The sequence below is a fragment of the Monodelphis domestica genome, chromosome 2 (genome assembly GCF_027887165.1).
Source record: "Monodelphis domestica isolate mMonDom1 chromosome 2, mMonDom1.pri, whole genome shotgun sequence".
In the NCBI taxonomy this organism is placed as follows: Eukaryota; Metazoa; Chordata; class Mammalia; order Didelphimorphia; family Didelphidae; genus Monodelphis; species Monodelphis domestica.
The window spans coordinates 351,355,478-351,643,835 of record NC_077228.1 but is presented as its reverse complement, the minus strand read 5'-3'; the positions used below and the strand labels follow the sequence as shown (position 1 = coordinate 351,643,835).

Below are 288,358 nucleotides of genomic sequence, written 5' to 3'. Positions count from 1 at the left end.
TAAATACTAAAGGTGATAATGGGCATCCTTGTTTGACTCTTGATCTTATTGGGAAGGCTTTGAGTTTTTCCCCATTGCAGATGATGTTTGCTGATGGTTTTAGGTATATACTGTTCATTATTTTTAGGAAAGTCCCTTCTATTCCTATATTTTCTAGTGTTTTCAATAGGTATGGGTGTTGTATTTTGTCAAAGGCTTTTTCTGCATCTATTGAGATAATCATGTGATTTTTGTCAGTTTGCTTTTTAATATGGTCAATTATGTGGATGGTTTTCCTAATATTAAACCATCCTTGCATTCCTGGTATGAATCCTACCTGAAGCTTTGCCTGCATCTCATAGGTTTTGAAAGGATGTCTCAACATTGTCATATTCTTCAATGAAGTTATTAATTGTTACTATGATTTGATCTTTAACTAGCTGGTTTTGGAGAATCATATTGTTTAATTTTCAATTAATTTTTGATTTATCTATCCATGTACCCTTACTAATTATTATTTGTATTGCATTGTGGTCTGAAAAGGTTGCATTTATTATTTCTGCCCTTTTGCTCTTGTTTGCAATGATTTTGTGCCCTAGTACATTGTCAATTTTTGTGAATGTACCATGTACTGCTGAAAAGAAGGTGTATTCCTTTTTGTCCCTATTTATTTTTCTCCATATGTCTACTAACTCTAATTTTTGTAAGATTTCATTTGCTTCTCTCACCTCCTTCTTATTTATTTTTTGATTTGATTTATCTAGTTTGGATAGGGGAAGGTTCAGATCTCCCAGTAGTATAGTTTTCTATCTATTTCATCCTTGAGCTCCTCTAGTTTCTCCTTTAAAAATTTGGATGCTCTGCCATTTGATGCATATATGTTGAGTACTGAAATATCATATTCCATGCCTTTTGGTCCTTCGGTGTGGATGCAGCTAGATCCTGTGTCAACCTCACCCTGTTTCCATGGTATCTGAATGTCTTCTTCTTGGCAGCTTGTAATATCTTTTCATTCATCTGATTGTTTTTGAACTTGGCTATAACATTTCTTGGTATTATCAGTTGGGGATTAAATACAGGGGGTGATCTGTGGATTCTTTCAATCTCCACTTTCCCCTCTTGTTCTAGGATCTCGGGACAGTTTTCCTAGATAATTTCCTCTAGTATTATGTCCAGGCTTTTTCTTTTGTCGTGGTCTTCTGGTAGTCCAATTATTCTTAAATTGTCTCTTCTTGAATGATTTTCTAAATCTTCTGTATTGTGAATGAGATGCTTCACATTTTCCTCAATTTTTTCATTCTTTTTGTTTTGTTTTATAGTGTCCTGCTGCCTTGTGAGGTCACTTGATTCTAGTTGTTTTATTCTGGTTCTTAAAGATTGGATTTCATCTCTGGCTTTTTGGTCATCTTTTTCCTTCTGGTCTGATTTTCTTTGAAGATCGTCTTTCATCCTCTTTACCTTGTCTTTCATCTCCTTTGCCTCATCTTTCATATCATTTGCCTCATTTTCCAGCTGGTTGATTTTGGCTTTCAAGACACTATTTTCTCTTTTTATTTCAAGTGCCTCTGTTTCCAGATGACTTACTTAATTTTTAAGTTCTTTTCCCAATTGTCTTCAGCCTCTCTTAGTTGTGCTTTGAGTTCTTCCACAGCCTATATCCAATTCACTGGGATTTCTGGTTTATCATTTGCTGATCTTTCCCCCTCTGTTCCATTTGCTGAGTAGTAGCTGTCTATTGTAGTTTCTTTCTTCTTTTTCTGTTGTTTGCTCAAATTCATCCCTTCTTTGCTCTCCGTATTTGTCTGTGCTCTTGTTCCTCTCATTTTTTTGTCTTTTGGGAACTTCTATCAGTCTCCCCTCTTGGAGCTTTAACAGAAGATCTCTTGGTGTGGTCTCTGGGGGCAGGTTGTTGGGGGTTTGAGCTTCCCTGTCCTCTGGAGGCTTTTTATTGGCTTAAAGTCCAGCAGTCAATGAGGATGGGTGGTGAGCCTGGTCTTCCCTGCATTCTGGAGACTTTTGATGGGGTTAAGGTCAGCTTGGTTGGGCTGGGTTTACTCTGAGTTTTAAACTTCCTGGATGCCTGGAGCAAGTATGGAGGATCTCCAAATGTCTGGCCAGGCTGACAGGTCTAAGCTCCTTCTAGACTGCCATCTTGACTCCTCCTCTAGGTTTATGTTTTTCAGAAGACCCTGCTCTCTAAGGGGGAAGGGGTCATGGCCTCCCTGGGCTCTGAGGGCTCCTGATGGGATTAGGTTCAGCTGGTTTGGGCCAAATGAGTCCTGAAGCAAAAAACCTCCTCCTCCACAATCTGTGTTGAATGCCCGGATACTGGCCCAGGTTGCTTTCAAGGAATGCCCTTGGGAGCAACCCCTTTGCCTGCCCTGAGGTTTCTGTTCTTTCCAAAGACCCTGCTCTCTAAGTGGGGAGGGATCCTGGCCTCCCTGGGCTCTGAGGGCTCCTGATGGGATTAAGTTCAGCTGGTGTGAGCTGAATGATCCCCAAACCATAAAAAAAGCCTCCTCTGATACAGTCTGTGTTGAATGCCCAGAGACTGGCCCAGGTTACTTTCAAGGTAAGCTGTTCAGAGAAACCCCTTAGCTGGCCCTGAGGTTTCTGTCCTTTCAGTAGCTCTGAGGGCTCATGATGGGATTGGGTTCAGCTGGTGACCTAAAGCTGGAACCTCCCTTGAGACTCAGATGGAAGGACCCAGCCAGGAGGCTACAGGCTTCACCCTTCTCCCTATGTTTCCCTGCCATCTGTGATGGACACCCCTTAGACTGGCTCAGGCTGCTTTCAAGATGAGTCCTTCAGAATAGCCAGCTCTGAGGCCTTTTTGCCATCCATGAGGTTCCAGCTGCTGCCCTGGGCTCAGCACTCTGGGTTGGGGGAGAAGGGTCCTAGAACCTTCCTTCTGCCTACCCCTTAGATCCAAGTGATCTAGGGTTCTGACTTTTGGGGGGCCATACCTTTTGATCCAGGTCCAGGAGGAGGGTTCCCCAGGTCTGTCCTGTTGTTCAGCTTGAATTTCAGTGTCCTAGGAGCACTCAGTTTGCGATCTGTAAGGAAGGGTTTCCAAGATCTGAACTTTATCTGCTTCTAAGCCTCCATCTTGACAGGAAGTCCTTCATAGCAGTTTTTTTCAAATAGTGGGTTTTTGTCCCAAAAGCTGAGGTCTTTGGGTTTGTCATATACTGTCTTGCTGAGGTCACTTAACCCAAGTCTATTCCACTGATCCTCCTTTCTGTCTCTTAGCCAGTACCAAATTGTTTTGATGACCACTGCTTTAAAATAGAATTTGAGATCTGGGACTGCCATGTTCCTTTGTATTTTTTTTCATTATTTCCCTGGATATCCTTGATCCTTTATTCTTCCAAGTGAACTTTTATATGTTTTTTTCTAAATCAGTAAAAAAAAATTTTGGAAGTTCAATGGGTATAGCACTAAATAGATGAATAAGTTTGGGTAAGATGGTCATTTTTATTATATTGGCTAGTCCTACCCATGAGCAGTTAATGTTTTTCCAATTGCCCAAGTCTAGTTTTTGTTGTGTGGAGAGTGTTTTGTAGTTGTGTTCATATAGTTCCTGAGTTTGTCTCAGCAGATAGATTCCTAAGTATTTTATTTTGTCTAAGGTGATTTTGAATGGTATTTCTCTTTATAATTCTTTCTGCTGAGCAGTGTTGAAAAAATATAGAAATGCTGATGGCTTATGTGGGTTTATTTTGTATCCTGCAACTTTGCTAAAGTTGCTGATTATTTCAAATAACTTTTTGGTCGATTCTCTAGGATTCTTTAAGTAGATCATCATATCATCCCCAAATAGTGATAGCTTGGTATCCTCCTTGCCTATTTTAACACTTTTAATTTCTTTTTCTTCTCTAAATGTTACTGCTAGTGTTTACAATGTTAAATAATAGAGGTGATAATGGGCACCCTTGTTTCATTCCTGATCTTATTGGGAAGGCTTCTAGTTTATCCCCATTGCAAATGATATTAGCTGATGGTTTTAGATATATACTGTTTATTATTTTTAGGAAAAACCCTTCCATTCCTATGTTTTCTAGTGTTTTTAATAGGAATGGGTGTTATATTTTATCAAAGGCTTTTTTTGCATCTATTGAGATAATCATGTGGTTCTTGTTGGTTTGCTTGATGATATAGTCAATTATGTGGATTGTTTTCCTAATATTGAACCAGCCCTCCATTCCTGGTATAAATCCTACTTGATCATGGTGAATGACCCTCCTGATCACTTGCTGGAGTCTTTTTGCTAGTATCCTATTTAAGATTTTTGCATCTATATTCATTAGGGAGATTTGTCTATAGTTTTCGTTCTCTGTTTTTGACTTGCCTGGCTTTGGAATCAGTACCATGTTTGTGTCATAAAAGGAATTTGGTAGAACTCCCTCTATGCTTATTATATCAAATAGTTTGTACAGTATTGGGATTAGCTGTTCTTTGAATGTTTGATAGAATTCACTTGTGAATCCATCAGGCCCTGCGGATTTTTTCTTAGGGAGTTCTTTGATGGCTTGTTGGATTTCTTTTTCTGATATGGGATTATTTAAGAATTCTATTTCTTCTTCTGTTAGTCTAGGTAATTTATAGTTTTGTAAATATTCATCCATATAGCCAAGATTGGTATACTTATTGCCATATATAATTGGGCAAAGTAGTTTTTAATGATTGCCTTAATTTCCTCTTCATTGGAGGGGAGGCCTCCCTTTTTATCCTTGATGCTGTTAATTTGCTTTTCTTCTTTCCTTTTTTTAATTAGATTGACCAGTCATTTGTCTACTTTGTTTGTTTTTTCAAAGTACCAACTTCTAGTCTTATTTATTAGTTCAATAGTTTTATCACACTCAATTTTATTAATTTCTCCCTTAATTTTTAGAATCTCTACTTTGGTTTTATTCTGAGGGGGGTTATTTTGTTCACTTTCAAGTCTTTTTATTAGCATTTCCATTTCATTGATCTCTGCCCTCCATAATTTGTTAATATGTAGGCTCAGGGATATGAATTTTCCGCTAAGTACTACTTTGGCTGCATCCCATAAGGTTTGAAAGGATGTCTCACCATTGTCATTTTCCTCATTGAAATTATAATTGTTTCTATGATTTGTTCTTTAACTAACCAATTTTGGAGTATCATATTATTTAATTTCCAATTAATTTTTGATTTGGCTCCCCATGTACCCTTACTGATCATTATTTTTATTGCCTTATGATCTGAAAATTTATTTTCATTTATTATTTCAGATTTTCTGCATTTGTATTCCATGTTTCTTTGACCTAATGAATGGTCAATCTTTGTGAATGTGCCATGTGGTGCTGAGAAGAAGGTGTATTCCTTTTTTCTCCTATTTATTTTTCTCCATATGTCTATTACTCTAATTTTTCTAAGATTTCATTCACATCTTTTACCTCTTTCTTATTTATTTTTTTATTTGATTTATCTAAATTTGAGAGTGGTTGGTTCAAGTCCCCCACTAATATAGTTTTACTGTCTATTTCTTCCTTCAATTCTCCTAGTCCCTCCATTAGAAATTTGGGTGCTATACCATTTGGTGCATACATATTGATTAGTGATAGTTCCTCATTGTCTATACTCCCTTTTAACAGAATATATTTACCTTCCCTATCCCTTTTGGTCAGGTCTATTTTTGCTTTGTCTTTGTCTGATATCATGATTGTAACTCCTGCCTTCTTTCTATCAGTTGAGGCCCAAAAGGTCTTACTCCATCCTTTAATTCTGACCTTGTGAGTATCTACCCACCTCATGTGTGTTTCTTGAAGACAACATATGGTAGGATTTTGGCTTCTAATCCATTTTGCTATTTGTCTACATTTTATGGATGAGTTCATCCCATTGATGTTCTAAGTTATGATTGTCACTTGTGGATTCCCTGGCATTTTGATATCCTCCCCTAGTTCTGACCTTTCTTCTTTAGCTATAATCTTTTAAACCAGTGATTTACTTTAAATCAGTACCCCTAGTCCCCTCCCTTGATATGCTTCCCTTTCTAGCCCCTCCCTTTTTGTTCCCTTCTTGTTTGTTGGTTGGTTTTGGGGAGGTGGTTGTTTGTTTGTTTTTTAGGGTCTGTTAACTTCCCTCCCCCCTCTCCTTTCCTCCTTTTTTATACTCCTTCCCCCCCTTCTTAATTTCTGCTTCTCTCTTACCCTGTTGGATAAGATAGTATTCAAGATCCCAATGGATCTAGATATTCTTCCCTCTCAGAGATGATTTCACTGAGAGTAAGGTTTAAGTAATACCAATTAGCACTCTCTTCCTCTCCTTCTTATAGGAGAATTCTTCCCCTCCTCTTCCCATGTGTATCTTTGTATGGGAAAGATTATTCTATTTAGTTTTTTTTCTATTTCTTGAAGTATATCTTAATTCTATCAAGGATTCCCCCCTACCTTTTTCTTTCTTCCCCACTTCTCCATATTGTCTTGATGCCCCAATCTTTCCCTATGCATGATTCTTCTAACTACTCTAATGATGTATACAATTTTTGAGAGTTACACATTATATTTCCCCCACATATTAATATATATATATATATAATTTGATATAAATGTAGTCCTTACAGAAGAGAGTTTGAATAAAAGAAAAAGATAACATTTTTATCCTTTTCCCTTTCCTTCATATTTACCTTTTCATGTTTCTCTTGCTTTTTGTGTTTGGATGTCAAACTTTCCACAGAGCTCTGGTCTTTTCTTTACAAAAACTTGAAAATCTTCTATTTTGTTGAATTCCCATACTTTCCCCTGTAAGTATATAGTCAGTTTTGATGGATAGCTGATTCTTGGTTGAAGACCCAGTTCTCTTGCCTTTTTGAATATCATCTTCCAGACCTTACAGTTGCTCAGTGTGGAAATTTCTAGGTCTTGTATGACCCTGATTGGCATTCCTTTATATCTAAATTGTCTCTTTCTGGCTTCTTGTAAGATTTTTTCTTTTGCTTGAAAGCTTTCAAATTTGGCAATTACATTCCAGGGAGTTGTCTTTTGGGGATTTTGTGTAGAGGGTGCTCTGTGAACTCTTTCAATGACTATTTTGCCCCCTTGTTCTAGAATCTCCAGGCAGTTTTCTTGGATGATATCTTGTATTATGATATCAATATTACTGTTTATTTATGGATTTTCTGGTAGGGCAATGATTCTCAGATTGTCTCTCCTTCCTCTGTTTTCCAGGTCTGTCACCATGTCAGTGAGATATTTTATTATCTTCTAATTCCTTAGTCTTTTGACTTTGCTTTATTAATTCTTGCTCTTTTGAAAGATCATTGTCTTCCAGTTGTCCGACTCTGACCTTTAAAGCCTAGTTTACCTTTTCAGTTTGGTCTGTCCTGATTTTTGAGGCTTCAAGCTATATCTGCAATTGCATGTTTTTGTCTCTCAGATTGCTGAATTCCTTTTACATTATTTCCCATTTTTCCTGCCAGAAAGCTTACATCTTTTTGATAATTTCCAATTTAAATTCTTCAAGAGCTTGTGGACAATTTCCATTTCTTTTGGAAGATTTTGGATCATTTGTTTGTATTTCCTCTGTATTCTGTATTTCCCCTCAATAAAATGTATCCAAAGTCACCCCCTTCTTCTTGCTTTTCTTGGTGTTGGGAGGCTGTTCCTGAGCTCTGTTTGCCATCTCTGTTTTTTTTCTCCCCTTTCCAGTCAGAAATATGAATTAGGAGGGCTTGCACTCAGTGTAAGGGTCTAATGATCAAGGCTTTAGACTTGGGCAAATTCTCGGTTCTCTGCAGCTGCGCTGTCTTCACAGGGGAGCCCAGGGTCTGCCCTCCCCTGCCTGCAGGTGTTTCAGGTGTTACTCCTCTCAGGTGTATGTCTTTGGTGGCCTTCATTAACTCCCAAGACCTGTGGATGCCCCTTGCTCACTTCAGGGGATCCCTTAACACACTCGTTGATTATAGCACACTAGTTCTGGGTACCCAAGATCTGAGTGCCCCTTGCCTGCCTGCCAGGGTTTTGGGTGTTACTACTTACAGGAGTAGGTCCTTGGTGGTCTTAGTCAGGTCCCCAGACCTGGGGCTGCCCGTTGTACAGTCCAGAGGTGTCCCTCCCTCACTTGTTGATTCTAGACAGTGCTAACTTTAACTCTTGCTCTGTAGGTGTGGTGGTTGGGGGAGGGTAGGTCAGCTTATCGTTCCCTTATATTGTGGAAATGCCGGAATCCCACCTACCTTCAGTGCTGCGTCTTAGTGTCGGGTTCCTCCATTCCTATGAGGATGGTTGTGTTTCTTTTGGGGGGGTGTCTTTTGAGGTCATCTGTGTTATTGGGTCTGAGGAATGGAAGAGCGCCACATCTACTATGCAGCCATGCTTACCCGGAAGTCTCTTGACTTTGCTTTCTTAATAATTACATAGAAATTCTTTTAACTTCTCCTTGTCATTAGAAAGAAATGTACTCCTCCAACAATCCTTGTTCCTCTAAGCAATATAGATAGATAGATAGATAGATAGATAGATAGACAGACAGATAGATATAGATATAAATATAGATACAGATACAGATACAGATACAGATACAGATATAGATACAGATATAGATATAGATAGGAAGGAGTTGTAAAAATCCTATAGATATGAAATATATTCCATTTATGGATATCTAACCTATGTTTCTGGGATATATAGAAATTTTTGAGTTGTTGAACCCTCAACAATTAGATAACTGCAGAAGCAGAAGGTGATAAACTAGAACTATGTGTGCAAGCCACCCATCTTTCGAAACTAAACATGCATTCATATTCGTCTAGGAATGGTGAATAGAAAAGGAAAAGTTATTTTCTTCACAGTTATGTCTTAAATCCAAGGTTTTCTTGAAACCTTCACTAAGAGCCAGGAGATAGTAGATTTTGAAATAATTTTACTCTGTTTCTCAAGAATCTTAAGCATCCATCAGTGCAAATATATGGAACTTGTCAGGTCCATGCACTTGTGCTTTGGGGAAGACTCCCCATAATTAGCTAGAGAGGCAGTAGCCACAAGATGTCAGAATTCCATATCTAGCTCTCCATATGCCTGAGACCCTCTTCTTCCACTCCCATTCTTCCCTTTCCCACTTCAAACATGAAAACCAGAAGTCATTGTTATATAAAACTAATAACTGTCAAGAGTTCTGGGCCAAGCCTAGATTAGTTCAGTTCTAAGATTCAGGCTCATGATTGAAATTCAATAAAATTCACAGTCAATAAAAATATTAAAATAACTGTTCTTACAATAAAAAATATAGATACTTTACTAAAAACAGATAACTCTCCCTTCTACTCCACAATCATCAGAACAACAACACTGAATTAGAAGAGCATTCCAAAGGGCAGTCATTAATTTGCCAAACCACAGGAGCCCCAATTTCACCTAGGCTAGAATTTTCATAACTCAAATTCTCTGAACCAACCAAATCTGAAAGAAAGCCTCCTTTCCACTGAAAAGGAAATTCATTCCAAACTAGGTAAATTTAAAAAATAAATAAGTAAATGCTCACACATGCCCACACACATATACATACATACAATAAATACACACATGTATACATACATATTTTTACTATTCTAGGACACAAGGTGTTATAACTCCACTTCAAAAATTAATATAATAATTTAAACAAATAGCATAATTAAAATACCTCAAAATGAATTCTGAGGTGGCAATACTATCAAAAGGATGAAGTGAGACAATTTTCCCTACCAAGACAACTTAGCAGATCAGCAGGTTTGTGCTACTGAGGTGAGAATGGAGCATAATCAAGCAGCAGGCTGCAGGGAATGTCCATTAGCAAACTTTCTTCCAGAGCACAGATCATCTGAAGGCTGTTCAGAAGGATATTACAGGGTAGACTTGGCTGGCACTGAGAGCAAGATTTTGTTCTTCCTTATTATATTTATGTCATAAGAGTAATTTGGTAGAGTTCCTTCCTCAGCTGAAATAAATTGTTCTTTAAGTAATTGGTACAATTCACTTCTGAAGCCACGTGGTCCTGGGATTTTTTTCTTAGGGAATTCAGTGATGGCTTGCTCAATTTCTTTTTCTGATATGTTATTGTTTAGGTTTTCCCTTTCCTCTTCTGTTAATCTGGACAATTTATACATTTTTAAAATATTCATATATTTCACTTAGATTGTCAAGTGTATTAGCACATACTCAGGCAAAATAACTCCTAATAAGTGCTTTAATTTCCTCTTCATTTTGTTGTTATTTTGTCCTTTTCATTTTTAACATTGGTAATTTGGTCTTCTTTCTTTTTAAATCAAATTAATGAATGTTTTATCTATTTTGTGGATTTTTTCATAAAACAGATCCTTATCTTACTTATTATTTCAATGGTTTTCTTTCCTTCAATTATATTAATCTCTATTTTGATTTTCAGATTTTCTAATTTGGTGTTTAGTTGGGAATTTTCAATTTCTTTTTTCCTGAAAGTTTTTTACTTATATACCTAGCTAATTGATCTGCTCTTTTTCTGTTTTATTAATGAAAAAATTTAGATATTAAATTCTACCTCAAGTACTGTTTTGGCTGCATCCCAAAAAAATTTGATAATTTGTCTCCTTGTCATTCTCTCTTTAATAAATGCAAAGATCCCAATATTTAGATAAAAAACTCATTATTTTACAAAACTTCTGGGAAAACTGGAAACCAATTGAGCAGAAACAAGTAATAGACCAATATCTCACACCATATACAAAGATAAAGTCAAGATGTGTACATCATTTAGACATAAGATGTGATACCATAATCAAATTAGGATAATTTACCAGTCAGATCTTCAGATAAGGGAAGAATTTATGATGAAACAAGAGATAGAGAGCAATGTAAGATATAAATTGGATAATTGTGAGTAGATTAAATTTGAAAGATTTTTGTAGAAACAAAATTAATGAATACAAGATTAGAAGGAAAACAGGAAACAGGGAAATTTTGCAGCAAGTTTCTCTGATAAAGGTTTCATTTCTCAAATACATAGAGAACTATGTTAAGTTTGTCAGAACACAAATTATTTCCTAATTGATAAATGGTAACATTTTCAGATGAAGAAATCAGAGTTATCTTTAGTCATATGCTAAAATGCAATATATTACTACTAATTAAAGAAATGCAAATTAAAACATCTCTGAGGTAAAACTTCATATCTGTCAGATTGGTTAATATGAAAGAAAAGGAGAATGACAAATATTTGACAGGATATGGAAAAAATGAGACACTAATGCACTATTATGGGAGTCATGAACAAATCTAAACATTACAGAGTGCAATTTGGAACTATGATCAAAAAGCATTAAAACCATGTATGTATATCCAAAATATCCTACCCTCAAGAAAAAAGACCTATATGTACAAAAATATCCACATCAGCTTGACTCTTTTTGAGTTGGTGATGAATTGGAAACTGAAAGGGTGGCCACAAACTTGTGAATTTGAAGAAGTTATGATATGTGATTGTGATGGGATGCTATTTATAAAAAAATGATGTGCAGGATACTTCCAGGAAAACCTGGATTTACATGAACTGATACAAAGTGAAGTGGACAGAATCATAAGAAAACTGTATACAATGATAGCAACATTTTATGATGAGCAACTGTGAATTAAATAGTTATTCTTAAGATATCAATGATTAATTCAGTTCTGAAGAAATCAAGATGAAAAATGCTATCTATATCCAGAGCAAGAACTGAAGGAATCTGAATGTGGATGAAGCATTTTTTATCTTTATTTTTCTATTTTGGGGGGGAGGGGGAGATAGGAGATGTGACTGTGTTTTCTTTTACATCAGACAAATGTACAGTGGGGGGTATAAAATAATAGGAACGGTTTGTTTTTGTTTTTTTTCATAGGCAAAATTCAAATCGAATCAAATTGTATAAGGTATTGAATGCCAGGATAAGTTCAGTATTTATTTGGTAGAGAGTAAAAAAAAAACAACACTAATTTTGAGTAATGCAATGATATGATGAGTGATTCATTGGGGAAGTTATTTGGACAACCTTATAAAGGATGAATTAAAGTGGTGATAGATTAGATATAGGAGGAAAAAGTAAAGGTAATTATGAAACTCTAGGAACAAAAAGATAAAAGTAAAAACTTTTTATTCAACAATTAGAAGTAAACTATGATTACAAAATAATAATGTAGAAAGTGTTCCATGCACTGTGTTAGATTCTGAGGGTAGAGAGAAAAACATAACAATAATCTACAATAAGAACTTACATTCTACTGCTGGTGGGTGGACAGTAATACATAAATAATTGCAAATTGTATACAAAAGAAAACTAAGTTATTGATGAGTAACTGAGGAAATCAGAAAGAATTACTGTGGAAATTTAGCTGAGCATGGAAGGTGAGGAGGGAGAGCTTCCTAGGACTGAATATAGGCAATGGCAGAGATTTAGATGATAAAATGTCAAAAATAATGAACCTCATTTGGGCTACTATAGTGGAGGGTGGGAATTAATTAATTAATTAATGTGAAATTAATCTGAATAAATAAATAGCTGGAGTAAGACTGTGAATGATTTTAAATGTTAAATGGGAGAATTGTTTTTATTTGTTTTTAATCATAAAGGAAATAGGAAGCCAGGTATTCAGGTAGACAGTTAAAAATGATTCTGGATTTAGAGCCATTGGAAGATCAAAAGAAGGAAAAGATGAAGGTATGATTCCAAGAAAGAAACAAACATTTATTAATCATCTGTTATGTGTAAGACATTGTTCTAAGCAGTTTATAAACTTTCTCATTTGCTGCTCACAATAATCCTGGGAGGTAGGTGTTATTATTGTCTCCATTTTACAATTGGTAAAACTGAGGCAGGCAGAGGTTAAATGGATTATACAGGGTAATACAGTTAGCATGTGAGGGTCTGAGGCTGGATTTTAACTTGTCTTCCTATGTCTCTCTAAGACTCTATAATAAATATGGGAAATGAATTATTCAGTCATTTTAATCCCATCTGACTTCTTTTTTATTGATAAAGATCCTGCAGTAGTTTGCCATTTCCTTCTCCAGCTCATTTTCAAATGAAGGAACTAAGGCAAGCAGAGTTAAGTGACTTATCCAGGGTACTATAGCTAGTAAGTGTATTAGTTTGAATTTGAACTCAGGTCTTCCTGTCTCCAGGCCAGGCTTTTAATCTCCTGTACTACCTGACTGGGAAATCCAAACAATCATCCAGTTCTTAGCCATAGGCTACTTGAACTTAGCCACTTCTAGGAAGCCTGATAGGTACAGTTATAATTGCCACCTAAAAGGCAAGCAAGCCATTCTAACTGAAGGGTCAAGGCATCTTCAGGGAAACAGGGAGATTTACTAAACAAGTCAAACCATAATCACCACCTTGACCACCATTACCCTTCAGACTTAGCTCTGGAATTTCAACCCATGAGCTCTGGGAAGAGCAGTGCCCCCAAGACCTGCTTCTAGTCCAGATACTACAGCCATCATTGAAGCCATAAAACATTGTGAAGAAGATTTCCTCATCACTATCAGCAACAACTACTTACCAACTGCCCCCAGCAGGTGCAAAAAGCCCTTCCTATTCCCCCACATTTATATACATCACTGATTCTGCTTCCACCCCAACCCTCACAGCCATCAAGTGGGGAAGTAATTCCTGTAGAGAAGAGAGCCAGTCATCCCTACCAATTGCCAAATAACCACCACCCATGGGGTAGGCAAGCCAGCCTCACTGAAGCAACAAAGGCATTCTAAGGGGAAAATAGGAGAAAGCATATGCCAGGTAAGTCAAATCATGAATGTTACCTTGGTCACCATTTCCCCTCAGAACCTGATGGAGACCCCACAGAAGCCTGAGTCCAAGAGCCTTAAAAATAGTTATGAAAAGAAAGCTCTTACTACCCAAATCTTTAACACTGTCAAGTGATTCCACATCAGTGATATGATTTTGTATGAAAAAGTTAATTCAATATTATATGAAAATAATAGTTATCATCATTTATTAAGTGTTTGTGTGTGCAAAGTGTTGTGCTGAGCATATGAAAAATGCTTCTAAAAGAGAAGCATTGCAATATGCTTTGACATTAGAGCCTAAGGACAAAAGAACCTTTCTATCTGAAAAGCAGATGAAACTTTCTGTATATTGTCTCTGTTGGAATGTGAGTTCCTGGAGAGCAAAGACTGTTTTATTTTCTGTCTCCCCAACTCTTAGTACAGTACTTTGTACATAGTTAGCCCTTGATTATTGCTTCTTTATTCATTCATTCATTCATTCATTCATTCATTAACTTATTCATTCACTCATACAGAGCAACAAGCTATTGCAAAAGCTGTGATCCATTTTAAAGCTTTCTGACTGTTTTAATATCACTCCAGCATTTGCTTAAGAAGCATGAAAAAGATGGAAAGAAATGAGTTAATATTTATATAATGAACATGGAACATTGATTAGAAAAGAAGAAGAACACTGGACATGGAGTTCAAAGACTAGGATTAAAAACTTGACTGAAATTATTAGCTGTATGCCCATGACAGGGAGGTATGGTGGAATGAAGAGTGTTAGGCTTGGAATGCCTTGGTAGAAATCTGCCTCTGACCCTTAGCATCTATGTGACCCTGGGCAAGTCTTTTGAGTTCCTCATATGAAAATAAAGATCTTCTGTAACATACAAGGTTCCTTCTACCTTTAAACCTATGATCCTATGACTATAGTGAAGACATAAATTGCTTGCCTCAGTTTCCTTATCTGCAAAGCATAAAACACTGCCTATTTTGTAGGGGTGTTGTGAATAAAGTGATTTATAAACCTCAGGGGGCTATATAAAGGCATATTATATGATTTGATTGGATTTGAAAACATGGTGTGGAAATAAATATGTTAAAAATGTCAAAATGGAAATATATCTTAAAATCAGACTTTGACTATCTGGCCATAAAAATGAATGCTTTTTCTTTAAATTTTACCCTTTAAAAAATAAAATACACTTCATTACAAAACCCTCTGACAAAGGTCTAATTACTCAAATTTATAAAGACCTAAACCAATTGTACAAAAAATCAAGCCACTACCCAATTGATAAATGGGCAAGGGACATGAATAGGCAATTTTCAGTTAAAGAAAATAAAACTATTAATAAGCACATGAAAAAGTGTTCAGAATCTGTTATAATCAGAGAAATGCAAATCAAAACAACTCTGAGGTATCACCTCACCCCTAGCAGATTGGCTAACATGACAGCAAAGGAAAGTAATGAATGCTGGAGGGAATGTGGCAAAGTTGGGACATTAATGCATTGCTGGTGGAGTTGTGAATTGATTCAAACATTCTGGAGGGCAATTTAGAACTATACCCAAAGGGTGCTAAAAGACTGTCTGCCCTTTGATCCAGCCATAGCAGTGCTGAGTTTGTAACCCAAAGAGATAATAAGGAAAAAGGCTTGAACAAGAATATTCATAGCTGCGTTTTTTGTGGTGGCAAAAAAAAAAAATTGGAAAATGAAGGGATGCCCTTGAATTTGGGAATGGCTGAACAAATTATGGTATATGTTGGTGATGGAATACTATTGTGCTCAAAGGAATAATGAAGTAGAGGAATTCCATGGGAACTGGAACAACCTCAATGAAGTGATGCAGAGCAAAAGGAGCAGAACCAGGAGAACATTGTACACAGAGACTGAAACACTGTGGTACAATCAAATTTAATAGACTTCTCCATTAGTAGCAATGCAGTTATCATGAACAACTTGGAGGAATCTATGAGAAAAACCACTATCCACATTCAGAGGAAACACTGTGGGAGTAGAAACCCCGCAGAAAAACAACTGCTTGAATACACGGGTTGAAGGGATATGGTTGGGGATTTAGACTCTAAATGAACATCCTAGTGTAAACAACAACATGGAAATAGGTTCTGATCAAGCACACAAGTAATACCCAATGAAATTGTGTGTCGGCTGCAGAAAGGGTGGGTAGAGGGGATGGAGGGAAATAAGTGATTATTGTAATCAAAACAAAAAATTTTTAAATAATAAAAAATGAAATAAAAAATAAAATACAAACTGAGGAAAATCTTTATCTGACAAAGGACTCATTTCTCAAATATATAGAGAACTTAGCAAATTTATAACACAAAATATTCCCCAATTGACAAGTGGGCAAGGGATATAAACAATTCTCAGATGAAGAACTTTAAACCATCTTTCATCATATAAAAATGCTTCAAATCATTATTAGAGAGATTTTTAGCAAATTATATTTGATAAATTAAAACAACTGAGGAATCACTGTATACCTATTAGACTAGTGTAACAAAAAAGAAAAGGAATAATGTTGAATGGGATGTGGAAAAATTAGGAAACAAACATATCGTTGGTGGAGTTGTGAATTGATACAACCACACTGTAAAGCAATTTTGAACCATGACCAAAGGGCTATAAAACTATATGTCATTTTACCCAGCAATACCCCTACTAGGTCTGTGTCCTGAATAGATCAAAATAAGAGGAAAGTATTTATTTGTACAAAAATACTTATGGTAGTTCTTTTTAATAAAGGTGGAAAAGAACTGGAAACTGAAAGGATGTCCATCAGTTGGGGGAATGGCTAAACAAGTTAGTAGTATGTGTTTATAATTTAATAGTATTTTGCCATAAGAAGTGACTAACAAGATAATCACAAGAAAACCAGGAAAGACTTAAATGAAGTGGTATGAAGTGAAGTGAGAAGAACTGAAGATCCTTGTATACAGTAACAACAAGAGTGTACAATGATCAACAGTGAGTCAACTCACTTAACTTATTAACAATTGTGAAGATTAAATTAAATCTCCCTCCTGATTGTGAAAATGAAATTAACTCCCCTGCTCATTTTTAGATCTAATCACCAAAAGTGTAAACATCCCACTTAATTATTAAGTGGGGAGGTTTATGACCCATGTGGGTTTATGGCCCAATAGTGGGTGATGAATCACAAACTGACTGCTTTAAAAATTAAAATTGAATCTCAAATAAAAATATGATAATTTAAGAGATTTATTAATGATCATTAGAAATAAAGGAATAAAGAGGATACAAAATAAAGACCACATGCCAATGGCAGATTAGCCCATTTAAAAATCCCCACTCTTACCTCTGCCACCATGCTCACTGCAAGCCAAAGAGGCCAGGACCCTCCACATCCCTGCCTAATATTCCTTGCCTACAGGAAGTACACAACAACAGGAAGTCAGTGGGATCCTGGAAAATGTAGTTGGTTTTTTTTTTAGGACAACAGATTTTCCATTATACACTGACCCATGGGCTATCCTAAGCAAAGCTTCACCTATGATTGGTAGATGTAAAATTAGGGGAAGAGACAGGAAGAGATGCAAAATAAAGTGTCTTTAAAAGGGAGTTACAACTTTGTGGGTGCAGCTCTACTTGGAGTTCAACTTGGGCTTTGGCTTCTTCTGGAGTTCTGAGTTCAAGTTCGAGGCTGGACCTGAGACCTTGAATTTGGTGTGACTATTTTTGAATCTCTCCCTTTGGACTGACATGTGGAGAGTGAAAAATCTGAATCCTTTCCTAGATTTTCTGAAGAGACTAGCCTTTAAGGGGAAAAAGGGGTTATATTTTTAAAGGGTTGGATTTTATATTTTAAGAGTGTGGTCAGCAGGAATTTAATTAATTCCAAAGAGATTTTATTTACAATTTCATTACAAAATGTAGAAAGAGTGAAGCAAGAAATCAGAGAGAGGATAAGGTAAGATAACTAGCTTCAGCAATAAATAATTTATCTCACCACCATCACCACGACCCTCCCCACCAGCAGGGAAAGTCAGTTTCAGCTTACTTTAGCAAAGCTGAGGACCTGGGGAAGCCTCTCTCAAGAGTAGGTCTTGCCTGTCTTTTCAGAGAAAAACCAGCAGTTAAGAATCAACCTTTTACTCACCACATGTCAGTCCAGTCAGCAGATTCTTTATTTTCCTCACCAGGAACCAGGGTCTCAGGTCCACTCAGCACTCTAAGGAATAAAGAATGTTTTTCAATCTCCATTTCCAAAAAATGAAGAAATGAGTCTCACAGGAAGTAACAGCTCCTTTTCAAGATGCTTCTTTAGTGTCACTTCCTGTGTCTTCCCCTAATTTTAAGTCTACCAATCACAGTTGACACTTTGTTTTAGGACTGTCCAGAAAGCAGGCAGTTGATTCTGATTCGTTATCCACTATCACACACATGGGTCACAGACATTCCGCACTCAATGTCTGAAATGGGTTGTTTGCACCTTTAGTGATTAAATCAAAAAATGAGTAGATCTACATACTTAACTTTTAAGTACTGTGTTTACACTTATGGTGATTAAATCTAAAAATAGACAAGGGTTACAACTTAATCTTCACAATCAGGGAAGAGTCAAGCATTTTCATTGTTATAATCAGGGGAGAATTAAATTTAATCTTCACAAGCCTCAGGAGAGACCTACCTTTTGAGAGAGACTTCCCCAGGTTTTCATCTTTGCTGAGGCTTCTCAGCTAAGGACTAACTCTCCCTGCCTGGATTGAGCCAGGGGCCGGGAGTAAGTTACTTAGTGCTTAGGCTAGATATCTTACCCTATCCTCTCTCTGATTTTCTTACTTCACTCTTCTATATTTTGTAAGTAAATAAATTGTAAATAAATCTCTTTGTAATAAATTAAATTACTGATGGCCCTACTCTTGAATAATCCAGTCCAATCTTTTATTAAAAAAAAAAACCTATTTCCCCCTTAGACAATGTAAGCTGCAAGGAATTCATGATGAAAAATACCTCTTATCAACCATTGAAAGGACTAGCAGAATCTAAATGCTCATTGAAGCATACTATTCTTCACTTTATGTCCTTCATTAATTTTTCTCTTGCATAAGTGATGTCTTCTTTTACATGATAAGCATGAAAATATATATTGTTTGATAATACATATAATTCCATATCATATTATTTACCTTCTTAGAGGAGAAATGGTAGAAGGGAGGCAAACAATATAGATCACAAATGTCAGAAATAATTATTTAAAATATATCAACATGTAATATGGAAAAAATTAAAAATTAATACAAATAACAGAATGCACTTCTTAATTTTTTTATTATTATTCATTAGGCTTACATGTTGTAATGGTTAGAGTCCTAACACAAGCATTGTGTTTTATCCTCCTTGAAAAGATCCCCAACCTGATTCAATTTAATTAAAATGAGCAAACATTTAGGACCTTCTACATACTGCTTTATGGGCATATGGATACAAATACAAAATAGCCCTTGACCTAAAAGAGTTTGTAGTCTTAGGAGAAAGGAGTAGGAAGAATACCATGTGAACACAAACGAGCATAATATAAGAAAAATTAAGGGAATAGACTCAAGGGAAACTTCATGAAGGAGAGTAAACATTAGCTTTAAAGGATACAAGGATTTTGAGAGGCAGAGAATGTGCCAGGATACATACCAGGCATATGGGATGTCTTGTATGACTACATGAACATAGAAGATGAGGTGATGATTTTTAAGGAGCTGCTGGTACTCCAGTTTACTGGAAAAAAAGTCCGTGAAGGAGAGTAAAATGAATTAATGTTGGAAAGTTGGCAGGAGGAAGACCATGGAGAGCTCTAAATGTCAATTTAAGGAGCATTTTTAAAAATCCTAGTGTCAGTGGAGAATCTGAGAAGATCTTTGAGTAAGGCAGTGACAAAGTTAAACATGTGCCTTAGGATGATTATTTTGGCAGTTATATTCAGTATTGTTTAGATAGGGGAGAAACTATAATATGGAGATCTAATTAAGATGCCATTTTAAAAATTAATCTTTATGTGTTATTTTAATATCACATATATACATAGAAAACATCTTATATGTATCTATGCATAACTATATGTAGTTAAATATGCACATATTATATATATGTATATATATACATACACACACACATTTAAAACTATTAACATACCCTACACATATACAAGCACATCCACTTCACTGGAAAGCCATTGATGTCTACAGAGGATAAAAAAAGAGAATGGGAAAAAAAGTCCAATATAACAAAAGAGCACATCAAATGATTCTGAAAATATATGAATCAATCTATATCCAAAGTACCTACCTCTTTAAAGAAGAGAGTAAAATACATTTTCTCACCCCTTCTTTGGTTGAAGCATGGTCATTGAAATTATACAGATTTCAGTGTTTCGTGTTATTGGTGGTGGTGGTAGTGGTGTTCTTTCCAGTCACATTTTTGTAGTTTCTCTGTACATTGTTTTATAGTTCTGCTTACTTCAATTTGTATCAGTTCATATAAGTCTTTTCATGATTTCCTACATTCTGGGTACTTACTATAATATTTTCTTACATTCATATCCTGAAATTTGCTTAGCCATTCACTAAGCAAAAGGTCACCTTATTTTATTCCTGTTCTTTGTTATTACACAAAATATGCATTAAAGTGTTTTGGTATATATGGATCTATCTTTACTATTCCTTGAGACATGCCTTGCAATAAGTCATAGGGTATGAACATTTTAATCACTTTATCTAATGCAATCAAAATTTATTTCCAGAATGATTGAACCAATTCACAATTCCATTGAGTATATGTTATTTGTGTGATTACCTTCCTGCAATCCCTCCAATACTTATTCCCACCTCTTGTAATCCTTGGAAATTTGATAAACAGGTATATTCTCAAATCTGTTTTATTTCCATATCTCTGATTAGTAATCTGGATCAATCTTTTTTTGTGGATGTTATCGGTCTATATCACTTCTTCTGACAGCTTTTTCATATCCTTTGACTACTTAACTATTTGAAAATACCTATTATTCTAATATATATTGTGTTGCCTTCAAATATATCCTGAATGTTCAGATATTTAAAGACTATTGGAACAGTCCTGGTGAGAAGTTATCAATGTCTGCCCTAAGATAGAGGGTATGTTAAAAAGAGAAATGGGAATCTGAATGTGAGGTATTGTAGAACGGGAATCTATGTAAGACTTAGCAATTGATTGCATGCCCAGGAAAATGTTAGAGTTGGTGAAGGAAAAAGTCAAGGATGACTCCAAAGTTATGAACCTGGTAACACATAATAATCTTGGAAGTGAATGAAGGGGAATATCTGGCTGGTAGTAGTGGTAGATATCAATTAATGAGTTATACCTTGGACATATTGAATTTATGTCCTGTGGGACATAGGGAAGGTGTAAGATGCCCAATAAACTGATGATAGTTTTTCAGTGAAGAGGACTGGAAAAGGTCCAAGCTAATCTTTGTGTTGTTATATCCTTAATATGTGTGTTTCAATATTTTCATTAATCAAGTATAATAGTGATCCTATTCCACAGAGATTTTATTATTTATCAGATATTTCTTTTTAATTGCTCAGTACATCAGTGTTATGAAGAAATCATTTTATTATGTTACTACTTCAGTGTACTCATGATTTTGTTAGGCTGAGTGCTCCTTCTACATTATATTGTTAACATCTTATTTTCCTGTATTACTTGTCCAAGATTTTATGCAAATTTTCCATAGTAGATATACTCAACCCCATAAAGATCCTCTTCATCTTCCTTAATATTTGGTTAACATGGACTTCCACTTAAGGTGGAAAGGTTACAGAGGAACCAGCTCTCTTGTGTATTATTCTATCAAGAATATTAAAAAATACATCAGATTGAATAATGATCCAGAAACCCCAAAGAAAAATAAAGATAAGCGTCTTTTTCTAGGACTGTTCAAAAAGATATCTAGAAGCCTATGGATATTGGAAAAATAGGTTCTGGTAGAGAATCTAGTGCATATGAATGTAAAAAAGCTCATAGTTTGGCAGCTTTCTAACTGGAAATGTCCCCACAGGGTCTTGAAGACTTCAGAGCTTTGTTGTTCAGGGACAACAGAGGTGCTTGGTCCCAGAGGTGCTTGGTCATAAAAGTTATGGATGGAGGTGGTTAAAAATTAAAAATTCTGACTGTCAATACAGAGCTGGAAGCCAGCAGGAAAATTAGAAGTCCAAAACACTTCTACATAAGATAATTCAGAGGACTATGGTGCTCTTGCTTCAAGAATTTTCAAGAACTCAAAGAACACTCAACAGAATCTTATCCAAAACTGGAATGGAATGAAATATGGTTCTGGCACAAAATGATATATGAAAATCTGAAGATGGAGACATGAATAAGTAAAAGTAAATACCACAAGAAAAGGTTACAAGTCAAGAGGTACACAAGAGGTAAAATTTAATGATGTTAATTCCACAATAAGTATAAATAACACCTAGAAGATGGAGGAAATGAGTTAGCAAGAAAGAATAAAAAAGTATTTTAAAAATTAATCAACCAAAAAATTAAATTTCATTAAAAATTTAAATGGAATGAAGACTATAAAGGAAATATATTAAATGAGGTTAAATAGTTTAGAATATGAGGTGGAAAACTTTACCCAAGTGACAGAATAGAATGTAGCAAAATAAAATTTAGTAAACAAAACTCCAGAATGTGTGTGTGTTTGTGTGTGTGTGTGTGTGCGTGCGTGTGTGTGTGTGTGTGTGTGTGTGTGTGTGTGTGTGTGTGTTCTGGGCTGGGCCTGAATCAGAAGAGACCCCTGGTAGATTATGTTCAGTGTAGTAAGAAAATGAGCCATTCATAAATCATAATACACTTTGCACTCAAGTGACCTAAAGAGTTAGTTTCCCAATTACATGTAAAAAACTGTTCCTAACATTTTAAAAAGAATTTTGCATCTTGAATTCTCTCCCCCTTCACCACACCCCCATTGAGATGGTAAGCAATCTGATGTAGATTTTACATGAACTTACATGTAAAACATTTTTGCATATTTATCGTTTTATAGGAGGAAACAAAAAAAATTAAGGAAAAGTAAAAAATGTTTTGGTTTGGATTCCAAATCTATTCTTTAAAAAAAAGATGACTTTTTTATCATGAGTCCTTTTGGGTAGTTTTGGATCATAATATTGCTGAGAATAGCTAAGTTCATCATATAGTACTGCTGTCATTGTTCTCCTGGTTCTGCTTAATTTACTCGGCTTCAGTCATTGTACATCTTTCTAGAGTTTTCTGAGCTCCTCATGCTTGTCATTTCTACAGCATAATAGCATCCCTTCACTTTCCAATTCTTTACCCTCACAAAAAGCTAGTTTAAATATTTGTATACATAGATGCCCTTCCTCTTTTTCTTTTTTATTCCTTTGGGATATATGTTTAGTAATGGTATTGTTGGGTCAAAGGGTATGGGCTGATTTATAATATTTCAGGTACATCCAAATTGCTCTGCAGAATAATTGAAGTAGTTCACACCTCCCCAAACAATGCATTAGTGTCTTGATTTTCCCACATCCTCTCCAAGTTTTGTCTTTTTTTTAAGGTATATTAGCCAATCCAAAAGATGTGGGGTGGTGCTTCAGAGTTGTTTTAATTTGCATTTCTTTAATTAATAGTGATTTAGAGCATTTTCCCCATAACCATAGAGAGTTTTGATTACTTTATCTAAGAACTGCCTCTTCATATCCTTTGATCATTTATCAGTTGTGGATTGACTTGTATTATACTTTCATCTCATTTCTCTATGTATTTGAGAAAAGTGGTATTAGAAATACTTTTCTAAAATTTTTTTCACCACTGTATTGACTGTGTATTACTCTATATCCTATCTTCCCCCATTTATCCTTTAATCTCTCCTTTCATTCTGTCCATCCTCAGAAGTGTTTACGTTTTGACTATGACATCCCTTAATTTGCCCTCTTTTCTATCAGCTTCCCTCCTCCTACAACTTTTCTGTAATATAAAATAGATTTCTATACCCAGCTAACTGTGGATGTTCTTCCTTTGAGAAAATTCTGATGAGAATAAGGTTCAAGTGGCCCTCTCCCTACTTCCCTCATTTTCCCTCCCACTGTAAAAACTCTTCCATACCTCTTTTATGTGAGGTAGTTTACTTTATTCGATTTCTCCTTCTTCCAATGCATTCCTTTTTCTCAATCCTTTATTGTTTTAGATACCATTCCTTATATTCAACTTATACCATTGTCCTTTATCTATGTATACTCACTGCCCTAATCATGATAAAGTTCTTAGAAGTCATAAAAATAATCTTTCCATGTACAGATTTAAACAATTTAACTTTATTGAAAGTCTTTTGATTGCTCTTTCTTATTTATCTTTTTATGCTTCTCTTTAGTCTGGTATATGAGAGTCAAATTTTTCATTCACCTCTGGGATTCTCATCAGGAATGTCAGAAAATCCTTTATTTCATTGAATATCTATTTTTCCCCAGCAGGATTATGCCCAGTATTTCTGGTTAAGTGACTCTTGGATGAAGTTCTTGTTCCTTTCTCCTCTGTAATATCATATCCCAGGCTCTCATATCCTTTAATGTAGAATATCATGTCGTTCTGAATATGGCTCCACATTATTTGAATTACCCCTTTTGGGTTGATTGCAGTATTTTCTCCTTGACCTGCAAGTTCCACAATTTGGCTGTGATATTCTTTGCAGTTATCCTTTTACTGTCTGGTTCTAGAATATCAGGGAAGATTTCCTTGATAACTTCTTGAAAGATACTGTCTAAGGTCTTTTTTTGATCATGGCTTTCAAGTAGTCCAAAAATTCTTGGATTATCTCTCCTATGCCTATTTTCCAGGTCAATTGTTTTTCCAATGAGTTATTTCACAATTTCTTTTACTTTTTCATTCCTTTGACTTTATTTGATTATTTCTTGATATCTCATAGAGTCAGTTTCCACTTGCCCAATTCTAATTTTAACACATTATTTTCTTTAATGAGCTTTTGGGGCTCCTTTTCCATTTGGCCAATTCTACTTTTTAAAGAGTTCTTTTCCTCTATGAATTTGTGTACCTCTCTATAGGGCCAATTCTTCCTTTAAAAAATTCTTCCCATCAGTGAGTATTTGTTTATCATTTTCCATTTGGCCAATTAAGGAGCTCTTTTCAGTGGATTTTTTGTCTCATTTAAACAATTGGCTTATTCTGTTTTTTAAGATATTATTTCCTCCAGTATATTTTAGGACTCCTTTATCAAGCTATTGACTCTTTTTCATGATTTTCCTGTATCACCCTAATTTCTTTTCCCATTTTTCTATTCCATGTCTTTTATTTGATTTTTTAAATTATTTTTTAGTTCCTTCATTAATTTTTCTTGGCCTTGAGAGCAATTCAAATTTTTCTTGGAGGCTTTGGATATAGCAGCATTGACTTTGTTGTCTTCTGATTTTGAGACATCCCTATCACCAAACTAACTTTTCCATGGGTTGTTTTTTTGTTGTTTTTGTTTGCTTATTTTCCAATCTTTTTTTCTTTTCTTTTAACTTAAAAAAATTGGCATAGGTGGGTACTATTTAGGATTTTTGTGCATCTATATTCAAAGCTACCTCTGTAAATCTATAAGTTTTCCATTCTTCTAAGTTGGTATGATTTATAGAGAGGTGTGTTTAATGCTTTCCCTGCCTGAGCTCTGGTTTGTGAGCAAGCACAAGTACTCTTTTCTACCTTAGTGACCAAGATCCCTTGATTCCCTGCAGCTTTAAGTGCTTATGTGTGGTGCTCCTCAAACTGAAATCATGACTCTGACCTGGATCTATGTATGGACAATGTCACAAGAGGCTTGCACCTGGAACTAGCAAAAGGATCCTTGTAATCTGATTCTGAGTAATTGTCTGACCTCCTTTATTGTCTGTGGTTCAGATCTCCAGAAGACTTTGCTGTTGATTCAGTCACTTCCAAGGCCTCTTGGTATTTTCAGAGTTTAGATATTTTAGTCCCCTAAGTCAACCAAGTCTCAACAGATAAGTCAATACCTTTTAACAAAAAACTATTCTCCATTCTGGAGGGAAGGATTAGGATATAGTTCCTACCATACCCCACCCCTTGATAGTAAGGTTCTTAAGGTCTTCTAAAAGACATCACCACTAAAATGTTTAGGGTTGTTATTGGTCTGCCTTGTCTTCCAATATTTAAATAGTCTGATATATGCATCACTGAAGGAAGTAGAGAAAATCAAAACATAAGCATAACAAAACCAAAACAAATAATGTAACAGTTCACTGCAGTAGCAACTAAATCTGGCAGAGACCTAAAAGAGACAAAGTCCTAGGTCTGTATGATCAAGTCCACATGACAGGTGATATTTATCTTTGCATTGAATCATGGGTCTCTCAAGTTAAAAAAAAAGTTAACTATAACCAGGAGTAGCACTGAGTAGCACTTATAAGAATTATATAAAATGTGATAGTCATAGTCACCAATCACTATTATCCATGGGGGAGAAATTCTTTGTATCAAAACCCATGGAACATCATCCAGGACCCATCCCCTACCTTAGTGCCTCATGTGAAAGGAAGAGAGTAAAAAATCTTGTTGCAAGAAAGACTTCTAGAATGACCCCTACTTCTACTCAGACTGGTTAGAACTTTTTTACCTCCCCATCCTTTTTTCTAAAAAGCAAGCTGCTGCCAAGTAATGTTATCCCTTTGCCTTCTAAGTTCTCCTTATAAGGTATTTTTACAATGATTACTTAGTATTGTACTGTTAGTCTGTTTGCCATAATCCCCTGGAGAAAGAAATGGCACCCCATTCAAGTATCTTCGCCAAGAAAACTCCATGGACAATATTTATTCAAAAGTAGGACATGACCAAACAACAAAAACTTTCCCTCCTACCCACCCAGTACTACTAGGGCATATGTCTCTGATATCTGTATGTTATATCGGGGTTAACTGCTCTCCCATTATCATCACAAGGCATTGTGTTTTTCTATCCTAAGGTCAGAAAGTGTTGTTTTAGGCTTGAGCACTACTGTTACACCAACCTTTCAGAGATATGATTAGGACTCACTCATTCTTCCTATTTAAACAGAATTCTGTTCACTAAAGATCTGGGTTGCTAGTAATGGTAGCCAGGATTCCTGTAAGTACTGTCACTTCTTGAGCCTGACTATAGACTTCTTTGCCTGGGAAAAGACATAAATATGGCATAGAAACTGATTAAACTAGAAATTCCTCAAGGTCAATACATGTGTTCTTTTTTGAGCAGCTATTTCTGCTAGGATTGTCCATATGCTTTGGAAGCCTGAGGTCTATGATATTCAAGGCACCATTCAGAAAGAGACAGTTGAGACAGAGAGAGAGGAAAAGAGGAAAGAAAGAAAGAAGGGAGGGGAGAGAGAGAGAGAGAGAGAGAGAGAGAGAGAGAGAGAGAGAGAGAGAGAGAGAGAACACTTCACTGTTCCACCATTCAGACTGTTCTTGGGTGAGAGTAAACTTTTCATACTGATATAGCACTCCAGTCTATATTCAGCTAACTAAAAGGAATGCACTTGGTACCTTTTGTCCATATCACCAAGTCCAGAAGTGTCTTTGGACTCCTGGGTAAAATTTAGCATTTTTCTTTCAAGTCTCCACCAATGGATTATGCTGAGGAATGACAAGAAAGTCCATGAGACAAGATTGTGTCTGTATTCTCAAATTCCATCTTAAAAAACAAACAAATAAAACTGAAACACTCCCTTTAGCAAAAATATTCAACAATCCTAAAATTCCAGAAATCAGTCTTAGTTTGTATCCTCTCAGTTGGGGTCCCTCATGCCACCCATTAATGGTAGGTTGTGTCATACAGTTAGAGGCTTGAGGACTGTTGATTCAGCTGTGTTGTCATTTCAAGAGGAAAAAAAAAACAATTCATATGAATATCACTCTTTAAAAGCAGGTAAAGTTTTTCTTTTAGGTGGTTTCCATCAAGGAAATTGGGTAATAATCAATCAATTAATAAAAAAGTATTAAGCACCTAGTAAGGGCCAGTACTTTACTAAGCAGCACAAAAGACCTCAAATCTCAGCAAGAACTAAGCAAAACTAGCAAATTTTTCCTTTCCAAATTAGGTGGGGAGGGATATGGAGATACTCTTTTCCTATCGTAAGGGATCGTAAAAATGTCTATAAGTTTGTTTGAAAATAAACTGAGTTCTGAAGAAATTCTAAGGATGCTTTAATTTTTTTTTGGAGGATGCTTTAATTAATGGCTGGGAAACCCACTGTTGGAGGGAGTGCCACACATTTTGGCAAAATTATCTTCAAGGTACAGTTCTTAATAAGATGAGTGCACTCATAATGGCGGGTTTTTTTTTTCTCATTGAATGGCAACAAGCAGTTTACTTTCTAATATTGTAAGATAAAGAGTGTGTCATGGAAAGGAATGACTAATTTCCCCAGTAACAGTCAGAAGTATGAAGGAAAAGAAGACAATTCTAGGCTTATATAGTACACACACATATAATAGAATAGAGGATTTTCAAGCATTTGTTACGAAATGATCAGAGCAGTGAACAGAACTAGAGAGAAGAATCTGTCTCTCTAAACTTATTGTCTAAATAAGACTACCATTCTCTACCCTTTGGAAGTAGGGTCTTTAAGGAATTCTAAAAGACATTGCACAAACTAAATGACTCTAGGATTGTTACTGGTTACTCTTATTCTCTAGTATTCAAGAAGGCTGATATATGCAGGAATAAAGGAGGAAGAATAAAACTAAAATGTAAACACAGTGAAAAAGTAGAGGGCCTTTGTGACTGAGAAAATATTTGTGACTTTGACATTAATAGGGAAATTAGGGAGAAGATTTTTTTAATTAATTTATTTATTTTTAGAAAATAAAATGTTAAAACATGCAACATAGGCTTTTGAAGTCATAAGGACTCTTAGAACATAGAATCTAGTTTATGTTCTAACTATTCTTAGGACTCAAAATGTTAGATCATGGAATATGGAATGTTAGAGATATAAATATTGAGTATTTATAACTCAAGGAATATTTGCATATGTCAAAATCCCTGCTCTCTAGGAACTGGCAATCATATAAATGACATAAGAAGTAGACATCATTATTGCTCACATTTCCATAGTATTTTTCTATTTAACTCTTACCTTCCATCTTAGAATCAATACTGTGTATCACTTACAAGGCAGAAAAGCAGTAAGGGCTATAATGTAAGTTAAGTGACTTGCCCAGGGTCACACATCTAGAAAATTTCTGACACCAGATATGAATCTAGGACCTCCTGTCTCTAGGCTTTGTTCTCAATCCACTGAACCACCTAGTTGGCCACTTTCAATAGTACTTTTTTTAAATTAAAATTAATTTATTTAGTCAATTTATAACATTATTTCTTGGTTACAAGAATCATATTATTTCCTTTCCCTGCCTCACCCCTTCCCGTAGTTGATGCTCAAATGCACTGGGTTTCACATGTGTCCTTGATCAGAACCTATTTCCATGTTGTTGATGTTTGCACTAGAATGATCATTTAGAGTCTACATCCCCAATAATATCACCTCTACCCATGTAATCAAGCAGTTGCTTTTCTTCTGTGTTTCTACTCTCACATATCTTCCTCTGAAAGTGGATAGCTTTCTTTCCCATAAGTCCTTCAGAATTGTTCTGCATCATTGCATTGCCACTAATGGAAAAATCCATTATATTCGATTGTACCAGTGTATCGGTTTCTGTGTACAACGTTCTCCTGGTTCTGTTCCTTTTACTCTGCATCAATTCCTATAGGTCATTTCCGTTCACATGGAATTCCTCCAGTTTATCATTCCTTTCAGCACAATAGTATTCCATCACCAACATATACCACAATTTGTTCAGCCATTCCCCAATTGAAGGGCATCGCCTCATTTTCCAAATTTTGGCCACCACAAAGAGCGCAGCTGTGAATATTCTTGTAGAAGTCTTTTTCCTTATTATCTCTTTGGGGTACAAACCCAGCAGTGCTATGGCTGGATTAAGGGGCAGACAGTGTAAGGAGTAAATTTAGGGGTTTTTGACTGAATAAAAATTTAGTTGGTCTCCAGGCATTTAATTCAATCCCAAATAAAAATAATCAAGTCAGTTTAGGAAATTTATGGTGGTTTCATTAATATAGAGGTGTATTAAAAAAGATAAGAGAGGGAAATTTGTACCCCTAGGGAAGTATGTACCCTGAGGTATGGAGAGGGGAAAAGAGGAGAACCCACTTCTCAAAGCGGGGTTCAGGGGAGACAGCAGATGTAACAGGTTGGCTCAGAGAGAGAAGAGGGGGTTTGAAGAATGTCGCTCTTCTGCCTTCCCTCTTTAGCTAAAGCTGCTCTCCCCAATTCTCTCTTGTCCTTCTCGTTCCCCCTCCACTACTAGAGACCAAAAAGGTCTCCCCTTGATCCGTTCACTCACACTCAGCTTGAGGAACAGATAACTTCTAATGTTAAATCAATCAGGTAATATAAAAAGAATAACAGGCAGGGAAGAATGGAAAAAGGAAAGTGAGAAAAGGGGACCATTGTCTCTATCTAAACCCATTCCCCTCCCTCCTTGAGTTTGGGGGGAACTCAGGCCTTGGCAACCTGAGCCCCCTGAGAGAAAGTCAGGTTTTCTCACTCCTTAGGGCAACAAGAGCTGAGGTAAAGTCTGCTCAGGTTTCTCTTCAGAAGTCCCTTTAATTGGGAAGTGTTGGGGGGAAAGATTTCCAGTCACCAGCAGGTAAAGTGGGTAACCCTCAGGAGAAAGTCTTTATCCACCCTCTCTCTTCAATGTCTCAAGACAGAGAGACCCTCACTGCTCTCCCAGCCAGTCTTCTCCTCCTTTGGAATCCACTCCTCCTGGGGACCCTCCCCTGTCGAGGTGATCAATTTCACATACTCTTCAGCCTGGCACTTTTCTCTAGTGCCAACCTCTGTCGCAGAGGGAAGGAATTAAGAGGGAGAGAGGGAAAGGGGTATAAGATTTCTCAGGCCTAGCCTAAGCCAAGAAAGTTCAGAGAACTCAGCAACAGGCCTTGTCCAATATTTAATCTGACTCAGCTTCCGGCCACAAAGCCTCCTCCAAGATGAGGGGCCTCCTAGGAGGATAGTGTTTTAGGAAAGGTAAAGGGGAAAAAAAGGAATCAGTCTAAACTCCAAGAGAGCTCATAGAAGACGCCTCACCTGAACCATGCTACTCAGCTTCTCCTAGTAACCTCATCCAGGATGCTACCACCAGACCTGGGCAAAAGCTGCAGTCTCTCCACCTCCAAAGAGAGCCAGAGCCATCTGTCCAGGAAAAGATATCAGAGAGAGAAAGTGACGAAAAATATATAGACCATTTTTTTATATCACTTCCTATGTCTCACATGTAACAATTGAGCTTAAGCTTGACTTAAGGCAGCCCAGGGGGTCTGTCAGTTGTTTCTGATTTGTCATTTGCTAGCACATGTCTCTCATAGGCCATTCTTCTCAACATTTAATCCTTAAGTAGGCAAGTAGATATTCCTGTTTGTTAGATTAAGCAGGGTGGAGTAAATCTAAAATTCACAAAAGTCTTTTAGCACCCTTTGAGCATAGTTCCAAATTACCCTCCAGAATGGTTGTATTAGTTCACAACTCCACCAGCAATGCATTAAGGACCCAACTTTGCCACATCCCCTCAAGAATTCAATACTTTCCATTGCTGTCATGTTAGTCAATCTGCTAGGTGTGAGGTGATACCTCAGAGTTGTTTTGATTTGCATTTCTCTGGTTATAAGATATTTAGAACACTTTTTCATGAGCTTATTAATAGTTTTGATTTCTTTGACTGAAAATTGCCTATTCATGTGCCTTGCCCATTTTTTCAATTGGAGAATGGCTTGATTTTTTTGTACAATTGGTTTAGGTCTTTATAAATTTGAGTAATTAGACTTCGTCAGAGGTTTTTGTAATGAAGATTGTTTCCCTATTTGTTGCTTCCCTTCTAATTTTGGTTGCATTGTTTTTTGTTTGTACAAAACCATTTTAATTTGATGTAATTAAATTTATTGATTTAACATTTTGTGATTTTTTTCTAACTGTTGCTTGGTTTTAAAGTCTTTCCTTTCCCAAAGATCTGACAAGTATACTATTCTGTGTTCACCTAATTTGCTTATAGTTTCCTTCTTTATATTCAAGTCATTCACCCATTCTGAGTTTATCTTGGTGTAGAGTGTGAGATGTTGATCCAAACCTAATCTCTCCCATACTGTCTTCCAATTTTCCCAGCAGTTTTTATCAAATAGTAGATTTTGGTCCCAAAAGCTGAGATCTTTGGGCTTATCAGAGACTGTCTTGCAGAGGTCAATTACCCCAAGTCTATTCCACTGATCTTCCTTTCTGTCTCTTTGCCAGTACCAAATTGTTTTGATAACCACTGCTTTATAGTATAGTTTGAGATCTGGGACTACAAGACCTCCTTCCTTCACATTTTTTTTTCATGATTTCCCTGGAAATCCTTGATCTTTTGTTTTTCCAAATTAACTTTGTTGTGGTTTTTTTCTAATTCAGTAAAAAAGTTTTTTGGTAGTTCAATGGGTATGGCACTAAATAAGTAAATTAATTTGGGTAGGATTATCATTTTTATTATGTTAGCTTGTCCTACCCATGAGCAATCGATGTTTTTCCAATTGTTTAGATCTAGTTTTAATTGTGTGGAGAGTGTTTTCTAGTTGTGTTCATATAGTCCCTGTGTTTGTCTTAGCAGATAGATTCCCAAGTTTTTTATTTTGTCTAGGGTGATTTTTAATGGAATTTATTTTTCTAATTCTTGCTGCTGAGATGGGTTGGAGATATACAGAAATGCTGATGACTTATGTTCGTTTGTTTTGTATCCTGTAACTTTGCTAATGTTGTTGATTATTTCGATTAGCTTTTTGGTTGATTCTCCAGGATTCTATAAGTAGACAGTAATATCATCTGCAAAGAGTGATAGCTTGGTCTCCTCATTGCCTATTTTAATACCTTCAATTTCTTTTTCTTCTCTAATTGCTACTGCTAGTGTTTCTAGTACAATGTTAATAGAGGTGATAATGGGCATCCTTGTCTGACTCCTGATCTTATTGGGAAGGCTTTAAGTTTTTCCCCATTGCAGATGATGTTTGCTGGTGATTTTAGATATATACTGTTTATTATTTTTAGGAAAGGCCCTTCTATTCTTATGCTTTCTACTGTTTTCAATAGGAATGAGTGTTGTATTTTGTCAAAGACTTTTTCTGCATCTATTGAGATCAATTGGTTTTCTTGTTAATATGGTCAATTATGAGGATGGTTTTCCTAATATTGAACCATCCTTGCATTACTGGTATGAATCATACCTGGTCATAGTGAATAACCCTCGTGATCACTTGCTGGAGTCTTTTTGCTAGTATCCTATTTAATATTTTTGCATCTATATGCATAAAGGAGATTGGTCTATAGTTTTCTTTCTCTGTTTTTGACCTGCCTGGCTTTGGAATCAGTACCACATTTGGGTTGTAAAAGGAATTTGTTATAAGTCCTTCTTTGCTTATTCTGTCAAATAGTTTTTATAATATTGGGATCAGTTGTTCTTTGAATGTTTGATAGAATTCATTTGTGAATCCATCTGGATCTGGGGATTTTTTCTTAGGGAGTTATTTGATGGCTTGTTCAATTTCTTTTTCTGATATGGGGTTGTTTAGGTAGTCTGTTTCTTCCTCTGCTAGTCTAGGCAATTGATATTTTTGTAAATATTCATCCATATCACCTAGATTGCCATATTTATTGCCATATAATTGGGAATAATAGCTTTTAATGATTGCCTTAATTTCCTCTTCATTAGAGGTGAACTCCCTTTTCATTTTGGATATGTTCAACTTGGTTTTCTTTTTTCCTTTTTTAAATTAGATTGACCAGTACTTTGTCAATTTTATTTGTTTTTTCAAAGTACCAACTTCTAGTCTTATTTATTAAATCAATAGTTCTTTGACTTTCAATTTTATTAATTTCTCCTCTGATGTTTAGGATCTGAAATTTAGTCTGCATCTGAGGATTTTTAATTTTTTCACTTTCTACTTTTTTTAATTTGCATGCCCAATTCATTGACCTCTGCCCTCTCTAATTTGTTAATATATGAACTCAAGGATATAAGTTTCCCCTTGAATACCTCTTTGGTTGCATCCCATAGGTTTTGAAAGAATGCCTTATCATTGACATTTTCTTCAATGAAATTATTAATTGTTTCTATGATTTTTTCTTTAACTAATTATTGAGAATCATATTGTTTAATTTCCAATTAATTTTTGATTTGCCTCTCCATGTACCTTTACTAATTATTATTTTCATTGCATTGTGATCTGAGAAGGATGCCTTTATAATTTCTGCTCTTTTGCACTCGTTTGCGATGTTTTTATGCCTTGGTACATGGTCAATGTTTGTGAATGTACTATGTGCTACTGAAAAGAAGGTGTATTCCTTTTTGTCTCTATTTATTTTTCTCCACATATCTACTAAATCTAATTTTTCCAAGATTTCATTGACTTCTCTTACATCTTTCTTATTTATTTTTTGGTTGGATTTATCTAGTTCTGATAGAGGAAGGTTCAGGTCCCCCACTAGTATAGTTTTACTATCTATTTCATCCTTGAGCTCCACTAGGTTCTCCTTTAGAAATTTGGATCCTATACCATTTGGTGCATATATGTTTAGTACTGAAATTTCTTCATTGTCTATACTGCCCTTTATCAGGATGTAATTACCTTCCCTATCTCTTTTAACTAGATCTATTTTTACTTTGGCTTTGTCAGATATCATGATTGCGACTCCTGCCTTCTTTTTATCAGTTGATGACCAATAGATTTGGCTCCATGCTCTTACTTTCATCCTATGTATGTCTGCCTTCCTCATGTGTGTTTCTTGTAGACAGCATATGGTACAGTTTTGGTTTCTAATCCACTCTGCTATTTTTTGTGTCTTATGGGTGAGTTCATTCCATTCACATTCAAAGTTATGATTACCAGCTGTGAATTTCCCAGCATTTTGATTTCCACTCCTAGTACTGCCTTTTCTTCTTTCACTATTTCCTTCTACACCAATGTTTTGCTTTTAATTATTCCCCTTAATTCCCACCCTTATTTTACTTCCCTTTCTACCCCCCTTCTTATTCATCTCTTATATTCTTTACACTTTTTTTATACTAACCCCCTTCCCTCTCCCTCCCTTGTACTGCTTCCCTACCCACCAATCCCTTTGTTACCCTTGTACTTCCCTATAGGGCACAAATCAATTCTCTGCCCCAATGTATTTGATTGTCCTTCCCTCTTTGAGTCAATTTCAATGCACGTTATGGTAGAATATTTACTATCTCCAACCACTTTACCCTTCCAGTGTATTGAGGTTCTCCCCCCTCCCACCATTAGCTTCTTTGTGATATATAAACTTACCTCCTTTTTGTTTCTTTTCCCTTTTCTTTTAGTATTAACCTCTTTTTTAGCTCTAGTTATATATATATATATATATAAACATATATATGTATTTATGCATATGTCTTAGCATTTCATCCTATACAGTTTGTCACTATTCCATCTAATTGTAATTCTTCTAGCTGCCCAGGTGATAATAACATTTATTAAGAGTTACCAATTGTAACAATTAAAATTTTGAGGGAAACTGAGGCAAGTAGAAATTAGATTCTCTCTGAAAGGAGTATTATATTTTTAGAGTTTTATTATATACAAGTAAGAGAAGCACATGCTAGGTGGGCTGAGAGGCCCATTTTAACCTCACCTACATCATGAAAGAGCCCTCTGCTTACAAGAGGAAACAGGAAAAGAGCCCCTCAGTAGGTGGAGAACTCCTTTAAATAATAATTTGTGATCTCACCCAGGTGAGAATTCAGTGAGATTACAAAGCATTCTGGGAAGTGAGCAAGGACTTCTGGGGTTTTGAGTCCAGGGTTCAAGTCTCCATTTTTACACAATGACCTCTTTTCTTATATGGATAGATATCATTTTAACTTCTTGGGTCTCTTAAAAAGTTGTTGTTGTTGTTTTTTGGTTTTGTTTTTCTTTTTTTTCCCCTCTTTCTTAATTACCTTTTGATGATACTCAAGTTTTGTGCTTGGGCATCACATTTTCTGTTCAGGTCTGGTCTTTTCTTTACAAATGTTTGGAAATCTTCCATTTTCTTAAATGACCATACTTTTCCCTATAAGAATATAATCAGTTTTGCTGGGTAGTTGATTTTTGGTTGTAGGCCTAGTTCTCTTTCTTTCCACAATATCATATTCCATGCCTTTCAGTCCTTCAGTGTAGATACAGCCAGATCCAGTGTTATTCTCACTGTGCTTCCGTGATATCTGAATGATTTCCTCTTGACAGCTTATAATATTTTTTCCTTGGTCTGATAGTTCTTGAATTTGGCTATAATATTCCTGGGTGTTGTCTGTTGGAGATTAAGTACAGAAGGTGATCTGTGGATCCTTTCAATCTCCACTTTTATCTCTTGTTCTAGAATATCAGGGCAGTTTTCTTGGATAATTTCCTGTAGTATGATATCCAGACTTTTTCTTTTGTCATAGTCTTCTGGTAGAGCAATGATTCTTAAATTGTCTCTCCTGGAAAGATTTTCTAAATCTTCTGTTTTGTGAGTGAGGTGCTTCATATTTTCCTCAATTTTTTCATTCTTTTGACTTTTTTTAATAGTGTCCTGATGCCTTTTGAAATCGCTTAATTCTAGTTGTATTCTGGATTTTAAAGACTGGATTTTTTTGCTGGCTTTTTGGTCATCCTTCTCCTTCTGGTCTGATTTTCTTTGGAGGTCATCTTTCATATTCTCTGGCTCATCTTTCATTTTCTTTGCCTCATCTTTCATCTCCTTTGCCTCATTTTCAAGCTGATTAATTTTGGCTTTCAAGACACTGTTTTCTTTTTCCAAATGACTTATCTTGCTTTTTAAGTTCCTTTCCCAGTTGTCTTCAACCTCTCTTAATTGTTTTTCGAATTGTATTTTGAGTTCTTCCAAAGCCTATATCCAATTTGCTGGGGTTTCTGTTTTTTTTTTTTTTTTTGCTTGGTGTTCCCTCATCCTTCACTGTTCTGTTTGCTCTTTGTTCATTGCCTGTTTAGAAGATGTCGACTGTAATTTCTTTTCCCTTTTTCTGTTGTTTGCTCATATTTATAACTTATTTACTCCCTGCAGTTGCCTGAGCTTTTGGTCCTCTCATTTTTTGTGTGTTTTGAGGCTTTTCTGTCTGCCTTCACCCTTGGAGCTTTGTCAGCAAATCTCTCAGAGCAGTCTGTGTGGGAGGGGCATTGGATCTTTGGCTTCCCTGACCTCTGAAAGCTTTGATGGGATTAATTCCAGCTGGGTCGAGCTGGATGTGTCCTGAGGTCAAAACCTTTGGACTGGGGAGGGGGGAGCAATATGGAGTGGCTCTGCTGCTGCAACTAGGCTGATTCCACTCTGCACTCTATGCTTCTTCTATAACTGCTTTCCCAATGCCTGTGTTCAATGCTCTTAGACTGGCAAAGCTTTGTCCACAAGGTACTACCATCAGACCAGCACCCTTGCTGGCCCAGAGGTTCTAGCTGCCACTGGAGCTTAGTGCTCTAGGTGGGGGAGTGGTCCCAGGATCTTCCTTCTTCCTTCCCCTTAAATCTGAGTGTTCTCAAATTTCAACTTTTGGGGGAGTACTTTTTAAGCTTAGTCCAACAGGAGGCTTCCTTTGCTCTGTCTTGTTGTTAGGTTTGATTTTCAGTCCCCTAGGAGCATTTAGTTTGTAACCAGTAAGGAAGGGTTTTCAGAGGTCTGAACTTTTGCTGCCTCTATGCCACCATCTTGACTCCACCCCAGGAGAAGGTTTTTTTAAGGATAACTAGAATGGGTTCAGCTTGGGACATTTTGAATTTAAGATACCTACTGGACACTCTGTTTGAAAGATAAGTAGAGACTTGAAACTGAAGGCCCATAAAGGTTAGGATTAAATGAGTAGCTTTGAGAATTATCAGCATAAATATTACTTAATCTAGGGGAGGTGATGAAATCATTAGGAGAAATAGCATAGATAGAGAAAAGGACCTAGGAAATAACCCTCTGGAATATTCATTCTCAGTGAGTGAGATCTTGATGAATATCCAGCAAAGGAAACTGAGAAGGAACAGTCTGATAGTTGAAAAGAATCATGGGAAACTGATATCTCTAAACCTAAGGAGGAGAGGTCAATTGAAATTAGAAATTGAAAAGAAGAGAGCCGATAAAAAGGGAAAGACAGAAAATAAGTGAGAGAATTCACATGAGAAGTTGGGGGAAGAAGATGAAATAAAATGAGATGCCATGCAGATAGAGGGTTTTATTTGGCAAAAAGTAGAAACCTCTCATTTATGAGACAAAGGTGAAGAAATATATAGTAGCAGAAGGCATTTAAGTGATATGAAATGATCAAGAAGATACAGAAAGCTCTCTTTAAATAGCCTTATTTTGTTGTTTTTGACTGTTTTGTTTGGTTTTGTTTTTCAGAAAAAAATCAGACAAAGATTTGTCTGATTTTGTGAGAGGTGGGGGGAAAGGATGCTGTGGAAAGTTTGATAAAAGATGAAGAGGTATGAAAGACACTAGGGAATATGGCCAAATGGTTTCATAAGAATGGTGCAGAAATACTACCTAGCATCAGTGAAGGCCCAGTTGAGATTATGTAACATAAATGTTTAGTGGAATCAGTCAGAACAGCTATGTAATTTTCCCTTTCTTTGTTCAGAAGAATAAAAATAAGGTAAAAGGCAGCTTAAGGTAGGAATGATCCAAAGCTGAGTTCTGGCAGGGAACAATTGGCCATATGATAAGGGAGGCAGAGAATCAAGAGAAGAGGAAAATAAAGAATTGACTGTTCACTAAGGGACAAAGATGGAGAAAGTAAATAGTGAATGGATGATGACTTGGGAAAAGTGAACAATCACAGGATTGGAAGTCACATTGGGGACGAAGAGTATAGAGTTTGATATGAAAAGGCAGAAGGAGAAATGGACAGTCAAAGGATTATAGTGAAATGAGGAAATTTCAGAGTTCTCAACATAAAGTCATTTGTGTGTGATGGCAAATTCAGAATTATAACAATTTGCATATGGCTTAGGTGAGGTATAAGGTTAGGTCATGAGAAGTGGAATTCAAGGAATTTAGCAGTTAGGGTGTTCAAGGGAGTGTCAATAGATATATTAAGATTTCATAGTACTTAGTCAAGATTTGGAGAGGATGGGAAAATTGTAATTTAGATACTTATTTCACTGAGAAATGACAGTGTCCTGAGGAGATCTGTAGAAAACAGGTACTAGGAATTTGATTGAATAGAAGATTTGGATTATATATACCTCAAAGAAGAGGCCACTGAATGCTAGAGGAAAATGGAGAACATGTGTGATATTGAAATCCCTTTAAAAGACTGATGTAAATTAATTTAAGGTCGCCAAGGAATTTACCTATGAAATTCCTAAAATGAAACACTCAAGTCAGAATGGAGTTTATGGTAGTTTAATCACAAAGGGAGTAGGAAAGGAAGAGGGAGAGAAGGAGAGAGGAGGAAAAGGGGAAAAGATTAACTCAACCTTCTGTCAGAGCCAGAGGGAGTTTAGGCCAGAAGGCCAAGGTAGAGAAGAGAATCAGTCCTTGACTCAAGTGACCCATCTGAAGGAAAGCTGTCTGTAGGCCTCCTCCCTGCCCAAGCTCCTAGCAGGAACTGAACTCTAGCTCTCCTCACAGGAAGTCCTGAGAACCCCAGGGACAGTTCTCTGCCTCACTTCCTGTGTGTCACATGTGCCAATGGTGGCTCTAGCTTGACCTAGGACCACCCAGAGGTCTGTCCTTTTTTGCACATGTCTGTTGAGGGCCATATTCTCAAATAATTAAATCTTGAGTTTTGCTGCAGCCCTTCCTAATCTTGTTACCCTGAGTAGGGTGGAGATTGTAGTTTCCAAGACCTGATTCTGTTATTCCAAGTATTTCTATTGTTACTGATCAGGAAATAGCTAAATCCCATCTTCTAAAGAATGGTCTGAATAGGGTGGAGTAGTTTTGAAATTCACACATGGACATAGCAATGAGAAACAAACAGTATTCCAACTCCTTCACTCTTACCAGTGAGCTAAGGGAAATGAATGAAAGTGCAGCCTATATTGGAAAGGCTGCCAAAGGAGATTTTGTTTCATAGGGAGATAGTCTTAGTGTTGCCACAAGATAGAAAAATTGGGAGAGTAAAAGATTTAATATGAAGGCAAAGGGGCAGCTTGGTGGCTCAGTGGCTTAAGATCCAGACCTTGAGATGGGAGATTCTGGGTTCAAATCTGTCCTCAGACACTTTCCAGCTCTGTGACCCTGGTCAAGTCACTTAACCTCTATTACCTAATCCTTATTATTCTTCTGCCCTGGAACCAATACACAGTATTGATTCTAAGATGGAAAGTAAGGGTTTAGGGAAAAAAAAAACATGAAAACAAGTTTATTACCTAAGGAATAGACATTCCAGACAGTCTAATGGAAGGGGTAGGCAAGATTTGGCTGGGACTTGAGGCTGGGGGACATCTTTTGATGGGATAGCAATAAGGAAATAGGTATCAGAGGTAGGGGAATTGAGTTTGCATGATGACCTACAGGGGTTCAGAATCACTAGAATGTGCATGATATGATCAAAATACCTATTTCTCTTCTCTTCCCTTTGAAGGCTAAAGACTAATCAATAGATGATATGGTAGGAGATGGAGTTCAAAATTGCATAGTAAGGGAGGGAAATCCTACTCACCAATGATTTTTCTAAGAAAGAGTCTTTTTATCAATTTCATTTCATTATATGCTGTTTATTGTTTTTTAAACTGAAATGAATTACCCACCTAAATGAAATTTACCCCTAGGAGGAATATATCTAAAATGCTTTATTAAAGTTTAACTCAAAATTCCACTGTTGGACAATTAAGGTTAAATTTTACACTGATAACCTAATGACTAAACAATAGTTGTCAATAATAGCTAGCTAAAATGGACATTAATCAAAGAGATATGGTTAAGTTAAATCTCAAAAGAACAAATTACCAACATTATTATCACTACTAATAAGCACTCCAAATTGTGTGTAATATTAGTTAATCACTAACCCTCTCTGTTCTCTAAAAGATTTAGCATTAGTTAAATTTTCAAAGTAATGTTGAGATTAGCTACCTATATATTGACAAACTTTAAAATATTGACAGATTGAAAAATATAATTTTATATTTAACCTCTAATATGGAATCAATAATTAAATTCTATTTACTTGACTTTAATAATATTTCACATCCTTTTCCTGTTTTATGTCTACTGCTGGCACTTGTATCATACTCTTTTTAGCTACAAAAAAAGAAGGTTGGAATAGACTTTTTCTAAATCCATTTTAGCTCTATATGCTGTCCTCTTATTATTTCATTGACCTTTTAATGGAGCTTCTCCTTTCCACATTTTCCTCCTTATATTTTATGTATTATGTTTTGTGGAATAATTAAAAGAACAGTAGGTTTGGATTCAGAAAGCTTACATTTAAGTCCTGGCCCTTCCCCTAACCATCTGTGAGCAGTCAGTCAATCAGTCAAGAAGTCAATTAATAAGAATGTATTAAGTATGTGGTATGTGCCATGAACTGTGCTAAGCACTAGGAAAAGAAAGAAGGACTAAACGAAGTCTTTCTTTTTTCCAAAAGTTCAGACTAATGTAAGAGATAATATGGGGGAAAAATGGATAAACAGGATCTTTCCCCAATAAATCAACGATTAAAAGAGAGGAAAGGCACTAACATTAAGAGGGATCAGAAAAGGCTCCCTGCAAAAATCTAGATTTTAGTTGGGACTTGAAGCCAAAGAAACCAGGAGACAGATATGACAAGGGAGAGAATTCTAAGCACAAGGGACAGTCAGCTAAAATTACTAGATAAGGGACTATCTTGTGCAAGGAACAGGAAGGATATCAGTATCATAAATCACAAAGTTCACAGAGGAAAGGAAAAAGTTTAGATAGATTGTAAAAAGGTGATGGGCTTCAGTTGTATAAGACTTTGAATGTCAAAAAGAATATTTTACATTTGTTTCCAGAAATAATAGGGAGTCACTAAGGTTTTTTTAATGGTGTGGGACTGAAATATTCAGATAGGCACTTTAGCAAAATCAATTTCCCATTTGAACAGAGGGTGGACTGTAGAGGAGAGAGACTTGTGATAGAGAAATAGTGAGGAGACTGTTGCAAAAATCCAGGTGTTAGGTCATGAAAATTCTTACCATGGTGGTAGAGGTGTCAGAAGAGGAAAAAGGTGCCAGTTATTATAAAGGTTAAAAACCAATGTAACATATTGGATATGGGATAGAGGGTGAAAGTGATGCGTAGGTTGAGAGCCTGGGGTAAACCTGAAAACAGTGTTGTACTCAACATTAGGGAAAGGGGGGGAGGAAGTTTTAAGGGGAAATATGAGTTCAGCTTTCTTTGGATGTTGAGGTTAAGATGTCTTCAGGAACTGCAGAATGAAATGTCTAATAGGAAATGGGAGATATGACTATGGAAGTTTGGGAAGAGATTAGGGTTGGACAAGTAGACATGAGAATCATATTAATAGAGATGATAAGTGATTCAATAAAAACTGGTGAGATCAATCAAGTATAGAGGTGATAATATAGAAGTAAGAGAGAAAAAGGCTTAGGACAGAGTCCTGGGAGAACCAAATTTGTAACATAAGTGATCTGTCAGAGTCAATAAGTCAAGCACTTATTAAATCATTTGTTATGTGGTAGGCACTATGCTAAGTTTAGAGGATAAAAAGACAAAATACACTCCTGGCTCTCAAGGAGTTCACAGATTCCTGGACAATAATCCAGCAAAGGAGAAAGAGAAGGATAAATTAGAAAGGTAAGAGGAAAACTAGAATATAATATTGTCACAGAAACCTAAAAGAAAGAGATTATCAAGAAGAGGATGATCATTTGGGTCAAAGGCTGCAGAAAAGTCAGTAAGAATGATTGAGAAAAGACCATTAGATTTGGTCATTAAGAGGTCAATGATAATTTTTGAGTTTTAGATGAGTGATGAAGTTGAAAGCCAAGATGTAGAGAGTTAAGAAAACAAGAGGAAAAAAGTTGAATTGAAGGCATCAGTAATAGATTGCTAAACTTTCAAGGAGTTTAGCCATAAAGAGGAGGACAGATAGCTACCTGAGATGAAGGGTCAGTTGAAAGTATTTTGAGAATGGGAAAGATATGGGCATGGTTGCAGACAATAGAGACGTAGAAAGTAGATAGGGAGACACTGAAGATAGAGGAATGGAAATAATGAAAGAAGTAGTCTGCTGGAGAAGATGGCATAGAATGAAATCATTTGTGCATGTAAAAGTTTGAATTGGCAAAAAAAAGGACTATATCTTCATGTGAAGTGAGAATGAAGGAAGAGATAGTGGCCGAAAAATTCTGAGTGATGTGAAATGAGGACAGTAGGATACAGGAAGAGGCTTTTAGTAAAAGATATCATTTTTTCAGTAAATTATGATACAATCTTCTTACCTGAGAGTATGGGGAAAGAGTATGTGAGCGATTTGTTAAGAGATCAAAAGGTTTCAAAAATGTGCTATGATGACTAGGATAAGAAATGGATTAGGGAGCTACAAGAGGATTGTCTTGCTGCAGTGAGGTCCCAGTTTAGAATATATAACAAATTTTAGTGAATTCAGTTGGAGAGTTTTGTGATTTTTTTCCAGTTTTGTACAGCAGCATGTATGAGTGCATATGAGTGAAGGAAGTGGATTGTGGCAGTAATTGAAGACAAATGCTTGATGACAAGATTGGTGATAAGATAAGGAGTAAATGGCTCAAGAGAAGACTGTATATTTACCAAATGCTCAAGATATGGAAGGAAGGAAAGGTGAGCCTATTGTTTTAAAAAAAAAAATTTTTAAAAAAGGAAGTGAATGTACCCCCGAGGGAGGCTTGTACCCTGAGGTATACAGAGAGAGAAAGAGAGGAGAAACACCTCTTTCACAAAAGCGGGGTTCAGGGGAGGCAGCAGATGTAACAGGTTGGCTCAGAGAGAGGTGAGGACATTTGAAGATTTTCCCCCTTCTACTTTCCCTCCTTAGCTAAAGCTGCTCTCCCCAATTTGCTCTTGTCCCTCTTGTTCCCCCTCCACTACTCAAGACCAAAAAGGTCTCTCCTTGATCTGTTCACTCACACTCAGCTTGAGGAACATAACTTTTAATGTTAACTCAATCAAGGTAATACAAAAGGAATAATGGGCAGGGAAGAATGGGAAAATGAAAGTGGAGAAAGGGGATCCCTGTCTCTATCTAATCCCTTTTCTCTCCCTCCTTGAGTTGGGGGGGGAGGAGAACTCAGGCCTTGGCAGCCTGAGCCTCCTGAGAGAAAGTCAGGTTGACTCACCCCTGGGCAACAGGAGCTGAGGGAAAGTCTGCTTAGGTTTCTTTTCAGAAAGTCGCTTCAATTGGGAAGTGTCAGGGGAAGGATTTCCAGTCACCAGCAGGAAAAATGGGTAACACTCAGGAGAAAGTCTTTATCTACCTTTTCTATTCAATGTTTCCAGATGGAGAGACCCTCACTGCTCTCCTGCCAGAGTCTTCTCTCCTCAGGATTCCACTCCTGGGGCTCCTCCCCTGTCAAGGTAATCAATTTCACATACTCTTCAATCTGGCACTTTTCCTCTAGTGCCAGCCTCTATCACACCATGCAGGAGGGTTAGCCTGAGAAAGAACTGAGAATGCAGGAGGTCAAAGGTCTTGGTGAAGATGAAGGATAGGGTTTGAAGGGGCAAGGCAGAGATGTAGGAGGAATGACAACAGACTGACTAGATAAGGGAATAAAGAGTTCCTGTACTTGGTAGGGGTGCATTTACAATTCATAGCAAGATTAAGAGTATTACTATCTATAGGTAGCAAAAATGGGGTAAAGGAGTAGGTCATAGGAAATAAGTAACTTAAAGATTGAGATATTAGTGTGTTTGAAGGAGTATAAATATTGTGAAGTTCCCTAGTAGGAGGGAAGGATTTTGAGAGGAGATAAAGACTATAATGCAGGCATTGAATTCATTGAGGAAAGAAGAGGAACATCCTAGAAATGAATAGAAAAAAACCTACATGTATTTTGATTGGGTAATAGTGGCTGAGTTAACTTCAGAGAGGGAGAGATTAATGAGAGATAGTGGTAGGACAGATTAGAAATGGCAATGAGGAACAGGAAGTATTCCAACTCCCCCAACTTAATGAATGAATAAATTGGGGGGGAGGGGAAGAGTGAAAATGTGGCCTGGGATTGAAAGGGTTCCCAGAAAGGCTGTACTGTCATTAAGAGGGAATCTGAAGATGGAAGTGAAGGCCAGAAAATGGAAGGATTGGGAAAGGAAAATATTTAATTTTCAAGTAAGTTTATTATCTCTAGAGGAGGCACTTTAGAGAGCAAAGTGGAGATGATGGGTAGAATGAAAATGAGACACTAGGGTGATCAGTTTGAGGGAAATGGGGAAAAAAAGAGAGGGTACTGGAAGGATAGTAAATAAGATTTAATTAGTAATAGCCCAGGATTCAGAATCAGTGGAAGAGGGGAGGTATGACTGGATAGGGGTTGGAAGAATATGTTCAGGTAGATTATCCACATCCCTAGAGGTTTAGCCTCAGTATGGAGTCATCTCAGCGCTCCACAGGTCTGGAAGGAAATTGAATGAGGGAAAAGGATGAAATGGTATTTCTATCTTTCCCCTTTTTTACCAGAGTCCAGGAGACTGGCACAAAATGTATTGGTAATTTTTTTTCCCTTTGTTTTGAAGGCAGAGTAGGTGAGGAGGGTGTGTATATTATGGAATTACATCTCTTTCTTTCCCCTGAAGACAGAAAGAAGTCAGGAGATTTGGCCAGTGTTGGATGGAATAGCTTATTAATTACATAGCTCTAGCCAATGCAACATATATGCTTAAAATTTGCTGTCTTTCTATAGCCTACATACTAAAAGTTAAACTCTTTTGTCCCACCCCTTTAAAACCTTTGCAATTTTGCAACAATGTATAGTTCCTCCTTTATCTCAGTACTCACTTCCATGTACTCTCTCCTCCAGTGGAATTAGTCACCTTGCCATTTCCTCACTTTTTTCTCCTTTTATTTTCCTCTCCTTTACATACTCTTGGAGCAAGTGACACTGACCTCCTTGCTGTTCCTCACACAAGACACTCCATCTCCTTTTTGAATTTTCACTGGTTGTCCCTTATGCCTCAGATTCTTTCCCATGTCATCTCTTCACTTCCTGGATTCCTTCAAGTGTTTCTATATCAGCCCCTCTACTCACACAGGTTCCCATTGCTTTAAATGCCCTCTTTCCAATTTGCCTCCTAAAGTACAACTCAAATGTCATCCGTTTTATAACGTCTTCCTTGAATGCTTTTATCTAATGACGATTCTCCTCCGCATAGATGACATTTTTCTTTTCCTCCTCTAATGCATGAGTCATATATTATTGCCTATAATAATTATTTGTCAATCCATTTATTAGATTATTAAGTTCTTTTCACTAGCTACTAAAACAGTGCTCTTCCTGTTTTATATGCTGGTGCATAATTAGTGTTTGGTGAAAATCAATTAGTCTTAGCCTTAACACTGGCATAAGGATTCTGAGGCTTCCTACCATAACCTTCAAGAACATTGATCAAGACTTTCTTTTCTTAGCATTGAGGTCAGGTTGATTGCTTTCCCTTTAAATCTTACTTTCAGTTGGAAGGAATACAGAATTACCATGTTTCTGAGGTTCATCTAGGGATTCAGAGGAATCCATGGGGATCCTTATTTCTATACTTCTTTGCAGAGTACGTTTATATTTGTCAGTAGGGTTGCCTTGAACTGATTCATCAGAGGCCATCTTTAAGTCTCTGGTGTCATCTTAGTTCTGCAGCATACAACCACCTGAGTGACTATAGACTGAAGCAAATACATGAATTGTTTTGTATCTTCAAGAAGCTCCTGGGAGCTATTGACAGGTTTAGCAGTGCCTAGAAATGCTATTTTGGGTCAGTGCTTTGCTGATGAGAGGATTGAACTAAATGATCATTAAGTCCCATTTCCTTTCTAATAGTCTGTGATTTTATGATTGTACATCCAATTGGCCCATAGCTACCTTTGCATGGATTTGATTGGCTATTGAGCCACTCAGAGGCTCTAGTGCCCCCTGGTGGTTACTGAATTCTTATATTAGACCTTGAAACATACAAATCTATTGTGAGAACTACTATTGAGAGACACACAGAGAGAGAATTTACATAATTTATAAGACATTTTATCATACAGGGTAACTTACCAAAATATAGTAGGTATATATGAAGAACAAGAAACTTAGAAAACTTAGAAAAAAAGGGGTTTGTTTTTCTTCCTTCTAAATGGATAAATGTCATAAATTCTTTCAATTCTTTCCCCATGTGTTACATCCCCTCCCCACTTCTGTTTGTTGATCCTTAAGATGTCTATGAGCTTTTGACAAATACCCTTTTGACATAATTCCCTAACAGTGATTATGAAGTTTTATATATGGTGTCTTAGCTACTTTAAATAAGACTATTCTATTAAACTACACATAAAAGTCTAAGTAATAAATGTTTATATAATTATACTCTTAATTCCTTACAATTTCCAAATTTATAATATTGAGAATTAAAATTTTCCTCTCTCCCCAAAATTATAAATGATAGAGAAAATGGGATTATAGCTTATATGGTATAAGTCATCTTAAGTTTTAGAAACCTAAATGATACCTTATTCTTCAATAGAACTTAGATCATATACATTTTATGTTTGGTTGTAAATAAATATTTTATAGATGACACATAAATCATGCTAATGTCACTAGGTAAATAATTTTCTTGCACAGTGGAAAAGATTGTTTACATTTTGACTAAAATCACAGAGAACCTACTTTTCTGTAATCTCTATTAACTTAGACATAATGTCTCTTTTCAGTTTGTAATCAGTTTCTTCTGCACAGTACCTTTTCTAATTCAGTTTAAATTACCCCCTTTCTGTGATGAACTTGCTTTTTCACATTTGCCAGCTGTGAATGCATTTAGACTGTAAGTGCAAAAGTAGTAGGTTCAGAAACAGCCCTTTGATTTCATTGTTGCAGTTAACCATTTAGTTTGATGGTGTGGGATTTGTAACCAACTGGAACTTCCAATTGTGCCTTTCCCTTCCCTTTTCCTTCTCCCTCTCTACAAAGGATTTATATGTGAAAATTGATAGGTTCTATTTCCCTAAGTCATTCACATTTATTTCTAATTAATATTTACTTAAAATCTGTGCTTGCTTACCAAGGTAAATAGTAACTTCCCAGAAGGAAAGAAGATAAGAATTGAACCCTTCACTCAAGATGTATATATTTGTACATGCATATGTTTTCATATATACATCTATGTGTACAGATATGACTGCTGTTAATTAGATAGAAAGAAAAATGCTTTTGTGACCTAAAAGTATTGCTTTGTCTATCTCTGATCAGAAGCAAAACTAGACACTTTTCATGCTTCTATTTATATGATATACTTAGGGAATGAAGTGTAATTTTAAAAATTTCTCAAAAAGCCTCAATTTTCTATTTTTATGTTAGCTTAATATAATTATGGTATTCTATTAGTTATAGGGCATGATATACACCTAAAACTTGTAAACAGTTGCTTAAAATTACATATGATCTGATGCAACAATTGGAACAACCTAAAGGATATGGGGGTGTGGTGGAAAGACGATATTTTCAAAGTAATTCATGCAAGACCGACATGTGAGGGAAATGACTTCATTTTGAACCAAGTTTGAATATATTAATAATATATTCACATTCATTTTGTAAAACTATAACTACATGGGAGAAAAATGTGTTTAAAATAATAGATGAGAGGTTATAATGAGTTTTTTTAAATGCCACTGTAAAATTTTAATAAAAAGATACAGTACTCTAGAAATGCATATGTTCTATAATCTACCTTGATTATTTGTTTTGCCTTCATTTTTCACATACAAATAGAGGGGTGGAATCTACTTCAGCTAATGGCAATCTAAATTCAATTCACATGCTTTTATATTTTTAAAAACATAACCTACAATGTAGATTTTCTTTTTGGGAACTCAGTAATTTTATACTTAAATGTTACCACTTCTTACAGATGTATCTTAGTATTGTGGAAAACTTACTGGGTAGGAGGTTTTTTCTATGTCACTGTGCAAATCTCCAGCCCCCTACACCCTCAAAAAAATGTCAACTGCCTTGTATACATATTCAATGAGAAGACTTTCCCCCCCTCAAAATCACAGACACTTATGAGATTATGTGTTTGACAGAGAGAAATCAACAAAATAAGGAATTGCACATATGTTAGTTACTATACCAATCAAAGTATAGAAAGACATTACTTTCATGGATTTCTTGGACTTAATGGAAAAGTATTTGTATTCACACCACTGAGTATTAGTCATTCAGTAGATGAAAGGAATATGTTAAACTTTAAAGGCTACCTTGGTGTCATTCTTAGAAGTAGGGATGAGACCCTGGGGAAAGTGCATGAAATCCTGGAGAATTTATTCCATGTATCAAAAGTTGTTTAATATAAATGGTTTTTGTAGTTTTGATAGCTGATATTTATGAAGTCGATATGGGAATATCTATGTTTCTAATTTAAGTGTTTTAGTCTGCAATTTTCACTCTTAAAGCATCTATTTGTGTAAAGATTGTTCCAAAATCTTCTATAACCTTGGCAAAACATTGCTAGTCTTTTATGAGTTTTTATTTATCTCTTTCCAAGGCTTAATCCATTATGCTGTTTACATTTTCTTTACATCCTTTAAAAGAGTACTCAATATGTTTTTAATATAATGTCTGAAAAAAACATTTTAATAGGCATAACAGCTAGAAATATACAATTATATCTATATATTTAAAAAATCAAACTGCCAACCCAAAAGGAAGAAAGAAGAAATTTCATTTCCAATCTTTAACTGAAAACTGGTTAAAAACCTATAAACTATACAGGACAGTAACTTGTAATTGTTTACAGAATGCTGCTGTCATTTTAGGACAATTCTAATTTTTACCACCATCACTTTTAGAAATATCTATTTTATATTTGATTTTTTAATGAAGATTAGAGGAAATTGAATTCTTAGGAGAAACAACTTTTATTTTTTAACCTAACAAGAAAAAACTCATAAATATCAGAGGATAAAGAAAGGGAGGGGGAGAATTAGTCAAAAAGGGAAATAAGATCATGTATGGACAGAGAGGTTATCTTCTTTTCAGTTTGGTAAACTTTGAAATTAATGATTTGATAAGTGATTCTTTTTATTTCAGAAACTTCATTGTTATATGTTTGATCATGGTTTAAATTTTTTTTAAATGGGGAAATTACCCTTTGATAATCATTTCTGAGGCTATTTTTCATAGCTGTTGTGAGGTGGGTAGCATGGGTAGAAGAGGAACTGGTAAGTTTTTTTCTTTTTAATATTTTTCAAAAAATTATTTTAAAAGTATAAAAGTATAATTACAAGAAGTGTAACAGAACTGTGTATAAGAAATGAAAGAACTGTAAAATTTCTTGTTTGAAAAGAAATGACTTCGATGGCATGCTAGGAACTTGGCAAAATTTAGACAGAATTGGGTGGGTGCTCACAAATGGAAAATGCTACAAGGTGAAACGACTTTAGATAAATGATTCGGATTTTTATTAAGACGCTTCGAGTTTGGGCATTAAGGTTTCATTCATTATGAACACTATAGAGCTCGTATTTAATGCCTTTAAGAAACAAAAAGGGAAGAGGAGTAAAAACAAGATTTCCTCGCTCTCTTCCTCAGTTTCTTTTGCCAGTTTTTTTTTTTAACTGTTGGAAACATTTTTTTAAATGAGATACATTTAACTGCTTTCATTCTTCCACAGAGAGTGGTGGGTGGTGCCCGAAAAATGGGAAGGAAAGAAAGCAGCTGCAAGGATAAAAGAGGAGAAACAGGAATACTTCGGGGAAAGGTGATGAACAAAGTTACCAGGCATGGAGTTTTGAATATCAATTTCCTAAAATAAAAGCCACTTCGTTTAAAAGTACAGCAATTTATCACCGCTTAGGAGCCCTTGACTTGTTACGATGGAATCCACGCTCTTTCACCTTTAGTTTCTAAACCTTAGAGAGTTGGATGGATGTGAATGGATATCTCTTTCTAGAACACTATCTTCATGATTGTTTTGCTAAGCGAAAGCCCCAATCCTTAAAAGCAGAAAGCCAACAGCAGCGTTGGCCTCTTCTCCCAACCCGGAGCTCTCCTTTCCACACACAACTAGATCGCACAGAGCTCAGAACCTGAGGGGAATCCTCTACCAGCAGCAACCTGACTCCTCTCTCCGCCAATTGGTCTGCGCCTCCGACCCCTCCTCCACGTCCTGGACAGCCTCCTACCCTGAGATCCGCCCCCTGGCTCTGGGAATCAGCATCTGGGAGGCCAGTTCCTGCTGCCACTCTCTTAGACTGACGGGTTGCTCTTCGGTCTGGAATCCCCGCCCCTTTCCCCCTAATTGATATTATTGGAGTGTGGAGCGAGCGGCCGGTCTGCAGTCGGAGACTTGCAGACAGCAAATACGGTGCGAACGAATTGGAAAGGGGGAAAGGAAAAAAAAAGAAAGAAAGAAAGAATGAAAGAAAGGAAAAGAAGGGAAGAATAAAAAAATCCAATAAAATCACCAATCCGGAGGAACGGGCCTGGGACTGAGAAGAGGAATTTATGCTAAAAGCGAACCCAAACCTACTTCCGAGCAAACGACATTTAAAGCAGATTCCCTTTTGAGATAATTAAGATAAACCCTCAAACCTGTTCATGCACCATGGTTTTTCAAACTCGGTACCCTTCCTGGATTATTTTATGCTACATCTGGCTGCTCCGCTTTGCACACTTGGGGGAGGCACAGGCTGCAAAAGAAGGTAAGGCAATAGGGAAAGCAAAGTTTGTTCTGACTTAGGTATCTATTTAGCTGAATCTTCTGTGCGAAATGGTTCATGTATAGGATTAAGAGACGAGCTGCATGCAGCAAGCATTCTGTCCTCCTTTCCATCCTCTTCCCAATCCCCTTCCACCCCTGTAAACGCTCTGGGCTGGAGGGAGGCAAGCGGGATGGCTCGGAGCGCCCTCCATACATCCCTGCACCATGGGGTGAGCTTGAAGAGATCGGAATGGGGTTTTGTGGCTGGTACGATCTGAGGGCACTCTCGTGCGATGGGGAAGGGTCGAAAGGGAGTCTTTCTGAGCAAGCTGTTTTATTAACACCCTGGGAAGGGTCGAAGGTATGCATGCTTCTCTGCGTGTGTATGTATGTGTGTGTGTGTTCGTGTGTGTTCGTGTATGTTCGTCTGTTCGTTTGTGGAAGCTGCAGCTGGAGTTTGACCGGGGACTTGGGCGCGCAGCCTCTGGTGTCTTATTCAAACCTCTGCCGAGTTCCTGGAGTCGGGTCCTTTCCCAGAGGACTGTGCAGACTTCTGTAAGATAATCAAGATCGGGACCCTAATAAAGTCTTCACTGCCGATTCAGATTGTTGCCCAGGCCCCTGCTGTTGGCACACAGCAACTGGGATGGAACAATAACACTGAAAAGGTGAAGTAGTGCATAGAGAGATGAGGCAGCACACTCAGACGCCACACTAAATGTACATCTCCATTCATAGACAGTGGCGTTACAAACCCAACGCTTAGGTTAAAAAAAAAAATAAAATGAATATTCTCTTCGTCTCCTTCTCTCCCCTTTTTAAAACCTTATGTGGGATGGATGGGGATCTAGGTAGGTAGGCTTCCATAGTTATAAAATGAAAAGTGATCCATGAAAAACCAATGGCACAGATTTTTTGCTCCCCCTGCCCCCACCTAATTCTGGAGTTTAAGCAGTCAGTAATCAAACCAGGCTAAGTGACCTGGGCCTCGATGTCTGTTTCTGTCAATGCAAAGAGATGGTCTTATTTAGCCAGGCAACTACGCCTGTGTGTGGTTATCCCCCCCCCCCCCTTCTTTGAACCACTGACAGGAGGTAAAATACCTTTCTGTGCCTGTAGTTGGAGCTGGGGGTGGGGGGGGACCTGTCAGTTAAAATGCTTTGCTTTTGAACACTATCAAATCTTATTCTTTTCCAAGGGACAATTTCCAAAGTTCACCTTCAAAGGATTTAAAAGCATTATATTACTGAGATTAGAAAATGCATTTAAAGTGATGCTGGAAACCACATTTGGGGTGTTGGTTGTGTGTGTGTGTGTGTGTGTGTGTGTGTGTGTGTGTGTGTGTGTGTGCATATGTATGTGTGCGTGTGGAGGGGCAATATCTCTCTCTCTCTCTATATATATATATATATATATATACATATATATATATATATATTTAAAGAGAACCTGTTTTCTAGAGACTGCAGAGAAATCAACAAAAATGAGATTGACACTGCTTCACTAAATCTAAGAAAACTTAAGTGATTATTCTCTCCCAGGATGCCCAGACCTCTTTTCCTTCCTTCATTTACATCCATCTCCTGAACCTCCTTCTCCCCAACCCGATCCCAATTTAATAATCTGCAACCTGTGTTAAAGATGAATTTATTAAGCAAAAGGGACCCTAACCCTCAGCTAAACAGTCATAGAGTTGTAAAAGGGCAAAACCGTTGAAGCCAGAAACGGCAATTAAAAAGGAAAATTACACATTTTATTTAAAATGAACGTTTAAAGACTCGTTCATTGCACTTTATACCTTTTGTACCGAAATAGCGGGATGGGAAGGAAAAGTTTGCACAGACGGCTAAAAGGTAGGTACTCAGGCGTACAGGCACACACATTTCCAGCAGGAGTTTAAGCTATAAATATCTGTATCACTAGGGGGAGAGGTTCCTGTAGCTAGAAATCCTGGTTTCATTCTACTCCCCTTCATCTGCCCCGCTACCCCGAGATCCATGGAGAGGTTTCTTATTTAAAATTCCAATGCTATTTCTGTCCAGAATGCGGGGGGGGGGGGACTGGGGGGATTAAAGGGGAGGTAAGGGGGTGGTAAAGGTGAGAGATTCTTGTGAAGGGAGAGCTTTGATCATCTCGGGAAAGTGTCAAGATTCCCACCGTGCAGGCTATAAATAGGTAATAATAATAAATGATCCAGCCTTAGGCGGTCCCTGAACACCTTCCTCCCCAAAGGGCCAGAGTTGGAAAATGTATTACGCAGGTGCCTGGTCCTCCCACTCAGTCACCCTAAGGAACTAAGGGCAAGAGGACTACCAGGGCTTGGATGAGCGTATTTTCTCCTCTTTACTCAGGAGAGCAATTTGTGTGTGAATGAGTGTGAATGTTTGTGAGAGAGAGCGAGGGGGAGGGAGAGAGCGAGAGCGAGCGAGCGAGAGAGCGAGTGAGAGAGAGGGGAAAATTCTGGGTCTGACGCTTGGAGGCGAAATGCAGCTGTTTCTCAGAAAACTAAACTCCGCCTGTGCAATTCACTCAATGGAGACACTTCCCTAAAGCATTCCTCCTCCTGGTCGACCCCCTCATTCCTCAGCCCCAGTTCGGGCTTCGAGTTCTCTAACCCTCCCCCTCCTTGGTAGTGGGAGAGCGTCCTTTCATCCAGAAGCCCCTTGTTTATACCACTGTCTAGACCTCTGCTACCCAAGCCAGAGCTAACAGTGTTCACAGCTCGCCCCAACAGCCCTTTCCTCCTTTTCTGGGATCCTTACAGTCCCAGAAACTCAAAAGATGCCCCGGGACAATTGCAGCTTTCCCTCCTGTCTGCCTTCTGCGCCTGCTCTTTTCTGTTTGGGGCAGATGTTGTTTGCTCCCCAACTCAACACAGTCTCAGGGTCTCCGGAGTTTGCTGCTGCTTCACCTCATGTTTAGCACACCTCCTCCCTGCCCCCTTCCCCAGGACTAGAGCAGTGTGTGTCCCAGGGTTCGAAGTTCCCGTGCGCTTGTCCACTTCCGAGCTTACTGGGCGGTAGGTTCTGTGAGTGGCTTGGAGTGAGGCCGGCACTCAATGTTCTGAGTGGGCCGAGAATCAGGTGTTAAGAACTGAGCTGGGGAGTGGAACAGCAGGGGCAGATGGATTGATCATATTAGAACTGCTTCTGATTAAACTGCCTAGCTGATTTCTATGTTTAAGCTTAAACGTTAGTTTGTTTGTTTTTTAAATTTCGTGTCCCCCACTCCCCTCAATTTTTTAATTGCAACAGTGCTATATTGTATCAAAATAGAAAACAAAAAACCCTTTAAAACGTAATTGGAAGTGCTACTTAGCCGTCTTCCAAGAAAAGTAAATGTTAACATGATTTTGAACCAAAGTTATTGTGCCTTAGTTAAAACACCCCCTCCCCCCAGTTTATCTCAAAGGCAAAATATAGAGAAATCGTTCATTGTTTTAATGCCTTCAATCTGAATTTAAATGGGTAAAAATAAAATTCCCAAAAAAATCCGAGTTTTAAAAAAAAGCCCAACAGAACCAATCCCCAGTTTACAACTGGTAAAATGGCTACATATGTTTTAAATAAACTTCCAATTCTGTTTAGACGCACTAGATACATACAAGATGTACAAGGTGCTTGCTTTCAAGATCTCCTTGAAAATAAGAGATTTACTATATCAAAGATTACTGAAACAAAGTAGATAACAGTATTTTAGAAGAGTTTACTAATAGATATTGCTTATAGGGGAATATAGCCTTGCTTGAAAGGGTTAAATATACAGTTTACTCGTTATCTCTGTTTTCTCAACATATTTCCATTACTTTCCAAAATTGACAAAAAAATTTATAGCATCATCTAGTAATAATATGATGCTAATATCAGTTGGAAAATCTTTTATTACTGTACTATTAAAATTTGAGTAAAACGCCTTAATTAAAATCCCTATTTTATTGAAGTAGATGCTCAACTTTGTTTTCTTTCTCTTTTTTTAACTTCAAAAGACTTAATTGAGAGATCATTCATTGCTACTTGAAAAAAAAGTTGATTTTGTTTTAAAAGGTGGTTTGATACTTTGAAAAATACTTATTTTTTAGAAAGTGAAAAGTAATATTTAAATCCTCACTTTATAATAATAAGAAATAGGGAAAGTAGTTCTATTAAAAGAAAAATAGAAAATCAGTAAATATCAGACTTAAAGGTGTACGTATTTCTTATGTATCCTGCTGTATTACTATGTCTGTCTGTTTATTTAATCTGTATTTATCATCTCTACATTTATCCCTTTACAAATGTTTGAATTAAAAATTTCATTAACATAAATTATGTTCTAATCCTTTTTATAACATAAATTATACTAAAATTACCAATCAGTTGTGAAAAGTAGTACAAAAATTATAATTAGATATTTTATGATTGGATAATGTCCCATTAAAAAGGCAAGCAAAATTATAATTTTAAATTTCAAATGAAACATTGTGAACCATTTCTTTAGAAAAACTTATAAATCATGCAATATATGATGAGTTAAAAAATACACTGAAGATAAATTTGATTTTTTTTTACTTAGTGATTTTTTCAATTTAGGCCAGTTCTGAAAAGTCTCCATGAAATAATTGTGCTAGAACACAAGAATAAATTAATTCAAGTGAATTGAATAATATATTGCAATTATCTTCTGACATATAAGTACATCATATGCTTTCACAAAATGTTAAGGCCTCCAGATTGTATAAGCTTATTTTTAACTAAATATTTTAAAATCCCATAAAATGAAGAGAATGAAAACCAGTTCATACTACTACTTCTACTGATTTTATTTGAATTTTTGATGAGAAGACCCCTCCAACCTAACATGTTTCATCAAAGGATGCAATATAATTTTCCCCCCAAAGAAACTTTGTACAGTGATCATTTGGATATATTTGTTGGTTTTATATGCATGTTGTGGCATATATATGTATATGAAATAAAATAAATGATTCCTATGTGAAGTTTTCTTGTTCTTTAAACCACATAATTTTTTTAAAAACCTAGTTAAAAATAATGTATATAACATTCAGAAGGGGTATCTTCTTTTTCAGTACTTCTTCTGGACTCTAAAGCACAACAGACAGAGTTAGAGTGGATTTCCTTTCCTCCCAATGGGGTAAGTGTTCCTCCTTATAAATATATGTATATATACACTTATATGCATACACATACATGTGTGTATGTGTATGTACACATGGGTATATTTTAAAACTTTTATTTAAAATCTAAAGAATAAATTCATTTTTTCACCTGGGGAAGTTATTGTACCCCAAACTTTCCTCAACATTTGTGACCAGTGTGGAGGTTTCATTTGATGAGGTTTTTGGGGAGGTGTAGAAAAGGAAAGAAGATGTGGGGGAGGCAAGGCATAGTTAGAGCTAGCTCCAGGGAGGGAAAAGAAAAGTCCCCCATGACCATGGGCTGTTGAGTTTCTATTGCAAGGAGAATCATACCTCAGGTTACCGACTACAAAATGCCAACTAATTACAGGGAACATTCCCTTCACAAACTCACTTAAACCCCTTTAGTTGCTTTATTCTTTTGCAGTATAATCACCAGGTAGGCTCTGTATAGTTCTTTAAAACAGTATGGGATCTACTTTCTTCTTTTTAGAAACATTTCCAACATCACTCAAAATTACTTATAAAAGAAACTTTAGAAAATCTGAACATGCTGAATATTTGTCACATGATTTTTGATAGAGCATATCATTTGTAATTCTCCAAATTCTTATATTGTCACATCTAGTTTTATTAGTTATAAATGCTTTTTTTCTCCACATTTGTCCCCAGGAGTAAACATGTGAATATTATATGTTAATTGCCTTATCCATTACATATGCCCAGTTAATGTTAAGAAAAGATACTTAAATATAAAATAGCTCTACAAAGATGCAGACCATATTATGTTTCACATATCCAGAAAGATATACTCTCTATTTAAAGTTATTTAAATAGCTATGTCTTGGCTTCTTACTTTAATTGTAAGAGAGGACACATTCTTCATCCCTTGAGGAAGAGGGTTCTGAGAGAAGAGAATATACCCCATTGTTTCTAAGTTAATCTTTGGCACAGTAAGAAATCTGGAGCCAGAAGAGCGTGAAGTATGAGTGAGGATATATAAAGTGTAACAAATCCAGCAAAAGAGAAGAATGAAAGTCTAAAAGGGTCTTTCAGTTTAAAAGTAACATCATAAAATCAATACTGCATGAACTGGAAGTCGATTTAAAACATCAGAACATGCATAATGAGACTTCGTTTAAAATATTAACAGGTTTGCTTAAATTAAATTGTTTGAGGGATTAGTTTGAAGACTGTGGCTGTCTACCTTCACAGTATGAACTTTTTGCATTGATGTCAAAGCGTTTTAAAGATAAAAGAACAAAAGCAAAGTAAGATTCTAGTCAATGTGAACTCTAGGTTGTAAATCTAGTGCTTCCTTGAAAGTGAAGTATCCTCGATAAGTAAAATAATATATATTGTAAGAAGACATTTAAATTAAAAATGGAATACCTTTCTTTCCAATGACAGATGCAACCCATTTTTCTACCATCCATCAATTAAAACAAATAGAGATAGAGGAGGATTTTTTATCTCTGAATAAAAGGAAACTGATATATGATTGCAGTACATCATCCATGTAATCCACACAATGATAAATTATGACTGTCAGTGTTATCTTGGGCTCTAATGGCCATCTTATCAACTGAAAGTATCTAACTTAACATTTAACTCTATGTTTTTCTTTTGGAATGCTTCTGATAATATTAGCAAAAATAAATTAAGCATATTCACTTTTAGAAAGATGAAGTGGTTCAATTAACCAGAGATAAGATTTTCATTTTTCAGTGACCATAGTGCTCCTCAAAATCTTAATAGAATTATTTTGTGTACAGAATCTATAAAATCAACAGAAACATATAATAAAACTAAAACAACTCTCCCCAGGGTCTGAAAAAAGTGAGCTTTAAGAACATGAAGTACATTCAAGAGAGTATGTAATGCTATACAACTTTATTTCCACCACCCTTATTTTTATACAGACCTAGATGAAACTATATTCAGTTTATTTAGAAATTAAACTCCTAAAGACTAAATAATTTTCCCATTAAAATGAGCAGTAACTAGTTTCATTGATGTGAAAATCAACCTTATGGGGAGGGGGGAGTATTCAACTTAAAGTGAAGCTAGAAAGTGAACCATAAAATTGACAAGATGAAACATAGATTTTTCGAGTATTAGTACATCCTGGATTCCATTACTCTCAGGAAACAATGGTTGTGGGAATCCTTTTCTTTTAAAGACAGATTTTATTTACATTTTAAGTAGCTTTCAGTCTCTTTTTTCAATTTCATTTAGTTAATAGACTAAAATCTGCACCTGCAAGTGTGTCTGACTTTGGGTACCTTTGGCTGTGTGCCTTCCAAACAGATGATAAACAACTATTTGAATCAAGGCAGGAATAGGCACACTTTTAGTTAATTGCAAGTTTAGATTACATTGAAAAGTAAGGCAAGGCTGGATAAAAGAAATATGAACCTTCCTGCAGCTTGAGGACATTTTAAAACTATTTAGGCATGTATAATAAAATCATAGCAAATATATTTCGGTTTTATAAAGAGGACTTGAACTTGAAAATATAGTCAATTTGGAAGCTCCGTTAACTCCAAGTAGCACATATCTCTCTCAGTAGTTTTGTTATTAAAACTATATGAAGTGTGATTTGTTAATATTTCCAACAGCAATGTCTCCTAATATTTACAATACTACCAAAAGTTTGATAATGATAATGCCCAACATCTAATTTCCTTAAATTGGTTAAGTAATGTATAGATAGTGTAGGTTGCTATTATGTCGGGATATGAAATTATACATGCTATCTGCAAACAATCTTGATAGTCACTTTTAATAAGTTTACCAAGGAAGGAAAGTTTCAGCAGTAACATGTCCATCTCATTGGTTAATGATAATGATTTCAAAAACAATGGAGTGAGGGCAGCTGTCAGGCTCCAGTACATCTTAGATAAATCACTTCACTTCAGTTGCCTAGCCCTTGTCCCTCTTCTGTCTTAGAATTGATAGTAAGACAGAATGTAAGTGATTTTAAAAAAGAAATGAAACCTCTTTATAACATTGGTTTCAGAGTACAGAGTGGTGCTATGGAAAGAATAATGGAAACAGTCAGAGGACTTGAGTTTGAATCTGGGCTTAGCCACTATATTCTCCCCTTAGTGTGGGTATTAAAATTGTTTGAAGTGTAGTTCTTTAATATTTTTTGCATCAGTTCTTTGTAATATTTACAACATTACCAACCGTCTGATGGTAATAATATTAGTAACTCAGGTGACGTTTGGCAAGTCATTCACTTCTTTGGGCTTTGATTTCCACATCTATAAAATGAGGGAGCTAGATTATAGGACCTCCAAATGATCTTCTAAATTTAACTTCATGACACATTGTCAGAACTATAATATTTCTCACAAATTAGCTATATTTATTGGCTTTTTACCATCTAAAATTGCCATATTGGCGTAGTGAAAACATGTAATAAATGTGCAGTACATTTAGTATTCCATAATCAATAACCCATAATCATTACAAAATTTTATCAGGGTTTAAGTGTTTCTGTGCAGTAACACAAAATACAAATAAGCATTTATAGATTGCATATATAATATATGCATATATAACATACATAAATTGATTTATTTTCTTAAATATGGAAGAAAAATGTCTAATTTTTCATTTTTCTCATTCTCAAAGTATTTTTCTGGGCATAATTCAGTCTTGTTGGTATGCCACATATTTTGTATTATCTTTTAAGGACCATTCATTTATAAACAATGAATCACCAAATATTTACTTCTAAGTCAACTACATTTCTGGTCACAGGAGCTTTATGTGCAATTTTATGTAGTGTGGTGATGAATTAATAGTACTTTATGTTTTGCAATCTACTAAATACTTCATTTCAAAAAGCATAAAATATTATAGTCTAAATATGCCAAATGAGACACAAAACATATATTCATGCCAAGATTTTTTCCCATTTTTGAGAAGTAATTTAGGGAATACATGGACCCATTATGTATTAATAGAACCATCAAAAACTTTTTAAGCAACACAAATTTAATGCTACATTAGTATGTATGCCAGGATATTTTAGTAGATCTGAATCCTCTTTTATGAGAGTTTATAGATTAAAACAGAGAGCAGAGGCAGGGATGGATTGTTTTTGTTGTTTTCCTTTTTTTTTACATTTACATTACCAAAGTAGAAATATCACTATAAAACATTCAATGTATTTATATTTCATAGAGATTATAAGTTATTCTGTCATAGTAGCATAAGAAAAACATGAATTGCAATGTTTTGGGGAGAGGAGGTAGAGAAAGCTGCCATACCCTTCCCAAATATCCATAGGCATTAAATATATGAAAAAATTCTACATAAAAATATGCTATTTCCCCCCAGTTCATCTGATTTCTCTTTGTTAATTTTACAGTGGGAAGAAATTAGTGGATTGGATGAAAACTACACACCTATACGAACATACCAGGTATGCCAGGTCATGGAACCTAACCAAAACAACTGGCTCCGGACTAACTGGATTGCAAAAGGCAATGCCCAAAGAATTTTTGTAGAACTGAAATTCACCTTGAGGGATTGTAACAGTCTTCCTGGAGTGCTGGGAACATGCAAAGAAACCTTTAATTTGTACTATTATGAAACAGACTACAACACTGGCAGAAATATAAGGGAAAATCTCTATGTAAAAATAGATACTATTGCTGCTGATGAAAGTTTTACCCAGGGTGACCTTGGGGAGAGAAAAATGAAACTTAACACAGAGGTGAGAGAGATTGGACCTTTGTCCAGAAAGGGATTCTATTTGGCCTTTCAGGATGTTGGGGCTTGCATTGCTTTGGTTTCTGTCAAGGTGTACTACAAGAAATGCTGGTCCATTATTGAGAACTTAGCTATTTTTCCAGATACAGTGACTGGTTCAGAGTTTTCCTCTCTAGTGGAGGTCCGAGGGACATGTGTCAGCAGTGCAGAAGAGGAGGCAGAAAACTCTCCTAGGATGCACTGCAGTGCAGAAGGAGAATGGTTAGTGCCTATTGGAAAGTGTATCTGCAAAGCCGGTTACCAGCAAAAAGGGGATACTTGTGAACGTGAGTAGACAGATTCTTTTTCTTTCTCCTTTGTAGTGTTTAACTCTTTGCACCAAATGCAATTGTTAAGGTAATCCTAAGGAGGGGAACATTTGACACCTCTTTATTTTAAGGAGTCTGATGCTGTAGACTTTCCTCTTAAGCAAAATTACTACTGATCCAAATAAGCACTTTACACAAAGGGCATACAATAAATATTGCTGACATAGAGTATCCAAGAGGAATTTACCTGCTGTTTGACATAAAAGTTGAATGATTTAAAGTTTGAAATAAAAGAATGCAAAACAATTTTCAGAGAGTAGGAGCAAAACTCTAGCTGGGTTTTGTACTTTTCACTAAGATATGAGTAGGATGTGGGATGCTAGAATACCAAATGCAACATTGATTGATATAGATGGCATCTCTTGGATTTTCTATCTTAAAGTCTTGACTTCCATCATCATAGCTCACTTAACATATGCTAGTTATAGTTACTTAAAGATTCTATTGAATGGCTTAAACTTCATTCCCATTTTGACTATGTAATAAGATTAAGAATTTTCTGGTAATCCATGATCTGAATATATAACAGAAAGCTCATGGATATGTGGTGATAACAAACTTTAGCAATTTCACTATGAGATTTGAAATATGTCAATTTTTCATCCTTACTTGTAAAAAAAATCTTCATTGTTTCCTTTACACCTGTGCCTCTCTTCAAGAGAGTTGTTGTGTAATAGAATAGGGCATTAAGTCAACATTTTCTACATAAAACATTTTCAATTGAATTGTTAAAATGGAGAATTTTTCAAGTTTGCCTAGTGTCCACTGAAATAGCATGATCACATTATTTAAAAATTTTATTTAAAATGATAAATTATGAAATCCAAAAGAGCTTTAGATAATAATTATCAAAGTTTTGTGATACTTGATGTTTTAGCTGGATATTTAGTCAGTGCCTCTTTAGATTCTTTGTGACCTCTCCACCACTCACTTTAACTATTTAGTTGTTATGGTTAACAATACCCAAAACAAAGAATGGTAGGAAATATCTTTCATTCTATTTTGGTGTTTCCTTACATTCCTAGGTCATTCCAATGTTCTTCCAGGTATGTGTTCTGAGCCTTCCACAGACTATTTTTATTTGGCCATATGAGATACTGCCAAAGCAAATCACACACACACATAGACATATGAATATGCATATGCATATACTTAATGTTTATATATACATATCTGTAATGAACAGCATAGAAAAAACTAGCAAACATGTTGAACATTGAAGGAGTATATCTTTAACATAACATCAAATTTATATGTGACCCATTATTTCCAGCTCTCGAGGGTTTTATTTATTATATAATTCAGATAGAAATAATCTTGGGAGTGAAAGGTCCCATTTATGTCCTTGCCTGTTTAGAGGTTACCTGAAAGATCCTGGCAAGGGTCATATTTATCTGCTTATTTTTCTCTCCTCTCTTCTCTGGCAAGGCTTTAAATTTAGCACAAATCTTTCACAAATCCCATATATATGAAGAAACTTAAAAACTGATCAGGACTTATTTGGTTGGCTCAGTGCTTTCCTAGATGATAAGAGAGGCAAAACTCTTAGTAATATTATTGGTAAAAGGAGCCCAGATTTTCTCTAGTCTTCTAAACTGGTAGTTTCAACCCAGTACCTTGCAACTGAAAGAAGACATAAGAGTAGCTATCAGGTTTTTTGTTTGTTTTTTTTTTTTTTGGTAGAAGAGGAAGGTTTGGGAATGGACTTGAAAGTGTGGCAGGACAGTCATTAACTTAAGAAAAAGATTTGTTTCCTATATGGGGGGGGGAGGGAGACCAAGAGATAAAATAAATACATCTAAGAAACACAAAATGTAACTATTTCCAAAATTAGTCATATTTCCTGGTTTAAGGAAATAAATTTTGGGTACTATAAGGTGAAGTTTAGTTTTTCACAAAAATTTTTGCTAATGGTTTATTAAGGTATAGAAATGAAGTGAAGAAAGATTTCTTGAATTGCGAGAAATAACTTAGGGATAAGGAATAGTTAAAAAACATTTTATCTGACTGAAAATTTCATCTCATTAAATACAGCAGTATGAAAATTGCACACATTTAATCATCTTCACATCCAGAATATTGAAAGTCCATTAGCCTATTTTAAACACTGACAACATAGAATAGACTCAGGAGTTTCAAGAACAAAACAAATAAAGTTAGTACTTCATTATTATCTAAATTCTGCTTCAGAATAAATGAGTTAGATATTAATGGTTATGTTTATTAAATAAAACAAAGCAAAAACCAAAATAAAACAAAACACCAAAACATACCATGACTCAAAGGGGATAAGATACTTGATTAAAGAGCTACTTAAAAAATAGCATTGAATAATGACAATGAGAATAAGTTGCTTAGTAAGTAGCCTTCTTAATTTCTACCTTTGGTGCTGTTGACAGAGAAATTAAATGATAACTTGTACTTGAATATGGCCCCATGTTCAGTTGCAAAAAAAACACTTTCTTCTTTGGCTTGATTCCAGAGTCATTGCTGAGAAAATACTCTACCCTGGAAGGCTTCCAGAGGCTTCTTTATAGTATTTCTCCTGTTTTCTTTCAATGATCCTGTTAAGAGTTTGAAAACAAACTCCAGCCTGATTTTGAGGGAAACTGATGTGTTTGAGAGAGGATGAGAATGAGCCCCAAGCCAAATGAAGGCTTGTTAGCAGTTTAAAGTCAGATTGAGCGAGACTCTCAGCTTTTGACTGCTGCCCTTACAGACTGTGATACTTGTTGGACTTCTCCATTCTTGATGATGTTATGAAGAATGACAAATATGAAATCACTGATAGTCTATGTAAATATTATCTTTCGTTGGGGGGGAGTAACCTATTAGGAGGGAAAAGTTCATCTTATCTATTCTTTGAGGCATTACACCTTCTTTACAGAACACCCTGATAAATCACAGAAGTATCAAAATATATTGGCATGGCTAAAGTCAAATCAGCTCTATGTTATACTGGCAGAATCTTTATTAGAAATGCCATTTCTCAATTTCTTTAATCCATTCACTTTGTGGATCGAATTTCTTACCATTTTTTATAATGGTTTTAATTCCTTCTATTTAGGAAGAGGCAGTGATATAAGAAGAGCACTGGATTTAGAATCAGAAGAGTTTTTTAATTCAAAATTTGTTAACTTAGCATTTGTATTATCTTAGACAAATCATTTAACTTTTCTAGGCCTCAGTTTTCTTGTCTTTAAAATGAAAGGTTTTGACTAGAAAACTTTGAAGGTCTACTATAAGCTTTATGAACTTTATTTCCATTTGAATGCTTGTTCAAAGGTGATAATTTAATTTAGCTAAGCATTATAGGATCATCCATCATATATTAAGGGCTAATAAAACTCCATCAACCCTCATTTTCCCCACAAGAAAATTGAGACCCAATCAATTGACCTCCCTAGAGTAATATATGTTATATGACATAGTTGGAACTTGAACTCATGTCCTCTGATAATCAAGCTTGCTTTCTACAATACCATACAGCCCAATGGGATTAGTAGAGTAACTCATTCTCTGGAATAAGTATTCTATCTTAGTGGGCAGATTATTTCTCCGTCTATATAACTGATAATGGAAAGACTAAAAATGTAGGCTCTCATTTTGATTCTATTTTACAATCGGAATTCTACTTATTAAAATATCATAACTCCATAAAAGTACATCTCTTTCTGGATTCAGAGTCATATCTATCCACTATACTATTCTCTCTTTCCTTCCTTTTTTCCTCTTTTTTCATTCCTCCCTCCCTCCTTCCCTCCTTCTGTCTCTGTCTCTTCTCTTTCTCTGGCTCTGCCTATCTGTCTCTCCTTTTCTGTGGAAGGGATTCAAATATAAATATATTACTTAAGAACTTTGTGTCCTTTCAAAATATAAGAAAATGCAATTTACCAAACATATGGCACACAGGTGAAGCAAGGTAAAAACCTATCATCAGAAATGAACGACCAGAAAAATAAGTGGGTGGTTTTCCCTTAGTGAGATTTATTGTTCAGTCATTTCAGTAGTGTCTGTCTCTGTTACCTCATTTGGAGTTTTATTGGCAAAGATACTAGAGTGGTTTGCCATTTCTTTCTTCAGTTCATTTCACTGATGACAAAACCAAGATAGACAGTGTTTAGTGACTTGAGCAGGGTCATACAGCTAGTATTAGGCCAGATTTGAGCTCAGGCCTTCCTAAATCCTGGCCCAGCATTCTATCCACCATATCACTTCATTGCCCTTGAGTGAGGTAATTGATGGAAAATATCATTAATATTCATGCAATGTCAGGAGATCTTGATCTAGTTCATAGCATGTTAGGTGGGACAAAGAATGAATTTTAGAAAAAGACAAGGGCAAGAGTTGTATAGGCTGTTCTGTTTTTGAAGTAGAAAATCCACATCCATAAAGTAGTGATCTCATTGATGGAAATTCTGGATTTAGAGCACTTTTATGGCCAGAGACACAAAGTTAAAAAAACAAACAAACAAACAAGCAAAATAAATGTTAAGATGAGACATTCCCTACACAGGCTGGTAGAAAATTTCACACTTTATATTTATGTTTTACTTTTAATACTTCCTGTGAGGTGAGTAGCACTTAATAAAATTATTTTCATCCTTGCAAATAGGAAGAGGTAACTTTTACATTTAACCTTGCACATATTTCAGCCCCTTTATGTACCTATCATATTTGCTCTGTAGGATGAGCCTATGATATATTACAAACATGTTTAGCTTCACTTTACAAATAAGGAGACTGAGACACAGATGTTTAAGTGGTTTTACATGGTCGCACAACAGGCTAGTGTCCAAAGGAGAGATTGGAAGGAAGTTTTTTTATGACTCCACTTTGAATCCCATTTTATATTACATTATGCAGAATCAATAAGTAATGGGGTCTGAAAAAGTTTAACTGACAACTCAAGCTAAAACATTTCAAAAGTAACATACATACTCTGATTTCCTTACTCCAATCTTACAACTATACTATGTTTCATTGTTAGACATTGAAAATAAATTCAAATGGATAAAAATATTGTAGAGAGTAACTTCTGCATTTTTGTTTACACTTTCAGAGGTCCTAGAACAGTATATTTAAAGAGAATTGTGGTCAAAATGGATTTTTCATATATCCTAATTTCACTTTTTTGACATGGTATTTAAAATTTCTCTCATGACTTCTCATGTAAAGGAGTCTAAAATAATTTTAAAAATATTCCTCATAATAAGACTCTTTCCTCAATACTCCAGTTAGAATATTGACAAAGTGAAGAATTTATAGAATATTTTGGAATACTGCATTACCTTTCTTTACATAGTTGTATTTATATAGTTTTAGAAACCTTTTTTTTTGTCCCAAGCAATGTGTTTCTAATTTATAATTTCTGAGGTGCTCAGGATCTGATATTTATTTAATGTGTGATGTGACATTTTGCCATATGATGCAGTGTCTCACACATAAAATCAGAAGCAAATTTATTCAATTTAACATTTCAAGCCAATTTAGATACTGTTCCAGTGACTATTCTGCACATTTTTCTTATACACTTAAACTTCATTTTTCCTTTATTTGATTGTCCAAAACATTCAAGAATCATCATTATATATTTCATACATGAACAAATGACTTTAATATAATCTCTATAATGCATAAAAGTCTTGTACTTTTGAAAAATATTCTTTTTTGCATCCTAAATCCTGCATATAAAGCATATGTGTCTGGACATTCTTTTTCAATTTAAGAAATTCCATTCCACCCCCCCCCCCCCATTAGACTGGGTTATACAAACTAATTATTCTCTTTATAGCTGATGGAAGTAAGTCAGATACTTCGGGAAGAACTCTTTCAGGTCACTAGGGCATTAGTTAATAAATTGATCTGGCAGAGTATGCTTATAGAACTATGAGAATCTATTTCATATAAATTAGCTTTTATTGCATGATCTAATACCAAAAAAGTTAGCATGGAATGTGCTTGAATTGAAAAAAAATGTTCTCTACTGACCTTTTTTTTTGTTTCAGAAGGATATTAAAAATATTTTGATCTATTAGAAAATAGATAACATAATATAAACATATATGAAATCATAAGGAAAATAACATAATATAAACATATATGAAATCAGAAGAAAAATAATGATAAATTACCAGTATTCATTTATTGCTCCATATATACAATTTCTTAAATATTATTTAAATGCAAAGACATACATCTTCAATTGTTAAATAAACATCCCTTCATTTAAAAAATTAATATATTAAGTTTTTTGCTACAGAGTCTAGTTAAGAGGAACATAGTATTTCTGTATACTGCAACCACTCTTGCACATAACATATTTCTTGTTATCTTTTGTCAAGTACAGCATATGAATTGGATTGGAACACATAAGAAAACTGTAAACAAGAAACACCAAAAGTGATAAAGAACAGTGCACTGCCTTTTAAAAGCAAATCTAAACTTGAGAATGACATAACTGCCTTCAAATTTGTAGCATAATAGAATGAGAAATGAAATATGTTCTTCAATTTTCTTGAGCATGAGCCTTTTAAAATTTATGATCAATTTTGTAAATAACAGGGAGGGGGGAACCACTTTTTTTCTCCTTCCAATCAATGTGAAACCTGGCCACATTTTAAATTTCCTTAAAGTTATTTTTCTTACTTTGGGCTTTTATCTACATTATCAAGTCAATATTAGGGCTTAGACTGATGCTGCTAGATTTCTCTAGAGCCTCTATCTACATTATAATGATACACAATAAATAAGACTCAGTGGTCCAGTTTACAAGAACCATAAGACTTACATCTCAACCATTTATGGTGGCGAGTAGGTTATAGGCTAATGGATCGTTCTCAAGATGTGTATTATGGTAAAGAAGGCGGAGGACCAGGAATCTGGTTTTCATTTAGAAAGATTGTGACCTCTTAGAAGAAAGAAGAGTATAGCATCACACTGATTTATTGAAACTAAAACCTCAAATCTGGAAGGAGTGACCTAGTGCCAACTTTTTTTGACTAATCCAACAAATATTTATTGGGTCTTTACTTTTATTTTAGCACTATATTAAACACTAGTAGGGAAACAAGGGAATATAATAAAAGGTCCTTTTGCTTTGGAAGTTTATATTATAATTAAGGACACAAGACATACATATATACATACATACAAATTTATATGATGACATAGAAGCTAAATATTTTTACAGTACAAGATAAGGGTTGCTTTGCAGGATTATATAAATGTCTTTTCATTTGTTCAAATATTCATTGTATAACTGCTATGCATTATGTCTCTGTGCTAAGTGCTATGAGGCATACAAAGAAGTATAAGATACTGTTACTCTGTCCTCTAGAAGATTACAGTCTAGCAAAAGACCTAAGATATATACATAAATAATTAAATTACTAGAATTATATAATAAATGCCTAGAGATAGCATGGAGTAATGGATTCAGATCCAGCTTAGAAGCTAAGAAGACCTATGTTCAAGACCTGACTCAGATACTTGGTACCTATGTAAAGTAGGCAAGTACCTTGACCTCTCACTGCTTTTGGCAATTCTAAATTTCTCTACTGCAACAAAAGTACTGACTTGCATTGATAGATAGAGTTTCTATACCTGGAACTGCCTTTACTAATGTAATCACAGATTCAGTGCCAGTTTCTATCACTGCTATAAAGTTTGAAAAACAGAATATTCTTTTTTTTGAAAATTTTATTTAGTCAGTTTCGAACATTATTCCTTGGTTATAAGAATCATATTTTCCCTTCCCTCCCCCCACCCCTTCCCATAGCCGACACACAATTCCACTGGGTTTTCCATGTGTCCTTGATCAGAACCTATTTTCATGTTGTTGATGTTTGCACTAGGGTGATCATTTAGAGTCTACATCCCCAATCATATCCCCCTCGATCCATGTAATCAAGCAATTGTTTTTCTTCGGTGTTTCTACTCCCACAGTTTTTCCTCTGAATGTCGATAATGTTCTTTCTCATAGATCCCTCTGGGTTATTCAGGGTCACTGCATTGCCACTGATGGAGAAGTCCATTACATTCAATTGTACCACAGTGTATCAGTCTCTGTGTACAATGTTCTCCTGGTTCTACTCCTTTTGCTCTGCATTACTTCTTGGAGGTCGTTCCAGTTCCCATGGAATTCCTCCACTTTTTTATTCCTTTGAGCACAATAGTATTCCTTCACCAACACATACCACAACTTGTTCAGCCATTCCCCAATTGGAGGGCATCCCCTCATTTTCCAGTTGAAAAACAGAATATTCTAAGAGTTCACAGAAGGAAGAAATAATGTCTGGTACAGTGGGAAAGACCTGTCTTTGGATGTAGAATAGTTAACTAAGGTCAAATCCTACCACCATCACTTATTATTTACCTATATTATGTTTATTCTACCTAGTCTTCAGTTTCCTAATATGTAAAATGAGTTAGGCTAGTAGACTCTACTATCTCTCCCAGCCCTAAGTTTTAGAATTCCATGATGTGGGGAATTTTCTGGATAGAGGGATACATGAAAGAATGATGAGTGGGTAAACTTGAGGTACCCAAGGAGGTTCAATACTGGAAAGGACTAATTATGCTGCATGTCAAATAAACAGTATAAATAATGGATTCTATTTAAATTTAGAGGAGAGAAAGATCAATCATTTAGGGGTGAAGTAGTCCAGAAAAGTAAAACAGAGAATTTAGAATTTCACTGATTCCTTCCTGCAAGATCCACACAGATGGTTTAGAGAATAATTAAATAATTATTAGCAAAGGGAAGTTTATAAACAGTGGCTCCATGATTGTATAGCATATGGTATTTCTAAGGGAGAGTTATCTGACAAGCTAATGCACTGAGATTTTGCCTTGGGAAATAATGGGACATCAAATTGGAGAGGAAAAAAATGAATGCCAATCAAAGGAATTTGGATTTTATCTTCTACAAAATCAGTCCAGATAATCACATGATCAAAAGTGGTGTTTCAGGAAAGTGAGCTTCACTATTTTTGTAGGATACATTGGAAGGGAGAGAAGGTTAAAAGGAAATTATGTCAAGTAAGACTAAGTAAAACATAAGTATCTGGATGAGCACAATGAAAGTAGGAAAGGAAAAGACAGAAGTGCTATTCCACTTACCTCCATATTTCTTTGAAAAGTTGTGAGCTTTCAATTTATTAAAAATTAAACTGCTTACAAAATTTCCCTATCTCTCCCTGCCCCTTCCTCTTTATTTCCCTATCCTCTTCCCTCTTTTTCCCACTTCCCTCAAAAATTTAGAGCAAGAATATTTGCTTTCTGAAAAAAATTCTTAACTGGAGAATTTACTTGGATACTCCTTTTGTGCATTCAATATAAGATTTAGTCAAAACTTTACACTCAAAATTTTAGGAATATATATGTTTAAGTAGGATATATGTTAGTAAAATTGGTAAAATATTCTCTCTTTCTATTCCTTTCTGTGACTTTCATTTAAATGTCTACTTTGACCCAGTACTATATTCCTGAAACTTATTGTTTCTGTATGCAAAACATTTTTCCTTATTTTACTCTCTCCTTAGGCACTATCTTCTCATGTATCACATGGGTTGGAATGATGAAAACTCATCATTAGTCATTATCAAAAACTCAATAAATTCCAGTGATTCCCTATTTTTTCGGGGGGGCGGTTGCAGAATATAAATGTCTCTGACTTTTAAAAGTCTTTATAACGTGTCTCCAGTCTGTCTTTTTAGGTTTATTATATTTTGTCCTACTTCATGCCCTCTGTGGGATGGCCAAACTTTCCTTATTGTTTCTTAAATATAATTCTGTTCCATCTTCCACCTCTGTGCCTTTATGTAAGCTGGCCCCTGTGGCTGGAATGCATTTCCTCCTCACCTCTGCCTCTTGGAATCTTTAGGGCACTTCAAAGCTCAGATCAAATGCCAGTTCCTACACAATGCCTTTTCTTTCTCTGCAGCTGCTAGTGCCTCCCCCTCAAAGTTACTTCTTCTATGCTTATGAATATACATGTTGTAACTCTTTGAGGGCAGCAACAGTTCCATTCTCATTTTTGTATTCCAGGGTGTAGCACTGTGCCTGGCACATAGTAGGTGCTTATAAATGTTTGTTTTTTTCATGTTAACTTAAAAAAGGCACATTGTTGTAGGAAGAACACAGCATGGTACTGGGAAAAGCCCACAAGTCAGAAGATTTATAAAATGAGGGAGATGAGCTATAGGATTTTCTTCTCTGATCTCTAACCTTCTCTTAGATACTTTTATGGCATGTGGTGACTGTGCATGAGAAAATGTTTCTCTCTGTCCTTTCTCTCTATATAACTCTCTCTTCCCTTCTCCCATTTCTTATTCTTTTTTCCTCTCCCTCTCCTTTTCCCTCTTTCCCTCTCCCTCTTTTCCTTTCCCTTTCTCTACTTTTGTCCTTCTGTATTCCCTCTTCCCACTTTCTGCACTTTCTGCCTCTTCTCCTTTACCCCTCTTCCCTCCCTCCTACCTTATTTCCTTCCCTACCCCTCTTGTCTTCTTCAACTCTCCCACCTCTCTCTCTCTGTCTCTGTTTCTAACTCTGTTTCTGTCTCTTTCTGTTTCTTTCTCTTTCTGTTTCTCTCTCTCCCTCTCTCTCTCTCTCCCTCTCTCTCTCTCTCTCTCTCTCTCCCTCTCTCTCTCTCTCTCTCTCTCCCCCATTCCCCTCTTCCCTTTGCTCCAGCTTTAATGGGTCTTTGACTACTATATACATTTTCCAATTCTTCTACTCATTTCTTACCCCTTCTGATTTCCTATTGCTCCTTTTCTCTAGCAAGGAAAGAGTATATATGAATATCTACCCATTGCAATATTTTTGCATATGAAACAAACAAACAAAATGATGATGGTGTTTAAAAAATTGTGGTGTCTGAATTTCTTGACAATTCTTTTAGATTTACTTCCTATTTCTCCTGCCCAGGGCAGGAACCAGGACAATGCATAATATGCAGACAGGTAGAAGGATTCCAAAAAAGGAAGGACTTTTCATAAATGTGTATATATACATATAAAGAAACATATTAATATATGAAAATTTTACTTTTGGAGATTCCTTTTTGTGTTATCTAGTTGTAGGTATAAAGGGAAGACTAAAAGCTTTGAAATATATAACAACATTTCACAGGAGGGCAATTGTAGGACATATAAATGCTTTGCCCTCAATCCTATCAGTTATAGGATGCAACCACAGAGAGCCTTGCTAAAGACAAGCTTTCCTGGAACCAAAGAAATTGTGACTTGTCTAAGATAATACAATTTATAAGTGACAGAACTAGGAATCTTTTGAATCTAGAGCTACTATACTATATTATATTCTGTTGGGGGTAATCTCATAATAATTATATTACTTTTATAGGTATTGAACATAAGGTAGAAGCCTCTCAATTCTAAGCTATTTCAGAAATAGATAGGGAAGGATTGATTCTAATCAGTGGGATCAAGAAAATAATAGCAAGGATTTGTTGGATTCCTTCTATGTGCTAAGCATGCTATGTTAGAGGGTAGATACGATATTAATTAAGATTCTTACAGTTGAAGGTGTTTCCAACCCCCTACTCCCACCATAACGTGAATTTTTTTATAAAGAAAACTTTTAAAAAATTTAGTTCCACATATCTTGTGGAAATATTTGCTCTTCTCAGTATTTGTGTAGGAATGAATCTAGCTCTTCAATACATAAAACATCCCTGTTTGTATGTAGAAAATCTGGGACTTTTGTAATCTATTGAGAAGGAAAACATGTTAAATATATTTCATTTCATATATTCTAAATCTTCATAGGGTTAAACTCTGGCAAAGAATATAACCACAGCACACCAGTCTAAGTTTACAAAAATTGCTATAACATGGAACATGGGACTCTGGAAGACCTAGTGCCTTTGTATATTGAAGCTTTTTCTTTATTGATATGGATAAAATTATTCCAATGCTAAACTGTAATCAAATTAATCAGCTGTGGTCATTCTTCATAGTTCTGCTCTATGAAAAATTATGATGCCATGGTACCAATGGTAAGTATGATTTATATTTACCAAAATTAAAAATTTTATTTTTCACCTAAGAATTCAGGAAAATGGTAACATGAATTCTTCAGAAGACACAAACAACATCGACTTTAAAGCAATGGAATTTTTTTCCCTCTAATATAGCAGAAGTTACTAGGTGGGCATGAAAAGTCTCCATTACAAAGAACAGGAAGGAGAGGAGATTGATTAGAAATAGTAGGAAAATATTTCAAATGGCTTCCTTGAAAAGCCAACTTTCCATTTTTGTCCAGCTTCATGTTACTTTTAATTGTTTAATGGTGATTATTATGTTATGCCAACTTCAATGAGTTGGAAAAACAAGAGACTTTGAAAGGACACCTACTGTGTTTCCTATTTTAGTGCATCTGTTACCCAATTAACACCTTGTTTATCCCTTCACCTGTGGTGTTAGCCTCAGACCATTACAATGAAATCATTAACACTAGAATTAATAGTCTTATTTGGAAATATCTAATCATATATGAGGAAAGATGAAGTTTTCTTTTGTATCAGCATTGCATAATAATCACCTTCATCTTTTACTTCTCTCATTCATTTCGACAACCAGCACATTTTATCAGGAAGAATAATAGTTTGCATATGAGAAGACTTAGTTTCTAGTCTTGTCTTGACTCCTATTCAACATTGACCTTGTACCTTTCTTTGCTTTAGGATTTTTAATCTGGAAAATGAGGAACTAGCCTGGATCATATTTAAATTTCCTTTCAGAATTCACATCCTGTGATATAGCTACCATTTCCCCCCTAAATGTATTTTCATTTAAAACAGCAGAAGGAAGACACCTAAAATATATTCTAGGGAGTATTTAGTTTCATATGCATTCCGTTTGAAACACATATTTATTATTCTTAGATACATTCACTGAGAATCAGAAAGTTAATCATTTCTATTTCATCTTTTTTATTGGGTCTTATATGATCTATATATTACTTTATATAAGTTTATGATAGATTATACCATTTCTTACACATTCACTCACTCTCTCACTCTCTCTCACTCACTCAGGGTGACAAAAGAGAGATGCCTCCCCTTACCCCCTTTGGCAATCTGGTTAAACCTATGGGCTCTTTCTCAGAATAATGTTTGTAAATGCATAAAATAAAATAAAAACATTTTAAATAAGACAAAAGAATTACAAAGGAAGCCAACTACATTGAAATACAAGTTTTGGTTTGTTTGTTTGAATTCATAGATCTCAGGTTAAGGACCTGGGTCTTAGAGAGAGTTACCTGAGGCAGTGAGTGGTTAAGTGATGTGTCCATGTTCACATAGCCAGAGTGTGTCATTATATTTCAATCCATGTTTTCCTGATTCCAATGCTGGCTTTCTATTCCTTATGCCATAGATGAGTTTTTCCATATATCACTTTCCTCCTAGTGGTTATCCTCATTTGAAATATCAGAAGAATGGGGGAAATCATGAAATTAGAATTTTGGATTTCTTATACATTTTCTTGAAAACTTTATTTTGTAAATAAGGAAAATTATATAGTTTTGAAATTGTTTTTATTTAGATCACCCTTTCCTCTAAAATACTTTAATTTTTCTTCATGAAGAAAATTGTTGACAAACAACATAAAATGCATTTGATTACCTTTCTTGAAAGTATTTTTTCATAAACTAGGAGTCCACAGAAAAAATAATGGATCTAAAACTTTAGGGGGTCTTAAAATTTATCTTGTCCAACTGCTTATTTTTGTGTATGAGACACCTGAGTTTCAGAGATTGTAACTGGCCCTAAATCACACATCTAGTTAACAGAGATCCTTGGTCTTCTCATATATGTTAGTTAGTAGCCCTTCTACTATTATTAAGGGACATTAATTCAACAACAAAATGATACTTCATATTATTGTTCCATTTTTCAGCATATGACAAATTGTGACTGAACTTGAATGTTTCCTATTAATTGTAAAACTCATTTAATCAAAAACACTGTAGAAAATCTTGAATCTTTTCTATAGGTTATTAACTTCCAAATCTACAACATAAACAATAAAAATTGGGGGAAAGGGTACATAATGTAATGGTATGACTAAAAAAGTTAGACTTTGGGGGAAAGGTTTTCTGAAAGGGCAATCTTATTCTTTGCTATTTGGACTCTAAATATGTCTCCTATCCTTTGTAATACAGGATCTGCATACATTTTAGAGAAAAATATAACAGTTTATCTGTTTCTCTCACTCCCTTTCTAACTGGTTCATTATTGCATTTTGCACATAAAACAAGAAAATTAATTCTTGACAAATTGAGCAACTGTTCTTCAGCAAATGAGTAGCTTCTATATGTTTAGAAGAGGTAAGCTCATGTGAAAATTGAGTGGAAATTTGTTTTTCAATAGAGACTTGTCTGCACCTTTGTCAGCTTTTCAGTCTCTATTCTCCTCTAAGTCTATTCACCCAGTAGTTACAAAAAAGTGAAGGAGAATTTCTCCTTTGAAATTACACCTTTAAATATGACAAAGATAGTGGTTCAAAAATTGTCTGAGAACTAGGGCAAGTGAAAAAAGTACTTATAGCTCACTTTTCAAAGTAAATCTGGAAATTATAATTGTCTTTTTTTTACTCTCATGGTTCTGATTCTTTTAGGTTTATACTTTGGTAGTAGAAATCAACATGTACAATGTAGGGATAGACCAGACAGTCCCTAATGTTCCTTCTAGCTCTAACATTCTCCCATTATTCTGAAATTATAACAAGCCCCTAAGCCTGTCTCCTCATAAAGGACCCTATCATGTAGATACTGTCACCATCTTGACAACATCTCTTGTGATAAAATGCCCAGGACAATCTTAATCCATTCTCCCTCTGAAATGGAGATACTTCAGCCTCAGTGAGTCCTTCAGAATCTACATAAAACTTCCCCTGAAGAATCTAATTATTAACAGCAGTCATTTATTAAGCACCTGTAGTGGACAAATCATATCACTAGGAAAAATGGGATATGTAGATATAAATAAGACAGTTGATTAACATATTTGCTCTTATTGGATACAATCTATATATTCAAAAATCTCAAACAAAAAAAAGAAGGAAAAAACCCCATATCTTCTCTATATCTTTTTTTTAAATGAAGCACATTTTAGTTATTTATGTATAAAGATAAAAAAGTAAAATTTATTAAGTATTATATCATAGAACTGGAAGGGATCTAAGTAGTCTTTTAATTTAACTGTCTCATTTTACAGATGAGGGCTAGTGGGGTTAAATGTTTTCCCCAAGGTCACAAAAGAAGTATTAAGAAGTGTGTTTGAGCCCAGATTCTCTGAATCTAGAGTCAGTGCTTTTTCCATATACCATGATGTTTTATACTTGGGTCTAAAAAATAAGTGAATTATGGATCAAATATGTGACAATGAGGAAGAAGGGAGCAATCTGTGTAAACTGAAGGATGGGAAGTATTCCCTAAGACTTATATGATAAAGTATACTTTTTCTATAATGTAAGGACTTGGGCTTAATTCTGGCTTTCAGTGTTTTCTATCCATAGAAACTAAGGCAATCCAGTTCAACAATCTGGGCCTCAGTTGCCTCACTGGTAGGATTAAAGGTGTGATACATAATGGCCTCTGAGATCTCTTCCAGCTCTAAATCTATGATCCTGTCCTATACTTGCCAAAACTCTCCTCTTCTGTGGAATAATTACTGAGTACTTGGGCCTAGGGAATTTGAGTATCATCTATTTGACAACTAGGGAAGGTTTTAAGAAGATAAGGCTTGCTTACATTTTTCTAAGGATGGAGAGAAGTGTGTTCTTAACCCTCCAAAATGACCCTCAATACATCTTTTCATGGGAGCATTGCTATACATTCTGGCTATGCTCCATAATAATGATACAATACTGCAGTTATCTTATTCATTAAATAAACCTTTTCTGGAGCCATCTGGGAACTGAACCACCATATATAAAAAAGTAGGGCAAAATGTATGCCTAATTCAATGATTGAATTACATTAAAATTTCTGGAATATAACATTTTAAAAGTTATAGATTATCTACGTTCTCTTGATTTTCTCCTTCCTATTTTTTTATCCCAATATCTGCTTCATTATTGAAGTAAGCACTTGAAAAAACTTTATCAATGCTATCTGTACATTGTTCAACTGATTTAAAACTTTCTCTAGATTCTTCATCTAATAAATTAAATTGCCTATTAAACTTTATAATAAACTCTCATTGTAAGTGCTTACAAATCTAAAAATATAATAAAAATTAGCAATATTAGTATCTTTTGGGTTTCCATGGAATCTACATTCTTAGAAAATAGAATGCATTCTTATTCATTCAACTCAACCAAACATTTATTAAGTTCTTACCTTTGCAAAATACTGGAATACTGAATGATATGGTTCTAGAGTCAAGGAATTTGCAAGCTCATTGGGAATATGATATGCACAAGTAAACATATTACAAATCAGAGTATAAGAAATATATAAAAGATGCATAAAGTACTGTGAGAATTCAGAGAAGGAACACTATAGCTATGAAAATCAGGGAGGTATTGATAATGTGACATTTAAAGGGCTATAGCTAGTATGGACCCTACAGGGTTTTGTTCCATAGCAAGAATGTGCCTCTGGTTAAATTTGACCCAGCATAGGAAATGTAAATAGGGTGCTGACAAGATGTTCCAAGGAAGAATTAAGTATAAAATTTAGTAACAATGTCATGCTGTAAAAGCCAGTGAAATAATGAAAATGAGGATCAGAGGAGGCTTTCAATGGGATAGTAGAAGAACTGTCTTCTGACATTATTTGGATCAAGGGGAAGTGAAGGCAGAGGCTTTGGCTGGTGAGACTGAGCTTTCATCCTGCTTGGAGGATGGGGGTTGAGTATGGAAGCCTAGCCTAACTAGTCAGCCTATCTCTAAAGTTCCATCAGTGGTCAAAAGGTACCTCACAACATATTATTTTTCCTAGGGAAAAAGGACTATGGCTGGGTAGTCCAGGAACCACCCACCCAGGAGTTAGTATCTCAAATCCTGCCATACAGGGATCATGCCTTTCAAGGGATGCCTCTATAACCCACAACACTGAAAATACCCTTTTAATTCTCCTCAAAATTTTCACTCATCTTTTCAAACTTTCCTGTGATCAAAAAGCCTGAAAGTAGATAGGAATACTAGCTTGAAAATGTAGGCAGTATTCCTTGTGTGTTGAAAAGGGAGAGACTTTACAGTCTTATGGGAGAATAGAATAGGAGTGGGGGGCTGGATCTCTGCCCTGGAGAGAAGAAAGTCATTCCACAGCTTTAGGATTCTTGCTTTCAACTTCTTAACATTGTATACCCAAGGAGGACAGTAGATATTGGGAATGTTTGCCATATGGACCAAGGTAGGTGACAGTTAGCCTTTAAATACTGCTAGAAGGCCATGTCTTCCTGAGGATACTTCTACCTTTTGTTTTAGGATCATTATCTGGGACATTTCCTTTATAAACTCCAACTAATTATCCTATGGAGCCTCTAGCTTTGAGATTGGGGCCAGGATGGGCCAGTACTGATCAGAGTTCAACCCTCCTTGCTCACATGACTGTACTTAGCCATAAGAACAAAGTCTGCTGCTTTGAAAGGTCCCATTCCCTTTTCTCCTCTCCCCAGCCCTGTTCCTTTCAAGGAGGCCACATTTTAACAGCCTGGTTGAAGGAGTGTTGGACTAGAGTAAAGGGAACTTGGTTCTAGATACAACCCTGATACCAACTTTGATTCTCCCTTTCTTCCTCTGTAAAATGGTAGGTCATACTGGACAAATTAAACTCTTAGATACCTTTGACACGCTAGTCTGCACATCTAAGAGGTTCAATTTAGTTGTCATTTGGGCTTAATTTCTTTAAGAGCTAATGTCTTTTCTCTTATAATGAGCAGTATCTTTTGTACCTCATAAAATGTTGTATTTGGACTAGATGATCTGAAAGAATACTTCCAGTTCTGATTTGTTATTTAAAACTTGAAGTTTTGTTGTTGTTGTTGGAGTGGGATAGAATGGGAAATTGGATTAAGCTTCCTCTCAATCTAGTTTCCCAAAGCTTTTAATTCCCAAAGCAAATGATTACTAGAGGGAAGACATTTGAATTAAGATCAGTTGGAAAATAATTTCTGTAAATGATGAGATTTTAGCAATGACTTAAAGGAAGCCAGTAGACAGAGTTCTTGGGGAGAACCTTCCTGAGCTCAGAGACAGCCATAGAAAGTGCCAGAAACCCAGAGAAGGAATTTCTTGTATAGATAGGATTATTTGGAGAAAATACACAGAAGGGAAGTGCTAGCATTAAGAGCAATTGGGAAAGTTTTAATATAGAAGGTATAATTTTTAGAATCAGAAGATGGAAGGACTTTGGTGAGGGAAGCAAGCCTTCATTGGATCACATTTTTAAAAAAAGCTGAAAATACCAGCAACCCTTCCAAATATGGGCCAGCTATGTTTATATATTTTATATAAAGCATTCATAGCTTGTATTCCTGTAAACACAAGAAAATAATTTATTGGCTAAAGAGCAAAAAAGGCTGTGCCAAAATGTCCCAGGGGTGTAAAGATCAACTTAATTATGCAATAATTAACAAGTTGCCTAAAAGCTGTGTAACCTTTACATTGATTTGATCACAAAGCCTTTCATTCATTTTTGTATTTGTCTTATTCTTGTACTGAAAATACGTAAATTAGACCTAGATGGGTGAGAACGATAGAGAAATCGGTGTCTAAATAGAAAACTGTCTTCTATCAAAAATGTGCAACCAATATAATCATAAAAAGATCAATGAATGTGTCATTTTTTGAGAAACAATTAAAACTTATCATGATTCTCTGTAGTCTTAAGTTCATTATCTACTTACCTATTCCCAGAGAACAAAGAAAGTGAGTGACTTACCTAGGACCACACAACTAATATTGTTCAGAGATGGACATAAACTCAAGTCTTGCCACTCCAAGTCTAAGTCTCTGTCCCCCGCAATACATTGGATCTCTGTTATTTGTTGGCCAAAAATTAAATAAGGTAGGCTGTGTAGACACATATTGTCTTAGGGTCTTTCTGAGCTAAGTAAAAGAGATGGAGAAGGTGTCAAAAATGAGAAGAGAGTATTAATATTAATTCTTTTCAGGACAGCACATTGTGGGTGAGAGTGGGTGAGGGAGAAGTAAAGAGAAGGGAAGGTAGGTGGCAAGACTGTGATCTTTAGTTTTTAAGGATTTTCTGTCATTATGTACAGTGCTGCAGAGATCCTAAATGGCACTTAAGTTATGTAAAGATTGTAAATATTCAGAAGCCAGTGAATTCAGCTTTTTTTTGGTTGGTGAAAGATACAAGAGGAGACAAATGGGTTTGTTGAAAAACAAAACATGATGTATATGTGGATCACTTTGAATGTGAGCCATTCAGAATTTTTGTTTTTGCCTTTCTTAATAGACTATATAAAGAAAGAAAATAAAATTATTCCCTCATCCCAAATATAAAATGACAGCTTATGAGGTTTATTTTTTAACCATATGTGTCTGAGGAAGGACATAGATAGATATTCATGACTCATTAGTGTTCAATAGATGACTGTCTCTTGCCAATCATAATGTAGTCTGATAGAATATTGACATTGATTGATGGACATATGCTTGAAATTATGTGCAGTCAGACTCCTTAGGTCATTGGAACAAATAAAAACCATTTTGGCCTCAGAATTAGTAAAATATAATTTGTCAGCCTTTCCCTTTATTTCTATAATTTAGAGTAATTTGAAATTTATTTGATTAATAAGGTAAATCTTAATTTCTAACATGATTTTCATTAACTATGTATCTGATTCAATTAGGCAAATACAAGAGATTTTATTCAGAATTCATCCATCTCAGAATTTTGAGCTTAATTTCTCTTTATAAAAAACTTAATTTTGGATAAAATCTAATGTAAGTTATATATTCATCATGATTATTGACTATAGTAGAGGCACTATTTGCATACAAAAATGAAAAGAATTCAGGGATATTGATATTTGACTATGCAGTCTTATAAACTTTAAATTTGGAGTTAATTTTGTTTTTACATTTTTCTTTTAATGGATGTTAATGTTTTATTTAGGTCAATATCACATTTCAGTTAATTGACAGTGTTTAGGAATACTCTGTATTGTGTTCAGCTTCTAAAATCCTATTAAGTAGGTTTTTTAGTATAACTTATTAATGTTCTCTATTGGAATCAATGAACGAAAAAGATTCTTGCAAAGTAAAATGGAGATTCTAATTTAGACAGCAGTCACTACTCCAGAGAAGAGCAAAGAGAAAAATAACACAATATTTTTGTGATTACCATTTAATAACAGTATGCAGTGTAAAGTAAAAAAAAATGTAAAAACACTGCATTCTTATCTCTACTCTTTCCTTTTTAACCTGTTCATGAAAATCCTTTGGTTGAGGAAGACTAAAATATATATGCATATATTTTAAAAATTCATATGCAGTAGTTCCTTGAGAACTAGGGAAGAAAGTGGGAGAGCTTATTCTTTTTAAGCATTTTTACAAATCTATAGTTATATCATGTTTTCAAGAAAATTTTTATAGATTTCAGCATATATTATATGCAATAAACAAATTTAAGAAGATACATATGCTACAACTTTCAGAACATGCTGTTATATAGAATGGTATCGCATACAGTTTTGCAGTTACAATTTATTTTTTCATTAGTTTTTCAAGTTTTAAAATTTTAATAAATATTACTAGATAATCAGAACACCAATAAACATTTCCCAATAGATTTATCTATATTAAAATCAGTATAAAATTTATTGTATCTTTATACCATCTCTATGAGGTAATTATGCATACTTTTATGCATTTTCCAAGGAATTAAAGCAATTTTTCATGCTGTGAAGAAATGAGAGAGAGTATCTTAGAGCTCTGAATGTTTTCAGGTGTGTGCATTTAAAAATATACCTGTGAATAACTATGCATTTATAAAATTCCTGTGAAAGTCTGTGTGGAACATCATGGAATAATCCTATTGCGTGGTTTTACATAATGAATGCATGAAACTAACAACTCCGTTTATAAACAAAATCAAAAGTCATATGCTTTTATACTCAGTTCATCAGCACTTTATGAGATATTAAGGGTTAAGTTTAGGCAAATGACAGTGCTTTCCTAAAAATGCCATTGGGAAACTGAGATAAATAGTGAAGCATTTTCTATGTTGACATGATGTTCGCCTGTCCGATTGCATCCTTTCCAACAGACAGCAGAGAAGCAATTACAAAAAAAGACATCTGTGCCAAGGTTTAGCTAGCCAAAAAGGGCAAGCTCTTGTGTTTAAGAGGTATAGAATCCAATCGATGAAAATGTCTGGACCTGTTAGCACCAATAAAGCTGAAAGCCACTGGGAAGCTCAGAGAGGGTCTTTTGTTGTGGAGATAGAAAGGAGGCCCAAACTGTGACACTTTGGGGGGAATAGGGTCAGCTAGTAAGATCATCCATCTTCCTCAGTGGCAGCTTTCTGTCAGTTTCTAACCCTGTTCAGTGGCAGAGCCAAGCCTCTATTGTTGACACCAGCCAATTCTCAGCCAAGTGTAAATGAAGTTAATATTCACTGACCTTATGCATAGCCAATGAAGCCCTTCTGTGTCATTTTGGAAATAATGTTATCTGACACTTCAAAAAGCAAATGTTGGCAGGATATTTGTGTGTGTGTGTGTGTGTGTGTGTGTGTGTGTGTGTGTGTTTGGTGGGCAAGTAAGCAAAGCAGCATTGTTTAAATATACTATATTTAAACTGGTTTTGATTAGAACCACATATATGCCATTTTGACCTGAATTAACATAGTTTTTGTTTTTGTTTGAATGTCAGCATATTTTACATGAAATTTAATCGAACTACAAAATATATCCTATCTTAGTTTATTTAAGCAAATAATGTGGTATTTTTATTGCCAAACTCAATAAGAAGAGGTTCAGTTCAAATTGGGTTAGTTGAAAATGCATTTAAAAGGTAAATAAAGTTATTCTACTTTCAGAAAATAATTTCTTTTTGATTATGAAAAGAGTAAATGATCTCATTAGAGAAGAAAGATTTCAAAGGGCATTTTTGGTTATTGTTTAGGAAGGAGTTGGAAAAACTTTTTTCCCTATTAGAATAATCTTTGTAATATAATTTTCTTATTAATCCAAGTGATATTGTCTGTAAATATTTATTTATGAGAAATTTTACACAATACTTATAGATTGTATTTTGCTAAATGTTACAAGACTTTTCTAGGATAAGTTTTCACTAAAATGTTGTTTGATATGTAAAAGGAGGGAGCAATCATCACAGCATTAATTATTAATGTATCATTACTAGAGGTGTATGTATATACATTTATGTATTCATGTAAATAAATATAAACATAAGTAATAGTGATTATGGACTTTATTGTCCAAAATATGCTAGAAAAAGCACAAGTAGCATAAGTAGTTGTCCTTCAAAACAGCAATCACTTAGGAGAGCACATGAATATATCAGCTATTTCTGGAAAAGAAAAGGTTAAATACCGAATGGCATTTTCAAAGGGATTCATGGTAGATGATTATCTGCCATGCAGGATTTCATGAGAATCACCAGAACAGATCTGTATTTAATTGACATCAATCATATTTGATCTGAAAATAAACTGTTGTAAAATTTTGGGAAGTTACATATTGATTTTTGTTCACCTCATCAGGTTTGTTTATTTGTACTTATTTAAGAAGTGAACATGTTTTTTTGTAATAGATTTTCTGAGGCCCCATCTGATCAGCTATATAGTTTTATTACATAGCTTTTTTTTTTTTTTTAAGAATAACTAAATCAGATGAGATCACGTTCACAGATTTCTGGCCACATTCCTGAACCTAATCAGAAGAGAGTACTGAGCATTATGTTTTAAGTCTTTGCTCATTATTTTTTCCATATTTATCTGGAGTTTGGCACAGATCCTTATAGTCATGGATGCTAGTGATAGAATTCTGGAGGTGTGATATCCTTTAAAGCAGGGGTGTCAATCTCAAATAGAAATAGGAACTACTAAGCTGTACATAAAGGCTTCTGTGAGTTGTATAGCAATTTAGAAAAACCACATATTAACATTACTTAAGTTTTATTATATTTATTATATTTTTACTTATTTAAAAAACCTTCCCCAATTTCATTTTTAATATTGTTTAGGCCACATTCGGGAATGTTGCAAGCCACTTTGGTTCAGATTTGACAACACTACTTTACATATTATAAGCCAGCAAAGTACATTCATTTTCATATTTTTTGTTTGAAATAAATAATTAGCGTGGATAACCATGGTTCTATATCACTCTTATTCCAGTTCAAGCTTCTCTCTTCAGTAAAATTTTAAAAAATAACCATAGGGTTTCTGTAGAAATGGTTGTCATTGTATTGAGATTTATAAAATTTAAGCTGTGACTAGACAAACAGATGGGTTTGAAGAAAAGGGAAACAACAAAACAACAACAACAACAACAACCAAGAATATTAAATTTAGGTACTCAGTCCATTATTTTTCAAGCAGGTTAGGAAACAAGTGGAAAATATTTTTTTCCTTTGATTTTTGACTGACTCGAAGGTTTTGTCAAACTTTACTTTGTATATGCAGATCTTGAGACTAAGTAGTCTTGTCAAATCACTTCTCTTCTAGGGTATGATGATGAGCATTTTTTCCAGCTACTTTAAAATAATTTAAATATTATTTAAAGCCTGTTCATCATAATTGAATGGCTCTTATGCAAACACAGAGACATTTTTTGGTGTAAAATAGACTCCTAGTAGTTTGATGAATTTGCACTGAACTAACTGTATGATCTCTAACCCCCTAGAGTTCTCCTTTTATAGTGTTGGTAAACTTACGGACTCTTCCTCAGAATAATTTTTCAATTCCATGACCAATAATATTAAAATATATGATCAGAATTTTTTTATTTTTTAAAAAAGTTAATTGATCACAGGTTAAGAATCCCTTATTTACAGAAATCTCTCTACTGACCAATGATATACAATATTACATCAAACATCTGTGATTTCTTCATTGTGGGTAGTCCTACCATTGTTGTGCTTTCTAGGCTGTCTTCTTGAGTTTCTGTGGTTGAAGTTAATCTCTCTTTGTCCAAACTTGGGTGGAGCTTCCTAGATTTCTGGGTCTCCAATGGCATATTGACCATAACAGATCCATGTTTGAATGAGATCTGCTAGATTTTATGTCCTGTCATTCTTGGCTTCCAAAATTCAAGGTCTACTCCCTCGTGATGATACTTCCATGGAGGACTTTAGTAGAGTTCATTTTTATAGGTACAGTTGAATTTGTGAGATAGCTGACTGGAGTAGGATATACTATAACCTAAAAGCTTTTACTGCTTTTTATCCAGTTTCTTGAGGCAATCTGAACAATATCCAATGAATTCTACTAGCATAAAAATCATGGAATCCAAGTGCAGGAAGGGACTTTATCGAATAACTATCTCATTGTTGCAACCTAGAGATAAGAAAACAGAGGCCTGGAGATTTAAAAAAGCTTGCTCAAGATCACTTAGTGAGTGGTATATCTTGGACTAGACCCTTGTTGCTTATCCGTTATTCTTTTTGTTTTTCATTATGAAAAAGGCAATGCTTAGTGCTAAATATCAGTGGAAGGATTAGTTAAAAGTATTCTGTTATTATATTTTAATTAAAAGAATTAGTTAAAAAGAAATTATCCTGATTCATAGAATTACTGGTCAACAATTATTCATTTTTAAAGTGATAGGAAAACCTTTTGCTTTATTATCCTTCAAGGACAACATACATGAAGTAGTCATATTTTCATTCTCACATTCTCCCCAGGACAGTGTGAGATCCTTGAGGGCAGGGATTGCTTTTTTTAATCTCCAGTACCTGGTACAGTTGTTGGAACATAAGGAACACAGTGACTTAATCAATGTCAGCTTAACAAATCTATATTAATGAAACACTATCTCTCTGCAACATTCCCATTTTGTAGATGAAGAAGCAGAGGTTCCAAAGGTGAAATGAGTTGTCACACAGCTAGTAACTATACTTTCTCCTCTGTCAAAATTTCTTCTGTGTAAATTTGATGAGAAACTGAGCCAAACAAAGTTGACCTTTTTTTCGCCTCTAGCTATTGACCATAACATTAATAGGAATCAATCCTCAAAATAATTCCTAAATAAATAAAGAGTATCTCAAATATCTTAGTGCAGTTTGATGCTATTAGATCTCAAAACTGCATTAATTCTTTTGAAATACCTTGTAGTCGATTTAAAATTTACATAGCAATTCCATTTTTGCTTTATTTATTTGCTGTGTGGTCTTAGGCTAGTTATTTAATCCGGAGTTCCATCACATGTAAAATGGGAATTAAAGTATTTGGAAGAAAGCGTTTTATAAATCTTAAAATGCTATTTGTTTAGATTAAAAAACATTCTAAAGAAAACTATTCTTAATCAAGTCAAGAGAAATGAATCACATTTTCCCTTCTGGTAGTGAATTTTGAGAAATGTTTGAGATTAAAGTTGACAGAATGTTACTTTTTCTTGCAAAGAACAAGCAAGGAAGTGATCCAAAAATAATGTAGATGGAAAATATTCGTTTTAATGTACCTTTGTTTATTTTCCTTGTTTAAAAAAAGAAAAAGAAAAAAGAGAGATAGATTCTTTGTACTAAATGTCAGTGGAAGATTCATTAGGCCAATAGTAACATAGCTAGCTGTGAACTGTGGGTGTCTGAGGAGGTTGCTGTTTTCCCCTTTGTGTTTGTCTGAGGGGAAAACTGACTGGTGGTATCAACAGCTGGCTTAGCATTTCTACTTTGTCCAGCTGTTTTTGTTGAGGCAGCCAGGCAAGGAAGCACAGGGACACTAGAAGGATAGAATTCTCCCTGGGATCCAGGCTCCTTTTACTCTTGATTTCATAAATCTATATGGGGTTAGGATTCTTGGGCCCACTTCTTCTGTATCAAACAATAAGAAGTAATTCTCAACTTCTCTACCTGTCAGTCCGTAAAGAAATGAATGGAATATAGTTCATTTTGTGTCACGTTGTCAGCAGAGCATTGGTTTTCTTTGACAGCTTCATCAGCAGGATGAGAAGAAAGAATTAGACCTAAGACAATACTTTGTCCTACAACCTGAGAAGTTTTTTTGAGACCAAATCATACATTTAAAAATATTTTTATTGATGTCTTTTGTTTTTATGTCACAATAAATTCTGAATTTACCCCTCCTTCCTATTCAGTGATCACTTCCTTTGGAACAAGGAAAAACAATTAAGAAAAAGCATCCCTGTGAGGAACCCTGTTGTACAGTGTATGCAACATTTTATATCCATAGTGTCTTTCTTCCCAGCTGAAAAGAGGGAGATAATCTCCTTATTTTTTTCAGGGTCAAGATCTGACATTATGCTATTCATTTCTTGATTTTGTTTTAGGCAGCCCAATAAGACTTTGGGATATATTTATTTGGCTGAAGAATGGTAATGACCAGAATATATTGGAAAAAATCAAATCATAAGCAAAAAGTAATAAAATAGGTACTTTACACTAAAGTCAACCAAAAAAAGTATTGCATATCAAGAAATAGAATTAGATTGTGTATAGGAATTGCGATAAGGGCTAGAGTCATGAAAAAATTTTTCTTGAGAATTTTGGCAATATAAAGACTATGTAGTTTTTAATAACACTAAATAAATGAATATATTTCTAACTATTATGGAATAATAATAATAAAACCTTGATTAAGTACCAGCAAATTTTAAGAAACACTAGGGATCTATATTTTCTAATTTACTATTAATTTAAATGAACTGGCCTTGCTTTAAAATTTCCTTAAATATATATATGTATATATATTACATATATGAATAAACATACATTATATACATTGATCAGTACTGTGAAGTACAAGAAACTTATATTGGTGGTGTGCTTGAGTATGTAAGTATTGCATATACTGCCAGGTCCACAACTGTGAAATTGAGGAAGAAATGTGTAACCACCATTACTTGGACTTTGTCCCTTTTTGCCTCTTCATGTTTTTTTCTGAATCTCATTTATTATAGATATCTTCCATTCACCCCTGAAATAATCACAACATTTATTTTTTAGTTCCACTAAAATATGATGTTCATGACTTTTAACCTTCAGTTCACTAGTACAGTGGATAAGTGCTAGAATAAGGGACAAGAATGACCAAGGTTTAAATATTCTACCTCATACTTTTATTTGTGTGACTTGATTTACCCAAACCACTTAATCTCTTTCAGACTCAATTTCTTCAATATAAAAATGAGGGGTAGTGCTGGACGTGATGGTCCTTCTACCTATTGAGTTGTGATTCTATATTCATTTTTTTTAACCCTTACCTTCCATTTTGGAATCAATACTGTATGTTAGATCCAAAGCAGAACAGCAGAAAGGGCTAAGCAATGGGGGAAGTGTCTGAGGCTGTATTTTAAACCAAGACCTCTTGCCTTCAAGCTTGACCCTCAATCCACTGAGCCACAAAGCTGACCCATTATTTTAAAAAAATAACATATGGAGACTTCATTTTGGATTATTTATTCTGGAGCAAATGTTGGACCTGAAGACAGGAAGATCTTTATTCAAGTCCTGCCTCTGACACTTGGTAGCTGTATTTTCATGAGCTTGTTTGTTTCTCTCTCTTAGTGGGGAGAATTCTCATGAAGATGAATTGCTAGCACCTTGGCTTAAAAAGAGACAAAAGTATTTCCAACCCAAGGCTGTTGGAGTATGTCTGCATGTGAATAAGGAATTGGCAGTAACTCTGGTCAGAATGGAAGGGAATAACTTCCTTATTTTTTATCTTCAGAGGCAGAATTAGACCTTATGTTATTCATTACTTTGCTTTGTTTTGTTGTAGGGCCCAACTCTTTGTAACCCCATTTGGGGGTCTCTTGGCAATGATACTGGATTGTTGCTATTTCCTTTCCCAGGTCATTTTACAGATAAGGAAACTGAGGCAGAAGGGTGAGGTGACTCACCTAGGGTCACACAGCCAGTGTCTGAGGCTTCTGATTTCTGATATCCTCCTATTCCAGGTCTGGTTCTCCACCCATTGTGCCACCTAGCTGCCTTTGGCTTTGTTTTAAGCAGCCCATTAATTCTTCTGGACATGTTCCGTTGAAACACAAATATATAAATACATATACATTTGTATATAAATGTGTGTATGCATGTGTATAAATATTTGTATGATCCTGAATGTACATATTTGTTTCTCTGTGTTCTTATGAGCTGAAAGGAATCTTAGAGATAATAAAGTTCATGGTCAATTCACCTACTTTTCAGATGAAAGAATTTAGACTTAGAGAAAGTAAATGCTTTACTCAAGGTCATAGACTTTGTTAAATGTCTGAACTTGAGCAAGAATCCATTTCTACTGTTACCTCTTCTAGCATTTGTTTCTCCTTCATCATTATCCTTTGATAAAGCTCTTTAAATACTAAAAATGAGGAATGTTTGAGTTGGACCTTAAAAGAAGCAATAAATGGATATACAAAGGGAGGGCAATTCAAATGGAGGGATAGGGATGAGTAAAGTCACAGAGGAAGGAAAGTGAGAATCATACAAGGATGTAGGTGACCTGTAAGCCAATTGGACAAGTGATTAAAGATGTTTTAAAGGAAATGTCATTCAAGGAGACAAGAAGGTCAAAATCAAAATATCTTACATTTTCAAACTAAAAATGACTACAGGAGAATGAATCAGTAGACTGCCAGCCAGAGTCTAAACAAACCAATTTTGTACCTTACATGAGCACTGGAAGAACTACCCCTCCCCAGGTGCAAATTATAATATCATCTATTTTTCTGTCCAGAAAACTCTTTGAACCATATCCTTAACAGGTATGACTAAAAAATACCACAAAATAAACAACTATGTAATAGAGAAGAGGATTGTCTGGCACCTAGCCTTTAAAAAAAAAGTATCCCTTTTTGCCCTTCTTTCAGTTTAAGATGAGGAGCATTGTGGTATCACAGAGAAAGGGAGTAGGTTTGGGAACAAAGGAGACTTTAATTCAGTGCTTACCCCTGACATATAATTGACTTTGGGACCTTAGCTAAATCATTTCACCTTTTAGTGCTCCATGCAAGTCTCTAATGACGCTCATCTACAGTGGTAAGAAAATGTTTCTTCGGGCAGGAGTTCCCTTTCCCTATGAAATTCCTGGCCCTACTTCTATCTCACTGTATATAAAAACCCAGGCAGCCAACCACGTTGCTAAACCGTAGTTGGAGTATCTAGAAGGTGCAGTGGATAGAGTGCTTGCTCTGGAATGAGGAACACTTTCATCTTTCTTAGTTTAAATCCAATTTCAGATACTTACTAGCTATGTGACCCTGAGCAAGTCACTTAATATTCTTCGTCTTAGTTTCCTCATTTGTCAAATGAGCTGGAAAAGGAAATGACAAACTATTCTAGTATGTTTGTCAAGAAAACACAATTTGGGTTAAAAAAAAGTTGGACAGGGCTGAACATCAGCAAACTAGTCAATTCTGCCGACATCTTACACTCATAAAATAACTGGATATAGAACTGCAAAGGAACAGAGAAAAACTTCACAGAATCCCCTTACTTTAAAAATGAGAAATTTTAGTTCCAGAGATATAAATAAATAGCAGAAATTATGACCTGTTAATTTAAACTGAGCCCTTTTACTTCAAAACCAATGCCCTTCTACCATGTTTGTTTCTTTAGCCCTGTGAATAGGAGAGTGGAAAGAAGTAAAGTTTTACTTCTGATCAGAAACTTTAACCCTACATTCTACTTGAAGGATACCATAAAGTAAAATAGCTACTACGAGAGGGCTGAGTCCAAATCTTTATTATGTTCAGGGTAGTAATGTTAGAGCAGGTAGGTGGCACAATAGATGGAGCTTAGAATCAAAACCTTTTTATTTTCATGAGTTCAAATTTAGCCACAAACCCTTACTAGGTTTGTGATTCTGGGCTCTGTTTGCCTCAATTCCTCATCGGTAAAATGAGCCAGAGAAGACAATGGCAAACCACTCCATTATCTTTGCCAAGAAAACCCACAGAGAGTCAGGCACAACACAAAATGACTGAGAAATAACTACATAGTTCCTATTACTAATATTACTTAATGATGTGAGTTCTGCCTTATCCAAACCTGTTCCAATATATCTTATCTAGACATGATTTGACTATAGACATTTCCCTTTTAAAGAAAACTTTGCAATGATTAATGTTTCCCTTCCAGTAGATCCTTTCAACAGCCTGAAAATTGAGTTATATTATGTTAAAAATAATTAGTTAAATGTTTAGCAACCTTAAATTTTAATAAAATGAAGCAAGATCCTAGGCCCCTTTCATAAATATCACTTATTTCCTTTTAGATTGTCAAAGGAGCTATACTAAAATGTTTCATATGTGGCTCCATTGAAACCTTGTAAAATTTTATTGTTTTGAATCACACAATTACTCATAGCAACATGTTTTTTGATATTAACTTCTCAAGGTTCTATTCTTCCTCTGCTTTAAAATAAAATGCTAAGTATTGAGCATATCTTATATGTGTACTTTTAATACCTTTGTGGGTATTGAGTTTGCCCATATTATATGGTTTGTAAAAGGGGAATTGTTAGGGAGATCTAAGTAGCACAGTGAATTGAATGCCAGTTCTGGAGTTGGGGGGTGGAGAATGTGGGTTTGAATCTGGCCTCAGACATGTCCTAGTTATGTGACCCTGGGTAAGTCATTTAACACATTGTCTGGCCTTTGCTGTTCTGTCTCAGAATTAATACTAAGACAGAGAGTAAGGGCTTTAAAATTTGGGGGAAAAAAGAAAGAAAAGAAATGGAAGCTATAGTATACTTTTTAAGATTTTCTCCTCTACAAATGCTTGAAGGTTTTCAAAAGAAGAGAAGTCTATGATACTGTCACTTATTGTCGATGTGACCCCATGTAGCTGTTTAACTTCTCTGAATCACAGGTTTTCCTCACTTGCAAAGTAGAGAAGATAATATTTTCATATCCTTCATAGGATTTTCAGAAGAAAAGCCTCAGAAAACTCTTGAGTGCCCTAGAAATGTAATTTGTTAATTATATAGGATCAAAACTGGATTGCAGCCCTTCCAACTTAATGATATTCTCATTCTTATCACAGTATAGTCTATTCTGGTACTGCTACATAAATCCAACTCCTCTCAAACTACCACCTCCTAATACTCTCCCACCCAGTCCATTCTTTTGTGGGTTTGATCACCTGTAAAACTTTCCCTAGCGCTGGACTATTAGAGACAGTGGTTATCGTGGGGTAAGGAGAAAGCTGAGAAGGCTTTTTAGAATTTGAGATTACAAACTAGTCCTTGCATCCCAAGAAAACTTTTTTGTTTGTTTGTTTGTTTTTTAAATCAGGAGACCGCCATTTTGTGCTTTGTTAATAGACAGAGAAGGATGAGCAAGGAAAAATAAACTGAAAGGGCTGAAGATGTGGGAGGGTAAACAGGCAGCCAATATTGATACTCAGGGGCTCTTGTTTCTTTAACACGAATGAGAATAGTCATTTCTCATGTTCTTTGACTAAAGGGCCTGTGAAGCCTCTTCCAACTCACATTCCAAGGAATCGATCCCCACCACTATCCAGTGAAGTATTATCCCCATTTCATGGTTCAAGAAACAGCCTCAGAGAAGGAAAGTACCTTGCCTCAAAGTCATAAATCAGGAATATCTTCCCTTTCTAAGGCACCTTCCACAGTGGTGAAACATAATCTCCCTGAAACACAAGCTTGGCTTTGTCACTTTTCTGTTTATATACTTTCAATGGCTCCCTATTGCTCATAGGATCAAATATAAACTCTTCAGTTTGTCAGATAAAAGTTTTCTACACTAGTTCTAACTTTATGTTCCATCCATACTGGATTTTTAATTATTTTCTTATATACACACTCTTACCTCATAGTGCTGATTCTACAATGAGATAAACTGGATTCAAATCCCTACTTATGAAATTTACCTTCAAGAAATCATTTGTCATTTAACCTCACTCGTCCTCAGTTTCCTAATCTCCAAAATGAAGAACTTGCATAAGATGGCCTTGAAATCCCTTCCAACTTGAGATCTACGATCCTAGGAACATTTTCAACATCCTTCCTTTATAATCGCTATGTCTTTATGCCTAGAATTCACTCTTTCCTTATATCTGCTTCTCAGAACCATTAATTTGATTAAAATTTAGCACAGCTACAATTTTCTTCATGAGTCCTTCCCTTGGCTTTTTCTAAATTTTCTTTGTACTATATTCTGGTACACAGTAGTGCTTAGTAAATGCCTGTTGTCTAACTATTCTCAATTAAGTATGAATATTTCCACCTCACTCCCCAGTAAAATGGAAATTCCCTGAGGGCAGACATAATTCCCTTACTGACTTTGTGTGGTCAGTACCTTTCACAGTGAATTGAAGACAAAAACTTGTTGGATTGTATTTGCTAAAAATGAAAATATACTCGAAGTAAACTTTATAGATTATTGAACAAACCAAATGGTACTTTTATATTTTTAATGATTTATTAAATTCTTTCAAAGAGGAATTCTAATTCAAACTGAATGATAGAACAGAAGTTATCCAATTCAACTATTCCATTTTACTGATTAAAAACAGAACAACAACAACAACAACAAACAACAACACAACAAAAACCTAGCCCCTGGAACTTAAAAGACTTCTAGTTCAGGGTTACCCATGTGGTTAGTAATAGTGCCAGAATGCAACCTGGACTCACCTTTTTGCTCCAAATCCAGTGCTACATTCAATATATTCTCTGCTTTTTATCTTAAAACTTTAAAAAGTAGTGATTTCATTAATGTTAGCATTCCTTCCCCAGATGTAGGTGATTTTGATTTGTGTTAAACAAATCTTAAATAATATCTCTCTGTCTCTCTCTCCCTTTTCCTCTCTCTCCCTTTTCCTCTCTCTCTCTCTTTTCCTTTCTCTCTCTCTCTCTCTCTCTCTCTCTCTCTCTCTCTCTCTCTCTCCCCCTCTCTCCTTCTCTCCCTCTCTCTTCCTGCCTCCTTCTCTTCCTTCCTCCCTCCCTATTGGTTTTTATCTGAATTAGACATTTCTATCCTATCAATATGACAGACCAACCTCATAGGATTATTGTAGGAATGAGTTTTGAAATTGGTACTTTATTTAAACTAAATATACAATTTTACTATTGGCATTTGTAGAGGAAAGGACATTTTCAGAGCCTTAAAATTTAATGGAACATTTCATTTACATGATTCCCTTATGAAAGCTGGATACTATATAGAAATATATTATTGAAACATATGAATATATTTTCCTTCCTTTATGTTTTATTAGCATTTTGAGATATAGCTATTAGAGGTAAATCTTTACACATTTATGATAAATAGAATTGTTTTGTGGTAATATGTGTTATTTTGGGGACAGAATATAAATTGATATGATTAGCTCTCATCATTTTTAACACTGGAATTTCCCAAAGGTGATTCTGTTATGTGTATATCTATATAGTTAGGGGCAGAAGTCACTCTACAGTTGCATATTTTTAATACAAAGAAAACGAAAGCATTACGTATGAAATAATTCATTTTAACTACAGTTACATTGCTATCATTTTTATGTCTTTCTTTATGTCACACTCTATATAATACATAATTATTTGCATTGAGTGTAGGAATAGAAATTTTCCCTATTCTCTTTTTATAGCTAATCCTAGAAATTACTATATCCCTAACTTCTATTCTTACATGACAATGCACCAGGATGTGGCTGTTGGCCATGCTACAGCATCATGGAGCCACAGGTTAAAGCTGGGTGGCTGCTGGATATGAAAGGAAGAAAGTGGCCCTGAAAAGGGCTCAGCAGACTGAGAATAACTGACAGACCCCAAATCCATCAGTCAGTTAGAAGGGTGCCTAAGTCCTCCAAGCAAAGAAGGCAGACAAGAACATTGTTCATTAAATGTTCATTAAAGCAGCGTAAGCAAGAGCTGTGGAGATCTTAGAGCTTGGCTAGACATCAAAGAAGCTAAAGTCATTCACTATAAACTGGTTCATCACTAGTCATCCTGACTTTTGTCTTGTCATTGGACTTTGGATACTCTGGAAGAGAGTGAGGCAGAAGACTTTCTATAATTTTGCCTCACTTAAATGCAATTTAAGCACAAAACAAAAGATATCACTAATAATGTTATTTTGGTCCTCTTTGAATACAAATTCAGTGATTATTTGTATTAAGAAACCAATTTTCCATTTGAATATCACGCCTTTTATTTGCAAACTGTATTAACTTTACCCTAAGAGGCCTCAGTTTCCTCATCTGTAAAATGAGCTATTTGGGCTATATCTCTAAGATCTCATAAACAGTAAAGTCCTATTAATCTATGATTTACCTCTGGAAGTTTTATTAAAAAATTAAACCATAATTCCTTCTTGTCATCTAGACTGCTTGGTCCACCTTTTCTCATCCAGTAGGCATATTTTTAGGGAATGTAGACTGATTTTCACATTAAACAAAGAAATCTCATATAAGGAGGCAGGTCTTCTGTGGCTACTGTGATGGAGTCTAACTTGTAAGATCTTTTTAGTATCTAAGGGTGTTTTCATGTCTGGAGATAATCAAAGTCTTTGCATTCATCAAATAGCTCTTGATAGTCTTGGGTGATGCATTGTAGCACATATAATTTTCATGGGTCACAGTTGTGATTTTACTAAGTTGATGTATATTCTTTTTGGAGAACCAGGAAGCTTCTGACTAGTATACCAGAGAAGGAGATGTGGATGGTGTGGTGCTAAATTGAAATATCGAGTATGATGTTCTATTCTGGGAACCCCACTTTTTGATGGACATTGATAAAGGTGGCCAAAATATTGAGAACCTACCATACATACAAGGACTGCTGGACCCCAGAGGACAATACTGAGTAGAATTGCAAAAAAAGAAAGATTTAGGCTTGATGTAAATGGGAAAAAAAAAACCCAGTAACTAAAAGTATCCAAAAATAAAGTGAGATACCCAGGACCGTAGTGGCTAGATAACCAAATTGTCGAATATGTTTATAGAGGAGATTTTTTGTTTAAATTCAAGTTAGATTAAATAAATTAGTGCTGGCTCTTTTTACCTGCTATGTGTATGACGTTGGATATGTGTCAAAACCTCTCTGGCCTCTGTTTCTTCATCTCTGAAATCAGGGAGTTAGATTAAATGATGTGTAAATTCCCTTCTAACTCATAAGCAAATCTTCATAATCTGGCCCCTTATTACTTATCCAAACATTTTACAAGTATTCTCCTCAACAAACTATGATCCAACAAAGAAGACCTATTTGCTCTTCCTTGAATACAATACACCTATCGCCATGTTTTTGCATCACAAATGTTTTGACCCCTCACCTTGGTTTCTTGGTTTTCCTGACTTCCCCTTAGTTTAAATATCATCTGCTACAGAGGAGGCATTTCACAATTCCTCCTCATCTCCATAGTTATTTGTGCCTTCCCCCATATTATCTTCCTTTTACTCTCTCTATATATCATCTATTAATCTATTTTTTTTTACATATTGTCTTCTTCACTAATTAGAATGTGAGCACCTAGAGGGCAGAGGTTGTTTTTGTTCTTTCTTAGTATTCCTAATGCTTAGGAAAGAGTTTGAGAATGGTAAGACAAGCAATTAATAAATGTTTGTTGACCGCCTGGCTGCCTGATCCTATGATTCTATGACTCAGGACCCTTCCAACTGTTAGATTGTATAATTATAAAACTTCATGATTTTTTTTTTTGCCTTTCACTGACATTTACCTCCCACCAAAAGAAGGAGGATGCTTTTTTTCTGCAATTTGGTTCCCAAACTCCTTTCAAATCCTTTCTTCAATAGTTGTTTCCTATTAACCTGGCCAAATCGGTGGGCATTATAGAATGCAAAGGGGAGAAATGATTTAATAAAAATCTGAGAACTATATTACATAATTATTAGCTTTTAAACTCTTGAACAGTAAAAATTATTTTTAAATTTAAATTTATTTTTTCACATCAATGTAATTTTTAGTAGTTGTTTTCTGATATTTTGTGATCCTTGTTGCCTTCCTCCTGAGTATAAGTACTTTGTTATATATTATATATGTTTTATCATGGGAATATGTATTTCCATGTTCATAATGTACGAAATAAAACACATATTGCTTACACTAGAGAAAAAGTTCATGAAGGAAATAAAGTGAAGATCATTATGCTTCAGTGAGTTGCTTAGAGGTGACAAATATTTTTCTATTGAGAATTGTGAACTTCCTTGAGGAATCAGAATTCCTAGATTCTGTCTGTCTCTCTACTCATTACCTGTGTGACTCTGGAAAGTCATTTCACCTCAGTTACTTAACCTCCCTGAGTCTGTTTCTTGATCTGCAAAGATGGGGATAAGATCTGTTATGCTGGTCTGATAGGAAGTTTTGTTGGAGGATCATAAGATTTCAAGCTAGCAGAGATGCTAGAAGTGATCAAATCTCTCTATTCAATCATGCCACACATATGAAAACTAGGACCAGTAAGAGTTAAGTGACTATATAGAAGAGCCAGGACTTGAAGTGAAGTCAACTAGCATTTCTTAAATCTTCTGTGCTATTAACTATCTTAAGTGCTGCAGAAATAAAGACAAAAGGAACCCGGGTCCTTGCTTTCAAGGAGCCTCAATCTAATGGGGAAGACAACATACAAGGAGCTATTTTCAGAACAGATAGGTTTGGGATACATTTGGGCAATAAGCTTAAGCAGCAAAGGGAAAGACTTCTTTCAGAAGATGGGACTTTAGCTGAGATTAGAAGGAAGCCAGGGAAGTTGGGAAGTATGAATAAGGAGGGAAACTATTCTAGGCGTTGGAAGATAGCTAGTCTAAACACTAAGAGTTTAGAGATTGAATGTCATATGACAGGAAGAGAAGGGAGGCTAGTCTTAATGGGTTACAGAGGCCCTGGGAAGGAGGAAAGGATGAAATGATTGGAAAGGTAGGAGGGGAGCAAGATTATAAAGAGATTTTAATTCCAAACCATGGGTTTATATTTTACCCCAGATATGTTAGGGAGCCTTTATTGAGTAAAAGGGGTTGCTTGGTGATGTGGTCAGACCTTTACTTTTAGGAAGACCATTTTGACTGCTGAGTGGAGAGGACAGACTTGTCAATTGGGGAATAGCTTGTATTCTTATAAATTTGACTTAGTTCTCTATAGATTTGAGAAATGAAACCTTTATCACAGAAATTTATTATAAAATTTCCCCCAAGTTTGTTGTTTTCCTTCTAATCTTAGTTACATGGATCTGGTTTGTACAAAAGCTTTTTAATTTAATATAATCAAAATTATTCATTTTCTATCTTATAATGCTCGCTGTCTTGTGTTTGATTATAAATTCTTCCCTTCTCCATAAATCTTCCAGGAAAACTATTCCATGTTCCCCTACTTTACTCATGATATCACTCTTTATATCTAAATCTATATACCCATTTTGACCTTATCTTGGTATAGGGTATGAGATATTGGTCCATACCTAGATTCTGTCATACTGTTTTCCAGTTTTCCCAGCAGTTTTTGTTAAAAAGTGAGTTCTTATTCCAAAAGCTAAGGTCTTCGGGTTTATCAAACACTAGGTTGAAAAGTTCATTTACCCTTGTGTATTGTATATCTAGTATAGTCCCTTGACCAATCATTCTATTTCTTAGCCAGTACCTAACTTTTGATGATGACTACTTTAAAGTACATTTTGAGACCTGGTACTGCTCTGCTTCCTCCCTTCACATTTGTTTTTCATTAATTCCCTTGATATACTTGACCTTTTGTTTTTCCAAGTAAATTTTGTTTTTCTAGTTCTATAAAATAATTATTTGGTAGTTTGCTTGGTATGTTACTGAATAAATAAATTAATTTAGGTAGAATTGTCATCTCTGTTATTCCACCTGTTTAGACCTGACTTTATTTGTGTGAAAAGTGTTTTGTCATTGTGTGCATATAATACTTGTGTTTGTCTTGGCAAGTAGATTCCCATGTATTTTATATTGTTTAAGGTTATTTTAAATGGAATTTCTCCTTCTATATCTTACTATGGCTAACATTTCTACAGTTCTTTAAGGTTTGCAGAGTGTTTTACTTATGTATTATCTCATTCGATCCTAACAATACCCTTGTGAGATAGGCATTATTATTATCCCTCTCTTACAAATTAGCAAACTGAGGCTGAAAGAGCTTTAGTAGCTTATTCAGGATCACATAGCTATCAAGTGTCTGAAATAAGATTTGACCCCAGGTCTTACTGACTCCACATCCAGCAATCTTTCTACTCTGCCTTCTGGATACACTCATTGGCAGAATTTAGACCCATGTCCTCATTCTCAAAATTGCTTACTCTTGTCTCCAAATATCTTCAGTAGTGACTGTGGTAAAATTAGTGAATACCTCCTCACCATGATGTTACTATTATAGATACTATTGCCGTTGATAACCATTATTTCCACAAACCCTTTTCATAAATAAAGCTCTTTTTAACATATTCTCTAATTTGATTCGCACAACAACCTTAGTTCATAAATAGTAGAATTCATTTTGTTTGGACACCTCATAAGGGATTTCATAGATGTATGAAGCTCCTGGTGAGGCAGTTGTCTTTACCAGTAATGACTGATACCTAATTCTGTAATTTATAACCCTAGAAAGTTGGCTTGGAAGCACTCAGGGATTAAGTAATTTGCTTTAAGGTTGCTGAGGTTGAATTTGAAATCAGGTCTTCCTGAATCTGATGCCAGCTTTCTCTCTACCACACCAGGCTGCCTTTCACTACACATTGCTAAAGTTAATAATGTTCCAAATTTACAAAGCAGGAAAATGAAATCCAGAGGTTAAATGATTGGCCTGTGGTCTTGGAGCTATTCAGTGTCTGCATTCGAACTATAATCTCTTGACTTTTTCATACACCATGTTGCTTTTAATGAGGAACTTTCCCCCAAAACATTAAAATCAAAACCTCTATGCACATATTTTCTACCTAAGAATATTTTCAGCAGAGAATAGTTTTAGAATTCTTCAAAAAGACCATAAAACATTCCAAACTTTAAAATACACATAGCTCATAGCAAACATTTCTCTTTTCTTCATTTTTTCTTATCTCAGGATATATTCATGAAAAACAGTTGTAACTTAATTCAGTTGCCCCTGTTGTTTATTTTCTCCTACTTGTAATCTCTTTTCTATTACATTAAAATCATCTCAGAAAATAATTGTCATGTCAAAGAGCACTGCGAAATTTGTTGATACATAGGCATTGGAAGCAGATACAGTTCTGAGAAGTAAAGGCTATCTTTTTTATGTGAATATACCTTATGATTAGAAAGCTGAGAAATATGTAGAAAATTCATGACACATGGGCTTTATTGTTTCTAAAGAGGATGATTTCTGAATTTTGATGATTTGAATTGATGATTTCCATGAGTCCTCAGCTGCATTTTAATAGTGAATGGGAATAAATGAAAATCAAATGTGAGCATTCATCTTCAGCAGAGCTTTTAATACAGTTTCAGTGAAAAATTATAGACCACCTGCCATGTTGAATTTTGTAAGTATGAATGATGCATATAGACCCTTGCCAATACATTCATGAATAAAGGGAAAAAGGAAAGGTTTCATATAGTAACACAAGCCTTCAAGTGGACTTAATACGAGACAAGTCTTTTCTTTACTGTGTGGAAAGTTATCTGGCATAAAGAAAGGACTACTGAATGAAACATTTGTCCTCAAATTCCTTTTAATCTGCTCTGAGGTTCTGCCTGTTACCTCCATTGGAATAATGTGCCAATTTTGTAAGGATAAAGAGAATTTTATCCTTTTTTCTTCCCCCTAGCTTCTTGATGCTGTATTTCCTTGAATTTCACAGTACCTGCCTGGGTTTAGCAGCTCTGATTTCAAACTATCGCTTTCCTAGACTATAAGTGTAAAAACTGATATTCTCTTCTCCTTGACCGAGAATATTCAGGAAATGTAATCCCAGTGAGAATGAGGCTTGCCAGTGGTATCCTTTTGACTATCATTTAAAAAAAAAACTCAGTTTCTATTTCAATACTTTAATACCACCTGACCTTTTTGAAAACCTGATAAAAGGTATGAAGCCAGTATAGGATTGGTTTGTTAGAAATAAATGGCTTTAGTGTTTTAAAACTCGAGGGGTTATTTCCAAGAAATCCACAGTTTAACAATTTTGTTTTAGGTGATCAATCTGATATCTTCAAAACTTTTTGAAAAACCAGTTAGCATTTAAAATTTACATGTTTTTTTTTTTGAGGGAGTTATTTAGATTTAATTACTTGAATGTTCAGTCATTTGAAAATTTGATTTTATGGATTGAAAAAAAGGATGAAAAGCAATCTTTAAAAATTGATCATTGCAATATAAAATCACATTATTAGAGATTAAAATCTGTTTACCACGGTGACAGTGGGTAGATCAGTTGACCATTACATAATGGAATGGAAATAAAAGTAGTACATATTTATTTTGTTTAATATCATTGCAAAAAGTTATAGATAGCTTTTTACATTAGTGTAATAAGTAGTTTCAGGAGGAAATTCTAATAACATTGATCAGGGTGGAATTATATTTTTTGTGATTTGGTTGACAGTATTGTCAGAGTTTAAATATTGAATGGAATTTAGAAAAGTAATTCAGCCTAATGCAAGTAAAAGCATGTTTTCGAGTCTGTCCCCCAAACCATGCCTCTCCTTGACAGCATTGGTTATCTTTGACCTTCTTTTAAAGGGGATGGGGATGAGTATGATCTTTAACAGGAGTTTTCAGGTCTAATAGAATCCTTATAAAGTCTCCCATTTTAAGTTCTCTTGTTTATTCCAAATAAGAGACTGTATCATTAAGATGAAAAAGGGATTCTTATTTCAACTTTTAGTACCATGACTCATTCACATAATAATTGCTTCTAGTTAACCGAAGTAAGCATTTTTAGAAATATATATGTGATTTCTTTGGGGCGAAGGAGATAATTATTTAGGGGGAAAATCCTTGAAATGTACAAGAATGTAGTCATTAAAGTGATTATTTTGAGATTTTTTACAAATAGTGGATTATAAATGTGAAAAGAGGAAGTTTCAAAAGTTATTAATCATTGAAGTAGTGTTTAGGCACTGGAATGATATTCATATGAAGGGAAGTGGCCAATTTAGAGTCTCTGAATTCAGATTCATATAATTTACAGAATATCAGGGCTTCAAGAACTTGGGGGGCCATGAGATCATCTTGATTAAATATGTTACAGATAATGAAACTGAGGATCAGAGAGCTGAAGAGACTTGCCTAAGATTACAAAGTGAATTCTTTTCTAAGCTGGCACTACTACTCATGTTCTTTGATTCACTATTTTGCCATTATACTAATGAAATGCTCTAGGATAGTAATTTTTTAACCCTTTCCTTATATCTTAGAATCAGTAGTGTATATTGATTCCAAGGTAGAAGAGCAGTAAGGGCTAGGCAATGAGTGTTAAATGACTTGCCCAGGGTCACACAGCTAGGAAATGTCTGAAGCCATATTCAACCCAGGACTTATAGGCTTGGCTTTCAATCCATTGAGCCACCTGGCTGTGCCCTCTAATTTCTAATCCCATACAAATCGACACTCTTCAGTTGGATGTAAAAATTATTAGCATTGACAAGCCCGTTAATTTTGTTCCTATACTAGTGAAATAACAGGTCTGATGCCATCTATATTTTATTAAGGGGGAAAGAAAAGAATAATTCTTAAGTGTTTACTATTTGCTAAGTATTGTGCTAAAATGCTTTATAAAAATAATCCTATTTAATTCTCATAGCCACCTGGTAAGGTATTATTGTTCCCATATTATAATTGAGGAAACTGAAGAAGACAGAGTTTAAGAGACTTGCCCAGGGACATAAAGTTATTAAACACCTGAGGCAATATTTGAAGTCAAGTCTTCTTAGTCTAACTCTAGCACTCTCCATTTTGGCACCTACCTGTTACAGGTAGTATACTTTTAGGAACTTGTTTCATAATTCTATTAGGAGCAGTATGGTTTAATGAGAAAATATCTGGACTTGGAGTCAAGCAACTTGGGTTTCAATTCTGACATTGTTTTTCACTAATTGTATGGCCATACTCAATAATTTTACTTCTCTGGGCCTCAATTTCTTCATCTGTAGAATACTCCATAGGGCTGTTTTGAAGAATTTTACAAACCTTAAAGTTGCTACATAAATATTATTATTATTATTTCCTTTTACATGGAACTAGGATGAATAATAATAATTAAATACATAATAAATAAATAAATAATTTAAATCTATCTGATCACAACTCCTCATTCCAAATAGGTTTTTGAAGCTTTTATGAGTTTGTGAATATCTATCTTCATATCCAAGCCAAGGTGTAGGGCCAATCATTTTGGAATCTGGTCATAATCACTGCTTCCTATCAAAATTGATTCTTTTGGAAATGCTTGTCTGAAAGAAAGTGATGACTTCAGTTATGTATGCTTTAACTGAGACACTAATCTTGAGGATTCCAGTATTATCATGGTCTGATTTCAGTGGTAGATAAATATGAATAATAAGAGAAAATCTCTTACACTGATCACTAAAGCATATTGGGTCAACAAGTATTATTGATATTTGTTTGCAATGAGACACCGGAGGCAGGGAATGGAGGTATATAAAATAAAATAAAATAAAATAAAATAAAATAGACCATAGTGGGGGCAGCTGGGTTGCTTAGTGGATTGAGACCCAGGCCTAGAGACGGGAGATCCTAGATTCAAATATGGCTTCAGACACTTCCCAGCTGTGTGACCCTGGGCAAGTCACTTGATCTCTATTGCCTAGCCCTTACTGCTCTTCTGCCTTGTAACCAATACTTAGTAGTGATTCCAACACAGAAGGTAAGGGATTAAAAAAAATAGACCATAGAGCCCCTGAACTCAAAGAACTTAAAATTTAGTGGGACTGGGGGCAGCTGGGTGGCTCAGTGGATTGAGAGTCAGCCCTAGAGATGGGAGGTCCTAGGTTCAAATCTGGCTTCAGACACTTCCCAGCTATGTGACCCTGGGCAAGTCACTTGACCCCCATTGCCTATCCCTTACCACTCTTCTGCCTTGGAGCCAACTCCAAGATGGAAGGTAAGGGTTTAAATTTAAAAAAAAAAATTTAGTGGGACTGATAATTTACATGTATGCAAAATAATTAGGGGACAGTTTTGGAGTAGGGAAGGGATGTGAAGTATAGGCAAAAGGCTTTTTTGTTGTGGTTCATCCTTGTTTTCGAAGAAGTCTGATGACATCATGATCAGTGATGTCTTGACTTGCTCATGAATTTCGTTTCAGTGGGTCAGCTCCACTCTCTCTTTCAGAATCATCAAAGTCTAGTAGCAAGACAAAAGTCGGTATGACTAGCAATGGCTCAAAATGCAGCTGATGTCCCATTTAGTGAATACATAATAACTAAGCAGGGACCAAAAAAAAAATGGTAGATAAAAAGCAAATCATATCTAAGGCTTCTAAAGCAAAATTCCATGAGTCTTACTTGAAAGGTTTTTGCAATCCACAAGATAAAGCATAAGAACAGCCACATGTCTCCAAGTAATGATTAGGACCAGTAACCAGGAGTCACATAGCTAGAAAGCTGAATGTCATGACAATGCCTTCTGTCCCAGATCTTTTAAGCATTTTCCCAGAAGTCTTGGACCCTTGTCCATTTTTTACCATTTATCACAGGGGTAGTGATAGATGTGTGACTTCAGAGAAAGGAAAAATCCATAATGGCTTTGGTTGACCATGGAAGAGTTTATAGGTAAGGTGATACTGAGCTGGTTATTTAAAGATAATTTAAGATTTAGATTGGTGGATAAGATATGACAGGACCAGATGTCATGTGGCAGGTATATCATAAATAAAAACATGCAAAGATGGATTAGAGTGAGATAGGGAAGCTAGGAATAGGTTTCCATTAGGAAATAGTGAGAAATAGTATTGGTTACATATTATACGACTAAGTTACATATCATAAGACTGTCTCGATCTGAAAGGGTAGGGCAAGTTTTGTAGACACTCAAAGAAAGCGAACATGATTTTGAAAGAAGTAAAAGATTCATATGACATCAATATACCACAATTATGATAAAGGGGAGAATTTGGAGTCAAAGGGACCAATTAGGAAGGTATTACCATGCTCCAAGTGAGAAGTGATACGGACTTAAACTATAGGCTTGTTATGGGGAAGGAATAAATTCAAGAAAAATGTATAAGGAAGAATTGGTATTATTTATTGAATAATTTGCTATGGTAGGTAATAGAGATGACTCATTCTTTCAAGTTTCAAGACTATATGGTAAAATGAAATGAGCTTATATGCCATTGCAAGCTTTAATGTTAATGGAAAGGGGGTCAGTTTGGGGAAAAGGCATAAACAATACATTAAGTTTTCTGCCTGTAGTTTTTGAAATGATGATGATGATGATGATGATGATGAGCCCAAAGTAGAAAGAATGCTCTTTGATAATAGGGAAAGGTCAGGATGGTGGTGTGGATTTCTTTGTCACTATCATGGATGTAAGAATTAAAGCCTTTAAAACATGTTTCTACAAACTCTCAATTTGACTTTAAGCAGCTGAATGATGAAGAAAAGTCAGAGATGTGAAGACTGAGTTCTGCATTTGAAATGCATTTCTGTCCTCTGCTTTACTCCAAAGCATATGAAAAACTCCAAATACTAAACTGATTCACTTAAGAAACTATTGAATTGGTGTAGGAATATGCTAATAAGGAATTAAAAAGTACAAAAGAATGGCCAAATCCCTATTTTGAGTTTATGGAAGAAGCAGGATGTAAATCTGTTAGTCAATAAGCATTTATAGGTATTTATGCTCCAGACACTGTGCTAAGTGCTGGGGATACAATGAAAGCAAAAAGCTTTAGTTGGTCTTAGTCCTCAAGGAGGTCACATTCTAATTAGGCAAAATGACATTTAAATCACTAGGAGCATATAGCATATAAAAATAGTCAGTGGAAGGTAACCTTAGATTGAAAGCCACCATTAGCAGCTGAGGTGGTATAAAAGAAAACGGGATGGAGGATCAGGAGAGGTCTTATATTCAAGGCAATGGGTTAGTATGTCAACCTAGAGGAGTTTGAGAAAAAGTAAAAGATTGAGGAAGTATAGGATTGATTTTCCTAACACTAATTTCAAAGTGCATTGATGTTCATAGATTGGGAGCCAAGAAATGTTCCATGAAGAATTTACATATATGAAGATGATGACGTATCTTATGAACAGAAAACCCACTCTCTTTTCACCACTTTTATCAGGTCATTTCTCTGCTCAAAACCTAGTGAATGCCTGCTGTTTGATATTGGCATATGTAAAATAAAGATTTTTATTTAATATTAGGGATATGCAGTCCTTTCCTAGGAAATGAAATAGATTAACAAGCATAAGTTAATTTAGTCTTATTGAAACTTTTCTAAATAATTGTATATAGTGCCCCACAAGTCCTAAATTTTTAAGCTTTAATAACTTAAATGTTTACTGTCATTTTTTGGACACCCAAAATATCAGCATTCTTCTCATAAGTAGGGAGCTTCTATAGATCCTTGAGCAGGGGAGTGACTTGATTAAAGTGATATTTTAAGGTGACTGCTTACTTAACAACTTGAAAGGATCTAGGTGGCTGCAAAGAAAGGATATCAGAAGTGCATGGGCCAGTATGGATAAAAGTGGTACATAGAAGTCGCTATAAAAATTGGAAATACAGAGCCACTGAAGCTCTCTGTGCAGGGAATGGTATGTCTAGAAGCTGTGTTTGAGGGATTATCAATTTGGCAGCTGTATGGAGAATGGATCAGAGAGAGGAGAGAGGAGACAGGGAAACCAATTAGGAGGTTGTGGCAATAGTCCAGGTGAGAGGTGATGAGGGCTTGAATACAAAGGAAAACTGTCACTTTGAACTGAGGGATGGTGGTGATACTGTACTTTCTCAAATGCCCTTTTCACCTTTTTGGCTGTTCTCACCTTTCTTCCTGCCCTTTTTCTGACTTAGTGTTAATGAAGAGCAGCTCTGTCCATCTTCTTCCCCCTCCTGAGTCTTTCTGTATCAACACTGAAAGCTTAAGAAATTGACTTAATGTGGGTTTATGAATTAAGAGAATAGCAACAAAGAAGGTAGATTTCACTCACTTCCATCATTCCCCCTCCCCATTTCTGTAAAGCAGAATAAGAGCTTTCACTGTTTTGCTTGGGGGGAAAAGCATTATCTAATGTATTAAAGTAAAAAGAAAAGTAGAGTGATGCAGAGTGGTTATACTACTCTGGAGGGCAGGAAATAACCTGCCTTTGAAACTTTAGTCTTGCTATTATTTTCTTTTTCTTTCTATTTTGAAATGTTTTCTGTTTGAAATTACTCTATGTAATTTCCAATGCTTCCCCCCTTTAATAAAACATTCCACCAAATTCTCCTTTTCCCGACCCAATATATAGTAATCTGTATACAGGTTAGACTCATTGTATTTGTTTCCTTATATTCTTGGTTTGCAAGTTACACAAATGTTTATTTTTTTCTGGACCAGAAAGATCTTTTCATTATACAGTTTGGGGTATAGTTGTGTCATTACAGTAATATATCATAGATTAATATAGAGCGAAAGGAGGAAGAACCAATTAGTTTTCAAATGAAGGTAGCTTTTAAGGGAATGGGCATTAATATTCATTAGTTAATTTTTAAAATGATAGAATTCACAAAATTTACAGATTTGTTCTTGGGAAGGTAGGTACAGGATATTTAGGTACAGGTGTGGTGGAACACATTGAAAAAAATAGCATCAGTGAATCTTGCAGAATTTCTACCATGTCTCAGTAAAAGCTCCATATTCTCTAAAGTTTCTGTAAATATTATTATTTGCTGTGCCAAAATGAGAACAAGATCCAAAGGCTTTTACATTAGGTAACTAGCAACATTCAGTACACTCAAGGATAAACTAAGGTTGTCTCCATTGGCAAAGAGGAATAGCAGTAGAAACAAAAGTATGAGCAGTCCTTTATGCCATTTTCCAATGTAAAAAGGCTCGTGCATGAGTATGGCTTGCAGCTTAAGGAAGATTTCATAGGACTGAAACTGTTGCCAAGTCTGAAGGAGATAGCCTTGGCACTGGACTTCTCATTTGGCAGAATAAAAGATATCAATGGTTGCTCCTCTTTGTGGCCTGCTGTCCCTCATTCTATCATCCTGCCCACCCCGGGAGAGGGATTCCTATTGGGCAGGAAATTCTATGACTAATGAAACCCTCTAGTGCCAAATGAGGTCCTTCAGCAGGAAGTCTCTGCAGCAGCTTGAGCTGTTAGCAAAAATACCTGTAATGGATCAGTTCCTAGCAGTGCAGCAACCCACCACCAATATCTATACTGAAGAACTGTCATATGTTTAGTACTGAATTTTTGTTTGTTTATTTTAAAAGTCCCACCATATTAACTCTGTTTTTTATTGTCAGCATATTATTGGGAATGCCTATTAGACACTCATTAAAGTTCTAGTAATGATACTATGATTTGAATCAATATTGCAGTTGTTTGATACTATATAGTTTTTTTCTTAAATAACATTAATCTCTTTGGATACTCAGATATGCTGTTTTGTTTTCCTTCTTTCTTTAAACCATTAAGCTGTTGTCTAAAGTGAATATCAGCATTTATTTTGTTGTCCTTATTTTTTCCTTTGAGAAATTTTACTTCAGTAAGTGCCTACTTCATAAAGAGGCCTCATGCTTTCCCAAAATAATTTTAATATAGAAGCAATTTATAAACTTATTTACTAGTAGCAAGCTCATATTTATTTATCTGTATCTGGGATGAGTCAGAGATAGGATTTGAACTCAGTTCTTTCTGATTCAAAGCTCTGCACCCATCAATTATGCTCTGCTACCTTTCAAATTATTAAAATAAAGCTAAAGTTGCAGAAAAAAATCAATGAACTCAAACCATGTATGTTAATATTTATGATGTTAATTCATTAAATATAACTATCCTAGTATTGAATAAAAGATAATATAAAATTGCTTTCTTATACAAAAACACTAGTCACTTCAGTCGAAGTCTGTGCTATAATACTCAAACGAAAATTTTTTTTGGTTTAGACTTTTATATGAGTATTATTTCTATAATTTGACCAATGTGTTTACTTAGTGGTCATTGTAAAACAGGATTCTTAACCTTTTTTTGTATCATAGACCCACTTTGGCAGTATGGTAAATTCAATAAATCCCTAATCGTAAAGTTTTTAAATACTCAGATAGATAGATAGATAGATGAGATTTGAAATTAGATAAATTATATTGAAGTACAGTTATAATTTTTTAAGTTTGTAGACCCCAGCTTAGAATCACTGAGATCCTCAAAAATTCTACATTTACTTTTAGTCATAAAAATGCTATTTAATATTTGCCCCAATACTTAAAGAATTAGGTGATCATGTCTATTTTAAGGGAAAAAAAAATAGTCCTCTTTCTGCCTTTATTCCTTTCCCTTCCAAAACAATAAAGTAGATTTTTATGCTTTTTTTCCTCTTGTGTTTCCCTTATCCAAAATCCTATCTTAACAGTTCTTTACTGTTTCCAGTTTGTTGTTTTCTTGTGTGTGCTTTGTTTCTGACAGCACAGTAGTATATTAGATGTATTTAAAGAAATAAAAATTGTATAAAGTATAATTAAAATATTATTTCCAGTGATTCATTCTGAAATTATTATTAGACACTTTGGATAGATGTCAGTTTTATAGATAATATCCTCCCTTTGATTGGGTAGTTACTTATTACTTAATTACATATTTGAATAAAAAAGAAGTAATCAACTTACTTAACAATCAACAGTTACATTTGATGAAAGTTTTACAGTATGAAATTGCTAAGTGTGAATTCTCCAATATTTTTTCAGAGTAAGATTATCTCTTATTAGAATTACTTATTCATTTTGTAATAGAAATTCATCCAAATAGTGAAGTTGGGTTCCTTGTGTATTAAAAATCAGTTGTAATTTTTTTTTTTGCTTTGGGCAGCTAAACTCTGTATATGTCCCCTTAGGGAATATGAGCCTTACTATGTGAATAAAGAATGGATTATTGAGAAATACAAATCACATAAACAAGACATTCAGTCATATAACTTAGAAAACACAGTGATATGTTATTTTCATCATTTTATCTATTTTATAATGATGACAATTATTTTATTGCATTTAATATTATACTTTTGCATGCTCAGAAAAAATTTATCTGGTCTAGGAAGATCAAAGAACATCAAGACTTTTATTGGCATGGTGTCTAGACGTATTTCATATACATCTGGGACTTGACTACTTATTTTATCCTCTAACTCAGATTTAAAGAATTATTCATTTAAACTACAGAAATAATAATAATAGGGATAAAAATAGGTAAGATGATTGAATTCTCTGAAGTCAAAATGCACTTTTTTATTTTTATTATTGTTTTCCTTTATCTTATAATATCATAAGCTTTGTACTTAGTGGAAAAGGAAAAGAATGAGAGACTTTGATGGATCAATTGCCTCAGTTTTCCACTCTCATTCTTTTACCAAAGAATGGCATTTAATAACCTTGCATAAATACTTTTCCTAGATGCCTGATTATCCTTTAATTACCTATCACTGAGTTTCTCCTTAACTGTAAAAATTACTGTATATTCAGACATGTTAACAAATAGTTTTCTTATCAGCTCTTTATTGAACTTTTCCACAAGGCACTATTTTAAGTAGAAAAATAAACCACTTAAAAATTGTTTGACCCATCCCACCTGGTATCCATCTGTGATTGTTCTTGTCTTTACAATCTCTCCTGCTTTTCCTCTGTATGTTCTTTATCATTTCATTTGAGGACTATCTTTGGACTTCTTTATTACCTTTCCTGTTTTCTGTCTTCTACTTAATATATACTCATTTCTTAACTCTCATTTGATTTAGTATTATATATAAAACCATAAACAATAATGTTTTGGTGAATGTTACATCAAATTATTTTAATTCAACACATCACTGTTCTTAAAAAAAACTCTATCTTAAAAGTACTTCTAGTTTTTTTTAAATTTTGTACTTTTTTTTTTTTTAAGTTTTAATATTATTTTATTTGGTCGTTTTCATACATTATTCACTGGAAACAAAGATCGTTTTCTTTTCCTCCCCTCCCCCCCCCCCCCCCCCCCCCCCCCCCCCCCCGCCTTTCCCTCTCCCATAGCCGACGCATGATTCCACTGGTTATCACATGTGTTCTTGACTCGAACCCTTTTCCCTGTTGTTGGAGTTTGCATTATAGTGTTCATTTAGAGTCTCTCCTCAGTCTTATCTCCTCCAACCCTGTGGTCGAGCAGTTGCTTTTCAGCGGTGTTTTTACTCCCACAGTTTATCCTCTGCTTGTGGGTAGTATTTTTTTTTTAGATCCCTGCAGATTGTTCAGGGAAATTGCATTGATACTTATGGAGAAGTCCATCACCTTCGATTGTACCACAATGTATCAGTCTCTGTGTATAATGTTTTCCTGGTTCTGCTCCTTTCGCTCTGCATCACTTCCTGGAGGTTGTTCCAGTTCACATGGAATTCCTCCACTTTATTATTCCTTTTAGCACAATAATATTCCATCACCAACATATACCACAATTTGTTTAGCCATTCCCCAATTGAGGGGCATCCCCTCATTTTCCAATTTTTGGCCACCACAAAGAGCGCAGCTATGAATATTTTTGTACAAGTCTTTTTGTCCATTATCTCTTTGGGGTACAAGCCCAGCAGTGCTATGGCTGGATCAAAGGGCAGACAGTCTTTTATCGCCCTTTGGGCATAGTTCCAAATTGCCCTCCAGAATGGTTGGATCAATTCACAACTCCACCAGCAATGAATTAATGTCCCCACTTTGCCACATCCCCTCCAGCATTCATTACTTTGCATAGCTGTCATGTTAGCCAATCTGCTAGGTGTGAGATGATACCTCAGAGTTGTTTTGATTTGCATCTCTCTGATTATAAGAGATGTAGAGCACTTTTTCATGTGCTTATTAATAGTTTTGATTTCTTTGGCTGAGAATTGCCTGTTCATGTCCCTTGCCCATTTGTCAATTGGAGAATGGCTTGATTTTTTGTACAATTGATTTAGTTCTTTATAAATTTTAGTAATTAAACCCTTGTCAGAGGTTTTTATGAAGATTGTTTCCCAATTTGTTGCTACCCTTCTGATTTTGGTTACATTGGTTTTGTTTGTACAAAAACTTTTTAATTTGATGTAATCCAGATTATTTATTTTGCATTTTGTAATTCTTTCTAATTCTTGCTTGGTTTTGAAGTATTTCCCTTCCCAAAGGTCTGACATGTATACTATTCTGTGTTCGCCTAATTTTCTTATAGTTTCTTTCTTTATGTTCAAGTCATTCATCCATTTTGAATTTATCTTGGTGTAGGGTGTGAGGTGTTGATCTAAGCCTAATCTTTCCCACACTGTCCTCCAATTTTCCCAACAGTTTTTATGAAATAGTGGGTTTTTGTCCCAAAAGCTGGGATCTTTGGGTTTGTCATATACTGTCTTGCTGAGGTTGCTTGCCCCCAGTCTATTCCACTGATCCTCCTTTCTGTCTCTTAGCCAGTACCAAATTGTTTTGATGACCGCTGCTTTATAATATAGTCTGAGATCTGGGACTGCAAGACCCCCTTCCTTTGTATTTTTTTTCATTAATTCCCTGGGTATCCTTGATCTTTTGTTTTTCCAAATGAACTTTGTTATGTTTTTTTCTAAATCAGTAAAAAAAATTTTTGGGAGTTCCATGGGTATGGCACTAAATAGATAGATGAGTTTGGGTAGGATGGTCATTTTTATTATATTGGCTCGTCCTACCCATGAGCAGTTAATGTTCTTCCAATTGTTCAAGTCTAGTTTTAGTTGTGTGGAAAGTGTTTTGTAGTTGTGTTCATATAGATCCTGTGTTTGTCTCGGGAGATAGATTCCTAAGTATTTTATTTTGTCTTGGGTAATTTTGAATGGGATTTCTCTTTCTAGTTCTTGCTGCTGAGCTGTGTTGGAATTATATAGAAATGCTGATGACTTATGTGGGTTTATTTTGTATCCTGCAACTTTGCTAAAGTTGTTGATTATTTCAATTAGCTTTTTGGTTGAATCTCTAGGATTCTTTAAGTAGACCATCATGTCATCTGCAAAGAGTGATAATTTGGTCTCCTCCTTGCCTATTTTGATGCCTTCAATTTCTTTTAAATTTTGTACTTTTTAAATATTATTTCCTATGTGAGTATAAACAATACTCATACCTAAAGTGTTAAACAATTATTTTCTTTATTCTATCTAGAGAATGTATTCATATATGAATATTGTATAACTTGAATTGAAGTTCTATTATTTAAATGCTTCATCTTTAAAACAGATTCCTAGTTAAATTATAATTTCATCATTACTAATTAGATTACAATTAATTTGTATATAATTTAAAGAATTTGTGAACATCTAATTGAATTAGTGAAATCTTTTTATAGAATTTTAGATCTGGGAAGACTTTTATTTGCAGAAAATAAGTTTCTTCACACACACAAAAAAATACAGACTTCTTTCTACAAGCACCCAATTCAATCAACTTCCTTTTTAGCAGATAATCTTGCTTCCAAATATCTGACAAGTCTGACACCATGCTTCCTCATCTCCTTACTTCCACATCATAAAAAAATCTCATCTTCTTTGTCCTCATCTCCTTAATTTAGTATCAAAGGATGTGACCCTTTTTCTTGGTATGGATAGTACCTCTATTTGTGTCCTTGATCTCCTTCCTATTTTTTATGTTACTCTACTCTTAGAATCATTCTGTCTCTCCATTTTCAATCTATTCCTTTGCAATCCTTCTTTCACTTCCACCTAAGAATATCTTCCCTTAAAATAACAATGAAACAAACCACAACCAATGGAAAAAATAAAACTTTGCTTTGACCCTGATACCCTGTCAAGTGTTTATTCCCTCTGTGTTATCACTTTAACCATAAGACTTCTAAAAGAAGTCAGTATTCTGACTCCAATCTCCATCTCCTCATTTCTTAAGCCCCTTAGCCCTTTTCTTTCCCTACCACTTAATTGAAATTTCATTCTCCAAGGTCAGTAGTAGCCTTGAAATTGACATATGTAATAACTTTTCCTCAGTACTTCTCATCTCTAGGTTTTTTTTTGTTTGTTTTTGTTTTTTACATCATCAACATAATGAAATGGAGAGATCATTAGCTTTGGAGTCAAAGAATCTGGATTCAAATGTAATCTCTGACTTTTGGATATTGGCTCTACCAGCACTACTGCTGCTAATAGCACTATTACTATCACTGCTTAACACTTATAGAATGTTTTAAAGTATTCAAAGCTCTCTGCATACATTAACTCATTTGGCCCTCACAACAGCTGTGTGAGTAAATGTTATAACTTAGTAAATCTGGTATTTGCATTGAGATACATCACTTTCCCCCCCTAAATTTCTTCACTTATAAAATGAAGATAATATTATTTTACTACAAATCTCTTAGGGTTATTGTGAGAAAAGCATTTTCCAAGTCATAGACTGTGAAATAAATAATAGGGGTTTTTACAATTTGGCTCCAACTTCCTCTTTGAAACATTTCATTTTGTTACTTTTTATTTGCCCTAGGTTTCGACTAAACCGGTCTACTTGTTGTTTTTGGACCTACCTCCATGCATTTCTAGTCTATTCTTCTTGGGTGAAATGTATGGCTTTTGTATCTATATTTTATAACCATTTACCACCTTCAAAACCAGATCAAGTGTTATTTTTTCCATGAAGCCCTCACTGAACTGAAAGTGATTCCTAGTTCCTTGAACTGCTTATGAATTTTGCTCTATCCTGTCTTTGTCTTAATCAGTTCTGTCACATGGAAATTATAATTAATGTCTTCAGCATATTCTCCCCTTTTATATTTTGAGATCTTCAAGAGCAGGGTTTTTTTTTAATTTGGTTTTAATCTTCATATCTTTCCCAGGGCTTAATATAATCATTAGATCAAAGAATTAGAGTTGGAAGGAGCCTTAGGTGTCATTTAGACCAAACTAATCATTTTGTAAATAGTGGAAACTGAGGTCAGGATATTAAACGACCTGTTAAAGTCTTACAGGTTGAAAGTGGAATAGGTAGAATTCAAACCATAGTCTGCTGACTTCAAATTCAGCACCTTTCCCACAAAGTTTAATGATGCTGGCATTTAGAAGGTTGTTAAATTAGATTTGATTATCACAAAATTATTTTGCCTTTGAGATTTAAATGTATTTTTCTTGTTAAAACTCTATAGGTAAGGCCATATATAAATAACAAACTTTTGGGGGGTAAAACAATAGCAAAAAAGCTGGTACCCATTTTCCTTGAATTAGGTTTTTTCATTTACTTGACAGTAATTGTTTTAACAATTATAGGAGAACCAGAAAGAAATAAATCAAAATGACTTTTTCTTTATGCAAAGCATCAACAGACATCTCTATGGGTTTTCCAATTGAATTGTAATCACAAGAATTTAATACTTATTCCAATAATGGCCTAGATGTTACTGACTATAATATAATATAAGTGAGTCCATTTTATGTATTTTTTCTATAGAACTCTAAGCCATCTCAAATTAGAAGTTTGGGATTGATGAATTTTAATTTTTCAAGTATTGAAAGAAAGATGACCTCCTCTCAAGATCCTCACTGAAATAAATACTCCTTAATAGTTGATTAAAAAGAATGACTTGTATTGAAAGTTTCATCTAACCTGCCATATATTCCCTATTTTTAAATTTCTTTCCCTTAGTGTGCTATATCTTAAGACTTTCTACTTAGAGTATTATGAAATGGTTCCTCTCCCACTTCAGCCATTGCTTTTGCTCCTTTAACGTGGAAGTTTATAGAACCAGAGAAGAACTAATCACATATATTTGTTAAGACTTGGCATCTTTTGTCTCAAAATGCAACTTAGAAAAAAAGCATTTTGAGACCCCTTAAAATGTGAACTTTTTAAATGTCTTCCTGTACTAATATAGCCAGTAAATATTTCCCTTCTCAATGTCATTCTTAAAAGACTTGGCTACCATGGAAATAAGACTGAGGAGAGTCAATGATTCAACCAATGGAAAAATAGGATTTCTTTGGCAGTGAAAATTATCATTATGTCTCTGATTTTATGTGTTTATTTTTATTATGTAACTAATTAAGAAATGGAAGATCTTTGAAAATAGGAGGAATGAATTTATAGGCATGTATTGAATAGAATTATTTCCAAAGTTTCTGTAATTGCTTTTGGTTCTCTAAAGTTATCCTGCTTAAACGTGTCAAGTAAAGGTTTTGCATGAAATCATGATTGTTCATTCATTTTTTAATTAATTGTGAGAAGAGAAAAAATACTTTTGAAAGTAAACTATTTTTTAGTTTTGACAGTGAACAAAAGGCAACTAAAATTTTGGTTATTATTAGACTATTTGGAAAATGCATCATTGTTTTATTATCTAACTTGTTTTGCCATTCATATCTACATCTCATTTTTAAAAAATCTGCACTGTTGTTACAAGTACTCTGTGAGCTACTTCTTATAGGTTTGTTTTTGTTTCTCAGTGTCATGCAATCCTTATTTATCATTCTGTATAATAAAGAATTTCAGTTAAGTACAGAATCATCAGCAAGAATCATTCCTAAAAGAGACAAATTACTTAAATATCCCTTCCAAAGTCTATAATAGCATTGAAATTTAGACTTGTGCTAGATTTTTTGTGGGGAGGTAGACATACCTCTAATGTTGCTCTAAAGCCAAAATTTCCCATATTTTTTCTTAGTAGTATGGACTAGACCAGGATTCAGTGCTGTGTCTTCATTATATAAAAATAAATAATCATTTCAGTAGGGGGGGAAAGTCACTGCTGCATAGCATCATAAGAATAAAATAAATAGTAGATTGATCGAACTTCCTCATTTTTAGCCTCCTATTTGGGTATTATGGAATCTATCAATATTTTGTTTTAATAAGCAGTTTTCTTACTGACCATACTGTGGGCTGTGTCTATGCTGGCTACTTTGCCACTATTTTCTTTTCTTAGGAAAAGAATTGAACTATAAATTGGGATTTTTCATCAGACTATATACTCAGCCACCCTTACTTCATTTTTCCAACTATTCAGGCTTGAGTAGGGCTCTGGATCCCTCTGATGCATCATCTTAAAAATGTCATGCTGCAGGGAGAACTAATTTCCCTTTGATCTATATAGAATATTCCACTGACATAACAGAAATGATTATTTAGTTCCTGAAATATTCAGACTGCTTCAGGGTGATCAATTAGTTCCTCCACATGGCACTTCTTTGAGTTAGGTCAGTAGGATTGATTTGTCCCCATTTTATAGGTGACTAAATCAACTAGGAAGACCTCACAAAATTTGTTGTAAAAGACTGGTAATGGTGGTATTTACCTATTTGAAAACTATTTAGAAACTGATAATGGGTGGGTAACTAGTTTCATTTTTTTTAAACTGCTTCTGTAAGTACTGATTTAAAAAATATTGAGGTTAACTAAGCCAACCACATGCTCTTTATAGTTATGATTTGTTCAGTACAGTGTAGGGGAAAGAGTACTGGGTTTAGAGGAAGAGGAATTTTGATTTCCAGTGCTGTCAGAGTGACAATCTGGGTAACTTGGGACAAGTCACTTAATCTCACTGGTACTTTTCAATCTAGGGACTGCTAGGTTGGCACAGCAGTGCCAGACCTGAAGTCAGGAAGACTCATCTCTCAGTTCAAATTCGACCTCATATATTTATTAGCAGTATGTCCCCGGGCAGATCACTTAACCCTTTTACCTCAGTCTCCCAATCTATAAAATAAACTGGAGAAAGAAATCATTCCAATATCTTTTCCAAGAAAACCCTGAATGGGTTCACAAAGAGTTAAACATGACTGAAATGACTGAACAACAGAAATACTCCTCGGTTTTCTTCAACTACAAAGTGAGGGAGTTTGAATTAGGTGACCTTCAAGGTCCCTGCTATATCTGAATCTGTAGTCCTACAATCCTACCCCAAAACTCTTTTTATAGATATTTAATGAAGGGATATGTGGGTTGTGGGGAACCAATTAGTTATTGAGGATTCATCCATAACAATTTGATTTGATTTATGGAACTCACGGTAATTGATTTTTCATATTAAGGATATTGTATTAAAATAAAATATATTGTCCTATTAATATTTATATTTTATCATATATATCATGAGATGCTTCAAAAATCAATTTTATTAGAGGTTATAGTAATAATAACATAAATGATTGAAATTTATATAGGCATTTAAGCTTTGCAAAGCACTTTTATTTGAACTTTCCAATAGTCTTGGGACATAAATACTTTCAGGATTATTATCCCCATCCTATGAGGTTCAGGAAAATTAAGTGACTTACCTAAAGTCATGAGTCTTACATTTGCAAAACTGGTTTCCAGTTTCTTCTGTCTTTTTTTTGCTCTACTATATTGCCTACTGACTGCATGTGCATTTTGGATCCTAAAAGCCATTCAATTAAACAGTTACTCCTCAAGTATTTACTAAGTACTTAACTATGTGTCAGATATTGTGCTAGGTAAAAGGGGTATAAAGGCAAAAGCAAAAAGTTCCTGCTAGTGAGTAGCTTGTATTCTATGTGATATATTCTTCAAATTTGTGAAGCATTAAGAAAAATAAATCATCTACTCAAACATGAACTGGAAACAAAACAAAACAAAACATCTCTGACTTTTCCCTGCATTTTCCAATATAATTAAGGTTCATGCATAGATTAACAAGAGAATGAGCAGTTAATCATTGACTTTATACCTACACAGTAAAAATGCTTGTGCTTGATGACATAGCCTGTATGCATTTTTTGAGTCTCTAGACAGTATTTAATGCATTAACAGGAGGAGGTGGGAATGTTTATACTGAAGTATCTTCTGAACCATTTCTGTCTCCCATTAACTCTTCCCCCTCCAGCTCCATCATACAATGAATTTTTTTTTTTAAGTTTTGTGACTGGCTTCATGCTCAATTGTTTTGAGAAAATATTTACTTCTTCCCAAAGAATCTTCAAGAGATGCAAATATGAATATGACATTCTACATTAACCACCGTTTGAGGGAAAATTGATAAAAACAAAGAATGAAAATTTAAACAAATAATTTGTAAGTCTAGTTAGTATCAGGAAATAAATTAGTTCAAAATATAGCCTAATGATTATTCATGCTAATGGAGGAAAAAGCAATCATGCAGATAATCTGAAATTCTTTAGAAGGAATTGTACTTCAAGCCTTCAGGAGACATGATTCCATAGTCCCTTTCTCAATGAAGCATACAATTCTTCCACATTTTAGAAACATTCTTGACAATGTTCCTGCCCTCTCAAATATTCATTTCATAGCTATCTCTTTGGTGATGAGCCTCTTTCAATTTAAATAGACTAATCCTTACTTAAAATCTGTCATCAGACTAGAAACCTTACTATCATGATGAAGAAATTAGAAAATGACCCACAAGTTTAAGGATAAGGCAGAAGTCAATATGATATTCAAAATCCTTGGAGAGTCACAAAAATATTTGCCTCAGTCTCTTTATCTGTAAAAAAGGAGAAATAGTAGTACAACTTTCCCAGGAGGATTGTTGTGAAGATAAATGAACCATTTAAAGCTCTTTGCAAACCTTAAAGCTAGTTTAACTTAAACTGATTAAAATTATAATTTACAGTTTACTAAAGATACATATATGTGCAAGATATTATTACTAGTATAATTACTTATTATTAAACATGCCTATACCTTGTTCCTTCAAATAGTTATATTAAATCACATTAAGCTAACCACATTATTTAAAAATTTAATATTATAAATTTGCAAGGAAACAATTTTACAACAGTCATTGGTCTTTAGTAAATAAAGTCTTTTATTGATGGAAATGTTCTAATTTAGAAGAAGATCCAACGTTATTCTTTTCATATGTATACCTGTTCAAAGTCATGTAGAACAATTTATATTAAGACTTCTGAATGACTTAAGTTTACACATATCTTATATTATCTCTAATTAATAACATTAAAAGGCAGGATAAATTTGAAGAGGCCATTTTAATGCAGTATTCAGTTTTGCCTTTCATGAGGTCTTTGTTCATGATATCTTCTAGATAGATGTTGTAATAAATAACTGCCAAGTGATATCCTTTTCCCTTGCATTCCTCCTCATTCACAGTGGCATCAGTTCTAAGGGAGCACTGCTTTAACAAAACAAAACTGCATTTACTGCATATTTGTCATTAGACAAGAGTGTCAAGAAAATATTTTGTATTATTTAATTTTTATATCAAAATATCAAGAAAGACTATTTGCTTTCAAATGAAATTTATTCTTAAGGAGAGGTTTTCAAAAGCTCTCTCTAAGGAAATTAATGAATAACCAAAATAACTATATAGTCATGCATTTTTCATTTGTAAGATGGTTCCAGGGCAAGAGTCCAGAAGACCTTATTTTAAGGAGACTCTAGTGTTTTCTGTTAAAAATAAAATCTGTCTTCTGAGTCTTCACAGTGTGAGTGTATCATTGTAGGTAGACTAAAATTTTCACTAAATAATTGAAGAAGATACAGTTTGCAAGTTGTTGCATTTTGAGGTCTTCAGCATAGATATTAGAAGACATCCTCCCTGGGTTTTTTTTGAAGAGGTAGAGGACCATAAGTAATTTGTTTGATATATTCTTTAGGTTTGATAAAAATATTTTTCTCCCTCTTTTCAGAAAAAAATACTTTATTAGAAAGAATAATTTTCTGAGAGGGCCTGGGAAGAGGTTACATTGGGAAATATAGGTAATATAAACAAATATTATCAATAGAAAATTATTTTTAAAAGGGAATTTGTACATCTCTGAATATATCATGGAGGTTTTGACAACAATGGCACAATGAGCTGGAGAGGCTAAGAGCAAGTCAGAGATTCTTGACAGCAACAGCAAACATTGTCAGGGATGGTATGCAGACACTGGACAGCCCTATTTAGATATGTCATTCACACTTTTTGCTGAGGCACCATTAAAAGATTTGTGTTTACTTGTGCTTAACCATAAAACCAAAAATTTCTTTTTATTGAAACTCACAGTCTTTACATACCATTTCAGTTAAAAAATGTATAAGATAAAATAAACATGTTTTATGTCTAGACATTGATCAGTGTTAATTACAAATATGCCATAATTTGATATATCTTTATAAAATAGAAAATGCATACACGAGGAGCCATAGAAGGTCTAATAATATGATCTGTCTGACAAAACAATATTTATTATATCTCATTTATCTCTGATAAACAGATGTGAATTATTTGAGTAAAAGGATAGTTGGTCTGAGGATTTTGCTTTTTCTTTTCCTTAGTGGTGCAATCCTAATTATAGAGTTATTAGACTGTGTTTATTTTTTCAACCACTGTGTGTAAAAATACCTAAAAGTTAATGGTACTTTCCTTTACCAACTCCAAAAGACTCCTTTCACTAATGCTCAAGTTTATAACAGCACCAGGAGTCTGTACAGACAGTGTTGATGAGAGAACATGCTGTTGCAAATGGTCTGACTTTTGTTTCCTTGAACCTCATAATTTGTAATTCCTTCTCAAAATACTAATTACTGATTTTTACATTTAATGTCATTCATGTACTTGGCAATAATTAAGAATAATGATTTTTGTTTGAATAAAATGACATGGAAACCTGTACTTGTACCCGTTTACATATTTTTATATGGATGCTTATATATGCTTTTATTTCCATACATATAATCTTAGTGTGCTGAAAGAACTTTCCTTCTGTCTTAAAATTTTCTTTTCATAATATCCAGCACCTGTGATCACAAATTTTATATTTCACATGCGTCTTTTTCTAAACTGTCACAAGTTTTTAAGTAGGTTAATATACGAGGTCCCTGACAAATCTTAATATAATCATTACACCATGTTGTTTTCATCTTCCCTGCCTGCTGTTCACTTTCAATGTGAAAAATCATAGTATATCAGTGACAGGAGGTCTGGATTTGAGGCTGACTTTTGTAATTATTCCCACTGAGGTACTGTCAATAGGATTAAAATAAAGAATCTGGACCTGTCCATCCTAGATGAGGTCAGCAGTATGAGCAGTGGGAGTACAGTTTCTGCAAGCTGTGCTTTCCGCCTTACATTATAGAATCATAGACATTAATATGACACAAATATTTGAAAGCTCCTATGGAGACAGCTTGGCTTTCCTGCACATTAGGTAAAATGCCCATCTGCAATAAATAATATAATAGCTTTCATTAGAATCCCTGACTATGGATGTATGTAAATTCTAAAACGTATGAAAATCCAGAGAGTTTCAATTACAGAACAACCCATTTATACTTTATAATTAATAAACTCTTTGCAGCTGCATAACTTCAGCCAGGAAACATCTGCTAAGGCTCATACTTCACATAGAGATACACACATTCATATTTTCTAGAGTAAAGGTAGAATTGGATTGTGCTTAAAATCATAGGTATGGAAATGGAATGAGAGTTAAGGAAACTTGGTTTAGTTGTGTTGTGGTGTTCAGAAAAATCAAAGGGCAGAGGTGGGTGTGTAGAAAGGAGAAAAGAAAACCAGTTATTGCTTCAAAAAAGAGTTTTGATAGGAGAAAGGGAAAGAACTCTAAACTTATTTAATAATTAGGGTAAAAAAATCACAAATACCCCAAAAGTATAATTATTTCTTACATGTAGCAATCCACCCGGGAAACTTAATGTTAACAGGTCTGTCACACAATTAGGCCACATCTTCCTTAGAATTCACTCAGTTGGGATCATAAATTCCAGAAAGCAGTATGCTAACTCACTTTTTTATGATGACAGTCTATCTTTCATAAGAATTGCTGTTTGATGAAGTAATCATTTTAAAAAGTCATTAAAAGACTAAAATTAGAAAAATATAACTACATTTCATCTTTCTAAACAGGAAACAAACTTTATCCCAGGGAAAATATTCTGACAAAAAAAATCTCTACACAGGAGCAGCATGGCTGAGTGTAAGGCAGAGTACTGGCATTAAGATCTGGAAGACTTGAGTTCAATTCCCATTATTGACAATATCTGTAAAACCCTCAATAAGTCATTTATGGTCCATGCCTTGGACAGCTTCTTAGGACTTCTCTGCTAAGTTGAGGCTGAATTCTACTTTTAGGAAGTCCCTTAATATGAAAATCAGAAGATCAAATGAAATCAGAGATCCTTCTTATACATAATAAAGTTAAATCTGTCTAAGATCTCATCCAATACAGTAATGTGTGTTTTATCTGTCTATATGTCACACATACATGCACCAGAAGGAATTAATGTTTTCATGAAATATGACCTTAGAATATCTTACTCAAAATTGAAGTTATGTTAGTGGAGGAATCTTCAAAAAATTCTTATATAAAAAAACAACAAAAACATCTTACCACCAAATCAACTAACTTAAATGCCATTTCTTTTTACTTCATTTAATTAACTTGCCTATTGTTACATGTTTATTGCTGCATCTCTTGGAATTCCTGTGCATCTTGAAAAGAAGAGCTGAAACATCTAGGGTGTGATCTGTGACACTGTGGAGGTGACTGAGTACTCAATTTTGACTCAAAGTAGAACTGAGCTAGGGTAAACCAAGCCTGGAACACAGCATTTAATAAATGCTTTATGACTTGATTAACTATAGGACCAAGCAGGCTTATTTACTTCCAGATGAATATGTTGATTTAGGAATAGTCAGTTTGGGGAGTCTATATACCAGAGGGAAGAGGAATAATCTAGGTGAGAGAAGAGAAAAGGGAGTTGGCTTCTATGCAATTCTTATTGGAAGAGGACTATTCAACAAAATCTTTTGTTTAGAACTAACCAAACTCATGGTTCTACTGCAGATGTTTTCAATTTCAATTTCCCTAAATCATTTCCCCTCCAAACCATCAAGAAATATAGACTATTCAAGATAAAACCATTGAAGAATGCACAGAGCATTTTAGTGATTTAGTTACATGCAAATTATAAATATTTGAATACCTTAGTTTTCAATATCATGAATGACATTAAACAAACCAATATTAATTTGCAAATAATGCTTTTTTGCATTATTTGGGATACTTTGTGGTAATTTTTTTCTGACCTTCCAGTGTTTAAATCCCATATATAATTTGAATTAACTTAGCTATTTACAAATAGCATGTTTCCACATAAAACATTTAGAAAAGATAAAACTTTAGATTTTTTAAATGATGGAAAATGTGTAAAAATGAGAACAAACTTAAAATTTTTCATGGTAGATAAACAATCCCTGTCTATTTTACCAAAGGTACATGTGTTTCACAGATTCCCTTTTTCGTTAGAGTTCCCCATTCAAGTACTGACCAGTCCCAAGCTTGCTTAGTTTATGAAATCTGACAAGATTATAGCTCCTGACCATAGGTTAATGATTTTATGTTGTTTTATTCATTAAGGCCCCAGGGATTGAAAGAAAAGAAGAAAGAATCAAACTCAGGGCTCTGTCTTAATATTATAAAACATTGCCACTCATATTATAGGCAAGATATTATATACATAAGATCTTTCCAAGTTTTTTATAGTCAGATTACATGTATGTATGTATGTATATATTCAACAGAATCTTCAATTATCACACTGCTTCATTATTATACTTGTTAATAGAAAGTTTAATTTAAAAAAACCCCTAAAATCTTCAAAAGGCAGGAAATTAAAATAGTATGTTTCTTATTGTAACATTGACTTTCCAACATTGCACATGCTCTTCTTATTAAAGTTTGGTTCTAGGCAGCTAACAACTATTGAAGAAATCTGGGACAAAAAGGATAAACAGGTTATCATGGAACTATACTTGCATACTTCCTAGAAAGTTTGTTTTGGATGAATTATACATGTTGTCCTTCTATACAAGGATGCATATGTGTTGATAGCAATAGAAGACTATTAAGTTCAATATTTCTCATAGTACTTCCTGGAAAATTAGCTGACTATAATGAGAAAAGAAGTTGGCTTTATTGTTTTTAAAAATCTTTGGGGAGCCCATACTCAGTCTTCAGATCTCTCTCCTTGTCCCTGGTTATCCTCATTTATGCAACCCTGACTCCCTCATTACCTTCAGGCTATTTCCACTGGTTTTTCTCTTCAACAACTCCAATCTTAACAAATAAAAGCATTCTTTCAATAGAATTTATAAAATCTAACACTATATAACATTTGGGGAAGAGAACTTGTAATATGCTGGCCTGGTAGTCAGGATCCCTGGGTTTGAATCTTGACTGTCATTATCTTCCTGAGTGATCTTGGGCAAATAGTCTCTTTGCCCTCAGTTTACTCATCTATAGAATGAAAGGGTGTTTAACTAGGTGATCTTTATGGTTCCTTTTAGCTCTAAAATTAAAAAAAAAACTTTTCCAGTAGACTTAATTTATAATCATATGTCACCAGTCAATAAGAATTGATAATTATCATGTATTGATCTCATTTTCACAAGCTTTAGGAAAAGGGTTTCCAAATTTTATTTTCATCATTATCTACAAGGAAGTGAGTGTTAAAAGAAAAAAAAATTGAATGCAATTTGTTAGCTTTTACAACAATATTATAGAAAGAGTAACAACTGACTTTCTTTTTCCTGTTTCATGATAACTATATAACTTTTTATTAACATTATAGTCACATATGTATCAATACTGATTGAGCAGACCAAGGTTAGCAGTTCAGTCAAATTGGGTTGGGCAAATTTATGAGTACCTATTTCTTGATAGATTTAATGGGGGCCCAAGCCACAGGTTATTAGGGAGAATGATTAGAGCCAATGGATTGTATGTCTGCAATATTAGTTGTGTGGGTTGCTGCCCTCTATACTGTATCTTTAAAATCTTGTATTATAAAACTGTAAATCTGTAGGTTTTTCATTCCTGGATCTGAAGTAATGTTATATTTTATTACTTTATGAACTCTTAAGACTGTATATCAAGAGAGTATGCATTCAATATATATTTTATAGTCATATAATCTGCAGAACTCTTTTATTATTTAGAATCTATTAGCTTCCTGTTACTATTACCCTGAAATAATCAGAAAGCCTTCTTAATATCATTAGGTGATAATGTAGAATTCTACTATTGCTTTTTATTTTATGAAATCTTCAAGATAAAAGAATAGTTATTAAATATCAAAGCATAGGTCCCTCATTAGAACTGAAAATACTAGAGATAGATTGACATAAGACATGTTCTAATTGTCTGCCTATAGAATTTACAACAAGAAAGGACTTCAACTTATACAGACAGGCATTTGGAACCTCTGAACTCTAATATGAAATGTATGCCTTAAAAAAACCAAAAAACTGGAATTTCATTAAGCCTTGAAATTCATGTCTTAAGAAGCATTTTTAAGGAATTTATATTTTTGTTTTGTTACTTCTTTAATAAATCTTTACTGCCTCTCTATACCACTGATTTATAATAACTCCTAAATAAGATAAACTAGCTATGTTGGTGAACCTATGGCAGACATGCCAGAACATGCTGGAGAAGTATACTCCTTTCCCCTTCTCCACACATGCCTGAGGACATTTCTGTCATCATTTGGCCCTCTGCCCAGCAGTCCAATGGGAGCACTTCCTCCCTCTTCTAATTGGGGTAAGGCAGGGGCTCACATGTGGCATGAAGGTTGCGGTTTGGGCACTCAGTATTTAAAGGTTTGCTATCACTGGATTAGACCCACAGTGAACTTCTTTTCCTATTGTGCTGCTCTCTGCTCTCAAAAATACTCCAAATTGAGGACTAATGTATTTTACCATTAATTTCTTTATCATTGTAGAAACCTGGGAAATTAATCAAAAATAGGAAAGCATTTTGTGGTCATCAGGCTGTTTTTAAATAGTAAATTCAATAATTGAATATAACATGTTAAGTATTTCAGTATATATTTATTTCTGTTTGTAGTTTACTTTCATTTCTGACAGTGTAGTATTTATCTCTGTTAAAGCCCCCCTCAGGAAGGAAAGATGCCAAATGTGAGATTTGAAATGGAAAACAGCATGATATGCCTATCTAAACTTCTTCCTCTTCTACATCAACATCCTTAGAATCATAGCCTCAGAGTGGTTATAGAGCTGGCCCCAGTCACAAAAGACCTGGTTGCAAGACCTGTCTCAGTCACTAACTCTGTTGTAACCTGGGCAAATAATTTAACCTCTCTTTCCCAAGCAATTTTTTACAACACTTACTTGCAGCTTACATGCCACCCACATCGGCAAAGAAAGATTTCTATGAAGTTCATACTAATAAAACCACAGATCTGGTCCAGAATAATTACTATTATTATCTGATATGTGCTAAGTATCCAGGAAGTCCTAGAATTTAAATTTCAAGCATAAGATTACACAGCTTTCTCCTGAAAGATCACATCTAAATAGAAGAGTAAAAGACTGTGACTTACATTGATGTGTCTAATACAATTAGTTTTAACTTATGTGTGCTTAATAAATTTTTGGTAATAGAAATGCCACAATACTCATACCAGAATCCTAATACTTGGAAAATTTGTTATCTTAGGAATAGACATCCCAGGGAACAAGTCCTTTTTGAATTTGTTTCCAGAGCAAACATTTTTCCAGAATTTTCTGAAGACACATTAGTTGTAGTTTATTTTTTAATCTTTTAAAAATTTATCTTTATTATATTTTAAATTCTAAGGATAATAGAATTGTTCCACACAGCTAGGTCGCAACAGTCAGGTAGCACAATGGATAGAGAGCTGGACCTAGAGTCATGAAAACCTAAGCTGCAATCCAGACTCAGATACTTCTTAGCTGTGTGACCCTGTGCAGCATGGTTTCTTCAAGTGTAAAATGGGGATAATAAGATAGCATCGACCACCTAAGGTTATTATGCGTATCAAATGGGATCATATTTGTAAATTAATATCCTAGTACCTGGCACATAGTAGCCACTTAAAAGCATGTTTTCTTGTTTTCCTTCCACATCCCTACCACAATTAAGATAATGTAATCAGTAAAAGGACATGATGTAGTTTTAAATGCCTCAGGATCTCTTCTTGAAGTAATAATTTATTTGGATCAAAAGGGAATACATGCACATATACATATACACACATACACAGTCTCCTATACATGCTCCAGTAGTTACTGAATTTATTTTATTTTATTAATTTTTGTTAGATTTTAAGTTTCCAGCTGTTTGCCTCACCTCCTTCCCCCAGCACTAGAGAAGGAAGAAGAGAATAACTGATTAGCTAAGTCAACAAGTTAACTATGTTTCTAGGGGATAGAGATATTTCAACAGAAGACAGTCCAGCAGGAAAGCAATCAGGTGATATAGAAGACTACAAGATTCGGCGCACCTTGGGGTTTCAAACTCTTGTACCTGTAGCAGAAGGGGTCAGACAAGAAGGAGTGATACAATCTGTGTTTTCACTCTTCTTCACCATGTCATTGGAAAGACTGGACAAGCAGCAGACACAATACATTGAACCAAGAGAAGGAAAACAATCTGAAGAACAATTATAGATAAACATTGACCGAAACAGATATAGAAAGATAGCCAGCAGAGAATGGAAATGGCTTGTACACTGGAGAAGAATGTTAGTGATAGTCTCAAGAAAGGAATTCCAGTAACCAGGAGATAAGTTTTTACCCATTGGCCAGAAATAATCTCTTCAGTTAAGAGGTCATTCTCTAATGTATCCAACTATAATTGAGACAGTGTGCCCTCTGCTTTGGGGGGGGGGTGTCAATTCTTCTTATTATATACCACCTTTGCAAATCTACTTTATTAATATGCTAATTGTTTTCTGACTGAAATAGGAAGCATGCCAGTAGTGGCTTGTGAATGACAATACTAGAAATCCTAGAAATCTGGCTTCTCCTTCAACAACCCAGAGAGCAGTGGGCAGTTAACTTTTGGGGACCTGCCCACCTGTATAGGTGAGATTTGGGGAAGCATCCCCACAAAAAGAAATGATTAAAGAAAATTTAAGCACACAAAAATGTATAAATGGGCATTGGTTTATCCCAATTATTTGATTTACTGGCAGATTTCATTGAGGTACAGCAATTAAAAATGTTGAAATTTCATTGGGAATTTCCCAAGAAATACTGTGCTCTTGGGTGCTTCTGAGCGACAGCAGTTGCTATATTAGCATGTGTGCTCCCTTAACCTTTTTCTTCATTGGTGAAATGGGGTCATAATCTGTTTATATTAGATGACATCCCTTTGTTTCTAATGAAGAAGCCATCTTCTATTCATGGCATTTCATTAGGCTTAGTGAAGAAGATTAATTTAGGAGAAAACTGACTTGAAAATATATGGCTTGAACTGATTAAAATTATGATTTATAGTTTACTAAAGTGAAAAGAAAACTTTAATTGGATATTAATAACATTTTCTTTTTTTTCCCTTAAACCCTCATCTTCCACCTTAGAATCAATACTATATATTGGTTCCAAGGCAGAAGAATGGTAAAGGCTGGGCAATGGGGGATAAGTGACTTGCTCAGGGTCACACAACTGGGAAGTGTCTGAGGCCAGATTTAAACCTAGAACCTCTCATCTCTAAACCTGGCTCTCAATCCAATGAGCCACTGAGCTGCCCCGCAGAGTGTTTGTGTAGACCTGTAAATGGAGACATGTTTGGTGATATTGAGCATGAGCAACTTATATTCTATGTTCATTTTTTAGGATCAAGACTCAGGACTTACTAATGCCAGCTGCCTATGCAGTGGTGCTGCTTGTATGTCTGCATTTTACAACTATTACTATGAAATCAGGTTCCTAGCAAGCATGGAAAAGAATAATTCAGCATAAAGGGATAATGTTTACATGTGTGCTTGCTTTTCATTATATTACACATGTATGAAGTGTCACTTAAATAATTTTTCTTGCTCTTTTATTTACCTTTTCATTGTGTTTTTCTTCTCTAGCTTGTGGTCGTGGGTTCTACAAGTCTTCTTCCCAAGATCTTCAATGTTCTCGCTGCCCAACACACAGTTTTTCTGACAAAGAAGGCTCTTCGCGATGTGACTGTGAAGATGGGTATTACAGAGCTATTTCTGATCCACCATATGTTGCTTGCACAAGTGAGTGGACACAATCATGGAAAGGCAAATGTACTTATTGTTTAACCAGCCTGCCTCACTTATTGATAGTGTTTTCATTAAAATTGGAACTATAAACATATTTTAAATAATTTATATGAAAAGGTGGAATTAGGCTAATAGACATAGAGTATGTAAAATCTGAAATTATCTAGCATATATTGTTCATTCTGCTATGATGTAACTTTGTCTAAACCACTATTTCTAGCCATTCTTTATAAGACTTGTAATTTTATTATTATGCATAATGTCTCTACCAATTTAGATTATGATCCTCCCAGACTAAATGGAGTCTTTTGCATTGCCTTGTACTGAAGAGACTATCACCTAGTCTCTAAGATTTTGGTGATTAGCCTCTGGAAATTTAGATAAGACAGTCATATTTCTGTACCCACATTGGGAAGTCTTTGCCTTTTAGCTATGCAATGGTGGCAGCAATGTGGTAACTCTAGATGAGGTACACTCTTGGTATCCAGAAGTCCAAGTTATAATCTAGTCTTAGACTCCCGTTTAGCTGTGTGATCCTGGACAAGTCACTTTATCTCTCAGTGTCAGTTAACACATCTATAAAAGATGGACAATGATAGCAGTATTTCATGGGGTTTGGAGATGAGGATTAAATGAGATAACATCAGTAAAACACTTTGTAAATCTAAAAAACCTATAAAAATGTTAGCTGCTATTATTGTTGTGTTGCTTCTGGTTGTGTTTTTTTTTGTTATTGTTGTTATTATAATTATTGAGACTTTCCAGGGCTTATCGTCCAATCACATATTTATGGAACTCAGGGTAAACCAGAGTCATAGGACTTCAGCTGAGGGTTAAAGTACTATATTGGATAAATACTTAATTGTTTCTAGGTGAATCTAAGCAGGGTTTTTAAACAGGTTTTGCACATGTATCTAACAGAATATATTACAAAAATGAATAAAATGAAAAACTGATGAGAAACTTGTATGGATTTGAAGTCTGATTAAAAAGTAATGGATGCTGGATTAAAATTCCATCACTAAAAAGAACAATCTAGAAAGATCGGTCCTTCAATTAATGAAATTTCGAGAGTCAAAAATCCCAAAGCTGATCCTTAATACTACTACAAATCACACCAGAGCATATCAAGAATGAATAAATGCATTCTGTGCTACCTGCCTGAAAAGGGGGAAAATGAAAAATAGCTTCACAATTCAACTTTTGAGGTACATTAACTGATCTTATTTAATTGCATGAAAGAAAAATAGCTAAAGTCAGTGGCAATAAATACAAAGACAGTTGTTATCCTCCTTCAGTCTTTATATATTAAATGGAAAATGAAACTTCTTGCCAAGTGAATTTAAGGAGGTTTTTTTTTTTTATGAAGCTTCAGTAGTAAATGTAATGAAATGTTTATGTGAAGGAAAGCATTTCAACTAGTTTGTTCTTCAGTAATTAAACCACTAGCTCAATGCCCTGCATTGTTTATATTTTTTTCTTTCTTTTTCTAAGGACCTCCATCTGCACCACAGAACCTCATTTTCAACATCAACCAAACCACAGTGAGCTTGGAGTGGAGTCCTCCTGCTGACAACGGAGGAAGAAACGATGTCACCTACCGAGTTTTGTGTAAACGGTGCAGTTGGGAACAAGGTGAATGTGTACCCTGTGGTAGTAACATTGGGTACATGCCCCAGCAAACTGGATTAGCTGATAACTATGTTACTGTCATGGACTTGTTAGCTCATGCCAATTACACCTTTGAAGTTGAAGCTGTCAATGGAGTTTCAGACCTAAGCCGTTCCCAGAGGCTTTTTGCTGCTGTCAGTATCACCACTGGTCAAGCAGGTAGGTTTTTGTGATGGTTGTGACTTATCATGTGAGGTGCCTCCATAATTGTTTCCTTTGAACAAAGTCAGTCTGCAACATAGTTATACATGAACTGGTTATTTGGATTTGATAGTTAAACAAGATCTTTAATTTTTTTTTTTACTCCTGATGCTTTTCTGGTCATTTCCTATCTCATGATCATGTCCACCAAAAAGTGTGAAGGAGAAAGAAAAGGAAATGAAACTCAAACCATGTGTTTCCTTTATTCAAGCAGAACTGGTGAACAGTTGAGCTGGAAAGGAAAATAGAGTAAATAACTACAATTAATCTTGAGAGGGTTTTAATGGATTTCAATTAGCTGCATTTTATTCTGCAAAATCAAGAGTGGTTGCATTATCTCATTCAATGCTACCTAAGATAGTGGTTAGCCATGATGGTTCCCTACAACAATTAATATGTATTTGCCAGTTAATATCATTTGCCAGTTCTACACTGCTGCATTGAGAAATTTTCACTGTTTGATTAGCTACCCCACTAGGGACAGGATTGGAACTTGGCAAAACTCTGAGATCAGTTGAGAAAAAAGTTCCACAAATATAGGAATGTCATATTGGTGTCTTTGTTCTTAAGGGCACAAACTTGCTCTTTAATTTCTAACACATCATGCCTTGCTTTTTAGCTGCCCCTGCCAGTCATGTCTCATGGTGGCAAATACACTTTGAAAAAGGTCAAACCATAGAATAGATGTTAGAAATTGTCTGTTTCACCCATTTAGTAGGCCTATCACTTTTAAACCTTGGGAACTGGTTTGGCCTTAGGATTAGTGTATCATTATAATGCTTTTCCAGGTGTACATAAATGATGTATACTCATTTTAAAGGCAAAACTACCATATTAAAGAAATATCTAATATAACTAATGTCATGGATAGGTTCTGGCATTTTGACAGGTATTTTCTCCATTTTAATCCCATTTAAGAAATATATAGTTTTTATTGTTCGAATTAAAGTTTTAGAATAGAAACTGGGCAGATCTTATTCTTACTTTTTAAACTATTCGATTCCTTATTTTAAATATTATTCTCTACTTAAAAAATGTAATAATTCAGACATTAAATAAGTTCACCTGGTATATAAATATATATATCTAAAATTATGACAATAGGAATTTCTTAACATTTTAATAATTGGTCCCAAGAAATAGGTAATTTAATTCATATGTAGAAACATGCATATTCCATAAATTTTATATTTATAAATATGCATGTGTAGATAAATATATGCTTAAAACATTCTCATTTTAGCTAATATCCATTTAAAGTGAAATTTTTACTCCTTAGATAAAATTAGTAGAATCCTATGTTTAAGAATAACTTAGATCGATGTCCATGGACTAATTTGGTTTTTCAACAATGCTATCCTACAGCTTTGAAAGATTTAAACATATATACTTGAAATAGAGTTATTTCTCTAATATTGTAACCTTAAATTATTTAATTATCTGAATTCAAATCAATTGATTACACTTCTTGTTTAGTCTCTGATTTGTCCTACCCTTGCAACATTGTTTTTTTTAAATACCCCATAGATTATGAGGTAAGGCTTCTAATTTACCCCAAAACAGGAACTTTTGGGGGAATCTCTTTTTGTTTTTAATTATTGTTGTCTAGTTTCTCTTCTAGTTAGCAAGTAAAATAACTGGAAGTTTTACTACAATTTTCTGACTTGGTCTTTCATTGTATCTTTTTACTGTAACATCTAATGGTATTGAAAATAAATTAAAGGGGTCTTTAACATGCAGGCAAGATCACAAAGGGTCAAAATAGTATATTAATTCAAAATTGCACAGCATATTTATATCTCAAATTTAAAGTAAATTAAAAAGCCAATTAAGTTATGCTGATTACTTTACTGAAAAAATATTACGTTGTTAAAAGGGGAGGGGGGAATTATTTTCCATTTAAATAGGCAGTAAAATATAGTTTAAATACAAGGTTTCTTTTTATATTTTTTTCTGATGAAAAACAGGACATTTAAATAACTACTTCACTACTACTTTTGGAGGCAGCATGCTGTAGTAGAAGGTCCCTTTCCTTGCATTTGAAATCAGAGAAGTTCAAATCCTATCTCTGCTATTGGCTACCAATGTGAGCTTGGAAAAGTCGTTGAGCTCCTCTGAACCTTCTTTGTAAGAGGGGGAAAATGATAACCATAATATGTATAATCAAATGATTCTTTGAGGATATGATGTTGTAAACTGACAAGTGTTTTACAGATTTGAACTCTTATTGTCCGTATTTGTTCATTATCCCCCCCCTCTCTCTTTACCCTCATATTTTCATTTTAAAATTTGGGAATTTTATAAATATCTCCATCAGTTCAATGTCTCTTTGGCAATCTTCATTCATCTTTGAACTTCTCATTAGCAGTTATTAAAATATAAAATAACTCCTATAGTGTCATATATTAGTCAGTGGCAATGTTAATTGTAATGTGAATATCTTGGAATTCCTGCAGTAATTCCTTTATTCTTACAGAAAAAAGTTTCAATATTTTTGACCCACTTTTATTTTATTTCTTAGAAAGGCTACTTCAATTGAAATATTTGTGAGTTTATGAGATGAAGGCAATATTGTGCAGGTAACTGAAAGGTGATGTTTATATTCAGAATTTCCTTTCCTTTGAAATTTCAGATTTGAAGTTTAAATGAGGCAGGTCTTTTAATATAATTTAATGCTTATACCTCTTCATGAGGCTTACATTCTTCTAGAGATGGAAAGACTTTGACTAGGATGCAAAGAGAAAACCAGAAATAGAGAGAAATGGTTGTATGTTGAGAAATGAGTATTATCTGGTTCTTCTCTTGTTGCCTGGGAAGTAGAAGGTACAGGAAAACATGACCTGGAAAATTTCACTGAATTCATTTGTTGTTACTTGCCACCATCTCCTCTCCTTCCCTCCCCCTTGCCCCTAGTGTTCCTAAATTGTATCTAAAACATTGTGGCAAAAACTTGAAATGTGGAAGTAAAATGTTTATGTATAACTTTGATTAATCATGCAAAAATATGTTGAGGTTTATACCAACAGTGTCCCAGGGATGCATAGAAAAGAAGCACTCCCAAAACTTCAGTACCTTACACCTTGTTTAAACTTGGAAAAACAAAAAGAATTTTGTAGCTAAGAGTAATTATCTCTGAGATGCAGCTGGGTTATGTCTGAGTAAGGAAGCAATGGAAGCAGAGGGAAAAAGGGAAAGAGTGTTCCAGTTTTAGAATCTTAGCACATTCATTAATAATTTTTCATTTCCCATTGTAGAAGTGTAAAAAAAAAGGCTTGAAAATGTATATTTTATTTCTCTTCAACAACTGGAGCTATTTTGTTTCTTCTTTGAAACTTTGTGGTGACACATGTCATCTTTAAGAATGCTGAAAGCTTTATCCCACTCCCTCTTCTATAGCTAACTTGACAAGTAGACATATCCTTTAATGAATTTTCAGTTTATTCTAGAACAGTGGGTTCTTAATCTTTGTTGTATCCTTGACCCTTTTATTGTACAGATTATGGACACCAGACCCTAGGGCTGGTGAAGCCTATGGACTACTTGCCTTCAAAACATTTGTAAAAGCATGCATTTATGTAGTGTTTTGAACTCTGCAAAGTGCTTTGTATATTATCTCACTTGATCCAAACAATAATTCTATTAAGTAAGTGCTATTATTATCCCCATTTTACAGATAAAGACATAGAGTGAGGGGAGTCAAGTGACTGTGCTCCGGGTCACATAACTGGTGAAAATCTAAAGCAGGGTTTGAATTTATGCCTTCATGACTCCTAATCTATCACCATTACCTACTGTACCACTTAGCTATAATATTTTTAAATACACAAAAAAATATAGCATTGTAAAGGATTGAGAAGAGACCCTAAATAGAATCCTTCTGTTTGATGGACAGCTAGCCTGGTGGCAGTTGAGAGTCAGCAAAGGATTCTGGGTAGAGAACTGGGAGTTGAGGAAAATTCTGACTAGCTCACAACACTTCCAACCTTGGAAGGAAAATGAAGAGGAGCTTTTTCCTGGGGGTGGGGGGGCAGAAGAGAACTGAAGCCACAAAAGGAGAAGAGCCTGACTTTCCTACATGTTGGTGTACCTGCTTCCATTTGGAAATCCTTCATCAACCCCTCTTTCACTTGACTACAACTACCCAAGACTCAGAAGGGGTTTGATTGGACTCTTTGACCAGAGCCAATCTGCTCACTTCCCTTTTGGGTCTCTCTCTCTCTTGCCTTTGAGTTATATTAGTATAAAGATTATAAGAAGCAGTCAGTTGGGAAAGAGGCTGAGGCACAGAAGCCTCAAGCCTGGACCCTTGAAATTCAACTGCTGTAGAAATAGTTTTATGGTTTCCTCTCCCAAGTAGCCTTTTCCCCCTTATTCCTCCAACTTTGCCATTCCCCTTCCCTTCAATAAAAGTATTAAGTCTATAGTATAAGTCAGATCTGGATCTGGGCCTGTCTTCATAATACAGAAAAGGATTAAACAAATTGAAGACAGGATTCAGAACTGAATCCTGTCCTTCATCTGTGGCTAACCAGACCTGGGTTTCCACAACCCTCCATAGAAAAGGGTTTGATTACAAACCTTTTGCTCAGAACTGCTGGCAAGGAAACCTGACATCTTTACTTCCAGTTTGTGCCAATTCAGTGCTCAAAGGAAACAGCCAGTTAATTTATCCTTTGAGAAAAGAGTTATAGAGAAGTTCTCCCTGTCTCTCTAAGGTTGCCTCAAGCCCTGGTGTCAACTAATCTCGAGGAGGGAGAGATACTGCCATCTTTTCCTCAGCCTTTCTAATTTATCCAAATCCCTTTCTCCACATTTCCCTTCAGCCTCTCACTGGAGTTATATCCTTCCAGTTGGGACAAAACCTACTCACCCCTCTCTATTTTAAAGAGAGAAGAGTCTCTCCAATTCCTCTCTTTTACACATACAATTACAAAAGAAATCAGTTATATTGAAATATTTAACAAACTATTTTACAAATGATTCATAGACTCCTGGAAATCTGTTCATGGACTCCTTTATCTCAAGTTTCCCTCTGATTTTCTAGTGTTTCTTGATGATACCTAATTATAATAATTGTAAAAGCTATGAAAAGAGAATGGGATAAACCATTTTATTCCATTTGGTTTGATTAGACATTGCCATACTTAAACAGACACCACAGGAATCCTACCTGATCTTAAATCAATAGACCATCAGGTAATTCAATGAGTATCTGCTCTCTACTTCGTGTTTTTATTGCTTCTGCAAAGGAGAGATTTATTCATTCAAATATTTTTGAAACATAAACTAAAAGATGCATTCATGTAAACTGCATGTAGATCTAGATATCTATATCTAGATTTCTCTAGATGTATCTTTATGACTGTATATAAAAAAATCCCATAGATGAATGACATATTCAGATGTGTTCAACTCTTCATGTCCTCATTTGGGGTTTTCTTCACAAAGATACTGGAGTGGTTTGCCATTTTCTTGTCTAGCTCATTTTACCTATAAGGAAACTAAGGCAAACAGGATTAAGTGACTTGCTCAGGATCATATAGTCAGAAAGTGTCTGAAGCTAGACTCAAGAAAGTGAGTCTTTCTAACTCCAACCTGATACTGCTGCCCCATATGTATTCAGGGCAGCTCTATAAATATAGATATTTCTCTTACTATATGTATATGTATATCTATATACAAATATACAAACATATACTTGTATATTCAGACACATATTTACATATTTGATGAAAAAGCATTGGTCAAGGGAGTTTCCTTATCTTAAGAGTTCTCTAAAATAAAGAAGTCAAAGTTTCAGACTCTGTTGCTAAAAATCCTATAATAGTATTGATATTGAACTTTAAAAATTTCAAAGCACTTAATATGTTACCTCATTTGACCACAAAACAAGTCTGTGGAGGAAATGTTATATTTATCGTCATTTCATAGACTAGGAAGTAAAGGTTGAAAGCTATTGTAACTTCCCCAAGATAACATAGGTGGTTTGTAATATTTATTGGGAAAGGAAATAGGATTGGAAAAATGGGGGATAAAGGGAGGTGTGTATGGGGTATGGAGGAGAGAGGGAATATTGCTTGGAGAGGCAAAGGAGGGAGATGCCTCCTGCTGAGAGGATACAGCAGGGGTCCGATAAGGACTATTTGTCCTGGAATGACTGAATTGAAGTTCAGGTCCCTCTATGAGCAGAAAAGATAGTCCATGTATCTTACTACGAATTCAAATAATATAAAATTTAATAATCCAGTTGGAATTGGAGTTTTTCCTTAGCTTCAGAGTATAGGGCCAGGCCCTAAAGGCTGGCAGAGGGTTTTCCCACTTCTGTCTCCTCTATATCAGTCCAGTTTTGTATAGTTCAGAATCTTAGCAGTAGATAGAAAGCAAACAAGAACAGGTCTAACCTTCAGAAGCAACTGGGCCTGAATCTTCCAGCTGAACCAAGAAGAGCATGCCACTCCAGACTGGGCTGAACAAGCTCCTTTCTCCTCCAACACCTGCAAGCCAGTCCCACCCGGCCAGAAGGCAGTGCTAGTCACTAGACCCCACTGCCACACCTGGCAGGAAGGAAGTGCTAGTCACAAGACCCAACTGTCACTCCCAGTTGGCCCCTCCCCCCACAATCTGTCAGTCTAATTTCCTTTCCACAGGTTGTAAGATTAAAATTAATATCCAGTAACTTCAAGTATTATATTTTATAAGATTTATTAATAATCACTTGAAGTAGAGGAAAAGTATAGCCTGAGTAAAGACAGTTTTAACCTGACTATGAAAACTGGAGAAGAGAGAGGAGGAGCATGATTACAGAAACTTATCTTCAAAATGTAAGGACATAACTTAAGGATGAAAGTGGGGTTCTGGGAAATGTAGTCCCAGGATACTAAATTCTAATTACACAGTGGTGAAGGTCTGGGGCAAGATATGAACCTTTTGTCTTCCTGTCTCTTTAAGACCAGCATTGGTTAATCTGTACTACATAGGACTCTAGAGATCTAGAGATATGTAGTACCTTAAACACTGTCTATTCAAATCCCTTTATTTTAAATATGAGGTAATAGAGGTCCAAGATTATTAAATAACTTTTTTCCTGATCATAGAGGCAGTAAGCAGGACAGGCGATATTTGTATCTACTCCCTCTGACTTGAGAGAGAATATCATTTCAAGTATTAAAGTCCTGGAAGGCACTGTAAGCTAAGCATGTTCTAGTCCATGAGTTGGGTTATAAAGAATGCAGGATTTTGCTAGATCTAGAAGAAATGGGGTATATAGTTGAAGAAGGGTGAGAAGGAGATGGCACTGAGGTGAGTAAAGACAAAGAGCAGGCAAAATCTAGAGTGTGTTCAGGGAACACTGAGAAAACTAGCATGACCATGGGAGGGTTTTCATTTAGAGTATTATTGGGAGATGAAATCTGGCCAAAGTGATTAGTCAAATTGTGAAATATATTAAATGCTAATATTAGAAGTTTGGACATTATCTCTTAGATACAGGGAAATCCTGAGAGACTTTTGTTCAGAACGATGTAGTAAGGCAGAGAATGTTTTATTTGTGTATGTATTTATTGCCCGTAGTGCCTTACAATATGATTTCTAGTATATGTTCAATAAACATTTATTAAATTAATAATAGAAGTTATATTTTAAGAAAATGATAGTATAAAATTATAGAAAAAGATTTCTATAATATAAAGATCTCTAAAAGGTGCTATCATTTTTACAGTGTAAATATAGACAAGTCTCTATTTTTGTTATATGCAGCAACTCTCAAAAAAGAACTGCTTTACATTTTAAGCATATTTATAAGATAAATTTAAAGTATTATGTTCCTTAGCCAAGATATAAAAATTCCCATGTGGGAATTTGTAGACCAACAAATCAGACTGAGTTTACAGTATATATTTTTCTACCTAATGGAGACTTTCAAATAAATGTTAGAAATTGGACAGAGTACATCCTATAATTCTTATTCCTCATGGAGTATTAGGAAAAATGAATCTAATTATTGGATAATTCTATATGTAAATATTGCTACATTGGGCCTTCATTTATATTTTAGGACACCATTTTATCATCTTTTAAAAAGTTTTTAAATGGCAGCTGTGTATATTCATTTGACTAATGTCCCAGGTGTTTCCCAATCTCTTAAACAGATTTATTTGCCAAAATTTGCATTTGCTTTAGCTTTTCCTTTACACTAAGTTCATCAACTGTTTTCAATAGTTCTAAATAGAATTAAAATCTCAAGACATATATGACATGTAAATATGCTGATAGATTCACAGGAACACAATATGTACATGTATATATTTATGTAATATAGATATATACATATTTCTCTGAATGAGAAACAGCCCATTTCCTTTTATGAATCATAACTATTTACCTTCTTCCACCAGAATTAATTACAAAAAAGAATTTCAACTACAAGTGACTTTTCTCTCAGTGATCAACTGATCAACATTCTTTTTAAATAAGGCAGAAAGGGGGCAGCTGGGTAGCTCAGTGGATTGAGAGCCAGGCCTAGAGATGGGAAGTCCAAGGTTCAAATCTGTCCTCAAACACTTCCAGCTGTGTGACCCTGGGCAAGTCACTTACTCCCCATTGCCTAGTCCTTACCACTCTTCTGCCTTGGAACAAATACACAGTATTGATTCCAACATGGAAGGTAAGGGTTTATTTAAAAGATAAATAAGGCAGAAACATTAAAATCAGTCATATATTTTAAAGTTGTTATTTATCTTAAATAACTATGCATCTGTGTATTTGTTATAGATTTTGGAAACTTGAAGTTGAGGTATTCATTTAAGTTTTGGAAACAATTCATGTATTCCAGCAATCACTATTTAAATTTAGCAATGCACAAGATGAAACAAGGTATAAATATGACATATAAAGTTGCTAACTTTGGGGACACCATTATTAGCAAGTTATTCAATCTGATGGAATTCTTATTATAGTAAACTATTCAAAACATAGATTTCCCTTATAATATTAATTTTATAAATCTAAAAAGACATTAGATTTGGCAATTAAGACAAATTTAGAAAGAAGTGTTTTAGCTAAATAATAAAATTTGAAGCCAAACTGCAGAAAGTTCAAAAGAGGGTCAGAGGAAAGGAAGTAAAAAACTGATTGGATACAATAGAATCATGTATGTAAGTAGAAGAGTTTGTCTTCGCTTTCAGAAGAACCACCTATTGATGTGTCAGGAGTGATAGAGCAAATTTGAGGGGTAGACATCTGATTAATGTTAGGGGGGAAAATTCTTTTTGAATGAATGAATAAATGAATAGAGGTATTAATCATTTTTAAAAAAACTGAGGATTATAAGGTACTGTTTTAAAAATATACATATTATTAATTATTGAAAATTATTGAGAATATGATGATGAAGAAGATAATGATGTTTCCCACTTGAAAAAAGCGATTATAGCTTCCAGCATAGTGTGTTTTGGACTTTAAGGCCATTATTTAACCTTTTGAATTAAGGAAACTTTAAAATGACAATAATTCCTTATTCATAACACCTTGTATATGCATTTTTCTATATTTTTATTAGAAAATATTTTAGCATAGTTGTTTCCCCCCTTAACAAGTTAGGAAAATGATGAATTAAACAAAGACAAACTAGTGAACATTTTGGCTTACGAATTTTTTTTTTCCTAATGTTCCCATAGCTATTGGTCATAAGCTTGGTCAGTAACCTGCTGGAAAGTAAGAAATCATGAACACTCAATCTAAAATAAATATTTGTCAGATACTTACAATATGTTAATGTGCAGCAAATACAAATGCAAAAAGGAAACAGTTTCTTCCTTCCATCTCTTTCTTTTTCTGTAAGAGAATTGGGGAAAACATATGTACAAATAAGCTCTATAATATAAAATCCATATACAATTAACACAAATTTGTGTTCATTTTTGAAAGGGTACTAATGTATGGGAGCTAAAAAAAGACCTAAAATAGGAAGTGATGTTTGAACTGAACTTTGAAATGGGTGACAATTTTAAGAGGCAGAGTGAGGAGGTAGTCTGTTTCAGACACTGGGGAGAGCCTGTTAAGGCTGAGACAGGGCACTGAATGCTATGCATGAAGAAAAGCAAGAAGGCCAGTTTGGCTGATCTCTGGAATATGTGAAAGGGAGTAAGGAATAATAGACATGGAAAAGTTAACTGGGGTCATATTATTGAGTTTTTAAAAAAACCAGTGTGTGTGTGTGTGTGTGTGTGTGTGTGTGTGTGCGTGTGTGTGTGTGTGTGTGTGTGTGTGTGTGTGTGTTTCTGTCAATCACAGAGACAACACGGAGCTCCTTTAGCTTTTTGAGAAGGGAAATGATATGATCAGAACTGTGCTTTAGGAAAATCACTTTGGGAAGCTGTATGAAAGATGAATTCAGGATGGGGGAAAGATTTGAGAATGGGAGGCAAATTTGGGGACAATTTCAGTAGTTTTGGGTAGAGATTGTCTGGTCTAAATTTGCACTGTAGAATGAAGTGAGTGACAGCCACTTTGAGCCCCCATTTTGAGTTCAGTATTTCCATGGATTCTGATTATTTAGGTCAAAGATTCTTAATCTGGAGGTCAGGGAAAATATCATGTTGGGGGATTTCTATTAATTAAGTAGAATCATTAGAAGACCAGTCTTTGTATCAGGAGCATCTAAATTGAAGACCTTCATCTGACACATGCTATTTGTGTGACGATGAGCAAGTTAGTTACACACTGAGTGCCACAGTCATCTCTCAGAGACACTAAGGTAGAGACCAAATACTGATTGTTCATTGACAGGAGTTTCTATGCCTGAAGCTCTTCTATATAGATGAAGCAAAACCAAAATAATGTCTTTAAAAGGGCATTCATAATCCATTAAAAATATTGCACCTTTGAAACATTCCTTTGTATATTATCCAGAAGATTGCAGTATATATTATTTTTGCTTATTTTGAGAATGTTTATGATGTTAAATTATGTGTTATATATTATATAGGTTCTTATATTCAGTGTTATTTTATTATTATTACTATTTATTATTTATAATATATGATTATTTAATATATTACCAAATATATTACTTATTATTTAAATACTTTAATTTTATTTTCTTCATTTTTTCTCAAAATATACAAACAAACCTTTTTCACTCATTAAGAGATATTTTATTTAAATACTGTAATTTTGTTTCTTTAATTTTTTTCCTAAATGATCCAAATCATGAGGTGTTTTGATATGAATTAATTTACTGATGTGATGAAATGGGTTATGAAGTTTCAGTCACAATGAGGTTTTTATTTGTTTGTTTTTATCTTTGTTTGTAGAGGCACATGGGTGGAACAGTGGAAGGAGCACTGAGCCTGTATTAAGGATTCACAGTAGCCTTAGAAACTCACTAGTTGTCTAAAACTCATCTTTGTGAGTTCAAATCTGGCTTCAGACACTTATTAGCTATGTGAACTTGGATAAGACACTTAACCTCTATTTGCCTCAATTTTTTAAACTGTAGATACAAACAGGGATAATAATAACATCCAACTCTAAGGGCTGTTGTGAGTGTCAAAGTGATAATGTTTGTAAAGCACAGTACTTGAAGCATAGTAGGCACGAAGTAAATACTGCCTGTTATAATTTTGAGCTCAAATTTCTCTTTCTTGTTCACTCATCTTAATTATTATTGTTTTCCCCTTAGATGTATAATATGTTTATATAAAAAGGAATTTGTGAACTGATTTCTGTGCCATGAAGGGGAAAAACCCTCTGTAGGCTCCAATGAAGAACAGTTTAAAATGGTATTTTATTCCTCATTCTTTATTTGTAACATCTAACTCATATTGTGACACTTTTTAATAGAAGGTGATTATTATGTTAAGGTGAGTCAAGGCAAAAGGTCAGAACCTTGTTCAGTTTTTAACTTGGTTCCTTAGAAATGATGAACAATGGGATTACCTGGTTATATTGTCTTAATTTGAGGAAATTAGCTATATCTTACATATTTCAAATCTATTTTCTGGAGGAAATGAATCAGCAAGCATTTATTAATAGTCTATTTTATACTGGTTTACTGTGGTAAGTCCTGGAAATAACCAAGAAAGGCAAAAAAATGATTTCAAGAAGGGAACAATATGCAACTATGAACTATTTTTATATCTACTTTTATCTCTATATATCTGTATGTATATATATATATAGTTAGTTAGTTAGTTAGTAATAGTCTCTCTGTAGCTGAGAATGATGATTGTCTTTGTGCATTATCATCTATTGATGTACCCTCATGTGGCTTTGAAGTCCAAAGTCTGAGGCTCATAAAATCTTCACATAGTACCTGGTGCATAGAAGACACTAACTAAATACTAGCTATTATCATTCTGAGGCCAGATGTCCTTCTTCCTAAGGGTAGAAGTGCCACTCACAGCTGAGTTTTCATTACTGATCTGCACAGAAGCTTTAACCTTCATTTATATATGTGTGTGTATATATATATGTATGTATGTATTTTCATGTATGTTTACAAACAGAATAAATCAGAACTAATCTGAGGGCAGGCTCTAAAGTTAAGGAGAAGTAGGAGTAATCAGAATGTTGACCTTGAAGAGAGTAAGACTTGACCACATCATCCCTCAATTTACTCATCTATAAAATGGGGACAATAATAGCATCTGCTCCACCCCCTAGTTGATATGGAGATCTCAAAATATGTGAGATGCTATTTAAGGCATTTTGCAAATTTTAGAGATCTACATATACGCTACTTCTTCTTAGTAGTAGTATTAGTACTAAGATCAATGCATTTAAGATTTGAAGGAAAATTTGCAAAAATAAATGAGAGCAGGATCCTAATTATCCTCACTTAGTTACAGACTATTTAAAATAGGCCATTGACTCTCACCTCCCAGCCAGTTGAAGTTTTCAGTTTTGGACGAGAACTTAGTAGCCAGCTAGTTCAACTCATAGTTCAAAAGAATTCTCCATATACTATACTGAAAAGTAATCATCTTACTTTGCTTCAAGACTTTCAGGGAAGGGAAACCTACTCCCTCTCAATACAATCCATTCCACTTAATGGATGATGTTAAATGTTAAGATGATTTTTCCCCTTTAAATCTCATAGTTTTACACATATGACTAAAACATGAATGACTGAACTGAGCAACCCACCCTCATCCAATATTTTTTAAAGCATTACTGTTGTAGGAGCAGACCACTTTAGAGCATTGTCTAGAGGAGATGAGAGTTTATACTGTAACTTACAGTAAACTAAACTAGTGGTAGTTATTTCTTAAGATGTTTGTGTACACTATAATAAAAACACCTTTCACTCAGAAAGTTGAAGCACATGATTAGATTTTTTCCCCCTCATGGGGCAAGTAAGGGATACTCTGCTGAAAAAGCTAGCAAATAACCTTTCAGTCAACAAGCCCTTAATTGTTATCCAGTGTTCAGGATTAGTGTTAAGATAGTAAATGTTGATTATTTTATTCTTTGCTTCATTGGTGATGAATTGGAGCAGATTTGATTCAGACAAGCAATCTGGTGGAATGATGCAGAGCCATCTACAAAAACATCTGTACTAATCCAGCAATGCAGTAAATTATAGCTACAAGCAAAAGACATTGATCCAAGAGGATCATTAACAGCTTTAACCAACTGATCCGAGTAATGGGGTAAATGAGAGAACACTATCAGGATCTTGTTTTTCAGATCTGTCAATTACAACCATGAAGGCAAGATTGCCATTTGTTTCAATTTCAATTATTTTATGATTTATTTCACAGTTTGCTCTTGTAAGAAACCAACAAGGATCAATTAAGTTGTTTGAAAAAATATATATATACCCAGCTATCCTGCACTTCATTTACCAAGAGGTCAGTCACAAAAGGAGAGATAATTGCTTCAAGCCAGCAAAATTAATCGGGGATGAGTTAGAAAGGATGATGTATGTTCTGTGACAAAGTATGTGGCAGAGATGTACGTATAAACCTGTAGCTGCTTGCCTTGTTTAAGACACAAGGACAAGAGAAGGAGAACTGTGTAAAACAATTAGCATAGCTTCAAAGTGAGTTCTTCTTAATTATCCATTACATGTCGACATCTGATAATTAGTGTCCTGATTTTTAATAATATTTGATCATTTACTTCAGTGTATAGAAAGACACCAAACTGTGCACCGAGTCTGCACATGACAGAACTGTTAGTGCAGGAGAGCAAAAGACTTAAACTAATGGAATTTCCCTTTGTTTTGACAAAGGTGTGACCAAGAATTCTAATGACTACATATTTCATCTAAGTATTGTAACTTTGTTAAATGAGATATTTGGAGTCTTAGTGATGAAAATATATAATTGATCAATCAATAAACATTTATTAAATGTGCTTGACACTGAGCATAAATGCAATATGGCATATGCTTATGGTATTCATTTTCAAAGATATGATATAGCTTTGTCTTAATATGTTTATATTATAATTCAAAAGACTTCACCCTCAACCCTGGTCAGTGATCTCACAGGAATTATAACTCTTGAGGGGAAAAAAAGTCAAAATAACCTCAGATTTCTTATACCTATCTTGTGTTCTCTTTGTATCTGAAACAGAACATTGTTAATAAGTTTGGTAATATGCAATGAAATGCATTTTAATGCATAAGTATAGTTGAGCTTTCACATAAATAAATACTTTATATTTACTTATATCATATCATATTTTGTGATATCATACTTTGTCACAGAATATAGATGAGAACTGAATACATAAAGCTAGTACTCTCCATTATGTTCCAATTTTATGACCAATAATTAGTTAACCTTCCCTCCTTACTCTCAAGGAAAAAAAGAGTAAATTCCTATAACTTATACCTTGCTCATTAAAAATCTAGCACATGAAAATTCTTTATTTACTCAAAAGAGAAATAGAAGGTAGTGGTAGTGACAGAGATTATTCAGTTTACAAAATGATTCATTACTAGATTACTTTTAACATTAAGCTCTGTGTATATTAAAGTTTGAATTGGCTTATGAATAGTTCAATTTTACTTATGTTTCAGAAACACTTCATGTATAACTGTATATGCAAACCTTTAAGGTTTCTATTATGTTGTGTTCCACATTAAATTCTAGTCGTTCTGCTTTTGAAAACAATATTCTTCTATGGCTTTTTTTTAATGTTTCTACTTTTCTTTTGAAGTTTTCTTCAACAGAGGAAGAATATCCCTTTTAGCTTAGACATTTCCATTCTATATCCTATAGGATCTTCTACCTTAAAAAAAGGTAGAGTGCCTGAGGGCTATGTATTTGTTCATGTGTACATACCCTATCTCTGTGGATTTTTACACCACACACACACACACACACACACACACATATATGTTCACCTTTCCACTAACCATCTTATGAATTCTGTGGACTTTCATAGCATTTACAATACATGCTAAGTTAATCAGCCTAGGCAACATCTTTAGAACTCTGTGGTGGATGTTCCTTCTTACAATTTTAATTCTACAATTATCCGTGAAATAGGAAACAGGGTGATTTTTTCTTCTTTTACACATGTGCCAGAGATCATATCACTTTCGACTCAGGTCATTTAAGTCTGTTCAAGTTTTCCTGACAGTACTTCTCTCCTGACTGTAATATTAAAAAAGCAATGGCATATAGTGTAGTTAGCCCAGGAGTGATGAAACTCACTGCTACACATAGAAAGGGCAAGTGGAGAGATCTACTTCCTTTTTTCTCTCTGAATTATTTTCGGTGACTATGAGTAAATTTAGCCACGGTTGTACTGGGGAAAAATGAACCTGATTTCTCTTTTGTAGATGATTTAATAAACATGAAAGTTCTGAATGAACTGCAAGGGTTTGATCTTTTCAAAATCACTAAAAATGAGATTTGTTTGGGATCTCAGTGGCAGACTGAAAAAGAATGGATGAAAAGTGAAATGAAACAATTTACAAGGAATCTGGGCCATATTTCGTCTCATTTTACCTCATGCACTTTGTGAGTAGGCACAATGGTGACAAAGATTTTATCTGATAAATGTTATACTACCAGAAAATTTTTATTTGTATCCTAAATATCTGAACATAGGAAGCATCTAAAATTGCATCTAATTTCTGACCCAAACAAAATAGGAATTATCCAGAGTACAAACTATTTTAAAGCTTTGACTAAAGATTCTTTATATCTTCAGAATTAAATGTGTTCAATTTCTTCTATATTTTAAAGAAATGATATAATTGATTAAATTTTATTGAGTATTATAATTTCCTTCCAATTTAAGTTAATTTTTTGTTTCATTTTATTAATTTTAAGGTATTTTATATATTTTTGCAAAAATATTAATAAGAGGAAAAATGAAAAAAATAATTCTGTCTCTAGATGTTTTAGAATTCTCCAGTGAGGTTATTTTTATTTTGATATTTTTTTCTGTATATTATGAGGAGTACTAACCTCAAAGGGAATTTGCCTCCACTGAGAAAATACATATTCAGAGGAACATTTTGTCCTTACCACTGAAAAGTGTATAGTATGATTCTTTGGACATACATATTTAAGTTCCTTAATTGACATGGTGCTACTGTAGGGCATGTTAATTCTGTTTACATGTACTGTTTTCCCCCTTTATCATTTTAGCACATAGAATATTAAGCTGTTACCACTGCACAGTTACTCCCAGTTCCTTAGCCTTGCTAGCTTTTATTAATTAATATTTTTAGCTTACATAGTAGAAAATGGAATAATGTTCAAAATTGGTAGTGACATCAAAATTCTTTCTTCTTAGAGAGTAACTTATTAGATAGCTCTGGCCAACTATAAAATAAGATACATGAAAAAGAACTGACAGGCACTAGATATGTGTATGTATCCATATATACATATTTAAAATTATACATAACTAAAATGGGGAAGATAGACAATATTCAGTGCTTTGTTGCATAGAAGATTTGCTTCATAAATTTATATCATTTATGTTACTGTAATTATGGGATTTCACAAATCTACTAAAGTTATTTTGTGACTTAATAGTAATTTATCAAGAGAACATTGAGACCTTGACAATTCTATTTTTAGGGAAGCATAGAAAATTCTCAAAATAATTCTCAAAAATAGAATTTTTGTAAGTCTGACTCACAGAACTTTGGTCCTATGTAACATGCCCTACATACAAAAATTTAAATTTAAATTTATGGAATTTATTACAGGGTTTTAGGTCTTTTACCTGCATTGTAACCAACATAAAAATAAATAATCATTTTTTTTAAGAGGAGGGTCATATTTAGGTTCTTAACCATGGATGGATGCATGTAAGCAGTGCTTGCCAAAGGTACAAATTCCATTTTCTCTGCTTTGAATCATTAAGAAAGTTCACTTTAGAGATATTATTTATCCCAAATTTCAGTTTTTATAATGAATCATATTCTGGTAATGAAATATTACATGCATAGATTCATGGTCTGTATCTAACACATCTCTATCATACAAGGACAATTGGAATCTACATAATCTACACAAATACTGGATGTAGATGTGGAAATCTTTAAAAATGATAAAATGTAGTCTCTCATCAGTGACCAAAAGTAGGTCCTCTTTGTAATAAAGAAATTTTACTTGTCTATTTTCCTTTAAAATTTTTTTGTCTTGTTAGAATGAAAACTAGCTTCTTCTCATTGCAATGATAAAAGAATTCACTTGTTTAAAAGAAATGCCATTATGTAATTCCTTTTAAAAGCTTATCCCTAGAGTTTTATGCTATATATTAAATTGGTAAATATTTCAAACAATAGAATTAATTACATAGGTACTTATAATGTCAGTTTATATTTTATCACTATTCCAGAGATGCTGCTTAAGAATAGCCTTTTGTTTAGTACTTCACATTTCATACAGGCTATATTTTAACTGCCAATCTCTCTTATCACTCTACTCCAAATTTTGGATTTGTGGAATTATGTGAGGAGTTTTTAAAATACTTTTAGCATCTCTATGTTGTTCTAAGGAAATAGGAAGTAAGATTATTAATACTTCAAAGCTTTCATATTATTATATTTGTTGTTCAGTCGTTTTCATCATGCCTGACTCTTAATGACTCCATTTGGAGTTTTCTTTGCAGACATACTGGAGTAATTTGCCATTGTCTTCTCTAGTTCATTTTAGGGATGAGGAAACTGAGGCAAACAGGTTTTAGTGACTTGCCCAAGGTCACAGAGCTAAGAAGTATCTGAAACCTGATTTGAACTTCGGTTTTCATGAATCCAGGACTGGTGTTCTATCCATTGTGCCCCCTAGATGTTATATTAGACAGATGTTAATTTTAAGAGCTTAATTCTAGACATTTAGGGGAATTTTGTAACTTTGAAGACTAGCAAAGACTTAATATCACCTACAGCTGAGTAAAAAGACCATTTTTACCAAGATAGATGGAATAATAAATATCAAGAAATTTGTTGAAAGGAACAAAAATTGACTTCTTTTTATTAGTATTTTAAAACTAACATTTCAGATAAATGAATTTATTTATACTCTGGTTTGATGTAACATTCCCAGAATAGAATTACCTTTAATTTTCAGAAATGTAGATCAGATATTTTGAAAGTAATATTTAGGACATTCAGTTTAAAGCTGGGAGAGATGGTGAATTTCATCTAGTCCAACCTCTTTATTTTACAGCTTCTGAAACTGAGGCTTTGGAAGGTTATTTGTCCAAGGTCAATAGAAATTTAAGTGGCAGAGAGAGTTTTGAACTAAGATTTCATTAATCCAAAGCCAACATTCTTTCCATTAAGGAATACTTCCTACCATAGTTTAATATTATTTTGTTTACCACTTTTAGACCTTTCTTGAACTTTATGCTCAAATTTGAAAAATTTTGCAATAGCAGAAGTCAAGGGAGAAATAATAACAATATGATCTCTAATGGAAGACATGGTTTTTTAAATAATAATCTTTCTCCTAACCTCTTCTCCATTTAACCTTTATAATTATGAAGATAAAGAGATGAGACTCCTTGGGAAGACTTAACATTCAACTTTGTCTCATAACTTTCTGATAAATATCTTATATACTCAACTCTTCTCTTTCTCCTTCCAGAATTCTTATTTTCCTTTCCTTCTCTCTTCAGTCTGTTATCTATTACAAAGCTTTGTCAATAAGTGCTTAATGAATATTTTAAAATTCAACTAAACTCAATTGAATATGCCACTTCTGTGTACCTGAGCCTCCATCCATTTCCCCTCACCACCAAGAAAGTAATAAAACTTCTTGAGAATCAATACTTGGAGTACAACACTGAGTGAGAACTTAGAATCTTTAAATATATTCTTTGTAAAGTGTGTACCAGTATATGTGGATTTTTGAATGGTCACATTTCATCTGAATTTTAAAAATCCACTCTATTTCATTTATCTTCAATTATAGAGTATGCCATTTCCTCTCACCTTAAGAAAATTATGAGATTGTTCTTGAAATTTAGTCAACATTTATACATATTTCTCCCAAATTATTTTTCTCAATCCTTGTTTTTAATTTCACTTAAAAAGTGATTTCTAAACAAAAATAGAAAGCAACAATGTCATCTAAACAAATTAGAGAATAACTGCCTTCACATTTGACTTCAAGATCATTTGCTCTAGAAGAAGCAAAATATTACATACAGGTGTTACATTTGGAAAGATACTAACTTGTCTTTTTAAAGCTTCTGTCTGGTGTCTTTGATCTTTCATTATTTTCTCAGAGCCAGGGATGAAATGGATGAATGCATCTTAATTACAGTGTCCTAGTGACTAAATTTCGGACAGTTTTTCTGGACAATCCCTGGGTAATCTGACAAATCAAAATCGTTTTGCTTTGTAGTTTGGCTGGGATTAAGTTACCAGCTGGAACATGCAGGGAACAGTAAAAAAGTAATGTCTCTTGTTAAACTGTGTCAGGTGTTTACAATGCTTGTGTTTTTGATTTTAATCATCAACTTTTAGGAAAGAAGATCTACACATGGGTAATTCCCTGACAGATGTGTTTTTGTACATGACATATAGCACCGTCTCACAACCATACATTCACACACACATGCAGGTTTCAAACATCAAAGGGCAAATTAAAATACAAAGAAAAATCTATTAGATTTTAGCATTGTGGCTTTTTTTATAACCTGACCATTTTATAAATTGCACTTGAAAACATTTTTATATGATTTTGTTTCTTCAAAGATGTAGATATAGTTCTTTCTAGCCTATCTATTGACTTAAATATCATAATTTAAATTGAAAAAATTAGCAAAAATTCACATATTTGAATCAGAAAATATAGTATTAGTCTAATTTGTTTATAATTTACAGGTTTAAATAATTTCACATATTTTAGTACTAAATTACATTTTAACATATGTTAAGTTCAATTTGAAAAGCTTCTTGACTTCAATTTAAAAAACTGTTAGGGATGACTCAGAGTCAATAACCTGAGGACTTTTCCTTTCCAATTTTTGATCATAAGAAATAGCACAAAGTTCAAAATTTAAAGGCAATAGAATAATAGCTCTTTGTGGATTTTTAGTAGTTATCTACATTTTGGTTCCTAATTAAAATTTTTCCATATGATTTTCAAGAGAAAAACTGAAATAATTTTAATTTTCTTCAGAAATGATACTTCATTATTTTATGTGTTGATGCCATGGTTACTTTCTCTTCAGGTTGCTTATGTTGATGACCTAATTAACAGAGTATCATAGTGTTCTCTACTATTTGGGGCGTTAAAGATAAGAAAGATATTCTAAATACACATAGAAACTACTGAAAAGAAAGGTATAATGTGTGACTTGTGAGGCCCATTTATTCAGATAACTCCCTCTTAATCAGATAGCAAATCTAACAGGGATCTATCTTTGCTTGGGTAGCTTTTGTCTGCTAAAAGGTGTGTAATAAAGAGAACTCAACAAAGTGATTAGAATTAGTGTCCCTCTGGGTACCTAGAATTACCCCACTGTTGTTATAAAACCCTCTGTCTTTTACTTTTATTGTTTTTAGATTGTAAATAAATGTATTGACAGTAAAGAATTAATGACAACCACAGGAAGACTTTATTTAATAATAATGCTGTGAGATACTTCTTGTGCCATTCGATTTACCTAATTTATAACCCTGTTTGATTACACCAGGATGCCTTTCATCTGCGAGAATTACACCCTGGAGACTAGTCAACTTATTAATTCATCACTTGCCTTCTTTTATGGTTGCAGTCCCCATTAAAGGCATAAAAGTAGAGTGATATCCTAATCTGAAAGCTGCCAGCCAACTGGTTCCACTCTAGCTGACCTTTTGTTTTCAGCCTCAATCCTGATAGCTTTTCTATTGGTTTCTGTTTCTAGCAGGTTGCATTACAAGCTCTCCTTTTGTCTTATGGTCCTGCGATGTGGATAAGACAGGAGAACTGAATTCAACAGCTGCAGTGACTGAGTTCTCTAAAGAGGATGGACCTGCCTCAAGTTAACCTGTAGCATTTTTTAAAATGCCTTTTGATTTATCTGTCACCTGATCCATCAGCAATGAATAATTTTCATGGAAGGTGCACTTTAATTACATTCCCATTTGACTTGCATTATCATGCCCTATCTAGGTAATTAATCTCACCAAGTATCCAATTTCGGCCTTTATTGCTGGCAGGCAGGCCTCCTGAATTATGTGTGCTTGAATGGGTATTGGGGCTGTGTTACCAGACAGACACTGAAACAAATCTGAGGCTTTCCAAATCCTTAAAATGTGACCCAGAAATCTTACTTAAGCACTGGAGTTTGAGAATATTAGTTATCTTGACCTAGTCTTTAAAAGTCTCTCCAGATTTAAAGAGTGTTGCAATCAGGGAGAAAATGATAAATAAAATTAAAATGGTATGAATTTTGCTTCATTTCATCAGGTGTAGTCAGACCATGTCATGTATTTAGGGACAGAGAGGAGCAAGAAAATATCCATGTATGTCCAGGAATATTCACTCACCCACTCACAAACATTAGAACAGAGATAGGGACTAGACATGTAATGTCTTTGATATAAGAAACTTTGATGTGAAGAAACTCATTCTGTCAATGTCGGTCAGCCCTTTTCTGCAATTTATTGTCTTAGAAAGATTAAATAGCATTCCCATAGTCCACAGCTAGATTTAAACCGTGTCTATGAAACATACAAAGTCTTCCTGTTTTTGAAGCCAGCTCTCTTTCCCCATTCAATGCTGCCTCTCAGTGTGTATCATTTATGATGAGAAAGCATTACAAAGGGGTTTGGATCAAGAGTTCTCACCCAGATAGAGCGACAGATCCAGTAAGATATCATTTCCAAAATCTATAGTTTACATTTATTTTACTTAAAATTACATTTTCTAATATGTGGATCCAATGCAAATGTACTCAGATTAGAAAGGGAGATAATGATAAATATTGAAGGTTATCTGTGCTCTGAGGATTGAAAAGCATTTGCCATAGTACTTGAAAAATAGAAAGATGTATATATGTATATAAATATCTATAATACATTTATGTGTGTATATGAATATACTAATATAATCTATACCTCTGATTTCATTGTATTAAATAGATAGTTACTTTCCCTGAAAGTTTAGACTTAGAAAATTGCCTACAACAAAAATATCAAACCAGGAGAGGGCTACAAAATTTGGGAGTACAGCACAAACCAAATTCAGATACAATTGGGAAACTTAAAACACAGTACAACATAGATAATGTTAATTTTTAGTTTTCTAAGTCAATACATAATGATTTTAGGGATCCCTTTTTATTTGAATTTGACAACAGCAACCTAGAATTCAGCAAATCATTTTGGGTCTCAGGACCATTCTGTATTACAGATGATACTTTATCCAAGTTTCTCCTGACTCTAAGACCAGCTCTCTAATTACTATATAATACCTCTTAATATGGAAAATTATTGACATAGTCCATGAAAAAATAGAAATATATATTATATGCATGAAGGTATTTTTATGTGTAAAGATGTCTACAATGTATCCTAGATGTTTAAAACTGCAAAAAGAGGGAATACGGTTTAGTAGGAAGTAACATAATATATTAGGAGCACAGTGAATAGTGACAAACCTGGAGTCAAATCTAGTCTCATATATACTCAATAACCCTGTGTGCCTTGGTTTCTTCATCTATAAAATGAGCTGGAGAAGGAAATGAAAAATCACTTCCATATCTTTGCCAAAAAAACAACAACCCTCAAATGAGGTCAATAGGTGGACACAATTGATCAAGAGCAACACAAAGTTTAATGTATCAGATAGAGAGCTTACTTTCATCATGAAGTCTTGGGTTTATGTTCTACCTCTGACAGATTATTTTCCCCAAAAAACTTTCCTTTTTCCAAATATACTTTTGAAGGAACCCTTATCTTCTTAGTCACCCATGTGCATTCCCTCAGTGTCTTCTACAACTCCTCACCCTTGTTTAACCCACTTATCTAATCAGTGTTAATTCTTGCTATTTGATCTTTATGTTCCTCATATAAAATTTTCTTCTCTCTCTTCATATATATACTATACTGGTTCAGATCTTCATCATCTCTCACTTGGACTATTGCAAAGCTCATAATTTGACTCCCTGCCACAGATCTCTTCCCACTGCAGTGGGACACTACTCATCTACCAAAGTGCATTTCCTAAAGTATAAGTATGATCTTATATAGTATGTTGTTGTTTTCAGTCATATCTGACTCTCCATGACCCCATTTGTGGTTTTCTTGGAGGAGATACCATAGTGGTTTGCCATTTCCTTCTCCAATTTATTTTACAAACAAGGCACTTAGGCAAAGTGGGTTAAGTGACTTGCCCAGGGTTCTGCAGCTAGTAAGTGTCTGAGTCCAGATTTGCACTGACAAGATTGAGTTTTCCTGACTCCAGACATGGCATCCTTTCCACTGCATCACCCAGCTGCTCTAAAGCCATGATAATCATTAGAATGGTTTCTATTACCTCCAGGATCAAATATAAAGTCTTTTGTTTGGCATGCAGCTCCTTCTGACCTTCCCAGTCTTGTTTTTTTTTTTTTATTCTTTTCCATAAACTAAAATGAAGCAATACAAAGCTTCTTGTCCTTCACACACACACAGCATCCTCTCTCTTCTCTGTGCCTTTTTCCTTGCTTTCCCGGATGATTTAAATGATATCCTCCCCCTTAGCTGTGCCTATTAGAAGCCCTGGCTTCCTTCAAGATTCAGATGACATATCACCTTCTCCAAGGGGCATATATCTAGATCAATAGGCCTACTAAATAGGTTCATGTGAGTATCTTCCTTCCACTTCACAGGCCTTGTGATTCTATTCCCCTCTATTCTGTTAAATCTTATGAATAGGACTGAATGATCCATCAGTAAAAGGGAATTTAGAGATCATCTGGGCTGATCACTTCTCTGTTAAGGAATCTGAGGCAGGGATTTTAAATGATTGACTATCGTAGGGTTAAAATCAACTGTGTGAAACTGGAGGAGAGGCAGTTATATACTAAGTTTACTGAAGAATGTCTTGGTGGTTTTTTTTTTTTTACTATAAGTTTGAGATGTCAATAGTACGTATAGTAGCTGAGAAATCTATCGTAATCTGAGGTTGTCTTGGAAAAGTTTTTAAATCTAGAAATTAGGAGGTGATAGTCCCACTTTTGTCTACCTCAGGGGCACATTGTTCCCAATGCAAGAGCTTCATTTTAGAATTGGCATCGATTACCTGGAAACTGTTTAGAAGAACCAGGACAGAGAAAGTCATCAAGTTCATTCCATATAAGAATCATTTGAAAGAGCTAGGCATATTTAACTTGCAGAAGGGAAAACCAGATACTATGGAGAGGGTTGATATATATATATATATGTATATATATATATACATATATATATATATATATCCTTTCATTAAATATTTTTATTTTGGACATAAGCTACAACTAGGAGCAATATTTGAGAATTGCAGTGATGCAAATTGATTCTTTATATAAGGAAAACATTATAATAATTAGAAATATCTAAACATGGGAAAAGGCTGAGGAGAAATAGGGTTCCTGCTGAGTAGAAGTCCTTCCTGATACAGGGTGGATACCTTATTAATAATATTGTAAAGGGATTCTTTTTCAGGAATAGGTAATATTAGATAAACACTGTGTTCCCTTTTAAGAACTCCTTTGATTCAGTGGTACCCAAGGCCATGAAGGTGGTAAATATCAATGCAAGTTAAAATTACCCTGATCTCTAGCTACCTTTTGATCAACATTTCCACTTTCCAATAATTGTCCCATCTTTATATTACTATTAAATAGTCTACAGCTGACCTTGTTAATTTTCTTCTCCAACAACCTAAAGGTCTAATGGATATTTGAAATGCATGTACTAATAGCAAATCATCACAAGACTTTTTTTTTTTAATCTTGCCTTCCAACTGAACTAAGACAATCAAATTCATTTAGGAGATTTCATCAAATCAATGATATTCTTCCTCTTTAGTTCTAAGAGGGAGCTGGTGCAGAATGGCCAAAGAGCTTCAAGAAGGGAAAGAACCTAGTAAAACTATAGCATCCTATTGATGATGAAAAACAAAACAATTATTTTATTGGCACATATTAATATCTATAAAATGATAGAAGATATTTACTGATCTCATGAAATTATGTGTAGTATTTTCTTATACAAGTCTTCTTTCATTCATTTGAAGGGGCATATGAGTATTAATGTTAGTGGAATTGGGGAACTAAGACTGTCTCGTTTGACTTCATTTTACAGAAAGGAAACTGAGATTCAGAGACATTGGCTAGGGTCATACATGTAGTAAGTACAGAGTTAATTGTATTTTAAGATCATTTTAATAAGTTTTGTTTTAAAATAGACTTTTAGGGATACTATTAATAATTTTGAATTATACTTAAAATTATAACAAAAAATCTGCTCAGTTTAATTAACTGAATATTTGCTCCCAAAATAACTTATTGGAATTTTATTATTTGTTTAAATATATTATGCATATATACTTCATTTCTTTGTGAATCAAGTGACACATATAATTCTTAATTCTTCTATTCAAGTTTATAACAATTCAAGTGTTCTTAAAAATGTTTTATTTCAATGTTTAAAAACTGTCATTTTTTTAAAAAAACCACACATAAACATAGAACTCTACATTGCAACAGTTAAGCATACCTAGACAAAATAATGGATACATCTGATAACTTATATTACACCTCATACCTGTAGTTTTCCACCTCCCTCCCAGGAGGAGGAAAATGAGTTCTATGCAGAACATGGATAACCATAGCATTTAATTGGAGTTCCAATTTTTAGTGGTCCTTTTCTGTATGGTAGCACAGTGGGTAAGAGAGTTAGAATTTGAGTTAGGAAGACATGAGTTATAAATCTTGCCTGAGACATTTACTTGCTTTGTGACCCAGAGCAAGTTTCTTAATGTCTCTCAGTTTCAATTAACTCATCTGTAAAAAAGGAATAAATAACAGCATCTATCTTAACAGTGTTTTGAGAATTAGAAGTTATAAGTATAATGTTTTGCAAATCTTAAAGTGCTATTTAAATACTACTTGTTGTTCTTTGGATCCAGCTTTTTCATTTTGCATTAATTCATCAGCATGTCCATCTTTCTCGGAAATCCTTACATTCATAATTTATTAGATTAGATTAATATGCCATTATGTTCATATACCATATGTTATTCAGGCATTCTCCAATCCATTTGATCACTAATCTAATCCCCTTTGTCTATAGTTTTTGCTACCACCAAAAATGTTAATTTAAATATCCTGGAACATATGGAACCTTTCTTTTTACCCTTTGATGTATATGCCCAGTAGTGATGAATTTGGATGAAAGGATATAAACAGATTAATAACTTTTCTCACATAATTTCATTTTTTGTTTGGAACAATAGAACTCTGCTCCATAAGTGATGAATCAGACTGGTGCCTGTCTTCCCAAAACCCTTATAACATTGATTATTTTCTTATATTTTATCTCTTTTTTCAGTTTGAGAGTTGTTAATTAAAACTGGAAAATGCTTCAGTTTAAATTTATATTATTAATGAGTATTTTACATGTTTTAACATGTTAATAGTTTGGTCCTATTTTTAATTTTTCTTATAGACTATTACCATGTATCTATTAAGTTCATTTTTGACTGAAGATATATGTCTCACTTCTCTTTGTAGCTTGATATCAGACTTCTCAAAGACACTTGATACAAATAATTTTCCAACATGGAAGCTTCAGATATTCTAGCCACATTGATTCTGTTCATATAAATTATTTCCATTTTATGTAATTTATATTATATATTTTATCTTTTTTTTTATTCCTTCTGCCCTTGATTTGGTTAACTTTTTCCCCCCTAACCTTAAATATGAAAGGTAACAGTGTCTGTTCTCTATTTTTTAAATCAATACTACCACTTATATTTAGGTCATATATCCAGTTGGAATTTATTGTAGAAAATGTTGTAAAAGTTTATCTAAACTAATTTCCTTCCCTCCTTCTGGCAGCACACCTCCAATTTCCTAAGCACCCTTCGCATAATCTGGGTTCTTTGGCTTCTTTGCTTATCTTCCTCTCTGTCATGTGTCATCATCATCATCATCATTATAGCTTGCATTCATATGGTGCTTTAACGTTTGCAAAGTACTTCACAGACTATATTTCATTTGTCTTCACAATAACCCTAGGAGATAAGTTTTATTATTAGCTACATTTTATAGAGGAGGGAATTGAGATGAACAAACATTAAGTGACTTATGCAGAGACACATAGCAAGTAAATGCCTGAAGTGGGATTTGAAATTAGATATTCCTGACTCCAGGACCAACAGTCTATCCATTGTACCACCTCACTGCCAATAAACTTTATATAGAATTTTCACTGTAGGAGTGTTTAAAGTAAAATATGAATTTACAATTAAAGTTTTAAAATGTTTTCATAAAACAGGTGTGTATGTGGTTCATTTTACTAATATAAAGTAGGTCTAACTCAGTTTATGTAATTATAGGTTTATAAAACCCATGTCCAAACCAATTTTTGAATAAAAATATTTTCAGTGCAGTAGAAAGTTCTCATATTCTTCAATTATAAAATAATTCTTTTATAATTCTTTATTATAATTAATGGCTACCTATGAAGGATTTGATAAATTATGCATTAGGAAATAAAGATAGAAATACAAAAGTTGTCAATATCATTATAAAACAATGACAAATTACTTATGTTATAAATCACTGCTGACAAATATATTTTTTCCAAAATTTTTATATATGACATTCTGGTATCACAGCTTTAATTGAAATAATGAACCTGTCTAAGAGAAAGCAAATTGGGTTGAATGGTTCCTCCTTTTTTAAAAATCCATTGAGAATTTTTGAGAAGTATTAGAAACTATTTTGTTCATTTTTTATTTAGGACAAAATAACCAATATTACTGTATATTCCATATATTGACAATTATTAGTTATTTAAATGTACAAATATGCAATGTGTTTATATTTTAAGGTTCCTAGATTTCCTTGGTATGGGTCCTCCCATTCACTGATAAAGATTGTTATCTCCTCCTAAACTTAACAGTTAGTCTTTAACACTACTGCTGTTAAACATCTTGTAATGAATTACCATGAATTCAACTTTGTTACAAACGTACATAATCTCTTGCTTAGAAATTTGGAGCATTTTGGACTTGGTACAACATGCCAAAGGTTTTAATTTATTGATGTAGCTTTTGAGAATTCACAGTAACCTGCATGGGGCATCAAGTAAGATTTAGTTTATTATTTTCATATGTAAAGGACCTCATTATTATCCAAAATTATGTTGGTTTTACAATCTGAAGATGAAGCTAAATGGATAAAAATGCCTATTGTCCAGACTATAATAGCCATTTAATCGTGAGTACATCAATGTAATTAATGTATTCATTAGTATACATATTTGGGAAAGGCCTTACAGATGGAAATGAAACTATTCCTAGAACTGAAAAGAAACAGTTTCCTAGATTACATTTGTGGAATTTTTCAACATTTTTAAAGATCCCATGAAACTAGGCAATGTAAAGATCAATTAAAAAAATAAAAATAGCCTTTTAACTGTTTCCAAATCATAGAAAATAGCCTCTTATGAATTGATGTTTGATCCAAGCTTAAGGTACACAATGGTCTTTAGTAAGGAGAAAGATAGGGATAGAAACTAGACGTATAATTTCATTGGTATAAAAAACTCCCAGGACAGTGAATTCCTACCACAAATATAAGTTATCACTATCTCTGAAACTTCTTGTCTTAAGACACTTACCTAGAACAATGAGAGGTTAAATGATTTATTCCAAGATTACCTAGTCAGCACATGTAAGAGCTAACTCGCACAGAGGATAGAGTGCTGGGCATGGAGTCAGGAAGAATCATCTTCCTGGGTTCATCTGTTCATGGCTATGAGACTTAAGCAAGTCATTTGAAACCTGTTTATCTCAGTTTACTTATATGTAAAATGAACTGAATGAAATGGCAAACTATTCCAATATCTTTGCCAAGAAAACCCCAAATGAAGTAATAGAAAGTCAGACACAACTGAAAATAACTGAACAACAAAAATGTGTAAAAGTCCAGATCTGAATTTAGGTCTTCAGTCTCCAAGCCAATTCCTATTTATTATGCTATGCTGATTCTTTGACACAATTAATATTCACCATATTTCCTTGATGAGCTGAGATCAAGAAATGATACCAAGGAAATATGTGATTGGAAAAGAGGAGAGCCAGCTACATGGTCCAAGAATAGAATGGCAAATGGACAACTCAGTGAATGCATTTTCTTCCTCAAAATCTGTATGAAAAAATGTATAGAAAGTTTTCCAGTACATTGAGTGAATAACCTGGGATAGATCTACAGGGGGGAAAAAAAGAATCGTGCAGAATGAAAAGGCATGGGCACATGGCATTTTTCACCAGATGCGGGAATACTAACATTGATTAAATCACATTCATTTAAGAATTGAAGTAAAGATGTGTATTGTTTTGGTTGAAAGAAAGAAAAAAAAAGAATCACCCTTTAACTATGAACAGTAAGTTACCTATTCCCCAAAGAATCTTCCTTAGACTACTCCTTAATTTGGAGTAAAATTCATTTGACATGAGGATCTTTAGTGTGATAAATATTACTTTTAGTTAGACTGAAATAAAATTGTTAGAAAATATGTTGAACGCTATTCTTCACACATTTTCATGATTTTACTAATGAACGGCTTATGACTGAGAGAAATTCAATAAATATGATGCAAAGGGACAGATTCATGATTTGATTGTGACATGCTCTTTGAATTATAATTTCAGCTTATAACCAGATTTTTGGCAAGTAACTATCTTGACACAAAGAATTCTAGGAATTAGCTATTCATAATAGATTTGAAAAAATAGAAAAGAAAAGATATTTGTGGAAATAATATTAAAGCCTCCTCTTCCAATTTTCAGTTTTGGTACTGCCACAATTTTTAAATTTTGTTAATCTTTAATGTAATATTTTCCCTAACTCATTCAGTGAATAATTGAAATTAGCAGATGTGATAAAATGTTGGAAGTAATTGAGTTTTATTCTTAAATATTACATTGTTTCACACTTCCTACAATTTTTTTTATTCAAGATAAAGTGCTTTTAAAAAATGTAGAATTTTAGGTTATACTGAGTTGTGTGAATTTATTTGACTAATTAATAGAGAAAGAAAAAATTTAGCTGAAAATGCCTAGGAATGGATTTCAGAAATTGATACCTTAAAATAATTGCATAGTATTTTATATACATAATTTTAACTCTGCCTGAAATGGAATATAAGAGGCACAAAATAGTCAATAATAGTCAACAGTAACCCGAACATTTTATGTTCTTTTTTTGTTTGGGCTACACATTATTTTATTTTACTTTACTTTATTTTTTAAACCCTTACCTTCCATCTTGGAGTCAATACTGTGTATGGTCTCCAAGGCAGAAGAGCGGTAAGGGCTAGGCAATGGGGTTCAAGTGACTTGCCCAGGGTCACACAGCTGGGAAGTGTCTGAAGCCAGATTTAAACCTAGGATCTCCCATCTCTAGACCTGGCTCTTAATCCACTGACCTATCCAGCTGTCCCCTACATTTTATTTTTTAAAATGAGATAAAGTTGATATTTTGTCAACTTGAGGATTTTGGATCTCCTAAAACTGAAAGTATGCTTGCTTATTGCTGGAATGGTTTGAAAGCAGAATGAGAAATAGTAAGTGGTAAAATAAGGCAAATGAGATAGGGTACTAATGAAGAAAGATATGTGGGGCCATTAGTATAAGTCTTTTAAATTTGATATAGTAAAGGTGGCAGAATATGGACATGGTAGTTATTGTTAAGAGGCTTTTTTAGGTGTTTAAAATATCTAAAATTTTTTAAATTATATTTACATTGAGTATTTTCCTGAAGCCAGAACTATCTAAAATGAACCTTTAAGCTCATGAAACATAATCAACTAAATGGATGGAAAGGTTAATAGAAATCATGAGGGAAAAAAAGTTGTAATAGAGGAAGAATTTTCAAATTCAGTGTAATAGAATATAATATAAAGCTCATTTAAGTCATAGCAATAAGTTCTTCATTATGTTCCTTAAAATTTTCTTTTAGCATTCTTTTTTTTTCTCTTTGCAAATAATTGGTGGAAAGTATCCTTGCCAAAAAAAAAAAAAAGTCAATTTGTAAGAGATCTTTTCCCCTTCTACCTCTGTTCTCATTTGAACTGCCCCTTTCCCTTTTTCTTTCTGGTGAACAACTGGGTGAGATGAATGATATTCTCATCTGAAAGCACTCTTGCACTCTTCAAGTTTCATAAGTTTCAGACAGGAGCAGGCTGCTCACTTTAAAAATGACTTCATTCCTTCCAGGGTGAGCCATAGATTCCTCCTTTGCCCCATGATGTTTACTTCTCTTTAGGAGACCTGTGAGTCACAGTGTATAAAATAACAACAGCTTAGTCAAGTATCCCAAGATTTACTCTAGAACAATGTCAATGTCTTTTCTTTATTCTGTCAACTTTAGAAATGTGCAAACTTGGTTCTCTATTGAAGGTTGATATAGATTAGCATATATATTGAGGATGTTGTTTTTTTAAGAATTGATCATTCAGATCCCCTGAGACTACTTAGGTACTTTACTTCTCCATGCTTTCCCATTCCCTCATCCCCTATCCACAAAAAGAGCATTTTTGAAAAATTACATAGCTTTGCCAACACCACAGGCACAGTGAAGTTTACTTTTCACAGGTAGAATTGGCTGAGGAAGTACCTTTGGGAATGTAGATCCCATCTCTAACATGACTAAATATAGAGTCCTTTGTTACACCCTTGTTCAATGAGTTTGTAAATACGTTCACTTACTAAAGGATCTCATGATCCTGACCTTTTGAAAATGGTGTGCGGTCACTGGAACTTTGCTTTTGATCACTTCCACATTCATTTAGCAACCTTATCCTCGACGATCTTTCTGTAGTGTTCTAGGTCAGTCTCCCATGGGAGAGGTGCAGGTCTTTTGAATTGTGGGCTTTAAAATGTAGTCATGATGCACTCTTCTGTTACTTAAGTGCTCTCTGTGAGGGAACTAACATCGCTGGGGATGGGCCTTCAACAAAATGAACTCAAAAGACACCATCCATCATGCTCAAGTATTCTTCTCTTTCACTCCTGTCTCCCCTCCCTTCAGACGGCAAACAAAGGAACAGTTTGGATGACACAAGAGTCATTGTTTTTGTGGCTTTTGTGTGGCTTTTTCCAAACAGACTCCAAAAAGGTTTGTATCAGATTCATATCATCCTCCGTGTACTGTAGGCTCATTGCAAAGTCATCAAAGCTGAAGCCGCCATTCACCCATGGAGATGGCTCTAGGCTGCTGCTCGGTTGGCAGCTCCTGTATGAGTGGGTGTCAGGGGTGGTATGTTTCACATCTACTGTTCTCATAACATGTGACAGGTTGTAAAACAGCTAGAGTGAGTGCAGGCTCCCTGGGCATTGGACTAGCCTTCATGCTTTCAAAATCTTTGCAGTCTCAGAAAAGTACATCAAAACAATGATTAACACCTGGCATGTGAATCAGTTTCCAAAGCTGGATGGTATGCCTTGCATTATTTGCCTTATTTTACTGATGATAAACTCATGGAGGACGAAAGAAAAGAAAGGAATTTTCCTTTAGGCAACCTTAAAAGAAACATGTGTAGTGTTGCCTTTAGGTGTATTCTTATGAAAGTGCTTTTATTTTTTTTAAACTGAAGGACCAAGAGGTACATTGATTCAATTCAATATTTATTAAGTGTATACTATATACAGAGCAGGAGACATAAGAATGGATATATTTTATAATGCAGGTTTTGAAAAGGTAAATCAGCTTTTTATCATTTTTTTTCTTAGATGCCACTATCTATGTGACTTGAAACAATTTTAATTTTAATAAAAATTCACACAGGCCATGTTACATAGTGAACAGCATCCTGGATTATAGAGAAGTGGGTTTGAATTATACTTCATATATGCACAAGTTTTGTGAGTCATTTGTTTTCTATGCATCATGATTTCCTTATTTGTAAAAAGGGGGACCACAATATCTGAATCACAGGGCCATTGTATAAATAAAATGAGATAACGTATATAAAACTTCTGTAAAACTTAAGTGCTATGTAATTGTGAGCTTTGGATCATTTTACATTTATAGTATTCAGGATGCAATATTTGAAGTCTTATTACAGCATAGTACAAAGAGAGACAACCTTAGTGTTAGCCCAAACAGCATTCATATCTTGCCACTGACAGTGATCAGCCAGGTGACCATGGGCCACTCACTTAACATTTCACTGCCTCAAGGTTATAAATTTCAGAGGAAGTGAATGGATGCCATTTTTACCCCAGGAATTCCTTACACTGAAGAAATCACAGAGTACAATGGTAAAATATCAACAAAAATTTTACATGTTATTTTTGCTGGTCAAGTACAACATGTGCATTACAGGAATTCTGAATTATTTTGGCCATTATGTCAGATATGCTTTAATAGATCTGGCCTGGATGTGAGTTATGGAGTTGGGCTTTATAGTTAAACTGAATCCTACTCTCCTGTTCATGACTTCAACACTACGAAACTCCTACTTCTCTGCTTAGATTTTCACAAATGAAATAAGATCATCAAAGGAAAGTACTTCATACACTATTGTTCATGGTTCAGAATGACATCATGGCTTTAAAGTTTCTCTCTGATAGATTAAAGAGCTGTCAGTACTTGGTTTTCACTGTTGCATGTATATATCCCAGAATTTTAAAAAATAACAGTGTGGCTTTTTGGTCAGTGACCTCCCACCTCACTGATCATTTTTAGGATTTGATAGCATTTTCACCTGCTTTTTCTTTTACTGTTAACCATTGTACTTCTTATATTTCTGATAGTCTTCCACATAGAACACAGGTGTTTTTCCCATGTTATTTCACTGCCCTCTTTCAAGTAATTCCTGCTGTCTCTAATGACATCCAAACTTTGACAAATCCATTGGATTTACAACATAAATACCAATGAAATTGTAAAAAGTCTAAATACCATTCATACCCCAGTTGTGGTCAGGATACAAAGCTTATATTACAGTCTTAGCCGGCTAATATATCACATATGTAGACTATTATGTTCTAAATTAGATGAAAAGTCACATTTTTACCTAATACTAAAAACAGAAGTAGGGAGAAATTTTTACAGTCTGGTAACTTTATCTTTTTTTTTTTTTAAATAACCCCACAAGCCTTAGGAGGTAGAAACAGTAAAAAAAAAAAAGGTTATATAAAGGAGACATGGAGGGATCCAGTCCTTCCTGTTAAAGCTTTCTCACTTTCCCTGTGATCATCATCCCACTGTTAAAATTTCAGGTAAAACTCTTTTTACTTATATAGGGAAAAATTACTTTTACATATAAAACTGTCTCATAGAATTGGATTTCTAAGTGTCATGCACTACCAAAATTAAAAACAATCTACTTTATATTATAATTAGGTTAAATATTAAAGTAGAAAAAATGCTAATCTGTCCAGGATTATCTGTCAATTACATTTATATTCCTCTTTTAGCCATGAAAACTATAGCTTAGATTAGTGATTCTCATTTCATAATTAAAGAAATGCCATTAAGATATGCAATTTGTAAATTTCACAAAAAGGAGCTCCTATCTCATTTTTTGGACCCTGTTAACAACATAACTCATTAGGATTGGTCTCTTGATAATTTGCAGTTGACTTAGAAATATAAATTATAGGTAATGGAATTATAGGTTAGAGAATATTTATCTTAATTTAGAAAGACAAAATTATTTCTGTTTTGTGAAATATATATATTTAGATTTCTTTGATGAATGAGAACATATATTGTTTCATGCTTGATATAAACATCCCCCCCTTCCCAAACCTCTATCCCATTTACTTGCTTAACCTTTTGCCAGACAGTGTTATTGGTCACTACTAACATAAGTATTTTTGATACTGAAATCTACACTTTAGATAATGTGCTACTGGATAATGTTTCTAATTTAATTGTAGGAAGGTGGAAATATGAGGACATTAAGACAAATCTCTTGTGTTCTATTTGAGAAGTTTCCAGAAATAGACTTTGGAAAGAAATTGCGAACACTAAACTGATTTCGCTTCAATTCATTTAATGTACATAACATTTGTTTGCTTTTGTTATGCTCAAACACCTTATACTATACCTTTTATGCCTTAAAGGATGTTACCTGTTTGGGTATGGTAAAAAAGAATTGAAGACACTTAGCTATATGAGAAAGAATTGGCATTTTAAATGTGAATTCATACCAGATTCAGACTCCAAATCTACATAGTAATTAGAGACTCTCTTTTTGCTTGATTCTTTATAGTTTTAAATCTCCTAATTTTGAAGCATATATTCTCTAGAAGGTAGAGCTAGAATTTTCTGTTTTGTTTTCAAAGTTGTTGTTTTTTTCCTACGCAGTTGGTTCATATATCCCATCCTAGGCCCACAGAGAATTATCAGGTACATCCTCTGAAGTCACATGGGAAACAATGTATTCCATTGGCTGTTGCTATATTTAGAGAGGAGTCAAATTAGCAAAGTTCTATAAACATGGGAAGAAAAATCCCCAGTTCTCCATGCCCCTTTAGCATCAACTCTATCATTAAACTTGGATATAGCAACATGAATATTAAATGGCAAACCATTCCAGTATCTTTGCCAAGAAAACCCTAAATGGGGTCACAAAGAATCAGACATGGCTGAACAATAGCAATCTATATTAGAACTATCATGGCATAATGTATAGTTTTTTTTGTTTTTGTTTTTGATTTTTAGTTTGGAGATAAATCCAAACTCCAAAACATAACTCTAGAATAAGCGAATCTGTTAGACTTGTAGATGAAGTGATAGATTATTATCTGCTTTGTTTGAAGAATTCCCCTGCTGAGTAAATATGTTTTCCCTGTGTTTATTAATTTTATTCTATTTTAGTGATATAAATCAATAATTTTATTAGTTAAGTTTGTTTTCCTAATGGTGTTTAAGAAGTTTGAGGAACTTTAAATGTATAACCTAAATCTTTTGAGATTCTATTTATCATTATATTAACTATATTATTTATTACTAGAAGAAACCATTAGAAAAGTGAAGAATCAATCATATCAGTCAGCAATTCTGAATAAGTTTTCTGCTTAGACAGCAAAACAATTCTTTATTTTAAGATGGGATTATACAATGAAAACATAATATGTAATATATGTCATATGATAAATTACATGCACATATATTACATATGCACATGTGTAGGTAGGTATATGTATCAGATATATACTCTTTATATTTCATATGTGCCTTTCTACAATTATATCTTTTTTCTCCCACAACCATTAAATTTTTCCTGTCAGTAATGTAAAGTCATTGACACTTGCACTGCTTTCTCTCCCCCATTTTCATTGCTTGGTCAGAAACTCTTCATTTAATATTTGTGGCATTTGCTGAGGCACCCATGCACTTACCAGAGAGATTCTACTATGCTGTTACCGAATGCTTAACATTGTTAGTTATACATATGAACCTTCAATAATATTATAAAATGTAACCATTCTATAAGGTGTCACATACTGGGCTGATAACTGGATTATCATTGAAGAGGTAATGGTAGGCAGTCTAACTCTTACAAAGCTTTGCTGGTTGTCTGGTTTGAAGGCATCATTAGTTTGAGATACTTTTAAAATCTGTTCATGATTCTAAATATTATATAATATGCAATATTCATCTCCTTAGTTAATTCTTTTCCTCAATATGGAGATTCCACTCCCACCCCCACCCCCAGTTCTCTAAAAAAAATTAGAGAAGAGTATTTGGCTTTTCGCTTGGTTTTTCACCTTAACTAGTTCAGGATTCATTTCAGGGAAAAATAGTATTTTACTTGTAAAGGATCTTTATTATATGCCATATAAAAAGAAAACCCAGGAAATTCACACATATGATTAGCATAAAGTATTTTAAAATATCTGAACATAAGATAGCAGCTCTTTCCTTCAGGGTTGTGCTGAAAGCATTACTAACCTCAAGGTCCAATTGTTGGGGTCCCCTAGATGACTCAGTGAATTGAGAATCAAGCCCAGTAGTGGAAAGACGTGGGTTCATATTTGGCCTTGGATACTTCCTAGCTGTGTGACCTTGGGCAAGTCAATTAGTCCCCATTGCCTAACTCTTACAACTCTTCTGCCTTGGAATCAATGCAGAGTATTGCTTCTAAGATGAAAGGTAGAGGATTTTATTTAAAAAAAAATTTTAAGAGCCAATTGTTGAATTTTCAGTGTATGAATTCCTATCCTAGAAAAGAGGAAATAATGTAATGAAGGGCTTGATTTACAATTTTGTTGATTTCTAGACTTAAGAAAATAATGGTTAAAAGGCTAATAATGCAGATTACACTTAAAATATGACAAAATATGCCTATATTTTCCCCTATAGAGCCAATTGTTAAACAATTACCACCATATCCCTGCATTCTTCCCAGACAGAATGATATAGAAAAGAAGTCCCCTTATGTCACATTAATAAAGGGTTTAAAGGACTAGTACTTTGTGAACAGTATTAGACAAATCAAATGTGTCAGGATTCATATTTCATAGCTTAGCACTCTCATTTTTCATTAAGTGTGTTGTAAAATTCTTGGAAGAGCTTTTGGACCATATGCTGCTGCTCTGTTACCACATCTAAAAATTCCCCAATTTTGTTTCCATAATTATGATAATAACTGCTTGTGGGTTGGCTTAGACAATAACTGATAAAAGCCTAAAAACTAATATATTTGAGATTGAAAGCTGCTGCTGTTTGGCAGATAAATCTTTTGACTCCTCTCTGTAAGCAGTGTGCCACATTTAGTGGCCAGTATTTCACATCAATCTGCACATTCAGAATCTATCATGCGAGTACAGGCAACACAGACTTGTGCTCAGAAACAGCCTTTCTTTTCTTTTTTCACTTATTTATTTTAATGAAGCTAAAAGTAACTTTTCTAAAATGAAGAAACACAAGTTCAAAGATTGCATAGAAGACTGATTTACTTCCCTCAATCAATTATCACAGAGAGCAAGTTTTCTCTTTTTCAGGGACCTCTGTATTGACAAATGCTAGACTTTTGCCCAATGATAAAAGTCATTATTAGACATCAGTATCATTAATGAAAGTTAAAAATAGTTCTTTGAAAATTGATTGTATTCTATTCGTTTTAGTGGAATGTGACCTTTAAGATCTTTGTTGCTTCTAAATGTTGCCACTTGATAATAAGAATCACACAACCTTGCTCAGAATGGGTACTGGACTGTCTAATTAAAGTATAACCTTAATAAAATTCTATGTGTTGTTCTTAGGAAATCCATATTCTCTTTGCTCTCTCTTCTATAATAAATTACTCTCCAAAGTAGTTAGATGTTTTAGAATGTCTATTAACTCATTTTGATTACTAGCAGTCTATTGATATTTAATACTTCTACTACCCTGGAATGAAAAAGGTTCATGGTATGGTACCGCAAAGGAGTCAGACATATAGACTGCTGGCTTCATTGCAGTGGTAACACTCTAAAATGTGGCTTGAACCAGATTAAAAAGTTAATGGGAAATAGTTAACAAAATAAAAAAGAATAGAACATACATAATGTTAATATGTGTTTTTCTAAGTCAACATGTATCTTGCAGTAATTCTCATATAGAGTTTAATGTCCTAAATTCTATTTGAGTTTGACATGATTAAGCTATAACATTCAATACCATAAGCAAATAAAATTAACAAGCACTTATGACATATTGTCTTATGGAAATTGAAAATATCCTTTGATGACACTAAGGATGGAGGATAATGAGGAACTTCAGGGAAGAGGACAATAATATGCTATCAAGAAATATATGACAGGAAGAGAAGATGGGCTACTTATGAAAAGGGATGATAGATGGATAGCCCAATTCTTCCACATATAACCTTATGATATCAACAGAATTTGAGGAAAACCTTGTGAGTAGGACACCTTGTGTACTTTTCTGCATGGGAACTCATGGGAGGACATGACCAAGAGTCACAAAGGATGCTTATGCATGAATGGATTGAGTTTTGCATTATTGGATGAAATTTCCAAATCGTGACCAGACTTATTTTAGTACTAAGTTTTGAGAGTAGTGTGAAATTTAGCTGGAAAAGAAAAGGAAGGCTTGGAGCCATAACTATGAAAGGACTTTGAATAGAGGATATGGAGTTCATGTTTTGTTTGTCCAGAATTTGGAGGACCCTAAAGTCCCTTGACCAAGAGAATAGCATGATCAGATTTATACTATATACATCTACACACACACATACACACACACATGTGTGTGTGTGTATGTGTGTGTGTTATAATTAGGAAATTTTTTTTGGCAGTGACTTGAATATATATTGCAGAAGCTAGAAACCAGAAGTAATACATGTCCTTGGAGTATTTTTTTGGTAGATTGAGTCAGCGTTGCTTCATGATTAAATTATGTTTTCCAATAGTCCTTACTAATTTGGAAATAGGAATATAAGGATAATTAGAGTTTCACAGGTTTAGAGATGAGCAGGGTCAGAAGAATGGAAGAGTTCATGGGGTAAAGACAATGTATTATTAGAATTGTTAACCATACAGCATATGAAGGGAGAAAAGTAATAAAACACAGTGATGATACACTGTCTTTATAGGGGAAGATGAAGAAAAATAAGCTGAGAAATGAGATTTGATTGTGGACAGGCCATAGAACCATTCCCTCATCTGTAAGATGACATAATATTATTCATGCTACCACCATCAAAGTGAGTTATAAACTACAAATGATTATATAAACATGATGTATTATTAGTAAGGTTATAGATTATTCAAAGTCTCATGTTTCCTATCCTCCTTAGTTATCCCAAAACTGTGGAATGTATTCAGAGCTCTCTCTCCCTGTCTCAGAGATATCCTTTCTATAAACCTCCTCCTGTATTCCTTCTGCTTAATTTCACATTTTCCAAATTCTAAGATATTTTTATTTCCTTTATCAGAACTGGATATTAAACTAATTGCTGTAGTCTACACACTCTTTCTTCTCCCTTCCACTTGTCTCATCTTTTTTTTTAAGACTATCTTGCCCAGGTTACAAGTACCAGTAATGACTCAGTTCTACTGCTGATTAGCATAGAAGCTTTAATCCGCTCCATTTTTCAGAATTTGTCCTGTTTGCTATTCCTTGTGCAGACTGCCGGTCCTGTGCTCCTGAAGGTTCACCGTATTGGCTCTGGACTTAGTAAGGAGATCTAATCAGACCTACTGATGAACTCCAGATCTCAAACAATCAACCAGCCTCAGCTTTCCCAGGAGGAGGGACTGCAGGCCAGCAACAACTGTGCCAGGCTGTAATTTCTTTTAGCACTCACTTTGGAATAGTTGGAGGTATTTCCTATTCCTTACAGGAAATTTCCTTTCTCTTGTATCTCAAATTACACATTAAAAAAAAAAAAACACACATCTCCCTTTCCCTTCAAATATTTGCCCATTATTCTAATTTCCTTATGTCTGCTTTTGGTATATACCAACCTCTTCCTGGTAGCTCGAGGACTAAAACTCAAAATTTTGCCTCTTTTTTCCCCAGCCCTCACACCCTATTAGCTGCCAAGTCTTCCTCATTCTTTCTCTACGAAGTCTCAAATTTATCACTTTTCCTCTATTCCACTACCAGTATTGTATTTCAGGTCTCCTTCACCTTTCACCACATTCTTAATAATTGTGATGACCTTTAAACTTGCCTTTTTTTCAAAGTCTTTCTCTTCTTCATTTTCTCCTAAGTAATTACCAGAATATTTTACCCAGATCATATCATTCCCAAGTTCAAAAACTGTGCTTTAGAGGATAAAATATCAACTTTTATTCAAGTCATTTAAAGCCATTTATACTATCTTTTACTTTTGAAGCCTCATTTTATACAACTCCCTACCCAAGTCATATTCTAGGTGTATTCTTCATCTATCATTCTCCTCTTGCCCTCTCACATCTCCATATACTTGCTCACATTTCCACTGTTAAATATTCAGTTAGACATAAAGTGTGAAACTTGTAGTCAGAAAGACTTCAGTTTGAATTCTGCCTGAATGTTGGATTTTGTAAAGATTAAATATATAAAACACTTTGGAGAGTACAAAGTGAAACATTAATACTTATAATTATCATTGTTAGCATTCCTTCCTTAAATTAAAGTGCCACCATTAAATTTTCTCTGAGCCTCTAGCTAGTACTACTCTCATATACTGCCTTTTTTGACCATGGGCATGTGTGCATAAATCCTATCTAGCCCTTCTACATTTGATTACAAGCTCCATGCGGGCAAGTTGTCTGCTTTATTGTTAGTAATTGATTGTTGAATTGGAATAATTATTTAAATGTATATAAAATTAATTTGGGGGCAGGTAGATAAAGTTCAAATCAGGCCTCAGACACTTACTGGCTGTGTGACCCTGGGCAAGTCACATAACCCTCTTTGTCTCAGTTTACTCATCTGTAAAATGAGCCAGAGAAGATGACAAACCACTCCAGTATCTTTGCCAAGAAAACCCCAAATAAGGTCACAAAGAATTTGACCCAAGTGAAAAGAATGTACCACAAACAAAATATTATTTTAAAGTCTAACATACTTCTGGGTTTAAAAATATGATGAGTTGCTTTATGATTAAAGAATGTTAAATTTAAGTGGATTTTAAGTAAATGACTGTTCACTTGTGGGAAGAAGGAATGAAGATAGCACCTTTCTTTCAAAGAGTTCAGTACAGAGTGAGGAAAAATATTAATATTGTACTTTCTTTCTAAGCAAACATATCAAAAGACTGAGTAAACACTTCTGTATTAGAAGAGATAACAACTCCTAAGGGTTTCTTGGGTTCATGAGCTCTGCGGGCTTCTGCCTGGACAGTTTACATAATTTTTGATAGCTTAAAATTGACCACTGATGTTACTTGAAGGTAAGGGTAGATTCTTCATTATATACATCAGAGAAAGGAGAATAGGAGGCCACCTGGAGTTAAGATTTTAATATTTCAGTTGTAGAAAACTATCTCTGAAAACATTGCTTTTCATACAGATTTGGTGTGAAAATGTTTAGCTGAACAGACGGAGATCCAGCTGGTAGAGTATATGTTTGTCAGGGTATCTGGCATTTAGCTACATCCAAAAATGATATCAAACTGAAAGATGCTAAAGAGCAGCATTGTATGAAAGCCAAGATGGCACACTGTGTTTGATCAGACAGGCCTAGAGTTCTTTCATTTGGGGGTTTTCTAACCTTGTAGGGATATCTTTTAATCTAGATAGAATTTTAAAATCTTTTTAAAAACTAGAAAATTTTAAATGAAAAAGTCAAACAGCTTATATCTATCACAGCAGTCTGGGAAATTCCATTTTTTTTCTATGTTCGTATTTAGGACCCAATTAACGAATGATACCTATCTTTAGAAATTCAGTGATCACATATGTTTCTCTGAATTTTGTACTGTCTTGTCTTAATTTTTATGGCATTGTCATAAGAACCACACATTGGTGTAGTTGTTTATCATAAAAGTGAGAAAATAAAATGAAGCATGATATGGGAGGAGAGGAAGGAGCAAATAAGCAAATTAAGTTTTAAAACATTCTCATATCCAGTTTCATCTTAAATGTTTATAACCTACCTATAGTGGGACCAAAGTTAATGGTTCATACTGCTTTATTAAAGAATAATTATGGTCAGGAATGGTGGTACATGTCTGTAGTCCCCACTACTAGGGAGTATAAGGCAAGTGATTTGGAGAGAGAGAGACATAGAGGGAGAAACGTTGTATTTGGTATGCTTACAGGTATTTATTAAGAATTATATCAGTCAAATCTGGCCTCAGACACCTCCCAGCTGTGTGACCCTGGGCAAGTCACTTGACCCCCATTGCCTAGCCCTTACCACTCTTCTGCCTTGGAGCCAATACACAGTATTGACTCCAAGACGGAAGGTAAGGGTTATACCAGTGTTAGACATTTCATTTATTATCACTAACAATATCACTAACAATACCAAAATACATCGATTTGAATTACCTAAGGAAATTAGACCTCAGCTTGTCCCATGCAATCATTTCTCTTTGTCCCATGAAATCCTACCATGCCAAATTATGCAACTTTTAGACTACAGCAGAATCAAGGGCAATGAGCTGTTAAAATTCATGTTAACAATTGCATGGAAACTAGAATGACAGTATTGAACTTTATATATATTTAGCTCTAGTGATTCACCACTTAGACAACAATTTCAAATTATCTTTTGGCCAAATTATAGGAAATAAATATTCCTTATTTTTAAGAAAATTAATAATGTATTAAACTATAGCTTAAACATCATGGTGTAAAGGCTAGAAAGATAATCTTGGAGCCAGAAAGAACTAGGTTCAATTTCTGCTGCTTAAACATACTGACTTTGTAACCCTGGGCAAGGTACTTATTCTGTTCAGAACTTTATGCAACTCTCAAGATTATAAATTTATTGGAAAACAGTGCCATACTACTCTAGTAGAGGCAATTTCCTTACCTGGGAATTTCTTATCACAGGTCTTTTCTTTATCCTTATTCTTTAATCAATGTAGATATTATATGTTATATTTTGTCCAATAATGAAACTTCTTCAGATAATTTGATGGCAAAATAGTAATTTCAAAATTTATTTTTTGCATAATCCCATCGCAAATATCCCTTCAAGAGATGCTACCTTTGGGCTACCATAGAGAGAATAATAAGGTCTCATATCTGATTACATTTTGCAAAAATGCATTTCCCCAAGATGGAGTATTGACTTTTTGCTACAAGTAGATCTAAAGATATATAGGCAAAAATGTTCTGAGGTCACAGTTCTTTGTATAATAATTCACATTTCTTGGGATTCCTTCCCAGGAAAGAAATATAGTACCAACTCCTCAAGTACAAGGCTAACCTAAATGATAGAAACGGAAAGCTAAATTCATTACTTCCCATTCCAATTAGGATTTCATGATGAAAGAACTAAGTGAGGTTCTGAAAATTAAATTTTAGTGGCTTTCCTTTAAAAGTAGGTCAGTTATGATGTACCTTGTTCCTCTATTGCCTCACTCCATCTTTACTCCTTTCCACACCACCAATATTCACTATTTCTTAATCCCCCAAACTCTCCTTGTCTACTTACCTTTCATATGTGCAATGGACGGGAATTTTACTGTCATAGAATCACATGGTGCTAATGGCTGTTTGAAAGGAAATATACTTTGAAGATCTATATGTTGTATTTCCCCTAAAACAGAGTTTAAGCCTATATTATTATCTACTGGATAACACATCCATTACTCCAATAATTAGCATCCTTCACAATTTGCACCAATCTACATTTTCAAAATAATGCTCACATTTCTTTACAAAGAACCCATGACTCAAAGTCGTAGTAGTACCTAAGAAACCATGTGCATTTTGTGGGTGATGTCAGTATTTCATACTATTTACACATCAGGAATACCATTTCCCAAATTCCCTAACAAAATAAATACATCCCACCTTTCAAATAATTTAAAGATTGAATTCATTCTCCTTTAATATCCCTTCCTTGATCTCTCCTTCCCCTGAATTCATAGCACATTTGGCCTATATTTCTTACTTCATTTCTTCTTTCCTCTCAGTCGTTTACTATATACTGTCTATCGTTTGCCTCCAATTTAATTCACATATAGTTAATTTTTATGGGTTCATCCTTTTTCAACTGGATTAACTCCTCAGGATAGGTACTGTGAGCTCTTTATTTAAAAAAAAATTCCAACCATTTTTTCACAGTGTGGGTATATGGAGCCATCACTTAGATGTGCTTAAAAAGCATGAAACATGGTAACAGTGAGATCATATTCTAGTAGAAATCAAAATTTTCTTTGAAAACTTCTGACTTGGGAAGCTTGTACTTATCTTGCCTTTTAGCTTTTTAATGCTATGTCAGGGGTTCACTAATTGTGTTGGGCCATACTGGCTCTAAAGCATTAAATACCAGCAAAGCTGTGCAAGCTTTAAATATAATTTTCAAAATTATATTTTCAGACTAATGCTCATGCAATTTCACATTTTATGAATAAATTTAATAAATCCCTTTATTACAAAATACATCTTTCTCCCCTCAGTTTTAATTGCAATTGTGAATTATATCCAAATTATAGCATATATTTTTAAAATAGAAAAATATAAAATAGAGTCACTATAGGATTTCATTATAACAACTGTTCTTAAGTGTATTTACCAAATATGAAAGGGGATTGTGTTTCTCCCACGTCTAATGAAATTGTATTACATTACATTTTCTGAGAACTATTGTATTCTTTTCAAATAACCAAGCATCTTCAGTCTCCAATCAATACTCCTTTCACTGCAATCAAATACTAATTTTATAGAACCATTTGTAAAGAAATAATTGATATGCTAAATCTTTATTTTAATTTTACTGATAAATCAATGTGTTCAGCCTTGCTTAAAAGAGTAAGCAATATATTCAAATTCTTTTGACTCTCCTTAATATTGAAATTTGACATTTACTAAAGTGCTACTGAGTAAAAATAAAAGCAAGCATGAAGAATTACATATTCTACTCCAAGACAGCATCTCATACTTTCTTACCTCATTTCAAACAAAATTCATGGCAAATATTAACTAGATCTTTAGGGTATGGACTATGGGCTAAATTGAATGAAACATTTTAATAAAAAGCAAGTGGTGGGTAATTAAAAAGATGGATAAGTAGTGAAATTTGTAACATCTGTTAGGGACCAGTATAGCTACTCTGCTATTTAAGAAGGCAGTGAACCCACTGATCTATTTCATTGTTAGTCAATATATGTTTGTGAAACTTAAGAAATAGGTCACAGATCAAGATAGTTTTGATAGAGATATTTATTGTGAACTTTTCTAAACAACAGATGCTTTCCTGATTTTGCAAAATATAGTTTGAATTACATTATAGTCTTTTTATTGTTAGTTACTACACATAGTTCCTAATGCTTAGTTGTTAATAAAATCACCAACCAATACTTTTAGCAGAAACCATCTAAATTGCTTTTTAAATTAATTAGTCAGGATTAAGAATTTAAGGATGTCTACATAAGGGGCAAAACAAATTTGAAATAAAATATATATGTGTGTATAAAATTTGTTGGGAAAAGTACAATCTTTTGTTACACTAAACTTTCATATAAAATACAAAGTTAATATATTTGGAGCTTGAGGGGGCATCAGAGGCCAACTTGTTCAATTCTGTTTTAACAAATGAGGAAACTGAAGCCTTAGAAGGTTAAGTGACATCTCTAACCACACAAGCAGTGAACATTTAGATGTGTAATTTAAACCTAGACCTTCCCTGAGATCAATTTTCGCATTTTTTTACTGAGCCATACTGCCTCTTTAGGAACCAGTAGGTGTGTGGTGAGTGCTCATGATGAACATGTCCAGCCCTATTTCATCAAGAGGAGGAGGAGGATTGAAATTTAATTCTTTATTTTTTACCCTATGTCAGGGAGATTCTTTGAATTGAATACAGCATATGAGGTAGTAAAGTTAGACATTCAGCACATCATTAAAAGATAGTGAAGTAATAGCAAAGGAATATAGCAGCCCTTTCAACCTCTTTTTTTCTCTTTTTATCTTTCTCTTTATCCATTCCTTCATTTCACTGTCCTTCGTTTCCTTCCTTCTTTTCTAATTCATTTTCTTTCATTCATCACATTTTAGGCACCCAATACCTGACACTGTGTTACAAACTTGAATAAGTCCTAGTTCCTTACTCTATAGATTTTTACATAAAAGGAAAGATAAGATTATAGAAAGAAAACTATCATACAAAATGGGATGTGAAAATGTAATGAGGGTTTCCAAGTGCTATGGGAGTTGAGAGGAGGGAAAGATTGCACTTATAGATGTGGGAATAAGAATATAACACTGATTTAGCTTTCTTTGCAGAATCCAGGAAGTACAGTCCAGTCATGGCATTAGCAAGCCAGAACTGTGGACAATTTTTTTTAACTTTTGATTCTTTAAAACTCATATCTATATATCTTCCTATTTCCAAAGTTCCCATCATCAAGGGACCACACACAAAAACAGTGGTGTCAGACATGCAATAGAGGCCTCATATGGCTCACTTTACTCCACACTGTATCCCAAATGAGATTAAAATGTAATTGGGAAACATTCAGCAAAATTAGTGAAAATGCAACAAAGCATAGAAAATATCAATATGCATTTTTGAAGGTCAATATTTAGCCTTCAGATATCCTTATATATGATTTAGAAGCACCCTTTTATATTTAACTTTAACATTACCATGCCAGAAGGATATAGATTTAACCCTATTTTCCTTACTAAATAAATGTGTCAAATGAAATTTATGTTTTTCTACTACTACTACTCTACTACTACTACTACTACTACTACTACTTCTATAATAACCAAATTTTAACTAACTTTTCTTTAGAGTTTTATGGTTTTCAAGGAACTTTTATTTATATTATCTAATTCATTCATCACAACTACAAGTGTAAAGTTAAGGGTTTCCCATGTCACTTCCATAGATTAAGGGACTGAAGTTTCTTGATTAAACAGAATGGAATGATTATGCTGAGACTGAATTTGCCAAGTTTGGAAAAGATTCATGATGAAGGAGTGACCTAAAGGATTTTTGAAGTATGAATTTTGGAAGAATGGAACAGCGTTCCCATAGACTTATAGCATAAAGGAAGAATGAGTGTACTGTGTTCCAAGGAATAGGTTAACACAGCAATTGCCTTGATGGTACTCTGGATGTTAGCTAAGTTAATTAACTTGAATTTATTCAGACAAATTGCCTTATCAGTTGCTCAAAAAGAGCCTTGAAATATTTACTCTTTCAAGCAAAGGCCAGCTGGTCATACTTAGGATGCTAGGCAGCTAGAGCTAAGGTTCTTCCTTCAGCTCTAGGCTATTATGGGGCACAGGAGGCAAGAACACCAGGGGATGAATCTATTGGCTATGGTTTATTTGCAGTAATATTGGTGGCATGACACAGCTGACTGTAACATAAACTGGGGATTAAGTTTAATTCAGTAGCCAAAATTGAACCCTGTCTTGACTAAAAGTTCCCATCACATGGCCTTAAGAAAAAAAGAATACACCTGTTGTACAAATTGCGTCTTGACAGGACTTTATTATGAATTGTTTTTCAGGACTTACTGGAAAGGTAATTTGAGGTATTTCTTTTTTAAAAATAAAGACAGAAAACAATTCTTAGACATAGAGCACAGAGATATATGTCTTGAATAGAATATCTAGTTTTACTAATACATTCAAATCTTGAGTATCTATATGTGGACGTTAGACTGTGCATGCGAACTATCCAGTTGAAATTTTTAATCCTATCTTAGGTTTCTTTTGCTACCTTATGTGCCTCTAGAACACCTTTCCCTGGCACCATCTGGTGTGTACTCAACAAATGTGAACTAATTATAATGTTAGCTTGAGCAAAACATAATTAGAATGGTAAATCAACTAAAAAAATCCAGTAATGCATTCCCAAGCCAGAGGGTCATGGGGTTCCTGCAACCTTGATCTCCAATGTGCCCTACATTTGCCTAGCCAAATGTAATAGAGATGACAGTTTTGATTGGAATGCTGCATAATCAACCTGATTGCCCTCACACTTGGAAATGGATTAAAGGGCACCCCCAAGTTTTCCCCAAAAATATCTCACTAAAACCCTAACCTAGATAATTCCAATGAATTGCTGTGTTTGAAAAAGACCAACTAGGGAGAAATATGCTAAGACTACCCAGCAGGTAGCTTCAAAAAAATGTGATATGAGGATATCTGGTTCTAATATTGGATTATAATTAGTTTTCTCAGGGGGTTGAATATTATTTTCAAATCTTAGTCCTCAAACTTTTAGAATTTCTCCACTTATTGTAACTTAATTAGCATTGTCTTTGGAATCCAGATGAGTATAGTATCTGGAGAGCATAATATGATGATATATATGACTTTATACATTGTAGATAAAGTTAAATATTATGAAAGTGACAAAAAGTTTTAAAATGCATATTGTAATAAAGAACCTCTCTTGTAATTAGAAAGAACTAATCTAAGTTCTGCCTTTGATTCATACTGGCTGAGGAATCCTGGGCAAATACTTAACCTCTCAATGCCCTCAAGCAATTCTCTACCATTCACTGCATTTAGGATATAGATCTTCAATAGTAGAAGTTTCCTCATTAAGAATTTCTAATACCTAAAGTGGTGCAATTGTGTATAACTTAGCATCAGTAGTTCAATAAATTTGGATTGCCATGCAAGGGCTTGCATTATAATTATCTGCCACTTGAATGTTTTGTGTAATGTTTTAACAGTGCTAGTAAATAAATATGGGTTTAACTTTTTCAAATGTAATGGGTGCATTCCACACAGTGTGGTTTCATAATTTAACATTTCATCAAGCCAAGTTCTCCGTAATGGCAGCAATTATGAATGGAAGATATTTTGCTTATATTTGAGTAGCCACATTGCTACCTTTTAGAATTTTCCCTGGGAAAGCATTTTGTAACTCAAGCAATATCACTTCTCTGAACATCTTTTGGTTATATTCAGCAGTTATTTTTGAGAGTGTGAGGAAGAGGTAAATACTTTGACTCATGTGATTTTATTGTTTTGATATAGGCTTGATATATGTTTGACATTTGATAAAATTTTTATTTTATGTTATTTTATTATTATATTATATATAATATTTATATTTAATTTTATTTTATAAAAATATTTTATTTTATATATAATAAAAATTTTTTATTTTATAGCAGAAAAAGAATAGAAATTATATTTAGCATATTGAGTTTATAAAGGTCTTGGAATGAAGTGAACTTAATGTACTGTTTTCTTTTAAGGAGACAAGTTTTCCTTTGTCTTAAAGACGCCCTGTAATTTGTTTCCCGTTTGTGAAAAGTTCTGTAATCTGCATAGCAGTCAAATCTTAAGAATATCAGTTTCTAAAAAAAAAAAGAATTTCTAATACCAATGAATAGGTATAATTATATTCCATTATACTACTGCAGAATTATTAGGAAAGTCACCATAGGGAATGCCTCCTATGCAAATTGCATCTTTTAAATTGCATCATAAACAATGTGTGATTTAGTAATCCCAGGAAGTTGCCTTAGACATATCAAAATTAAGTGACTTGACCAGGGTAATTTAGCAAATGTCAGATATGGGGGATGAAATTAGGTTCTTGATTCCAAATCCAGAACTCATTTATTATGCCTACCTTAATCACCATTTCCAAATAGTCTAATTTCATCATAAGTTTAATTATTGCTCCAGCTTGTAAGGAACTGGGCCAAACACTGTATACTCTGGAAACAGGCAAATGAAAATATGTTTGCATATATGTAATGTAATACATAATATTAACTTTTAAAAAATGTTTCATTGCAGGGAATTCCTAGTATAGCTTTCTTCACGAATATAGATAATTAAGTGAACTATATATATATTATAGTCTTTAAAACTAATGTCTACAGCCTTGTGATACTATGTGATTTTTGCCTGATCACATAGATATTGTATTTCAAAATCAGATTTTGAACATATATCTAAATTAGGTTAGACTTCTGCTCATTATACCACATTGTACCTTACAATTAAATGTAAAAAGGAATAAATATTATTTTTAAAGTATAACTACTTGAATTTATAACTTAAATGTATATATTTGAAATTCAATGAGTATAGTAGAAATTTTTAAATTATAAAATGGCATATCACTAAGATATTTTTGATTGCAAAGAAGAATTTTTAGTTCTATAGGTATACATAACAGACATTCTTATTTGGCTTTTTGTCTTTATGATATTTCTTAAAATTATCCATAGTTGGTCATTTCACCTTTGTGTGTTCAAAACAAAAACTTACCAAGACCCATCTACATGAAAATAGTTAATAGTTACCTTGAGTAAAGTAGGTGGCTAGCAATGTATAACCCTTCCAAAACACAGTGAGTCTGTGAAGTATATATTATTAAATTGAAAAGATTTTTAGAAATAAACTCCCATTAGTCATATCAGTTGTGATTTGAGTAAAATCTGCAAGTTTACTCTAATTATTTGATAATACCACTCAATTATCAACCTAACCAAGAAGTGCAGAAACTTCTTGAAATAGCAAAGTTAACTCACATATTTTTCTGTTGTCTGTTTCATTCTTATTGTTTGATCTAATGAGCTCTTTAAACAAATAGCAAGAGATTTTGCTGCTTTGACATTCTAAAAGATCTTGAGTGTGTAAATTTGCTTGAAGCAATATCTCTTATTTGTACAGTAATTCCAAAGCATGTTACTCCTTTGGAACGAGGATTGTGATAAGGACTATTGTCAAGATTAGGTTGACAGTGGAATTGTTACAATTGGTGTACATTTTTGTCCTCTGGAGAGATCAGTAACAGGGAAGCCATCAATGGCACATTTTTGTTATTGTTATGGACAGAGTGAGGGGAGATAGAGAGAATATGAGAGAGAGAGAGAGAGAGAGAGAGAGAGAGAGAGAGAGAGAGAGAGAGAGAGAGAGAGAGAGAGAGAGAGAGAGACGGAGAGAGGAAGAGAGAGAGGAGAAAATGATAAAAGATGAGGACAGAAAATGTACCAATATGTGATATCATATAGGAGTAACAAGGGATCCTTTCATTTTAATGAATTTCCTTTGCTCTAGGTTTTATAGCAGAAAAAGAATAGAAAAAGTGTTCTTAGGTTCTAGCAGAGAGTGATGATAATTATTTAATGATTTGAAAATATGCATTATTTAGAGTAGCCAAAAGTCAGAATTACTTATAATAAGGAAAGTCTTAATATGGATTTTTAAGGTTTTCAAAATATATTAAAAATAGTGAATGTCTATTCTTAAAAACAAGAATTAGGCAAATCTGTAGTAGGAACTCTCTAAAAAAGAATTGCCTATTACCACTCTTCTGCCTTGGAGCCAATACACAGTATTGACTCCAAGACGGAAGGTAAGGGTTTTATTAAAAAAAAAAATTGCCTGGTAATAAGTGTTGAACACTGGAATGTGTTATTGGAGAGTTTGGTCATGGGTTCCCCTTATCTTGAGATATGAACAAACATTATCGTGTGACACATTTACATATTCCTATGATTTAAGTGTTCTCTATGCAGAAGGAATAGACTAGACAGTTTCTTAAGGTCTCTTCTGCCACTTTTATTTTTATTTATGATTCTATGATTTGGAGTGACTTTCATGGGGGGGTTGACATATAGTCTGAGGAAAGGATAGAAATTTCATAATTAATGTCATATATATGCTATTGAATATCAATTGCTAAATGATATCTCTTCTAGTAAGGGGCTGTTGTCTAACGAAATATGGGTCTAGTTTGAGTTTAGTTCAGAGGCTATTTGGATATGCTTGTTTTCAGTAGTTTTGTTAGATATACTATGGTTCACTGAAAGCTTTTTTTAACAAAGCATTTATAGCTAGCCACTCACATGCATATATAAGAATGTATAATATTGAAAATCATCATGAATTTCACATACATCTTAAATTTAAAAATTGGAATGAGGAATATTTAATTTTATTCAATTACTAGAACAATTAATGATATAAGTACCATATACTTAAATTTTGTAGTATTTGCATTATAATGTACTAAAGGAAAATATCAGTAAATATCTTGAAAGTGAAAGGCTTTTTTCTTTATCTTCTATACTTCTTGGATTCTTCAGAATGATTCTTATTGAAATGCCCACTGAATTCTGAACTATAAATCTGAAAGAGTTATTACCCCTTGCCTTACTGGTAGACTTGCCATTTGTTGAATTATATATGCAGTAGCCACTTACAGATATGAGAGTTTTTCCTTAATAAAAATTAGTACAAAATTTTTTTTCACAATTTCTTTGAAACATCCTATTTTTATTTATTCTTATAAAGAAAAAGAAACAATCTTGGGTAATCTTCTTTACATAGAGATATAAAGAACCTTTGCTGTTCTGATATCAGCTCACAAAAACATTCCGATCTCAATTCAGAGAAACATCAAAATTACTAAATTTTAACTTTTTTCTATATGTTATCAATTTTACCACATGTGGCCTCTACACACTGACATCTTTTTAACCAAATTTCTCAGAAATAGTATCCTTTATAAAAAGGCTTTGAAGAAATTATGTCCCACACTCAAAAATTAGAAATAGCAAATAATTTTGTTTATAAGTTGAATTGGTAGATATTGCCATGTTTTATTATATAAAATGATGGGATTATAACCTGTTAGAAGAGAAGACATTAGACTCACAAGTGTTCATTGAAAAATATGTGATAGATTTAAAGACAGAGAGAAAAAAGGGAGAATAGGAAAGGGGGGCATAAAAGGGTAAAAAGTTTTGAATGGAAGAATGGAAAGAAAGAAGAAAAGGCAGGACAAATCAATCTAAAGAAATAAAAATGCTAAATGAATACAGAAAATAATGCATGAGTATAGTTGCTAGCATCATTGGTATTTTTGAACTATGTAATAATATTAGTATTAAGCTTATTTATCAAGTATTTTAGATTGAAAATTCAAGAAAAATTTTGGAAAACAGTAAGATTTCCTTAGTTCATTTTAGGGAAAAATAATAGTTGGATTTAGTGAATGTTTCTGAGACTTCAGAGCATTTATTCTCATTTTCTATTTATACTTCAGTTTCAAGCCCTTGAGTTTAAGGAAATATTTTCCTTTGATAGGAAGAAACATTTTCACATGAAATTTTACTTTTGTCAGCATGTGCACATTGAAGTAATGAAAATAATGGATAATGATATATACTATTGAAATTTTTTATTTTCCTTTTATTGAATGTTATTTCATTTTTATAGTACTTTCAATATTGAACTTTCTTATAAAACTAAAAACAATCCTGGAAGAGCGAGTTCTATACTTCACTCAACAAAAATTAATGTGAGATATTCTATATAAGTTAATGGATACTTTCTGCAACACTTTAGTAACATGAAGAATTAGTTATTAAAAAGTTAACTTGAATAATTCATTTTAAAGAAGCTTTTAAAATGTACTTCTTTTCTCTCTGTCATATTTAGGACTCCTAACATGCCTTCTAGAACATTCAAGTAGATGATTAATAAAGTAATGAACTTATTAAAATATTAAGAATGGGGAGCCAAATTTAAAATTTTCTAAGCCAATTTAGAAAAAATAAATTTGCTATGCCAAAATACAAATACTTCTTATTTGCTATTTCAAAAACATATTTTAAAACCAAATATTATTTCTTTCATAGTAAGTCATTTAACAAAAGTTTAACTCTCTAAGCATAACTTATTGCTGAAAATCTATTAATATGACAATTCTATACTTGTAGGTTATTTCTATAATTGAATTATTTTCCATCAATATCCAAGCACAATAATTTAAAATTTTAAAAACTTCTGTTTTGCTGCAAAAATATTTACATCATTTGAAATTAAATGACTAAGATTCTGAGTTTTAAGCCTATGGTAGTTTCATGTGTGTTTGTAACTCATTTTCTAAAACAGTTATGATTAAGTTATGTAGGAGATAAAATTGTCATCATTCATAAAAATTTATAACATGTTTGAAACTGAATCTTCCTCCAAAGAAGTATGAGTAAACTCTGGGAAATCAGCTTGATATTTGACTTTGACTTTAAATAAGATATCATTTGAAAAATAAATGAGAAAATAGAGAGGATAGAAATTTATTGGCACGTTTTTCCTATTTCTTTTAGTATCACTTTTTTTACTCAAACTTTTGAATAAGAAATATCACTTAACAAATACATGATAACTTTCTATCAAAATTAGCATGTCAATGAGTAATAAGATGAAGAAAAATTACAAAAAAAAATTTGGAGGAAATAATTACAGCTGCAATTGATTGCACTTCTTAGTTCCAATCTTTTCATGTTATAGAACAGACAGTAAAAGCTTTCCTCTAAGTGACCCTCTTCAGCATGCTAAAGAATTTCAGAAATTAAAGCCATTCTATCTGTTATCTTTTCAAGGACAGGAAGGATTTTGCCAAACATTCATTTTGTTAGAGAATGACTGAATCTTTTATAGGGTAACTTCTCTAACAGATTCCATTGATGAGGTCAGAGCAAATCACATCCTGATTTTTTTATACATTAGACAATCCATAGAACAGCAAGTCACCAGCTGAGAGCCTTGTGATTTTATTACTGTTGTTGTTGTTGACAACATTGAAAGTATATTGCATTAGATTAAGGTTGAAGCTGAAATGGAAGTATCATCTTTAATTAAGTATCTTTTAATTTAGAAATATTTTGACATTTTGAATATATATCTTATTGAAATCTCTTATCCACTCTCCAGAGCATGTGAAGAAGAAACTTTATGAGTTCAGTGCAATAAACCACTAAGGAATAATATGGAGTTTTAGGAGAAATAAAGACTGTTTTATAAAGGCTAAATTGAATCCGGAGACAGCTTTAAATTATCACATGGCACATCACTCAATAGCAGTTTAGCTTCAAAAGCCTTAAAATGGTTAGCGTATCATAATGAATAAAGACTATTCTATTTGTAACCCATCAAACTTCTCTGTGATTGTGTTGGTTTATTGCCCCCCTCCCCATACTACTTTGAACAATGCAGATGGAAGACTTCTGGCTAACTAGTCCTTTTTATGATGTTTACTAGAATAGCTCATAAAAATATAACAATCCATATTCATTGGAAAGAAGTATCAAAATTCAAGAGCTAAGTAGACATTGTTGAACATTTCCATTATTATCAAGTGAACATTGAGGTATATTTTTTTCTACTAGATGTTTTAGGTTCCTACTGTCAACCATTTTGTAGTAATATTATTTTCCTGAGAAAGAACAGTTAAAACCCATATAGCCTCCTAGAAATTAGAAAATGGAAATGTTGTTCCTTCTTTAAATTACTGAATAACATATATGTGTTTATCTATCTAGTTTTACCAAAATATGCTGTAAATTCTCACTATTTTGCAGCTACTTTATCTATGAATTTTAATCCTGGCTAATCAGCCTTGCGGGGAGCATAAAATAAGCCTGCCTTAGAATATTTTCATCATTAATTTTGTTGATATAAAACATCACATCACATGTCTCAAGTATATATTTTATATTATTAAAAAGAAAACAAAGATTATAAAGCACCTTTAAATATTCTTTAATTTTTTTTATTTGGGCATTGATGTAATCATTTAGTTCTAATAAAAGTTCTGAATGATAGGAAAAAATGACATGATCAACTTCTTATCAGGCAGAAATTAATTTATCATTTAACTTTTACTGTTTTTCCTGATTGAACTATCACTTTTTATTTTATTTTTAAATGTGTTTATTACTTATTATTTATTTTTAAAATGTATTTTATAACTTAGTTTTAAAAATTGCTCTTTATAAATTAAATAGTTCTCATTAACTAAATATTGAAAAATTAGCTGTGTATTTTATTTCATTCCAGTTTTGAGTAGTCTTTTGATTATATTTTATAGATATAATTGTTTATTTTAATTCTGATAGAATAAGAAATCTGACATCTCATTTTTTATATTTATTATCTTTGAAAATAAAAAGAATAGTTAAGACTTGATTGCAGACTTCCTGGCATTCATTTTTATACCTAAAATATTAATTTTAATTAGAATATGTATTATTAGTATGTTTATCATTTTTTTCTTTAGTTTTACATTGGGTTTGCATACTTACACAGGTACATATGCATATGTATTGCTGTGCAACTTTAGGCAAATCACAGACTCCCTGGGCCTCGGATTCCTCATCTGTAAGATGAAGGGTTTGATCTAAATGGCCTCTGAAGTCCGCCCTATCGCAAGTTTTGTGATCCTAAAGTTTTCTGTTAAGATCCCTATGAGCTATAAAAGAGTAGAACTATGCCTTAGAGAATGTAAGGAATTTAAGAAGGATGTTCAGGAACAGTGCTAAATATGGTGCCCTGTGTTCACTGAATAGAGCAAGTGTTTAAAGTGAGATCAACTCTGAGTCCGAGGGAAAGGTAGAGAGTTCAGTTTTCTTTCACTATGGACATGTGAAAACTTTTTTCAACATTGCATCCAAGCTTAGTATCTGGTCATGGATTATGAGGCTGAGGCTTGGACGCCTAGAGAATTTTAAAATATTGCATATCTTGCTTAATGTCCGTAAGACTTTTTAAACAACTTCTTTGTACTTATCTCATAATTTTCCCCTTCATGTACTCTATATTCTGGCCAAAATGGATTCAGTCCCAGGTTTTTATCCAACTTTCTGCCATTTCCGAACAATTCTTTGTTCCAACCATTAGGACTGAAATGAACTTATTGCCATTTCTTTTCTATGTTTCACCCTGCCTTCCAGGCTGAAGTTGTGTCACCTGTTCCATGACAGGGAGAAGTAGGTGGCACCGTGGACTGAAGTCAGAAAGGCTTCTTTTCCTGAGTTCAAATCTGGACTCAGACATTTGCTAGCTGTGTGACCCGGGGCACATCACTTAACTCTGCCTTCATTTCCCCATCTATAAAGCAAGCTGGAGAAGAAAATGGGAAATTACTCCAGTATCTTTGCCAAGAAAATCCCAAATGGAGTCACAGAGTTGTAATAGTAATAGTAGTAGTCTCTTGGTAACCAAGGATGATGATTGTCTGTGCGTTTTCATCTATGGTGTATAGATGAGTGTGCACAAAGACACTTGTGCGTGAAGGAGATTTAAGTGGAAAAGTCGATGCACAGAGACAGTCCCACTCTCTCGGCATTGGAAGCCTGGGTCCATTGGCACGAAAATTCATTACATCTGGAGACTTCCTCAGCTTCCAACAGGCCCTGAGCACTCCACAGTGCTTTGCTGCGTCTCCCTCTCAGCCGTTGAACCTTCTTATTGGTTTCTTCCGCCTGTTCCGTCGAAGCAGTCTGGGAATTGACAGAGCAGGAAACAGGGAGCCAAATAATTAGCCAACATTTTTGAGTGCCTACAGTGTTCCAAAGTACTGAACAAGAACTTGGGGATAAAAAAAAAAATTCCTGCTCTCAAGGAGTTTAAATTCAAATGAAGAAGATGGAGGAAACAATATGATATAAGTATATAAATATGTTCATACATAGATGTATTTGAACAATGAAAAAACAATGAACACAAGTATAGGAAGGCACTACCATCCAGGAAGAATGGAAAATGCCTTCTATATAATAGATTCCATAAACTACTGAAGTTGTTTGAATAAGTGGATATTTATAATATAGTAACAGAATTCTTCTGACTCCTCTACAGTGCCTTTTCTACTAATCTATAATATTTGAGGAAGATTCATGTAGCAGAACTATATGACCCTTCCCCAGTCTTCTTCTGATATGTACAGGTTTGTCTATCTGGCTGTTGAATCCCCAACAGGCTGGCCATGACTTAGATTTTTTAATTTTATCTGTTCCTACTTTTATCTACCAACCTTCTGTCTAGTCATTGTTAACTTGTTCACAACTTACTCTCTTCTGCTCTATACCTAAGGGTTCATGTTTTCCCTCCTATTCAGAATTCCTCTAGAATACTATTTTCATAGGCAAATCCTAGCCATCCTTTAAGAACAACTTAATCACTCTACCCTTCTTTGAATCTTAACACTCCAACCTACAATGACCTCTCTTTCCTCTAAAATTATAGCTTACCTAATTCATACAGTTTTTTCTACTTAATTATATACTAGCCTGTCATCAAATTACAGAAACTGTCCTTAAAGAGACTTCAGGGATCATCTAGTCCAATCCAGACTTGAACAGGAAACTCCTTCATGGCATCCCTCAAACTAGTCAATTGGCCTGGTCTCCACCTGAATAAAATCAGGGAGGAGAAACTCACTATATCCCAATGTAGCCGCATTCTTCTTTTGACAGCTCTATTATTCAGATTTCTTTTCCTTATGTTAAGCCAGAATCTATCCTTTTTTGCTCATTCCTCTTAATTTTGCCTTCTGGGACCAAACAAAATAAAACAGATAAATCAGATATCTCTCACATATTGATATGTTCTCTAGTCACCTCTTGCCAATGATAAATATTACCCATTCCTGAAAAAAATCATAGAATATGTTCTCTAGACATTTCAGTCTTGTTTGCATGTTCCTGGTCTTGTTCTAGATAATATGTGCCTTTCTGAAAAATGTGGTGCCCCAAAGTAAACACAAAACTTCTCTTATGGTCTGGCAGAGGCACAATACTACAGAATGTTTCCTTTGGACATTATTCCCTGCCATTGTAGTATGAGATTGTATTACCTACCTCCCCGCCCCATTTTTAACATAGCATGTCATAATATCAGCTTATAGTCCAGACAAATCCTCAGTTTAAAATCTTTTTCACATAAATTGTTGCTACCTCAATCTCATAACTGATGTTTGATTTTTTTTAACTTCAGGGGATTTTACATGGGTCTCTATTGTTTATTTTATTGAATTTGGTCCTTTGTTCTATCTTTCTGGCTGCTGACATGAGCCTTCTCTGTGCTGTGAATGGTGCTAATCAGTGGAGACAGACAAAAATAAAATAGTCATATTCATGTAGTTTATATATGCAGACCATATCTGCATTAAGTAATTACAAAGCCTAATGTTGAGTGTAAGAACTTTATCTGTTTACTTCATTGCTAGAGAACTACAGCTGAGAGTATTCTATAGACCAATGAAAGTAGATACCTCAGCCAATTATTGGAGTACATAGTTGCCTACTCATTTATACAGTGGGCTTTACAAATTCCATGAATGTATCTTCCAAGGAGGTGGTGCAACTTGAGGAGATCAGGTAAAACTTCTGGAACTACGTTTTGAAGGAAACTAGCTGTTCTTTGTGGAAGAGATAGGGGGCTCTGTACAGACAGAGAGATGGGATTTGGTATATTGTGTCTGTAGCACATGTGGCAACACTAGTTGGCCCTCAAAAGTTAGGAGGAAAGTTAGCTACTCCCCCTTGAGTGACTCCTACCCAAGGAATACTGGCTTCACCAACTTTTTTCAGCCACCCCCTTTTTTCTACCATAGCTTGCCTATTTTCTAATCACCATCCTATGCTCCACCCCAACTTCTCCCTCGCCTGCCTTCCAAACAGAAGGATTTTATGATTTTATAAAGGAAAAAATGGAGAAATGCAGCCCCAACACCACCAGATATTCACATTGTTATTTTTTTAGCCCAGGGAAAAAATGGCTGAATCAATATGACTCAATCTCTCATTACTTTGGTGGTTTATAAAAAATTAGTAGAATTTGTCATATTAAAGCTCCTGAGCCCTCAATGATCCCTTGTTCTGTCTTTCTGTTTATCATTTGCCCACTGCTATTCCCCCTTTTTTGTACTTACCTCAATCACAAATGATAAAGTACATAAAATGAAACAATTATGATAAATCACTTATCTAAGTTGGCCATAATACTAATTAAAATGGAATTAACATTCAAAAACCTTAGATTTAAATTTAAATTTTTATATTTTTTAATATTTGTTTATTATTTTTATTAGATTAGATAGAAATTATATTAATTTCTCTTGGGTTCAGGGAAGAGAGGAGAGACAGAACACATCACCACCCTTTGTGATATTTCCTGGAGATAAGAGCTCTACATGCATGTACTGTACATGTTGCACTGGTTTGTAATATATATCACTAATTAGATAAATTTTATTTATATGTATATATACACATATGTATATATTTGTTTGACATATTCCAGGATAAAATTCACTAGATTAAGAAATTTTGAAATCAAAAGACACCATTTTGCTTTCTGCTTCTGGATATGACTGATCAGGCATCTAGAAAAATCTTTTTTTTAAATTTTATTATTACACCATATAAAAACATTACTGACACTTTCCATTGATTCCTGTCCCCTAACCAATAGATCCTGCCCTTGTAATGAGTAAGTATAGTCGAACAAAACAAGTCAGCCCATTGACTATGTCTGAAAACATATGTTTTATTCTTCACCTCTAATTTAAGCATTTCTATTTAGATATGGGACCAACTTCACCATCATTTTTTAGAAATTGTGAAGTCACTGAATTGATTAGGGTTCCATAATGTCTTTCAATGCTGTTTTCTTTTACATCATAATGATCATTATGCAAAAATTTTTCTCCCAAAATTTTTTTGTCCCACCCCTACCCAGCTTCCAATATTTATTTTTAATTGAGTACCATGTTAATTCCACTTGAAAGGAAAATAAATAGCCTCAACAGTTTTATCATGATTAGGCTTGAAAAGTATAGAAATCATCAGCCTTTAAGTAGAAGAATATACTAATTAGTTTAAAACATATGTTTGATCATTTATCTGAAAGTTCCCTTTGGGGGAGGGGGCATGGAGGGTTTAACCTGTAAATGCTACACCTCCCTGTGCACAGATCCGTTTATTTTTATTTCTATAAAGGGACATATGATTTATCCCTAGGATGCTCAGTGATGTCCTCTCCCCCTGAATGCACTGAGGGCTTACTTTAAGGGCAGATGCAAAACAATCTTTCTGCCATACATTCCCCCGACATTTATGTCTTACAGCATGTGCGAGGCATATTAAGTGGTAGTCAGGTTACTGAAGAGAGGTTTCTACAGATAAAATGCTTGACAATTCAATCAAAGAAAAGCAAGGGGAAAAATTCGTGGGGAAAGGTGGCTTACAGAAGATAGGTGGGGTTCCTCTGGCCATTCATAGGAACAAAAAAGAGTGGTCTTTAACTTTTTTTTTGCTACTTCAAAGATTCTATATCAGTGCTTATTTTAACTGAACTATGGTTCACCTACCTGCAGTTAAAATTTTAAAAAGTAAAAATCTCCTATAAATCCTTATTCAATTTAATTCAAGTGAAAGAGAAGCTGCCTGATATAGTAGAAGGGACACTGACTTAATAGAGAACCTGCAATCAGATTCTGCATCTGCTATTCATAATGTACCTGACCTCAGCAAGTCACTTAACTCATCAAAAGGTCAGTTTCCTCATCTTTAAAATGAAAGCTTTGATGGAAATGATTGTCAAGGGACTTTTAAGCTCTAAATTTAATATTATTTTATTATAATTTTGTCAAAAGAAACTATGAAATCTCATCCTGATCTTTCTGATTTATCATGTCATCATAAGTAGCCATATAGTATCATGGATATGTGCAGAAAGGGGCTAGCCTTGAAAATGGGAAGCCCTAGGTCTCTGTCACTTTTGAGCTGTGTGGCCACAGACTTAATGTTCTGCCTTTTTTTAAGGTCAATGCATTTCTTTATATCATGGTCTTAGAGGCAGCTATGTCTTTTCACTCTTCCTAATGCTGAACACCCTCAAGGAAGATATCAGGGGAAAAAATAAAATTAAAAATGTGTATCCAGTGTGCCATCATAGTCATCAACAGTAATTTTTTTTTCTTTCCAGAAACCTATTCAAATGATATTTAAACGATGAGATACTTATTGGAAAACTTTTCTAATAGACAACAAGAAATTCAAAAATTAAAATATGTTTTAGCAAACTGTTATGATTAATTTCTCTAGGGCTCTTTATCTTCCCTCTTGAGCTGTATAGCAAACATTCTAAAACTGTAAGACAAATTATACTCTATAAGTCATTGGAGGGAACTCCTACACTGGAAGTTGCCCACATTGAAATAATACATCTGGAACTTCCTTCAAACTCTTAAAAATATTGTTGGCTAGTCATTAGATATATTTCCTCTTTTGTTTCTAAAAAAGAATAGATGGAAACATTTTATTTTTTCCTACTTAAATAAATGCCTATTAAACTACCTAATAAACAAAATTGTTTCTTAAACATTCTTTATGAAAATTTCTGTATACCCTGCCATTTCTGCAAATTTTCCAATATCTTTCATCCCTTCCTCATTTGAAGACCTTATAATGCTATCTACATTGTTGCCTCCACTTCCTCTCCTCTCATTCACTTTCCAGATTTTTTCAATCTTGCTTCCAATTTCATTCAATTGAAACTCTTCTCAGTGAAGTCTCCAATGATCTCTTTCTCTCTCTGGTGAAATCTGATGTCATTTTCTCAGTCCCAATGCTTTTGTTTAAACCCTTACATTCTATATTAGAATTAATACTGTACTGGCTCCAAGGCAGAAGAATGGTAAGGGCTAGGCAGTGGGGGCTAAGTGACTTGCTCAGGATTATACAACTAGGAAGTGTCTGAGGTCACATTTGAACCAAAGACCTTATCTCTGGGCATGGTTCTCAATCCACTGAGCCACCTAGGTGGCTCTCTATTGCTCTAGCTGTGCAATCATTCACCAAGTCTTGCTGTTTCTGCTGCCATCACACCTTTTGCAGACACCGCCTTCTTAATGGTCACATAACTACAGCTTTAGATTAAGTCTCAATCACCTTCCACCTATATTAATGCAATAAACTCCTAATTATCTCCTCTTTTCTCCCTCGTCTAAAGGGAGAAACCCCTAGACAACTGCTACAATTATTTTACTTAGGTGCAAGACTAACAATGTTATTCCTTCCACCTCTCCTTCATTAAGCTTCAGTGGTTTCCTATTGTCTCTAAAATAAAATCTGAAATCCTTTCTTTGGCTTCAAAAACCATTCACTTAGCTTTCAAGCTTAACCTTTCTAGTGTGTTATTCTTCTTCCTGTACTTATTGGTTCAGTCAAACTGACCTTCTTGCTGTTCCTCAAATACAATACTTGTTTTATCTCTGAGCCTTTGCACTGGCTATTTTTGCAAGATGAAATATGCTGTCTTTTAAAAATAGACTATCCAGGTTAATTTCTGAAGTGCATGCCGTCCTCATCTCTGACTTGCAGAATCCCTCTCTCCCAATATTCATGTTTTTACATGAAGTTTTTCCTGATCTCTTTAGCCATTAGTGCCCTACCTTCTGAAAAGACCCCATATCTACTTTAAATTAATTTTCACATATTTATTATATATATGCATTGTTTCCCATGATAAAATATAGTCCTTTAGAGCCATGAATTTTTCATTTTTATTTCTGGGTCCCTAATGCCTACTCCATAACAGGTGCTTAATAGATCTTTATTGACTGAATGATGAACAGCTCATAAACATAAAAAATGTCCGCATTCCTTGGCATGCATGGCCTACACAAAAGAGGCCTTAAACAGCATGATCAAACTAGTTCTGCTTTGTTTGGTTCTTGAAAGCAACAGAATTCCATATTCTTATTTGTTTCAGGAACAGGGAAAATATTTTGAAATCTGATATCTTTGAAAAATAAGAATTGAAGAGGAAAAGAGGTGACCCTTTTTGGTGGCTATTTTTTCATGCTCATCCTTGAAAATGTCTTTAAAAGTTTTGCGAAATTTTTGAACAGATATCTTTATTGAGATTTATACAAAGCCTTTAAGCCCAAACTGTAAATATCTCTAAAAGAAGGCAGTTTTGCAAAATGAAGTAGATGAGCTTTTTAAAGTAGACTATAAAAATAGATAATGCTAACCATCTGAGGTTATGGTAATGGCATTAGTCAGATGTGCTTCCAGTGAAATATTGTAAACTGTTGAATGTCACCATATCCTGGGGGTGTCCTTTACCAACGTAAGAATAAAGTTATCTAATTCTTCAAATGAAATTTCAAAAGCTTTAAAAAACTTTTCACTGAACTTGCCACATATTCCACGGGTGAAAAATTTAAGTCAATTGAAAGGATTTATTGAATAAAGTATCTGAAATATAAAAGGAACAGAGACAGTTTTATTCTCTTAATGTTTCAGATAACTTAGATTGTTCAATACAGAGTAATTGACTTATTACTCTTTAGAAAGCTTCAGTCAGAATGTGTAGTAAAAGATTGTCAGCAAAATAGATATTAAGCATGTGAAGAGAATAGAATGTGTGCTTTCTCCATTACTCTTTCTGCAAAAAATAAATAAATAAAAAGAACACACAACTCAGAGCTGAGTACAATAAAATATCTGCTTTCCAATTCATAAAATGCAGACGATCATTACTAGTCTCTGGGCTCGATGTCCATAGTAATAAAAATAATATACTATGAATAATTAATTGTGTACTTTCTCTTAGGCAGTACATTCAACTGAAAGCCTCTCAAAAGTGCTTTAGGTCTATCTCTTCAGCAGTAACAAAAAAGGGAATTTCAAAGGTAGTGGCCCTTCTTAAGCCTTTCTTTAGTCATCTGGATTTCTGACCTATGGGATTGTTATCAGGAAAGTGATGGTTGTGGCAGACTAGGACTATTATGCAGTGTTATTAGTAAGGCTGTCTTTAAAGAAATCAAAGATGGAATTATTTTGGGATCTTTGGGTAAAAGTCAAACCTTAAATTAAATCCTTAATTATCTAGGTCAGGGCTTAACAGTTTTGTGTGGTGAACCCTTTTGATAAGCTAGTGAAGCTCCTGGAACATTTAACAGAATAATATTTTAAGATGCATAGGATTATTTTATCAGAATAATATTTTAAATGAACAGAGTTACAAAGGAATGAAATGCAGTTATCTTACAGATAGCATGCTGAAAGTGATCAACATTTTTTAAATTTACAAAGCCCAAGTTAAGAACCCCTAATCTAGGCAATTTCAGTTATGATATACTGCCTGATAATATTTGCCCAATCCAAACAGACAAATGAATCCTTTAACAGTTACAGTTGACTTTCCTCATAGCTATATACTGAAAAGAATTATTAAAAGGGCATAGAGAATGCTTAAGGGAGGAAGGACGGGTGCTTACACTTAACAGGATGTAGGGATCCCAATCCTATCTTCCTAGTTAAAACAAACACCTGCTAAAACTTGCAGCATCCCAAAAGACACCTGTCAACAATTGAAAGCAATCTGTTCTCCTCATTTGTGAAAGCCAGTTTTACACTTACACAGCCTCCAGAAATGTCCCCTTTCCCTGTCACTTATGATCAATGTATAAAATATCAGTATTCTTAAGGGGGAACACCTGAAAATGTTTTATTTTATTTTTTAATCAGTTAGAGATATGTATATCCCTTTCTTTCTCATTAATAAATTCCCATGTGGGTTCAATGGGGGTACTATTGGGGATATAGACTCTAATTGATAACCCTGGTACAAATACTAATAACAGGGAAATAGGTCTTGATCAATGACACATGTAAAACCCAGTGGCATTGCTCATTGACTATGGGAGATGTTTGGAAGGAGGGATGGAAAAGAACACGAAATCATATAACCATGGAAAAATATTCTTAATTAAATTAAAAAACTGAACTAAAAAAATTAATTCCCATGTATATTTGGAGAGGCACCTAGGTGGTTGAATAGCCCTGGAGTTAGAAGTTGTTGCTCAGTCATTTTTAAGTCATATCTGTCTGTCTGGGACCTCATCTGGAGTTTTCTTGGCAGAGATACTGGAGTTGTTTGCCATTTCCTTCCTTATCCAGTTCATTTTGGAGGTGAGGAAACTGAGGGCTAAGTGATTTGCTCAGGGTTACATAGCTAGTAAGTGTACGAGAAGAGATTTGAGATCAGGAAGATGTCTTTGAGACTCTAGGCTTGACCCTCTATCCATTGGGCCACTTAACTGTGTCCTCATTCAGAAGGTTCTGAGTGAAGAAGACCTGAGTTCAAATCCAGCTTCATGCTAGCTGCGTAACTCTGAAGGGGGACCTCAGTAGTCAGTAAAAAACAATTAGCAACAACTTGTGTCTGATATGTTAGTTAGGCACGGAGAGGCAGAACATCCTACCCCAGCTCAGCTCATTCAGTGTCTGCTTTTAGTAAGCAGCTGCCCTGTGGGTCACTAATTACTCTTGTTAAAAAGGTGGTGCATGGGAAAGCTTTTATTTTTTAAATCGGGTTTCAGACATCAGATTGTAAGTATCAGTCTCTCCCCACCTGCATTTAGATAACCCATACATACACATTTCCCATGGGCAGCACACACTTTATGTGTTCAATAACCAACAACATTTGGATAGCCCATTTCATGCACCAAAGGATTTTCCTGGCTATGTACAGTACTGCTGAACTGCAGCCACGTCTGGAGTGGAATGTCATGACATGAGCCACCATTGACATTAGCATAACAGGAGAACTAGAGACAGAAGACCATTTGGGCATACTTACTGAGCCAAAACTCCCTTAAGAGGTAGAGTCAGAGGCTTTTTTAGAATCGGGAGCTTTTTCTGACCAGAGAAAACTAAAAGGCCTTTAGTGTTTATGATTGCTACTCCTAAACACTTACATTTAATAAACTGAAAATGATACATAATAAATATTTAATAAATGGTTTTATTTTTCAACTGTTCTTTCAAAAAAGCTGCCTATGTAAGGGATTAAATCCTCCTTCATTGCTTAATTGAGAACTAGTTGTGCTGCTTTCATGAAATCAGGGAACAGCTTACACTAAGTTGGAAGAGGTACATATGCATCTGAAATCATTTTAGCAGCAAATCATTTTCCAGTTGATGCATTTACTGTGGCACTGGCTTGCTATAGCTGAGGGACACTGTTCATACACATTGCTCAGAGCTGAATTTTTGTCAAATGGATCACTTCTTGGGGAAGGAGGAAGGCAAAGCTATATTTGATTAATTTGATTAATTTGATATAAACTTAAAGCATGTCAGTCTTTGTCTTTTAATGCCTTTCCATTTTGGAACTGAATGTTAGGACTTGTATACTACAAAAAGAAATACAAGAAAATATTCTTTCTATTGAAGGACTTAGTTTTTTTTTTATTTTAAAAGTATGTTAGTAAGTTCATTAATATTGATTTCAATATAAGACTCCACTAGGTCTCATTAGAAAATTGCTCCCTCGGACTTTGGGAGTAAAGAAGGCTTAGTGGTACAAACCCTTCCACTTTACAGATGAAGAAAGACATAGAGACCTAGACAAGTTAAATATCTCTGTGTCTTCATCTATAAAATGAAGGAAATGGACTAAGTGATCCTCAAGGCTCCTTCTGGTCTTATATCAGGAAATTTGTTCTAAGTAACACAGAAAGATAAAAAGAGAACAAGGATTCAAATTTGGGTTTCCAAAATTCTGGCTTAGTTGTCTGGTTCTGTAATACCTGTTTCCTGCCCAGAACTAGGACTATTTTTCAGCCATTCTTTTTTCTGTTCATGAGGAAAAACATATTTTGCAGTGTGAAGTTTGAAAGCACACTGAGGTGACTTGTGACAATTATGAACAATATCAAGCCATAGAGGTGAGCACAGTCTGGAGTGATTAAGAAGCCCAGGACACATTTTTTTTTTACTTACATAGCTAAAAGTTCTATTTGGTATAGATTAGGTTGCTTTGTTTCATTTTAAATGAACATGTGATCATGGGTTTTTCATTTATTTATGTGTTTAACTATGGAAGTCATTTGCAAATATTAGAATTTAGAAAAGAGGAATTTAAAAATAACATTTAACAAGAATTCTTATACAGCTTAGGACATTTATACATATTTAATCAGAGGAATGTGTTTTTATATGGTTTTAAATAAAAGATTATGGAAGCAAAGAACCTCCAAACAAAGGAATGAAAATGCTTGTATTCAATCATCGATATACATCTATATGCCCTACAAATTAAAAATTATTACAAATAATAGCAGACATTCAAACTGAATTATTTGAAACTGTGTATATATGTTTTGAAATGTTTTAAAGCTAAGTGACTATAAATTATAATTAATATAATATTGGAATTTTTGAATTAAATTCAAGTAGCTATTCAGCACACCAAAATTTAATTTTTACTATTGATTTATGAAATGTGTATATACTTGTATAAGGGGATAGTTTCAATTTCAAATGTTTTTTAAAAGTAAAATGTGCCCTAGTTTCAAATTCCCAACATTCTGTTTGCCATTTCACAAAAGAAAAGATAAGTAATATTAGAAAAATTAAATTAGGACATATATATTGTAATTGTAAAGACTTTAATCAGGCATTGGATATTGTAGGATAGATAAATTCCCACAAGACAAACTTTCTTCTCTTGGCAGATTGAGATTTGGCCAGTTTTAAATGTAAAACAACAATAGTTTTCTAATTTAGTAATTTCTGAATGTATACTAATTATGCATGGAATTAGATTTAGATGAACAATATTGGCCCTGAGATTCCCAGTACTATTTTATTTGAAGGATATAGGAAAAGTTACTTGAATATATAAATCCAGACCCCCAAAAAGATCTTTTCCCTGTCCTTACAAAAATGAAGTAATTAGCTACAGTATTTAAATAATTAAAAATGAAACAAGTGATGATAACTCTAATTATATTAATACTGTAGTTAAGTGACAAAGATACATTATGATTTTTGAATTAAAATATTCAACAACCTGGAATAAACTAGGAAATACACGGACTCTTTATTTGTACTGTTGACATTTTCCAAATGTATATCATCACTATCTTAATTATAGTTGCTAAGAAACTAAATTTTGAGGAAATAGTATAGGCTACCAGTTCTTGTCACATCTATCATTTATTATAACAATATATTCTATATAACAATATATCACTGAAGTATGAAAACAGATATGACAATTGTACATTTTCTAGTATACTGTGGTACTTAAGCCTTTTATTGCATATCTGTCATCTGATATATGTATTTCTTCTTTTTTATATGTGTTTAGTTCATCTTTAAGCACATTTTAAACCAAAAATTTAAAGGACATAATTTTGCCAAGCAATATCTTATCTAATTATTTGATACAATCTTAATACAACCCAGGAAAAAATACTCTGTGTTTATATAGACACACTGTATTCTTGACATATACACATCTACATGGTGTGTTTTCTGGGCAAATATTTATTAAATTTACAATTATTAATTTAACACTTTTCATGTTCCTTATACTATGTTCTTTTGGAACTTATAATAGCAAGATAAATATCTAAATGTGTCATTTTTTAAATTTAAAAATCCATGTAAATTGAGAATTACCCTACAATAAGTTCTCTCCTCAGATGATGCTACATATATAATGCTTGATTATGAAACCATCATTCTTAGGACATACATATCTGTAGAAAATATAATTTTTATTGTATCAAAAATTTTATCTAAAAAGAGGAATATGTATTCAAGTTCTAAAGAGAAATCACTGTATCTATATAAATACATGCACACATGTATGCTAGTGATATAAGTATAAAACACTGGATGATCAAAATTCAAACTTATAAAAAATACAGAAATAAGTTAAAATCATGTTACTAAGAAATATATTAAAACAATTTGATTTTTTATTTTTCTGTCATCAATTTGCCATGTGCTGATTAAACATACTGCCATGACTAAACTTTTATTTTGTTTGGAAGCAAGTAGAATAGAGGATATAAGAGGAATGGCAATATCTGATCCAGGGATTCTTGTGTAACTAGCTTGACTTTTTCAAGTTTTTGTCTGCTCTGTAAAAAAACAATAAAATTCTGTGTTTTGAGTTTTAAAATATATTCAGGGACACCTTGGCCAACTTGATAAAGCTGTAATGTTTGTAAGCCATGATTTTGTGCATTTGGCTTCGTATTTCACCATAGCAAATATTGTTCTCATTTGTAGACAAGTTAAACTTGGATGGCATTGTCATCTGCACAGTCAGAATCGGCATGTATTAAGATTTTTTCCATGACTAACATCCTTGAAGTTGACATCTTCTTGTGACTGAGTAGAGAGCAGCAAGAAATTCAATTACAGCAAGCAGTCTCTGTCATTACACCTGTCTGCTTCCACAGGAAATGATTTGTAAATTGTGCTTTATCTTTCCTTTCCCATAAATCTTGTGTCCATAATTGACACTTGTCACTATAGATGAATAGTAGGAGAAAGAAAACAGAAAGTAAATGAGTAGCCCACCTGGGAAAACGATGTCTTGTTGCCTTTGGGAGTCATTTACAAACAGCAATACCTGCTGCGGGCCAGAGTTTTAATCCAGAAGCAGGTGGCAAATGGTTCTCTTTTGAAAAATATGGCACAAGAGCTGAATTCCAACAATGACAAGACAAAAGAAAAATAATTAATATAGAACCATTTTTTCAGTGATAGAAAATGCATCGTACTGCAGAACAAAAGCTTTTCTCCACTATTTGAAAGGCTAGTTTACTGCTGTCGCACATTTGTAAGAATCAGGTTCGTGTCTGACCTGTCAAAACTCATTCATGAAGCAAGCATTGTAGCTGCCTTGGGAGTAGATATTGTCACTTGTTACACAACTCAACATCAGTTCAAAGATGCTTGATACTGATGTCAACAGTTTGGCTGGAAAAAAATGGGACATTGGGATGACAATATTTTTTGTTCTGAATGTCAAAAAAATAAACAGGGGATTTCACATAGATGGATTTAGGAGCAGACCCTAACCATAGACATATGACAGACAAGCCTTCACATCTGTGTTTTCTTTATGTCACCTACATGTTATGATTTTTCTCTCCCAAGCTTCCCCTTTCCCCCCATACATACTTTACTGTACTTTTCTCCACCTACGTATATCAGAACAGTTTTTCTGATCATATTTCCATTTGAAGAAATTATAATCCCAATTCTGAAGTCATTACCAAAATTCTGGTTAGCTCACATCAGAACACAAATGGCAGAAGAATGAATTCCACTGAATACTAACTCAAAAGGTGCCCAACTAAGTCAGAGTAATGATTTTGTACTCATTATGTAGTCATGAATCTGCTGAATCTTTACATGTTCTCTTTGGAGCACATTCTTTTTATCTACTACGTTTCAATTTGCACACTGTGAGAAAATTGCAAAACATTACAAAGAATTCGATTGATTATAAGGGGAAAAGTAGTTGATAAGTAACACTTTGTCAATGTTGCTAGCTCCCTCTTTGTCCCAGTTCATTTCTTGGTTCCCCTACTTCTTTACAAATATATTCGAACTAAAATTGTCTGTCAGGCTAACCCCAGAGCAGCAGGTACAAGAAGAGCTCTTCAACCGCAAAAAAACAATCGCAAAAGTGTGGTAATGGAGCTCTGCAGCAATGCTTGACTGGCCTGCCTTCCTCTGCACTAGTGACTGCTCAAATTCCCATGTGGTTCCATGGGATGCTTGCCTATCTACCCACAGTTTACAGAACCTTGTAAGCAGGCTGTGCTATATTTATGAGCCGGAAAGTAAAATTCTATCTGAGAGGAAGTAAAAGTGGTTTCTCTGTAGGTTGTTGCAAGTGTAAAATCACTGATTTATTTGAAACTGTTTCAGTATGCTGGAGCTAGTAAACACAGTGGGGAATTTCTCCGGCATTGATCCAGAGCAAGAGGTACTAATGGCATAATACAGTGGTACTCAATAACCTTTTATCACAGGCAGCTTTGTCATGCGGTGACTTAACTGAAGACCAAAGAAATACTTTCCAACAAAAGTGAGAGCACTGGGGCCACTTTCATCTGTTCACTATGCCAGCTCTAAATATTTTTTGCCACTGCTTTTCAAACTACGACCCACCCATGACAAACACATTAAGCTGAAATAAAGTACTTTAAGTAATTTACAAACAGGAAAGTGTGTCTAAAGTTTGGATACAAAAACCTAGGTTTTAAATAGAATGTAATTATATTGTATTATAGGCTTCTTTAAACAAATATATATCTATGTTTCAAGGAAAGTGTTTAAAGATTGTTACTGTGTATTATATAAAATTCATAGCGGCACATACAACTTTAAAATGTACTACTATAATAGAAAGCTTTTTTCAATATTTTAGAATAGAAAAGTGCATTGAGGACTGAAAATATTATAATTAACAATATGATAAATAAAATATGATAACAATTTCTGTCTGCCTCCCTATCTATGGAGAACATCTAGGAATATATTTTCTTTTGTTTTAGAAAAATATTCTGACTTATAGGAACAATATTAAATGTTTCAAGCATTTAACATATAAAGTTTTCTTTTTTAAGGCTAAAAAAAAATTCAAAAAAATTCAATAATTCAAAAAACAACAAGCTTCTGTACCTCAACAGATGTTTGAATGTGTAGCATATCTCTGTAGGACTGAATTAGGATATCATTTTGAAGCAAAAACTGTTAGATCATGAGGAAATATTTAAATTTTAAAAGAAATAAGAAATAATGCACTCATGGATTTTAAACAAATGACATTACAAAAAGATAAGAAAAATGCCAGCTTATTTGGAAATCAGATTAAGTTAATGAAAACCTTTTTATAGGTGTAATTTTTTTAAAATCTTAAATCTTTTTAAAGGTATAAGTGAATTTAAGTGTAAGTCTCTGGGTTGCTATCATTTCTAAAATCTGATTTTCATTCCACACTCTTCCCTATTTGCATTTTAGCCATTATAACCCTAAATAATGATAAAAAGGAAAGCATACTTGTTTTCATGTGAATATTTCCCCATCTGCATAAACATTAATAAACTGAATATTCTACCAACTTACAATTTTTAATACTGATGTCTCTGTAATTTAAGAGGATGGTCAGCTTGGTATGGATGCAGAGGACAATGTTCTTATAGGATAGGCTCTAAACAGCCTGAATTCTTTTCCTGAATGTGATTTGGATAAAACTGGTTTGCATATTTCTAAAATTAGACTATCCATAAAAGGAATCTTATCTGTGAAGACTTTTGTTTTGTTTTCCCATGATTTCCCATCCATGATCTTAATTTAATTCTCAAAATAACTTTGTAACATAAGATGATCAAGGGTTTTATCTCCATTTTACAGAGGTAGAAAATGAAGGAAAGAAAAATTGAATGACTTTCTCAAGGTACCAATATATATATAGGAAATACAAAGAGCAACATAAGAAGCCTCTCTCTTCTGATTCTTCATGGTCATTCTTCTATAACAGAGGTGCCAAACTTACCATGAGAGGTCAGAAGCAGTCCATAAAACTCTTGAGAACAGTATAAACCAGATGAAAATATAATTGGGAAATGTTTAACAAAATAAATAAAATTCAATACAATATAGATAATGTTAAGTTGTGATCTTCTAAGTTAATATGTGGCAACAAAGATCCATTTCTATTTGAGTTTGATACCACTACTGTATACCATAATGAAGGCAATTAGGCAATTACTCTTTAATTATCACAAGGCATTACATTTCTTCATGTCTCCAATCTCCTGAAAATATTTCCTACACATGTAGCATTGTGAATATTTGATATTTCTGTTCCCTGGACCATAATCATCTTCTCCTCATTGCTTCCACCTCAGGCATTAGATAACTAAACCCTAAATCTTATACTTCTTTTTCTTTAGCTAATAATTTCAAGAACTCTTCAAATCTAATTTTAAAATTTCTTGTTTTTGAATACTCATATACTTTCTAATAAGATACCTTTCATCTCAAGTTATAATCACATTACATAAAGAGTAGCTATATAGAAAATAATTGCATTTTCTTTTTCTTTTGATATGCAGCAATTTCTGGATAAATACACTATATAAGAACTTTCATTAGCTTCCTAGAGAAATTAGATTGTGAATTAAGGATGTGTTCAAAAAATATAATGGAGGCTTTAAAGAGTCAGGGCATAAGAAGACATATTTTATTCCTGAACAAAAAAAGTATTCATTTTGTTTGGAAGTAAGTTTATAAACATTAATTAGTTATTATCAGCGTGATATCTGGGACAATCTGATGTGAAGGCCTTGTGTTTCTATTTGATTGTAAAGTTGAGTCCTTTGTCAGTATGATTCCTTATATGAATGGGATGGATTATTGGGCTAGTATTTACTTGATGGTTGTGTTGCTTTCTAATAAAGTGCTGCTTCTACTTCATGCCAGATCAGTAATCTTAAAATGCTAGAAAACCAAAATAAAGAACCATGCTAGGTTGCACAGTAAGATAATCATATTATTTGAACTTGCTATGAAAGTTGTTCATAAATTACTTCATGCTTCATGGCTCAGGAAACAAGCCACTGGGGTATCTTATAAAGCTATAAGTGACAGAAAATATAGATAGATGTTATGGTTTTGAGTGAGGAGAAAATGTCCTCATTATGTCCCTTTATATATCATTAATCTATATTACCAACCTCTCTATACAACTCATCTAGCTATGATTGCATTCTTTTGTTATTGATTACCAATAGAAAAATTTTTTAGTAATTGCAAGTTTGAAAGTCATTTGTATAATCTCTCCTTGTAGGGTTATTGCATATAGACACTTAAGAATAGAAACATTTTTCAGCCAATCATATCACATATAACCTATATTTGATGCATACGCACATATGTGTGTTCATATACATATACATATTCTTTAAAGAACTGGAGGCTTAATAAACTAGTTAAGCCAGTTCTTCTCATGAACATGTGATTTCAGTCCCTGCCCTCAAAGAAGTCACAATGTAATGGAGGAGATTACAGGAAAACAAATAGGGACAAACAAGTTACATACAAAATAAATAGGAAATAGTTAATTAAGAGAAAGTGCTAGAATTAAGAGGGGTTAAAAAATGCTTTCTGTAGAAGGTGAGATTTTTGATGGCACTTAAAGGAAACCAGAAAAATCAGTAGAGATGATGTGGGGAAAAAATTCCAAGCATGAGGGATAGTCAGAGAACTTACTGGAGCTGAAAGTTACTATTTTATGGAATGGCCAGGCAATTAAGAGCCACTGGAGTTTACTGAGTGCAGGGAGGAGAGAATGTGGAGTGGAAAAAGATTTGAGGCAGGAAGATTTAGCAACAGGCAATGACAAAAGTCCAGACATGAGCTGCTGAGGGCCTGCCTGCTCCCACCTGGTGGCAGTGGAAAGAAGATGGAATAATCTAGAAATACTGCTAAGGTGAAATCAATGGGGCTTAGCAAGAATCAGGTGTGGATGATGCAATGATAGTGAGTAGTCAAGGATGGCATGTTGTAAGTTGAGGTTCCAAGTCTGAGGGCCTGGGAGGATGCTGTTGACTTCTACTATCATAGGAAAGGTCAGAGGGAGGGAAGATTGAAGGGAAAAGAAAATGGGTTCATAAAGATTGTGTAATTAGAAAATTCTGAACCCGTGGATTCCATCTCCCAGAATTCTTTTCTTGTCCCAAGAATCCTTTTCCCTTCATTCACATTTGCTTTTATTACGTGTGTATGTAATTTTGTGGCTCCTCCCTCTCTTCTCCCATGGAAACCCTCTATTTACTGAAGGTTTTTTTTCCTTTCCTCTACTATTAAGTGATATTTAATAAATCTTATAAAATATATTACTTGCAGTATCAGATATTAATTTTTAAATCTACAAGATCCTCTCTGTAGCCAAAGTAATTTTAAATGAAAGGGGAAGTAGGTACGTGAAATAATACTTTTTTCAAAAGAAATTTAATTATAGTAAAAAATGCAAGGTTTGAAGATTATATTTTCTCTAATAAATTTGGTAATCCATTATTGATTTATTGTACTGTATATATCCTTAAAAGCTCCTCCCCCAATTAATCTGTGATTTGATATGATAGGGAAAAGTGATTCAAATTGAAATTTAAAAATAACAATTCTTATTGAAGTTTTAGACAGTCATAGGAAAAAATAATATTCCAAATTTATAAGAAGGTGAAAGATGAAATCATTTGCTTTATTACTTGAACCTTTAGTAATGACTTCATGCACATTATTTGACTAATAGTTTTAATTACTGATGCTAAAGTAGTTTATTTTCTCTTAATAGCATATGTTAGTATATCTGACAACCCAAATGTCTTTAGAAGCAGTTTAGCATACTTTGCTACTCTGAGGACATGGGTTCAAATCCCACTTTTTATATTCCCTATGTGCATGATGATGAGCAATTCCCTTAACATCTTAAGTATTCCATTTGTTCAGCTGCAAAATTGATATATACTTCAAGTACCCATGTCAATGTTAGTTGTTATCATTTATTTATAAATTTAACCTTTATTATATCTTTCTTTTAACTAAAGAGTAACTCTATAAGGATATGTTTTGAAATACAAACACCTGCAAGCCCCTAAAAAGAGACTGATGGAGAAAGATTTGTTTTCTCATTTTCTTCATATTCTTGAGCCTCTTCTTTCCTGTTTTATCCTTTAGACAGCAAGACCTGTATCAAGTGAAATTTCCCTTAGTTCCCCATGAACCCCTCAATTACATTTAATAAACATTTGTTAAGAGTCTTTATGCCCTGGACACCCAAGTCCCTAAAAAGGGCACAAATATAAATAAGAAAAAGTCCCTGCTATCAATGGAGCATGCAATCTAGGTTAGCCAGGAAACTGCTTTGGTGCATTTGCTGAGCCAGCCCTCCTGGTTCCCTTCTGTTCTTTCTTTCTTTCAAAGACAGAGGGAAGCGACAGAGGAAAAAGATTGAGATGTAACTGGAACAAATATTTAAGTAATATACTTTCCTCTCCTCCTAAGGCAATTGGAAATGTTGATGCCTTATAATTTTAAACTTTTTACTTCTTTTTTGAGGTGCTTAGGAAAAGATGAGAGAGTAGTTACACAAGTTACATAGCTTTTTTAAAGTTTGAAACATTTGCATATATTATTTCATTTAAACTTTACAATATCCTATGAGGTAGATACAATAGATATAAATTATTTGCGAAGGAAATGGGGAGATTGATCTAGACAGCCTCTTGTCTCTTACAGTTCTAGTTCTCTATTTTATAGAAAAAGTGACTAAAGCTTTGAAAGTTCAAGTTGTTTTCCCATGATCATCCATTAAATAAGTGCCAGAGGTAGAATTTTAATACAAATATTTCTAAATCTAATTTCAGCAGTCTATCCAATACCCCATGTCAAATAAAATGAAGGCACAGGTAGACATCCCAGCATCAGTGAGCCAAGACAGTCTGGGCCAGAGGTTCCAAACATGGGAATTAGGCAGTGGAAATAGAGTGAATAGATGTCAAGTGTTTCTCTCAGGCAGAAAGAAAACGAAAGGATCTTCAGAGAAGTACAGCATTTTCCTTTAATGAATTATCTTTATTCATCATAAATAAAAATGACTTATTTTTAAAATTTCCATTTTCTAACTAATATGATTGGGGCAATATTCTGTTATTTTTCACTGAAATCATATAGCATCTCAACAACGTTACAGGCTTGTCCAGTTTCTGTTGACTAGTCAAGAAACTTAGTTGATTTTGATAATGTCTTTTCTGTAGGTAGTGCTTTTAATGTTGCAAATAACCCACTTGAACTTTTAGGACACAATCCATTCATATGTTGGCGACTTCCCTTATAAATAATGCTTCTACAGCAGCCAGATTTTTCCCAGTGCTCAAGTGACTCATGGGTATTAATTAGGCACTTTAGGAAGCAGCATTAATTTTGTATGGCCACTAGGATATCATTTAGTAAATTACTACTGCCATGTGCTATTGGCACCCAAGTGACTTGGGAAAGTTAATGTAACTTTCATTAGTGCCTACTTTATTCATAGGCAGCTTATTCCTGAGAAAATCTGGATCAATAACTCTTTAATATACAAATGGTCAGCTAGTCAAAAGGTATTAAGCACTCTTAGTACACTATATTAGACTAAGTGCACTGCATTGGAATAGGTACATACTATAAAGAAGTTGATCAGGAATGCAGTTGACAATATGAGAATTTTGTAAGAAGCTATATCTTCCAACTTGGTTACTATATCCAGAGAACCAGAGACTATATAGGAAGAGGAATCAGTTTCCTTTATTTTTATTATATTTTTGTTAACTTAAACTGCCGAGCAATTTTAACTTTGTAGGCTTCCTTCTTTAGTGTGAGATATGTATGAATAAGAACTGTAAAATGGCATGGGGTTAGAAGTGAAATAACTATGAGGATAATTAATTTATTTTTAATAATATAACATTTAGCCCATTAATTAGCCCATAAAAAGTCATCATGCACAAAAATAATATATTGTAAAATTTTTCTTGAAGATAGCTGAGTTGGTCTGAACACATTGAGTTTGGATTTAGAAAGAATACTGAATATGACAGTTTATAGCAGAGTATAAGGAATAAATATGAGAAAAGTATGATGTTTGGGCAGGAGTCAGGGGGATGGGTATTGATTCACAGATCAAAGTTGGGGAATATAACCTAATGTGGAATAACTTCAGTTTTTCCAGAATGTCTTTGATTTCATTAGTGTGACTATTCTTTTTACCTTATCACAACATCCCCCCAAATCCATACTTTATTAGACTTTAAATATGGGAATCATATAGGCAACTAAGTGGCACAATGGAAATAGAACTGGACTTTGAGTCAAAAAGATTTAAGTTCAAATCTAGACTTTGATACTTGCCAGCTGTATGATCCTAGAAAAGTCATTTAATCTCTATTTCCTCACATCTAAAAGGTTTTTTTAAGTACCTACCTTCTAAGATAGCTGCAAGGATAAAATATAATAATATTTCTAAAAACATTTTGCAGTTATTATAAAATTCAGGTTATTAATATTATGCACTCATTTAATACTAGATTATTTTAATTTATAATAATTTATATTAATTTAATTATTTTCTAAATGTTATGTTTGTTTCAAATAGATTTATTTTATATCAACAAATAAATGCAATATGCAATTCTATCTAGGACAGGGCTCAAGTTTCATTATCTTAATATCTTTATTTTTTTAAACCTTAACTTCCATCTTAGAATTAATACTATGTGTTGGTTCTAAGGCAGAACAGCTGTAAAGAGCTAGGTAATAGGGGTTAAGTGACTTGCCCAGGGTCACACAGCTAGGAAGTATCTGAGGTATCTTCTTACATTGTTAAGCAAACACTGGAAGAGCAACACTGAGTGACTGACAAAAAAAATACATTATTTTCATCCTCAGAATTCATTTACATATAAAAGTTCCAATAGACATATATTTTATAATATTTATAAAATATTAATTATACAACTATAAAATTATTTAAATTACATTGAGAAAGGATAGGTTATTTTAAAGATGCATAGACTGAAACATACAAATATCAATAATGCTGGTGGATATAGGTGAGATATTCTGACATTTACCAATGTGTTATTTATGTAATATCAATATGTAAATAATTTTTAAGAGAAGCATGTATATACACAAATGCTATATAGTAATGGCAAATGAAATAACAAAATGTTTTTATCATTATATAGTCAGCATACTTAAGTTGCTACAATTTAATGAAAAAAGATAAAATTATATGCTTTGTACAGCCCACTTACATTGTAGAAACAGTAGACTAGGCTATCTTCACAAATTCAGATTAACAAAGCATTTCTAATATTGTCTGCCAAAATTCCATGACCCCTAGCAATTGGAAGGAATATATTTCCTTTTGTAGTTTGCAGCAATAAGTTTCAAAGGTTATAGTAAATCTACAAAACTTAAGATCTATGTCCCAGTGCCCTGGAAGGTACATTTACTCAGTGGAATACATCTTTGTCATTTTAGGGGCTTGGTTTAAATATAAAAATTGGATTATGACAGTGGAAATTGCCACTGTGGGCATGAAGTTTGGCTACAGCTGGCTTATATTTCCTGATAAATTTTCTCATGAGATAAGTAGGAGGATGTGAAAAGTCCATAAATTCCCCAAAGCTAAAATAAGTCAATAACCCTGATTTGAGAATTAAGTTAGTGGCTAACGATGACTTAATCATATTTTGTCATTTGAACTAGATTGTCTAAAATACTATTTTGGAACAAATTTGGAAATAGTAAAAATTTGTGGGAAATTTTTATTTCTTCTTTCTAATTGTAGTCTGGCTTCTTTCTTTCTTTTTTAAATCTCAATAAAGAAGGAACAAGAAAGAAAACATAAATCAGATCCTGGAGTTTTGTTTTATTGGTATTACAAGAGACATACAAAGTAACTAGGAAGTTATTTTAGAGGAAAGGCAATAGCATTTTGCAGGTATGGAGGACCAAGAAAGTCCTCTTGCAGTCTCCAAGATTTGAGTTGAGGCTTAATAGAAGTGATAAGGTTTAAGACTGGAGGAGAAGAATTCTCAGCATGACAGACAGTGAGTAGTAGGGATGTGTATAAAGCAAACATGAGAGTAACTATATAGTACCTAGGAAAAATATTACAAAAGATATTCTAATTGTATTTTTTTAAGATTACAGATATGTTCTCCAAGAAAGGCAATGGCACTCCAATTGTGGAAGCTAATGTTGGCATAACTAATAAACTAATTGCTTTTTCCTACACTTTAAATAATTTCAACTTCATACTTTATATCTATGAAAACATACTTCTTATTGTGATATTATGGGACAAAATGAGATAACTTGATGTGAAGCTTTTTAATGCAAACTGAAAGTTATAAATGATATAAACTTATTATTATGAATCATCCCATTTAAGAATGTTCATAATTTATTTTATCTTCTACATTGTTAATTTAGAGACTACTATCCTATATTGAGACCATATTTTATTAAGAGCATAACCATGGTCAAAATATTCTAGTTTGAAACCCAAGGTAACATATTCTTTTTAATATAGTAGAGTACTGTGTTAACCTATCTTTGAAAAAATCCTTTTATTTAAAGTGCAGTGTAGTTCTATATGCACAGCAGGAGATCAATCCAACCAGATAATTTGGTGGGTCAAATTCCAATGGCACATGGACTGTTTCTTACTTTGAGGAAGTTGGCGTAAGGAAATATTGACATGTATGTTCCCAAGCATAAGATTTGACAGAATCTATTCCTGGAACTGGTATGTATGTATTCCATTCATATGTACATATATACATGCATTTTCATTATATGTCTTTCTTTTGGGAAACTTTTGTCACAGAGACCTCATTTATTTTTTATTTATTCATTCATTTGTTTATTTGTTTGTTTATTTATTTATTTTAGAAAACTCTTACCTTCTGTCTTGGAAACAATACTCTATATTGTTTCCAAGACAGAAGAGTGGAAAGGGATAGGCAATGGGGGGTTAAGTGACTTGCCCAGGGTCACACAGCTGGGAAGTGTCTGAGGCCAAATTTGAACTTAGGACCTCCCCTCTCTAGGCCTGGCTCTCAATCCACTGAGCCACCCAGCTTCCCCCATAGACACCTTTTTTTAAATAGAGGTACTAATCATAATGGTCAAGTTGTTTTGATATTTATCAACACCTTGAAGACAAAAGCAATAGCAGGAAGATTACTTGTCTTGGCTTGACCCTCCCTTTACTATTTTCCATTGCCATTGTTATTGTAGATACTTTCTTATAGTTCTATTTTGACTTCCTGTTATTTGTGTGTGTTTTATCTACTCCGTTGGATTAGACTGTAAGGATCATCTGTTTCTTCACACCATTATCATTTATTAAGCACCTACTGTGTCAGATATTGAGCTAGGTATGGGAAACAAAAAGATAAAACCAAATAATTCAGGAATTACATGTATACAGATAAGTAAATGCAAAATAGGTACAATGTAGGAAAAAACATAATGCAATGAAAGGACAATAATAACTGGGAATAACAAACTAGGTCTCATCTAGAAAGAGGCACTTGATTTGAGTCTTAAAGGAAGAAAGAGATTCTATGAGGTAAAAGTGATCATGGAACACATTCCAGACATGGCATCAGCCTTTAAAAATAAAGAGACAGAAAATTGGATGTCATAAAGAGGGACTAGTAATCATGTCAATTTGACTATAATATATAGTGCTAGAAATATGTGCAGTAAGCCTAGAAAATAGTCTAACATCAGATCATGAAAGGCTTTAATTGCTAAACAAAGGGGGTCTGTGTTTTATCCTAGAAGTAATGGGATCCTGTGGAGCTTCTTGAGCAGGGCAGTGCTGTGGACTTTAGGAATATCCATTTAGCAAGTGTGTAAAGGGTGAATTGGAGAGGAAAAAGAATGAAAGCAGTGAAACCAATTAGGAAGCTTTTGCTGTAGTCCAGGGGATAGGCCATAGGGGCCTGAACTAGGATGTCAGCCATATGAATGGAGAAAAAAGGGGAAAGATGAAAGGTGTGTTATGGAGAGAGAATCTACAAGATATGACAACTAATTAGATATGAGTGGTGAGAGGAAATAGTTGAGGATGACTTTGAAGATGCAGACCATGGTTAACTATAAGAATGATAGTACCCTTGAAAGAGAAAAAAAAAAGTTAAGGAAAGAGGTGTTTATTTGAAGGAGGATCAATCATGAGTTTTGTTTGTACATGAGATGCAAGTGGAACATCCAGTTGAAAGTATTCCACAGACCATGATATGAGATAAGATTTCAAGAGAGAAACTAAGGTTGGATAGCTAAAACTGGTAGTAATCTACATAGAGATGATAACTGAATCTCTTGGAGTTGATGAGATCAACTAAAGAAAAGCTATTGAGAAAAAAGAAAAGAGGGCCTAGGAGAAAACCTTGCAATTCATTCATAATTAGGGGATAGCACATAGATTGTCAGACTGAGACTGAAAAGGAATAGTCAGAAAGATAGAACTAAAATCAATAGATAATAATCACAAAAACCCAGGAAAAAAGAAAATATCTTAAAGGAGAGGGTGATCAGTACTCACAAGATACAGAGGTCAAGAAATAAAAGGGCAGAGCAAAAGGTTATTTGATTGAGTAGTTAAGATATCATTGATCATTTTTGAGAAATAAATTTCAGCTCAATGATGAGGCTCAAAGCCTGTAAAATTGATGTTGATTATTAAAGAAAGGGTTAAGGCATGAGAAAAAAGGAATTAGAGATATTAGAGACCAATTATTTTTCTAGGAGTTTTGAAAGAGAGAATTGGGGCAATAGCTTGAGGTTGAAGTGGAGGATTGTTTTTCTTTTTTTAAAAAGGATAGGAAGACTTTTGCATTTGTGTAGGAATCAGTTTGGGATGCAGTAAAAGGTAGGCAAAATGAGAAGGTGAAGTGAAATAGAGGGTCGGGTTTAGAGAGAAAGGAGCATAAGTGCATGGTAGGCTTTTGAAGAAGTACAGATCACAGGTTCAAGGGTAAAATAAGACATTTGACCTTTGTAATGTCCTCTTCAAAGATTGGAGAAAGGAAGATAAATTAAGAGATGATATCAAATTTTTAGAGATGTAGAATAATAGGGAAGAGGGATAGCCTGGATAATGGCATTTTTCCATACACGGGGAAGATAAAGCCCTCTCATGAGTCATGGAAGAAGTAATTCATCTGAGAGGCTTAAGAAGAGAAGAAATTTAGGGAAGAATTTTTATATTCTTTATAGAATCTAGGATAGCCTTTTGGGAAAAAAGGATGCTCAATAAATATTAGAGAAAAAAATAACAGGAATATATGAAGTGAGGAAAGGAGGGAAAAGAAGAAAGCCAGAAAAGAAAGGCTGGAAGGAAGGAAGAATTTATATATGCCACACAGTGATTCACATTCCTGGCCTTGCAAGAGGATAGATTCCATTTTTTAAAGTACCTAAGCATTTTTTAAATATTTAGTGAACAATTAAAAAAACTTTATTGATGCCCTTTTGCCTTTAATACTAGAGTCATGTCCTGCTGCATGTGGGAGCCCCCACCTACCATGGAGATCTTCTTTATTACAAAAAATAACAAGCAAAACTAATCATCAGAGGAACCACACCTGATAATTCATGCAACATTTCACACCCTCATATCTCACACCTGTACTGATGAAAGGGATTCATGTTTTAATACCTATTTTCTGGAACCAGTTTTAATACACATTATTTAACACTGGATATTATAACCATTTATATTGGTGTCACCTGTCATTATTGAACTGGAAATTTTAGAAGGGCAAGCACTAGATTTTGTCACAATATGTTTCTGTTCACAACTTCTAATACCAAGTTCTACACGTAGCAGGTGCTTAAAAAATACTAATGTATGTTTTTGGTTGTCCTTCAAAATATTTATATTACTTTGTAGTGATGAGGTCCTTTTAAAAACTTTGAGCCCCAGTGGGGTTTGTCATTGTTAGGCTCTACCTCCAATGGCTGCCCTTTCCCTCTCCCTTTCTAGCCAGGAGCATTCAACCTACCTGCTCTCCCTGTGCTGGGATTGGTTCCTGTCCTAACAAGAAGCATATAAGAAACTCCTGGCTGGTCTAGATGTCATTATCAACGTCAAGACCTCACAGTCTTCTGCTTGCTGATGCCTAGTATTGACTTTGCTGTCTGCTTGTCTGTCTGTCCAGATTCCCGACCCACTGCTTCACCCTGGCTACTGGTAACTGTGTTCTCCATAGTCCCTGTTTCATTTCCTTGCCTTTCTCACCACTGCTTCACTCTCACCTCTGATGGCTCAACTGTCTTGTATGCCTGACCTTGATCCACGGCATGTTTGTTTTTCCAGGTTCCTGACTCACTACTTCATCTTAATCTCTGTTAATCGCATGCCTCAGACATAAAACTCCTGGTGTTTATGAACCTCTGATGGCCACAGACAGTTCTAATGCCCTCCTTCTCTTTCCAGCATTCTAGGATCCTGCCTGCCAACCTATTTATAGATCTCTATTTGCCTTGTCCTCCAATGTCTGCATACCCTCTGGCTGCTGCCTGTTGTCTGGAAACCACCCAACGGTTCCTCTCTTGTCTTTGTTTTCTCAGAACCCTGACATTTTCTCTCTGCCCTCTGCCACTACTTAATCCCTGGTATCATAACCATTCCCAGGATAGAGGTCATGAATTAGACTCACTAGCCTAGGGGTCAGCAACCTTTCTAAAATTGTATATTTTGTCTCCTGTCATTCACTGCTTTCCTGATAGAATAGTGGTGAAATGACAAAGAGGAAATAAGTGGTCTGTAAGGAAATTAATAATGATAATGATAATAATAATAACTTGAATTTATATAGTGTTTTAAAATTTCCTAGGTACTTTCCTTATATTATCTCATTGGAATCTCATAATAACCTTGTGAGGTAGAGATCAGAAGCATTATTATCCCCAAAGACACAGGACCTTACTCATAGTTGGCACTTAAATGTTTATTGAATCAATTAACAAGAATATTCCTGGAGCTAGATAAGGATAGCTGCTTTAGGTGAGGTGCTTATCAACATTGGTCCACTGTACCATTCTTTGTTTCCTTAGTTTCTGTTTCATTAAAAATCTTACATGTATAGAGAAGAGCTTTAGAAGTCAACTTTTTTTTAATAATGGAAAGAATTTTGAACTAGAATTAAATGACCTGATTTGAAATCCCAATCCTCACCTTAACTATATAAGTTAGATGCAGCTTTACACATAAGGAGTCTGAGGATGAGAGAAATCAACTGACTTTCCCAGGGAGAAATACCTAACAAATATCTGAGATCAAATTTGAACCCATACCACCCAGCTAGTTAGGTACACTAATGGGACTGAAACATAAATCTACTGACTCCTAGTCTGATGCTCTTTCGACTATACTCTATATCTTACTAGTATTTGCATATTATGTACTGCTTTCTCCAATATTAGTCAATCTTAAAATTCATTTGGAAAAAAGTAAGAAATAATTCGTAACCAGCTCTAGTTTTAAAGTATGTATATAAATATATATATATGTATGTTTGTATATATAAATTTATAAAATATATTAAAATTATAACAAGTCAAAGCAAAAAGGCAGGTAAAACCACAAGAAAATATTTTTCCAAAAAAATTTATTTTGGGGGTAATACCAAACACAATATTATGAAGTTAAAGAATAATTGTCTTGAATATATGGAAATGCTTCAGTTCAATGCTGTATAAAAATATTTTGATCAAATACATCATGTTGAGGTTGAACTTCCAAATAATTGAGTGTTTCATTTTGCTGTTCTTTCATCTTTTTCTATTATCTTCCTACACTAGATAATATGTTTCATTGCCAATCAATCATGAGATAGTAAGTATTATCCTTAATATAGCATAAATAGATATTTAGAGACTTCTGGGTACTAGAGTGAATTGAGAGGCAGGCAAGGGGAGTGGATAAAGGATAAGCAAAGAATACCAAGGTTTAAGATCTGCATATGATACATACTTGCCAGCTGAGCATAGATAGGCAAGTTATTTAACTTCTCCATGTCCTTAAAGAACTAAGATCTTAATGTATAGAGTTGTTGCTGATTTGCATTGATGGAGGGAATTCCAAAATCAAAGTTCTTCACACAGAAGAAATCACATGTGATGATTTGTTTTTAAGGAATTCAGTAATCATCTTCAAATTAATCGTGTATAGACTATACCCATATTTTTATTCAGAGATAATGAAAGAGATGATTCTGTGGAATACATACTTTTCATTAACTGTATTATTAGGCCATCTTTAATTTTTTTGCCCTTGAAGGAAGCTGTATATATATATAATATATATATATTATATATATATATATATATATATATATATATATATATATTAGCATGCTACAGAAACTAAGAAGTCCAAATAGTGAAGGTGTTAATTTTGATATCCCTGTTGTATTCTCTATTTCCAGACTGAACAAAAATAAATAAAATCATTTTAAAATTTGACTAGGTAAATTCTAATCTAGATGCACATGCACTATGTGCTCATTTCCCATTTGTAACCCAATTGAATCTATACTCTACCTAGTTTTTATCATAAATGTATCTGATGTTCAGTAAATTAGTAGTTAATTTCTCAGTAACTGGATTTAAAGTTTTTCTTAAAAAATAAACCTGTTCTGTGTGACTTATCTGAACATTATGTAATAAATGTGTAACAACTAAGTTTTGTGTAGCTTCCTACTTCAGATGTCTTCCTGCTCCAGTAATTCTTCAATTAATCTATCACAGCAATTTTCTTAAAGTGTAGGTCTGACAATGTCATATTGTTACTGAGTGTCTCCCTATCATCTCTAGGATCAAATATTAAATCTTCTGGTATTTAAAGTTCTTCACAAATGGTCTCCTTCCTACTTTCCCAGCCTTCTTACACTTTACTCACTTCCACACCCCTCTACATTCCAACTGTATTACCTATCTGCTGTTATTTAACACAAGATGTTCCACCTCAGTGCTTTGCAATAGCTGCTCCCCCATGCCTTGAGTGCTTTCCCTCCTCAGGTGTTTCTACTAGCTTCCCCTTTCTCCTTCAAGACTCAGCTCAATCTTCTCTTCTGCAGGAGTCTTTGTCAGCTCCACTCCCTGCCACTTTTGCTTTCCTTATGAGGTTACTTTCTATCTACTCTGTATCTGTCATATATGTATATGTTTGTATGTTGGATAATTTGGATGTATGGGTTATCTGGTTTTGCCCACATATGGCAGAGATATATCAAGATACGATCTAGAATTTGGAAAGCCTTATTTCAAGTCAAAAGAAGATGGTTGAAATTTCCATCCTTATGGAGGATGTCTGGGATGCATTGATGATGATCTTGAAGGGGAAGGGCAGGTAACATTCAGGATAGCCTTGACTGAGTAGTCATTCCTTTTTCTTCCTGTCTCCAAGAGAGTATTAGTATAGAATAGTGGTATCAAACTCAAAAAGAAAAGGGGATGCCAATAAAGTGTACATAAAGATGCATGTTTAGAAAATCACACATTCCCATAATATATTTTCTATTGTATTTTTGTTCATCTTGTTCAATATTTCCAAATTAAATTTGTCCATCCTACTCTTGGAAATGGGGCCAGCTTTCGTGTTTAATAGCTCTGGTCCAGAATAAATATTAACTATATCTCAAATTAGGTAATCTATGACTTTAATTCTTTTGGGATTCAGGATAAGCTTTACTTTCCCTAGTTACTCTACAAGAGAGAGAGTATCACTTAGCTTATGTTCCTCAGGTTAGTGTCTTCTCATGAAATCCTTCTTTTATGAAGAAATAGTCATGTAGTAAGCCAGCACTTTAGCAAACAATGATCAGAAATCATGGGCCTTATTCAAATTAAATAATAGAATGCTCATGAGTAAAGGAACTTTTTGACTGGGGAGCAGTATAAAACATAAGCTCTCTACAGTAAGAAAAATCTCATCGGGGAAGTCTACTTTTAGCTATCTCTAGAATTTTTGGAATAAGAATCCTCCTACAAATTGGGGAAGGAGCAACTCTCTTACTGACTCAAGGAACTTTCATTAATCATTCAGATGTTTGTGTCTTGCCTTTCTTTCTTCACCTCTTTCCAGCTGCACTTCTTTCTTTCCTTTCAACTCTTTCCCTGTACAGCATAGCGAGCTCAGAGATTGTTTTAGTCAATAGTAAGTCATATCTCTCTCCCCTAGAAATAGCTTGAAGTGTACCTAGCCTATCCATGAACAATTGCCCAATGTTGTTGCTTTTGATTTGATTGTGTGTGTGTGTGTGTGTGTGTGTGTGTGTGTGTGTGTGTGTGTGTGTAATTTATATGTCTGGCATTTCTTCCTCTTGAAGGAAAAACCTTGATTTAAATGACAAGATTCCACACCGGTTTTTGATCTTTGCATATAAATTAAGACTGAAAAGCATATAAATTAACTTTTTAAGATAACTAGTCTTCCAAACATAAATATTCACATGGCTGGTGAGTGTGTTGTTTCTAAGACGAACTGAATGTGTCTTATGTGGTATATTGCACACATACATCATCTCTGGATCAGAGCTGAGAAGTTGTGGGTTCATTTGCATTAGAACTTTCTGGACAATCTGCTCTAGAAAATAATGGCCAGTTTGAAAACCAAATGACTTAGAGGTTTGTTGTTGTTGTTGTTTTTTATCAAATCCAGCAGAATTCTCTTTTCTAAGTGTTAAAACAGTGGAAAAAAAATACATTTTTCTTGAGCTAAATGCTGTATTTGAAGGACTTTTTAAAAGGTGAAAGGTTACATTCCAATTCCTGCCATTCAAGTGATGATGCCTTATGTGACATATGCTGCTACTTTTGCCTGTCTACCCTACTCTGCTGTGGGACTGGATGTTGTATCAGCAGGGGATAAAAAAAGAAGTAGGCATCTGTTTAGACAGGAAATGAGGAGTACAGTTGCCTGGAGATGTGTCCTTAGTGTGCGATAGAAATATGATATTGTCTATTGTTACACGATAAGGTAATGTTAGCCTAAGAATGTGATAATGTGTCTCTTCAAGTAATAACATGCTCGAAATTCCTTAGTGCTTTGCTTCAAATGCTACATATTCCTCCTTCTTCTTTCTTGGATACTGTTTGGCCCTAATTTTGGTTATAATGTCTCTTTGAAAATGTGAAATAGGAACAAAATAATGAGAGTGAAATTTTAATGTGACACATAGTAATCAATCTTATAGTATCATACTTATGCCTGATATACCTCAATATTATGGGTCAAAATAGTTCTGTTGCTCCCCAGTCAAACTTATAGAGGTACATAGCCTATACTGCCTTTCCCCTACTCTCCTCTTCATGAATTGGAAAATCCTGTACAGTCTCTTCCTCCTCAAAAATCACAAAATGATAATTTCCAGACTAATAAATTATTCCTATTCTATAGAACAGAACAACTATTTGAGCAGCCCAAGTTATTAATAATACCTAATGGTTAGCCTTTATATAGCTTTTCCTATGTGTCAGTGGCTGCGCTAAGCATTTTATAATTATTATCTGATTTTATCATCTATGGCTATTTTGGGGAATTATAAATATGTGTGTGTTATGTTTATGCATATACAAATGCATGAATGATCTTTGATTTGAATCTCATTTAATACTTAGAAAGTAAGTGGAGTCAAAGAAAGGATAAAATACTAGCCCAGGGTCATATGTTTTAAACATCAAAGCTGGGATTTAAACTCAGGTATTCTTGACCACAAATCTTGTATTGTAGTTCAGTATCATACTGTGTCTCCCATTTGTGTTGCTTTTTTTTAAACCTTTACCTTCTACCTTAGAATCAATACTATATATTGTTTCCAAGGCAAAAGAGTGATAAAGGCTAAGCAATGGGAGTTAAGTAACTTGCCCAGGATCACACAGCTAGGAAGTGTCTGAGGTCATATTTGAACCTAGGATCTCACGTCGCTCAGCCTAGCTATCAATCCACTGAGCAGCCCATCTGCTCCCCCATTTGTATTTATATTATATGCATGAGATCATGCCATATAATGAGTATAGTGCCACTTCCCCATTCATTTATTATTTAATACTTTGTTCATTTATTAAATTATACTAAATTTATTTTCAGTTTCCTCTCCCTCCACCAAAAAAAAATTATTTTATATATGATTTGGGACAGGTAGTTGGCACAGTGTATGTAGTGTTGAGTCTGGAGTCAGGTAGCTATATTTTCAAATCTGACCTCAGATATTTACTACCTCTATGATCCTGGCCAAGTCAACTAACTTCTGTCTGTCTCAGTTTTCTCCACTGTAAAATAGGAATAATAATAATACCTAATTCCTAAGGACACTGTAAAGTTTGAATGAGATATTTATAAAGTATTTGACCTGGTGCCTGCTATATAGTAAGTGTTTAAGAAATATTTCCTTCCTATTTTGTATTTTTGTATACTTTATCCTTTTTTAGACTTCTTTATACATTTATTTGTTTTTAATTTGTAAAGACTTCTAAGAAATGTTTTTCCTATTTGTCTTTAGAGAGGATAGCAGTTGTGTTTTTGCCTTTTGCAGGAGGAAAAACTGAGTCTCAGAGAGGTTGTGATGTGGCTCAGTACCATACAATTTATAGTTGGAAATGTGAGGATTTGAACCTTATATTATTACTTCCAGTTAGTCTTTTACCCCCACTCCCCATGTGTCCTCTATTTTATAACTTGCATAGTAACACAAGGTTGCTTTTTCAGCTTCCTAAGGAAGAAAGAGAATATGAATCCCAATAGGCACAGTGATGATGCCTGTATCTCCTGCAAAGGACAGTATGCCTTGAGTACAAATATTTTATTATGTCTTGGAGCCAAGTTTTTCTCTTTAGGAATAGATTCAATTTTAAAATCTAACAGGAAAATAAAGTTCAGTATTAAGCATTTTGCTTTATTAGCAACTCTCTTGAAACTCCTCCAGACAGTCCATAGTTTACTGAGTAGCTGAATCTCAGCATCCCCTTCAGGGAAAGTTGCCCCACTTAATCTGCCCTAGTTATGCTATTGTTAAATGTAGTCTGAGGGGAAATGGGAGTCATATATCTTGCCTGTTACTCCCTCAAGATAGCCAAGACCAGAAGGAAGCAGAAAACTATGCTTTCTAGGTACCAAAATAGGCTATCACTAAAGAAACAAAATAAAGCCAAAGGGATAAACATGGAGAGCAATCTTAGATAGCTTTCGCTATGTCTAACTGTTTCTCTGTCAGCAGGAACGTTAATGATTTTGGACATCTGAAAATTAAATTAACAGCCTGAAAATATTCTACAGAATGAGATAGTACGTGATACATGAAACATAATGACCCCACGGAAATTCAGCCAGGGTACTTCGGTCTCTCATTTAGACAGAGAAGACAACTAGTTAATCATCTCTCAGCAAATTAGACAGAACAAATTAGTTTGCTATATTCCAGAGTCTTAGCTACCAAAAGAAGAATATGCTACTAATTAGAATGAAAATACTCTAAGCATTCTTTTATCTAAGGAGAGGGAGAAAGGAAGCTTGTGGTTTTGTTCTGCCATTGCCAAAGCAAGAAGCCTCATTGAAGCAAGTCCAAAGTTGCATCAGTGCAAGAGTCTATGCCTACCCTTTCCCAACTTTACCTTCCTGCAAAAGATCTGACTGTGCCTTGGATGAAGCCATAATTGTCTGCAATAACAATTCTAGTTCTTTGGGATTCTCTAAACAATGCTGCAAGAGAAACATTAATAAACGATGGGTCATTTTCTGGATTGGAAATTAAACATAACTGCTTGCAAGAATTCTCTAGCATGACCCTAATTTTTGCTTTTTAAAAGTTCATTTCAGTAGCATGTGCAATAAATATTTGTACTTTTAATTTATCACAAGAGATTAATCTGAAATCATTTTCTGGCCTTAATTAGCATTCATTTGCTTAATTGTCATTCTCATCCCCATCACTTCCAGTTTTTCACTAACTTGAACAATGCTATCTTCTGCTGTTTGCACTTTAATTTAAATTTCTATTAAGGTTTATGAACAGTAATAAGGTCCTGTTTGAATATTCATTAGCTTTTGAATTGTGAGCTATGAAAAGGTGCTTTCTTTTACCTTAATGAAACTGGCACAGCATGGGACTGATCAGTTGTGACATTTGATTTGAAGCATCCAGTGAATTTTCTCATTGTTTATTGACACATCTTGTCCAAACAGCTCCCTCGCAAGTTAGTGGAGTAATGAAGGAGAGAGTGCTGCAGCGAAGCGTCGAGCTTTCCTGGCAGGAGCCAGAACATCCCAATGGAGTCATCACTGAATATGAAATCAAGTATTACGAGAAAGTAAGTGCTAAGAGCAGCTAAAATGTACAGCGGTGTGCTGTGCACATCATGTCAGCCGACTCTATCAGAGACAAAAGTTGGTAATTATACCAACTATTATCTGTCAGCCATCTATTTGGAGCCACTTCAAAATTCATAGTTAATTTTACCCATTTTTAATAACCATCTCCCAGATTCTCTGGTTAATTATTATAATTATAATTTCTGTGTTATATTTGTATATTACACAAATGAAAATAATCCACTTGATAGCATACTTTTCTAGTCAGTTTTAATATTATTAAAAGAATTAGATTCAGCATGTTTTTGTAACATGGAAATTTTAGCCCAACCTTCTCCTCTCTTAATTTTTGTTGTTCTTTTCATGATATTACTTGGGTCCTTAACTCTGAAATATTGGATTGTGCTGTAATGCTGAAATAAAATAAAATACTACCTCTCTTTTTAAAAACAAACAAAAACAGAGTTGGAAAATGCAAAATGTTTTTCCAGTTCCTTTCACTGACTTAAAAGCTTTTCAACAAAAAGTTTTATATTATTATTAGAACTGAAAAGCTACAGTTTTCCTATACTAATTATGGCTGAACTTTGATAATATATGAAGGTATTCCCATGTTATGCTTTTACAATAAAGCTAATGAGAAATTGCCAGTCCATTCACAAGTAGTATGTAGTACTTATCAAATAACAGGAAAACAATTTCAAAAGTTTCAAAAATCATTGCATTAATATTAAAGCACTTTCTTTGATTTTAAAAAAAGTAAATTTGAATATGTAATATTTATATTTATAAATATGTAGGTAAAATTTATAAAAATAAATATAAAAAACACAAGTAAATAATCCAAAATTATTGGTTAGTAATAATGCTTCATTTTTTTCTTAATTCAGAATTGTTGCATATCTCAAATTTGACACAGATACACATTTTCATATAGCCTAGTAATATTTTATTCTAGGTAAATGATTGAGTGTTATAAATATAATATATTTAATCTAATTAGCATTATTTATGTGAATAACAGTAATCATATATTTCTAGTTATTAAAACGTGGTATAACAATTGAACAATTTCCATTCATTCACATTTTAAAATGGGTCCCATCTATATTTTTATTAGAAAATTTCATTTTTAAAAGTTAATATTTATAGAATTAAATTAAACCTATTTTATTTGAAAAAAATTTAATACTGCATACTTATTTATAAGTGACAAATTTTAAGGAACCTACAATATTTTTTACTTTGAAAGCTGTTCACCTTTCATAGGTTATCAGTTGCTCAGTAAACCCAAATAGCTAGTTTGTATTTAAAAGAGAAATGGAATGAGGGATACTTAAAAAAAAAAGAACTATTTTCATAAATAAGCAAGTTATTTCAGTAAGCAAAACAGTTTATTTCTACCATCAACTATTGTAGAATTTATTGTACCATCTATTTCTTATAGAATTTAGACTGAGATCTTTTTAAACTAACTTTTAAGTGTTTATTTTGACATTTACATGTTACTTTGTGTTTCAACTGACAAAAATTCCCTTTTCAATATCCCCCTTACTGATAGCAAAAGCAGTGTGACCTCATAGAATTAGCTAAAGATTCTTTTAGTGTTTTTCTTTTTATTTGCAATTAGCTCTAATAGTTATCCAAAGTAACAAGACAAAGTGAATTTAATGTGTATTTTTCTACTTGGAAAAAATAACATTGTATGCGAGCACCATAAACTTACAGTTTTAGCATCTAGCATAATGTATCTTCCCATTCTTTTAATTCGAGGTATACATATTTAAGTTTATAAATATCTTTAATTTCATAGATGATTATGATAAACCCATTCTGAAATACACAGTACCTTAATTATTTAATCAGTTAAATATATATAATGGTAAGTAAATTGTTTGACAGAATTTCACTCAAGAACTAGCTGTTTTGCTGTCAAACAGATTAATTTACACCTGTTCAGCTAAGTATAACCTTTGACCTATTTTACCAAAATATAGATTTATTCATGGAGATAGGTAAAATATTTAGATATTGTTGACACACTTTAAGTGATATTTGCCACATTTTTAAAAATAAGTAAGACAAACATATGGAAAGTGATAAATAAAAGTGGACTTTTTCCACAAATGGTTGCAAATGCCCATAAACTCTTCTACCATAGTGGCTGAGGCTAATGGATCACTATATTCGGGGAAATCTGAGTTGTAGCCAATAAGATGTGTTTATAATATGTCTAATACCAGTTGGGACTGCCACTGAAGGATTGGTAAAGCCCAGCCCAGGTTGGTAATAGAGCAGCTCAAAACTTCCATACTGATCACAAATGAGGTCAAGAGCATGAATGGCTATTACACTTGTAGCCTAGATGAGATAGAGGGACCCAGGTTCATAAAAATGTTTGAATAAGTAATTAAAATGGATTTTATGGAACATTTTCTCCCTTAAGTATGGCTATACCTCAATTAGTACAAATAATGAACCCTCTGTTATGATCAGGTATATTTTAAATTGCACTCCTTCAAAAATTATACTTACTTTATGTAAAATATGGTAGTTAGTTCCAGCCTAAAGGAAATATATAGTGTAAATTTGAATGAGTTTGCTATTTCAGGGCATTCATTTTTCACATTAATCAAGATATAGCTACACAACTAAAAGAAAGATAAATGCAGATGGTTTTTATTTCTTTTTTTACTTATTTGCTTTTTTTGAAAGGACTTATGAATGATTACTTTTTATAATTTGTGATCAATTTTTGTTCCAAAGCATATCCAAAAGCATACATGAAATTGTTTCTTGAAACTTATAAAAGCAAATCAGTGAGGAAGATTCCCCAAATATTTTTTTCATTCTCAGAGGAAAACATAATCAATTTTATTTTATTAACATTGAAGGGGAAATTTTTTTAACTCTATTATACATTTACAGTTCTCTACTGAGAGCCATTCTTTCTTATTTTAACTCACACACACACAAAAAAAAAATTGAGTCTATTTGTAGCTAAACATTCTCTCATCAAAGTACACCTCCTCAAAAAAAAAATATCATGATTGGATTTGGCTTTATAATTGTAATGAAAGTGTTCATTTTCTCTCTGGAATTTTATGACTAAAGACATGTGCTTGCCATTTACATTTTATATCAACTTAGGAACACCTCGGTGAAACAGCAGTGTGTAACACTCCACAGGGTGCAGTGTAGTCTTTATGAGAACAATACGGCAAATTGAAATAAATGGGCAAGAATTGGTTGTCACATTGCCTGGTTGCAACAATAATTAAATATGCCCTGTAAATATTGTTTCTAGGATCAAAGAGAGAGGACCTACTCGACAGTAAAAACCAAGTCCACTTCAGCCTCCATTAATAACCTGAAACCAGGAACAGTATATGTTTTCCAGATTCGTGCTTTCACTGCTGCTGGTTATGGAAATTATAGTCCCAGGCTTGATGTTGCTACACTAGAGGAAGCTACAGGTAAAATGTTTGAAGGTAATTACCATCAATGCTTTGGATTCTGACCCTCTTTAAATCTGATGCAATCTTCAAAGATTAATGTGTAGTAAGAATCTGAATCAATTGTCATTTCTACATTTTTATATGTAGTCTTTGTGAAATAAAAGTGAAGGTAAAACTTCAATTCTATTGTTGACACTACTCCAAGAGTAGATTATGTACATTTATATGGCAAATATATGTTTTTAGTTTTGTATAATAAATCATACCTGTTTTAAAATAACAGTAGTATCTTTTCAGGAGATATGTAAAATAGTTTAAGAATAAAATAATTACATCCTTGTCCCTTTCTTGGAAAAGTGGAAATCAAAAAGTTAAATTCTGAATCCCAAAAGTCAGAATAATTGAAGAATTTTTAAATGAGTTTGGAAAGAAAGATGATAAAGTTTCTCCTAACCAAAGAGTTCACTGCCTTGATATATGTAGAGGCTTTATTCTGAAGAATTCAAAGCATAGAACACATGATATTAAATTTGTAGCACCTAATAAACTGCCAGATGAATGGTTCCTGATCCCCAGAGCATCAAAAACATTCTGGAAAATTTTTGATGAATTCTTTCTTTTCACATATAATATACCTTTGGTTTTTATGAGACATGTATTTCCTAGTCTGTATGCAAGTTATACATATATGTGTGTGTGTGTGTGTGTGTGTGTGTCTGTATAATTCTTATTTTGCTAGTTGTCGGAAAAGATTTGTGTTTTCTTGATTCTTTAACCCTTTAGATTTAGGGAACACTAAGAGTTAAGTATTGCTAGAATGGAAACAAATGTCAGTGAGACTAATGCAAAATTGAAGAGTCATTATGTCTGAAGTTGGCATGGTCAGAACTTCTAAATGAGTTTAAACAGAGCAATCAAGGACCAGGGAGAAGTATCATGTAAAACAGTTGCTTCCAAGAAAGTGTCAGAGTTTCTTTGGTCATTTATTTAGTTCATTTATATAAATACAAAATATCTTGCTCTCCAAAGAACTGAAAAATAGTTTGGAGATAGATTATGGAGGGTTAAAAATAACATGCTGAGACTTTTCAATTTAATATTTTAAGTAATATGAGGGCAGCTAGATACCACAGTGGATAAAGTGCCAGGCCTGCAGTTGAGAGGATTTGGGTTCAAATCTGGCTTCAGAAATGTGTCCTGTGACCCTGGGTAAGTCACTTAGCCCCAGCTGATAGAAGGTAATGGTTTTAGAAAGAAAGAAAAAAAGGTAGTATGGACGAGGCTTTCTGTATCAGGGAACTGCTATGTCAAATTTATGCTTTAAGAATATCAATTTGGCTGCTGTGTGGAGCATTGATTCGTTAAGATGTCATCCATAGGTTAATGGTACAAAGAATCTGGGATACAAAGGCTGGCTGACTTAGTTTGAACCCCAGAGCATAATTCTATAGCTACAACTAGAACCCTTGTTTTCAAATAGGACCTCTGATCCCCTGAACAAGGACTATCTCATGTAATGTCTTATCCTTGTCTGAAGACATTATTAGAAACTCTGATCAGACTTGCCACTCAGGGTGTAGTTGATATCCTGAACATGTGCATGAGTCATTGTTAAATCCAGTGTCCACTACAGTTGAGAGTAAAGGGAGAAATAGACCCCATTAAGTACTTTAGTTGACTCTAGCCTTTTCACTGAAGCCTTCTGTCTCCTCTCACCCTCATGGATTTAAATTCTGAAACATAAAATATAGATAGTACGCATATAGTGATACATTCTTGATACTCTGTAGACTGGTGATTAGATATCTTCACATCACAATCCTAATCTTGACCTCAAATTGCAACAGTTAAAAAGTTAAGTGGATTTAAATCTTTTTTTATCAATTAGCAATTTTATTTAGACATATTAGATGACTTGTACTAGTTGCAAAGATTTAAAACAATAAAGGGGCCTTAGAGATAAAAAAAAAAGGAAAATTCCATTTGAAGTTAAGGAAGGTAAAGACCAAGGAAGTGAATTGAAATTTATGTTATACTAGCACAGGAAGAGTAGCACTAAGAATGAACTTCAGTCCATTTTTTATTAAAACTTAGAAAACTCAAAAAAAAAAACCCAAAAGTAGAATTTGGTTCTTTTGAAAGAATTAATGCACTGGTTATTTTGAAACCAACTAGTGAAAAATAACCAGGCTTTTTTTTGTTGTTGTTGTTGTTGTTGTTGTTCATTAAAAAACAAAAAAAAACATTGGGGAAATTAATTAGACCTTCTACTAAATAGTCTATGGTTGCTATATGATAAGGAGAGATCAAAACTGACCCAGTCATAATAATTTATCGAATCAATGGGGATTGAGGAAGGATGACTAATTTGCCTAGAAATTAAGAATAAGGGAATGTATGTGGTGCTGTGGATTGGAGGAGGCAGAAAGTTGAGGGAACTGTTGTCTACTTGGCTTATTTCCCCTCTATTTTATGAATTGAGCTGGGGCTAAAGTTCACGGTTTAATTATTCATTTATTATTGAGAGAGATGCCTCTGTTGAGTCTAAGCTACCTGATTAAATTGTTATAGCCTTCATTGGTGGCTTCCCTACCTTTACAAAGGAGGACAAAATCATATGCTTTCTCTTTCTATAGAAATATATTTGAGTTCACTGTATCAACAAATCACAGAAAATGTCCCTTTGCACATGTTGCTACAGAAGCTGTTTAGGCTTTTGTATGTTAAAATATTTATTGATCCTCTCAGTACTCTAAAAAATAATGTGTGAATCTTGAGTAAGATTTTTGTGAAACACAAAGGTTTAAAAATAATTAAGAGCAATATATTTTTTTATTTTGTTCATATTTTTATTTCACATATTGTATTTTTGTAGAACTTTCTAGAATTTGAAGCAGCATATCTGCTTCAAATTACTACCACCAGTCTTAATTTTCTGATTTTTCTAACCACATTGTTCACTAAGAATGGTCAAGCAGTAACAGTCTCCTCAGCCTTTTATTGTTATAAATAAAATATTGTTGTTGCTAGACAACAGAAAAATGTTTTAATATGTAAACATATCATATATATATATATACCATATATATATAGAGAGAGAGTAATGTAGACTTAGCAAATATGAGAATTTGACATACAATGAAGCAGACAATTGAAGCTGAAGGTCCAGATCTGACTATTTCGTTGCAGGTGGAGGGGGATATCATTGTTTCTTTATTGTAATAATAAAAATTAAAATAAAAGGAGAGTTGATATTTTTGGATACTAAAACAGCTATTAAAATATTTTGAAAATAGGTTTGTGTGACTCTTGGTAAAAATAAAAAGGTTACTACAATCTAACTTCCCCCACTCATGCTGGCTCAGCTCTTTCAAATCTTCAAAGCCCAGAATTTCAACATGCAGCTGCTCACTTTTTAACAAGGAAAGACTACAGTTCTTTCTTATGTATTCTATGTTTGCAACTACTCTCTCACATTGTCTAATCTTTGGGGGTATTTAAACCACTTCTTAGAATAACACCTTTGCTTGCATTAGCAATATTTGTTGCTTTGCTTACAATTAAAATAACTCTTAAATTTATTTGTTTTGAGACTAAGATAAGCAGATATGAGGTCTATTTAATTGAACTTTGAGTTAACTCAGTGCTCTTTGGAAGTTATTTTTGGTTTTACCATTGATGTTGAAAACTTGCTAAAATTTCTGTTTTCTCTGCTGTAATAAATTCAGTAGACAGCATATTTGAAAATTCATGGTTTTTAAGTAATTCTGTATATTTTAAAACTTCAGGTTAATCCTTTAGAATATCTGTGTCATTGTACAGTAATAGCTAAGAAGAAATAAATTGGTTAAATATGTACTGATGCTGGTATATACCTTGAAAGTCTTTCTTTCTTCCTACATCCTTGCTATTATTTTTTTTTAACTAGGCAACATTGCCTAAAGCAGAAGCAGAAATGTTTAAAAACAAACTAGTCAATGGAGAGCTTAAATAGATTTTGGGGGAACAAGTGAAAAACCAATGAGATAATATCACAAGCTTATATTTAAGAAGTATTTCCAAAGCATTTTCAATAGAGACTATTGCATAACAAATCAAGAAAGCTGAATTCTTAACCTAACTCTACTATAAATGGTGAGACGTTGACCTTAATGTTGGACAAATCACCTCTCTGAATCTCTCTTCATCTGTAAAATGGGAGATTCAACTAAATAACCCCTAATGTCGAGCCCTTTGAACTCTAACATTGAATGATATTCTTTATGTGACAAGGTAAATACAGAAGTAGCTAATATGATTATACAATCCTAAAAGACTGCTGGTTACCATGGAAAGAATACTAACTGGGCACCCACAAGATTTGAGTTTAGCTCTTTCCTCTACCAATTACTAGACCTCAGACAAGTAACTTAACTATTCTGGACCGCAGTTTACACATCTATAAAATGATGAGATTAAAATAGATGACGTCTAAGGTCCCTTCTAGCTTTAAAACCTATGGTCCTTTAATTCTATGCTATAGCACTAGACTTGGGTCAGAATGACTCATCTTCCTAAGTTCAGTTCTAGCCTTAGACATTTAGTAGTTGTGTGACTGTGGGCAAGTGGCTAAACCCTATTTGTCTCATTCCTCGTCTGTAAAATGAGCTGGAGAAAAGAAATGGCAAAACATTCCAAAACACCGAATAGGGTAACAAAGAATCAAACATGACTGAACAACAATAAAACTTATTCTATGTCTTTTATATTTACTCTAGTGTATATGGATAATTGGTATTCTTATTAATCATTCTTTAATCTCTCAAGATCCCAAAGTGCTTTATGATTAAAGAAATAAAAATTGTGTACGCTCAATATAGCTTTATTGTTGTTTTAGTTTATATTCTAATATTTTGAACTTTGGGAACCTAGGCAACATACGTGTACATCACATCTAACCCAAATATTCATGTAATCAGAACCATCTCTTCAGCAGCCACTCGAGGGGAGATGTATAAAATTATAAAATGTATATAGCAAAATAACTGTTGTGTTTATAAATTAGGCAGTATCACTACATCTCAAACTTCCTTTCCAAAATCAATCTGTGATGAAATGGTCTGTAATTTTTGCCACTGGTGTTGAATATGGAAAGATTAAAATTCACATCATGACTGATTAAAAAAGTGAGTGATGCTGAAAGACCTTTTTCCAAACTTCTCAGGCTTAACTATATATAGAAAAGAATAAACAAAGACACACAAATTCCAATTTGCCATTTATCTTAGTTCAGATCTCTCATTGGAGACTGTTTCTGAAGCTAATGAGGGTATTGAACCTAAGACAAGCAGAGAATTAGACTCATGGGACCCAATCTGATTTGTGGAAAATTATTTCAACCCATATGTGTATAAATCTTTCCACCTACATGAACAGAACTCCTCCATTTTCCTTCCTCTTAAAATCTATTTGAAAAAGACAGAATAAGGAAGTAGAAGGAAAACACAACAAACACTTGAAAGCTGTCTTTGGTCAGTTGTTAAACAATAGGTAATAATTCAGAGATTAAAGCTTGCCAGTTGTGTTTTTCTGCTCAGCTCCCTCAGGGTGAGTAAAGCAGCAGGTGCTGAATTAGGGAGTGTATGCAATGACCTCAGTTCAGAAACTGTGTCTAGACCAGGTACAGATGATATTTTTACTATTTGATGCATTTTCAATCCGGGTATACCTGTTGCCAGTGTGCAAATATATGACCTTAGGTCATTGCAGTCCACAGAGATGGGGCATCTAAATGAATCATACATTAATTAAAAAAAGAGCCAGTAGACAGAGCTTTATGCTTCTCACTGTGGTAAAGCATAGTGATATTATATATAATGTACTACTCTATCTGGAGACACAGTCCCTTATCCCCCCAGAGAGTGTAAAGGATTTTCCACTCACTCTCCCTTGCATCAGAGAATGCAGATGTTTATTGCTTCAAGAGAAAATCATGTTCATTTTCTTGGCATTGCAAATTATAAGGAAGTACTTGTAAACTGGATGTTACAGTGGGATGAGTAATCATCAGTTATTATTTTATGTGTCTCTTATGGGTATATGAAGTTTATTGTTCCCCATTGTTTCAATGAGGATTGAATATTTAAAATTAAAAAGAAAAAATAAGATAATCATTCAGTTCCTCTTTTATTTTTTGCCTTTGTAATCTTCAGTGCAAAATACTGCGTCTGAAGCACAGTGAGCACCAAATAAATGCTTATTGAATCTAACCTAAACTAACCTAAGCTAGCCTAACAATGGAACACAACAAAAAGCCACATAACATTAAAAAAAAAAACAACCTTAATCGAATTGGGGGGTAGTTGGAGAAAGAGAAATCAGAATTATAGAAAATTCAGTATTTTAGAATCCTGAAAAGAAATAAAACAATAATTCAAATTCATCATATACAAAGTATTTGTATTGAAGATTTTCCATTGCATTTGCTTTCAAAGGACATATGATCACAGAGCTAAAAATAACTTCAGAACCCATCTAGTCTAAATTCATAATTTCATAGATAAGGAAACTAATCCCCAAAAAGATTGAATTATTTTTCTAAGGTCACAGAGTGAGTTAGTAACAGAACTAGAGTTGGAATTCAGGTATCTGGACTTTTCCAAGGTCCTTTCCACTATAATTTTTCCCTCATTTGTAAATTTCCATTTTAATTAAAATGAGAGCTAATAAAGTACACTTAAGAAGGCTTGGAGGGAAGAAAACAGTCTTACATAAATAGGCTATGCTTCTCCCCTTTAATGTTATTTATTCTCTTTTTTACTTATATGCACATTTTTAAAATATAAAGAAAATTTCAGCCAAACTCTTAAATGAATTATGATGCAACTTAAATTTCTTGAGTTCTTATTGCTTATACAGTGCTTTATTTTCATGGTGATGGTTTTTAAAAATGATCTCATGTTTCCATAAAAGCTTCAGAATAAAATTGATATATGTATATATTTTTCACACACACATATATATAACTCACAAAGAACCCCAGATGTATTGTAAATAAATGCTTATTGATTAATTGATCACTGATTTCTTTGTCCCTATTGTACTAGTGGAAAAAAGGAAAGCACAGAGGGGTCAAATGACTTGTTCCATTTCACACAGTGAGCCAATAGCAGAACAAAGTTTAAAACCCAAGTCCCTTAACCTTTGTAATATTCAGAAAGATGTATATTCATTCAAGAAGATAGTCTAGAATCTTTATCTAAGAAACTATCAAAAATCAATGGAAAAGCTAGTTAATACTGCTTTTTGCCTACCTGTAAAATTAATAAAATATGTTTAAAGTGTCTTGATAGTAGTGTAATATTATGTTATAGTTCCCTTTGATATTCCATTGAAACCTATGAACCCCTTCTCAGAATAACATTTCAAAATACATAAGATTACAATAGAAATCAATAATATTAAATATAGTAGTGAAAAAAAGAAAAGTTAATTTCCCCACACCCCAAGTTAAGAACCTCCGTGTTATAGACAAGTAAATAGACTGCTATGATTTTTTTCTTAAAAGGATTTATCTGACCCATCCAGTGCTTCTACATATTTTTGAGTTATCCTCTGGTACTTTTATCTCTTTGCAGCCACAGCCGTCTCCAGTGAACAGAATCCTGTAATTATCATAGCTGTGGTTGCTGTGGCAGGAACTATCATTCTGGTTTTCATGGTATTTGGCTTCATCATTGGAAGAAGGTATAGCACACAGTTGCACATATTTCTAGCTTAACTTGTTTGGTCTTTTCAGAGCTGGACTAACCTATATAACATGTTAGATTCTTATATATGAGAATTATTAAATCAAAATGAAAATGTTCCTCATCATAGCAGGATAAAGGACATGCATTGAATGTAGAGGAATATCTTAAGTTCTCTTTTTATTTTATTATAGAAAGGAAGTTTATTGTGGTGGGTTTTTTTTTCTCAATAAAACCAACCTATTTGGCGATCTTTCAATTACTTTTTTTTTGGCATTTCCAATGCAAAGTACCTAGGAAGACAGTTCTAGTCTTGAAACTATTTGAGCAACAGCATTTAGATATGTGCTCTATTTAAAATAATGCTAAATTTTAAATTCAGTGCTAAATTTAAAACAATTGTATTTTTCAGTCAAAAAACATAGAACCATTACTCATTTGGAAAACTAAAACAAGACTTTTTATTCAGTTTGAGTCTCAGAGCTTTGAAGATTAGTATTATGTAATATAGTCATTTTTTTCTTCAAGGAATTAACTATCATTAAATACATTTTATAATATGAAAGGGGCTTTGGTGTTCTAAAATTTTAGTTTGCTTGTGATTAAGAAAAGAACATGTACTAAATTTATTTTATTAGAAACAATCATCAAATAAGAACTGACTTTGAAATTTAGATATGAGGAATAAAATCTCCATATTAGATCACAAAAATATTTCCTCCTGTCTCGTATTTTAGGCACTGTGGCTATAGCAAAGCTGACCAAGAAGGAGATGAAGAACTTTACTTTCATTGTAAGTGTTTGGCTTTTCTTTATTAATACATAGCAAAATTATAATAGAGATTTGATTAGTGGTGATAATTACATGGAAAAATTTCTAAAGTCTCATACTTGGTTCTAAATTAAAAGTTTTATAAGAATTCTCCAAGAGCATTTAAAGGGAAAATTTGGAATGAAAAATGCATGCTGCAATTGAAAACCAAATAAAACGTATGCTGAAATCAACACTTTTCACTTCCTATGATTGGATGCACTTGTAGGCTATGCTGTTATTTTTCTTTGGCATTCTTTCCTTCTGTGGTGTTTTGCCTAAGTATGTCACACCATCCTAATGATTCCCCATGAGATCTTATAATTGATAGCTGCCTGGCCAAGTGACTTTCCTCAGGCAAGCTCCTGACTAGGAAATGTGGGGTCACCATGTCACCCCACAAATAATGCTAAGCTGGTCAAGGATGCTCTCTGTTCTTGCTTCTGTAAACTTTATATAAAACATAGCTAGTGTAAAAAGCCCAGGGAAAAAATAAGGCACATAATCACATTGTTTCCTATCCTGTGTTCTTGAGATATCATTATGAGTCCATATTTCTATATCAGTATATGAAATCAGAACATTTTTCATGTCATCAAATTTATCTATTCTTGAAGTCAATAAGTTCTGGGTACTTTTAAATTTGGGCCCAGAATTTGTCATTTTGCTTTTGTAAGAGAGATCCTTTTAAAACTTTTTAGATATATGGACAGCTTGGGCAGTAGAAACAATGGGAAATAGGACTTCTTACAAATATTGATGTATCCAGAGAAAAAGAAATCTATGCCAATAATGCATATCATGAAATTCACTTCAGTTTTTTAATAATTTTAATTTTTTATGAAAGGTCAGATAGCAGCTATACCATTCCACTCTTTGCCCTTACTAGTTTTACTTTTGTTTTGTAATGCATGGCTGGTGATACTGGCAAAAAGGCAGATCGCACAGAAGTGGCATAAAATGACATCTCTCATTGCTTTTTATTTTAAATATTGGGTTTTAAGTGGTATGAAAATATTTAATAAGATTATGCCATGTTAATTTCTTCAAGTCACTAACAACAAATGAGAACAAAATATAGCATCTACTATTTGAATCAAGGAAATAACGATTTCTGAAACATTTAAAATGCTTGACTGAAGAGACCAAAATTTTGATTGTGTTAGTCTAATCCCTTTAAATGTGTGATTTTTTTTTTTAATTTGTCAGCCCCATTACTCCCTATGTAGTTTGGTGTTCCCTTTCTTTAGAGAGAAAGGGGTATTACATCACTTAAAGACTGGAAATCAACTCTGTAGTCATTGAACTCTGGTGAGAGTTGTGACTGCTGTATAATGGATACAGAAGGTGTCACTTCATTCTTTATAATTGTATAGCCCCTGCCCAACCCCTCACCCCCCAGGATCTGGGACACAGAAGTTACTTAAGGGTTTTGCTGGTTTAATTTTCAGGTCAGCCACTCCCAAGTAGAATCTGATCCTCAAGCCAACTCTATGACTTTTCTTATAGTTAAACTCTTGTTATTTCAGTCTTCTTTATATAGGAAAGTCAAAATAAGGCTTTTCTCCCTACCTTCTGTACTTGGCAGGACCATGGCTAGGACTATCCTAGACATTAAAGAAAGAATCAAAAATTTTTAAATCTCAGTTTTTATATGTCACACATTTTATATTGTTGATGGGGGGAAAGCATGATAATACAGGTCCCTTTCATATTTGATATGTGATGATTAGTATCACAAAAATAGAATGAGGTAATAAAAAATAAAATTTAAAAAAATAGAATGAAGTTTGCCTCACTTCTCAGCAACAAACATTTTCCCTAGTACTTAGGAAAGCAGTTATAAGGTATCAGTTACACATTGCTTTTCAATTTGTTTCCTTGTAATATTGCATTTTAAAACTGAGATAAAGTTGGAATTTTAACAATTGCTTAAATACCATATGCTGAGTTGTCATCGCCCCGTTTTAATATTTTAATGCCATTCATTTATTTTATATTTGACATTCAGTTTTGGACTAGGAAAAACCAATTATGTTTATTTCCTTCAAACATAGGTAAAATGAAATTGCCATACAGTAACAGTTTTCATTGACAGCATAAAATGTTAATGATGCTGGTTTTCAAAGGTTTAACTTTCTTTGGAAATGGAAATCAGTTTGGAAAGACCCATACTTATAGCTGAGACCAAGAAACTAGCCATAATACTGAGAGATTGTGTCAGATATTTCTGTCTTACTTGTTTCATAATATCCAGTTATTCCCCAATCCAATAATCAGAAAAAATCAGCCAGAGCAGTGAGCATACAATATTATTGATGGCTTGGAATATTTGTAAATCACTCCTTTTAGTGAATCCTTGTTCAGGATCACTGGATGGAAATTCTGGCATTGAATGTACTCTGAGAAGTGTATCCATAGTGGGGTAAAATACATCATTTAGGTCACCAGCTATTTACAACTGGTGTCTTTTCATTCTTTTCATGTATGTACAATTTTCCTATGTGCAAAGACACCAGATTGAATTTTCACAGTACCTTGAAAGCAGCCATTTAACTGGCTTTTAGAGCACTGGATTTAATAGGATGTCCAGTCTTTTATTTCAAACTCCCTCAACTTTCCATGGCCCCAAGTGCTACATTTAAAGGTATAAACACAATGGAGGAGTTTTAAGTGAAGCAATTCCAATTTACATTTTGTTTCCTCCTACCATTTTCTTTTAACAATGTCTTCGAATTCAAGCCAGCAGTATTTCATGTTGGTATGCCAAAATAGCTTTGGCCTGTCAAAATGTTTTATGACAGCTTGAATAAAGAACCATCAGAGACCCATTTGAGATGCAGAAGGTTACCTCCAATCTAGGCCCCTTATCACAAAAAAAAGGAGAAAGAGAGAGGATGGCTCATTCTCCATCTGCCTGCCTGAAAACACAATATAGGAGGTTAACCTATTGTTTTCTTCCCCTCTCTCTCTTTCTCTCTCTCTCTTTCTCTCTCTTTACTCTCTCTTTCTTTCCCTACCCTTTCTCCCTGTCTTCCTGCTTCTTCTCTCTTTTGTCTTTCTATCCTCTCTCTCTCTCTGCTTCTTGTCTTCCTCTTTTCTTCTTATTTTATTTTTGTTGTTCAGCTTTAGTGACAAATGAGCATCTGTCAGTTCTATAAACTGCACCAAAAATATAATAATCAAATTTGGATAAACAATCAACTCCATGAGGACAAACCTAGAGTTACAAAATTATTTCATTTTTATTTATATGTTTCTCTTTCATTTTTCATTATGCTTTTATCTTTTTTTCAATCAAAAAGTTAATCCAATTCCATAAGCATTTATTAAGCACCTACTATGTGCAAGGGACTTAATAAATGCTTAATATCATTTGATGACATAAACACACTTAAGTTGTGGTTGTGGTATGATATGTATGAAATGTTACTCTGAAAGCACTAAGCTTTAATTAAAAGATTGGTCAGTTGCTTTCTGAAACAATGGAAGTACTGTTTAAATTCTGTCATGATTTTTTTTTCATTGCATTAGTTGGCCAAACACTATGCCAATCATTTTTATCTACATCTTTAATCAAACACATAGATTGAGAACACATGATTATGAATGGATTCAATTTAAACTTGTCACAATCGTTATTTGTTACCTGCATGTACTTGGTATGATTTAAAGATGATTTTTATCCCAAAAGCCCTATGTGGTTTGAAATATGGCTGACTTTAAGGAGGACAATAGCCTCCTTGCATTTTAAGATCTGCTAGAGACCTATGGCAGAAAATCACTGGAATTGTATTCCATGGTGCTCCCCTCCAAAATTCCCCTGTCCCTGATACCTGATCACCAGATCCAAGGTGCAGTCTGATTCTCTTGTCATTTGCCCAGCCATCCACTTCACTTTGTGCTCTGTAGAGCTGGCCTCAGTTGCCCTTGAAACTGGAGTACAGAGTATGTCTTTTGTGTATACCTCCTTGATACTGTAATCACAGCCACTAGCATCTTGTATTAATTTTATGTAAATGTCAAGAGTGGTTGAACTTTTTTATATACAAATAAACCAAAAAGCAAAAGGAAAATGTCTAAATTATTTTAATCTTGCTGTCAAAGAAGTAAATGGACTTTGAGTTACACATTGGAGGCATTTTGCCTGCCTTTTTTTTATAATTATCAAAAATGTGCCTGAGCCAATTTTAAGGCATCAGGGACATGAAGATGTTCATAATATGGCAAAGTATGCCATGATAGCAGGGAATCTGAATAGTCACCAAATCAGATAAGAAGCTTGCCAGAATATTTTGGTGGATATCTTTTTTTTTTCATTCACTAGGAAAAGAATGCAGTTTAGCCCTGTTTGAGCTGGATCCCAAGCTTGCCTATAGCCCCAACATACTGAAGTAGTCTGTTAAAACTGCTCTGAATCAGGTGGTGTGGCTGCAAGCTCACTGTTCCAAGGAGCACTCTGCATAATGAAATTCCTGGGCTGACTGCACAATAAGTGCTTTGCTTCATCACAGTCATGCTTTCTTACATCATTACAGTTAAATTTCCAGGCACCAAAACCTACATTGACCCTGAAACCTATGAGGACCCAAATAGAGCTGTCCATCAATTCGCCAAGGAGCTAGATGCCTCTTGTATTAAAATTGAGCGTGTGATTGGCGCAGGTAAGGCTGTTGTGGCTTCCTTATTCAGCTGTTCCATTTAGCCAAGATCGAAAGTCATATATCATAATGACAGGCAAATAATTATGCCTCACGTATAGAACTTTTGCATTTACTGAGGCTGTTGGGAGCAATGAACCTGCACTTATAAAAATCTTGAGAAAGTGAACCATGTGACACAAAGAGCTCATATACTTCAGCTCTTCTGTTGGCCTAAAAAACATGGGAGTTGTAGAGATGATGAAAAAGTAGCTGCAACCTGTAGCTCAGGAAACAATTTGATGGCACATAAAAAATAATCCAGAAAAATCCCTAATTATATTGGTCAGGGATGTAAATTTAATTTACTTTCTTTGAGCATCCACCATCTTCTGGTGACTTCACATTTCAGATTTGTTTCATGTGTGCCCAAGAATCCAATAGATACATTTATTGTTCAGGTTATGTAATGAAATTGGCTATTAGTCAGCTACTTATAAATGAAAAAGAAAATTTTAACTTGCTAAGGAAATGTAATTTCATCAAAAAATAGATGCCTTGAAACCAGAATCCTGAAGTCTGGCACAAGCTGTACACATGAATTACAGGCTTGTTGTTAAAATCTTTAACAAAGTTCTAGCTTCTAGCTTTGGGAGGGTGGAAGAGGTAGTGAGAGTGGCAGAATTTAGATTTCCCTTTTATGTTATTGTGATCCTTTATACATCCAGCATTGGGTCTAAAATTTCAGCCTTAAAAAACCCCAACGTTTTGCTAAATAATCCATTGTTTATATCAGATTAGGAACTATCACATAGATTAGGTTAGTGTGGTTGTACAAGTGGACAAAAAGGTCCCTCTTTTTAAGTCACTTTATGTTTGATTTAATTCACACCTTCCATTTCACAAATGGCTTCATTGTGTTTGCATTACTTTCAGACCTTAGGATAAAATCAGCCAGCAGCAGGAATGATGTCCATTGTAGCCTAGACAGCTTTGCAAAGCTATTGAATAGAAATAGCTGCTTTACGGGAAAGATGTGTGATTTGGAAGTTTGCTCCATTTACTTTGGAAGCGTGAATGTGACATGAAATGACACCGATTTACATGTATCTGCCTACTCTTTTACCTCAGGAGAGTTTGGAGAAGTCTGCAGCGGCCGCTTGAAACTCCCAGGGAAGAGAGATGTTGCAGTAGCCATAAAGACCTTGAAAGTTGGTTATACAGAAAAACAAAGACGAGATTTTTTATGTGAGGCAAGCATCATGGGGCAGTTTGACCACCCTAATGTTGTTCATTTAGAAGGGGTTGTCACAAGGGGTAAGTACTGCTTACATCTATTTGACTAATGGACTGAATAATAGAAATTGCTTTAGTATATGCATGGTACAAATCCAAATTACAAACATGCTTGCATTGTTTTAATGAATTTTCTCTTGATGTCTAACTAAAACAATACCGATTTTATGCAACAACCTAAGGGGAAACAATAAGAAAGGGGCATGCATGATTAGGAGATGAAGATATTTTTATATTATACAGTCATACATCCATAAGAGCATATATAGACAAATGCAGGAGTTTTTACTTTCATTTTACCAGAAAAAAAGATCCATTTTCTTAGGTCTGTACATATTATTGTAAGTGTCACTTTCTCTGAGTTCTTGTTCTCACAGTTGGAGTTAAGAGAACACACTGACATTTTGATTTGTATAGTTTAATTTTGTAAATCATGACCGTGCTCCATGCAGACATTTAAAGACTTATTAGAGCTTAGTAACAGCGCTGGAGGCATTAGAAACACTCATATCCCAGCTATTCAACCCTTAAAGGAGCAACATATGCTTTATCCATGTACACGCATGCACACAATGGCATTTCTAACATTAGGTTACAGTTTCTCAAAATATACTGTTCTTTCTTCCCCCCTTTGCTTTTTAGGGAAACCAGTCATGATTGTAATAGAATACATGGAAAATGGAGCCCTCGATGCATTTCTTAGGGTAAGTAGCTTAAAATACACACTATTTCAAAATAGACTCTTGCAGGCTACCAACTGAATGTCACAAACTATTTTTTGCAGTGTAAAATGTGAACATTATAAACATGAACAGATCGAGAATTTATATGAACAAAATCAGATTGAACATCAGGGGATGAGACAGCCTTAAACTAAAGCTTTTCTGAACATTTAAGTGGTACAATGTGGTAAAGCCAAAGTGGTTTTCATTACTGCTACATATTGAAGTCAAGAACAGATACCTGAAGCCCCTTAGATTGAACACATGAACACATGCTAGAAAGTAGCATTTCATTTGTTCAGGAGAAGGGATGTCATTATAAAGATGTCTGAAATAAAACACAGAGAAAGTTCTAAGATGATGAGCAAAGTGACAAAACAATAGAGTGGTTTCTGTTAGAAACCACAATATGGCTGTGGAGTGTCTTTGGTTATTCTGACAACATTCAAAGAAAGGCAAGGCAGAAAAAATAGAAATGCTATACAGATTTTGAAAAATAATTTAATGTGATGTGGTTTGTATCATAATAAGTTCTAAATCATTTATGACTATTTCGTCACAGTTAGTTATATGTATTCTGTCCAAGGGTATACATAAATGTCAACTTTCAACTACAGACTAGATTGGCAGGCAGAATTCTCTTTTATGGAAATAAAATGATGATCATAGTTAACATTTATATATCAGTTCAAGGTTTCAAAAGAGCTTTACAAATATTATTTTATTAGATCCTCACAACAGCCCTAGGGACAGGGGCTATTATAACTTACTTTACAGATGAGAAAACTAAGTTGGCCAGACTAAGGGACTTTAAAAGTGTCACATAACTAAAAAGTGGCTGAAGGCATATTTTACTTTGGGTCTTCCTGCTTCTAGGTCTAGGCTCTATCTACTATACCACCTGGTTGCCTAAACAAGATCAAGTACTAAAATTATTATGATAACAATAGCTGACATTTATGTCCTGGTTATTAAATTTTAAAATTGCTTTTCTCACAACATTGCTGACCCAATAGTGTGAAGTATGAACTGTAAGTATCATAATTCTGACTTTACAGATGTTAACACTGAAGTCCTGGCAAGTTAAGTCATTTGCCTCATTTCACATATTTAGTAAGTGGCAGAAATAGCGCTCAAACTCAAGTCTTCTGACAACAGTTTCAGGGCTATTTTTATTAAATAAACTTCTGCACAATTTTAGATTTTTTCCCTTTATTTGGGATTAGGTAGTACAGCCCAGAGGTGGTCTTTCATCTTCAGTCACTTCATAACTCATGCCCTAAACCATCTAAAGAAATCATATGACTATAAATATTCCTGGATTGGGAATACATGCCAAGCCTTCAGGCTATAGAACACAAAGACTGTTCCAGATCCTAATTCCCCTAAACCTATTTTTGCCACAGATCTCTACAGGGCCAAGCTTATAGATGACAACTAATAATCTGACCCTATCATTGCCATTATTCCCCATTCCCATGAAGAGGGCTGGACTTAGAAACCAACCAGTATTTTCCTTTCTACTTTTTCAGAGGATTACCCTCAAGGCATTATAGAGTTATAAAGAAATAAAAAATAATGTGGATTTGAAAAAAAAACACTATTACTATAACATTTTTGGGGTAGGGATGGAAAAAATAAGCTAACATTTGCCTTTGTGCATCTCTTTTTTTTACTTTATTTTGGAATATTTGTACCTAATTCTCCAGAACAACATTTTTCTAACAGCCTTTGTGTTTGGTGCCTATCCTCATGGTGAGCTTTTTTCGGGTATAATTATCTGCCTTGGCTATTGATGTTTATGACAGTGACCAGATGATTGCCAAATTCCTATTATGTTCTGTGCTTTCTGACCACAATCTATGTATCTGATGAGATCTAAGTTTATCCTTTTACCAGTGTCTAATATGGTATGGGAATTCAATAAATAGTTAATTATTCCTCTCTGACTAGAGAAGATAGCTTGGTATATAGAAAATATCCCATGATGACTTTTTGCCCATCAAATTCAAGTTAACTGGATTTCAACTCTTGTCTTTCCTGCAGAAACATGATGGGCAATTTACAGTCATTCAGCTTGTAGGAATGCTGAGAGGGATTGCCGCTGGAATGAGATATTTGGCTGATATGGGATATGTTCATCGGGACCTTGCAGCCCGAAATATTCTTGTCAACAGTAATCTTGTTTGCAAAGTGTCAGACTTTGGCCTGTCCCGAGTTATAGAAGATGATCCGGAAGCTGTCTACACAACTACTGTAAGAAGCTTGGTGTTTTTTTAACGTATTAATGTGCTCCTCCTTCCTTCATATGCTTTATGTGTAATCCATATTCCCTCATTAACGGAAACAACAATTTCAAAAATAATACTGTAGCAACAAAATCTTCTTAGAGCCCTAGAAATGCAAGACAAAATACATGCTTTTAAAATAATGAAGCTTTCCTTGTTTCAGAGCAATAATTGATCTTCTAGTAATCCATATACTCAATAACAGGCCAAATGATTTTGAACTCAGAAACAAGTTCGTCATGTTTTATAGGAATATCTATATAAATATCATATGCATGCCCACAAATCAATCTAGAATGGTCATTTTTCATGGTACTAATAAGTAAAAAGGCATTCTATCTAATCTGTATATTGCTAAAGTTATTAGTGATGATTTGTGGATATTGTTCTCTTTTCTGCTTTTTATAATATGCAACTACTGCTAATTTAAGTGTATGAGGTCCCACTTAAGATATCCTCTATTGTAATAGAAGGGCAAGAATAGGAACTGACCCTCTGATTTAATTTCTTTGGTATAGGGAATTCTAGGTGAAGAAAATTCTTCTACCAATACAAGTAGGCACCTTCTTAACAATTTAAGATTTGCCTAAAGCACTGAAATATTAAATAACTTGCCCAGGATCACAAAGCCAGTATGTGTTAGGGGAGGGATTTGAACCCAGGTCATCCTGGCTTTAAATCTTGCGCTGTGTCCAATATACTATGCTGCCACTTTAATTAAGTATGACTTTAAATTTCCTCAAGAATGCTTAAATTGACAAAGGCATTTATAGCGTACCCTCGTAACCACTACCTAACTTGATCTTCCAAACATTCCTGCCAAGAAAATGTATTTTAATCCATGTTTCATAGATGAGAAACTGGAATTCAAAAAAAGTGAAAGTGCTTTACCAAAGCCTAAATAAATAGGAAGCTGTAAAATAAAGACATTTGTGATGAAATTTAGCTTAAAATGCTTTAGAGTAAGTGTATATATGTATATATGTGCACGTGCAAATATACACACACATAAAGACAGAAATAGAGCTCTATAGATATCTATAGGTACCAACTACTGATTTCTATTTGTATCTGTGATAGATGGCTTGGTAAAGAGATAGAAAGAATGATTGCAGTGTATAAGGAGTGCTACATTTGGAATAAAAGGATTGGAATTCTGTTCCTAACTCTGTGTCCTTGGGCGAGTAATTTACCTCTCTCTGGCTTATTCCCTCATCTTTGAGATGAAGGGGTTATACTACACAACCCCTAAGGTAATTTCTAGCCCTATCTCTATGAACTTGTGAGATTCATATCAGTATATTCACACATAATGCTATCCTCTGTATCTGTAAAATAGTATTCTTTTTGTTGTGAATACTATAATAAAACTCCTTTGGAACCTAAGTAACTAAATCCCACTGGACACACAAAAAATAAATAGATTCCACTTCATATTCAATTCCACATTATAACAAATAATATTGTATCCCTAATAGTATTGTGGTTCTTGTCACTCTCCTCCTTCCTCCATTCAACCAACTTTAATTTAACCCTGCCTTAACCTTCCTCTGTAAATTCCAGGGATTTCTATTAACCTCCAGGTTTCAAAGCCCTTCATAACCTCACCTAACTATCTTCCCAATCTTGATATGTCTTACTTCTTATCACATAATCTTCACGATAGTGACATTCTTGCTGTTCTATGAACAAGAGACTTCTCTGGAACCTAGCCATTTTCTTTGATTGTGCCCCATAAATGGCATGCTCTACTTCCTCCTGGCTTCCTTTCAGTTTCAACCAAAACCCAAACCTCTATTAATTCTTATGTTTTCCCTCTTTTTTTCTTATTTATCCTATGAATTGATTGTTTGTACATATTTGTTTGCTTGTTTTTTCTACTTATATAATAATATCTTTGAGGTCAAGGACTATCTTTTTTCCTTTTTTTTGTATCTTTAGCACTTTGCATGGTGCCTGGTATATATTGGACTTTTTAAATAAATGTTTATTGACTTTGACTTATGGACATGAGTACAATGGATATATCATATGTATATATAGTGCATAATTATATCTAGCATATAATTAATTTTATGACTAATTGTTAATTTCTTTTAAAAACAGGGTGGAAAAATTCCAGTACGGTGGACAGCCCCAGAAGCCATCCAGTACCGGAAATTTACATCTGCCAGTGATGTGTGGAGCTATGGAATTGTTATGTGGGAAGTAATGTCTTATGGAGAGCGGCCCTATTGGGACATGTCAAATCAAGATGTAAGTTTTACCCAGACACAAATTAATGTGGCCAAATACATTTATGCTTCTGGTGAATTGTATGCCATTAGAGATTCATAAATTATAAATCTAAGATTAACATAAATGGGAAAAGGACACAGAAACCCAGTTTCCTTTTTACTATATTAAATGTAAAATAGCTTCCTACAATAATTTCAGGTTTTGTTTTAGTTGTGGGATTTTTTCTATTTACCTTTAGATGCAAGTGTGATTATAGTTCATTCAATCTCTGAAGGACCAAGACTATAAAGTTGGTAAGGCCAAATCATTGATGTCTAAGGTCCTTTCTAAATCTAAATCTGTAGCTTTATATTTCTAACTTTCAGTAAATTTTGAAGGAAATAATTTCAATACAGAGAGGTCACTATATTATTGAGATCAGAGACCTCTAAAATGTTTAATGAATTATTTTAGTTGAGTTTTAAGCAACACAAGTATTTATGCTGTCTTAATCTTCTTCAATAATCAGTACACTACAGAACAAAAACAAATACACAGCAAATTCTTGATTGTTTCTCAATTTTTTTAGGATCCTATCATAAACCTGGAAATTAATCAATATTTTATTGAAAATGAGAAAATACAGCTAGACCTTACACCCAAAAAACCTAACTTAAAGGAATGTGTTCAGGAAAGGTATTCACCTTTATTGGAGGACTTATTCTACTTGCATGACTGAAATAGGAGAATTAGGATAATAATCTCAAAACTAATAAATTTAATATATGGGAAAACTTTGTGAAGTATGACCTCTTCTAGAATAAGGAATATGATCATGACAGATAAACAGTGTTTTTAATAACTGATAAAGTTCACAGTTTATTTTTCTAGTTTTCAGCCAGTGCTCCATATTTGGGTAGCAACAAGATGACTATCTATCTAGAGAGAAGCTGAATTCCCTATCATTTTTTAAATGAAAGAAATTTCTTATCCTTATCTTTATCAGAAAAAACTGTAAAAATGTGAAACTTAATTAATGAAACCATTCATTATTTCTTTCTTCATTACTGATTACTTAGATTTTATTTTTATTCAAAGAAACCAATATTTTATTATCAACACTGATGTGTACTTCACATTGACATTGTGGAATTAAATCATAGTTACAATAGGGAGCTTTTAGATTTTAAATAATAATTTTGTTAGACGAATTTATTACATGTCTTCCACTGAAGTCTTGTGTGTTCATTCAGTTTTCACCATATGCTGGCTTATATATAAACTGCTATAAACAAAAGACATAGAAAATACTTTAGTCTCTTGAAAGAAGAGACCATTAGACTGAAGACTTACAATACAGCATATTAGTATGGATGAATAGGAACTATTCCTGAAGTTTGGTATAGGGAAATTCCAATGAAGAAACTTCCAATACTATAGTGCAATATTGGAATTCTTAGAAAATTGCCTGGGGGCATAGAAAGATCAAGCTACTTATCCAGGGATATTTGTCAGTGTGTATCCTAAGCAGAATTTTAACCTATGACTTCCAGACTCTCAGGCTACCTCATAGATTACTAAATTACAACTGTAATATATATTGTTAGAGAAAAGTATTGAATGGAATTAAGTCAATCAGGGAAGTCTTTATTTGACTTTCATAGCAAGTTTTTGATTTTTTTTTGTTTTATATTTTTTAAAAGAAAGAAAAATGAAGTAATGGATTATATGGGGGAAGGTTATACTAAGGGAGCATGTTTAAAGATTCCATTGTTAGAAAAAGAAAATCCTTCATGAGAGGGTGACCAAATCAGAATTTCATTGCTTCTGATTTTAAAGAAAGTAGTTATTAGGTTGAAGGGGAAGGGAATGGGGGGAAAATCCAAGAAACTAAGTAGGTGAGTTTCCAATCAGTCAACAAACATATTAAGTGCCTATAATATGTCAAGTATTGTGCTAAGTATAACTGACACAAAGATAGGTAAATGGGAGTCCCTGCTATGGCAATCTAATTGGAGAGGCAACATGACCATCACTAAAAACAAATGTTATATATATATATATATATATATATATATATATATATATATACAGGATTAATTGGAAATAATTTTTTAAAGGCACTAGAATTAAGAGGATTATAAAAGGCTGCCTCCAGAAGCTAGGATTTTAGCTGGCACTTGAAAGAAACTAAGGAACATAGGATGTAGAGATAAGAAAGAAGATTGGTGAATGGCCTTTTAAAAGTCAAGCAGAAGAGTTCAAGGTTGATGCAAGAGGCCATAAGGAGTCTGAAAGTTCCTGAGCAAAACAGCAAACTAATAAAATAATGCTTTAACATCTGTGTCTGTGAGAGATTGCTTGCTGGCAAACTCTGCAGGACTGATGCCATAGTATTAAGCATAAGGCAATAAGAGCATGTACAAGAATAAAATGAAGTTTCCTGATTCCATAATTATATTTAGTCAACAAAAATAACACCCTTTCCAATAATGAATATTTGTGTTTTATTAGCATAATTTTGTTGGCATTTTCAAAAAGTCTTACAGATTGATATTATACCTCAAAACAAATAGGAAAAAAAGACATTTTAAGTCAGTTCAGTTCTTTCCTTATTTTAGATTGAGTGATAGACATCAAAGTTCTTTTTTTTTTTAAGATAAAAGTCTAAATGATGAGTCAGTTTGGCAGAGTGCAAAGTTGTTAATATTTGACAGGTCTCAGTGTCAAAGATTTCATGGACTGTCAAAATATGGGCAAACAAATCCTTGGGGCAGAGAAAGAGAAATATTTACATTCCCTAGACACTCCATAGAGTTTCATTTCTTTTGACACCTTCCTTCTGTAGTAGATCCAAACATAAAGGGGTCTGACAGGAATTTGAGATGACTAAAATTCAGTGTTTACTTACCTTTCAAAAAGGAATAATAATGAAAAGGACTACATTTAGAAAATTAAAATATTCAAATTAAAAATTTTATCCCATAATGTATAAGAAAAAAAGATATTTGGATATTTGGAATATTTGCAATGGAAATTTCATCTCAAGAAAGTTTTAAATTAAATAGTATTATTTAATTAGTGTTCTTCATAACCATTGTGTGTTTTAATTGATAAAATCATTTATTCTTATATTGATTATGAAATTTTGATTCCAATAATATGTCATAAGGAAAGAGATACAAACATAAGAACATGTACCATAATCTACCGAATATTGGAATTTTGCATGGAGTTAGAATGATCTGGGTTAAAATCCTGACTTTTATATTCACTAGCTCTGTGAGTTAGCATGTCATTAAACTCTGAGGTGCCTCACTCAGTAGAATTTCTCTACAAATGCAGAGATAATTTATGATCCTCATTTGTGGAGGAAGTTTCTTTCCTGGAAGTCCCTTATGCTAATGAAATTAAATGTCTTTAATTTATGCATATATTACATAGACTTATGTTTATGCATGTTATATTACAGGTACACAATACATTTTTGGAATGATACTAGATATCTCTGTCATTTTAGTACTTCATATTTGATACAGTTTGTGTAATGATATTCATTTTAACTGTGTAGTATGGGACATCAGTTGTATTACTTTAATATTCACAACTAGGGGAGTGCAAATTTCATAGTTATTTGCTTCATTTTAACTATATACACATACAAATTGGATAATTAAGAAAAAAAAAGAATCCACTCTAAAGTGTGAAAATATCTAACAGTGATTAGTCAACCAGCTGATCATTGTACTTGGTGCTATGAATGGATCTTTGCCTATTCTTGAGGAAGATGTCAGGTATCAGTTGTATTCCAAATGTTCAAAAAAAGTCAGAATTAACTTCCCTTAAAAAATATAAATAATGCTTTGGTTTCCAGACTGACCCATAAAGCATATTTCAAAAGTACTATACAATAGGAATTCTTATTTGTTTCTAGGTAAAGTGAATAAAACACAATTTTAAAAATAAATGGGAAAACTTTTAACAAGAAATTTACAAATATATATTACATTTATTTTTTAACAAGATTAACAAAAGCTGGTGCTTAAAAATCTACTCTAAATAAGTTCTTAAAAATAGATAAGGATTCTGGACTTTGGAAAATTCTGGGCATTTTTCAAGACCTTAGAGGCTAATGACACAAGTACTTTATTTTGTCAAACCTTTCTCTTCAAAACTTAACCTTCCTCTTTATATAGCTATGTGCCACCTATACTACTCTTCTGCTCTCAATCATGCTTTTCACTCACAAATGAAGAGAGGAAAAGGGAATGACAGGGAGAGATCATTCAAAACTAACAAAGCAGAAATGAGTTGGAAGAGACAAAGGATATCAAAGAGGATTATGGAGAAAAGATTTGAGAAAGAATTAGCTGAGCTTTTAGTGGTAAAAAATAAAAAGGAAAGGCATGGGATTAATCACATGGAAGGAGGACAGATGAAGCAGTGAGGAATAAAGAATATTTCATACAATTTTATGTAATGCCATCAAAATCGTTGACCAAGAGTGGCTTGTCTGCTGTCCTAATCAAGGGAAAGAGTTAGGGAATGAAAGAGAGAAGATAGAGACAGGGGTAGGAAAAGGTGGTCACAATATGTGTACTTTTGAGTTGGCGTCGGGTTTTTTTTACAAGTGGTTACCCTCATGATCTACAGTCCTTTGATACAGAAATGACATATAAAGGGAGGAATGTGCCTGAATATTTATTATCATTCCTGCAACTTCTGATATCATGTTAAACAACCTTTAGAGTTGATCTATCATCTCTAGTTATTCCCTAAAGCAAGACCAGGTATCTTCCAAGATGTCTTTCTAGCCCTGGGATGAGAGGGAGAAAGTTTTGGGCTTGTGGTTTTTTTGTTGTTGTCATTTTTTAATCCTTTGTCATGTCCAACTCTGCCTAACCCCAGGTGGAGTTTTATTGGAAAAGATCCTGGACTGGAAGTGGTTGGCCATTTCCTTCTTTAGCTTGCTTTATGGATGAGGAAATGGCAAACAGCATTAAGTGACTTGCCCAGGGTCATACAGCTAGTAAGTGTCTGAGGTTGGATTTGAACTAAGCTTTTCCTGACTCCAGGCCCCATAGTTTTATCCACTGCATCACATAGATGTCTAAAGTGAAGGTAAAGTCTGCAGTAAAGGCCAAAGACCAAGCATATAACCCTTCAGTGTCCATGAAATATAACCCCTATGGTTGTTTCAGGTAGCAGGCTTCTCGGATCAGAAGGAAAGGGATTAAGTTGCTCAGGGCAAGGAGCAGAAGGCTTGTGGGTGGGATAATTATAAGATTAATTCCAGTTTAGTTAATCAAGTCTGGGGACATAAGAAAGAATGAACCCAAACAGGAAACTGAACCCCAAGGAGACAAATGCAAATTAATTTCCCAGGAGAAAAATGGTTAAGTTTTAACCAGGCAAGAAACAAAAGCTTTGCACAGAATAGGTATGTAGTACAGTACATCAATATTTATTAGATGACAAGTTTCAGAAGCAGCATTTAATACCTCTGACAATTTGTTTTACTCACACCTTAAGTGGAAAGAATGATATACCTTCCACTATCCCAATAACATATTGTACAAACATAACTAATGTACATAACTAATGGTACAAGCTTAGTCTCACAAAGGCAGGAAACTTTTGAATGTTTGATTGTGGGTTTGGGGCAGCTCAGTAGCACAGTGAGAAAGATATAGAGTGACCATAAAAAAGACACAGGATAAGAACAAGAAATGAGCACATAAAGAAGGACATGTAAGCAAACTGGAATAAGAACAGCTAGTATTTATATATTCATTAAAATTTTCAAAGCATGAAAAAAAAGGAAAAAAATTACAAAGGATTTTACAAATATTTTCTCACTTTATCCTCTGGAACTTTATACCCTGGGAGGTAGGTGCTATTTTTTTCTTCATTTTGAAGCTGAATCTCATAACTATGCTGACACAAACTGAAAATTCCTCAGTCTATTTTCCAAACACTATTGAGTGATGTAGACATAGTGGGAAGAAGGTTAATTCATAAATGACAGGATTAGAACTCCTTGCTTTTCCCTTAAAAAGCAGCTCAAGCATGGAAGAGGAGAAGGTGCTTTCCTATGAAAATTAATCTGCTACCCTCTAATAATGCTCATATTTAGGTACTCAAAACTAGAGGAATGTCTAAATTTTCATTTATGACTAAGTACCTAAAATTTATTTAAGTTTTTATCACCCATAGGTTCTAGGAACTCCTTGTGGCCTGGGATTGTGTTTTGCCTTTGTATCCCCAGTGTTTAGTTTCTAGTATACAGAAGGCACTTAATAAATACTTTTTGAGTGACTATTGACTACCTTGGGTTTGGATTAGATAGATGAACAAGGATTTTTCAGCACCAGATTGGGGATCCTATGACAGAACCATTTCACTGAGAAAAGGCATACTTAGGAAAGGCATTGAATAAATATTTAGTATCTACTTCAGTCTAGTTAACAGGTGGTTACTCAATGCAACCTTCATTCATGATTGTTTCCTTAATTATGCCACTCCCATCTCTTCCAAAATTGCTCATTTTTAAAAGTTCTTTTCCTTCCAAAGTTAATGAAACTTGATAACGTTGCTTTTCCTCCAATTCCCAGTGAAGTGTTATTGAAAACTTAAACTAGGTCACCAAATAGTTTTTTTTGATGACTAGATTTCACGAACAAGATAAATGGGAGTAAAGGTAATAAGGGCAGGGTCTTAGCTACTTCTTAAAATAGTGCATTAGTAATCAGTTTCAGCCTTTGAAAAAATAATCAGTTCATGGCTAAAATTCATATTCTCATTAGTAGGTAATCCTTGGGTCTCCATTTTTATTTAACACTAACCACTAAGATAGAAATTTTCATCTTTAACTTAAATATGAAAATATATTTTAAATTTTGGATCCCTTTTTCTTCCTCACCTCCCAGCAATTCTTATGATCATCCCGTTAAGATTAGGCAATTAGGCAAAGCAGGGCATTTTTTTTTTTACTTTTCTAAGAATTTTTCACAGCATATGTCAAAGGAACTGGTCCTAGTGTGTCCCAAAGGCCTTTAAAAATAATGTCATTATCTTAGTTACTTCTGGATCCACTGGGAACTATCTAGAACATAACTAGTTTGGAAAACTGCTAACTAATGTTTCCTTAATTTCCTTGCTGACTTTTTAGCACACTTAAGGACAAATCCATATAGCCAAATGCAAATAATCTATGCTCACTCAAAAAAAGAAAAAGGACAAAGGAGAGCATTTTATTAAACTACCTTTGATAATAGCAGGTACCACTTTATATAGCAGGCTTTGTCTTTAAATTAGCCATATTTTTAGGTCTAAGAACATTTAACTCTTGTTTTCTCTTTTCCTATCTTACATTTTAAGCTGCCTGCATTAGAAACTTACATTGAACAAGGATTATGTATTGTAGTTGTCTTTTATATAGCCTTCATCCAGGTGCCTTTCCAATATTAACAGAAACTTTGAGTGGTCTCCAATGTTAGACTTTCTTAACATTTAATACCAGTTGCAATCCATTGTAATTTGTAGGATACTGTAAGTGCAAATGAGAGAAGTGAGAAAGTCTTCAGGTATTTAAGGGACTTCTCTTGGGGAAAGTATAAATTCATTCGACTTTTCCCCAAAAGGAAATATTTTTAAAAGGTAGAAATAATAGGAGTTGCAAAAAAAAAAAAGCAGACATAGATATATTATAAGGAAATACTTTTTATATAAATATAGGTACCCAAAGTACAATGAGTTTTCTCAGGTGTAATTCCCTTCACTGGAGGTCATGGTACCTTGTAGAAGATAGTGTAATGTGGTAAAGGAAATTTTTATTCAGAAATGTGTAGGATTATATGACCTACAATGTCCTTTTCAGCTATGAGATTCTGTGATTCTGTGACTCCTGAACTAATTGCCAGTTTTGTGTATGTATAGGCACTACAGATGAAGTCTACATCTTTAGTTCTTTGACATTTCATTTTGTATCAGGATAAAGCTAGCTTCTCAACTCCATAATAAATATTATTATAGACTATTTTTTCTTCTTTTTACATATGGGGAACAGACCAATAGTTTTAAAATCATTTAACTAGTTATTGGCAATTGTAATACTAAAATCAAATTGTACATCCCAGTCCAGTGTTCTATGTGCCTTGTTTTCTCCCCCTAGAAAAATATTATATGACCAGAAGCTCTTTAAAGGTAAAATAATTCCTTGGTATTGAGAAAGGGCAGCTCATTCATTAACTTATCAAAGCCACCAAAGTAGATAGTATTTTGTGTATTTCAGCATTATTATTTTAATTTCATTGTTAGGGATAATTTCTGGCAATAGTTTTTTTGTTGTTGTTGGTGGTGGTTTTTTTGGTCTTAAATTTCCAGCACCCACGCCAAATTTTATCAGGACTTTCCTCAGCATGATATAGGAGACAGAAGGCCACTTTTGTCAATTGGGGAATGCTTTGTCAAAATTTTACTCTATTCTCTAGATTTTGAGAATTGAGGTCTTTGTCAGTGACACTTGCTATAAAGATAATTTCCCAGTTTGTTGTTTGCCTTCTATTCTTGGTTACATTAATTTTATTTGTGCAAAACCTTTTTCATTTAATGTATTCACAATTATCTTTTTTTATATCTCATAATGTTCTCTGTCTTAGAGAAAGCCACTTTTGGATTTGGGAAGAATTAGATTCAAATAAATCTAACATCTGTCACATATTAGCAGTGTAACCTGTGCAAGTCATTTCAAAATTTGTACCAGAGGCAAACTTCTAAAACTAAAAATTATAAAACTGCCTTAGAAGAGGTTCTCTATACCAGGAGTCTCCCAAAGCAGCAATAAATCTGTCAAAGACTCTAGAGCCTTTACACACATAGCATTACCCTTTTCACAATTAGTTTCCTGTTTTTGCTTTTCTATTTTCTCTGAGGCTTATTAAGGTATCATAGAAAGAAAGGATTGATTCATAAGAATGTGGTTCGTCTCTCACTTTGGTATTGTCATTTACTACCTGTGTGACCCTAGAATAATCACTTACCCCCTCTCTTTTTTAAAAACCTTTTCCTTCAGTCTTAGTAGCAATCCTCAGACAAAAGAGCAGTAAGATCTAGGCAGTTGGAATTAAGTGACTTGCCTAGGGTCACAGAGCTAGCAAGATGCCAGTTTTGAACCCAAGTACTCCCAACTTCAGATATGGTACTCTTTCCTCTGGGTCCATATATCCTCTCTTGCCTTCAATTTCCTCCTGTTTGTTACAAATGTATGAGGTAGGGGGAGGAAATATCCTCAACAGTTCTTTATGGGCCAAAGCCATAATCCTATGAACACATTCATTTTAGTCAAAGTGAAAATTGTACTTTCAAAGCAAACTTTCTCTCCATTTCTGCTTCCATAGAATCTACTATCTAGAAAATCCTTGATGCCAACTATATACTGTATTTTAATGTTCTATTCTTGAATGCCAGTGAATGTCTTCCATATTTTTCCTAATATTAAGATTACTTCAGTGTTTGATTCATCAACATTTCTTATAATAAACATTTCTGTTCACTTCAGGTCTTTGATTCACCTCTCCAGTCACCCTTTTTTTGGAATTTTAATATTGTTATGTCAGTGAGTGTCAGTATTCTTGAAAACCTTCATAAAAGCTGACTTAACTATTTTCCCACCTTAACAAGCCCTTTGTGTCATCTTTTGCTGTCTCACAGCTATGTTTTTTTATATTTTGCAGGTCACATTCTTTTTTTTAAGAATCTCATTTTTGTTTCCTCATAAATCCAGATGATCACATATGAAGGAATCAAACTAAAATCACAATTTTATCATCTTCATGTCTTACCAGTTTACCACATTTATTTTATCTAATTATTTTTTTTCTCCTTCCTGAATTCAGAATCCTAATATCTTAAATATATTCTAGCACAAAAATCTAATGATTATCTCAGGGGAGGGTGAAGACAAGAAATCAGAATTCCAATCTTCACAATATTAATGTCCCTTATGCATAATACTAGACACCAAGACCTTTAATTATGATGCTCTCTGGATTCTCAAACAAGTATTTTTCTAATGTGATCAGAGGTTCACACATTTTTATAGCATGTTTAAATATATACACATTTGAAAATGTATCATTGTAAATATTTGAAAAATCAGTGAAACTGATCATTTTAGGTAATGTTTCCTATTATACTTTGCAAAGTTTGTAAATATATGGGTAACTATATTTTCTTCCTGCTATATCCAAGTCAGTTATTTTCTTTACATTCTCTACTTTGAAAATCTCTTGGACAATATAATATTTCCATCTACTGTATCCTTCATGAACTTAAAGATCGTTCCCCTGCTGCTGACATGACTAGGAAATATATTCATTTTTGATATATTATTTTGTAAAATAATTATGTCTGGTTCAATAATTATACTGTGTATGGTACAATATATATATAATATAAATAACATTTGGTACAATACTCTTAGACCACAAGTTTTTAATTTGGCATCCTTGAACTATTTTATTTTAATTTCATTTTTATAATATATTTGATTTCTTTTATAATCCTATGTAATACATTTTATTCATTTTAAAACTTTATTTTGCTAAGAGGTCCATGGTTTTTGCTAGACCGCAAGAGGGGTCCAAATCAGAGAAGATGTTTAAGAGGCCTACCCTAGACTAAGTTCTTTAATATTCATAGATATTATGGATAAAGTAAAGACAATGTTCAGAAATATTGTGGTTGTTTAAAAGATCTTTATTAAAACAAATTCTATTCTATTTGATTAATTTTGATAGAGATTAAAATTAAATCATATTGTAAGGAGTATGAGTTTGCATTTTTTCCTTTCATGAATACAGGTACTTAGATAAATTAAAAAGAACATAAAATTATCATGCAAGAAAAAATGTTTTATAAAAGGAGGCTGGCAAAGATTTTGTCTGTAAACTTCTGCTCTTTCCATTTTTGGAATTCACCCTGAAAGAAGTTTATAGTTTACTCTTAGGAGATTGATGCTCACATTATCTTAATTTTTGAGATGCTTTTTGACCTTCTTTATTCTCTTGGTATTGCTTTTGCATGTTGTTTCATTGTTGCATTCCATTTTGACCATTGTTAATGATCTGAATGTACAATGATAGCCCATTTAGAGTTGTCAATCAGTACTTTTAATGTCATTTTCACTTTTAGGTTATAAAAGCAATTGAAGAAGGTTATCGTTTGCCAGCACCCATGGACTGCCCAGCTGGTCTTCATCAGCTGATGCTGGATTGTTGGCAGAAGGATCGTGCTGAAAGGCCAAAGTTTGAACAAATAGTTGGAATTCTGGACAAAATGATCAGGAACCCAAATAGCCTGAAAACCCCTCTGGGAACCTGTAGCAGGTAAGTGTCTATTTTTATCAGAAACAAAAAAATGTCAAATGCTGAGAATTGTTTGAACTAGATTCAAGTTTTCTTATAATGATGAGTTACAAATGAAAAATGCTAGTTTTAATATATTAATCCCCCCAATGTTCTTTTTTTGATATCTTGCCTTGCTTAACTTAGTTAAACATAATTAGTATGTTTGGTCTCCATTCCCCATACCCACTCATACGAAGTTTCCATGTGTGGCACATATTATCCTTTTTTAGAAAATATATCTTAAAAAGACATTTTATACTAGTTTTTTTTAATAAAGTAACATCCTGAGTTTCAATAGGCAATTCTTTTGATCTGTAATTTTATTTCCATTGCCCTAATTGCTTCCTTACCCTATTTGATCTATTCTCTTTTGGTTTTTAATTCTTTTCTTGAGGTAATTGTGCAAAGAACAGACTTATAAATAGCAATACAATAAAGTATGAAAGAAGAAAATCTATTTAGTAAGAAGAATCATGACATTCAATTCATTCTCATGAGTTGTTTTCCTGGATTGTAACATAGGAGTTGTTATTTAGCCCCCTGCTGCCTTGTAAGCCTGGTATTCCATGGCTGTTATTGGTAGTAAGTTAGACCCTTCTAAAGGTGTATTAACTCATGCAGCCCACAAGGGTGCCATTACTACAGTGGAAGAGTAATTTACTAAATAGTCCCCTTGTGGCCTGAACAAGTTAGTGTACCGCCAAATGTGCTTAATTTACTACCAGTTACTTCCAGAGAAGAGGCTGAGCAAATATTTACTGAATATAAATAGTGTGGTCTGTACTTAAACACACACACACACACACACACACACACACACACACACACTCAGAAGACATAGCCTTAAAATCTGAATAAAGACAAACAAAATGTGAATTTTACACTCAAAAGGAAATATAAGTAAAGGAGTTTTCTGGATTTTTAAATGTATAAAACAAAGGAAACATATCTGACCTAATTTTATTTGTGCCATACATTTGTGTTGATAGATTTCTTTGCCACCTGCTTTGGTCCATCAAAGTATACCTTGCTTTTTTTTTAATTAGGCCAATTAGCCCCCTTCTGGATCAAAATACTCCTGATTTCACTACCTTCTGTTCTGTGGGAGAATGGCTTCAAGCTATCAAGATGGAAAGGTATAAAGATAACTTCACAGCAGCTGGCTACAACTCTCTTGAATCAGTGGCCAGAATGACTATAGAGTAAGTATGAGTTTGATTTATTTATAGAGGGTCTACTGGATTTATTTGAAACTATATTTGTTCTGCCATGATTACAAAAGTCATCTTTCCCAGCCGAGTGTCCCAAAGCACAAATATTGGCAAAAACTCTCTCTGGATGATGTGCTTCTACATCAGCTACATTTAAGTTCATCCAATCTGCAATGGGTGTGCCAGAGAAAGTCTACGCTCAAAGGGACAGTTTCCCTACTGCAATCCTTTTAGACATGAGATCTCAGCATCCCAGGACCACAGTGCACTGAGGCATGTCTTATGATGACTTGTTAAGTGAAATTAGGGAAGCATAACTGTTAACTAGTTATTTAGCTTACCTAGTTCATCTTTCGGTTGTTTTTCTTGAAATTGTTCAACATTTTGCCTTAAAAGTTCTTTTAATGTGACTATGAACTAGATCAAAGTTTTGCAACACAATTTACAAATACTTTTTGTCAGTTTATCATCACACCATCCCTGAAAGGTAGGTGCTATTGTTACCTTCATTTTACAGATGAGGAAACTGAGGCAAACAGAAGTTAGATAACTTATCCAGAATCACACAGCTCCCAAGATTCTGAGGCTGAATTTGAACTCAGGTGTTCCTGACCCCGGATATAACATTATATCCTCTGTACTACCTAGTTGTTTGGCATATGGATTATCAAAACATCAAGTGTTTTTTATCACTTTGCTACTCCCTCACCATGGCTTTTAGGAGCTCATTCAACCTCTAGACTTTAGTTTCTTTGTATATAAAATGAGAAAAGCAGTTCTGAACTCAACAACTTCAAAAAAATGTTCTGAACCTAAAATGAGATAAGGCACATGAACACAATTTTTAAAAACTGTAAAAGTATATGCAAATGTCAGATATGATTCATGTTTTGGGAGCTAAACAATACTGTGCAGTATACATTCTATACTCAAGGGAAGATGCTCATAGGATTAGAATCAAAATGAGATAGCCCCAAAAGACATAAACCTGATGCCACTGATCAGGAAATGAAGCCTGTTCATCTTTTTGATTGCATCTGTGTTTCTTGATTCTGCCTCCACTGGTCACAGAAGTGAGCCTGGAGGTTCTCCCACATGTACTATTCAAAGAGTTACTGCCCAAGAACTAAAAGAGTTATCAAAATCCCACTCCACAACAGCTGTGCAGCACTTCACAACTATGTTATATTCAGACTTTAGAGGTCTCTGTATGCTGAATAATGCATACTATTCAACTTTTAACATCTATTTTGAGCAGAAAGGTCAAAGAAAGAAGAGGTAAAACAAAACAAGTTTCAACTATATGTCTGAGAGGAATACATTATGTTATGCATCAGACTTTAATATTCCCACCATGATTTTTTATGGCATGCAGTCATGAGAATTTCTTGAATTAAGGGAAATTTTTAAATAATGGTTTCTTCAATAAGTACTTCATAAATGTTAAACTAGGTAACATCTATATAACATAACAATATCAGCATGTGTATTTGTGGGTGCTTATATATATATATGTCTGTGTCTGTGTGTATATACACATTTATGTATATATAATACATATATATAATATAAAAAGAGGTAGTTTGGAATTCTGCTTCTACTACCATCTATGATCGAATAAGGCTTGGTTCCAGAGGACCTAATTTCAAATTCATACTCATTTGTATATCTTTACCTGTAAGGCATCTAGGCCATAGTATCTTAAAAATAAAAATAAATTAATATTTAAAACAATGATGTTTCACTAGATTATATTAAGTTCTCTTCCTGTCCTAAATCTGATGATCCCATGTTTTATTCCCACTCTTTTCTACATGGCAGAGTAAAAACAATACTCAATTTGGAGTCAATGGAAATGAGTTTAAATTCTGAATCTGCTAATTATCACCCATGGTTACCTTGAACAATTACCTAATCACTCTAGGTGTTTTAACATTAAAGGATTTTTCCAGATAGTCCCTGAGGTCTCTGCTCTAAATCTATGAGCCTATGATCTATATAGATTTAAAACTAGCAGATTGAGAGATGGCATTTCCATGTTTTTCTTTGGCTTAATAAATTTTCAGGCTGTTTATAACTTCACTTATCAAAAGTCAGATGAGAAAACCAAAATCCTTCCACATAATGACAAATTGAGCATCCAAGCAGTGATATTTTTTACAAAATTGAGCATTGCTTCAGGCCACTGATTTTATTATAATAATATGAAGGCAGTAGCTAATGGCTTAGATCAAAAGATGACTTAATGAAGGGGTGGAGAACAATGGGATACCTCGTAACTACAATGTAAGGTAACTAAATGAAAATGTCTTTCTCTTTCCCAGGGATGTGATGAGTTTAGGGATCACATTGGTTGGCCATCAAAAGAAAATAATGAGCAGCATTCAGACTATGAGAGCACAAATGCTACATTTACACGGCACTGGCATCCAAGTGTGATAGACAAAATTTCTCCCTTATGAGGGAGGTGACAGACTGTGAGAGAACAGTACTGGCCTTCATTATAGGCATGGAGTGCTGCTAGAAGACACTTGATTTGCTGGTTCCTTCCTGCAGTAAACAGATCTACAAGAAGCACCTACAGACTTGAACTCCTAAGTGCCACCAGAATTCACAAAAAGGGAATATGGATCCACCACTGGTGGCCAGGAAAACAGCAGTGACAATAAACAAAGTACTACCTGAAGAAAAAAAAAAACATCCAAACACCTTGAGCTCTCTAACCTCCTTTTTATCTTATAGACTTTTTAAAATGTATATAAAAATTTAAGAAAGAATATATTTGTCAAATAAAATCATGATCTTATTGTTAAATTCAAAATATTTTCCTTAAATATGTGATTTCAGAATCTTTTTTTTAAATCATTTGTGTTTATTCTTCATAAGGACTTTGTTTTAGTAAGTTGTTTATAGCTTTGGACCTTTTTAGTGTTAATTCTATGACACATTACTACACTGGGTACCTTTGAAGGAATCTCAAGTCTTTAGAAACATAGAAAGCATGATTGAGAGTGTATTTCTGTCAGAACATTGGTATCTTTTCTGTGCCATTTTCTTCTGTTAAATCAGTGCTGTTCTGACATGGTTTGCTAATTGGCAGGTCATCAAGAAAATGCAAGTTGCCAAGAGCTCTGATATTTTTAGAATACTTTTTTGTAAAGATCAGACATTATCTTTTCAATGAAAATTTAAAAGCAATAATGACCCCTACATAGTATAAGGCACTTTTAAAAAATTATTTGTAGGATGATTTTACTAGAATAATTTAATAAGAAAGCTCAAATTGTAGTTCCACAACTTTAAACAAAAAGGTGAAAAAAGAAAAAAAAAAGGAAGAGGCACTTCCTGTAATGAACATGGATGGAGACATGTCTCAGCGCAGGAAGTTATCCAGTGTTATCTAAAATTTGATCTGAGCACATCAAGATTTTTCAATATCTGAACATTAGGAAATTTAAGAGAAATAGTTGGCATATATTTTATATCTGATTCAGTTGAATGCAGTCCAAATGTGAGCTTAAAGAATCAGCTTTTATATTAGAACTTGGGAGCATGATGAAAGGGGCAGTTCACAATTTTCTCCTTTTTAGAACAAATTTGCTGCTCAGAACCCCATCGCTGCAGTGGAAAGTCTTTCCTTTGGGAACATTGACTCAGAAGAATTTTATTTTGAAAGAAAGAACTCTTTCACACTATGAGAAAGAGTGAGAAAGGCCTACCTTTTTTTGAGCTTTATTTATTGAAATATATGATTTGACAGTTGTTTAGAATATCATAAGCAATAATCAAATGTATCTTTATAGATATTGCAAGAATGTATACAAAAAGTGAAAGTAAGGCTTTCAAAAGTCAGGAAAATCTTGAACTACCCCAGAAGAGAACTGTTATACTTCCAAAGAGAATTGGGCTGTTTATATTGATTTTAATAGAGAAAAGATCCCAGGGATCAGTCATAAATTGGTCTTGTTTGATAATGTGGGCATCCACACAAAAACTGTAAATGTTCCTTTGTAAAACTTGTAAATTTTATTTATACTGTCTTGTTTTGTATACATATTTCTCTGTAGTGAGCTCTGAATACATTGAAAATGCACTATATTTTTCTATTTTACTTGCAGAGCATCACAAAAGAACAGGTATTTTCAGTGCTACATAATGTGTTTTCCCACATTTAGGACCAAAGATGGCTACAGAAAAATTCAAATGGATTGCTCCCTCCCCTCCCCATGACCTTCTAGTTCCCCCATTTTACTTTTCTTTTAGATCACTGTACAGTGTTATTTGACAGTTTATTTATTTTTGTTTGATCAACTAGAAAAACAGTCAATATAATTTCACTAAACTGTTTTCTTTTGTCCCTTAAGAAAAAAAAAACTGTAAAAAAATGCTTTGAATTAGCATAATCCCTTTCCATAGACACTTCCATTTGTAATCTTTGTAATAGACTGTAAATATATTTTTGGAACTATAACACCATGTGCTCGAGGGTTATTTTTCAGTGTCGGCAGTGTATATCAGTGTTTATACTAAGTACAGCACTTTACAATTCTAATCAGTAGCATTGGCCTTTGAGAGAGTGAGTGAAAGAGACTGAGTGAGTGCTATTAGTACAGTTTAGCTTTTAAACTCACTAATAATGGAGTTCTTTTCTTGTTCATAGCTTAAGGTGCTTATTTTTTCTATTAGAAATCAAATTAACAAAAAAGCCATTTTAGACCTAGGAGATATAGCATATGGTACATGCAAATTGTGTCTTTCCTGCTTTTTTCTAGCACTAGATTTATAGCTGAGTAATCTTTCTTGAGTAGAAGGGCAGAATAAAAGTGTTGGGTTTGTTTTTTTCGGAAATGACTTTTTTCTTCAGCAATATACCTCATCTGCCTTAAATTTTTTACAGCTCAATACAGGGAAAAGGGAGAAGGGATGGGAAAGACACAGAGCACAATAGGAAATGTATGCTTACTCCGCTATCTCATTTTAGGTCGATTATCCCCCTCACCACTATCATTTTGGATTACATGTATGTGAACCAAGTATTGACTGAGAGACTCAACATTGTAATGCTGATTGTAATGCTTTCTTCCAGAAAGAGATGAGGCAGCATAATGACAAGAATGTACAAATTGCACCTTGAAACTTTTATTGAGAAATTAGTGCTCAGGGGAGGAAAGGATGAGAAAGTGAGAGTTAGAAATAAGATTCCGAAATTATAAAGCTGCAAAGGACATGGCCTCCTTGATTTAATTTAGCCACCTTTTCTTTAAAGAACACTGTCTTCACACTTGACTTGTGTTTTGCCTTCAGTACTGAAATAAAAATAACTGTTTTATTAAATCTGGATCTAACCTTTTCTGAGCAATTGGATCGGGCCTTGTTTGCTGGAACTTGTGGGTGATGCTTGTCAGAGCCCTATTAGTTGAATCATGCTGTATACTCATGTAACCTACATTAGCTAGAACTATTCGGAACTCTTAATTGCTCTTTTTATCAGTGTTTTTACATCAATTGAAAAAATGGGTGTGATTCACCTCTTTTTAAAAATATATTATTATTTAGGCAATGGTGGTATTCTCCCTTCTGTTTCTTGATGAGCAACCTCAGAAACAGGCTGCTCACTCACTGTATGACTAGGAGATGTGCATGTGCAAAGCAATTATTGATGTAAATTTTTCTTTCTAGATGTTGAGAAATCATGGGGGAATTGGGGAGAGATGTGCTTTTTTGTTTGCTGGATTTGTCCCTCCTTGCCTAAGAATTACTACAGGGGTCATCCTTTTACAAGGACAACTGACTTTGAACAGTATCTTAATGTATCAAGCACAAATAACTCTTTCTTCAACACGAATCATAAAAAAGTCTTTTTACCAGCGTAAAAAAAAAACTAATAATAAACAAGTCTAATAGACTATGTAAAGAAAATACTGTCTCTAATCATTGATGGATTACTTGGTGTCCCTACCCATTCTTTATTGCTTTACTTGATATATCAAACAGGCCCATGTATAGTGTTTTGTTTAAACACTAAATTGAGCCAATCTGGTTCCACCAGAAACCGTTATCTATCACACCTTTCCCTTTACTTATGTGCACCCCTTTAATCTCCTAGTTGTTTGAAACTGTCATGCATGCCTGAAAAAAAAAGGTGTGCTTTCAAAACACCACTGACAAGCACCTGGGCCAAAAGTTTTTTAATCTTGGACATTCATTTACAGGGTAGTTGGAAAGCATGTCTGAGTAGAAAAACAATGGACATAGTCAGAAGAACTGTATTTAAATCATAGACCATAGAAAGTACTTGTCATATGACCTCGAACAAATCAATTCAACTCTCTGAGCCTTCTGTGTCCTCTTCTGTAAAATCAGGACCACACAACTTGCACTGCCTACCTCACAGGGTTGTTGTGGGGAAAGTGCTTTATAAAATGTATTGTGCTATAAAAATGTGAATTATTATTATTATTATTATTACTATAGCAAGAAAATTTTCCAAAGACAAAAAAAATCTCCATGAATGGATCTTCCTACATTCTGCAAATATTTTGTTTAAATGATTAAGGCATGAAAGCCAATAAAGTGAACTGGAGTGTTTGAATACTGGTAAGTCACAAAATCCACAAAGTAGGAAAAAGAACCTCAGAAGTAAGTTAGTCCAAGTTATACCTGAGCAAGAGTGGCCTCTCTAATAACCCAATAAGTGACCATCTAGATACCACTTGGAAGAATAACTGGGAACATGTTGCCTCTCAAAGCAGTCAATTCCATTGATTTTTGAAAACTTTATTAGGATTTTTTCCCCAATTAAATCCAGTCAATCTCTCTCTCAGTAACCTCTAGTTCTCTGTAATTTACACAACTCTGAGTTCTGTATTCTTGGATCAGGAAACAATAGCTGTCCCTATTCCCAAAGTCTTCTCCTTACTTCACTGACACTCCAACATAATCAGTGGAGAAGAATCTTTATTATAACATCAAGAATACACATTTTTACATAGTGAAGCAACAGTCCTTCACAAGATTACAATCATGTTTCCCCACTCATACTTCTAGATTTAATTCCATATTATTTAATGAGATCCTCATATAATACTTTGTTTTGGTTTTGGTCTTCTCATAACTTTCTTCCTAATGCCCTCCAAATATTAAAGTCGATTCTAAGATGTTCCTGAAGGTTAACACTTTAGTTGTATCCTGACCAAGATTCACTTCTCATTCCCTCACATAGCCATGCTTCCTCTGGATGCTGTGCTTTTATTAAAGATGCAAATGATTCCATTTGATTCTTTGGCCTCCTATATAACACTTCTGACGAATTCAGAACTTCCAGTATTGTAGACGATTTGCTACCCGCAGCTATCATGAGAATCTAAAGAAGAGAAAGACTTGCAGACAGAGAGAAACAGAGACACATAGGAGATAGAGGGAAGACGATTAATCTTGTTGGTTGACTGAATCTTCTCTTTTGAGTTTAAAATTTGGGTTCTGAATAAGTACAAAATCACTGCTTCCCCACTTCACAAACTTTGAAGGCTATTGAATAAACACTGACATGCTTAGCCTGTCATTGCAGATTAAATAAAACCAGAGCACTCTTAGACCAAAGATCTCATCTTCCCTTCCATAAACAACTATTCTCAATCACCTCTGCTAAGAGTATTTCTGTTTTCAGAAGATGAATTGATGAGCTGTGATAAGGAGAAATGATATTAATTACTCAGATACATGTGGAAATGAGAGATGGAGATAGATAACTAAACCCCACAGATTATCCATAAAGCTCATTCCAGCTAGTAGCTTCAGCCTCTTCACCATCAGACACATAACACATACACACAAAATCCTTCATTTCCCTTAAACACAATCTAACCCTGGTTGGTTGCTTACATAAAAGAAAATGGCCAATAAAACAGGTTCATAGAATGAAAGAAAGAAATGCAAATGGCCTTCTGGAGAATAAGCACAATGGATGATTAAACTGGTTAATTGAGATAAAAACTACAAACATCCTTAAAAGATGATATTTCTTAAATGATTTATGAATATCAAAATCTACTAGTATTAATGACTTTTCTCTGACCCTCTCTGCTTTTTCCTTCTCCCTCTTCACCCATGAATAGACATACAAGTTTAATACTACAGGAATATAACATGTCTTTAGGAAGTATAGTTTTCTAATATTAATCTTTCTAGTTAGCCACAAAGTTGCAACACAAGTGTTTCCCTTTCATTACTTGAGTTATGTGCATATGTGCAAGCCAAGCCATGGTTTCTTAGATCTGTGGCTGTTTGGAACATATCTATCTACAAAGTTGGGAGATGAGGAGTTGCCAAGGGCACAGAATCATAATTCTTGATATTTAGAAATGACTAAATAGAGTATATGAGACTGCAGTTCATATTATTTCTGCTAAATATTGAGGAATTCTTTAACAATCAAGAGAAGAGCAGTTTTTTTTCTTCATATGCGTATTCCACTCAATGAGCCTCTCCCTGGCACATAGTAGGTGCTCAATAAAGGTTATTTGATTGATTGATTTTATGCTAAAGGTGATTGAGAAAATAAAGGATTCTAATTTTTCATTTCATTGCTGGGGGAAACTGACTCAAAGCACTTGATCTACCTAAAGAAGCTTGCATAAAATGCTCCTGCAGGATTATGGAGGTCTCCTTAATCTACCTTTCCAATTACAGTTATTTACCATTACTACAAGAACAGGAAATGTCAGAGAGAGTCTCCTAGGAGCTTAATATCTCATGGAATAAAATGAATGCAAGCATCTTGTCCAATGGCCTTAGTTCAACTGTGCATTGGCTGATTGTATCAATAGACCTACCTCAGTCAAAAAGTTCCTTGAGTCTTCAGACAACTATTGATATAAGTCCTTTCAGGTTCTTGTGGAAAGAGATTCTAAAAATGAGATACTGATTTTTAAAAATAATTAAAATAATATCACATCTTCAATATCATAATTTATTTCTCTAGCATTTTTAATTTTTAAAGCATTTTCTTTATTAACAACCTTTTGAGGAAGGTAATACATACAAATCTTTGGATTCCTAAATTAGGAAATTGAATCTCTGAGCAAAGCAGTGACTAACTCAATATCACTCAGCTAACAAAAAAAGCAAAACTAGGGTCCCAAAGATCTTGATAATATTTTAAGGCTCTAATCAGCTTTGACATGCCTGTAGTTTTCTCCTTTCTAAAACCCAAACCCATTTACATGCACTCTACCCATTTTAGTGGCCCTAGTGGCAGACTAGACTGGAAAGAACTCTGACAATCACTGCTTGTGTCTAATCAGGTGAGTGACTCTTCTTCCAGGATCTTATAAAATGGGGATAATAACTCCCTTTGAAGCTACATCACAGAGTTGTTGTAGGGCTCAAATGAGATATGTAGAGTGAGAAATGTAATTCACTTTACAACCTTCAAATGCTACCTATATAAATGACTTCGGTTATTAGATTTTTCATTCATTCTGACAACATATGTCTCAAATTATGAGGTCTTGCCTTTTTCTTCACAAGGATATAGTGTGTCTATATCTATCTGTCTGTCTGTCTGTCTGTCTCTAAATATCTATCTAAATATTCTACCTACCTAACTCAAAATAGGTAGAAAGACCTACCTATCTTCTATATCTATCTAAATAGATATTGACAAAAATGGTTATATATCTAGAGATATACATATATTATGTACATAAATGTATGTGTGCAATTGTATATTATATGTGCAGTATGCAGAAGTATGTATACATACATATCTATAATTTACACACTCATTTGTGTGAAATCATTGATTTAGAACCAGAAGGGAACCTAAAGGTCACCTAATCCAATCCTTTCATTTCAGAGATGGAAACACTGAGACCACAAAACATGAAATAACCCCCCTAAGGCTACACAATAAAGAGCAGGATATGTATGAGCATGTGTGTGGCTTTGTGGGAGCATGTGGACATGTGTGCCTGTGTATATTTTTGTCAGACCTGTAATTTCATTAATAAACTCAATATTTAGTGAAGAAATCCCCTTTAATGATGTATATTTGCATATTAAAGAATTGCCTGGGCTGGCTGCTGGGAGGTTAACTAAATTGCCCAGGGTCACAGTCAGGAGTGTCAGAGGCAGGACCTGAAGCCAGTCTTTCTGATTCTAAGACTAGCTGCCAATTCACTGTTCAAAAATACACACACACACACATCTGTATAGACAGAAGTGCATATGTATGTATGTAGATGTAGATATGTTCATCTATAAATATAGAATTATATGTGCACAAATATTACATATTTATGTGCATGTGTAGATATACATATGTAATGTCTATATAATAGTATTTACAATGCTTTAAGGTTTTCCAAGTGCTTTAAATATATCACTGCATTTGATTCAGATAGATTTATAATGTAGCAGGAAAAGATGGATGGATGGATGAAAAAGTCCATAGATGGAAAAGTCCTGGATTCAAAGTCTGAAGACTTGTTTAATTCTAGCTTTGAAACTTACTGTGTAATCTTGTGCAAGTTTTTCATCTCTCTGAATGTTATTTTCTTCATCTCTAAAATGAGAGAGTTGAACCAGATGTTATAAGTAGATATGTTTGTGTCTATGTACTTAAAATGCACATTTATTCAACTTAAGTAGATATGTTCTTTAGATAGTATTTTGTGGAGCATACCTACAGCGCATAAGCATGTGCAAAAAATGAAGAATTAGACTAAGTGAAGCCACATGTTACCCATATTATGGGTGCTCAGAAAAAAAAATCAGTAATGCTCATGAAACTGATCCAATAACTGTATTCATTTGAAGATAACCAAGTTAAATGGGCCAACAGGATGAATGGAGCAACCAGAACCATAAGAGATAATAGAAAGATTGTACCTTCTCTCTCTCTCTCTCTCTCTCTCTCTCTCTCTCTCTCTCTCTCTCTCTCTCTCTCTCTCTCTCTCTCTCTCTCTCTCTCTCTCTCTCTCTCTCCCTCTCTCCCTCTTTCTCTCTCTCTCTCTACACACACACACACACACACACACACACATACACACACACATGCCTTTTAACATTATTTTTTTTAATTGAATAGATAAGATGGGGGTAGGGGAAATCTTACAAACTTTTCTTTAATAGGATAATGAGATTACAATGACCTGGATATCATTGAAACTGATAGCAACATCAGAGAAGACTTAGTAATGAATCACATTAGAAATTTCAAAGGTGTAACCTGACCTCTGCCTATCAGTTTTGCTAATAACCTACACTGTGACATTCAAAGGGAAACTGGCTGGGAAGCTTAAATTCACTCGAATATGAGCAAGGGCTCACCATTTTATGGGTTCTAACATCTTGAGCCAATTGAGCAGGTGAAACTGGCCATTGTTTTGAAATCGGGCAGGGTTATTGAGATAAACTGAGGGGTCTCTGCTCTAATTTAGTTGCATGCCAGGACAAAAAGCCTTATGAGTCCTATACATGTTCACACCACTGTCTCAGAATCTAATTTCAGTGAAAGTTTAATTCTCTGAGGTTGAAAAGAAGGAATCTTTGTAGAGACTCTTAATCATTTTTGTGTGTATTATAGATGCCTCCTCAGAATAATGTCTTTAAATGCATAAAATTTTAACACATAGAATTTCAAAAGAAACCAGTTATATTGAAAGGTAGTTACCATCTTTTTAAAAGTTTATTGTCCTCAGATTAAGAACTCTCGACCTTCAACTCCTTGAGGAAAACAGATGGCATTACATGGAGAGGGCTAGAAAATGTTTAATAAATACTCAATTAATTAAAGATAGAAGACAGGATCATGGCTTGGTGTTGTCCTGGTTAGTGAATTCAACCACCCATTTTGCCATTTTTTCATTAAGTACTTTTTTGAATGCTAGGTATTGAAGGGAATTCAGAAGTAGTATAAAGCACAATCTCTTCTTTTGTAGAATTTATAATATAGCTAGAGACAAGACTAGAAGACAAAGAACAATAGGAAGTTGTTTTTGGTAGAAGAGGAAGGGGAAAAAATTGTAAGGGAGGTTACTCAGGGATTTCCTCATGAATTTGATGACTCTCTCAATTATGTTGATAAAATTATCAGGAGCAGATTTTAGACCTAATGATACTTCCCATGTTCTAGCATCTTGCCAAGCTGGCAAAGAAATCTCTTCTGAATGGTTCCTACCCTTGATAAATATTGAAGGAACAAGGGATTGGAATGTCATCAAAAAAAGCTAACATTTTCATCCTTAATATAGATAAATTGGCTAAAATGTCAGCTCCATATTTTCATTCTTTTTAAATCTTTATATTTCCAGAGAAAAATGAATTTTCCCTTAGGAGAGGTCACTGACAATTAGAAGTTAAAGACAATGCAAACAGGGAGCAGCTAAGTGGCTCAGTGGATTGAAAGCTAGGTTTAGAGTTTAAAAGCCCTTGGTTTAAATGTGGCCTCAGACACTTCCTAGCTTTGTGACCCTGGGCAAGTCACTTAATCCCTACTGCCTAGCCTTTACCTCTCTTCTGCCTCGGAACCTATATACAGTATTAACTCTAAAATGGAAGGTAAGGGTTAAAAAAAAAAGACATTTCAGACTACATTGATGCCTACTGACCTGACCTGAATAGTCTTGGACTTCAGGATCCTCCTTACCCTCTGCCTTTCTGTTTTCTTTGCTGAGCCCAGATCTACAGTTCTTGAGAATCGATTTTTTCCTGTGCTATGTAGCAGCTACTGAAATATTGGCTCTATTTCTATAGAAGCACCTGGAAGTGTTAGACATATGTTTGGATGTGGCTTGAAAAGAAAGTTCATTTATATTTTTAGTTGAATACCAACTTTATGTGTAGAGAATGGGGCTGTAGTTTGAATTCCCAAAGCACTAGAATCCCAGAATTTGCTTTCTAGCCAGAGAAGTAAAACACCTTAGGAAAACTAACTGTGGGAGATTCTTTTGGGGTAGTACTAGGCTCCAGAGTTTTTCAGTTCAAATATTTAAGAATTGGCTGCTTAGAGAAAAATATCCTTAACAACAAGCTTCTAGAAGGCATGGAGGCATGGGGAGAGAAGGAAAAATAGAAAATTGTCCCATAACTGATCAAATAAAGGCATGCCACTGATGTTGAGAAGCAATGGGTCTGAGGCAACTGGGTAGTGTTAGAGAGTGAGGAAGACCTGATTTCAAGTCTTTCCTTCATCACTGACCTACGTGTGACTCTATCCAAGTCCCTTTAAATTTCTCAGCCTGTTTATTCATTTTCAAAATAAGGACAATAATGGCACCTACTTTACAGAGTTTTAGTGAGGATCAAATGAAATAACCTATATGAATCATTCTGCAAATGTTGAAGTACTATGTAAATGCTAGCTATTAAGCTACCCATCTGAATCTTGCCAATCTTGCTTTTGCAGTAACTTATTCAGACAGTACAAGTCCTATGGGAGGGGGATTGTTTATTCAGCAACCTTATTCAAAGTGTGCTTACCTTCCTAGGGTAGTCTAATGGACTATTTGAATTCTTTATGTGTTTCAGAGTCTGTTGGTAAACTCCAGTGAGTCATTTAGCTTATGTATTTTCCATAGAGGTAAAATAAATAAATAAATGAATAAATAAATAAACAAATAAATAAATAAAGGTTGCTACTGACCTGATGTCCATATTATACATAAAATGTTCATATGGAAATTAAAAAATATCTTGACCTCAGAAACCATTTCAAAAGTCATTTGAACTATAACTAAGCTTTCTTGCAAAGATTTATCTCAAATAAAATCCCAGGGTGTGGGGCAACAAGCCAACAAGAGTAAATGAATCCTTGTAGGTCAGGCTCCCAGATCAAACCCAGTGTGAGTGAGTCAAGTCTTTGGAGAACCTTGAACCATGAGTGACATGAGACTGGCCAATGAGGCCTTGCAAACCAAGCAGAGACTTCTGAATTTCAACTTTAAAGAAAGGAAAGCTATTGAAGATTGGTGGACAGGAAATATCATTGCAATAGCAATGCCCAAGAATGTTAATCTGGCAGTGGCATGCAGGTATGTGGGGAAGCTCTTGCAATAAATGCAAACTCAAAATCATAAATGAAGATCTAAGTTGTAGACATGAAACAGAACAGATTTGAAATACATTTCAAAAGAGAAATTCATGAAAAAGGGAAGAGAAATTCATATTGAATGAAGAAAGAGAAATTAAGGGGAAAGATGAATCAAAAACTTTTTGTAGTTTTAAGCTTTGGTTCCTAGGAGATAATGCCATACAAATAGAAAAGTTGGGAGGAACAATTGGTTTATCTACCCTCTGTCAACCTGCAGGGCTGATATGTAGCTTATTTTTTAAATCTTAGAGTTAAAAATGAGAGTTGGTCCACATTTATATATTAAGCATCTACCACAGGTAGCCATAGTCTTAAATGCTGAATGTACAAAGTCAAAACAAAACATTCCCTACCTATGAGGAACTTATATTCTACCTGGAGGTGGCATGAGAAGGAACAGAAGACAACTCAGATGCCAATCTTCTTTTTCATCTCAATGTCTAGCACGGATACTAACAATCTTCTGGTGCTTCCAAAAAAAATCCAAGAAATCAGGTGAACCCCATCCCTCCAACCCTATTTTACCATATCTAGATCTATTTCAGGATTATGTACCACTCCTCTAGAGTTTTGCAGCTATTTAAGGAGGTTCTGAACTCATGTGAGATTGAATTATTATAACTGGTATTACAGAACAGTCTTCTAGGTTTGACCCTCTAGGCTTTTCTACAATTATTTTAGCCTACTTTAGTCACATTGGGCCTGCAAATGAAAGAAACATTCCCACCTGAATGGCCCAACTGCTTTTGATCAGATCAGGTAAGGTACATCCTGAGTGTCTGTAGAACATACCAGCCAATATTCTCCTTCCTATTAAAGGAAGGGGACCTCTGAGAATGTCACTAAGCTGCAAACTCTTGCTAGATGAGTCTTCCTTCAAAAATATCTTAATGATGTCATTTTCTGGTTTGAAATGACTGTGATATAAACCAGTATGTAGGGCTAAACTCATCCAATTCAACCCAACAAGCATTTATTAAGTATCTACTTTGGTCAAATAAGGAGAGATTCAAAGACAAAAGTAAAATAGTCTCTATGCTCCGGGTGATTACATTTTACTAAACTGTTGTCATTCAGCCCTCATTTTCCAATGCTATAACCATGTATGATATTTTGACTTGTAAGCAAATTGGATTTAAATGAGATAGAGTTGTACAGTCATCAGCCTCCCTTTTTCTTCCTGAGTCATTAAAGTCTGATGGCAAGAAAAAAAGTCAGTATGCCTGGCAATGCCCTGGGATGCAGTGGATGACCTTGGCATTGTCAATGTCTATCCAAGTTCTAAGCATTCCACAATGCTTGTTTTAGCTTCCTTCAGAGTTGTTGAATCGCTTTGTTCTCATCTATTTATTATGCCAGAAGTCTTCATACACTTGGGGTATACATCCCTCTTGATCACCGACAGATTTCAACCCTGTAGGCTACCCACAACCTGGTTTAGTCTGTGTGCTGAGACAATTTTACTGGAGTGTGTCCATTGTGCATGCTACAGCTTCTAGGAGCCACAGGGGTGAATTAAGTGGGTGGGTAACTAACCCTGAAAAGAGCTTGCTAAGCAAGCCCTCTTGCCAGAAGTTCTGGTCCTGCATAAATACCCCATATATCCCATTCTACAACATAGTTTTAGTATGTAAACAAAAAAGCATATATCTGATAATTAGAGAATATTAAGAATTTAGCAGGTAATGAAAGTCTTTTCATAAGAAGTGACACATTCAAGGAGAACATTGTATATGGTAACAACAAAAATGTGTGATGATCAACTGTGAATAACAACTATTACCAACAAGGCAAGGATCCAGGACAACTCTATGGGAATCATGATTAAAAAAAAAAAAAGGATATCCACTGCCATAGAAGTAACAGACGGAGTCTGAATGCAAATTAAAACAAACCATGTTCTACTTTATTCCCTCCATGAATTTTTCTCTTGTGTAAGCAATATTTGTCTTCTTTCACAACATGATAAACATGGAAATGTGTATTATATGATGATACATGTATAATCTAAATCAAAATGCCTGTCTTCTTGGGAAAAGTGGAGAAGTGGGAGGGAGTAAGAGAATATAGGCTGCAAAATAGCAGAAAATTAATATTTTAAAAATTATATTGATGTGCAATCTGGAAAAAATAAAAATGTATTATTATCTAAAAAAGAAGTAACATGTCAACTCAGCCTTCAAGAAAGTTATTCTAGCTTCCCCTTTAGAGCATCAAATTCTCACCTTTTTCCTTTCAGTTCCCTGAATCAATTCTCTTCACTCCCCTGTTGGGAGCTACAGTGGCTAAGAAAGGAAAGGAATCTGTGGGCATTACCATCTACTTAGGCAAAAAATATTTATATTCTCAGCCGAGATACACCTAAGACTAAAAATGAATATTAAAGGAAGTATCAGATTTATAAACATTAGTCTTATAAATGAATCATACATGTAAATGCAGACATTGCCTCTGTTTTTCCTCTAACCCCAGCAGTTGGAGAACATTTGTTCTCCCTATTGTTGGAACTATTATGAAAAGTATTGGATCTTTCCTATTAGCTAGTGTTTTCTGGGTATAATTTTCTAATAAGTGAAGTGAGAAAATATGGAATCAAGGGATCTAAATAGGAAGGGAGATTTTTAAGTGGAGTTGGTCTGTTAGTTATCTTTCTATGCCAAAATATATTGGACCATTTTACCTGTAAGTTGTCACTTAATTATCCTCCCTGAAATCCTACTACTGAGAAATCCATTTGGAATTATAAGCAGATTCTTTTTAGAAAATGTAAGGTACAGAGAAAGTGATGGAGATATCGGCCACATACATGTCAATATGAAGAATAGTTGTCCAGATCTGTGATTATTTTGTTGTTGAAAACTCTCTGTGAGGAAGCAAACTATCCCTACCAATGCAGATGAACAATTATAATCTTAGAGTGTTGCCTGGGGACACTTAGATCCCAAATGACTTATAAAATAGATATAGAGTCAAAAGGGATCATGGATATTATTTAGTCCAAAGCTCCCATTTTACAGATGAGGAAACTAAGACTGAGGAAAGTTAAATGACTTGTCCAATATGACACAGCTAGGAATTAACAGGGGACTTGAATCTAGTGGGTTTTTTTTTTTTTTTAAGAATTTGAGGTTAGCTCTTATCTACTACAACATGGTGTCTTTCATTGTGATGTACTATAAATTAGTTTAATCATATTGCTTTTTTCTAGCATTTTCAAAGAGTGGAATCTTTCATCTGGGAAAGAATAATTTTTTACCATAATGCATTTGGGTCAATCAGACCATACTAATGGGGAAGACCTAACACAATTCTAGTTATTGAGTGCCTAAGGCCATGTAGAACTAGACACAAGGAGGTGAGTGAGGTGAATGAAGGAGGATGATAGAATGCCAAAAATAAATTTTACCTCTTCAACATTTTTCAAAGTGTTGACCCAGCGCTTAGAAAAAGATGAAGTAATTTTTCTCCCTATTTTTCCTCCTCCTTGCTCAGAGCCCTGGCTGCCAGAATTAACAATGTAATATATTAATTCAAGAATAATATAGTCTCCTTGGAGATAGTGTATAAACCAAACTACCATTTACATCACGCCAATGAAAAAAATTATTCTCTATTCCAAAAATATACATATAAGCAAGCTTTTTGATAATTTCAGAAATGTTTATATTCCATAATTCCAAAGCAAAATATTTTATTAGTTTCAGGATAGTTCCTGGGTTAATAATATTTCAAATAGTAAACAAAAAAGGAAGAAACATACTCCTCAAACTCAGTCCATAAATAGCATAAATAAATTAGTCCCTGCATATTTCAATTCTATATGAATTCATAAAATATTTGAGGACATAATGTTTACAATATATATTTGTGTCAGCTAAACAATTAGAGATACTGTAAGTAGCTCAAGATGCTCTCTTAAAGATTTGATGGATTTCCTCCCACAGAAACTGAATAACTATTATCAACACACACCATCTCTGTTCAGGTGACTCAAATTCTATATAATTAGTCCTTTTCTCATTCTTGAGCTAAATTCTCATATCCCAAAATGACCAATGGATATTTATACTTGAGTATCTCACTGGCATTTCAAACTCAATATGTGCAAAACAGAACTTATTGTGATTCCCTCATATAGTCAATAAACATTTATTAAGTACCTACTATATGTCAGATAGTGCTAAGCAAAAAAAAAAAAGACATCCTTTGCTCAAGGTGTTCACAATCTAATTTGAGAAGACAATATACAATGTAGGAAAAGGAGGAAGAATGGGAGAGAGACACTGGGTATGGGAACATGAAGACTGAAGAAAGCTACATTCAGTGTATCTGCTAAATTAGACTATTGAGCCTCTTTCTTAGAGGTTCTGTACTGCCCTGCATCCAAAGAATCCAATTAGAGCAAAACAGGGTACAGATAAACTGTGAGTAGCAGGCAGATCCAATCATGCAGGGCATAGAGGTGTACCTATGAATCTATCCAAAGATGAGAGCAGTCTTAAATATGCCTTTTCTGTTGAGGGTATCCCCATCCCTAGAATAATTCAGTTTCATAATCTCTAGCATCCTTGACTCTACCCCTAACTTTCTACTCCTTCCAATATCCAAATAATTGGCCAAATCTTGTCAAGTCTGTATACATCTTTCACACATCTGCATTTTCTCCATTCAAACATCCCCTACTCTAGTTCTGACTATCACTACTCTTACCTAGAATACTATATAGGCACCTTAATTTGTTTCTTCTCTTCTTGTCCCTCTCCTCTCCAATCCATTCTTCATATAGCTGCTAAGGTAATCTTTCTAGTGTACATATATCTTTCCTGTTCAAGAACATTCCTTATTCTTTTTTAGATAAAACATATTTTAGATAAAATATTTTAGATAAAATTTATTTTGGCATTTAAAGGTTTGGCAGCTTCTAAGTCACCTTATCTTATTTCAATTGACAGACTTCCAGGCATTCTAAACTCCAGTAGAAACATTCTACTTGCTTTTCTCTGTTCTTTACCTGCCTCCAAGTCTTTGCATAACTTGTGTTGCTTTCCTGGAATATATTTCCTCCATACAACAGATCCTGGCTCAGTTTCAATCTACAGGAGGCATCCCTGAACCCCATAGTTAGTTATTCTCTCCCTCAAATATTCTTGTATTTACCAGAACAAGCATGTTTTCCACATTATTTTGATTTTGCTTCTTCACTTAGAGGTAATCACCATTGATTGAAGCACTAAAACAAACAAACAAAAAATGAAAACAAACAAATAAACAAAAAAACTGACCAGGCTAGAACCAGCTTGGATGCTCACAAGATGCTCACACTTAAATTTTCAAAGTAAATATTTATACCTTGGAAATCAGGGAACACTATAAATCAGGATTAATTGATTGTTTAATTGATTATTTAAACTTAAGAAAGTAATGGAGAAAATGTTAATTCAAATTACACATCAATATGTTTTATAGATATGGATATAAACATACATTTTGGAGAGCCAGTTGTTGAACATTTAACAATACACTACTGAACTGACCCAACTATCATCATTTTATTATGTAAGCCTTATAATTTACTTTTCCCAAAAGATTGGCACAAAGATTGTAGGTGGAAGATAAAAGCAAAGATTAGATTAGTTCTTTTTTTTACTTAAGATTAATATCACATTTTAAAACCATAGGTTGTGGTTTTGTGTTCATTGTGGGAGGGAATCACCCATAGTATTGGAATCTTTGAAGCTTTTGAGTGTAATTTGTTTATTTTTATGATTGTCATATAAATGTTAATAATAATTGTGATTATATCTGTATACACACATATACATGTAATATATGTAAAGTAATTTTTCCATTTTCCCCTTACTTTTCATGAGTATAAGAAGAATTCTTTTCTTCCTCAGATAGTTTGTTCATCCTAAAAAGATTTTCATTTGCATTATCAGTTCAAGGAACACTTTCCTACATTGTCCAATTGTAATATTTGTTCCAGAGTGTGCTATTATTAACCTTGTCTTAAAGAAACACATTTTGGAGTTATGGAAACATAGAATAACAGTGTCAGATAGGAATTCGGGGATCATTTGATCCAAATCACATTTTACAAAGAAAGAAACGAAGATCAAGAAACGTGGAGTGGTTTGTCAGAGACTTGTTTATTGGTCAAGATGAAAAGTATCTGCTACATGTTTGAGGCCTCATAGCAAATATCATCTTAGATCCTATTATACCATCTAGGTGCCAGTGCAGAATTTTCATGTCTCTTTCAAGTTGGCTTGAATTGGTTGCATGTTACCAGTTGCTTCCCCATCTGTCTCAATTTAGTTTCTTTGACAAATTCCAATCTGTGTTTAGGAGAGAAAAAAACAACAACACACCAGTAGTATAATAATTTAGCTGGTTTACTTAAGGTTATTAACTATGTTTCCTTTTTAAAAAAAAAATCAGTGGCTCTTTTGAAAAAAGCAGAGAGGGGAGAAATATTTCTCCCTTCTCCCTAAATATTTTGGTCTTTTCTGACCTCTTGCAGCTATGTGAGCACCATGACTGGGGAATGACGTATTTCCAGCATTTCATCATTACCCCCTGTGTTGCTCTCGCTTCAGTGGCTTCCAGTCAAGCACAAGCTCAAGTTCAAGGTTCTATTTTTTCCCTTTTAACTTCACAAACTTCACGATCTTCCTGCACATAACCTGTGAGGTCTCTTAATCCCATAAACTCTAAATCATGTCTTCCATGCTCTAAACTACACACCATTTATCTGTTCTTAAAGCCCACCTGGAGTTCCATGGCTATCACACACTCAAAGTTTTGGCCCCAAGGTTATAGCCTAGGGATTGAGGAGTAGGACAATTTTAGTCCTCTCAGCATAACTTTAAGCTTTCTGAATTTTAATAGCACTGTGACTCTAATCAATTGCTTTTGCTTATTGGTGTCACTCCAGGTGTTATTTGACTCTTTTAATCTTGTTTTTATGTAACTCTAATGATGCTTGCTCAGTTGAACATATGGTGGAAAGAAGGCATTTGGTTTTGCTATTACAGAGACTTGACTCATTGTGAAGTTTCAACTACCTTGGATTAGAAAAGGACATCTTGAATTGAAACAACCTGATTGGACTGGGCCAATAATTCTTTTGGGATCCATGTAATTTTAGAGATTTACAACCTGAATATAAATATTTACTTCAGCCATGGGAAAAATCCTTCCTCCCAGATTTCATGTCATTTGAAAGTGGAATAAGATGACTGACAATATATCAAAAGTCTTTAAGAAATACCTTTAGGGACTTCCGGTCAAGATGGTGGCTTAGAGAAAGCTAAAGTTCATATCTCCTGAAACTCTTCCCTACCGAACTCAAACTATATGCTCCTAGGGCACTGAAATTCAAAACGATCAACAGCATAGACCCCGGGAATCCTCCTCCTGGACCTGGATCAAAAGGTAACACCCCCCCAAAAGCCAGAACCTGAGATACTCAGACCTAAGGGGTAGGCAGAATGAAGGTCCCAGGACCCATCCCCCCCAATCCAGGGAGCTGAGTCCAAGGCAGCAGAGGGAACCTCAGAGCCTCAGGGCCTGCTATTCTGAAGGCCGCTTCCTGACAACAACCTGACTCAGATGAGGGGGCACCCAGACAGCAGGGAAACAGAGAGAGATGGGGGGAGCTTGTAAGCCCCTGGCTGGATCCTTCCATCCTAGTCTCATAGAAGGTCCCTGCCTCAGAGCATACTCAGTTCAACCCAGAGAAAGTTAATCTTATCAGGAGCCCTTGGAGCTCCGGGAAGCCACGGCCCCTCCCCCCTCAGAATGCTGGTTCTCCTGGCCTGCTAAGGCACAGAAACAAACACCCTGCGGAAAGGGCCAAGCCAGGCTCAGAGTGTGGAAGTAAAGCAACAGAGAAGCATCAGGAGGGACCCAAGGAGGGCAGTAACACGGAAACACCAACAATTCCTGGCTTCCCAAGGAAGAGAGAACAACAACTGCATAGAACAGACAATCTGCCTAGGGCTAAAACCTATAAACACCAGACAGAGATAAGAAAAGCTAGTCCTCCCCACTCAGATAGAGATGGCAAACTCCACAGAAGCACAAAAGCCCCAAAATTCCAAGAAAAACAAGAAGAAGGGGGTGACTTTGAACACATTTTATGGAGCAAAAATACAAAATACAGAGGAGATAGAAGAGGAAACACAAGCAAATGCTCCTGAAACCTTCCAAAGGAAATGGAAACTCTCCACAAACCCATGAAGAATTTGAATCTGAAAGGATCAAAAAGATGGATGCCCTCTGGGAGGAAAAGTGGGAAATAATGAAAAAGAAATTCACGCATCTACAAAACCAGTTTGAACAAAGTGAAAAGGAAAACCAAGCTTAAAAAGTCAGAATCAGGCAACTTGAAGACAATGAGCAAGAATTAATAAAGCAAAGCCAAAAGATCAAGAAATTAGAAGAGAACATAAAATATCTCACTGACAAGGTGACAGACTTGGAAAATAGAGGAAGAAGAGATAATTTAAGAATAATTGGACTTCCAGAAAAGCCAGAAATAAACAGCAAACTCGACATCTTAATACAAGATATAATCAAAGAAAATTGCCCAGAGATCCTAGAACAAGGGGGCAATACAGCCACTGACAGAGCTCACGGAACACCCTCTACACTAAATCCCCAAAAGACAACTCCCAGGAATATAAATGCCAAATTCCAAAGCTTTCAAACAAAAGAAAAAATCCTATAAGAAGCCAGAAAAACACAATTTAGATATAAAGGAATGTCAATCAGGGTCACACAAGACCTTGCAAGTTCCACTCTGAATGATCGTAAGGCATGGAACATGATTTTCAGAAAGGCAAGAGAGCTGGGCCTTCAACCAAGAATCAGCTATCCATTAAAACTGACTATATACTCCCAACGGAAAGTATGGGCATTCAACAAAATAGAAGATTTCCAAGTTTTTGCAAAGAAAAGACCAGAGCTCTGTGGAAAGTTTGATATCGAAAAACAAAGAGCATGGAATACCTGAAAAGGTAAATATGAAGTAAAGGGAAAAGGAGAAAAATGTTATCTTTTTCTTTTACTCAAATTGTCTTCTATAAGGACTATATATCAATCTATGTATATTAATATGTGGGGAAAATGTAATGTGTAAATAGAGGGAAAAGAAAAATCAAATAGAATAATCTTTCTCACACAAAGATTCACACAGGAAGGGGAGGGGAAGAAAACTCCTATAAGAAGGAGAGGAAGAGAATTTTTACTTAAACCTTATTCTCAGGGAAATCAACTCTGAGACGGAAGAACATCCATATCCATTGGGATCTTGAATTCTATCTTACCCAACAAGGGAAGGGAGAAGGGAAAACCAAGGAGGTTAGGGGGGAAGGAACACAAAAAAAGGGAGGGAAGAGGGGGGAGGGCGAGGGAACAAAAAGGGAGGGACTAGAAAGGGAAACATATCAATGGAGGGGACAAGGGGGACTGATTTAAAGTAAATCACTGGACTAAAAGGTAGAGCTGAAGAAGAAAGGTAAAAATAAATAAGAAAGAGGTAAAAGAAGTGAATGAAATTTTAGAAAAATTAGAATTAATAGACATATGGAGAAAAATAAATAGGGATAAAAAGGAATACACCTTCTTCTCAGCACCACATGGCACATTCACAAAGATTGACCATACATTAGGTCACAGAAACATGGCACACAAATGCAGAAAAGCAGAAATAATTAATGCAGCCTTTTCAGATCACAAGGCAATAAAAATAATGATCAATAATGGTACATGGAAAAACAAATCAAAAACTAATTGGAAATTAAACAATATGATACTCCAAAATCATTTAGTTAGAGAAGAAATCATAGAAACAATGAATAATTTCATCGAGGAAAATGACAATGGTGAGCCATCCTTTCAAACCTTTTGGGATGCAGCCAAAGTGGTAATCAGAGGTAAATTCATATCCCTGAGTGTATATATTAACAAACTGGGGAGAGCAGAGATCAAACAATTGGAAATGCAAATAAAAAAACTTGAAAGCGATCAAATTAAAAAACCCCAGCAGAAAACCAAACTAGAAATCCTAAAAATTAAGGGAGAAATTAATAAAATTGAAAGTGATAGAACTATTGATTTAATAAATAAGACAAGAAGCTGGTACATTGAAAAAACAAACAAAATAGACCAAGTACTGGTCAATCTAATTAAAAAAAGGAAGGAAGAAAAGCAAATTAACAGCATCAAAGATGAAAAGGGGGACATCACCTCTGATGAAGAGGAAATTAAGGCAATCATTAGAAATTACTTTGCCCAACTATATGGCAATAAATACACCAATTTAGGTTATATGGATGAATATATACAAAAATACACACTGCCTAGACTAACAGAAGAAGAAATAGAATTCTTAAATAATCCCATATCAGAAAATGAAATCCAACAAGCCATCAAAGAACTTCCTATGAAAAAATCCCCAGCTCCTGATGGATTCACCAGTGAATTCTATCAAACATTCAGAGAACAGTTAATCCCAATACTATACAAACTATTTGACATAATAAGCAAAGAGGGAGTTCTACCAAACTCCTTTTATGACACAAACATGGTACTGATTCCAAAACCAGGCAGGTCAAAAACAGAGAAAGAAAACTAGAGACCAATCTCCCTAATGAATATAGATACAAAAATCTTAAATAGGATACTAGCAAGAAGACTCCAGCAAGTGATCAGAAGGGTCATCCACTATGATCAAGTAGGATTTATACCAGGGATGCAGGGCTGGTTCAATATTAGGAAAACCATTCACATAATTGACCACATCAACAAACAAACCAACAAGAACCACATGATTATCTCAATAGACTCAGAAAAAGCCTTTGATAAAATACAACACCCATTCCTATTAAAAACATTAGAAAGCATAGGAATAGAAGGGTCATTCCTAAAAATAATAAACAGTATATATCTAAAACCATCAGCTAATATCATCTGCAATGGGGATAAACTAGATGCATTCCCATTAAGAACAGGAGTAAAACAAGGATGCCCATTATCACCTCTACTATTTGACATTGTACTAGAAACACTAGCAGTAGCAATTAGAGAAGAAAAGAAATTGAAGGAATCAAAATAGGCAAGGAGGAGACCAAGTTATCACTCTTTGCAGATGACATGATGGTCTACTTAAAGAATCCTAGAGATTCAACCAAAAAGATAATTGAAATAATCAACAACTTTAGCAAAGTTGCAGGATACAAAATAAACCCACATAAGTCATCAGCATTTCTATATAATTCCAACACAGCTCAGCAGCAAGAACTAGAAAGAGAAATCCCATTCAAAATTACCTTAGACAAAATAAAATACTTAGGAATCTATCTCCCGAGACAAACACAGGAACTATATGAACACAACTACAAAACACTCTCCACACAACTAAAACTAGACTTGAGCAATTGGAAAAACATTAACTGTTCATGGATAGGATGAGCCAATATAATAAAAATGACCATCCTACCCAAACTTATTTATCTATTTAGTGCCATACCCATTGAACTCCCCAAAAATTTCTTTACTGATTTGGAAAAAAACATAACAAAATTC

The 288,358-nt window shown here is 34.2% G+C and overlaps 1 protein-coding gene across 6 annotated transcripts; it reads left to right on the top strand.

Annotated features, from left to right (window-relative positions):
• Positions 1-51,042: 51,042 nt before the first annotated feature.
• Positions 51,043-265,508, top strand: EPHA7 (EPH receptor A7). Of its 6 annotated transcripts, none has more exons than XM_016431189.2 (17): positions 51,089-51,715; positions 56,780-56,844; positions 61,233-61,902; positions 131,057-131,212; positions 132,713-133,048; positions 226,771-226,895; positions 230,204-230,387; positions 237,971-238,079; positions 238,819-238,874; positions 243,443-243,556; positions 244,664-244,849; positions 245,471-245,532; positions 247,597-247,806; positions 249,945-250,094; positions 261,249-261,442; positions 262,510-262,665; positions 264,999-265,508. In XM_016431189.2, exons 1-17 carry the CDS (start codon positions 51,619-51,621, stop codon positions 265,111-265,113), a joined length of 2,985 nt encoding a protein of 994 aa, XP_016286675.1. In that variant the 5' UTR covers positions 51,089-51,618; the 3' UTR covers positions 265,114-265,508. The 6 variants fall into 6 exon arrangements, with proteins under 6 accessions (XP_016286677.1, XP_056674581.1, XP_016286675.1 ...); XM_056818602.1 differs by having other exon boundaries at positions 51,090-51,715; positions 230,204-230,372; XM_016431188.2 differs by having other exon boundaries at positions 51,090-51,715; positions 243,431-243,556.
• Positions 265,509-288,358: the final 22,850 nt, after the last annotated feature.

Bases quoted from the DNA above. Each gene is read 5' to 3' on its own strand.
- EPHA7 (XM_016431188.2), top strand. From the start codon at position 51,619: ATGGTTTTTCAAACTCGGTACCCTTCCTGGATTATTTTATGCTACATC. The intron at 51,716-56,779 runs GTAAGGCAATAG...CTTCTTTTTCAG, and splicing joins GGCACAGGCTGCAAAAGAAG to TACTTCTTCTGGACTCTAAA. The intron at 238,875-243,430 runs GTAAGTGTTTGG...ACATCATTACAG, and splicing joins TGAAGAACTTTACTTTCATT to TTAAATTTCCAGGCACCAAA.